The sequence below is a fragment of the Microcaecilia unicolor genome, chromosome 2 (assembly GCF_901765095.1).
Source record: "Microcaecilia unicolor chromosome 2, aMicUni1.1, whole genome shotgun sequence".
Lineage (NCBI taxonomy): Eukaryota > Metazoa > Chordata > Amphibia > Gymnophiona > Siphonopidae > Microcaecilia > Microcaecilia unicolor.
Genome location: NC_044032.1, coordinates 403,780,206 through 404,001,660, shown reverse-complemented (window position 1 = coordinate 404,001,660; position 221,455 = coordinate 403,780,206). Strand labels below are relative to the sequence as shown.

The 221,455-nt window shown below is 44.4% G+C and overlaps 1 protein-coding gene across 2 annotated transcripts; it reads left to right on the top strand.

Annotated features, from left to right (window-relative positions):
• The first annotated feature begins 7,081 nt into the window (after positions 1-7,081).
• Positions 7,082-173,949, top strand: CDKL2 (cyclin dependent kinase like 2). Of its 2 annotated transcripts, XM_030190654.1 has the most exons (14): positions 7,082-7,282; positions 25,300-25,503; positions 61,112-61,306; positions 67,033-67,211; positions 79,565-79,677; positions 83,133-83,272; positions 101,510-101,598; positions 117,299-117,419; positions 125,121-125,422; positions 131,150-131,243; positions 133,515-133,632; positions 134,000-134,106; positions 160,982-161,077; positions 172,964-173,043. In XM_030190654.1, exons 2-13 carry the CDS (start codon positions 25,336-25,338, stop codon positions 161,039-161,041), a joined length of 1,686 nt encoding a protein of 561 aa, XP_030046514.1. In that variant the 5' UTR covers positions 7,082-7,282; positions 25,300-25,335; the 3' UTR covers positions 161,042-161,077; positions 172,964-173,043. The 2 variants fall into 2 exon arrangements, with proteins under 2 accessions (XP_030046514.1, XP_030046515.1); XM_030190655.1 differs by lacking the exon at positions 160,982-161,077 and having other exon boundaries at positions 172,964-173,949.
• The last annotated feature ends 47,506 nt before the right edge of the window (positions 173,950-221,455 follow it).

The window sequence follows — 221,455 nt, the reverse complement described above, 5'->3', positions numbered from 1 at the left end:
ACAAAGGGTGCCTAGTTTTAAAAACAGGAGAAAATAAGTGTTTTCTGCTTTGTGACCAAGCAGATTCCTTGTTTTAATCTTTCCAGAGAATAAAATATGAAACTTGGCACAGTCTCCACTTTTGTAGTAAACATTTTTCTTTTCTTAATAAGCCCCAGTAAACCAAGGCACTTTTCTGTGTATATTTTTCTTAGCTGTGGGTATTGTACCAAAATGCTGCAAATTTTCCCATGTCCTCATTTTGTAATGTTTTCAGCATACTGTCAGAAGAAAGTTAAACACACACTTGCATCATCTTAAATCCCTGTTTCCTCAATAGCATATGGTGCAACACCAGAGAAAGAGAAACAGTGGTGCTTGCCTCTTTGTACTGAGCAAAACATAAAGATGGCAGATATAAACTTCAAAAACTGATGTATTCCACTTACTAAAAAGTAGCATTGTGATTAAAATTTTAATTGTGCAATTAAAGGTATGTTGTTTGTCTCCCCTCCCCCCCCCCCTTGCCTACCCACTGCAGCTCTTTGTGACTCTGGGTAAGTCACTTGACCCTCCATTGCCTGGAGTCACAAAGAGCTGCAGTGGGTAGGCAAGCGGGGGGGGGGGGAGACAAACAACATACCTTTAATTGTGGTTACAAATTTTAATTAAAATGCAGCCCTAAATAAAATGAAAGAATAAAAATTAATGAAAAGATAAGAAATACAAATTGAGAAATTACAAGCTAAAGAGTTTAAAACAGCTTCTGTCTCTGCCCATTCTGCTGTTATTCATTTTTACTATGTTGTCTTCAATAGCCCCCCCCCCCCCCTTTTTTTAATACTATGTTCTGTTTCCCTCACCCTTGCATTCCCATTCCCCTTTCTCTTATTCCTCATTCTTTAACTTCCCTCTCTTTCCCCCCTGCCCTGCTCCGCTCTGCTATCCAGCAACTCCTCTCTGTTTTATTCTTCCCTCTTCCTCCCCACTCACTTTTTCTGCCCTCCTGGGTCAGCTGCAGCAGTGGTAAAGATGTGCAATACTGTTTTCCTGTGTATGTTGCTGCTGTCATCACTGACAGACTGAAATGTTCACTTGTGATAAGGCACTGAAACTTGCACATCATCAAAAGTGATCATTTCATACCTTGATCTACTCAATTTTACTTTTGTTAAAAGGGATTGAGGTGCTGCCTACAAAATGTCTGAGCCTGATGTTTGGTGATAAGTGGCTGCTAAGCTGTGGACTGAACTATTTATTTAGATTTTGCTCATACCTTTTTCAGGAGTAGCTCAAGGTGAGTTACATTCAGATACACTGGACATTTCTCTGTCCCAGGAGGGCTCACAATCTAAGGTTGTACCTGAGGCAATGGAGGGTTAAGTGACTTGCTCAAGATCACAAGGAGCAGCAGTGGGATTTGAACTGGCCACCTCTGGATTGCAAGACTGGTGCTCTAACCACTAGGCTACTCCTCCCCTAAGCCTAGATGTACAATGCCAGGCACTTAGCAGCAGGAGCTGACAATGAGGTGATTAGCAGGGCAGGATCATGTTAGCTGTCAGTAAATTTATACTCTGAATTCTGTTAAAACTAGCGTATAGTACAGCTGTAGCTGTTCCTGCATGTGTCATTGCCAAAGGCCAGCCGGTAGTGTTCAAGACAAACCAGTAATTCCAAAACGTTTTTACACCGCTCAAGACTCCTGAGGCAGGCCTGTGGCCGAAGCGCAGTACTGTGTCTAGTCTACAATAAAGTTTGTTCTCTTTCATACCACCATAGTCTCAAAGTCATTGGTCCACTTCCCACTTTGTTTTTCTGTCGCTGCAGTACAGTGTAATATTAATTAGAGGCAAAATACATGTATCCTCCCTTTCGTTGTCAGCTCCTGCTGCTAAGTGCCTGGCAGCAGGCGAGGGAATCAGTGTACTGGGTTGAGAGTATGTTGGGTGGGGAGGTTGGGGAATACAGGGTGATTGGTTGAAGGATAGCCTGTGCAGTTGGGGTAGGAGGTGTGATGAAGGGTGACTGACTATGGGGGTAAGGGGTTGGGACTGATGGGGGAGAGAGGTTCAAGGCAAGGTAGAGCAAAGGGAGGAGATTTGGTGGGGGCTGGGTGCATGGGTCATCAGCATCCTGCTGACAGCATGGGGCATAGAGAAAGGCCATTAACTTATGCTGGCAGTGGACAGTATGACATTAAGGGTCTGATTTATTAAGATTTTTCCCCATAGACACAGCATGGACAAACAGGCTTAGTAACTCAGGCCCTGAAGGAGCGGTGGTATCCCTTTGTGGGGGAGGCATTGCGAGAGAGATCAGCTGGCTCCTAAGTTTTAGCTAATAGAATATTAAGAATTATTTGCCAAAGGAATATACAAAAAGAATTGGGCCTATAGTAATGCATTATTATTACATCGTGCACCATCATCTCAACCAGTGGCTTTGCCACTGTTAACCTGTTCTTCTGATAGATGACTGGCAAGAAGCAAGCATCTTGGAGTGGAGGAGTAGCCTAGTGGTTAGAGCACCAGTCTTGATATCTGGAGGTGGCTGGTTCAAATCCCACTGCTGCTCCTTGTGATCTTGGGCAAGTCACTTAACTCTCCATTGTTTCAGGTACAAAATTAGATTGTGAGCCTTCCTGGGACAGAGAAGTATCTGAATGTAACTCACCTTCAGCTACTACTGAAAAAGTTTCAAGCAAAATCCAAATAAATAAATCTTGTAACAGTTTTTGAAATTTCTTTTTTTTTTTTTTAAACCAGTAGTTTGCTCCTGCCTAGGGCCCAGGACCATACTAAGCCCTGTGCCACACACCCCATGACACCACTGCGCCACAGCCAAGAAGAGGAGACAATAGATGGGAGCTTCCTTCATGTCCTGATGCCCTGTGGAAGGGAGAGAGGGATATCAGGGCTCCTCCTATTTGGGGAAGGAGGGGCATAGCCCAAAGTTTCGGAGAAACTTAAAGAGGTTGAATATGGATTTCGGGCCAGTTTTGGTGCTGAAACCAAAGCTTGAAATTGGTTGGCCTATAATTTAGAGCCAGAGTAGGGTTGTCAAGCAGTGATTAAGAACCTAAGAAATGCCAAAATGGGTCAGACCAAAGGACCATCTAGCCCATATCCTGTTTCCAACAGTGGCCAATCCAGGCCACAAGTACTTGGCAGGATCCCCCAAAGTAGTTAGATTGCAGGCTACTTGCCCGCAGGGATAAGCAGTGACTTTCTCCAGGTCTACAAGTGATGTGGATCTCTGGTCATACTGTGGTTCCTAACATTATCCTATGTTTAGCAGGATATGGTCTTTCTCTTGAAAGTTCCTTGAAACTATTTGATCCCCAACTTGTATTCTCTATTCAGATTTCATCTATTGTCAAGTCTTGTTTGATGGTTCTCTGCTTCTTGAAGGTCATTTGTCCATTTTTGGAAAACTCTGCTTTACTTAATCTTGGTTCATACAGTTCTTATAAGCCATTTTATTGCAATTCACTTTACAATGACTTGCTTATCTCTTTCACCATCTCCAGATTATTCAAAATACAGGGAACAAATTGATAAATAGTGAGTGTAAATTAGTAACTTCATGGTGTGTTGCCTAGTCTTTATACTTTTTGAACAAAGTAAACAATTTGTATTTACCCATTCCACGCCACATAGGAGCTGGCTTTGTGGGTGCTGTGGGTGCTTGGGCACCCCCAATATTGAGAAAATTCCTTGTATGTGTCCAGGAAGGGGTTATTTCCATTGGGCATAGCACTACCAATAATTTTGAAAAGTTGACTTCTATGCCACTCCATCATATCTCCCCTCAGCTGTTCCGTCTCCAGTCTAAAGAGCCCTAACTTCTTTGCCCTTTCCAGTCTCCTTAATCATTTTAGTTGACGGGTTCCCCTTCTGTGCCCAGTGGCTACTTGAATGTTTGAACCTGCAATAGAGTTGCCAGTAATCTGCTGATGGTCTGCATTTGTAGCAGCAGACTTGTACTACTTCATTCCTTCCCCATGTAAATTCCTCCCTAGCCCACATTAATCCCATCTGCTCTGCCTGCTGCCTCTATTCTCATCTCTTCCATCTTGTACAGACTCCCCTTTATTTTCTGCACACCCAGAAGCTCATCTTTCCAAAGTAACAAGAAAGCTGTAACAACTGGCCTCAAATATGGCAGCAGCAGATTGCCCTACCAGGCATTTGAACATATTTATTTATTTTGATTACATCTTTTTCAGTAGTAGCTCAAGGTGAGTTACATTCAGGTACAGGGGATATTTCTCTGTTGCAGGAGGGCTCACAATCTAAGTTTGTACCTGAGGCAATAGAGGGTTAAGTGACTTGCCCAAGATCACAAGGAGCAGCAGTGGGATTTGAACCAGGCACCTCTGGATTACAAGACTGGTGCTTTAACCACTAGGCCATTCCTCTGTCACAACTTCATATAATGTGGCATGTTGAAATGTCGCCTAAATGTTGTAGTTACAGACCTCAGTAGTGACTTACTTCACATAGGATCCCAGCTTACTGACATTGTCATGTGTCCAGTCAATTTATAAACTCTACATTTTTCATAACTTTCCTTTTACTTTTAAACTACTTTTTCTGGGACCCCCCCCCCCCCCCCCACACACACACACAAACTTAATTGGCACCACAGTGCATTTATCTTAAACAGGAGGACCAGCAACTGTGGTGCCAATTACGGTTTTTTTTTCTCTCCACAAAAAGTAGTTTGAAAATTGTAGAGTTAATAAATTGGACAGATGATGACGTCGGTGCGCCGAGTGTGTTGCCTGCTGAGGTAAGTACAACATTTAGGTGAAGTTTCAGCATACCATTTTATATGAAGTTGTATGAAGAGTGAGTCTAGTGCTGGGTTTTTAATACATATGTTATATTGACCCCCACTATTAAGTTCTTAAAGGATCTGATTAATTTGATTCTGCCAGGCATTTGAGCATGTTTCAGTGGGCCAACTATTAACAGGAGCTGGGACTGGAGCAACAGCAGCATGACAAAGAGGGCAGGGGGAATCAGCATGGGCTCTGCTGAGTTCCTGCCCCCTCACTGGAACAGACTTCCTCTTAATATAGGAGTTCTGTGCTGAAAGAGAAGGTGAGAACACAGCAGCTGGGAGACCCTAGGCTGATTTTTTTTGTTTTGTTGTTGCAGGCTGCCTGAGCCCCTACAATCCTTTGTTGAGCAGGGGCAGTCTCATGTTGTGTTTAGTGTAGAGCACTGGTACATTTAGTAGCACTATAGTGGAGGAGTGGCCTAGTGGTTAGGATGGTGGACTTTGGTCCTGAGGAACTGACTTAAATTCCCACTTCAGGCACAGGCAGCTCCTTGTGACTCTGGGCAAATCACTTAACCCTCCATTGCCCCATGTAAGCCGCATTGAGCCTGCCATGAGTGGGAAAGTGCAGGGTACAAATGTAACAAAAATAAAATAGATACTATTGGAGATTCTACATGCAATGTTGTTATTCCACTAGCAACATTCCATGTAGAAGGCTGTGCAGGCTTCTGTTTCTGTGAGTCTGACGTCCTGCACGTACGTGCAGGACGTCAGACTCACAGAAGCAGAAGCCTGCGCGGCCACATTGGTGATCTGCAAGGGTACATGGAATGTTGCCAGTGGAGGAGTAGCCTAGTGGTTAGTGCAGTGGACTTTGATCCTGGGGAACTGAGTTCAATTCCCACTTCAAGCACAGGCAGCTCCTTGTGACTCTGGGCAAGTCACTTAACCCTCCATTGCCCCATGTAAGCCACATTGAGCCTGCCATGAGTGGGAAAGCGCAGGGTACAAATGTAACAAAATAAATAAATGGTAAGTAGTAGTAATAGTAGCAGCTTGAGAATCCCTGCTGTAGAAATAGGATGAGGGCTAGACTGGAAGGGTCATGGCTTTCTTAATCATTTTGTGTGCTCATAAATATGATTTTTTTTTTTTAAAGTTTTACTTTATTTAAAAGCTGCTTTACACTAAGATCTAGCAGGTACCTCCTATCCTGAAGACAAATCATAATGTATTTGACAGCAGTCCTTTTTGCTGAGTACCAGGGGCCGGTGCAAGAGTATTGTGTGCCCTAAGCAATTATCCAATCTTGCGCTCCCCTGCCAATTAATTATCAGGTCCAAGCCCATTGGCTCCCCCTCAAAATTATGGTAAGTAAACTCTACAGTCCTGATCGCCCTACAGCAACGAGTCAATAAAAACACATCATTGGATATCATGCTTTGTGTTGCAGGTAAAAGTAGGCACTGATTGCTTTTTGAATGTATGAGGCTGTGAGGATGTATTATTCTGCTTAGACTGCTGCTGCTCTTTGCTGCCCCCCCCCCCCAAAAAAAAAACAGCCGCATTAGGCCACCACCTAGTCATGCATAATGGTTAGAGTAAATTACTCATTGAAGCCCAACCAGTGAAGAAAAATATTACAAGGAGGAAGAAAGAACTGCACAGGCGTCACTAAGATAAGTTTTTCATTATTAAAGTTATGTGGCAGTGGGTAGGATTTGCCTGAATGATATTGTATTATATGAGATGGAAAGATTTTTATAGTGCAAGATTTAAAAAAAAAAAAAAAAACAACAACAACAAAAAAACATCTGGGGGGAGGGGGGTTTGATCCATGATTACTTTTTGCACTGTGTGTGCAGAAGAATTTTGAATTAATTGCCACAGTTGTGTGAGATCTTTTTTTCCTCCTTGTAATATTTTTCTTCACTGGTTGCGCTTGGATGAGTATCTGTAACAGATTTCAGTGATTTAGAGTCCAATCCTTCCTAAGGGACCTTCCCTCTACTTGTAAGGCAAGGGCTGCTCCTGCCTGCCTGCCTTCCCCCCTCCTCAGTATTCACTTCAAGCTGTGGGAAGCTGGCAGCGGGATCACTGGTGGGGGGGGGGGGGGGGGGGGATCTCCAGGACAAGGCAGATACGGTTCAGGAGCTCCGAAGTTGCAACCAGGGTGGGAACTGTGCTGCCGAAGGGGCAGTGGAGGTGTATCCGTGCCCCTGTCCGTGTGTACTTCTGCAGAGGAGGAGCTGTTGCTAGGCTGAAGCCTTAGCAGCGTCGCTCTCTGCTACCTGTCCGTGTATCTCCCGCAGCGACTCAGCTTCATCCGCCAGGGCATATCTTGAAGTCTTTCTGGGGCTTTTCATTTCAATTGTTCTGTACTCTCCGAGGATAATATAAAATGCTGATGTTGCACAGGCCGAGCGCCGTTCTCTGCAGTGTTTTCATGTGCTGAAAGCGAATCACCGGGGTGCAAAAGGAGCGAGAGATCATTGCCACGTCTTTTTGGGTAATTGCACAGTGCTAGAATTCAACACACGATCTGTCAAGCCTTTTACGTGTGCATGCGTTGTGAGGTTTGTAGTTAGATTACACGTGCTTTCGCACACTTTTTAGCTTTGCTCTGGGAGGTTTCTGTGCGCTTTGGTTGGCCTGGGAGGTGCTGCTGAGGTTGATGTTTCCGATTTCCATTCTACAGATTACTGATCATTTTAAAAGCATGCCGAGCTGTGGCTACATATTTTGCGTTTGGCTAAACAGATAGTGTGGCTAATGGACACAGCAGTAGTACCTTTGGACATTTTGAATAGGTGATTGCATTCCTTCCATATTCGATCGCAGTCAACACAAAATCTGTTTAGTGAGCGAAACGGTGCAGACATGTATATCAGGATGTTTCGGGTGTTTGCTTAACACGGGTCGAGGGAAGAGGCTTACAGTGAACTACTACTCATTTCAATGTTTCACTTGTCATTCAAAGGCATTGTGACAAAGGCCATGGATCCACGTTTTAAAAGTTGTAGAAATAATATATAAAAAAACGTTTATGTGGTTGATTTATCGTGTCTGGCCTGGGGGGTATATATATCCCTGAAAGTTAAAAGCGACTGAAATGGACTGATGTCGAGCGCTTGTCCTGCAAAGGGGGCAGCAGGAGGGAGCTGCTGTTGAGTGGAATGATCTGACGACGTGAATAACCCAGGGCTGAATCATCCGCTCTGCGTCAAAAGCGGTCGATTCTTGTGTCACAACACGCTTGTCATGCCTGCTTGCTGTCCCAGGTGTAGCTCATTGACCTTTTCAATGGTGCCCTCCGCTGAAAAGTGACTGACAGTGGCGAGTCTGTCACCTGGCTTTTGGCCCCTAAGGAAGGCTTGTTACAAGTGAGAGAGAGAGTGGAACGGGAATCGAGTAGGTTTTTCAGCTCTTAATATTTCGCCAGGGTTGTCAGGCGGTAGAAACTGGATGCTTTAATGCGGCATTGGTGGTAATCGACGGCATGGGAGCCAGCTCTGTGGGTGCTCTGGCACCCCCAGTGTTGAGCAAACTCTTTGACTGTGTCCAGGGAAGGCTAATTTCCATTGGGTTTAGCACCCTCAGCCATTTTGAAAAGTTGGCTCCAGTGGTTGACGGTTACAGGCTTCTTTTAGTGCTAATTTTTATTTCGTTGCTGAGGAGAAATTGGTGTGCAAATAGATCAGGATGTTGCTGGCCTGTTTTTCATCAGAATCCCCATGCTGATATCCTGTTGGTGTAAAATATGTATGCAGATTGATAAACTGAAGGGATGACTCAGGGAGGTGAATGTTTGATTACAGAATATGCTTATAATTAAAGGGTAACCACAAAAGTGGAGAAACTGGATCTGAGGGGTGATCAACAGGATACTTCCAAGCAAGACCAAGGAGACACAGCAGTTTTCCTGCTTGGTTCTTTTTGAATTTGAGTCCATTCTAAACCCTCTGTTTACTAAAGCTTAGCTCGAGTTTACTAAAGCTAAGCTTTAGTAAACAAACCCCTAAGTTTTGTATGGGATTTTGGCAATGCAACTTGCATGTTCACCAATCATTAGTCTTTTTAAAGGCTTGATTTGGTTTGCTTGCATTTCAGCTGCATCTACAAGTGATCACCGTACACAGACTCCTGAGGCAGGCGTTGTTCCCCGAAACACGGTGCCGTGTCAAGTCTTATCTACTATTAAAGAATATTTTTTTCCATGTCTCGTCTCATTGGTTTTGCTTGGAAGTGACCTGTTGATCACGCTACTCCCTTGTCTCTGTAATTAAAAGGTCACATATTTATTCTGGGAGCCTGGCTGCGCAGAATAAAACATATTAGAGTAAAGAGGATAGTAGGCATGGGAAGAAGACCAGATCTTGGGTGTCTTGAGCTATGATCTCTTCTGTATAGCAGGTAGAACTTTGCTATTCTTACTGTCTGTATTAGGGGCATATAATGTATCTCTTCTCGTTATTTGTAATCCATGTCATGCTTATCAAGTCCTTTTTGAACTTTGTGATATAGTTTTATCTAGATGTCTATTACTGTTGCACACTTGGTAACAAAAAGATCACATTTCCTTTGTGTGACAAAAGTTGTGAGAGCTTTGCACTATTATTCTGAAGGATTGCCTCCCTGTGTGACATTGGGCAGACCATCTTATTTTCCTTTCTCTAGAGAACCCAGTTACAGTCAAGCTGTGTATTTTAAATATTCTATAAATTACCCTCTGGAATCTATATATGGGACCTGAAAATTTAGCACTGAAAAAAAAATATATGCCTCGGCGTACTTTATAGAATACACCTAAATGTCCACATAGATTATAGAATATGCCAAGCGTCAATCCGCACGACTAAATTTAGTTGCAGGTAGTTACGCCAAGTAAAATTTGATGTAAATGTTGACGCCCAAATTAGGTGCGGACTGGGTGTATTCTATAACCACGCACATAGATTTTAGAAATGCCCAGGCCCCGCCCATGGCCACTCCTCCTTTTCAACTATGATACTTAGAATTTACATGCATCATGTTAGAGAATATGCTTGACAGTTGTGCGAGTAAATTCTAATCAATGCCAATGAGTGTCAATCACTGCTTGTTAAATTGCAGTTATTGGCTCTGATTGGCTTGTTAACTAATTAAGTTGCACACAGAAATCTGAAAGATGACTGGATTTGTGCGCACAACTTAAACTGTGCTATATATATAATCCGGGGGATGGTGCCCCAATTTTGTCGCACTGCTGAGATGTGCTTGCAAATTAATTGGTTAATGAGCTCTTAACCTTCAGTAATTGGGGGGCAACAACTAATTACTGATGTTAATTTGCGCTCATTATAATTTGCACTTGCATCTGGTCGCACGCTGTTCTGTAAGGCAGGACGCCTAACTCACATATAATGTAACTCAAAAGGGGGTGTGTCCAGGGGCATGTTAGGAGCATTCTGAAAAGTTATGCATGTATTTATAATATTACTTCCTCGGGGGTCCTTTTACTAAGCTGCAGTAAAAGTGGGCCTGCGCTAGCGACAGCACGTTTTTGATGTATGCTGAGGCCCCCTTTTACCACAGCGAGTAAAAGTCTGTCTCTTTTTTTTTCTCCAAAAGAAATGGCCGTGCAGTGAGTGAACCACTTGCCATGTGGCCATTTCGGGGGCAGCAGTTCCTGCCACCTATTGAGGTGGCAGTAAGGGCTCCTGTGCTAACCCGGTGGTAACCCGACTACCGCCGGGTTAGCACTGTCACTACAAAAATAGAAAATATTTTTGTAGCACTGGAAATGGTGCATGCTGGGGGTGGGAACTACTGCCAGACTCCCTTAGTAGCCTGGCGGTGGTTCTGGACTGGGGCATGGCAAGCCAATTGCCATGCACCAACCCTTTAGTAAAAATGGCCCCTCAGTGTGCATAACATAGGCACCAGCATTTATACCAGGTTTCAGCAGGTGTAAATCTGGTGCCTAAATTTTACCCACACCCTTTTCTTAATCTCGTATTCCCATCTAGTCCTGCCTACTCGCACCTATCCACCCTTAATTATTTGTTTGTCCTTGAGATAGTCTAATTCCCTGGTTACTTACTGCACATGTGTTAATTTGCTTCTTGAACTTCTTGTAATTTGTGTTATATGCTGTACATTATTATGTTTTATTCACTTTATTGTTTGTTTGAAGCCACATTGAACTTCAGTCTATTTCGGGCAAATATGGGATATAAAGGTCATGAATGAATGAATAAATAAAGTTAAGTATGGGAATTGACACTGTGAACCCTGTATAGAATAGCACTTAACACTAGTTTTGAGCGCCAGCATATCAAAATATATAGGAATACACACAAAGTTCAGCCTCTGCTATCATAAAAATATCTCCCATAATTAAGACTATAAAATACCATCACACAAAGAATCTAATAAATCACATTTTTATATTAGGAGTTACGGACCAAGAAAGGGATCTGAGTGTCGTCGTCGATGACACACTGAAACCTTCTGCTCAGTGTGCTGCTGCGGCTAAGAAAGCAAATAGAATGTTGGGTATTATTAGGAAAGGTATGGAAAACAGGTGTGAGGATGTTATAATGCCGTTGTATCGCTCCATGGTGCGACCGCACCTTGAGTATTGTGTTCAATTCTGGTCGCCGCATCTCAAGAAAGATATAGTAGAATTGGAAAAGGTGCAGCGAAGGGCGACTAAAATGATAGCGGGGATGGGACGACTTCCCTATGAAGAAAGACTAAGGAGGCTAGGGAGAAGAGACGGCTGAGGGGAGACATGATAGAGGTATATAAAATAATGAGTGGAGTGGAACAGGTGGATGTGAAGCGTCTGTTCACGCTTTCCAAAAATACTAGGACTAGGGGGCATGCGATGAAACTACAGTGTAGTAAATTTAAAACAAATCAGAGAAACTTTTTCTTCACCCAACGTGTAATTAAACTCTGGAATTCGTTGCCGGAGAAAGTGGTGAAGGCGGTTAGCTTAGCAGAGTTTAAAAAGGGGTTGGACGGATTCCTAAAGGACAAGTCCATAAACCGCTACTAAATGGACTTGGAAAAATCCAAAATTCCAGGAATAACATGTATAGAATGTTTGTACGTTTGGGAAGCTTGCCAGGTGCCCTTGGCCTGGATTGGCCGCTGTCGTGGACAGGATGCTGGGCTCGATGGACCCTTGGTCTTTTCCCAGTTTGGCATTACTTATGTACTTATGTACTTATATACACCTACCTCACTTGACCACAATATAACCTTGTATTTGTTATCAACTGACTGGCGAACGCCTTTATGGTACTATGTAAGCCACATTGAGCCTGCAAATAGGTGGGAAAAAGTGGGGTACAAATGTAACAAATAAATAAATAAATATGTGCAAACCCTGCCAGCAACAGGTTTAATTAATTCAATGTAATCACAACACCTCCCAATCTATCTCTGGAGAATTCAAATCAGAGTTCACTTATCTGATACAGGTGTCCATATCGATATCATTGGGAGCTGAAACTATAACCTCTATCCTTTGCTGGTCATAAATTCCAAATAATCCCTTGAAAAATGAAAATCTTAAAAAAAAAAAAAACTGTTTCCAAATCTCTTGAAATATACACTTCTTCCAAGTCTCATTTCAGTTCAACTCAGCATCTTCCGAATTTCAACAAGGAGCCATGTTTCACTTCACTCGCATCATCAGGAATTTCTAAAACAATATTGTTAACCATATGTAAAATCTTGAAACAACAAAACATCCATATAATACAAGCACAGATAACAATATACAGAACATCACCACCATCGCATATCAATACATTTACTAATTGTCCGGATACACTAGATTGGGCTCTCCAATCAATCAATTTGATTTATTAGATATTCAGTGTGATGGGGCCCTTTTACTATGCTGCGGTAAAGGGGGCCCTGCGGTGTCCTTGACAAGTGGATTTGCCAGGTGCCGAGGCCCCTTTTACCGCAGCGGGGATTTTGTGAATAAAAAGGAAATGGCTGTGCAGTAAGTCTATACTTGCTGTGAGGCCATTTCCTGGGGGAGCCTCCTGTTTATGAGGGCAATAGGGGCTCCCGCGCTAACCCGGTGTTAATCGGGCAGCAATTATCGGCAAGTAAGCCCCCGGTGGGAAAAAAATAAATAATTTCCAACGCATTGGAAATGGCGCACGGTGGGGGCAGCACTACCGCTGCCTCCCATGGTGAGTCGGCGGTGGTGCCAGATTGGTGCACAACAATGCGGCGGTGGCTCCACCGTTGCTTTATAAAAGGACCCCTTAATTTTTGGAGAGAGGCCATTTATAGAATTTCTCCCTGCTTGTATTACTATGTGTCCCACCCATGCTCTGCCCAACCGTCCATGTGTACTCCCACCTGCTGACTACGCGCTGTTGGAGATATGTGCATACTTACAGAATAGTTTTTAGGCAGAATGTGCATGCATACACGCATATATTTGCATATATGCTAATATTTGGAATGTGAGGCAGAATGATGGAACTGGCTAGTTAAGGGGAATGGTCCAAGAAAACAAAGGGGCAGACGATCTGCAAACTCCAAAGTGGAAACTGTACAAAGCAGATCGTAGATAAACCAAAGAGATATTTTATTAATATGATAAAGATAAAATATGCATACAATAGTCCGTATACATAAAATAGCCCGACACAGGCCGTGTTTCGCCCAACTGGGCTGCTTCAGGGGCTAAAGAGTGGTTCTTCACTACCAAACAAAAGATATGCTTGGTAAAGGCAAGTGTATGGACAATATCCTGAAAAAAACGGCTCATCCAGAGACGCAAAAACAAATGGTTATGGACCTGAGGTCATATGAGCAGCCTCTAATCTCCGAATATGGTAGTGAAGAACCACTCTTTAGCCCCTGAAGCAGCCCAGTTGGGCGAAACACGGCCTGTGTCGGGCTATTTTATGTATACAGACTATTGTATGCATATTTTATCTTTATCATATTAATAAAATATCTCTTTGGTTTATCTACGATCTGCTTTGTACAGTTTCCACATAGTTAAGGGGAATTCCTTGATACAGCAAACAGCGAAACATGGCCTAGTTTGGAAAGTGAGCCGCTAGCCAATTCATATAAGAGATCTTAAAAGATGAGTATTTGTAACTTACTTCTTTGAAACTTATATTGCACATTGGGAAGTATAAAGAATAAGTGAGTGACAAAGAGAACATTGATTGGACCAGTGATGAATAGGGTGTGTGAGACTGAACAGCAGAGGAGAGTAGAGCCGTGCAGTAACACCCTGAGGTCCAATATAATATTAATGTAACAGGTGTTGTATATACTTTATGATATTTGATAAATTACCCTGAAATTTGAGGAACAGGTGCTATGTTGAATAATATTCTAAACAAGTGCATAAACAGCATGTAAATGTTGGGCTTCCACTTCTTAAAACAGTCCTCTATGCGTGCGGTTCTGTGTCTGGCCAGTAAGTGTCCCTGCAGCATTCCTAGCCAGCTCCAGAATAGAGAATTGCACGGGGACAGAAATCTTACCCGTCCACGCCCGTACCCTCTGGAATTTTATCCATTCCCACCCGTCCCCACTGAAATCTTGCCCATCCCCGCAAGAATTTAATGGTACATTAAAAAAAAATTCCAATCGTCTCTCTCTGGGTTCAAGCCGCAGCACTGCAGGCAAGGAAGGAACAGAAGTTGGAACACTCTGGTGCGCACATGTAAGACTTGTCTCTGATTCACTGGCACTGTGTGCTGAGAGGTCACCACTTGCATGCGCCAGTAGGTCAGGTGAGGCTGAGGTCTGCGCTTCAGCTTGGGAGCAGAGATGATTTATAGTAACATAGTAAGTGACAGCAGATAAAACCTGAATGGTCCAGTCTGCACAACAGTCACGCTCATTATCAATTCATAATTAAATCAACAATGAACGTGATATTATATACTTGATTATGGTCTTTAGCATTTCTGGGACATAGACCATAGAAGTCCGCCTGGCCCTATCCTTATGTTCCAACTGTTGGAGTTGTCGTCGAAGCCCACTCCAGCCTATTTGTCTTCTAATTTGTGGGAAATAGACCGTAAAAATCTGTCCAGCACTGTCCTCATGTTCCAGCCACTAAAGTTGTTGTCTAAGCCCTTTCCAGCCCATCCTAAACCAGATTGCCATATATGAGACACAGACAATACAAGTCTGTCTGGTATTGGCCCTAGTTCATCACAGCCAGAGTCACCATCTATGCGTCACTCAACGCATCCACACACATGCAGCCATTTAAGTTTAGGATTTTTATAACTTCCACTTTCTAATTAGAGATCCTCTGTGTTCATCCCATGCCTTTTTGAATTCCATCACCATTTATGTCTCTACCACCTCCGTAATGGAGACTTTCCGCATCTGTGCTGTTAAAGCAAGAAGGAGGAGACAGCACTCAAGGAACTTGGTACTCGGTAAGTGAGAGGCCAGCGCAAGTGTAGCATTCACTTCCATAGGAACCCCACAGGAATGGTTTCCGTTCCCACAGGAGAACATCTTCCATCCCCTCGGGAAACCTGCAGAGTTGCTTCCGTCCCTGCCGGAACCCTACAGGTTCCACAGGATTCCCGTGAAACCCGTCCCCATGCAAGTCTCCAGAAGGAGTAGAAGCTGGCCTCTGGTAGAGCCCACATCTCCATACCAGGGCCAATGATCTTCACTATTTTTCTAGCAGGGGCCATGTTGGCCCCCAAAAAAGTCAATGTGAAAGCTAAGACTGTTTCTGGACATAGGAGATGATCAACTGAGTTGTTGGGGGGGGGGGGGGGGGGTGGGAGGGAGGGGAGCCTCCTCTAATGACACAACTGTCCTGAGAGGTTCTGATATGGTCAGCCTGACTGCTCAGGCACTTTCTGAGTAATCTATGTAACTACAATAAATCCTAACCCCACACATTTTCTCTTTCCCTAAGCTCATCTCCCCTCCCCACATACATTCTCTGTCCCTGTTCCCCAACTTCTCTTCCTTGCAAACTCCTCTTGCACTATCCCAGCTAATCCCAATTCCTGTCCTCACCAATCTGCCTTCACCATCCTGTCTCCACTTTAACCCCTCCCCCCTGTTTTTTAATCCTCCGCTATTTGCTTCATAGATTTGTTGGCAGTACCAGCTCTGGACAGCTGTTCAGATTTCTTTCTTTTTTTTTTTTTTTTTTGCACCATCTGGCTCTCAGCAAATTTGAGCTTCTCCCACACAACTATCAGTCTTATGAGAATAGTGAAAGAGCTGGGCAGCATAGGGCTCAAATGTACAGAGCTGAATGGTGGAGCTGGAAAGCAAAACAATTGATGTGGATGTAGTGCCAGTAACAACACTGGTGTGAGAGAGGGGGAGGGGTATAAAGAAGAGTCAGAGAGCCAGACAGCTCTGTATTAACCATTAAGCAAAATAGGAATGGTTTTAGGGCACCACCGAGTTTTTTTCCCCCATAGCTATCATGTCCTTAACTTTTACTGCTGTCTGCCACACCCATTATCTAACACGAATTTCAGTGTTTTTCTAATCATTATAAATATTTATGATGTTTTGTTTCGTACAATAATGATATTTCTTATCACGTATTGAGTCTTAATGTCATGTCAGTTAAGCAATGGAAGAGCCAAGGTGCAGCATCGTTAGGCTCTGTCTGGGAGTCACCATTGGCCCCTGGGTGTAATGAAGAACTGACCTAGACAAACTTTCAACTATGTATCTTCTCCCCCCCGGGGAAACTCAAGGTCCTATTTCCCACCCTCACCCCCACTCCAGGGTGGCTCAAGGCCTTGCTCCCTGCCTCCCTAGGTGGTTCAAGACCCTACTCCATAGTACATCATCTCTCCTACCCACCATTGGCCAGCATCTTCCTTTTCTTCTCCCCTCCCCATGTGGCTGGCATCTCCCCTTCCTCTTACATCCAGGGCCACTGAGAGGGGGAGCAGGGGAGGCAAAAATTATCTGGGCCCGGGCCTCCAAGGGGGGCCCGGCACTGGGGTCTCTCTCTTTCTCCTGCTCCAGACGGGGACCTGGGTGATCACGTCCCGACAGGAGCGGGAGAAAGAAAGCTACGGCGCCAGGCCCCCCTTGGAGGCTGGGGAGGACCCGGAGGAGCAGACACAGCAGGCTGGCAGGGAGCCCTGCCAGCAGAAAAGATCTTCCTCCAGCGCTACTCTTCTTCACAGTCTGCCGCGTTGCCTTCCAAGTGGCTGATTTTCCCCTCAGGCTGGCCACTCTCGGTGTTGAAACCGAGCATGCGCGACCTGAGAGAAAAAGCAGCCGCAGGGGCATGCCACGTGGCAGAGTGAAGAAGAGCAGCTCTGGAGGAAGACTCTTCTGCTGGTGAGGCCTTGGGATCCCCGCCAGCCAAGGTATTACAGTTGCGGTGGCGGGCAGTGGCAGCGACGACCCTGAGGGTGGGCGGGGCGGGCCCTGCCTGGCGGTGGCTGCCTTGCCCCGGGCTCGGCTAAGTCTCTCTGCGGCCCTGCTTAAATCCCCAGGTAGCCCCCATCTTCCTTCCTTTACCTTCCCTTAGTTGCTGCCTGAGCTGAAAGTGCACAACAGCATGGTATATGAGCATAGGCCCATCTTCAAGCATTGCTGTGTTCTGCCTCCTCTCCCCACCAACACAAACTTCCTGTTTGAAGAGGTTGGGGGGGGGGGGGGGGGGAGGCATGACGCTGCAGGGCTTGAGCACAGGTCTGTGTTTAAGGCCTAATGCAGTTCTGAGTCCCACTGGTGCATCAGGCCCAGGAGGAAGTGAGGTGCCGGTGGTGTTGCTTGCAGGCCTGGCAGGGGGAAGGGAAGGGGGATATGCAGTGTTGTTCTCCTGCCATACTGGAGCTAGGTGCTTCGTCTGCTTAGTGGGAGGGCCGGCCCTGCCCTATACACCCCACACTGTGGCTTAGGAGTGAGGTGCATTACCTTCATGGTATCGCAAAATTAACCTATTTGGAGGCACTGCCTCCTGAACATAATATTGGATATTGCAGAAACAGATTAATGCTTTTATGGGTGGGTTTATTATTTATTTTAATCTGCTGTTTTGGTGTATTAATTTTGATTTGGTGTTTTTAATATTTTATATTAGTGTACACCGCTGATTATTTTTTGGATGCAGTTGAGGTATTTCAGAGAAATAACACTGAACTGAGTTGGCACTGGCCAGATTTATAGCTCTGTGGAGAACCTTTAAAATGCTTTGAGGTCAATTCATCCATTCTGAAGCTGGAGAAGAGGCAGAAATGAATAGTTATTTGGGCTGGCTGGTGTATACAAATATATGCAAGTCAACGCTGGAGCAGACAGTACACAAGAGAGCAAATAGGGTGAAAATGAGTATATAGTGAAGCATTTTGGACCTGCCATTAGCTGCCTCATTTCAGTGTGCATGAGTCTGATTATCTCTTATTAGATATGCAGAGTCACTCTGGTGATTTTGGGTTCCCTGTAGGAAACTACATTCAGGGGTGAATTTGTCACAGAAAAACCCCACATGTGGTATTCTATAAGCTGTTTGTCAAACTCAACACAGTTTTTAGAATAATGCATAAGCGGAGAGGTCATGTGCAAATTTAAGCAATACCATTTGCACCCACAAAAACATTGTGCAATGGCGGCGCCTAAATTTACATTCAAAGCACCCTTATTCTATCATTACATTTGTGACTCAAAATCACACCCCTGAACTGCCTCAAAATGCCCATGTCCATCCCATTTCCCTGCCTACTTTTTTGGGCCGCACCTAAAATCATGAGCGCAAGTTCCAATTAAATCTAATTAGTGCCAATAATTGATTCTTAAAAAGCCAATTATTGGCACTAATTGGCTTGTTTGCACGCACAAATCGTGCACACGCCTAAATATACACACTCAATTTTTGGTGGCTTTTATAAAATCAAGGGGTCAGTGTGCTTGGGTCATGAGATCCTTGTGATGTAAACACCTGCCCACACTGTAATCTCATTTCTTTACTCTCTTAAGGTGCCCTTTTACTAAGCAGGGGTAGGGCTAATGCACGGGTAACGTGTGCTAAATCAGCACTACTGCAGGGACAGTGCAGGTGCCCTGCAGTAGTTTCAAAGTTAGCGTGCTCTGTTTCCCATGGAGGAAAACATTTTTCAATTTTCTACCACAGTGGGGGGCGTTCCCAGCGGTAATCAGCACTGTGGCCACATTGGCATGCGCTGCATGATTACTGCACGAGTAGCGTGTGAGCTCATACTGCTAGGTCAGTAGGTGGCTGTAAGAGCTCAGGCAGTAAATAGCCACACGCTGCTTTTAGCTTTAGCACACGGCCATTTACTGCCCCATTGAAAAATGCCTTTTTTCCCCAGCTGCGGTAAAAAATGGCTCAGCATGCACCAAAAACACATGCCCATACTACTGCGGACCACTTTTTATCAGGGGTGTAGCCAGACTTTGGCGGGAAGGGGGTCCAGAACCCGAGGTGAGGGGGCACATTTTAGCCCCCCTGGCGCCACCGCCCCCCCCCCCGCCACTTTTGACCCCCCCTCCTGCGTCACCGCCCCTCCTCTCCCCCATCCCTTTTGACCCCCTCCTGCTGCCGCCAACCCCCCCCCCCTACCACTGCCAGGTACCTTTGCTGGCGGGGGTCCCCTTCAGCACCAGTCTCTGAGTCCGGTGTGTTCGCTAAGCTGGATTCTGTTTCTGTGAGTCCTGACGTCCTGCACGTCCCTACGTGCGGGACGTCAGGACTCACAGAAACAGAATCCAGATCAGCAACGCGCCAGACTCAGAGACTGGCACTGAAGAGGACCGGCTGGCGGGGGTTGGGGACCCCTGCCAGCAAAAGGTACCTGATGGCAGCGGCGGGGGAGGGCTGGTGGCGATGGGGGGGGGGGGGTCGAATGTGGCAGGGGAGGGTCGGCAGCAGAGGGGGGGGGGTGAAAGCAGGGGGGCTAGGGCTAAATCTGCAGGGGCCCATTTCCCTGGCCCCAACTAGCTACGCCCCTGCTTTTTACCACGGCTTAGTAAAAGGACCCCTGAAAAATGTATTCATTCTAGTTCCACAACAATCCATGCTGCTTCTGCAACACAGTCAGAAGGTGTAATGCCTTCTAGGCCAGGATGTCTTGCAACCTGCTAATATCAGTGCTTTGTCCAGACCTATTCGATACCAGCTCAGATACAGTGTATGGTCAGTGAGTGTCTTTGCATATGATTGGTTTCTTTCCAGGTAGTAAATTATTTTCAGATGAGAGTTCACTGAAGTTCTGGTACAGCTAGAATATCAATCTTAAGAGAAGGCATCTTATGTTTAGGGCAATAGAAGCTATTTAAAAAGCAGTTAAAAGTCATGGTTATGACTTGGGGCTATGTGTAGGCTGGATGCACAGCAAACAGTACCAGGCAACAGCTTGTTGACATGGAAAAAAATGGAGCTCTTCTCATTCAGTGGTAACCAGGGAAGGTTTTCTTTAAAAACAACCCTTGTGGAAAGAAAACCTGGTAAACTGAGATTCTTGTTATATCGAGGGAAAAGAAACAACTAATTCATCTTGCTTTTAAGGTTTTAGTGGACCCCCCCTCCCCCCCCGCCAATTAGATTCATTGGTAATGTAGAAGACTGATGAATGATTTTTCTTTACTTAGAGGGAGCAATGAGTTAAGAGCTAGAGGTGGTTGTCATATAGGCCTCAATTTTATAAATTGGTACCTTAGTTTAAGTTCCCCAATGCCACGTGCTTAGTGTCAATTCTATAATAGCCTCTTGGCACACCCATGTTTAGGTACACCCCAGTTGTGTACAAAGGGCAGAGCAATGGGGGAGGTGCACCTTGCGTGCAGGCAGCAAGGTGGTGTCCTGAGCAGATGTGCGGCTCTCGGCTCTGCCAGGCTTCTGCCCCGGAACAGGAAGTTGACGTCAGAGGGGGCAGGGGACTGGCAGAGCCGACAGCCATGGGATCGCTCAGCGCACCTCCGTACTTGGAGAAGGGAGGGAAGGAACAGCAGAGGGACAGGCCTGGAGGAGAGGGTGTCTGCCCTGAGGGGAAACCAAGTTAGATACACCACTGATATACCCTCGTATATCATGTCAATGGCAGGTGTAAATTGGTGTTTCCTAAATGCAGTGGTGGCACTACCATTAAGCCATCTGAGGCGGGGGCCTCAGGCTGCGTTCACCAGGAGTGGCACTCTCCCCTTCCCTTATCAACTCTCTTCCTCACGTTTATCTTATTTTTTTCATCTCCAAAAGGTGGCAGTGGCACTGGCAGCGACTCCAATAGGCTGCCCTGCTGCCGGCACCGGCCTCTTCTCCCTACTGTGGCCCACCTCTTGACGTAACTTCCTGTTTCCTCAGAGGCAGGACACAGTAGAGTGAAGAGGTGGCACTGCGGCAGGGCAGCCTGTGGGAATCACTGCCGCATTTTGGAAAAGAAACAAGGTAAATGCAGGAAAGAGGGTTGAGGAGGGAAGGGGAGGGAGGCCAGACCGCGCATGGGCGAGATCTCATCCCTGCCTCGGGATTGCCTTGGGTTGCCCCTGCCTAAATGCATCAAATGATGTGTGTAATTTATAGTATTCTATAAACTATGCAGATAACTGGGAGACACGTCCATGGCCCACCCATGTGTAGGCTCCCTTGCACTTAGGCGCGCTATGATACTTAGGTGCTACCTTATAGGATAGCGCTTAGGGTCCATAGATGCCTGTCAATTAATGCAACCTATGACACAAGGAAGTGGCGTGTACCTTTAGGCATCAGTTTATAGAATGGCCTTCATAGTTTTCAGACTGTACACTGCATCACAGCTGAAACATGCTTGACTGTATGTTGCATCACTGCTTTGAAGAGACCACTGAAGACATTCCAGATCATGCCCTGATCCCACTAACAGCAGTGCAGTGAAGTCATTGGACAGGTTTTATTCTCCACATGCACAATACAATGCAAATACAGTTGATGCATAAAAAACATCTGCTTTTAATCACAATAGGATTAAATTCTTCCACACCTTCAGGAGATATTTGGTATGAAAAGAAAGCATTCAATATGGCTTAAACACATTCAGGGGGTACTGAAAGAGGGGAAGGGGATTGGATTGGATTTCATTACTCACTTTTCCATATTGATTCTCAGGATGAGTTACAATTCATGTACAATAGATTGATACTTGTTACAGAGGCCCTTATAATCTAAGTATCTGAGGCAGTGGAGGGTTAAGTGACTTGCCTAAGGTCACAAAGACCATCAGTGGGAGAAGTGTGATTTTGGTGAACTAAAGTTTGAAGAAAATGATTTGCAGAACAACACATTTTTGTTGTGAGAAGGTGAAAGACAGCTGTTTCTATAAAGCAGTGATGAATGGTATGTGATTTTTCACACCCCCAACTACCCATCCCAGACATACAGTATTCATTGATATATAGACTGGTACCTCATTTAAGAGTTTAGGAGGGAAATTTTTGAGAAGACTGGGCTTCTTTTACAAAGTGACGCTACCAATTAGCGGCACACTAAATATGAACCCATTCAATTCCCATGGGCTTCTTCGTATTCAGCGCACGCTAATCGGTAGTGCAGTTTTGAAGACGGCGTTGAACCTGAGTGATACCTGCATAGACAATATTACAATAGTCAATTCTACAAATGTGTATTCAAGCAAAGTCAATATACTTTTGAATGGAATAGATGCGACAAAGCCAAAGGAAACTCTTCTTAACTACTTGAGATATTTGCTGTTCAAATGATAATGAAGAATCAAAAGAATCATACCCAAGTAACAAAATGAACAAACTGTTGGAATTGGAACATTGGACAGAATGGGTGTACCCTCTAGAGGCAGCAGATAGGTAAAGTACTGGGGAGGTTAAGGGGTGGTAGAGCATGGGAAGGACACAGCAAGCCTGGGCAGCTTTTTGGTAATTTTAGGAGTATGTTTTTTTTTTTGTTTTAGTGTAAAATGGTGCACTTTTAAAAACAAATGAAACAAAACAAATAACCCCACAGAAAATAAAATGAATTGAAAAATCTGACCAACAAAATGACATGTAAACAAGGGAGAGAAAAAAACCTCTGCATATCCTTTGGTGTGCTCATTGGCTTTCTTTGTGAAAATCCAGATGTTGCTGATCTCAAAAGAGTGACTCTGCACATCTGGAGAGGAATAGCAAATGTCAGGCATATTCAGGGGTGTGCTGGTAAATTTTTAACAACGGGCTCTCTCTCCGGGCATAGCTGGCCCTGAAATTTGGGGGGAGGGGGGAATACATGCCTCACTCTCCCCTCCCTTGTGCGGGCACGCTAGGCATACATTTGCCGAGCCCCACCAGCCAATAAATGGACTGCCACCATTCTCTGCTGCTTGTTTCTGGCTCTGAGCAGCATGATGGAACCTTCTTGCTCTTGCATGAAAAGTCCCAGCCTGATGCTCAGAGTCAGAAACAAGGAACAGGGAGCAGCAGCAATCTATTTACTTGGCTGGTGGGGCCAGCATCAAAGCCAGCAAAGTAAAAGAGAATTCAGGAGGGGGCCCAAGCCCACATTTTGGGAGTCAGTTGTTAAAGTAGCCATGGGGAGGCCTACTTTAACAACCGGCTCCCAAAATTCTTAAAAATTTAACAACTGGCTCTCGCGAGCCCGTGAGAGCCCGCTCCAGCACACCACTGGCATATTGACATACCCAAGGTTTTGGCAAATTGCTCTATGGCAGAAATGCTTCTGATTTCCAAGTTTGGGTAACCTGCATTGAACATGAATTACACACATTCTTAAATATAGTATGTAGGTATCACATTTAATCAAAAAGATTACCCAGCTGATACATGAACTGTGGTTTTGTTTTTTAGCCTAATAAGTCAGTAATTTCTTGCTAATAGTTCAGCATGGCAAAAGTAGGGATTGGCTGAACTCTTTTCTTTAATGAGTTTTGGAATCAGTGAACAAATTTATGATTCCTTCAATGTGACACGCTATAACTGACTTTCAGGCCATGCCAATAATTTGGTTAATACTAGATGTTTTTTTTCCCCATCTTGGAATAAAGGTCAGCAGATAGGTATACGCCATACCTCTTTATTGGGATCGACTTACATTGAGCTTTGAATTTAATTATATGGGTCCAAGCATACTAGTAGGGCAGCCACACTACTTTATTTCCATAGGGGCTGATTTAAGAGGAGGGGGCTGAAAATCTGTGTTATTTTCTTAGGGCCTCTTTTACAAAGCTGCGCTATCGATTCTTGGTGTGGCAAATGAGAGAAAGCCCAATCAATTCCTATGGGCTTCCTGTCATTTGTCGCGTGGGAATCGCTAGCACGGCTTTGTGAAAGAAGCCCTAAATGGAGATTTTAAAATACTGCATGTTTACTTTGGATGTAAAAACATCTGGGCATCCAAAATTGTGTGTTATATCCAAAATACAGTAAAAAAAAAAAAAGTGCATGGTGAAGTTAACGTTGAAGTTAAATTTACTTCCAGTTAACTTCGTTAGAGGTGAAAGTAATTTTGGGCTGATTATGGGATGGTAGGGGGGTAGAGCGGTGGGTGGGTACATAGGTTAGTGATTGAATGGGGGGTTAGGTACATACGGGGTGGGTTAGTGGTTGGATGGGTGGGAGTTGACTGGGTTTGTGGGGTGGGTTAGAGGGTAAGTGAAGATAGATGGGTGGGGAAAGTAAATGCAGGGGGCCTGGGCTTAGGCCATCTACCTGACGGGGTCCTTGAATCAGGACCCAGAGACTCAGAAGCCTTGGGTCAAGGGTTCCCCAGTCTGTCGGCTCCCAAACTGGCAATCCTGTCTCCATAAGCTTCCAACTTGGGGATCTCATGTCTTTTTGGTGGCTTATATTCTTTTAACTTCCAATTGACTTTGTCTTGAAGTCAATTGGCAGTTAAAATTTATTTCATCTGTAGTGGTGAAAATTCAGTACTGAGTGGGAAGTAAAAAGCATTAAAATTTAGTGCATTTTGTTGCACTGGAAATTATTCCATGTTCACCTCATTAACATTCTTTTCCACAGCCATCATGCTAATTAGCGCAGTGGTTTATTTCCCCCCTTACTGCAGATTTTTGTGTGCTACAATCTTTCCTGCATTGGAAGTTGTATACACACAAAAAAATTTGTGCAGGATCTGAAGTTAATAGTTGCACTAAGGATAGAACATTTTGTAGCATTTTCCCCATTGTCCAGAATTGTTCTTGCATTTGGGATGATAGTACATCTCGGGCAGTGCCCATGTGCCTCTGGCAATAGTTGACCGAAGAACAGAAAAACCACAACTGTTTTCTTTTGTGTATAGAGCATTTGTTTTAAGCATTACTTGTAAGGTTAACAATTGTGATGTAACGTTATAAATTGTAATGTTCAACAATAATAGCAATTATTGTTAACACAGCATCATCCAAACTGTGGACTAATTAAAGAGCTGACTACTTTTCAGTCAGAAAGGTGAATGCCAGCAGTAGTCAACATTGTGAGATGAGTGAAGGACTTGCTGCAACTGCTGCCACTGTATATGACACATCTCAGCATTCACGCTGAACATTTGTCTTCTTTATCTTACAGCTTCCGGCACAAAGACGCAGTGGATTCTCACATATTATGGAAAAGTATGAAAACCTTGGGCTTGTGGGAGAAGGAAGCTATGGCATGGTGATGAAGTGCAGACAGAAGGACAGTGGGAGAATAGTGGCTGTGAAGAAGTTTTTGGAAAGCGAAGATGACAAAATGGTTAAAAAAATCGCCATGCGGGAGATCAAGCTACTAAAGGTGAGTTACTGCCTGAGCTCAGAGGCGAATGCCGAATCCGGCTCGTTGTTTCAGTTGTACGACTCTTGCAGCAGTGGTACCCAGCCAGTCCAGATTTTATCAATGCAACTAAGTCCTAGGACTGCCTTTCTGTCTGTGCTCATCAGAAGCACCTGCAGGCATCTCGCTAAATAGGTTCAAACTGACATTTTTTTGAAGCAGCTCCTGATGAAGCATCCGGTGAAACGGGCAGCTCCATTGAGCAGATGAGAACAGCTTCAAAGACAGGTGTTGTGAAACGTTTGCACTATATTTGTATTGCATCGAAAACCTCTTGGAGTGAATAATATGCAGTTCTGTGGACATTGCATTTGAATGGAGTCATTGAACTCTATATTACTGGGAGTGTAAAGAATTAAAAGTAAAAAAAAAGTCTCATAAAAAGAAAAAAGTCTAAATTAAATGAGGGGAGGTTTTATAGACTAAGGATGTGTCAATTGTGAGGCTATTTGGCAATTATTGCCATAAGCCAACTCAGCCACTGAAGTGTTTTCCTTCTCCTATGTGGTGAGTCAATTTGAGTGGATAAGAGTGTATTTGATCTGGAATTTCACACTAGAAGATTGGCTTTTAAGCATGGGGGTGAAATTCATAAGCCCTTTTTGGGGTTGTGAATGACATATTCTTACGACATTTCATGTCAGTGGCAAATGAAAACAGGCAGAAAAACACACAAAGCTTGTGCTTTTTCATGTGCCATCAATAGCGCAGTTTTTCGAAAGAGCGTACACTGTGCGCTCCAGGACAAACCCCACAATAGAGTAAAAGAGCGGATATTCTCCCCCGCCACCAAAATTAAACAGGTAAGCCCCAGCAAAGCATAATGTCCTACAAGCCACCTTAAATAAGAGGGCATATAAGGTGCCCCTATCTTGAAGACTTCACGAGAAGGAATTCTCTCAGTCAGCACTAATGCAAGATGGAATATCGAATACTCACTCAGGTGCCCTAAACAAAAAGCTTCATCTGGTATGCTGAGCTCTATCAGAAAATTCTTCTGAATTCCTCTTCAAATGTTTCCCACGATTAGAGACCTGATGCCATCTGGATGTTTTCAGATGTGCTGTATTTTCCTGTACATATGGAGATGCCACATCTTTCCAAAGCCCCGCTTTACTACGGTAGTTGTCAGTCCTCTATCAATGTCTTGATTTTGTAGGTAGTGCTACTGTAAGTCCAAATGGGAACTGCTATTTATAATGTATACGTTTTCCACTGCAGTATTGTAGTGATTTCCTTCAGATCTCAGCGCTTCTGTAAAGTCATGGCTGAAAGATCCTGAAAAAGTTCAATCGGCATATCATGTTACCCAAGCGATGAGCCTTGTACAAGATCTGCCCATTAACAGAGTAGGTATGGAGATACATGATGATGTCCTAAGGCCGAATAGCTCGTGGAAGGCCCAGAGCCCGATGTTTGCACACTATTTTTATAGCTTGCACTTGCTCATTAGCATTTGAATCTCCAGATAGTATTTGCTGACAAATGTCTTGAACAAGTTGCTTACAGTTTTCGTCACCCTCTGGCTCTGGGATACCGCAGATCCGTAAATTATTGCACCTGGAGCGATCCTCAGATTCTCCACTTTTTCTGTTAGTGAAACAATAATATTGTCCGTAGCATTTAATTTCTCTCCACGCGATGGCCCAAGTTCTTCAGGCCACTGCACAAATCCTGGTTAAGATCCTTAAGCCCTGTAGCTCTGTTAGCCTTATCCTTATTTAAGGTTTCCTTTAATTCCAACAACATTGCCTTAGGATCACATTCGGTCAAGGGAGGATCTGCTGGCGACAATACAAAATCTTCAGATGCGGTTCTGAGCCTGATCTTTAATTTGACACTAGGTAATCTTTAAAAATTTCCTAGTGATGGGGGTGTGCCCGGTGGTAATCGGGCAGCACCATGTACTGCCTGGTTACCACCAGGTTGGCACCAGAGCCCTCACCATCTCCTAAATAGGAGGTGGTAAGGGCTGCAGCAGTAAATGGCCACATGGCAATTTTTTAATTACCAAAACAATCAAACAAGCCACAAAAAAATGACAAATGACTCTGTTTACAGGGAAAAAGCCTCAAAGAGCTCCGAGATCAAACATCCCATGGAGCTTAAGCAGACACAATGGTCTTCTCTTCATCATAGGCAAAAAAAAACCCTGATACCACAGATCTGAACAAAAAACTTTATTTTCAGTGGTCAAAAGACAAATTTAAGAAAAATGTGTGCTATTTTAAAGAAATAATATGTCTTCTGTACATAGATCACCACTGGAGCATACCACGCTATCCAATATGCACTTATTACACTTATCTTTGTTGAGTAATGTTCATTGGATGCTACTCTCTGCTCTCCGCTGTGCAGTCCTTCACTTGCTGCCCTGATCTGTGGTATCAGGGTTTTTTTTTGCCTATGAAGAAGAGAAGACCTGCTTAAGCTCTGTGGGATTGATGTTTGTTCTTGGAGCTCTGAGGCTTTTTCCCTGTAAACAGAGTCATTTGTCAGTTTTTGTGGATTGTTTGATTGTTTTGGATATTATTGATATGCTTAGTTCTTTAATTTTTTAATTACTGCATGGCCATTTACTGTCTCTTTAAAAAAACCGGCGGTGGTAAAAGGTGGTCTCGGTGTGCAAGCAATCCTGTGTGCCAGTGCCACCGTGAGCCACCTTTTAATGCTGTTTGGTAAAAAGGGCCCTTAGGTTACTGGCTTGTACTCATTTTTAGCATTACTTTTGGAGTATGTGGGCATAAGAGAAACATGTGGTCTCCTTTATCCAAAAATAGTTGCCCAAAAGCATGCCAGAGGAGCTTGCTGGGGGAGACCCAAATCTCATTTATCAAGGGCTATCACAACCTTTCATGGTGAGCCACAGAGATGGAAGTACTAGAATAGGGACCTCATTCTACCTTGCACTGAAGGCAGCATGACTGTCACAGAGCTTCTGAAACAGCAGAAGCCAGATTTATTTCACTGATACAGTGAATACCCCCTGCTTTTTAGATCAGAGTTTCCTAAATGGGGTCACAGAATCTACCTTTGGGGTCACAACCTGGGTGGGATTTCCATCGGTGCATCATTATTGATTTGATTTAATTTATTATTTATAATCTGCCCTTACTCAGGGCGGTGTACAATAGTACATACATAAAAATATGCAAATTTACAATAACAAAAATAACATGACATAAATTCTAAAAAGTGCAATCAGAACACCACATAAGCTAATAGTTTGGGATAATGTGGGATATAAATGTCAAGAAAAGAACACAGCGAAGGCGACAAGATGGATGACGCCAAACAAACTTCTACTGGACTCAGAAAAAAGTTCACAGCAAGAGCTTATTCTTAAAAAAACTGGACTCGACACGAGTCGTGTTTCGGCCGTTCAGGCCTGCCTCAGGAGTCCCTGAATGGCAAAGTGCTATTGGTTCTCATAAGGAGAGTCTTGTGCAAACACTGGATTGCTCTAACAACACCTTAGGAAAATGGAGAAAGAAAACTTCTGAGCTTCTTGATGAGAGTGTGAGCGTCACTGTTCTCGAAGCATGAAATAAATAAATAGTAACATAGTAAATGACATAGTAAATGTACAGTCCATCCAGTCTGCCCAATAAGATAAACTCATTTTACATGGTATGTGATACTTTATAAAATTTATCCCAGTATTTTTGGCCCACTCCTAATTACATAGTAACATAGCAAAAACAAAGTCAGCTGAACCCCAGCTCTCCAGGCACATGGTAAGCCAAACACAGCAAAGACACCTCTGTTGGGTCACCCAATTTTATTTGGCTATGATCATGGGGGTCATGGCTACAAAACGATAAGCACTGTAGACTCACAGTTCTACAGCATTGCCAGTTATCTGGGCATTTGCCATCAGGCAGGATTCAGCAGATCTCGGACCCATGTTTTTAGTACTGAAGACATTGCCTGGCTTTGCTGTTATGTGTCACTTGTTTGTACTGAGAGTCTGCATGCAGAACAGTGACTCTAGGGGCCGGCGCTTCCTTTCAACCACTGTGCTGCACTCTTGAGGACTGATGCTCCTGATACTAATAGCACACTACCTGTTTTCCATCACTGCTAGATTGCTTTGCCCCCATGTCATTTTGGAGATATTTTCCATTCAGCTGAGTGCTGTTGGTTCACTGCATTTATATTTGGTTGTCTGCAGCTCTTGCAAAGTATGTTTCCAAGGAAGAATGGAAGTAGAAATACAGGTAAAAATGTCAGTCCTATTAGTGCTGGGATGTCCTTGGGGTTCTGCTTTTTAAGGTATCATGTAAACAAATAACATATTCAGAGATAACTGCAAAAAAATCAATCAAATAAATAAGTCACAGCCCCAGGTTATTGGATTGATTTCTGCTGCATCTTTACTCTGAATACATGCTCTAATTCTGCTTCTGAAACCAATATTTAATTTGGGTGAACTTCGATCTACTTCTTCTCCCCTTTCTCCTTTCAGTCTGCAGTGACAATCCAAAAGTAAAATTATTACCACTACTACTACTTAACATTTCTAGAGCGCTACTAGGGTTACGCAGCGCTGTACAATTTAACAAAGAGAGACAGTCCCTGCTCAAAGAGCTTACAATCTAATAGACAATAACCACTACAGGTTGGATATTTCTATTTATTTATTTGAAAGACTTCTAGACTGTCCACTCACCTGCCCACTCACCAAGGTTCCAGGCAGTTTACAAAAGGTATATATTATAATTAAATCAAAACACAAATGTACACAATAATAACAAACATACAAAACAAATAATGACTAAAAATATCATTAAAATGATATAAAAACAAATGAATCAAAAATCATAAATCAGTATTAAACACCTGTCTAAAGAGATAAGATATTATTTTTTAATTTATTTATTTAGAATGTTCTATACTGCTTATAGGGTGTCTTTTACAAGACGGTGGTAAACCCAACGCGGGCTTACTGCTCACTAATCTGAAACTACCACTGGCCTGATGCAACCGCCAGCGGTAGTTCTGGCTGGAGTGTGTGCCATTTCCGGTGCTCCAGAATTTTTTTTTTTCGGTAGCAGGGCACTAACCCAGTGGTATTCTGCCTGGTTACTGCCGGGTTTCTGCAGGAGCCCTTACCGCCACCTCAGTGGATGGCGGTAAATGCTTCCTTCCACATGGCCACGCGGTAAGGGTTATCTTACTGTGTGGCCATTTTTGGGGGATATTTCACCTGCTGCAGTAAAAAGGGCCCTGGTGCATGGCAGAAACGGCCCCCACCTCAGGGCCCTTGTTCCCGCAGCTTAGTAAAAGGACCCCTAACTGACTTGCAGAAGAAAACAGTTTACAGGCTAAACAATAAGTGGAAGGAACTGCAACTCAAAATAGGAAAGCAAACCAGTCAACACATTATCACACAAAACCAACAAGAGAGAAAATAATATCAGCAACCTATATAGGAGTGATGCCCGGAAAATGATCCAGTCTCACCCAAGTCAGATACCATAGGCCTGTTGGAACAGCCAGGTTTTAATCGCTGACTATCTAGCCCAGTATCCTGCTTCCAACAGTGGCCAATCCAGGTCACAAGTACCTGGTAGAAACCCAAATAGTAGCAACATTCCATGCTACCAATCCCAGGGAAAGAAGTGGCTTCCACATGTCCATCTCAATAGCAGACTATGGATTTTGCTCCAAGAATTTGTCCAAACTTTTTTTAAACCCAGATATGCTAACCGCTGTTACCATATCCTCTGGCAACAGGGTCCAGAGCTTAATTATTCGTTGAGTGAAAACATATTTCCTCCTATATGTTTTAAAAGTATTTCTATGTAATTTCATTGAGTGTCCCTGGTCTTGGTACTTTTCAAAAGAGTGAAAATCAATTCACTTTTACCTGTTCTACTCCACTCAGGATTTTGTAGGCTTCAATCATATCCCCTCTCAACTGTCTCTTTTCCAAGCTGAAGAACCCAAACCTCTTTACCCTTTCCTCATATTGGAGGAGTTACATCCCCTCTATCATTTTGGTTGCTCTTCTTTGAAACTTTTCTAATTCCACTATATCTTTTTTGAGATAAGGCAACCAGAATTAGATGCAATACTCAAGGTAAGATTTCACCATGGAGCAAGACAGAGGTATTTTAATATTCTTGGTCTTATTTTCCATCCCTTTCCTAATAATTCCTAGTATTCTGTTTGCTTTCTTGGCTGCCGCCATACATTGGGATTTCAGTGTATTGTCTACAACAACACCTAGATATTTTTCTTGAGTGCTAACTTCTAAAGTGAACTCCAGCATCAGGTAACTATGGTTAAGATTATTCTTCCCAATGTGCATCACTTTGCATTTGTCCACATTAAATTTCATCTGCCATTTGGATGCCCAGTCTTCCAGGGATTCTTTTATCAAGCTGTGGGAAAATGGCCCTGCGTTAGCAGCAGAGGCCATTTTTCCCACGTGCCAGGGCTCTTCTTACCGCTTTGGGTAAAAAAGCCCCATCACACATGGCCATGTGGTAAGAGAACTCTTACCACATGGCCATGCGGCAGAGAGCCCTTACCGCCACCCATTGAGGTGGTGATAAGGGCTGTCGCGCTAACCTGGCAGTAACCACCACTTTGTAAAAGCCCCCCCCCCCCCCCCCCCCCAGTTTCCTAAGGCGTTCCTGCAATTTTTCGCAATCCACATGTGTTTTTTTACAACTTTGAATAGTTTTGTGTCATGTGCAAATTTAATCACCTCACTCGTTGTTCCGTTTTCCAGGTAATTTATAAATATGTTAAATAGCACCAGTCCCAGTACAAATCCCCATGGCCCGCCACTATTTCCCTCCTCCATTGAGAAAAATGGCCATTTAACCCAACCCTCTGTTTTCTGTCTAATAACCAATTCCTAATCCACAGACTGCCTCTTATCTCATGACTCTTTAATTTTCTCAGGATTCTCTCATGAGGAACTTTGTCAAAAGCTTTCTGAAAATCTAGATACACTGCATGAACTGACTCACCTTTATCCACATGTTTATTCACGCCTTCAAAGAAATGAGGCAAATTGGTGAGGCAAGACTTCCCTCCAATCTTGAGGTACTACAGACGAATTTAACGACAGGTTACAGATCACTAATAGCAGATCAACAATTTCATGTTTGAGTTCTTTTAGTACCCTTGAGTGTATGCTATCTGTTCCAAGTGATTTATCACTCTTTAACATGTCAATTTGGCTCAGTACATCTTCCAGGTTCACCAAAATTTCTTTCAGTTCCTTTGCATTGTCGCTCTTGAAAACCATTTCCAGTACAGGTAGATCTCTTACATCTTCTTCAGTAAAGACCAAAGCAAGGAATTCAGTCTCTCCGCTATGGCCTTGTCCTCCCTGAGTTCCCCTTATGCTCCTTCATGATCTAATGGGTCACAGATTCCCTCATAGGCCTTCTGCTTCTGATGTACCTGAAAAAGGTGTTACTATCTATGAGTTTTAGCCTCTGTGGCAAGTTTCTCTTCATATTCTCTTTTAGCCTTCTTTATTAATGCTTTGCATCTGACTTGCTTATTTTCTTCATTCAGATCCTTTTTCCATTCTTTGAAGGATGTTCTTTCGGCTCTAGTGGTCTTATTTCACTTTACCTTTTAACTATGCTGGCTATCGTTTGCTCTACTTTCCACCTTTATTAATACGTGGACTTCACCTGTTCTTGGCTTCTATGATGATATTTTTAAACAATGTTCATGCCTGATTTAAAGTCCTAGCATTAACAGTCTATCCTTTTAGCTTCTTTTTAACCATTTTCCTCATTTTGTTGTAGTCACCCTTTTGAAAATTAAATGCTGCTACAGTGCATTTCCTTAGTGACTTCACAGCAGATAGCTCAAATTTGATCATGTTATGATCACTGTTTCCCAGCAGATCCAACATTGTTACCTCTTGTACCATGCCCTGCATTCCACTAAGGACTAGATCTAAAATAGATCCCCCTCATGTCAGTTCTTGGACTAGTTGCTCCAAGAAGAAGTCATTTATTACATCTAAGAATTTTACCTGCCTAGCACTCCATGATGTAACATTTATCCAGTCAATATTGGGGTAACTGAAATCATGTGTATATCTGGAATAGGTAGAACCAATACTCAACAAACTCAAAAAAATGTCCAAACACTTGGTATGTAAGGTAGAATGTTTTTTGAGTTTGTTGGGTAACTGAAACCACCCATTATTATAATGTTGCCCAGTTTGCCAGTTTTCCTAATTTATATAAGCATTTCTTTATCTGTCTGTTCGTTCTTTCCTTGCAAACGTTAGTACAGACCTACCAGTATACTACTCCTTCCCTTCACACATGGAATTTCTATCCATAAGCATTCCACACTGCTGTTTCATGTAGAATGTTTATTTTGTTTGACTGAATTCCCTCTGTAACATATAGGACAACCACCCCCTCCAATTAGATTAATTCTATCACTGCGATATAATTAGTACCCTAATAACACAGTGTCCAACTGATTGTCCTCCTTCCACCAGGTCTCTGAGATGCCTATTATATCTACCTCTTCATTTAGTGCTATACACTTCAAAGGTGTGTAAAGGCTTACGTGTATCCAGCGTGTACCAAATCAGCATTACTGCCTGGCAACCATGTGCCCTGAGCGGTAATTCTTAATTTGGCGCGTGCCGAAAACACGCGGTTGAAAATATTTTCTATTTTCTATCATGTGGCTCTTAGCCAGCAGTAAACGGCAGTGGACGCGTGTTGCATTCCTACTGCCCAGGTAGCATGTGAGACCTTACTGCTAAGTCAATGGGTGGCGGTAAGGTCTCAGGCCAAAAATGGACAAGGTTTTCATTTTGCTGCATGTCCATTTTCTGGCCCCTTTAAAAAAGGCCCTTTTTTCCAGGATGCAGTAAAAGCTGGCCTGGGGCACATCCAAAAGATGCACTCGCACTGCCGCAGGGCACTTTTTGCCGCAGCTTAGTAAAAGGGCCCCCATGATTATTCCTTGCATCTACAAGCTGCTTTGAAGTTGACAGGGATAATTTGCATCCTTTAGATATAATAGACATCTCTGAGACCTAGTGGAAGGAGGATAACCAGTGGGACACTGTCATACCAGGGTACAAATTATATCGTAGTGATAGGGTGGATCGAATTGGTGGAGGGGTAGCATTGTATATTAACGAGGGCCTTGAACCAAATAGATTGAAAATTCTACAGGACACAAAACACATCTTGGAAGCCCCGTGGATTGAAAATCTATGTATAAAAGGGAAAAGGATAGTGATAGGAGTGTACTGCCATCCACCTGGCCAGGATGAACAGACAGATGTTATCAGACATTAAGGAAGCTAACAAACTGGGGAACACAATAATAATGAGTGATTTCAATTATCCTGATATTGACATAGGGAGGTAAAATTCTCAATCGAGAAGGGTAGATAGTGAGGTTCCCCAGGGGTCTGTGCTGGGACTGCTGCTTTTTAACATAGTTATAAATAATTTAGAGATGGGAGTAACTAGTGAGGTAATTAAATTTGCCAATGGCACAAAGTTATTCAAAGTTGTTAAATCACAAGAGGATTGTGAAAAATTACAAGAAGACCTTACGAGACTGGGAGACTGGGCATCCAAATGGCAGATGACGTTTAATGTGAGGAAGTGCAAAGTGATGCATGTGGGAAAGAGGAACCCAAACTATAGTTATGTGATGCAAGGTTCCACATTAGACCAGGAAAGGGATCTAGGTGTCATCATTGATGATACGTTGAAACCCTCTGCTCAGTGTGTGGTGGCGGCGGCTAAGAAAGCAAAAGCAAATAGAATGTTAGGTATTATTAGGAATAATAAGGATGTTATAATGCCTTTGTGTTGCTCCATGGTGTGACCGTACCTTGAATACTGTGTTCAATTCTGATCACTGCATCTCAAAAAAGATATAGTAGAATTAGAAAAGGTACAGAGAAGGGCGACAAAAATGATGAAGGGGATGGGACGACTTCCCTATGAGGAAAGGCTAAAGCAGCTAGGGCTCTTCAGCTTGGAGAAAAGACAGATGAGGGGAGATATGACCAAAAGATAAACGCACACAGCACAAAATCATCTAATAAGTGGCCATTAAAAAAAATGTTCTGCTGGTTTGAAAATCTCTATATTCACCACTTGGATTCTGGATATTTTGAGCAAAACGTCCAAAGTTGGACTTAGATGTCATATTGAAAATGCCCCTCATGTCCCCCTCCCTATCCTATCCATTTCAGTCAATCTACAAGTATGTGAACCAAAAAAAGAAGTAGGTGCTGGAAGTGGCTCTTGCCTGGAGTGCCATTTTGCCCTGCAACTACCCAGACAAGCACTATGGTAGTGCTATGATCACACAGTAATGGATATAAAGAGAATAGGAAAAACAGAACTTGTAGTACCTGAACCGCCCCCCCCCCCCCCCCCACCATTAAACTAAAAAGCGAGGAGGTTGTTCTGGTAGCTCAGTGTGGCAAGGGCATCTAGAACATAAGAGTAGCCACACTGAGTCAGACCAATGGTCCATCCAGCCCAGTATTCTGTTTTCCAAACAGTGGCCAAGCCAGGTTACAAGTACCTAGCAGAAACTCAAATCGTGGCAACACTCCATACTACAAATCCCAGGGCAAGCAGTTTCTTCCCATGTCTATCTCAATAGCAGACTATGGACTTTTCTTCCAGGAATTTGACTAAACCTTTTTAAAACCCTGATACACTAACCGCTGTTACCACATCCTCCGGCAAAGAGTTTCAGAGGTTAACTATTTGTTGAATGAAAAAATATTACCTCCTATTTGTTTTAAAAGTATTTCCATGTAACTTCCTTGAGTGTCCCCTAGTCTCTGTACTTTTGGAACGAGTAAAAAATCAATTTACTTCTACTCGTTCTACACCACTCACTATTTTGCAGACCTCAATCATATCTCCATTCAAACATCCCTTTTCCAAGCTAAAGAGCCCTAAGTCGGATAATATGGAAAACACTGCATAAACCTGTAAAACAATTCATAAACAAAAAGGCATAGAATTCCCAATTTTCAAAGATTGTTCTAAAACAAAGATTTTTAATAGAAATAAATGTGATGATGTAACCAGGGAGAGGAGGTCTGTTGGATATGCTGGATGGTTGGTTTACTGAAGGTCGGATAACCAAGACTGTACTGTAACTAAGGGGCCCTTTTACTGAGCCGCGTAAGCAGCTATGCCCAGCCAACCTGCGTTAATTTGGAGTTACCGCCCAGCTACCACGTGGCCCGTGCGGTAATTTCATTTTTGATGTGCGTCTGCTAAATCGGGCGGGTATTCCGATTTGACGTGCGTAGGCGATTACCACACAGCTTAACTCAAGAGACCTTACTGCTAAGTCAATGGCTGGCGGTAAGGTCTCAGACCCTAAAAGGATGCGCGCCAATTTTTATTTTGCCACACGTCCATTTTCAGCAAAATTTTAAAAAAGGCCTTTTTTACAGGTGCTCTGAAAAATGGATCTGTGCACGACCACAACACACGCCTATACTCATAGGAGCCAACTATTCAAAATGATTGGGGGTGCTGAATTTTTTTTATTTTTTTCAGGTGGTGCATTCCTCCCTCCCCCTGTCCCCCTCCCCCGTTCCCCCTCCCTCAACCCCCTCCCTTGTCTCCCCTTCCTCCCCTCCCCCATCCTCCCTCATCCCCCTCCACCTCCCTCCGAGTTCCAGGCCCCCCTCCCTCCCTTCAAGTTCCAGGCCCCCCTCCCCTCTCTCTCTCCTTTCCCTCCCCCCTCCCTCCGAGTTCCAGGGTCCCTCCCTCCCAGTTCCAGGGTCCTCCCTCCCTTCCTTCCTTCCTTCCCTCCCTCCCTCCAGTTCCAGGGTCGTCGTCCCTCCCTTCCTCCCTCCCTCCATCCCTCCCTCCCTTCGGGTTCCAGGCCCCCTCCCTCCGAATTTTAAAAGTAATCATCTTACCTCATCGGGGTTAGGCGGCAGCAGCGGTAAAAAGCATGCAGGCTTGGCTCTGTTCTTAGTTGTTTTCCCTTCTCTCTTGCGGAAACAGCCCTTCTGTCCTTGCAGAAACAGGAAATGAGGGCAGTACCAGAGCTGAGAGAGAGAGAAGGGAAAACAACTAAGCACCAAGCCGAGCCTGCATGCTTTTTACCGCTGCTGCCGCCCTAACCCTGACGAGGTAAGATAGATTACTTTTAAAATTCGGAGGGAGGAGGCCTGGAACTCGAAGGGAGGAGGGAGGGAGGGAGGGAGGGAACGAACTTCCAGTGGGTGAAATATTGGGGGTGCTCGAGCACCCACAGCACCCACAGAGTCGGCGCCTATGCCTATACTACTGCAGCCCATTTTTCAGCTCCCCTTAGTAAAAGGACCCCTAAGTCTCATTGCTTAAAATTTACCCTGTTCTAATTTGACATTATACATTAAGGGCTCCTTTATTAATATATTAATATAACATCTTAATGATAGCCCATGTTGATAACTTGCGTCCTTAGTGGCTGGAGTTAGGGCTTATGCCTTGGAAGGGGAGGGGGAGTTAAAATAGTAAGAGAACCCTAAGCAGTTTTGAATAAGGCTCCACAACCCAGTGTAGACCGGTTCTAGTTGGTCTGGAGACTTAAAGCATCCTGACAAAACTGCTGGTTCTGTATTATAAATTTGTCAATTGCAAAATAATTCTGTACACACAATCTGATGCGTTTACTTTTATAGTTTGAGTTTTATTTATTTTTACCTGTTAAAGCAGTAATTCTTGGTTTCTTTACTAGCTTAGTTAATAAATGGACAAAGGAATGCCAGATCAGTTTATTTTTCTGTAATGAGACCAGTCTTGTGTGGAAAAACAAGCCTAGACAAGTACACTATTTGGTCTTTCAGCATATGTTACTGAAGAAGAGCATGACTCTTAAAAGAACATGCAGAATTATATGTTATAGAATTACATCCTGCCTGTTGCTTATCCATTTGGAGGATAATTTTAGAACTGATTGGCTCAAATTGAGAGGTGCCTATGGAGCTTATTTTCAAAGCATATGGATTTCTCAAAATGCCAAAATGGATGCCCATGTGCTTGAAAGGTCCAAATCCCGATTTTGCAAAGGCAGAAGAGGGATGGCCAACAATGCAGTATGTCCAAACAGCAATGGGCGTGTTGTGGGAGTGTTCTGGGTGGGGCTAAGGAGGGCCCAAAATCAGGATGTCAAGCAGCAATTATCAAATGGGAAGAAATGTCCAAGCCTAAGAAGAAGGACGTCCAAAGTTAGATCTGTTTCAGCCACATCCAGGGTACAAAAAAGTGCTCTGATTGAGCAGTTGACCACGGAGGGATTAAGGCATGACACCTCCTTAATCCCCAGTGATAGCTGTCTTCCTACCTGTCCCCTGAAAATGAAACTGAAAGGGGATACCAGGCTGTATGACAGCTTCAGCTATTATGGGTATTCTGAACAGAGCAGGAAACAGGTCTGGGGAATAGCCTAGTGGTTAGTTCAGTTGACTTTAAACCAAGGGACCAGGTTCAAATCTCACTTTAAATCTTTTATTTTGTTTATTGTTAGTTCAGTGGACTGAGCTTATTGTCTTCCCTCCCAAACCCACTTTTCCTCTCCCTCCACTCTCTATCTCTGTTGATAACACCCTCATCGTCCCCGTCTCATCTGCCCACAACCTCGGAGTCATCTTCGACTCCTCCCTCTCCTTCTCTGCACATATCCAGCAGATAGCCAAGACCTGTCGCTTATTCCTCTATAACATCAGCAAAATTCGCCCTTTCGTCTCTGAGCACACCACCCGAACTCTCATCCACTCTCTCATTACCTCTCGCCTTGACTACTGCAACCTACTCTTCACTGGCCTCCCACTTTGCCATCTATCCCCCCCTTCAGTCCATTCAGAACTCTGCTGCATGTCTTATTTTCTGCCTGGACCGGTACACTCATATCACCCCTCTCCTCAAGTCACTTCACTGGCTTCCGATCAGGTACCGCATACAGTTCAAGCTTCTCCTATTAACCTACACATGCACTCGATCTGCAGCCCCTCCTTACCTCTCTACCCTCATCTCCCCTTACGTTCCTACCCGTAACCTCCGCTCTCAAGACAAATCCCTCTTTTCAGTACCCTTCTCCACCACCGCTAGCTCCAGGTTCCACCCTTTCTGCCTCGCCTCACACAAATGCCTGGAATAAACTCCCTGAGCCCATACGCCGGGCCCCCTCCCTGCCCATCTTCAAAGCCTTGCTCAAAGCCCACCTCTTCAATGTCGCCTTCGGCACCTAACCACCATACCTCTATTCAGGAAATCTAGACTGCCCCAACTTGACATTTCGCCCATTAGATTGTAAGCTCCTTGGAGCAGGGACTGTCCTTTTTGTTAATCTGTACAGCGCTGCGTAACGCTAGTAGCGCTCTAGAAATGTTAAGCAGTAGTAGTAGTAGTTTAAACCAAGGGACCAGGTTTAAATCTCACTTTAACTTTTATATTTTGTTTATTGTATTTTTCTAGAAACAGAAAAATACGTGGAGGGGCATTTTCAACATGATGTCTAATTCGGATTTTGAACGTTTTTGCACTAAGGATGAGATTCTATATATGGAGCCTAAAAAATCAGCATTGAAATCAATTGAGTGAAGAAATATTTTCTCCAGTTTGTTTTAAATTTACCTCTTTGTTGCTTCATTGCATACCCCCTAGTACTAGTATTTTTGTAAAGAGTAAACAAATGATTCATGTCTACCCATTCCACTCCACTCAGTATTTTATAGACCTGTATCATATCTCCCCTCAGCTGTCTCTTCTCCAAGCTGAAGAGCCCTAGCTGCTTTAGCCTTTCTTCATAGGGAAGTCGTCCCATCCCCTTTATCATTTTCGTCACCCTTCTCTGTACCTTTTCTAATTCAGCTATATCTTTTTGTGAGATGTGGTGACCAGTATTCAAGGTGTGGTCACACCATGGAGTGGTACAAAGGCATTATAACATTCTCAGTTTTGTTTTCCATTCCTTTCCTAATAATTTCTAATATTCTATTTGCTTTCTTAGCCACTGCTGCACATTGTGCAGAGGGTTTCAATGTATAATCAACGATGACACCTAGATCCTTTTCCTGGGCAGTGATTCCTAATGTGGAGTCTTGTATCACATAGCTATAGTTTGGGTTCCTCTTTCCCACATGCATCACTTGGCACTTGCTCACACAGTGGCGTTCCTAGGGGGGCTGACACCCGGGGCGGATCGTCGCACCCCGCCCCCTGGGTGCAGCGCCCCCCGGATGCAGCATGACCCCCCTGCGAAAGGACACCTCCGTGAAAGAACCCCCCCCAGGTGCACATCGCTGGGGGGGGGGGGGTGCCGCGCATGCCTGTCCTTCGTTCGTTCCATGCTCCCTCTGCCCCGGAACAGGTTACTTCCTGTTCCGAGGCAGAGGGAGCATGGAACGAACTAAGGACAGGTGCGCGCGGCACCCCCCAGCAGCGTGCACCCCGGGGCGGACCGCACCCCCCCCCCAGGAACGCCACTGTGCTCACATTAAATATCATCAGCTATTTGGATGCCCCGTCTCCCAGTCTCGTAAGGTCCTCTTGCAATTTTTTCACAATCCTCTTGCAAGTTAAAAACTTTGAATAACTTTGTGTCATTAGCAAATTTAATTTCTTCAGTAGTTATTCCTATCTTCGTATTGTAAAGCAGCAATAATAGCCCAAAAGTTTTGAACACACCATAAAGGTATCTCCCGGCTAACAACTGGAGCTATTTTCTGATATTGCATGGCACACACTTGTCTATCTATATTTTACATTTTCAGTTTTATAGTCACTATTATTTTATTGGCATGTGCACATTTATATTCTATTTTATATGGTGTATTTATTATTGTTGTATGCACTCTACTTTCTGCCTGGTTCCCTCGTATTTTATGCGCTATGTTGCTTATGTATTGTATATTTATGTTATTTGATTGTTTGTAGTTTATACCCCTGAGACAGCCCTGAGTGGGTGAAATGTTTACCACGTCGGTTACTTGTTTTGAATAAATAATGGTTCTTGGAATATTGTGTTTGGGAACTGCTTTCTTCCATATTGATTTGGTGCAGACATGAACTGCCTCTCTGGTGTGTGTTGGCTATTTTCTGAAGTCCTTGATACAATATATATTTTTAGGTGGGTTATTGACCACCATAAAATCTGAGGTGATCACTTTTTACGTGCTAAGATGAGTTTTCTTATGAATTGTCCAAAAGCAAGAGGTCCATTGCGCGTTTAAGTTCATCTACTAAACTTGGATAAAGAAGTCTGGCTGTCATGTTAGTTCTCTTCAAAGTATAAAAATAAAAATGCATGTAAGGGGGTTACCCAGTTTCGGGGTGCTCCATTGACAGATTTGCTCCCTAGGCCCACACAGAATGTTTATTTACTCCTGGCCCTCCCTCCTCTTCACCTAGTGCACACACACTTTTCTCCAGTAAAGCAGGGGGAGGGGGGAAGGATTTTCCTTCATAGCCCTGATAGAGATCTCTTGGTACAACTACTCGGAGACAGACATGGGATGCTCCAACTCTCTATACTCAAGACAAATGCAAAACAAACATTGCTTTGAGATAGTCTTTCTGTCCTGAGATCGTACAGCATTAATGACACTCTCTAGTACTGCATACAGTTCCTTTATCTGTGTCTGTGATCCTTTTCAATAAATACCAATCTTTAGGAAAGTAAGGATTTCCCAGTTGCTGTGTAAACGTAATCTCTTCTGTTCAAATATTTTACAATCTCTCCTCCCTGCATCCTTCTTCAAATAGATCTTTCCAAACAGAATTTACTGTGCATACAATACATCCTCCAGCAGTCCAGCTCCACTACATGGGGAATACACATTAACAGGACCTTTAATTCTTTGTCTGGAACACTTTATTTTCCCTCCTGAACCCACACCCTGAGATAACCATGATCCAGTGAAAGTACCATTTATTTATTTACTGGGATTTATTAACCGCCTTTATGAAGAGATTCACCCAAGGTGGTGTACAGCAGGTACAGTTTAACATAAAACTTACAATTTTGTTAACAGCATAACAATAGTAAAATAACCAAGAATAAATATAAATACAATAAATGAGGTCAACTTGAAAAAAGTAGATTGAAACCTAATAATGGAACTACTGTGAAACAGTATCAAAAATATACACATTTAACAGCACTGGAATTGAAGTACCAGAGATATAATACAATGTAAGCATAATACTAATGATACACCTAATAAGCATGCATTAGAACATTCAACTAACATAGATATGATGCTACATATCTATGTTAGATATGATTTTCTACAATACGGCTTACTGTATAGCTGAGCGACCAAGAGCAGATATACATGGGCGTAGTTTGGGGGGGGGGGGGGCAACGAGGGCAATGCCTCCCCAAACGCAGGGCCAGCACAACCCAACTGCAGGCAGCTCTCGGTCCCTCCTTCCCCCCCTCAGCTCTCCGACAGCCCTCCTCTCCATTCTTGCCGCCCTGCGATTCAACTTTTTATTTTAAGAGTTAACAATTTTTATTGATGAATGCTCATGTTTAACATTTCCATACCAATCCATACAAAATTAGTAATAAACATATTCAAACTTGTGCTAATACAACTAAACATTTATCATCAAATTTTTCCGTTTCCTCCTCCCTACCCTATCCCCTCCCCCCATTCTCCTGCCCCCTCTCTCCCCCCTTCCCCCCCTTCTGACTAATATTCCCCAACTAATATGTTATTAGCATAAGTACATAGAAGCAGAGGTTCCATACAGAACAATTGCCAATAAGTTTATATGTTCAATTGTATAATGCATCAGAGTGCAGCCTAAGTATTATTCAACAAGGTTCAAAATAAAAATATGAACTACTGACAACGTTTGTGGTCATTATTTGGTACTGTACTGCTTACTAAGCATCATTTCTCTTCATCCTATACTGTAAGGTTGCCATTCAACTCTCAACTTTTTATTTTAAGTTGCAGCGAAGGCACTGGAATCAGCACAGCGGGCTTGCCTCTAGCCTTTCCCTTCCCTCTCAGTGTCCCGCCTTCCTTTGATTATATATTTCCTGTTTCTGCAAGGGCAGGACACTGAGAGGGAAGGAAAAGGCTGAAGGAGAGCCCGCTGTGCTGTTTTCAATGCCGTCGCTGCGACTTAAAATAGGTTGAAACATAGGGCAGCAGGAATGGAGAGGAGGGCTGTCAAACTGAGGGCAGGAAGGAGGGACTGGGTTGGAACTGAACTAGGAGACTGAAAAGGGGGAGCTGGGGAAGTCACTGGACATGGATGGGAGGAGAGGGTGGGGGTCAAAGGAAAATCGTTGGACATGGATAGGGGGAGGGCAGAGGAGAATCACTGAACATGGATAGGGGGAGGGCAGAGGAGAATCACTGGACATGGATGGGAGGAGAGGGCAGGGGAGAGAGGAGAAATCACTGGACATGGAGGGCAGGGCAGGGAAAATCACTGGACATGGATGGGAGGAGAGGGCAGGGGAGAGAGGAGAAATCACTGGACATGGAGGGGAGGGCAGGGCAGGGAAAATCACTGGACATGGAGGGGAGGGGAGGGTAGGGGAGAGAAGAGAAATTGCTGGACATTGAGAGGAGGGCTGGGGAGAGAGGAAAATTGCTGGACATTGATGGATGGAGGGGCAGGGGAGAGGAAATTTGCTGGATATGGATGGATGGATGGAGGAGAGGGCAGGGGAGAATGGAGAGTTGCTGGACATGATTGGATGGATGGAGGGGAGGGAAGACAGGAAGGAGATGCACATGGATGGAGGGGAGGAAAGAGTGGAGAAATGCTGGACATGGATGGAGTGGAGGACAGGGAAGAGAGGAGAAATGTTGGACAAGGATGGAGGGAAGGAAAGACAAAGGAAGGAGATGCACACGGATGGAGGAGAAGGGAGAGAGGAGAAATGCTGGACATGGATGAGGGGAGGGAAGACAGAGGAAGTAGATGCACACAGATGGAGGGGAGGAATGCTGGATATGGATGGAGGGAAAACTGCTGAAATTAAGGGCTGGATTGGAACACTTTGAAAGCAGATACTGAAACTGAAGGAAGAATAGGGACAAGGCTACAGATGGTAGACAGGACGCATAAGGACACAGGAGGATGGTGGACATGGTGAGAGAAAAAATATCAAATGGAAAGAAGACACTGGGACCAAAGCGAATAGAAAAACTAAATGATCAGACAACAAAGGTAAAAAAAAGTATTTTATTCAGAATTTATTAACTGGAATATGTCAGCTTTTGGAAATGTGCATCTGTGATATTTTGCATGTAAGTTCCAATTTCTCTAGTATTGTTGCATGCCGAGTCTTACTTCTTGAGGTAACTTTCCAGTTCAGTATTTTGCCTTCATATTTTTTGATTTCTAGTTCCTTGTGTCATATCTGTTGTGTCATATGTTTTTCATGTATGATCAAGGTGCAGTATTCTGCTAGTGTGTAATATTTGCAGCCCTCTTTGTTTAGTTTTTTTCATGAGGTAGTGTATTGATGTTTTAGAGCCCGGTGTAATTACAGTGCTGCCTTTCCACGCATAAGGTTGTAGCTCGTCCTGTCCTTGGAATTAGTGCTGTTATGGTTTGGTAAGGTTCTGAGTGTGTTTTTGCACAAGTTTGTGTATAGTGTTTTGCAGTAGAAAGATTGTGTGTTGGCCTTATTGAGGTGGCACCAAAATATCAGAAAGGGGTTTAGAACCTAAATCATGACACACTACCTCTTGAAGGATCTACATATAGAGCCTATGTATTTCTAAGGTCAACATTGCATGGTATGGGTAAAGGGGTGGGGAAATACTACTGGAGAGGAAAAGGGAATGCTGGGTAAGGAGGAAAGAAGGCAGGAAGGAAGGGAGAAAGAGCTGGCTTTTTTGGGAATAACCATAATTATACTATAACTACGCCCATGCAGATGCGTGTTGGGAACAAGATGCGTGGTACAGAATCAGCTGGGATAATTTGATGTTTAGCTAAACTCAAGGCATGTTCTTTGTATAGTTAAGCAAAAGATAAGGAACTGATCTAAGTTACAGACTAAGAGAGGATCACAGTCGATGTACATCAGGAGTCATGCAAACTTATTACACTACTATTGCATATTAACAGTCTCTCTCTTCACAGCACTCTGCTGGAATATGTCCTAAGGTAGGAGCATGCCACTACCTAGCAGATCACATAACTTGCGAAAGCCAAAATATTAGAAGGGATCCCATCTATTTTTATTTATTTGTTACATTTGTAGCCCACATTTTCCCACGTATTTGTAGGCTCAATGTGGCTTACATAGTACCGGAGATGCGTTTGCCAGGTCCGGTGAGAACAAATACAAAGTGATATTGTAGTAGGATAAAGTTCATGTGGCACAGCCACAATTAGGGAATCGTACAACGGAAGAGTTGAGTTGTGTCCATTACATACTTTAGTTTTGTTGTGTCACAGAGATCAGGCATTTAGGTTGGATCGGCAGGGTATGCCTTTTTGAATAGGTTAGTTTTTAGTGATTTCCGGAAGTTTAGGTGGTCATGCGTCATTTTCAAGACTTTTGGTAATGTGTTCCATAGTTGTGTGCTTATGTAGGAAAAGCTGGATGCGTAAGTTGATTTATATTTGAGGCTTTTGGAGCTTAGGTAGTGCAGATTTAGATATGTTCGTGTTGATTCTGATGTGTTTCTAGTTGGTAAGTCTATCAAGTCTGTCATGTATCCAGGGGCTTCACCGTAGATGATTTTGTGAACCAGGGTGCAGATTTTGAAGGCAATGTGTTCTTTGATTGGGAGCCAGTGTAGTTTTTCGCGGAGGGGTTTTGCGCTTTCATATTGCGTTTTGCCAAATATATGCCGTGTTCTGAGCGGTCTGAAGCTTCTTTAAGGTCTGTTCCTTGCATCCCGCATAAATTACATTGCAGTAGTCTAAGTGGCTTAGTACCATTGATTGTACCAGGTTGCGAAATGTTTCCCACGGGAAGAATTGTTTCAAGCGTTTGAGTTTCCACATCAAGTGGAACATTTTCTTTGTTGTGGATGCCACTTGGCTCTCTAGCATTAAGTTACGGTCTACTGTAACGCTGAGGATTCTCAGGCTGTCTGAGATAGGAAGGGCGTAGTCTGGGTTGTTGATAGTTGTGGGGTTGTCCGCGCTGTGTTGGGATGAGAGGATGAGGCAATGTGTTTTTTCTTTATTGAGTTTTAGCTGAAATGCATTTGCCCATGAGTCCATGATGTTTAAGCTCAGTTTGATTTCGTTGGTGATTTCAGTCAGTTTGGATTTGTACGGAATGTATATTATGACATCGTCTGCATATATGAAAGGGTTAAGACCTAGGGTGGATAAGGACTTGGCTAGTGGGGTCATCATTAGGTTGAAGAGGATTGGTGATAGCAGTGATCCTTGTGGTACTCTGCAGTCTGCTTTCCACAGTAATGATATGCATTTTACTTGGTAGGTTCTTGTAGTTAGGAAGCCCTTGATCCAGCTAAGTATGTTTCCACCAATCCTGAACCTATCTAGTAATCTTATTAATATATTGTGATTTACCATATGAGTTGCCAAGCTTAGAGTCAGCTCCCCCCTCTGATTCATATATTAATTTAACCCCCCCCCCCCCCACCTCCCTTACCCTCCCCTCCCCCTCCTTCTGCAGGGACACAAAGTGTAATATCAGCAACAGAAGTCTCTGACACATAAACATATCTGCTCCATATATCACGGTACTGACGGTGCCCCATTGAGACTGAAAACTTAAGAGATGTAAGCAGCCAGCTTGCCATTTCCCGCATAAAACCATGCCAGGCAACGATTGATGGAGGGTCCGGATCAACCCAGGAATGTAGGATGCATTTTTTTGATAAGGAGGGTCGCTAATAACACATATTTGTACTGCGCTTCTCCGAGACCTTTCTGTAATAATTGAGCCGCACTATCCATCAACACTACCGAGTAAGACCAATCAAATGTGCAACATGAAGTGTCTTCAATAACTCCCAGTGCTCTGGTCCAAAATAAGGACAGCGCCGGACACTCCATAAAGGAATGTAGGAAGGTGCCAGCACTCGCCTTGCATTTAACACACAAATCACTCTCCCACAGCCCCATAGCCTTCCCTCTCTGCTTGGTGATATGTACTCTGTGTAGGACCCTAAACTGGATGTCCTGCAATGCCACATTAGGTGTTACTGTGCTAACGCTTTCAAATGCAGCCCCCAGCTGTGCCTCTGAAACACATTCCACAACATCCCAGTTCCATTCTCTAGCTACTTCCTTCACGCAATGGGCCTTACTGGAGTCCCGAATAAACTGGTACCACTGGGAAAGTCTATTTAACTTGGGTGGCAGGTTTAGAAAAAACATGTCCGCTTGCTGGAAAACCACAGGCTTCCCGCAACGACGCTCAAGGGTCAGAACATAATCCCGCACCTGGAGGTATGCAAAATATTTGCCCCCCAGTTGCCTCAGATGCCCCAAGTATCGACACCCACTCTCAGCCCATCTCTGGAATACCGGGGAACCACAACCCCCAGGAAAGTTGGGGTGACCCACCAAGGTTAACGGCTAGATCCTCCCTCTGTTCCAATGCGAGCCTGCCACCATTCCCACGTTCACCTCAGAGCACCCAGATAAGGGTTTCCTTGTAGAACTGCCAAACCCCATGGCTGATGAGGACCTAGCACTGCAAAAGGGTTATAAGGGGTACTCCAGCTATCCCAAAAGTCAGCTGGGGCAAAGAAGTGGACTCCCGATTGGATCTCATGCACCCAATGAAGAAGCGCCGAGACATTATACAACCTCAAGTCAGGCAGCTGAACCCCCCCTTGAACCCTACCAAAAATTAACTTAGTAAAAGATATCCTAGGACTTTTGGCATGCCAAATAAAAGTACCAACGATGCTTCGGAATAGACGGTCCTCTGACCCGTGTACCCAGAGTGGAAGCATCTGTAAAGGGTACAATATCTTAAGCAGGAGAACCATTTTGACTAATGCACGGGGTGGGGGGAGGAGAGAGATGCAGAGGAAAAATATTGTGGCCGCCCACTTTGGTCTCAGGTCCACCCAAAATTGCACATCTGGCTATGCCACTGATTCCAATACCATTTGCCAGGGGAAGGGGGCCGTGAAGGGAGTCCAGGCTCTAATATAAGATCATAAGATGGTGTCATGCTGAGTCATTGGCATAGTGTAGCCCTCTTTCCTTCTCCCTTTGCTCATTCAAGTAATTCCAAGCCCTTTCTCTAAATGTTTAAACTCCCTATAAAGTCAATGTTGTTGATAGTTTAAAAACTCATGTTTTAATGGCCCTTCAAAGGAAATAGGTAAAGAAAGCGGCGGTTTTATTTACCATACATACATAGTAACATAGTAAAAGACGGCAGATAAAGACCTGTACGGTCCATCCAGTCTGCCCAACAAGATAAACTCATTTTACATGGTATGTGATACTTTATATGTATAGCCGAGTTTGATTTGTCCTTGCCATTCTTAGGGCACAGACCGTAGAAGTGTGCCCAGTGCTGTTCTTGTACTAAGTTCTGAAGCTAATGTCGAAGCCCCTTAAAATTTACACTCCAACCCATCCCTATCTATTCAGTCACGATCAAGGCAGCTGAAATGAACATGAAGTACACTTGATAATTTATATCTGTTACAGCACAGAACATAATTTATAACACCGTGTCCCCTCACATTCATCCTCCAGGGAAGGAGACTGCAGCAACTCACATAGACTGACCTTAAATCACAGCTGATTTGCTTACTGGCTGTAACAGACTGGGATTATTTTGTGCATTGCATTCCTACCCAACATCCCCAGGACATAAAACTTTTCATAGGACCAGCAGCCTCTCTCTCTAGAAATCAAAGAAATAATTTGGGAGTCCAGTTGTCCCTCTATCTCTCTAAGAAACCAGAAAATGCTTTTATGTGCTGCTCAAACTATCGGATCTAGAGAATACATTCACTCGCATTACCAGTTTTGAGCTGTCTTTTCTCCAGTCAGGCTCATAAGTACATAAGTGTTGCCATACTGGGACAGACCGAAGGTCCATCAAGCCCAGTATCCTGTTTCCAACAGTGGCCAATCCTGGTCACAAGTACCTGGCAAGATCCCAAAACAGTACAATACATTTTATGCTGCTTATTCTAGAAATAAGCAGTGGATTTTCCCAAGTCCATTTTAATAATGGCTTATGGACCTTTCTTTTAGGAAGCTATCCACCTTTTTTTAAACCCTGCTAAGCTAACTGCTTTTGCCACATTCTCTGGCAATGAATTCCAGAGTTCAATTACACGCTGGGTGAAGAAATATTTTCTCCGATTCATTTTAAATTTACTACTTTATAGCTTTATTGTGTGCCCCCTAGTCCTAGTATTTTTGGAAAGAGTAAACAAACAATTCATTTCTACCCATTCCACTCCACTCAGTATTTATATAGTACCTCTACCATATCTCTCCTCAGCCGTCTTTTCTCTTTAAAGGAGTGCAGTCCATCTCTGCTGTACAGGGCACAAAGATTTTCTAGATGCCCTTCCCTACTTTGCCTAGAACTGTAATATCGGGTATCATTTATTACCATTATCCCATTTTCTAGCTAAAGAGAGGCTCCCTTCTCCACAACCAGAGACAAATGGATCCCCACTTTTTTCTAAGTTCTCTCTTTAAGAGAGATGCTGATCAGCACATAGTTTAAATGTTCACCACAAACCATGTGATATGCATCTCTGAACAAGTCCGCTTTCTTTAGCTGCCTATCCATACCACCCAACTATGCATCTCTGGGTTTAGGGTCTACTATTTCTGCTGGGACTGGACATATTGGTGACAAAGTGTGGTGGCTCCTCTTAAAAGAATGATTAGATCCAGGACTTAATTTCTGGGGAAAAGGCCTACAGGTCTGTCACTTCTTTTCGAACTCCAGTCACTCTGCTCCCCTAATCCAACCCCTTTTCTCCTGTTGCCCATGCCACTGGCCCTCCCACCCACTCTGTGGCTTCACAGTTCACTTCCTCTTTGTCTACAAGCTAAGCTCTGCTTAGATCAAGTGTGATATTTGTGTAATTTGCTGCTGGCTCTTCTTTTGTCTGCACTAAATGCACTCAAGGTGTACATACCCTCCTCCCTCGGCTGAGTTCTCTTGTATACAGTTGCTGTTCTGTTGTTTAAACTCCTTTGATCTCCCTGCCAGCATTCCCACTGTTACTCTGCTATTATTTGTTAAACTAAAACAGAATATACAAACCAGATCATAAGAAACCAGCTACACTCAGACAACCGAGAAAAGCAAATCCAGCCTAGCGCTGTGCCAGTACAGAAAGCCGTCTTCAAAGCCTTTTACTTGGCTAAGACCCAGATGCATTAAACTCCCTGCCTAAAGCCTGTACCTTTACGACCCCCATTGCAGGTTACCAATTCAGAAAAAGTAGGCCATGTATGAAGAAAATCGCATGCAAATGAGCTGCTCGCAAAAACAGCGAGTAGCTCAGTAGGGGGAAGAACCAATCATCAGTCTTCCGAACATGTGCACAACAGCCAATCGGTAAACGTGGCAGCTCTGCACATGCTTCAGACATCTTTCATACACGCATACAATGCTAGCAAAATGGCACTTTCTTTTCCACTGATGGGAGGGGGAATGGGGTCGTTCACACGCAGAGGCTTTTTTTTTTTTTTAAGTGTGGCAGGGAGCAGGGGCAGCGTTGGGAGATGCGAACTTGAGAAGACAAAATGAGAGAATTTGTTTCCCAGGCAGGACTGGCCGGTCCACAGGTCAGCTCTCCTCAACCAGCCAGGCAGTACCAACAGCTCCTGACCACCCGGTAAAAATTCATTGTTAGGGAAGGCAGTCCTTTCTGTGCATCGCTAGGAAAATGGCTGTGCATTACTCTGAATGCACATTTGAATGCTACATAGCTCATTTAAATATCTTAGCATGCAATTATTGTTAGTTGCTACAGTGACAGGAAAATAGCCTGCATAGCTCCTTTGTGCATGTCTTACTGAACTCTGAGCTCGCTTAACTGGCTACAGCCAGTATAAAATGCACATTGCTGGCTCATTAGTTTTTGTGCATCTGTGTGTGAATCTGCTGTCTAAAAACTGCCCTGCCTCATCTGGCTAAAAGTGGCAGTCTTCCTGAATATACTGACATTAACTGGATTGCGAGGAGAAATTTCTAGGAGCGCATTTAGTTTGGGAGGAGGAAGGGAGAATAACGTGCATATTTAAGGTTTGTTTGTTTGTTTATTTATTAGAGACTTATTTACTGCCTTTTTGAAGAAATTCACTGAAGGGGGTGTACAGCAAGAGTAAGCCATAGGCAATAGATAATTACAACAGTAAAAATATTAAAATAACAGATATGGCATAGTACTACTACTACTTACAATGTCAACACAATACACAATAAAACATTTTAATAGACAGCATAGGGTGTAAGCAAAGGTGGAACATATCTCTCTATATAAAAGGCAACCCCAACGTTCTGAAGCCTCCACGGAAGTTGAGGCGCCCGAGATATCCAGTGTGCACTGGAGTGTCTGCACCGCCCTCGCGTCAAAACGTCATGACGTCGAGGCCGGAACTATGACACTCGACGAGGGCCGAAACGGAAATGCCACAGCGAACAAGGCAAGTAGCTCGGAGGGACGGAGGGAGGGGGCCCCTTGCTAGCGCCCGTTTCATTGTGCTCAGAAATGGGCATTTTTTCCTAGTAGATAGCTAAGATAGAGTAACAGGAGTTAGAAAATAAGGGGACTAATTTGAAGGAAGTTACACGTGAAGTCAGAAAAGTGCACGAATATAATCTCAACTAGGGCAAGAATGGATAAACATGTCTTGCAGCCAGTGTCAGTGTGTGTGTGGCTAGCAAGTTACTTCTTCTACCAAAGACTTGAGAGAAGAGCCACACTGTCACCTGTTTACTGAAGAAGAGAGTCTTACATAAGTACATAAGTACATAAGTAGTGCCATACTGGGAAAGACCAAAGGTCCATCTAGCCCAGCATCCTGTCACCGACAGTGGCCAATCCAGGTCAAGGGCACCTGGCACGCTCCCCAAACGTAAAAACATTCCAGACAAGTTATACCTAAAAATGCGGAATTTTTCCAAGTCCATTTAATAGCGGTCTATGGACTTGTCCTTTAGGAATCTATCTAACCCCTTTTTAAACTCCGTCAAGCTAACCGCCCGTACCACGTTCTCCGGCAACGAATTCCAGAGTCTAATTACACGTTGGGTGAAGAAAAATTTTCTCCGATTCGTTTTAAATTTACCACACTGTAGCTTCAACTCATGCCCTCTAGTCCTATTATTTTTGGATAGCGTGAACAGTCGCTTCACATCCACCCGATCCATTCCACTCATTATTTTATACACTTCTATCATATCTCCCCTCAGCCGTCTCTTCTCCAAGCTGAAAAGCCCTAGCCTTCTCAGCCTCTCTTCATAGGAAAGTCGTCCCATCCCCATTATCATTTTCGTCGCCCTTCGCTGTACCTTTTCCAATTCTACTATATCTTTTTTGAGATACGGAGACCAGTACTGTGTTAAGCAAAGACTTTCAGGGAGTCCATTCCAGAGTATGGGGCTAATCTAGAGAAGGCTTGCTGGCAGGTGTTACGTCACGTGATGTCCTTTGGAGAGGGTGTGGTTAGGGATACTCCTTGCAGAGGCCAACCAAATTTTGGTTTTGTTATGGTGCTGAAACTGGCCCAAAATCCTTTTTCTGCCTGGTTTTAGTCTTGGCCAAAAGGCTAAGGCCATGGTTTCGATTTTGGCTGAAACTGGCCCTGTGTTTTCAGTGGAAGCTGAAAATTTGTGCTTGATCCTGTTAGCCTCCCTCTTCCATTTGAACAGGAGTTGCCTCTTTCCCCACCTACCTGTAGGTGTCCCCCTCAAACCTATCTTACAATCCTTGGTGGACTAGGGGTGCAGTCAGGACAGGAGTGATCCCCAGTTGCTCCTGCCCATGCTGGCTCTGCTCTCAAAATGGCTGTCATGACCTCTAGTGGCAATCTCACGAGACTGTCACCGGAGATCACGTGGAGGGGCATAATCGAACGAAAACGTCTATCTCCATGGGCGTTTATCTCCAAGAACGGGTCCGTGAAGGGGCGGACCGAACCGTATTTTCGCAAAAAATAGACGTCCATGTTTTATTCGACAATTTGTGAGCTGGGCGTTTTTGTTTTTCAGCGATAATGGAAAATGAAAGCGCCCAGCTCAAAAACGAATAAATCCAAGGCATTTGTTCGTGGGAGTGGCCAGGATTCGTAGTGCACTGGTCCCCCTCACATGCCAGGACACCAACCGGGCACCCTAGGGGGCACTTGTACAAAAACAAAAAAAAAGGTAAAAGAGCTCCCAGGTGCACAGCACCCTTCCCTTGTGTGTTGAGCCCCCCAAATCCCCCTCAAAACCCACTGCCCACAAGTCTACACCATTATTATAGCCCTAAGGGGTGAAGGGGGGCACCTACATGTGGGTACAGTGGGTTTGGGGGGGGGGGGTTGGACGACTAATAAGCATTAAGCAGCACAATTGTAACAGGTAGGGGGGATGGGCCTGGGTCCACCTGCCTGAAGTCCACTGCACCCCCTAACAACTGCTCCAGGGACCTGCATACTGCTGCCAGGGAGGTGGGTATGACATTTGATGGTGAAAATAAAAAGTTGTGAAACATCATTTTTTTGTGGTGGGAGGGGGTTAGTGACCACTGGGGGAGTCAGGGGAGGTCATCCCCGATGCCCTCCGATGGTCATCTGGTCATTTAGAGCACTTTTTTGGGACCTGTTCGTGTGAAAAAAGGGTCCAACAAAAGTGTCCTAAATGTTCGCTACAAACGCCTTTATTTTTTCGATTATCGCCCTAACGCGTACATCTCTCCTCGGTCGATAACCACGCCCCAGTTCCACCTTCGCCACACCTCTGACACGCCCCCATCAACTTTGTCTGCATCTGCGACGGAGTGCAGTTGAAAACGTCCAAAATCGGCTTTCGATTATACCGATTTATTTGTTTTTGTGAGATAAACGTCTATCTCCCGATTTGGATCGAAAGCTAGGCGTTTTTCTCTTTCGATTATAAGGTGGATAGTAACATAGTAACATAGTAAATGACGGCAGAAAAAGACCTGCATGGTCCATCCAGTCTGCCCTACAAGATAAACTCATATGTGCTACTTTTTGTGTATACCTTACCTTGATTTGCACCTGTCCTTTTCAGGGCACAGACTGTGTAAGTTTGCCCAGCACTATCCCTGCCTCCCGCCACCGGCTCTGCCACCCAATCTCGGCTAAGCTCCTTAGGATCCATTCCTTCTGAACAGGATTCCTTTATGTTTATCCCACGCATGTTTGAATTCCGTTATCGTTTTCGTTTCCACCACCTCCCGTGGGAGGGCATTCCCAGCATCCACCACTCTCTCCGTGAAAAAATACTTCCTGACATTTTTCTTGAGTCTGCCCCCCTTCAATCTCATTTCATGTCCTCTCATTCTACCGCCTTCACACCTCCGGAAAAGGTTCGTTTGCGGATTAATACTTTTCAAATATTTGAACGTCTGTATCACAGCAGCCAGCACACAAAAAAAAAATCTCAGTTGGCGGGAAAACGCTTCTTTCCACCTTAGCAGTCTGCAACAGACAAGCTGAAATTAAAAATGCTTCTTCTTTCTGATGCACAGACCTTTGTCCTGCACACCAAGAGTGTATTCTAAAAAACCCCACCAAAACTAGCGAAATGGTGCCTTTTCTTTCAGGTGGTCACTTAGGGAAAATATGATTTGAATGTGGTCTGTCCATGATAGGGGTGTTATTTCAATATTGCAACCCCTTTGTAGAACACCAAGTCTAATATGTGACCCTTTTCATGGGTTGGATGATTGATCACAATATTAAATGTATCTGTCACCCTACAATGACTTTGCTAACAAAATGTGTAAGCCACATTGAGCCTGCAAATAGGTGGGATAATATGGGATACAAATGCAATAAATAATAATAATAATAATAATCACCTTTGTGACTGCTAGTGCTGTCATTGTGTCCAGGAAGACAGCCGTGGTGGTACCTTTGGTTTCGATAGGTAGACTAAAGTCTCCCATAATCAAAAGTGCCCTAACTTTACTCGGTTAGCTAACCGAGGGACTAATGGACAAAACTCTGGCGCTGTAGGGAACAGCACCGAAAAAACACAGGCTGAACACCAAGTTGGAACTACAAACCAATGCTCAACACTAACAGAATGCAAATTACATGCATGCTGTTAGTTTTGAGCATTGGTTGGTAAAGGGGTCTGAACATTCCTGGTGCATGCCCACAAAAGCTGTGCAGTAGGAACAACTCTTGTGCATATATATGTCCAGTAATAGTTGGACCCCTCTGACCCCCCCCCCCCCCAAAAAAACTTGAAAGTATCCTTAGTGGTTCAGTGGTTCCCCCGACCCCCCCCCCAAAATACCATGGTGGTCCACCCACTGTCCCCCCCTAATTGAACATTGGCCCTGGTGGTTCTGTAATCCCCCTCCACAAACCTTGAGTTGGAGGCAGGAGGAAAGCCTACTCCCTCCTGCTTCTGGGCCTGCCTGCTTCAAAATGGCGGTGCCCTGCCCCTGCTCGGTGCATCCTGGGATGCACAGGCAGGGGCCTAAGTACCATATATGGAGATTTTTTCCTTATATGGTAATTAGCCCCTCCCAGTGCATCCCAGGATGCACTGGACAGGGGCTGGGCACTGCCATTTTGATGAGGGTGAGTCCAGAGGCAGGAAGGAGTAGGCCTTCCTCCTGCCTCCAACTCAAGGTATGTGGAGGGGGTGAGATTTCACTAGACCACCCGGGACAGTGTTCAATTAGTGAGGGTCGGTGGGCCCGCTGGACCACCAGGGTATTTTGTGTGTGGAGGGGGGGGATCCACTGGACCACTGGACCACTGTAGATGCTTTCAAGTTTTGGGGGATGCTTTTAAATTTTGAGGGGGGTTAGGGGGTCCACCCACTGGGGATTTTTGTAAGGTTGAGGGGGTCAGGGGGTCCACTGAACCACCGTGGATGCTTTCAAGTTTTGAGGGGAGTCAGGGTGTCCATGGACCACCAGGGATTTTGTTAAGGTTGGGGGGGGGGGCTTGACCTCAGGAGGGGCTTGGGGATAAGGGGCTGCAACATGCTGCTGACTTTCCTGTCAATGCCAATCAGTGCTTAGGCACTGTCATGAAAGTTGGCACAGGACCATTGACAGCTCTGGAGCTGTTGGTAGTTTTTAGCTGCTAGGGCAGAGGTTTCCCATGTGCCAGTTTTCTGTGCATTGCAGGGAACTGCTAATGAGTTTGTTTTAATACTAGCAAGCTCATTAGCATGGGACTTTCAGTCACTGCTTCTGTGCATGGTAAAGCAGTGGCCAAAAGTCTCTGTGTATTGGCTACACAATAATGTTTCATTTAGACTGGCTAAAACCAGTCTAAATGAAACGTTGCAAGCCCGGTATGCTTTGATCATCTCCCCTCGAGTAGCAGGCAGAATATCTGGGGATTCATTTTGCTAATCTCCCCTAAAAGCATCCCCCATCCCCAAAGCCCACTGAAAAGCAATTACCTCTTCCACAGCCCCTTCATAAGAGCATCCACCCCTTCCAAAGACCCACCACCCAAAATAATCCTCTTCCTAAAGACCTTCTTAGGTCATCCAGCCCCCAAGAAGATTGCCCTGCTGAAGAGCCCCCATTCCATAAGAACTCCCCAAAGCTCCCCCAGAGCATCCAGTGTCCTCTTGAAGAGCTCCCCCAGATCATCTACCTCTTCCTGAAGATGCCTTCTGGGCCTAACTTAATGATACCCTGGTGGTCTAGTGTAAGATGAGCAGGAGTGACCCCCCATTTGCTTCTTCCTCTGTCAAATCTGGGTTCTATAAATTCTGCACCCATTTTTGGGGAGGGTCAAGGAAGGCTTCTGTAGATATATGTTTACATTTAATGATGGATGGTCCAGTGTGTAGGGTTAAGGGTCAGTATTTTTTTGTATTAGGATCCTAGGGTACAAAATTTAAGTGCTACAATGCTAGCTGAGTATAACTTGGAAATTTAAGTTCTTTTTTTCTTGGTGCACTTGCCTAAATCATGTTCTGATAGAGGGCACCCCCTCAACTTCCTCCCTGACTGGTAATCTGAAGGGATCTTCCCCTTCACATACCTTGGTGGAGGGCACTACCTAATGCCTCACCTCAAGAAGCAGATTGTCTTGAGCTGCCCCTGTAGACCTTTGCTTGTTTTCCATATTTTAAACATTTTTTTGTTCTTCATCATGGTAAATTCTGCCTGAATGGAGAAAAGAAAATGGTTCTGTGCTGCAGCTTTATTTCACTTTCTACCAAGCTGGGTCTGTACTGGGACCGCTGCTTTTTAACATATTTATAAATGATCTAGAGATGGGACTAACTAGTGAGGTAATTAAATTTGCTGATGACACAAAGTTATTCAAAGTAGTTAAATCACAAGAGGATTGTGAAAAAATATAAGAGGACCTTACGAGACTGGGAGACTGGGCATCCAAATGACAGATGACATTTAATGCAAGCAAGTGCAAAGTGATGCATGTGGGAAGGAGGAACCCAAATTATACCTACATAATGCAAGGTTCCACATTAAGAGTCACCGACCAGGAAAGGGATCTAGACGTCATCGTTGATGATACATTGAAACCCTCTGCTCAGTGTGCGGTGGCCGCTAAGAAAGCAAATAGAATGTTTATTAGGAAAAGAATGGAAAACATAAGTACATAAGCATCACCATGCTGGGACAGGACCATCGAGCCCAGCACCCTGTCACTCACAGCGGCCAAAAGAACAAGCAATTTGTCCCGCCCATCCTAGAAATTTAATAACATTCTATGGCTTTTTCCTCCAGGAAGCCGTCCAACCCTTTTTTGAAGTCCGCTAAGTTAACCGCCTTAACCACCTTTTCCGGCAGCGAATTCCAGAGTTTAACTACGCGTTGAGTGAAAAAAATTTCCTCAGATTCGTTTTAAATTTACCACACTGTAGCTTCATCGCATGCCCCCTTGTCCTAGTATTTTTGGAAAGCATAAACAGACGCTCCACATCGACCTGTTCCATTCCACTCATTATCTTATAGACCTCTATCATATCTCCCCTCAGCCGTTATAATGCCTTTGTATCACTCCATGGTGCGACCGCACCTCAACTATTGTGTTTAGTTCTGGTCACCACATCTCAAAAAGGATATAGTGGAATTAGAAAAGGTACAGAGAAGGGCGACGAAAATAATAAAAGGGATGGGACAACTTCCCTATGAGGAAAGGCTAAAGTGGCTAGGGCTCATCAGCTTGGAGAAAAGACGGCTGAGGGGAGATATGATAGAGGTCTATAAAATGATGAGTGGAGTGGAATGGGTAGACGTGAATCGCTTGTTTACTTTTTCAAAAAATACTAGGGGTACACAATGAACCTACAAAGTAGTAAATTTTAAACGAATCGGAGAAAATATTTCTTCACTCAACATGTAATTAAACTGGAATTTGTTGCCAGAGAATGTAGTAAAAGCAGTTAGCATAGCAGAGTTTAAAAAAGGTTTGGATGGCTTCCTAAATGAAAAGGCCATAGACCATTATTAAAATGGAATTGGGGAAAATCCACTGCTTATTTCTAGGATAAGCAGCATAAAATGTATTGTACTGTTTTGGGATCTTGCCAGGTACTTGCAACCTGGTTTGGCCACTGTTTGAAACAGGATGCTGGGCTTGATGGACCTTTGGTCTGTCCCAGTATGGCAATACTTATATACTTATGTACTTATGAGCTGCTGCTGACATCTTCAGCCATAGAACCTGGGAGATGGAAGGAAAATAGAGGTTTGTCAAAACGTTTCAGCATGCTGTGTGAAGTGTCCATGCTTCTGCCTTTTCCTTTCTCTCAAAATGGTTCTAGTTTGTCTGATCCCAAAGCCCTCGCATGTGAGGTTAACTGTCAAAACCAAACAGAACTAATGAGAATTTAGTTTGTTTAAAGGAATATGAGCAAAACGCCCTCACTCTCCACTTTAACATGTGTCCATAAATTAGTAAATATCCCCAATATGTACTTATTATACATGCTATTTAAATGTATCTTGATTGGAATGGAGTCAATGTTTCTTAATTCTTTCTAAATAATGATTACATTTCATGATTTTGCAGGTAAGTTCACCATATTTTTCTGAAAATAGTTTGCTTCTGGAAATGTGGAGGTAGCAGACTGAGAGTTATTTTGTCATTCAAAAACAGTCTAAGGAAATGGGAGGAGAATCGCAGGCAGGAGAAAGAAGATTTAGAGGGACATTTCAATATGACGTCTAAATCCGATTTTGGACGTTTTGCAGAACACATACAAAAATCCAGTAGCGAACATGGCTATTTTCAAACCAGAAAAATATCCAACTTTTTGTTTCGAAAATGACCATTTGCTAGATGATTTTGTGCTCAGTGCAATCTTTTGAGACCATTTTCAAAAGAAAAAAAAAGGTTCAAGGGAAAAAGTCATAAAAACAAGCCATTGGGATGTATGGGGGGGAGGGGCTGCATTCTTAGTAGATTGGCTACACAGACATCCCAGCAGAGCAGTGGGACATCCTAGGGGAAACTGCAGTGGACCACATAAAAAGTCCCAGGTACATATCTCATCGTTACCCTCTTAATATTGTATGGTGAGCCCTCCAAAACCCACCAAAAACCCAACTGTACATCACTACAGTAGCCCTTATGCCTGCAGGTGTCACCTATATATGGGTACAGTAGGTTTGTGGTGGATTTTGGAGGGCTCACATGTTCCACCAAAAGTGTAACAGTTAGAGTGGGATGTGGGCCTGGGTCTTCTTCTCTATAGTGCACTGCATGACCACTAGACTACTCCAGGGACCTGCTTGCTGATCTAATAAAACTGGCCATAACATCTGAATATGTCATAGAGGCTGGTATATACTGTTTCTTTCACATCTTTGAGGGGTGGGAGGGGGTCATGCCTTAATCCCTCCAGTGTCATTTAGGGCACCTCTTTGTGACTAATTGAAACAGGCCTAGACCAAAACTTGTAACTTTTTACCCTGGATGTTTTTGCTTTGCTCCGTTATGGCAGAAAAACATCCAAGTTTTGGGAATGCCTAAATCCTGCCCTAACACGCCTCCTTGTGATTTGGATGCACTGCATATGAACAGCATAGTTAACTGACTTAAAAATGGGTTTTGAATATAACAATTTGGATGTATTGGCAAAAAAAAAAAAGGTCCATTTGCTGCTTTGTGCTGCTTTTTGGATGCTTTTCTGTTTTTGAAAATTAGCCCTTTAGTGGGCTAATTAGTTGCTGAGGTATAAGCAAATGTTAAAGCATATAGTATAGAGCTGGAATTTACAATAGATATCATTTTTTATTTGATCCCTTCCAAATTTAAGAAAATAAAATAAATGTATCCATAACATTATTTCCTTCTCTCCACTACCTTCTCGTAACCCAGAAGTTCTGCATATCATGGAATCAATTATGCGGAGATGGTTCCTATCATGGAATTTATTATGTTATGATCATGTTATTTTCTCACAGCAACTAAGACATGAAAACCTGGTGAACCTTCTTGAAGTGTGTAAGAAAAAGAAGCGCTGGTACCTGGTGTTTGAGTTTGTGGATCACACTGTCCTAGACGACCTTGAGCAGTTTCCAAACGGGCTGGAATATAACAGAGTGCGGAAGTATTTATTTCAGATCATGAAAGGAATTGGATTCTGTCATAATCACAATGTGAGTAGGATATTAGTCCTTTATAGAACATAAATAAATAAAGGCATGTATACTGAAAAATTCCCTGCAGACAAAATGCATGCAATTGACATTTAAGAGTTTGAAGGGCTAGTTAATTTTGTTGTGTTCCTTGAGGAGAAAATGCAAGGGAAAATTTATAGCCCTTGTTTGTGTTACTGACTTCAAGGTAACCGGCAGTGATAGTCCGTAAAGAGAGTGACTCAGTCAATAAGTAGGTAGGAAGGCAGGCACAGTGTTATGATGTTGGAGGGCAGTTGTGCTAGCATGCCATGTTTTGGGATAGAAGCACACTAGCAATAGTGAGCACTGCACATATAAAAATTAAATAAAAATAAAAGCTACTAACAATTGTTTAATAGCAAAGTCTGGTGGGAACAGTTCATTAATAGGATAAAAACGTAACACCAGTTAAAGGGATTGGAACCCGAAGGTAAAAAGTGGTAGAAGGAAGTCAACTGGTTAGAGATGAAAATTTTAGCATACCCCCCTGCAAAAAAAATGATGCCACAAGTAATTTTGGACAAGTACATCAGAGGGAATAACAACACAAAAGGTTGCCAAGGTTTTTAATGCTGGCAACTGTCACTGTTCGCATACAAGCTGCGTGGGGGATCTTTTTCGTGTTTTTATGCTTAGCTATTGCTGAGAAGAATTCTCAAGATACATGTGTTGTGTTTGATCATCGACTGACCCTTGATGCAGGCATCTGCCGAAACACGAGACGTGTCGGGTTTTGGAATAAAGGACTGCTCCCTTTGAATTCTATGACCGCCTGGTTGTTTCACCTGTGGCCTAATACACTTCTTTAGTGTTTAAAAGATATTTACGGACATTGAGTGGTCACATGAAATCCAACACGTTTTGCTATAATGCTGCATCAGGGGTTCATGTTGAACAAATACAACTGTAACACATAAAGAAATGACATCATTTAAAAACATAGGGGCCCTTTTATTAAAGCTTAGCATGTGCCAAATGCTAAGAAGCCCGTTTTATATCTTAGCATTTAGTGTGTACTAATTCCATTAGTGCACAATAACAGGGGAATTCTATATATGGCAGCAAACATTAGGTGTTACTTCCACGCTAACTTTTCAGTGTGGAAAAGTGTTCTAACAGATGCAAGGCACTGAAACGGGGCAGAAACGGCAGATCCATGAGAAAACACGCTTACACGCCCATTTATAGAGTAGCACCTAAGTGTTTGTGGATATGCAAAGGGGGTGTGGCCATGGGAGGGGCTTGGACAGCTGGGCATTACCTGAAAGAATAGTGCAGATTCAAACGTGCTGACTTGTGCAGCATACGGATGTACACAGAGGAAGTATAATAACAGAATAACTTTTCATAGGTAGAGTAGTAATTTGTTATAAATTGTAATCACTGTGTCATTTGGAGAGGCTGGTTAAAGGGACATCCTATCACTGTTATGTTTGTGCATAGAAAAAGAGACCTGTGTGGCCGGGGAGGGGGGGCACGGAGACCGGTGTGGACAAGGGGGGGGGGGGAGGTGGTGACGCAAAAAATTGATTCCACACGAAGGGTGCCATGAACTGAAAAAGTTTGGGAATCACTGGTCTAGGGGGTACACAACATTGTCAATAGTAAATGTATTATATGCAGTACATTCAAAGGGGTTATTTACGACAATAAATTTAGTTTTCTCTCTATTTAACTTAAATTTGGAAGCCCAGAATTCCAAAAAAATCCAGACCAAGCCTATTCTTAGGGACAATTTCTGGAAGACCAGTCTTGAATGGGATATATATTGTGACATTGTCCACATAAATACAAGTTTAGAACCCAGCTGCCTCTAGCCTTTCACCTAATGGAGCCATCGTAACATTGAATAGGATTGGAGAAAGCGGCGAGCCCTGTGGCACCCCACCACAGTCAGGAGACCAGGAAGGTGAGAAAGAACCTGACAACTTCATCTGATACAATCTAGATTTTAGGAAGCCATGGAACCATTGGTGGACCTGCCCATACAATCCAAACTGATCCAAAAGTCCTAAAAGCAACTCATGATCAACAAGGTCAAAGGCAGTTGATATATCAAATCGTATCACTAAAAACTTAAAGCCTAAACTGACTGCTTTCCTAAAGTCAGATATTAAGGTGGTCAAGACCATCTTGGTACTATAACAAGGCCTAAAGTCAGACTGGGATTTATGCAAGAGGTAGAAAGAGGAAAGGTGATTCATAAACTGAGTACCAACTATTCCTTCCATTACCTTAGTCAGCAATGGGATAGAAGCGACAGGCCTGTAATTAGGAACGTCTCCCAGTGAAGCCGAAGGGTAAGTATTATGGAAACTTTCCGCTGAGGAAAAGCCGCTTGAGTCAGCATAAACAAGATATGATCTTGAAGAAGGTCAATGAATCCTGCTGGTGCAGTTTTTAAGAAATAACTCAGACATGCATCCAGAAGGCAATGTGAGGAAGAATACTTTGCGAGAAAGGATTTGATTGGGTAACAGAAAGGAGGACCACAGTTGGTCAGCCGCAATACCAGCATTCGGACTAGGCTGTTTGAAGCAAGGTTAAACGTCAGTGGCCTTAAGTTGCAACACAGCCCACCTAATGTTAGTTACTTTTTGTTTGAAATACATAGCTAATTGATTAGCAGAAGGAATGGCTACTGATGTTAATTTTCAGTTGATACAAGCTTATTAATAAGGTTAAAGAGCTTATGGATGTTTATGAAGCCAGGTTGTGACCAATTTGCTCTTTATAGTAGAGGATTTTAGCTTCTTCAATGTTTTATAATCCCTGATAGCTTTCCTCCAAAGCATGTCTGGACCACTTTCTTTCTAATTTTCTACTCTACCTCTTCAGGAGGAGAATATCCTGATTGTACCAGGGAGACACTCTATGGGTGAGTTTGGGCAAAACGCTGATGGGGAGCTATACTGTCCAGGGTATAACTACATAACTCATCCCACTTACACAATAAATCCTTGCTGTCTGCACCTGGAAGTTGTGGACTATCAAAGATTCCAGAACAGAATTTTACAGGATCAATTTTGCCTCTCAATGTAAAAGAACAAGAAATGACATTGGACTGAAAAGATCTAGTAACTTCCCTCCAGCAAAGAGCAAACTCCAGAGTCTTATGTCTGACCAAGGGATATGACACCAGCATGGGTTTCCCAAGTAGAAATTATCCATATGCATAGTTCTATAAGTCTTCAGATCTAGCAGATTAACCTGTAATGTGGGAGGTTTGTGAATGTGGTAGAAAAAATTGCCAGGAGTCAAGAAAATCCAGTAAGCTCTTTGCCTTGACATCCCTAGGGTTATCATGATGCAAGTTGATATCACCTACTAATAAAACTTTAGCATATTTAACACAAATATTTGAGAGGAATTCAGTAAAATAGCTTTCTGAGCCAGACCAGCTTCCTGGAGGGTGATAGAACAAAACAAGCCATATGGGCTCCAGCAATGCAGGATCGCTTAATTTGCAGGCAAAAATCTCAAGAGCAGCAGAGTTCAGTTGGGACAGTAGTTCTACTTTGAAGAAGGCCTTAATGATGGCAATTCCACCCCCTCTCTGTTTAGCTTTAGTTTGATGAAGGACCTTGTAGGGGGCCATAAATCAAGTAAAGGGTCTTCTGTTGAAAGAAACCATGTGGACAAGCACAGAAGAAGAAAAAACCTTCATGCAAGCCAAAACAGACAAGCAAACACAGCGAAGGAGACAACGAAGATGATGAAAAAAACATCCAACGGGACTCAAAGAGTTCACATCAGAAGTTTATTTCACAGAAAGTACTGGACTCAACACAAATCATGTTTCAGCCGCAGAGGCCTGCTTCAGGAGTCCCAAAACAATACAAGATATATAAATTAATTACTATCGTAAAAACAAAGTAAATAAAAGATAACCAAAGGAATGATGACACAGTTATAAAATACATATATAAAATGTATATAAAAAATTATTAAAAACAAAAGCATTACATGAATAAATAGAACAAGCATAAACATATAAAAATGATTTATATATGAATAATATACATTCACATATATTGTCTTTAAAATGCAACAATCACAAAAGCACCATAATAAAAATAAGAATGACACTGGATTTGTACTGGACTTCTAAAAAGGCAGCAAACTGTAAAAGGGTGTAGAAAACAAGTAAATAGTACCAAAGGTGATATCCAAATGGCATGTGGTTATCTATGTAGTACAAATATGAAGAGAAACAAACCTCAGATATGCACATGCTCATGAAATGGGCAAACTAGAAGGATACATTAAGCACAATGGGTTAATGAAGTGAATGTATTTAGTACAAAAATGTGATCTAAAAAGAAACGCACTCATGTTTATGGAAATACTTATGCCTTTGTACTATAACTGCTTCTGTTCAATAGATATGATTTTACCATAAAAAGTACATAATTTTGTACCTGTGGTTTGCAAGTGCTGCGTTTTCTGAAAGTTCTAAAACATCTGTGAATGGTGAACCTAAAAGAAGGTACAGGAAGAGAGTCAAAAAACAAAAGCAGAAAGTAAAAAACTGAATGGACAGAAATGTTGAAAAACGAAAAAAAGAAAGAGAGAGAGAGAAAAAAAAAACTATGAGGTAAAAGACCAGATTGTCCAACATTGAATACTTGGGCTCAGCGATGATCCCACGGTCTGAAAATCTGCCTTTTTGGTGCCTGGACTACTGTAATATAACTTATGCTGCTATTAGGAATACTAACCATAAGCACCTACAACCTATCCACAATTCTGCCATTAAAATGATGCCAAATGCCCACAGGTTTGATCATATTAACACTTGTCCTGTATCGTATATGGTTTAAACTTGTTACTTGCCCATAGGGCTTTCTATAGTGGCATCCCATTATATCAGTCTGTCCTTCTCATTCTTTATGTACCTATTTGTACCTTTCATTCCCCCATCAAAAAATCTACTCATTATGCCATCTTTTCCTCACACTTGTTTTGATTCAGCTAGGATTTCAACCTTTTTCTTTTTCGCTCCATCTCTCAGGAACTCTCTTCCAGTGTCACTTCTGAAAAAGTCCTCCTTCACAACATGCCAGTCTCAAGACTTGTTTCTTCACCTTGGCCTTTGGAACTGATCATTCAGTGGAGCTCTCTGGCCATGGCTATCAGGAGAGGTAGCGGGTCGGCATAAGTGGCCTAATGCCTGTCTGGTTTATTTGTTTGCTTTGTCTTTGTTACTGTGTTTTCTCCCTTCCTGTCCTCGTGGAATTCCTGTCCATATTTCTAATTTTAATTTATAGTTGTTTGTAAACCTCCTTGTGGCGTTGATCAAAAGGCTAAATAGCAAATACAATAAATACAGACATAAAAACACAGACACAAAACTCACACATACACGCAGAGGGGTTGGAAAGAAGTCCATGAGCTATGCCCTGCATGCTTTTCTCCTTTTGTATTAATTTCTTGCTAGTTGTTTCTATTTGCATGCAAGTGATTCATATTATGTTTCATACATGAGCACTGGTGAACGCCCACATTAATATGTATTAATGTGCATTTCACCAAGATGTTAATTCTAATGTGTATTAGTAGATAGGCCCCCTACCTGTCTGTTTTGTGTTGTGAGCTTGGTGACATATTAGCTGTATGCATTTAAGCCATCCCACAGGTTTACCGAATGCTTCAGTTGGAAATACGAAAAACATTTTTGTTTTCATTTTTGCCTCCTCTTCTAGATCATACACAGAGATATTAAGCCAGAAAACATCTTGGTTTCCCATTGTGGAGTAGTAAAGTTATGTGACTTTGGATTTGCTCGAACGCTTGCAGCACCTGGCGAAGTGTACACGGATTATGTGGCCACACGGTGGTACAGGGCTCCAGAGCTGTTGGTGGGAGACATCAAGTATGGCAAGTAAGAACAACAGAGGATAACAGAGTGCGTAACTTGGAGTAAGTGGTAATGCCAGAGAAGATATTTCACTGCTGTTGCAAGATAATTACAGAAAACTGATTTGGCTCCTCCTTCCCCAGATAGACTTCAAAAGAACTGAAAATTGGTATTCTCTTTGTGTTGCTGATCAAGGCTCAGTATTGTACCCTGTCTGAACTGACCTTCAGGCTCATTTTCGAAAGAGAAGGACGCCCATCTTTCGACACAAATCGGAAGATGGACGTCCTTCTCATAGAACTTCCAAATCGGTATAATCGAAAGCCGATTTTGGATGTCCCCCAACTGCACTCCGTCATAGGGATGGCCAAAGTTCAAGGGGGCGTATCTGAGGCGTAGCGAAGGTGGGACTTGGGCATGCCCAACAGTTGGATGTCCTTGACCCATAATCGAAAAAAAGAAGGACGTCCCTGACGAGCACTTGGACGTTTTCACCCGGACCTGTTTTTCTTACGACTAAGGCACAAAAAGGTGCCCGAAATGAACAGATGACCACTGGAGAGAATCGGGGATGACCTCCCGTTACTCTCCCAGTGGTCACTAACCCCCTCCCACCCTCAAAAAACATCTTTCAAAATATTTTTTGCCAGCCTCAGATGTCATACTCAGGTCCATGACAACTATATGCAGGTCCCTGGAGCAGTTTTAGTGGGTGCAGTGCACTTCAGGCAAGTGAACCCAGGCCCATCCCCCTCCCTACCTGTTACATTTGTGGAGGAAACAGCGAGCTCTCCAAAACCCACCACAAACCCACTGTACCCACATCTAGATGTCCCCCTTCACCCGTAAGGGCTATGGTAGTGGTGTACAGTTGGGGGTACTGGGTTTTGGGGGTTTTTGGGCAGCTCAGCACACAAGGTAAGGGAGCTATGTTCCTGGGAGCAATTTATGATGTCCACTGCAGTGCCCCCTAGGGTGCCTGGTTGGTGTCCTGGCATGTGAGGGGGACCAATGCACTACAAATGCTGGCTCCTCCCATGACGAAATGGCTTGCATTTGGTCGTGTCTGAAACGGACATCCTTGGTTTCGAAAATTGCCGAAAATCAGAAACGTCCATGTCTAGGGATGACCAAATTTAAGGATTGGATGTCCCTGATGGTATTTTTGAAATGAAAGATGGACGTCCATCTTGTCTCGAAAATACGGGTTTCCCCGCCTCTGGATCGGGACGTTTTGTGAGGACGTCCAAATCAAAACTTGGGCGTCCCTTTCGAAAATGCCCCTCCATGTCACCCAAATGCATACATAACACAGCCCTTAATAGAAATGTTTAAAATGTAAAGCACCAAAGTCTGTTGCGTGTAGAGGTCAGTTATTCCGTAGTTAGGGCTTCACAGATATAATATTTTTTTACTTGAAAAGTTCATGCTGCATTGAGATAAATGGAATGTGCTTCTCAAAATATACAAAATCATACAAGATGATGAAAAGTGTCCCTACCAAAAAGCTAGGAAACCAATCCCACAGCCATGTTAAGGAACGGCTAAAAAAGTGTTTTTTTTCCTTTCTTTTTCTGGCTTTTTAACAGTAGTGAATTTGGGTGTACATGTATTTGGCTGAAATAATATTTATAAAAAAAGAAATATATATATATATATTTGGCTGTTCCTTACTTGGGTGTGGGATTGGCTTCTCAAATAGAACCATCAAATCATAAATTGGCTTCTGACTTGTGTTAGAATGAGAAGGAGCTCATGGTTTGATACAGTGGTATGCTGGTAAATTTTTAACAACGAACTCTTTGTCCGTGCGCAGCCAGCCCTGCTGGGACTTCTCGCACATGAACATACATGAGAAGCCCTGGCATGATGCTCAGAGCCAGAAACAAGAAGCGGGGAGTGGTGGCAGTCTATTTATTTGGCTGGCAGGCCTTGGCATCCCCACCAGCAAAATAAAAGGGAGTTTGGGGGGAGGGGCCCAAGCCCAAATTTTGGGAGCCGATTGTTAAAGTAGCCATGGAGAGCCTACTTTAACAACCGGCTCCCAGAACTCTTAAAAACTTAACAAACATCTGTCGCGAGCTGGTGCAAGCTGGCTCCAGCACACCACTGGTTTGATATATAAATAACAAAATGGCAAATTTCTTAAACCACTGAGATAAGGAACAGTGTAGATTTGATACACAGAAAGAGTGCTTGAATGGGGCAAACTAGTAAACTACTAGTTTGATTGCAGAGGAAATATAAGTAAACACTACAAAATTGTAGTTTTGGGCATAGGTATCAGGATGTATGTGAGCATCTCATGGTACACAAACCAATTAAAACTAAGTCATGGGAATATGCAATGTAACAACTGCCCTAAATGAATCCTATGTATGACAATTGATCCTTGTATTAAAGAAATAATTAGAAAAATTCAAAACCTTTTAATTATATTATTTACAGATTTTTATTTGTCATAATTTGTTCAGCTCAGTTGACATTTCAGGGAAGTCAGAGCATATTACATAAGCACATAAGTAATGCCACACTGGGAAAAGACCAAGGGTCCATCGAGCCCAGCATCCTGTCCACGACAGAGGCCAATCCAGGCCAAGGGCACCTGGCGAGCTTCCCAAATGAACAAACATTCTATACATGTTATTCCTGGAATTGTGGATTTTTCCCAAGTCCATTTAGTAGTGGTTTATGGACTTGTCCTTTAGGAAACCGTCTAACCCCTTTTTAAACTCTGCCAAGCTAACCGCCTTCACCACATTCTCCGGCAACGAATTCCATAGTTTTTGATGTCATCAAGCATGTTTAAAGCTGCTCTGCCATTGGTTAGCTCCCATGATCTCCAACTAATCCCATTTCTTGCATAGTTTTCTATAGGGAAAATTAGCCCCTAATGTTCAATAATATATGAATTTCTGTGTAAAAAGCAATAACAAACACTGTCATAACAATGTGCAAATTTATGTACCAAAGAAGGGAATTAGGCATCATAGGAGACGGTGGTGGTCTATGGCTTAAGGAGGGTCCTGGTTAAGGGGAGGATAAGGCAGACTGCTCTAACCCACAGGACCCCAGAATAATATGCTTGTCCATAGGTCCCACTATTTTAAGATAGACATGAGAGAAGCCACTGCTTGCCCTGGGATCGGTAGCATGGAATCTTGCTACTATCTGGGATTCTCCAAAAAATAAGACATGCTTTTTACCGCTGCTGCCGCCCTAACCCCGACGAGGTAAAATAGATGACTTTTAAAATTCGGAGGGAGGGGGCCTGGAACTTGAAGGGAGTAGGGAGGGAGGGAACGAACTTCTGGTGGGTGAACGAACTTCCGGTGGGTGAAATATTGGGGGTGCTCAAGCACCCACAGCACCCATGGAGTCAGCGCCTATGCTTGAAACGAAGACAGGCATCTAAATCACCGCCCCTCGGATGCTGGAAAACTTGTTCCAATACGACAAAAGATAACTGAGTGAAAAGGTGTCGTCTTAAGTGTCAAGATTTGGCTGCACCCCTGGTTGAGCATTGTTTGACTCAACATCACCTTTTCACTCAGTTATCTTTTGTCATACTGGAACAAGTTTTCCAGCATCCGAGGGGCAGTGATTTAAACGCCTGTCTTAATTTCAAGGAACGTCCTTGGATTAACCATCTGTCCACTGTGGAACCTGTAGGTTTGAATAGATCACATGATGTCTTCACACTGCAATCTGCCTGTGTCTGCGAGGTCCTGTAGCTAACCGCAAGTCACACTATCAGAGACGGGTTAACATTTAAAAGCTCTTTCAAATGGTACTACCAACCACAGACCAGTAGCTTCTATCCTTTATTTCATTAAAATCATGGAATGTCTGGTTACAAAACAATTGGGAGATTATTTAGACCAATTTAACATTCTCCATCCCTCTCAATCCGGTTTCTGTGCTGATTACAGCACAGACAGGGCCGTGCCAATACGGTAAGCGAGGTAAGCATGGCAGGGGGCGCCGTCATTTGGGGGGCACCGCCGCACCATGCTTACCTCCTCGTCCTCCCGCTCCCATTGCCCAACTGCCCGCGCTCTCTTCTCTCCTGCAGCAAGATCCCTTTCCTTTTTTAATCCTTTTAATTTTACCTCCGTCCGGCAGCGCAGCATCAGTGCAGGAGGCGGTGCTCCCGACGTGTCTAGCCTTCCCCTTCGATCATGTTCTGCCTTCTTCTGACGTCAAGGAAATGACGTCAGAAGAAGCGGAACATGAGCGAAGGGGAAGGCTAGACACGTCGGGAGCGCCGCCTCCTGCACTGACGCTGCGCTGCCGGATGGTCACGGAGGTAAAATTAAAAGAAAAAAAAAAAAGGGAATAGTTGCTGGATGTCTGAAAATTCCCCGGCCCAATTCGGGGCCAAAAGTAGCCCAAAAATAGCTTGACACTCAAAACAGCTGCCTGAGGAGCTGGGGGAGGGGGGAAGGAACAACCAGTGGGGCAAAAACTGCCCACAAAAGAAACCCACGACTGGAGAAAACTGCCTGTGGCAAGTTTAAAAGAGCCACAGCCACTCAATTCTGCATGAAAACTACAGAGTTGGCAACTCTGAAAGGGATGTTGGAAGGGGGGGGGGGAGGGCGGGTAGTTGGGACATGGGAGCGGGAGGGCAGGGGAAAGAGGAGCATGCGAGGGCAGGGTTCATGGAAGGGAGAGAGGGGAATTGCTGGATAGGGTCAGGGATGAATGGAGGGGGCAAGGGACAGATGGGTATGGATGGATGGGAGGGTAGGGCTCAGGGAGAGAGGGGAATTGCTGGATAGGGATGAATAGAGGGGGCAGGGGACAGATGGGCATGGATGGGCATGGATTGGGAAGGCAGGGCTCAGGGAGAGAGGAGAAATTGCTGGACATAAAGGGGAGGGAAGAGAGATGAAGGAGATGAAATGAGGGAAAAGGAAGAGAGGTGACACAGATCAGACATTTATTAAGGTAAAGGGAAACAAGCTCTTATTATGCAATTCAGTTTATGTAGTGCATTCGACCTGGTCGATCATAGTTTGTTATTGCATGATTTGGATAGTATTGAAATTATAGGGAATGCGTTAAATTGGTTTACAAGATTCCTTACAACCAGAACATATAGAGGCCCTTTTACTAAGTCATGTAAGCGTCTATGCGTGCCCAACATGCGCCTAAATGGAGTTACTACCCAACTACAGCATTGCTCTTGCAGTAATTTCATTTTTTGCGCGTGTCCGATACGCGCATCTAAAAAATATTTTTTATTTTCGGGCATGTGTAATTGTCCCCTCTTCCGCCGGGACCAACACGCACCTGCTCGCCGCGGCACCAGTGGGCCAAGGGGCCCGGGGCCGCCATGGATGGCCGGCCTTCGCCGCAGGTCCTCCGGTGGCCGGCTATCGCCAGCCAGTGGGAAGAGGCGGCCATTGCCTTCAGTCCGGCTACAGAGGATCGCCGGTTGTTTTCACCTCGTTGCCGCCGATGGCCGGCTTTCCACTTCCGGGATAGAACCCCAGCAACATGGCGCCGGCGGAGGATAGCCGGCGTCTCTTCCAGTTGCAGGAGCAAGCAGGGGAAGCGGTGACTAGCGTCACCTCGGATTGGTTTCCTGAAGACTCAACCGCAGGAAGCACCAGCTGGGGCCCCACGCTAATGAGGAGGACTACTTAAGGAGCCTACTCCTCCTAGCCAGTGCTTCGGCTTCTCGTTCCTGAGAGCTCCGCATCGTTGGATAGAACTCTGTACCTTGCTATCGGACATTGCCTGCTACTGATTCTCCGTGACCGCTGCCTGCCTTGACCACTGCCTGCTACTGATTCTCCGTGACCGCCGCCTGCCTTGACCACTGCCTGCTACTGACTCTCCTTGACCGCAGCCTGCCTTGACCACCGCCTGCTACTGATTCTCCTTGACCGCTGCCTGCCTTGACCACTGCCTGTCACTGATTCTCCTAGACCGCTGTCTGCTTCTACCTCTGCCGCCGCTGTCCTCCTCGCCGGCGTGCCAGTTCCCCGGGACCTCAGACCAGTTGACTTCCAGGAATCCAGAGCCGCGCTGTCTGCGGGGCCTGTCCGCCCCCTGTTCCAGAAGCCCTGTAGGCTGCCGCACCTGGAGGCTCAACTTCCAGGGAACGGCGGCCTTCCCAGGCGAAGAGTGGGGGTGGGTCGGCTGTCCTCTGGAGAAAGAGGGGTTTACTCCGCCGTCTCCGGCCGGATCCAAGGGCTCACACCAGCAAAGCTGCTCACCCTTTGGCGGAGCAAGACAGTAAGCCGAAGCCATGAGCTCGCCGACTCCACCTGACTTGAGGGACCTGGCGAGGATCCTGCAGCAGCAGCAGGAGCAACTGAATGCCCTCTCAGGGGCCTTCCAGAATGTGTGTTCACAGATCAACTCCAGGCAAGCCCAGGCGCAGGCTCCACCAGCGGGTCTCCGTGCTAGTGCCACATTTTCGGGTCCCCGCTTTCCTGAGCCTAGCCGGTTCAACGGGACCCCCGAGAACTGCCGGGGATTCCTGAACCAATGTAATCTCTACTTCGAGATGCAACCGGAGGCCTTCACCTCGGATCGAACGAAGGTCTCCTATGTGATCTCCCTACTCACCGGGTCGGCCTTGGCCTGGGCTTCACCCCTCTGTGAACAGCGGGACCCTATGCTCACGGACTTTGAGGAATTCCAGCGCCGATTCCGGCTCATCTTTGATGTTCCTGGAAGACCGTCCTCCGCATCCTCGGAACTCCTGCGGATTCAGCAAGGGCCCGGGACCGTGGGCGAGTACGCCGTGCGGTTCCGCACCTTAGCCTCAGAACTGTGGTGGAACTCTGAGGCCCTGTCTGCGATCTTCTGGCAGGGATGCAGGGTCGCATCAAGGACGAACTGGCCGGCCGGGACCTTCCTCCCACCTTGGATGCCTTGATCACGCTCTGTACCCGGATTGATACGCGCTTCCGGGAGAGGGCCCGGGAACGGGCCGAACAGCATAGGACGACGGGTCCTGGGCCGCGACCACGGAGGGTTCCTTCACCTCGAGACACTTCCGCTGGGCAGGGCAGTGTCCCGGAGGATCTCATGCTCGTGGGCCGGCAGCGATTGGCTGCCTCAAAGTGTAACCGTCGACGCCGGAATAACCTGTGTTTCTACTGTGGGGAAGCGGGACACTTGATTCAGGCGTGTCCTACTCGACCGGCAGGAAACGCCGAACCCAAGGCCCCGTGAGGGGGCTGGTCTTGGGTCACTCGGGGCCCCCTCCCGACGATTTGTTCACTATACCAGTGACTCTCCAGTGGCAAGACCATTCGATCCAGACCCAGGCCCTGGTGGACTCAGGGGCTGGGGGAAACTTTATTAGTTTGGAACTGTTTGAACAATGGCAACTACCGGCGCAGGATTGCAACCTGGCTGTGCAGGTGACGTCCATTCAGGGAACAGTATTACCTAATCCCATCTCTCGACTCACTCCGCTGGTCGAGCTAAGAGTGGCCCAGCAGCACCGGGAGAAGATCCAATTCCTGATAATGCCTAAGTCCATTCATCCTCTGGTGTTGGGCCTGCCATGGCTACGCCGCCATTCACCCCTGATTGATTGGACGTCGGGGCACATACGGGGCTGGGGGAAGTATTGCTCGGAGCATTGTCTGACCCCGGTAGGGAACCCCTGCTCGGTGCTGGCAACCACCCCGGGAAGACTGCAGGCCTGCAAGGCGACCCTACCTAAGGAATACCAGGCCTACGCCGATGTCTTTAACCCGGTAGAGGCGGACAGGTTGCCCCCGCATCGGCATTTTGATTGTGCTATTAATCTCCTGCCGGACCAGATGCCACCTCCCGGGAGGCTGTATACCCTCTCCCAGGGTGAATCAGCGGCCATGCAGGCCTATGTTCAGGAAAACCTGGAGAAGGGATTCATCCGAGCATCGTCCTCCCCGGCGGGAGCAGGCTTCTTCTTTGTCAGCAAGAAGGACGGAACCCTCAGGCCCTGTATCGATTACCAGGCCCTAAACGCCATCACGGTTAAGGACCGGTACCCGTTGACCTTAATTCCAGAGCTATTTGACAGACTCCAGGGAGCCCAGGTATTCACGAAGCTGGACCTGAGAGGAGCGTATAACCTTATACGGATTTGACGGGGCGATGAGTGGAAAACCGCGTTCAATACTCACGAGGGGCATTTCGAGTACTTGGTCATGCCCTTCGGATTATGCAATGCCCCGGCGGTTTTCCAAAAGTTTATCAACCACGTGTTTCAGGATCTCTATTCATTTGTTATTGTCTACCTAGACGATATCCTGGTATTTTCCCGGTCTCCACAGGAACATGTGGACCATGTAACCGAGGTCCTCAGGCGCCTAAGGCAACACCGACTATATGCCAAGTTAAGCAAGTGCGTATTTCACCAGGTAGTGGTGCCCTTCTTGGGCTATATCATTTCCGGGCATGGGTTCCAAATGGACCCGGACAAAGTGAGAGCGATTCGGGACTGGCCGCAGCCGCAGAACTTAAAGGCCCTACAAAGATTTTTGGGCTTTGCAAACTATTATCGCCAGTTCATTGAACACTACTCCCTGGTCACGGCTCCCTTGACAGCTCTCACCCGGAAGGGAGCGGATGTACAGCACTGGCCAAACCCGGCGTTGGAGGCATTTGTTGCTCTAAAGAAGGCTTTCCTGTCGGCTCCCATCCTCCAAAGTCCAGACCCTAATAAACCTTTCGTGGTGGAGGTGGACGCTTCGGCCGTGGGGGCCGGGGCCATTCTCTCTCAAGTCACCTCCTCGGGGAAACGACTGCCGTGCTTTTTCTTCTCACGAAAGTTCTCCCCCGCCGAAAGGAACTACACTGTGGGGGATCGGGAGCTCCTGGCCCTCAAGCTGGCCCTGCAAGAATGGAGGTACCTGCTGGAGGGCGCCGAACATGTTTTCACAGTAATAACTGATCACAAGAACCTGCTGTATCTCCAAGGAGCCAAGAGGCTCAATCCACGACAGGCTCGGTGGTCCTTATTTTTTGCCAGATTCCAGTTTTGCCTGATGTTCCGGCCCGTGGAAAAGAACATTCTTGCTGACGCCCTCTCCCTGGCGTTTGAGGCCCCAAGGAGCCTGAGGACTCGCAGCCTATGTTGAACCTGGAATGCCTGCCAGCAATGCCTACGGCCCTGGTACCTACCAGAATGCTGGTACCTCGCCAAGACCGGAGAAGAGCGATGCACTGGGCCCACTCGTCAGCGTTTGCGGGGCATTTTGGGTTCCATAAATGTTGCACTTACTCGCACGACAGTACCACTGGCCATGGATGGCACAGGACGTGCTTCACTTGTGTCTTCCTGCCCCGTTTGCGCCCGGACCAAGTCAACGGTAGGGCGGCCATGGGGGGAACTCCAGCCCTTGTCGGTGCCACAAGGCCCCTGGGAGGAACTCTCCATGGACTTCATCACCGACTTACCTCGCTCCCAGGGGCATATGGTCATTTGGGTGGTAGTGGACCGGTTTTCCAGAATGGCCCACTTTATTCCCCTGAAGGGACTTCCCTCGGCAGCCACGCTGGCCACTTGCTTCGTCCAGCATATCTTCCGCCTGCACGGGCTCCCCGTACGGATCATCAGCGACCGAGGAACCCAATTCACCTCCCGGTTCTGGAAGGCATTATGTGCCGCCTTAGGAGTCAAGGCCCATTTCTCGTCCGCCTACCATCCTCAGACAAACGGGATGGTGGAACGTATTAACCAGACCCTGAAGAGGTTCCTCCGAGCCTTCGTGAACAACCGCCAGGACAACTGGGTGGCACTCCTTCCCTGGGCAGAGTTCGCCTACAACAATAGCCTACACTTAGCCTCCCAGCAGTCTCCGTTCTCTGTGGTGTTCGGCCGGCACCCCCGGCTTCCTCCGGCTATCTCCTCGGAACCAGATATTCCTCAGGTACAGCGGGTCCTGAATAGTATGCAGGACACCTGGAAGACGGTCCGCGAGCAGCTGCGGAGGGCGGCTGCCAAGTACAAACTATACGCGGACCGCTGCCGACGCCCTGCGCCTGTGTTCCAACCTGGGCAAAAGGTCTGGCTAAGCACCAAGCACCTACGGCTCCGGCTGCCATCTCGACGGCTAGCACCACGCTTCATTGGACCCTTTTCCATTCAGGAACGGATTGGGACTGTCACCTACCGGCTTCGTCTGCTCCGGTCTCTGCGGGTACACAATGCATTCCACGTATCCCTCCTGAAACCGTTTCAGAGGTCCCGCTGGCATCCACGAGGGGAGGCATCAGTGATTCCGGATTCCGAACCAGATCCAGAGTTCGAGGTTCAGGAGATTGTAGACTCCAAGTGGAAAAGAGGAAGACTGTTTTACCTCATCTCTTGGAAACACTTTGGCCCAGAGGATAACTCATGGGAGCCGGACTCCAATGTACACGCTCCGGACCTAGTACAGGAATTTCATCTACGCTATCCACAGAAACCCGGACCCTGGGAAGGAAGGGGGTCTTCCGGGGGGGGATACTGTCCCGTCTTCCGCCGGGACCAACACACACCTGCTCGCCACTGGCACCAGTGGGCCATGGGGCCCGGGGCCGCCATGGATGGCCGGCCTTCGCCGCAGGTCCTCCGGTGGCCGGCTATCGCCAGCCAGTGGGGAGAGGCGGCCATTGCCTTCAGTCCGGCTACAGAGGATCGCCGGTTGTTCTCGCCTCGTTGCCGCCGATGGCCGGCTTTCCACTTCCGGGATGGAACCCCAGCAACATGGCGCCAGCGGAGGATAGCCGGCGTCTCTTCCGGTTGCGGGAGCAAGCAGGGGAAGCGGTGACTAGCGTCACCTCAGATTGGTTACCTGAAGACTCAACCGCAGGAAGCACCAGCTGGGGCCCCACGCTAATGAGGAGGACTACTTAAGGAGCCTACTCCTCCTAGCCAGTGCTTCGGCTTCTCGTTCCTGAGAGCTCCGCATCGTTGGATGGAACTCTGTACCTTGCTATCGGACATTGCCTGCTACTGATTCTCCGTGACCGCTGCCTGCCTTGACCACCGCCTGCTACTGATTCTCCGTGACCGCCGCCTGCCTTGACCACTGCCTGCTACTGATTCTCCGTGACCGCTGCCTGCCTTGACCACTGCTTGCTACTGACTCTCCTTGACCGCAGCCTGCCTTGACCACCGCCTGTCACTGATTCTCCTAGACCGCTGTCTGCTTCTACCTCTGCCGCCGCTGTCCTCCTCGCCGGCGTGCCAGTTCCCCGGGACCTCAGACCAGTTGACTTCCAGGAATCCAGAGCCGTGCTGTCTGCGGGGCCTGTCCGCCCCCTGTTCCAGAAGCCCTGTAGGCTGCCCGCACCTGGAGGCTCAACTTCCAGGGAACGGCGGCCTTCCCAGGCGAAGAGTGGGGGTGGGTCGGCTGTCCTCTGGAGAAGGAGGGGTTTACTCCGCCGTCTCCGGCCGGATCCAAGGGCTCACACCAGCAAAGCTGCTCACCCTTTGGTGGAGCAAGACAGTAATGGATGTGACAAGGTGTTGTTTGCTGTTCTTTTGTTCTCTTCCTGGATTAATTTGTTTTACAACCACGTGCATACATTAAGGATTTATCCAAGTCAATCAGCTACTTTTCAGAGAAAGTTGTTTATGACCCCTGAGGCATGCGCTTTGGCGCCGAAACACTGACCGTGTCGGGTCCTTGATATGAAGATTCTGAATAAACTGTTTTTGATATTATCTCCCTATTGGTTTGTACATTTGTCAGCCTCTACTTTTGCTGTTTTGTTTTGATTCTCCATGGAGGCTATTCCTGTTCTCTTGGATTTGATTTACACTTAAAAAGGCACCTTAACCAACGTGACACATTGAAAAATGTCATTTGAGTTCCCTTTCTGTTTTACAAAGAGGGGACATTAGTGGCATTCTTAAGCAGCATAGGACCTTTTTACTAAAACTTAGAGTGGGCCTTTTGCAAAGATGCACTAGCGTTTTTAGCGCACGCTAAAAATAAATGTGCGCTAAACTCTAGAGATACTCATATATTCCTATGGGTGTCTATAATATTTAGCACATGCTAATCACGTTACTGCGCCTTTGCAAAAGACCTCCAGGGTGCGCAAATGGAATTAGCTCACATTAAATCCTGAGCATCCTATTTAGTCCACATGGTACTTAGTGTATGCTAATGACCATTAATGTGTACTAAGCTTTAGTAAAAGGGTCCCCTAGTCAGCAATGGCTAATTGTGTAATTTGGGTGACTTTTATTGATGTTACATCATTCAATGGTTATAAATATTCAAATGATAATTAGAAAGTTAAAATAAAATATTTTCTATCAATGCTGTATTAACTCTCTGCATTATTAGTAGAAAAATGTATGGTTTCCATTCATCGAGTCCTTGGAACGTCACTGACACCATCTCCTGAACTTTTTCTCACAGGGCGGTGGATATCTGGGCGATCGGCTGTCTGATAACAGAAATGCTGACAGGGGAACCCCTCTTTCCCGGTGATTCTGATATTGATCAGTTGTATCACATCATAAAATGCTTGGGTAAGAAAGTGGGAGTCTTTAGAATTCCTTGGAAATACTTGACTTTGTATCTCTGCCACCCTTTGCTTGTTCTGTTTATAATTCGGTAGCAAGTTCCTTGATGCAAACCTGTAACCTGAATTACAGAGCCGTGCTTGATCATTTGTCAACTCTCTGCTCGATCTTCGATCGAAGTATATTCATCATTATTTTGCTATATGTTCACCTTAGCTATCATCGTAAGTTGATATGAATCAAACAGACCAAACTCGCCTTCTGTAGCTCAGACCAAACAATCCAAAATACAGTTGCTAGGGAGGGATTTGGACAGGTGGTCCAAGACTTAAACAATGATTATATGAACTGAGAAAGAATATAAAAAGATTTGCATTTGTCAGGTAAATAAATAAGACTTTTATATCAAATTGCAATAAATTATGTACAGTATAGGAAAAGTTGACATCTCCAGCAGTGTTTCATGCTAGACAGAGCTTTCGCAGAGAACCTAACAATCACCTATAACCTCTGCTCTTTAATATATGAATCAAATCACTATCACCAATACACAACACATTCAGTTAATTAGTCATATTGCAGTTAACATAGTTGGAGGTAAAGATCGCTAATTACATAAGTCTAATTAGAAAATGCAGGAGAGGAAAATCCAAAGTACACTCACACAGGAGCAAGGAATAAAAGCACAAGGAGCCTTCAGGATTGGGGGACGTCAACTCAAATTTATTAGACCCGATATGGTCCGTGTTTCGGCAAAACTGCCTGCGCCAGGGCTCTTGCAGTGGTTCACAATGTCCTGGTTGGGTACTAATGCAATTTTGTTGGACTTTAATCATCCAGTTGTATTTGTGGCATTTCCCGTCGTCTTTCAGTGTCTTCAGATTGAACACTGTCTCTTTGCATTTTTGGGACATTGTGAACCATTGCAAGAACACGGAGCGTGTCGCGTCAGATTTTATATATGACACCTAAAAACTCCACACCGAAAACATTTCTGCCTAACTGTATTCTATAAGTGGCGCCTAGATTTATGCGTGGTATATAGAATACGCTTAGTTGATATCCTAGAGCATAAAACTACATGCCTCCATTTACACCAGTGAAAATGTGGAGTAAATCCCCGACATGCAGATTTAGGCACAGAGGGCCATATTCTATAACAGTGCATGTAAATTTTGGAATGCTCATGAAACACCCATTTCCCTGCCCATAACCATGCCCCATTGTGCTTGCATGCAGTGGTTACAGAATACAAAGCTGTTCATGTAAATTCTAATTATTGCCAATTAGTGCCCATTATTGCTTGTTAAGTGCTCTTAATGCTGATTAGCTTGTTAAGCTAATTAAGTTAGGTGTATTGTTATAGAATACGCTTGGATTTCGGCGAGGAACACTAGGCGTGCTTTATAGAATCTAGGGGTATGTGCACAAAGAGCACAGAAGATGCTAGACATAGGGTTACCATACGTCCGGATTTACCCAGACATGTCCTCTTTTTGAGGACATGTCCGGGCGTCCGGACGGATTTGGCCAGCCTGCCCATTTGTCTGGATTTCTGGACAAACGGGCTGGCTGGCGGGCGCGGGACTCCTCTCTCCTACTGTACTCTACTATCCCTGGTCTAGAGGTACCTCTTCGTCTTTGGGGCAGGAAAGAGCCCCCTCTTTCATGCCCAGAGCGCTACTGCTAGCTGCCCTGCATACTGTGAGTCCGGCTCTCGGCGTTTCAAAATGGCCGCCGACAGTTGAAGCAGCCTCGCGAGACTTCAACTCTCGGCGGCCATTTTGAAACGCCGAGAGCCGGACTCACAGGATGCAGGGCAGCTGGCAGCAGCGCTCCGAGCAGGAAAGAGGGGGCTCTTTCCTGCCCCGAAGAGGTACCTCTAGACCACCAGGGATAGTAGAGTAAGGGGAGGGGAGGTGACGGGGGAGGACTGGAGATGACAGGGGAGGGAAGGTGATGGAGAGGAGGGGGTGACCGGGGGAGAGGAATATGCGTCAGGGGCGAGTGAGTGAAAGGGGCGGGGCAGGGGTGTGAAAGGGGCGGGGCAAGTGTCCTCTTTTTATGAGGACAAAAAATGGTAACCCTAGCTAGACCGCTGTGCAAGAATTCCTCCACACTCTTTAGACGAAAGCCTTACTTATCATTATGCCACAGAAGATTCACCCTTTGTGACTGCTATTGTTAGCATTTATAAGAGTCGCTGCTTGTGAAAAATATGGCTTGAAACTTGGACCTGGGCCCATTGTCTAACTGGAAAGACATTTCCGCAGATATGAGATAATGACTAACCTGCTTATTTTCAAAGGAGATCGCCGGCCATCTTCCAACACAAATTGGGAGATGGCTGGCCATCTCCTGAAGTCGGCAAAATCGGTATAATCGAAAGTCAGTTTTGGCCGGCTCCAACTGCTTTCCGTCGCAGAGCCGGCCAAAGTTAAAGGGGGCGTTTCCGCAGGGTATGGAAGGCGAGACGGAGGTGGGACGGGGGCGTTGTTAAGACATGGCCCGCTTCAGCCGGTAATGTAAAAAAGAAGGCCAACTCGGACGAGCATTTGGCCGGCTTTACTTGGTCCATTTATTTTTTTAACCAAGCCTCAAAAAAGTGCCCCAATTGACCAGATGACCACCAGAGGGAATCGGGGATCACCTCCCCTTACTCCCCCAGTGGTCACCAACTCCCTTCCACCCAAAAATAAAAATAAAACTTTTTTGCCAGCCTCTATGCCAGCCTGAAATGTCATACCCAGCTCCCTGGCAGCAGTATGCAGGTCCATGGAGCAGTTTTTTGTGGGTGCAGTGCACTTCAGGCAGGTGGACCCAGGCCCATCCCCCCCTACCTGTTACACTTGTGGTGGTAAATGGGAGCCCTCCAACCCCCCCCCCCCCGAAAACCCACTGTACCCACATGTAGGTGCCCCCCTTCACTAATAAGGGCTATGGTAATGGTGTAGAGTTGTGGGGAGTGGGTTTTGGGGGAGATTTTGGGGGGCTCAGCACACAAGGTAAGGGAGGTGTGCACCTGGGAGCAATTTTTGAAGTCCACTGCAGTGCCCCCTAGTGTGCCCAGTTGGTGTCCTGGCATGTGAGGGGGACCAATGACTACAAATGCTGGCCCCTTCCACGACCAAATGCCTTGGATTTGGCCAGGTTTGAGAAGGCCGGCATCGGTTTCCATTATTGGTGAAAACCGATGCCGGCCATCTCAAACCCGGCCAAATCCAAGGCATTTGGCCGGCCCCAACCGTATTATCGATACGAAAGATGGACGGCCATCTTTTTCGATAATATGGTTCAGGACTGCTCTTTGCGGCGCCGGCCTTATAGATGGCCGGCGCCGTTCGATTATGCCCCTCCATGTTACCAGCTGCTGCTACTTTGACAACCTGATTGATGTTGCTGGACTAAGGTTAATTTTGACCTTTCTACAGCATCAATAATGCTCTAATTGTCTCTTGTAGGTGATTTAACACCCAGGCACCAGGAGCTCTTCTACAAAAATCCTCTGTTTGCTGGTGTGAGGTTACCTGAAATCTATGAAGTTGAACCTCTAGAAAGGCGATATCCTAAACTCTCCTCTTCGGTAATACATTTAGCGAAGGTAATTTCCGTAAATATTTTCCCAATAAAAGCAAGACCACATGAAACCTGCCTGCATGCTATCTACCTTATTTACCCAGTGTGAAGTAGTTTGTTAGTTCAATTTAAAGGTTAATAAATTTGACCATCTCTAGGAAAAGGGGACGAAAGTCACCAGAAACAAAAAGGTGAAATTAGGTCTTACCTGCTAATTTTCTTTCCTCTAGACCCTCCAGACCGGTCAAGACGCGTGGGTTATGTCCTCCTACCAGCAGAGGGAGACTGAGAAACACTGAGCTTTTGAATACTGTATATATAACCTGTGCAGTACATCCACTAGCCAGTATAACCCTGACAAAGCAGAGAAAACCAAAACACCAACTACAACTAACTATCCTGTACGTGGTCACTGTCAACTGGACACTTTCTTCATCTCTTTCATTGTGCCCTTTTTATTGTGTGTGCTTCCACAGGTGGACTCTGAAACACGGTCACACCTAACCAGACTCATAACAACAAAGTCTGAAACCATAGAAATCACACTCAACAGCTGCCAAGATAGAACAACCTAAAGACCAGCCTAAAACCAAACCTCCTGGCCTAAAGTACAGACAGGGCGAGCCTTGACCGGTCTGGAGGGTCTAGAGGAAAGAAAATTAGCAGGTAAGACCTAATTTCACCTTCCTCCACGACCCTCCAGACCGGTCAAGACGCGTGGGAAGTACCAAAGCAGTAACATCCTAAGGGCGGGATCCACGAAGGCCAGAGGTCAACACAGCAGCCCCAAAGCCTGCCTCATCCTTGGCATGTACATCAATCCTGTAATGTTTAACAAACGAATGCAATGAGGACCAAACCGCCGCTCGACAAATATCTAACGGCGGAATCATACTACTCTCCGCCCAGGAGGTCGCCATTCCCCTGGTAGAATGAGCCGAAAATTCTTTAGGAACCACTCGACCCTTCAGCAAATATGCCGACGCAATTGACTCCTTCAACCATCTCGCTATCGTAGCTTTGGAAGCTGCCGCGCCCTTTCTTGCACCACCATGGAGAACGAACAAGCGATCAGATAGTCTATAGTGCCGAGTTCTGGAAATGTAACAGCGCAAGACTCTTCGCACATCTAACTTGGCCAGTCGACGCTGCTCCGCATCCCCCGCAAGATCACCCAAAACTGGCAAGGAAATAACTTGATTCACATGAAACTCTGACACCACTTTGGGCACAAAGGACGGCACCGGGCGCAACGAAACCTTCTCCTTGGAAAAGGACAAAAAGGGTTCTCTACAAGACAAAGCCTGAAGTTCCGACACCCGCCGGGCTGAAGTAATAGCCACCAAGAACACCGTCTTTAGGGACAGATCCTTATCCGAAACAGAAACCAAGGGCTCAAACGGCGGCCTCACCAAAGCCTCCAGCACGAGATTCAAATCCCACGGAGGTACCATCCGCCGCCGGGGTGGACGCAATAACTTAACACCCTTCAAAAATCTAACCACATCCGGACTAGAAGCTAACGACTTCCCCTGGATCTTCCCACGAAAAGACGACAAAGCTGCCACCTGCACCTTCAAAGAAGACAGGGCCAGACCCCTGTCCATACCATCCTGCAAAAACTCCAAGACATCTGTTACCGACGCTCGAAAGGGATGAACTTGTCTACCTACACACCAATGCTCAAATACTCTCCAGACCCGGACATACGCCAACGAAGTGGACTGCCTACGCGAACTCAACATCGTATCGATAACTCTGGACGAAAAACCTTTCTTCCTTAACCTGTGCCTCTCAAGAGCCAGGCCGTAAGCGAGAACTGATCCTGATCTGGCATAACTATCGGTCCCTGACACAACACCACTGACTCTGACAACGGCAGAGGATCCGCTACTGCCAACCGAACCAGATCTCCGTACCACGGCCGACGCGGCCAATTCGGGGCTACCAAAATCACTTGACCGGGGTGCCGAGCAATGCGCTGAACCACTCGACCGACCAACGGCCATGGAGGAAACACATACAGCAACCCCTGCGGCCAAGGCATCAGAAGCGCGTCTATGCCCTCCGTTCGAGGATCCCTCCGCCGACTGAAAAACCTCTGAACCTGAGTATTGCGGGCGGTTGCCATGAGATCCATCACGGGAAGTCCCCAGACCGACACAATGCGATTGAACACCGCCCGATGAAGCGCCCATTCTCCTGGGTCCAGAGAATGCCGGCTTAGGTAATCTGCCTCCACGTTGTCTACTCCAGCCACATGTGCCGCGGAGAGCGCTAGAAGATGAACCTCCGCCCATTGACACAACAGCGCCGCCTCCTCCGCGACCGCCTGACTCTTTGTGCCCCCCTGACGGTTGACATAAGCCACGGCGGTGGCGTTGTCGCAGAACACCCGGACTGCTTTCCGCAACAGCACATTCCGAAACGCCAACAGCGCCAGCCGAATGGCCCGAGTTTCCAAACGATTGATGGACCACTGAGCTTCTACCTGAGACCAACGACCTTGAGCTACCTGACCGAGACAATGAGCTCCCCAGCCCTGAAGACTGGCGTCTGTGACGAGGACCACCCACTGTGGAGCCTCCAACGGCATTCCCTTGTCCAGATTTCCCGGGTTTAGCCACCACCGGAGACTGAGGCGTGGGCTTACCGGCAGCTGGAGACTCACGTCCAACCCCTGCGACAGGGGTGACCACCGACTGAGAAGAGCTGACTGCAACTGCCGCATGTGCGCCCGGGCCCACGGAACTACTTCTATGGTGGCCGCCATCAACCCCAGAACTTGGAGATACTCCCGGGCCGTCGGAGCCGCCTCCGACAGGAACAGACGAATCTGATCCTGCAACTTGCGAATCCGAGGGCCCGGCAGGAAGACTCGACCGTTCCTGGTGTCGAAAAGCACCCCCAGATACTCCAGCGACTGCGACGGCACCAGGTGACTCTTGGCGAAGTTCACTACCCAGCCCAGAGACTGCAGAAACTGCACCACCCGAGCAGTAGACACCTCGCTCTCCGACCGGGACTTGGCTCGAATCAACCAATCGTCCAGGTACGGGTGCACCAGAATACCCTGCTTCCGCAAGGCCGCCGCCACTACAACCATGATCTTGGAAAATGTCCGAGGGGCCGTTGCTAATCCGAAAGGCAGAGCACAAAACTGAAAATGCTTTCCCAAAACCGCAAAGCGCAGAAATCGCTGATGAGCGGCCCGAATGGGGATATGCAGATAAGCCTCCGTCAAATCCAAAGACGTGAGAAACTCCCCTTCCTGCACCGCGACAATGACCGACCGCAATGTCTCCATGCGAAAAGAGGGGACTCGGAGAGCTGCATTGACCGCCTTCAGATCTAGGATAGGCCGAAAAGCATCCTCCTTCTTTGGGACCACAAAATAGATTGAATAACAGCCCAAGCGGCGCTGAGCGGGGGGAACAGGGACTACCGCTCCCAGACTGATCAAGCGAGCCAGAGTGTCCCGTACCGCTTTCCGCTTGAGCCTCGAATGACAAGGAGACTCCAGAAACCTTTCGGGAGGCGAGCCGTCGAACTCCAGAGCGTATCCGTCTCGCACCACCTCGAGAACCCATTGATCCGCAGTGATTTGGACCCAGTCCTGGTAAAACAGACTCAGCCGAGCCCCTACCCGAACCAGAGCCTGGGCCCGCACACCTTCATTGCGAACTACGCCCCGGCACCTGTCCTCCTGCGGGAAAATCACGCCCTCCATGCCGATTGCCCCGAAAGGACTGAGTGCACTGAAAGAACCGACCTCTAAAAGAGCCACTAGCCCTCCCGGGCCTATACCGGCGAGCCTCCTTAAACCGACCTCGGGAGGAAGTACCCCTGAAGGCCGCCTTAGGACGAAAATCCGGAAGACGAGGGGCCTTGGCATCACTGAGTCCGCGCACCAACTTATCCAAATCCTCACCAAAAAGCATGGACCCCTTAAAAGGAAGCGAACAAAGCTTGGCCTTGGAAGCCGCATCTGCGACCCAACCTCGCAACCACAGTGCCCTATGTGCCCCCACCAGCATAGCCATATTCTTGGCCGAGGCACGGAGCAAATCATAAAGCGCATCCGACAAAAAGGACGATCCCATTTCCAATTTGGCTAATTCCTGCACACCGGAGGCCCCAACCTCCACCGAATCATCAAGCAGCTTCTCGGCCCAGCGGAAACACGCCCTCGCAACCAGCCCCCCACAAACTGAGGCCTGCAGGGCCAGGGCCGACAAATCGAAACTCCGCTTGAGGAAGGCCTCAAGCCTCCTATCCTGGGGATCCCGGAGCGCAGTCCCCCCGTCCACCGGAATAGCCGTGGCCTTTGTAACTGCTGTCACCACCGCATCTACTGTGGGTGCCTTAAAGGAATCTCTATCTTCCTGTGGGAGCGGGTACAGTCTAGACATAGCTTTAGACACTTTACAGGGAGAATCCGGCGAATGCCACTCTTGAAACACCATATCCCGGATGTCCTTATTCATGGGAAAAGACCTAGCCTGCCGCTGAATCCCCTTAACCAAGGGGTCCACCTGTCTAGCCTCCCCCAAAGACGCCTCTGGCTGCTCAAACTTAAGGGTTGAAGAGACCTGCTCAATAAGCTCCGCAAGCTCCTCCCTGTGAAAAATTCGCACTACGGAGGGGTCCTCCCCAGGGACCACCAACTCCGGATCCTGAGAACCCTCAAATCCCTCAGGGTCCCCTACATCACTAAAAGCCCCTTCGGATCCGACAGGAGAGAATCCCTCCTCTTCGTCCCACTCAAAACGAGGCCTCTTAGGCACTGCCGAACTAGGCCCCTCCCCTAACGGTGTGGGTCCCGCTTTCCAGGCTTGATAGAGGGTCCAAACAAAATCCGGAGGAAAGCAAACGCCTCCTGTACCCTCAGGCACCCCCTTCTGTACCGATCCGGGAGCAGCAGGGCCAAAAACAGCTGATTCCGCGGGACGCGCGGAATCCAAAATGGCGGACGTTCCCGCCAAAACTAAATTCGCCGACATAGTCCCTGCCGATGCTCCTGCCGCCCCCGAGACCCCCGTACTCGCTGGGACTTCCGCACTCAATACCGGGGGAGCCGCCATCGGCGAGGTCTGCTTCGGGTCGCCGCACAACCGGCACTGACCTCCCGGAGCTTCTACTCCTCGGCGCGAGCACGCGCGACAGCGAAGGAGTTTGCCTGTCATGGCCCCGAAGCTCCCCACACGCTGTGCAAAACGGCGCCAAAAGAAATCTCTCACTCACCGCTTCCCCAGCACAGGCACTCGCACTGCTCTCACTCGCTATTAACAGTGAACGGACCTGCCGCCCGTTCCTATGAAGGAAAAACTTCAGATAGCTCTTAAAGAGACATCACCCAAATTTTGGCAGCTGAGGAGTGAGGGGCTCTCAAGGCTACAATATTAGAAAAGCAGCCGAGGCACAAAGCTGCCAGAGTCTCCAAAGAGAGCAGCACAGGGGGAGGGACCTGCACACAGGTGTGACACCCCAGGGGGGGAAAACTGGGCCCCACCGGACCCAGGGCCCCGAAGCACTTTTTTTTTTTTTTTTTTAACACACGTACAGGGAATAGTCAAAACCAATAAATTTGGCAATAAGAGAAAATCCCCTTAACTGAATAATTAAACTACCTCACCAGACTATTGAAGACTGCACAGGCTGTCCATCTACCTCTGCTGAGACTGAGAAAATACTGGCTAGTGGATGTACTCAGGGTTGCCAGGTGGAAATTTTTTTTCCAGCCCAATCCAGGCCAAAAAACAGCCCAAAACCCGCCCAAACACAAACCCCGCCCCTGACACCCCCACCCCCCGCGTCATCACCCCCCGCCCCCGCCGTCATCAAACCCGCCCCCCGCCGTCACCGGCCCCGCCTCCCACGTCATCGGCCCCGCCTCCCCGTCATCGGCCCCGCCTCCCACGTCATCGGCCCCGCCTCCCCGTAATCGGCCCCGCCTCCTCCGTCATCGGCCCCGCCTCCCACGTCATCGGCCCCGCCTCCCACGTCACTAACCCCGCCCAAAACGTCACTAACCCTGCCCAAAAAGTCACTAACCCCGCCCCCCCGCGGCCGAAAAAACCGCCCTGAAGCCCAAAACAGCCCAAAAAAACCGCAACCCGCCGCGGGCAAAAATTTCCCACGGCGGGTCGCGGAAAACCGCCCAATTGGGCGGTAAAACCGCCCACCTGGCAACACTGGATGTACTGCACAGGTTATATATACAGTATTCAAAAGCTCAGTGTTTCTCAGTCTCCCTCTGCTGGTAGGAGGACATAACCCACGCGTCTTGACCGGTCTGGAGGGTCGTGGAGGAAAATGAGGTTTTAACAAATTCTGTTAGAGCAAACAATTTGTAATGCAACAGTCCAAACCTCATCCTTTCACGTGAAAAAATAAAGAAGTTACAGAAGTTCAAACATGTGACTTTTTTTTCAAACTGCTAATGCACTCATGTTCCTCAAAATTTGGGATCTGAGACTTTAGTCGCCTTTCCCCAGAGACGATCACAAATAAGAACAGCAACACCAAGCTACAATTGGGTGGCAGAGCAGGTGGGGGGAAGAGGGGTTGGTGGTTGGGAGGCGAGGATAGGGGAGGGCAGACTTTTGTACGGTCTATGCCAGAGCCGGTGATGGAAGGCGGGACAGGTGGTTGGGAGGCAGGAAAAACTGCTGGGCAGACTTATACGGTCTGTGCCCTGAGAAAGACAGGTACAAATCAAGGTAAGGTAGGTATACACATGAGTTTATCTTGGGCAGACTGGAAAACTCTTTTTATTGGAAAAAACTAAAAACAAATAACATACAAATCAAAAACAAGCCCCTAGCTATACACGGTCCTCCTATCTATGTACACCCCCTCCCCCTCCTCAATAGTACAGTGGAAACTGTTTATTAGAAAGACCAAAGAAAAAAAACGGACATGCAAATCAAACCCCAGGCTCCTAGCTAGACATGGTCTGCCTATCTATGTACACCCCCTCCTCAATAATACAATGGATCAACCCCCCCCCCCCCCGACCCCCCACAACCCCTTCAGACAACTGGCACACAATCCCCTGGGAAGCATGTCCCCTCATGGCGGCTTAAGCCTCACGTGTCTCCACCACCTCGAAGCCACCCCCACCCCTTTTTCCACCCTTTCCCACTTCGCCGCTTCCTGCACCGCCCTTACCACATCCCAGCTGACTACCTCCGCCGGCCGGACCTCCTGGTACAGGGACACCCTGCAGCGCGCCATCCAGAGGCAGTACCGCAATATCACCGAAATCAGAAAGCGTGTTACTGGATCCCCGCGTCCCTCTCCACCCTCTGGGCCATACACCCAGTCCGCATAGCTGTAGTTGCGGAAACTGGGGATCTGCAGCAACGAGGAAACCCGGTCAGAGACCTGGACTGTAAATGGGCACCTCACCAGGAAATGCTCCATCGTCTCTTCAGTTCCAGCACATTCCTCCCGTGGGCACCCTCTATCCCGCACATTGCGATATTTCAAATTTCCTCGGACGTACAGTCTACCGTGAAAGGACAGCCACGCCAGGTCTTTATACTTCACCGGGATGCGGTTCGAAGCAATCAACCGTAACCCCTGCTGCATCCGTGGGGCCGGCGCGTCCCTCAGCGCCAGAGGAGCTGAGAACACCTGCGCCCGTACTCTGTCCATCCAGACCCCCCGTTGTCCTGCCTTCACCTCCCCCACCGTCAGCCCCCACACCCTCACCAATTTCACTAGGGTCTTGCAATAACTCACCCCCCCCGGAGCCCCCCTTCGCAGTGCCACTACCCTCCCCCCCTCCCGCCATAGGTCCCAATATCTCGGCCACCACTGCAGGACACTCCTAGCCCACCCCGGTGGCTCCCGCCCTACCGCCCTCCCCAGATTGAACTGCAGGAACAAAGCGCTGAAAAACAGGACTGGGTTTATCATGCCCACCCCCCCCTCCCTCCTAGGCAGATAGGTAACATTCCGTTTTACCGGATTCGTCCTGTTGCCCCAGAGCAGCCGGAAGAACACCCCATACAAGGCCGTGTACCGGCTCTCCGGCAGCAGGCAGATGTAACTGACGAACAGAAACAAAGGAACTAAGTGTGCCTTGATGAGCTGTACCCGCTCCCCCATGGTCATTTTCCACCCCTTCCATCTATCCACCCTCCCCTTCACTTCTTGGAGACACCTATCCCAGTTGTAGAGCCTATAATCCCCCTTCTCGAAGTATATTCCCAAGACCCGTATACGTTCCACAGCTGTAGGAAACCTACCTCCCAACTCAAATTGCAGCCCCTGATCCCCAACCCACAGGCTATTGGACTTTTGAAAATTGACCTGCGACGCTGTTGCCTGCGAGTATTCCTGGATCAGGTTCTGCAATCTACCTCCCTCCCTCTGGTCCGCTACCCACACTGTAACGTCATCTGCATACGCCACGACCCTTAACTGGTTATTGTCCCCCACCTCCACCCCTTCCAGCCCCTCCGCCCCCCCCTTCTCCAGCCGTCTTATAAAAGGGTCGATGGCGTATGCATACAACAGCGGGCTGAGTGGGCACCCCTGTCGGACCCCTGCCCCTACCTCAAACCCCTGCCCTCTCCACCCGTTAACCAGGGGAAAACACCCCGCATGCCGATAGAGTAGCTGTAATTGCTCTATCCAACCCTTCGGAAACCCATAGCGCTCCAGAATGCTCCATAGGACACCCCACTGCACTCTATCAAACGCTTTTCCTGGTCGAGTGTTACCAACAGCCTACCATGCCCTCCCACTCTACTGCGTTCTACCCCCTCCCGCACCCACGCTGCAGCTTCCAAGACCCCTCTCCCTTTAACCCCACATGCTTGCGAGGCTGCTAGCAAATCCCCAGACACCTGCCTCATTCTCTGGAATAGCATTCGCGCAAAGATTTTTCGATCCGTATTAAGCAGTGCTATAGGCCGCCAGTTGGCCAGCATCGCCGGGTCCTTCCCCTTACTTAGTAGGATAAGAGCCGCCTCTGTCAAGGAACTAGGCAAGGAACCCTCCAACTGGGCTGCCCCCCATACCCTCACCAGGATCGGCACCAGCTGCTCCTTAAAGGCCTGGTAGAACTCAGTTGTTAGCCCATCCGGCCCCGGCGAGGTCTTCCTGTGGAGCGCCCCGATGGCTTCCTCCACCTCCTGTTCTGTCCACGGGTTCAAGAGGGCCTGAAGCTGGGGTCCCCCGTGACCTATCCCCGGGGTTCCTTCCACATAACACTCCATCTGCTCCATATCAATCTGCTGGGCTGAAAGGAACGCCGCAAAGTGGTCCCTCACTGCCCCCAGAATCCCCTCCTTGGTGTCCTGCAGGACCCCCTGTGCATCCCGCACCCCCTCCATCACCCTGCGCGCCCTCCGCTCCCGGCAGCATGCGAAGGGGTCCGGGCTACACATTTTCCCGAAGTCCCGCTCATACACCAAGGAGGTGTAGCGGTTGTACTGTACCTGCTCCAGGAGTGCTTGGAGATCATGTATTTCTTCCTCCCTCCCCCCTTGTGAAATCAATGTGTCCCTCTTTTTCTTTATTGCCATGCCCAACTTTGTCCTTTCCCTCCCCTCCCTTCTCGCCTGTCTGAGAAAGAATCCCCGCGTTCGTCTTTTCACTGTATCCCACCACTCCCCCAATGACTGAAATGCCCCCTGCACTGACACCTGATCTTCCAAAAACCGGCGGTACTCCTCCCGCACCTGCTCGCTACCTAACCACTTTAAATTTAGTCGCCATAACCCCCTCCCTGGCCTCTGCGCTGCCGCCCCCCCCCACCTGAAGGAGGACCATGTGGTGGTCTGAAAAGTCCACGTCCACGGTTCGTGGACCCCCCAGACAAACCCCCTTCTTTACCAGGAATCTATCGATTCTACTTTTACACTGCCCTCGAAAGAACGTGAACCCCTCCTGTTCCTCACAGAAGGCCACATGCGCGTCTACCAGCTCCGCCTCCCGCATGATCCCTGCCAGCCTCACCCCGTCATAGCCCACCTGTACCGATCGTCCCCCACTATCCTTTTTCCGCAATATGGTGTTAAAATCTCCCCCCCAGACTACTTGGCGCGAAGTGTATAGGTAGGGCTTGATCTTCCCAAAGAGGAGCACCCTTTCCTTCTTGCTTTGGGGCCCGTACACATTCACCACCCTCAGTGCTCTATCCTCCCAAATCGCATCCACAACAAGACATCTCCCCACCCCCAGCTCCACCACTCGCTGAATATTCACCCGGTGGGACTTAAATAAGATCCCCACCCCACCATACCTCTCCCCCGCCAACCCCCACACCGAGGGACCCCACTTCCAGGCCCGCCTTGCCCGCCTGATCACCTCAATGGACCGCAGCCGAGTCTCCTGGAGCAGGAAGCAATCTGCTTGGACCCTCGCGAACCAGTCATACGCTAAACCCTGCTTCTTCGGAGAGGCGATGCTGGCCACATTCAGCGTGGCAAATGTCAACACTAAGCCTGCCATCCTCATTGCGAGTCACGGGTCTGCTCACTCCCAACTTCTTTCCTTATCTCCTGGGATACCCCCTTCTTACCCTGAAGCAGGTCCTCTGCTATGCGGTCTACATCATCCCCTGCCAGATCCCCCTCCCCCCCCCGCAGCCGTCCTGTCTGCACCTTACCCCCCCCTCCCCCTTTCTTCCTTCCTTTCTTCTTTGCTCTATCCGGACCCACCCCCTGATCCCTCCCTCTCCCCTCTTCACCCCCGCCCCCTACCTCCTCCTCCGAGTCCTCCACCTCCCCCAAGTCCTCCAAGTCCTCCAGATCCTCCTCTAGCTCCACTCTGTCCCCCCAAGCCTGCACTTGGGCCTTCACCACCTGCCCGGCCCCCTCAGCTTTCCTCTTACTCCCCTTTCCCCTCCCTCCCTCCCTTCCCTCTTCCTCCTCCCTCACCCCTCCCCCTCCCCCCAGAGCCTTCCCGCCCTTCTTCCTACCACCAGTACCCTCCTCCAGTGCTTCCTCATATTTCCGTTTGCCCTCTCCAATCCCCCCTGCCGCCCCCTCTTCCTCCATTAACTCCACCTCTTCTCCTTCCCCCTGTTCTTCCTCCTCCCTCCCAACCTCCCTATCCTCCTCCTCCTCCTCCAACACCTGAAATCTGTTCCCCCCCCTCTTCCCCTGCAGCGACCCCTCCCTGCCCACCCCTACTTTCCCCCCCCTCCGAAACTTCCCTTTCCTCTGTGGCACTTGTACCCTCTCCCCCCTGCTCCACTCCTGACCCAGCCCCCTGCCGCCCCCCCTCCTGCATCCCCTCCTTCTCCCCCCCTTGCCCCTCCCTGCCTATCACCCCCTGCCCTATCCCCTCCTCCATTACCCCCCCTCCCCGTCCCTTCCCCCACATATCCCACTCGTTATGGGCCGCCCTAGGGCAGTTCCGATATGCATGGCCTAACCCGCCGCAGAGGTTGCACCTGATCGCGGTGCAGTCCTCTGTGGCATGCTGATCCCCGCATCTTCCACACTTTACCACTGGGCATGACATGCTGAAGTGCCTAAACGAACCACATCTGAAGCACTGCCGCGGCTGCCCCTTGTAAAAGCACAGTATCCTGTCACGACCGATAAAGGCAGCCGAAGGAATGTGCTGGACCACATGGCTCTCCTGTCTCAATTTGACCAGGGCTCCCCAACCTCCTGCCCAAACCCTGCTTGGATCCGGTAACTTTGTAAGTGGGGATCTCAGCTCCGCGTACCTCTGTAGCCAGTAGGCTAAATCTGCCCCAGAGATAGACTCATTTCTCACGAGCAGGGTGATCTGCACCAGGTCCGGCTTGCTGACTGGAATGGCCCTGAGGTCCCGCCACTCCCCCTTTCCCCTCACCCCCTCGTACCTTTCCCAGAATATTTCCATCCCCCTCTGGGTCATGAAGCTCAAGTCATATTCTGGGATGTTGATGGGGTGTATACACGCGTAAAAGTCCTCGGGTATAAACCCCATCCCCATCACCAGCCTCAAGACCCGATCCCTGGAGGGCATTGCCCCCTCCCCTATCCATTTGAGCTGTACCACATTTCGCCGCTTAGGCAGCTGTCCACCCCCTGTCCCCGCTCCCCCCCAACCCCTCCCTGGGCCCTCAAAACCACCCGATCTCCCCCCCTCCCTCCTTCCCCCTCCCTGGACTACTGCCGCAAAGGACTTGGACCCCAGCCCCCACCGCCCCCCCTCCACACTTGTTCCAGCCCTTCCCTCTGCCTCCCCCCCCTTCTGTCCCTCTGCCCCTCCCCTCATCCCTCTCCCTTCCTCAATATCCACTGCCCCCTCCCCCTCCCGTTGTCCCCCGTCCCCTTCCCTCTCAGACAAACATCCAACAACGTCCATAGTCAGTTCTGTGGCTTGGGCTGCCTCCAACTGATTGTCCTGCCCATCACCACTTCCTGGAACGTCCCTGCTCGTCCCTGCCACTGCAGGCTCCAGCCTCTGGGCTAATCGCCTCCTCTCCTCTGTCTCCTGGCGATACTCTGGCACCTGCCCAGTCAGGTCTGCAGCTGGCGATACCAGACTCCCTGCTCGCTCTGCCCCCGAACTCCCTCCAACCTCCGGCACCAGGGGCGAAGCCTCCGGAACTCCGCCGCTCCCCTTGGCTCCTCGCTCCCAGCCGTCCTGCTGGCAGGTCTGCTCCACCACCCGCTGCACATCTGTTAGACTTGCCATGTCCACTTCTGTAGTCAACGAAAGTCTCTCAACAATCGGGTTACTTCCCCCTTGCTTCTGGTGCAGTCCCTCCTGCGTTCTCCCAATGGCTGGCGCTTCCCGGGGGCATGGCTTGTCTGTTCCTGATTCCGCCACAGGCTGGCTGTTAGCACCCCCCGATTTCACCTCTTGTAATGGACAGCTGGTCAAATGAGCTCCCAGCTGCTGCCCGCTCCTATTCCTCTCTCTCCGACCCCTCTCCTGTAAACCGCCAGCTACTCCATGCTCAGGGAAGACCTCCCCTGCTCCCGGACTTCGTGGGCGGGGCTTCTCCAGATGCCATGCTGTTTCGGTTTCCACTTCAGTCATTGCAGACCCGGCCAAAAATACCGGAGTCTGCCTCTGCTGACCCTTTTCCAACAGGGCCTCCTTCACGGCAACTGTCTCTGCTGTTTGCACAACTGCAGGTAAGCCCTCTGAGACTTCGACCACCACCTCTGTAGAAAACAGGCTGCTACCTGCATCTCCCTCTGCTGCCTCCATTATCTGGAGTTTTGAAAAGTTACTGAGTTCTGTCCTCCCCTCCACAGGTAGGATCTCTACTCCAGCCCCCACCTCAGAGCCATGTCCTGCCGCTGCCTCCTTATCCTCTGGCTGCTGGGTAAGTGCTCTGGACTGTGTTGCCAACTGTCTCATGTATTTTAAAGTGGGGTCACCTCTGAACCCAGACAACTCTTTTGAGTCTAATGCTGCTGAAGACACTGAAGCTTGCTGCAACTGTAGTGTTCCTGAACCCCCAGACTGTGGTATTGAAGCCATCCTTTCTCGGTTAACATAGAGCTCCCTCAAAGGATTCACAGAGCCCTTTTTTAAACAGTTCAACAAGTGTTCTTTTTTCCCCAACAACTGTGATATCCGGGCTTCCTCTTTAACATACATTTGTCTGTGCTCCGCTGGGGCAAATTTACACATAGTTCTTGCCATTTTCAGACGTTTTCCTAGCTCCACTACTTCTTTTTCCACCAGCTTAATTCGTCTTACAATATTTACCACACTACTTGCTGGATCATCAGGGTCATAGCTCACTTCAAGGAACTCCTCATCTGACGATCCACTCTCCTCACTCTCACTCTCAGCTGCCTCCAGCAAAGGCTTCTGGCAAACTTCCATCGCCTCTTCCTTCTCCCTTCCTTGGAAGCGCCCTTCTGGGGCCTGTACTATCTTCCTCCCCCCTCCACTGTCTTCTCGCTTACCTTCCGCAAGCTGGGCCATGGAGGGGGAAATGCTCTGGTGGCCTCCACTGGGCTGCTTCTCCCTTCGGTCCACTGGACTCCTTTCCCTTCTCCCGGTAGTCAAACCAGGGAGAGAGCCACTCCTTTCGGCCTTCTGGTCCCGGGCCCCAGGAGGCCCCATAGCCTGGGACTTTCCTGAGGCCTTCTCCCCAGGGACCCTCCTCATCTTTGGGGAGGGAGCTAGGTCTCACTCCCTTTCCACTGGAAGTCAGCAGAGCTCTCTAAAACACCTCCTTCCTCCTCAGCAGACTGGATGGACCGTGCAGGTCTTTTTCTGCCGTCATCTACTATGTTACTACAGTATGTAAAAGAAAATAAGGCGATGCATTTTTATTAGACTAACTTAATCCATTGGGGGCAATTCTATAACTGGACACCTCCATTTAAATGCTCTGATGCTGTGCAGTGAGAGCCTATTCTTTAACACATCCAGCAAGGGCAGAGGTAGTCCAGGGAAGGAGGAACAGCCAGAGTAGTCGCACTCCCAAATTTACAGAAAAGAGACTTGACTTAGCCAAGTTTCGGTTACAGCCTGCACATGCTGATCTTCTCTGAAGTAAGGAGTGATTATTGCTGCATGGTTATTCATTTAGGGGCCCTTTTAGTCAGTGCTTTTTTTGTGCCGGTACGCAATGGTACGGCGTACCGGCACCTTTTTTTTTGCCCCCCCCCCCCCCGCGACACTCCGGGTGAGTCCTGCACTTACTTTTTTTTTAAGACTCAGAACGCGCGAATGATGCAGCCGGCAGCGATTGAAAGAGGCTGTCTGGCGTCTGCGTTGGAGCTTCCCTCACCCTCTGCGAGTCCCGCCTTCATTGTTACAACTTCCTGTTTCCACATAGGCGGGACTCGCAGAGGGTGAGGGAAGCTCCAACGCAGACGCCAGACAGCCTCTTTCAATCGCTACCGGCTGCATCGTTCGCGCGTTCTGAGTCTTTAAAAAAAAAAAAAAGTAAGGTCAGGACTCGCCGGGAATGTCACCGGGGGGGGGGGGGATGGGGGCAAAAAAAAGGTCCAAGAATTGCTGGGCATGGGAGGGGAGAGGACAGGGAATAGAGAATTGGTGGTGGACATTGCTGGGAGGGGAGGGGAGGGGAGGGAACAGAGAATTGGTGGTGGACATTGCTGGGAGGGAAGGGGAGGGAACAGAGAATTGCTGGACATTGCTGGGAGGGGAGGGGAGGGAACAGAGAATTGGTGGTGGACATTGCTGGGAGGGGAGGGAACGGAGAATTGGTGGTGGACATTGCTGGGAGGGGAGGGGAGGGAACAGAGAATTGCTGGACATTGCTGGGAGGGGAGGGCAGGGAACAGAGAATTGCTGGACATGGCTAGGAGGGGAGAGGAGGGCAGGGAACGGAGAATTGCTGGACATGGCTGGGAGGGGAGGGAACAGAGAATTGCTGTACATTGCTGGGAGGGGAGGGCAGAGAACGGAGAATTGCTGGACATTGCTGGGAGGGGAGGGAACGGAGAATTGCTGGACATTGCTGGAAGGGGAGGGCAGGGAACGGAGAATTGCTGGACATGGCTGGGAGGGGAGGGAACAGAGAATTGCTGGACATTGCTGGGAGGGGAGGGCAGAGAACGGAGAATTGCTGGACATTGCTGGGAGGGGAGGGAACGGAGAATTGCTGGACATTGCTGGAAGGGGAGGGCAGGGAACAGAGAATTGCTGGACATGGCTGGGAGGGGAGGGAACAGAGAATTGCTGGACATTGCTGGGAGGGGAGGGCAGGGAAGAGAGAATTGTTGGACATGGATGGCAGGGGGCAGAAAAGAATCGCTGGACATGGATGGCAGGGGAGGACGGGACAGAGGAGAATCGCTGGACATGGGAGGGCAGGGGAGAGAGGAGACATGCTGGACATGGATGGAGGGGAGGTAAGATAGGAAGGAGATGCACATGGATGAGATGGCAGGGGAGGAAGGAGAAATGCTGGAGGATGGAGAGGAGAGCAGGAGATAGAGGAGAATTGCTGGACATGGATGGATGGAGGGGTTGGCGGGGAGAGAGGCGAAATGCTGTACATGGAAGAATAAAGGAGGAAAGTAAAGAAATAAATGGAAAGGAAACCCTGGAAACGGAGTTAAGAGAACAGATAGAGAGCAGCAGAATCAGACACTTGGACCAGTATGGATAGGAAACAGTCACCAGACAACAAAGGTAGAAAAAATCATTTTATTTTCATTTTAGTGTTTGGAATTTGTCCAATTTGAGAATTTACATCTGTTGTCTTATTTTGCACTGGGTATACTGGAGCTGTAACATCTTACAGAAATGATTTATAATGAAAAAAAATCACAAGTTATTGTTTTTCTACTATACCAGTATATTTTCAATGATGTCTGTTTATATGCGCCATGGCTGGTATAAGGGGTTTGGCTAATGTGGGTGTGGCTATCATAGGGATAGAGCCATATGTGGTGACTCCGCCCATAATGAGTACCGGCACCTTTTTTTCTACAAAAAAAGCACTGCTTTTACTAAACCGCATAGGTGCCCTACGCATGCCCAATGTGTGCCAATTTGAAACTATTGCCCGGCTACCATGTGGCCCAGGCAGTAATTTCAGTTTATACGCACGTCCACTATGCGCGCCAGAAAATATCTGGCGCGTGGCACTAACTGGGCAATAATCAGCAGTGTAAGCACGCTGATGATTACCACCTGGTTAATGCGTGAGACTTTACCGCTAAGTCAATGGTGGCGGTAAGGTCTCAGGCTCAAAATGGACGCGCGCCAATTTTTATTTTGCCGCACGTCCATTTTCAGCCAAAATAAAAGAGGCCCTTTTTCATGTGCGCTCAAAAATATACGTGTCTACACCAGCGCAGGCCATTTTTCAGTGCACCTTAGTACAAGGACCCCTAACTGACTTTTGAGAATCTGATGACCCCTGATGCAGGCTGTAGCTGAAACTTGGCCAAGTCGGGTCTATTTTCTATAAACTTGAGTGTGTGACTTGTACTGTCCTCTCACTGAGTGATCGGCATGCAGTTTAAACCAGACTATGAGAAGAGTCAGATCTCCTGAAACAAAATCTTCTTTAATGCAGTAATTAAACAAGGAAAAATAAACTTACAGTTCAGATGTGCTGGACAAGAGTTTTTGCCTTGCAGACTGGGAGTTTCTTCTCAACCAGCTCTCTCCATGCAAGAGGGAAGCTAAGAGGAATTCAGCAACAAACTGACAGCCCGATGATCAAAGGTGAATGCGGGCGCTAGAGGCCACTAGCGCTGGACTAGTGCCCGCATTCACCTTCACACCCATGATCATCGTGCAAACAGTGCCGGCGAGAAGCAATAACGCAGAGCTCACTTTAGTTAGATTTAAATGAGCTCTGCTTGTATTCTGCCCCTATGATCAGAGAACAGCGCTCTGATTGTAGGGGTGAAATAACCCCCTTAAACGGCTCTTATCACAGCTTTCAATTATCCTCTGAAACAAATTGCAAATGGAAAACAACTCCTACTTGGAGAAAAAGCCGAGTAGGAGTTGTTTTAAAGTGCAGTTTGCTTCAGAGGATAATTGAAACCTGTGATAAGAGCCATTTAAGGGGGAAGGCCATCTTTGTAGGCGCCCCTGGCTGTTGAGGTTTCCTTTCTTTAATATATATTCCATAGATAATCTTTTGGGTTAAAGTTGTGGTTTAGGGCAAATTATCTCGTATTGGTTTCATGTTATTTTTCTCTCCAATATTTTTTAGATTTTTGAGTGTTCTGTATATATGCACATATCTTATATAGTGCATGTTTTACAGATGGGCATGCACATGGATGGAGTGTGTGTAGAACTTACACTTATGCATGTAACATAGAATGCTATAAGTTATGTATATATCTCTGGCAGCTAGGCTTGAACATTTACACCAGATCTATGGCTGGCATAAATGCTCATACCTACTGTAACTGCATACCTACATATATAACTATTTATGCCAGTATTCTATAAAGGAAAGTAGAGAATATGCTTCCCCTCAGGTGCTCTCTGCTCGTTTAAATCTAGGGTGCCTCTTATAGCATTGTCATCATAATGCATTTTGTGCCTTGGAGAGTGGTTTGCATAGAATCTCTCATTTTATGCTCATTTTCAGCTTATTTTTTTCATTTGGCATCTCAAGGAACCTCTTTCCAGATCCGGATTCCCCTTATGCCCCACAAATAGAGGTTCATTTGCCAGTTTCAGTACAGTGAACCTAAAAGCTTGGGGAAGTACCAATTGTTTCTTCACTCCTGTTCCACAAATGGTTCATTGTGGATTACAATCTATAAAATGAGATTATCTCTGTTTCACTAAACATGTTTACCCATCGGTTTGCTTGCTCTTACAGAAATGTTTACAAATCGATCCTGATAAAAGACCATCCTGCACTGACCTATTGCAACATGACTTCTTTATCAAAGATGGATTTGCTGAAAGGTATAGTAAATGAATATAATTATGCATATGTTATGCTATGAAATAAATCATTGTGAGTTTATAGCAATGCAGTAGTAACTAAGAGGATAAATTTCAAGGTCATTGCCACACATAAAAATAGTGAATTTTGCTTGGAAATGGCTCGTTATAAATTTGCCCACAGGTAAAATTGTATTTATTTATTTTATTTATTTATTTATTGCACTTGTATCCCACATTTTCCCACCTGTTTGCAGGCTCAATGTGGCTTACAAAGATCTGTTATGGCATCGCCATTACAGGGTAAAAGATACAATTGGTGTTACAGATAGATCAGGATGTTATAAAAAGAATTAAGCAGACAGTTATAGAAGTACGTCATTCAGAGTCATGGTGGAGTGGTGAAGTGTTATAGTTAAGCTGTGGATTCTCGTGGTAGGCCTTGTTGAAGAGATAGGTTTTTAGAGATTTGCGAAAGTTAGTTATTTCGTTAATTGTTTTCCATTTTGTTGGTAATGCATTCCACAGCTGTGTGCTCATGTAGGAAAAGCTGGTCGCATGTGCTAGTTTGTATTTTAACCCTTTACAGCTAGGGAAGTGAAGATTAAGATCTTTTAGCATTTCTAGGAGGTAGGTCGACGAGGTCTTGCATGACGGTCGGGGCATCTCCGTAAATGATTTTATGAACTATAGTGCATATCTTGAACATGGTTCGCTCTTTGAGTGGGAGCCAGTGCAGTTTCTTTCTTAGGGGTTTTGCACTTTCATATTTTGTTTTTCCAAATATGAGTCTAGCTGCGGTATTCTGGGCTGTTTGAAGTTTCTTGATAGTCTATTCTTTGCAGCCAGCGTAGAGTGCGTTGCAATAGTCCAGGTGGCTTAGTACCATTGATTGTATCAAGTTGTGAAAGATGGATCTAGGGAAGAAAGGTTTTACTCTTTTAAGTTTCCACATGGAGTGAAATATCTTAGTTGTATTCTTCACGTGGTTGTCAAGTGTGAGACAATTGTGTAAATAAAATTGTGTATATAAATTTGTGTATATAAGCCAATTCATGCACATTTTTACCCATAGTGAGCAAAGATGTACCCTGGGGCAGAGTTGTTGTGGAATTTGGATATAGATGTTACTTTTCAGATCTTCAAAAAGATGCCTCAAAATTCTGTGTATACTAGATAGCAGATGAAACTGTGTGCAGGTGTTTTCAGAGGAATGTGTGCATGCACTTTCCCTTTGAAAACTGCTGTAAGTTATGCACATATTGACTGCAGAAATTAGGCCGGCTGTTACAAAATAACCCCTCCTGGATGTAGAAGGGAAGCAGGGAGAGGCTGCTATGTTTTACTTCCCACACCACTCTGTAGTCATTTTGACCTTTTCAAAGCACCATTCCATTCTCTCTCTCTCTCTCTCTCTCTCTCCTTCTCCTTTCATGAATAGAATACATTTTATATTAATTATCCTGTATCCTTAATACATCCTGTATCCTTAATACATTTTTGACTAGCTTTCAAGTTAGTCCAATACAAAAGGTATCATCTTATTTTATTTAGTTTTGTTGCATTCATTATCTTTGAAATGGACTAACAGCAACCGCACCACTTTTGCCTAGGTTTAAGAAGCTCAGCTTTGGTTGCAGATGGTACCCTAAATATACCTTTCCCTGCAATAGCCATGACATTCACCTTTCCTGCCTTTGCCATACTACTCTACTACACCCTCTACTAGTACTGCTTATTTCTAGACGTGTGCAGCACTGTACACAAAACTCATAAGAGACAATCCCTGCTTAACAGAGCTCACAATCAAATAAAAAAAGTAAGAAAGAAAACAAAACACAAAAAATATTACACAAGTAAAAATGAGAAAGGACAGCATTACAAAATGGGGGTCAAGATTCCAAAAAATAAAAGTTGGGATCATATGTCACATTAGAACCAGAATGAAAAGATGGGGAATTACTAGAAACCAGTTGAAAGAACATGAAAAGCATAGGGGCATATCTATTAAATGGTGTTAGGAAATAGGTGTTGTGCATGCTAACACAGGACTTCCTTCTCACAAAGTCCATACCTAGCGTGCCCAAGAAATAGGGCATTTTCAAGTATTTCTTTTTCAGGTTTGTGCTATTTTTTGCATTAATGTACATAACCCGAAAACAAATTGACCCAGATCTGGTGGTAAATGGAGTTGAGGCATTCACAAATGGCTCTTCAATAGGCCAGCTTGGTTGTTGGCACTTACTCTAGACCCTGCCTCTCCATGGAGGATATCATAATGCCTCCTCACCTTTTTCACTAGGAGCCAAAGATCACCAGAAAAGAAGTTTGGCTTCCTTAAACTGTCTCTCCTTGGTGCTGCTATGTTCCCAACCATCTCAGCACAGTGCAGACAATGGTTCCTAATGACACCCTAATTTATATGGCACATGTATTGACAGTCGTATGTGGTGCACATGTAACCATCAGAAATGTGCATACATTTTTGGCATGATAATTTACAGAATAGAACCCACACATCCATTGTCCCCTCAAATGCCTTGCCACCTCTTTTTCTTGCGACACGCCCCCCCCTCCCCCTGAGTGGTGCGTCATCTCTCTCTCTCTTCCACAGCCTATGAGGTCTGGGCCACTATCCCTTCTCTCTCCACACCCCTCCCATGCTGCAGTCCTCCAAACTTGCAGGCCACCGGCAGCATCCGCGATGTAAGCTCTGTCCTCGGCCTGCTCTGGAAGCATTCTCTGTACAACGGCCTACCTATGCGGGAACAGGAAGTTGAAGCCAATTAGATTTAGGAGAACATCTGGGGAATTCAGTAGAAGACAGAGTTCTTGAGAATCATGGATAAGGAACTCTACAAGGATGAGCCAAACAGTTGGGTGGCTCTTCTACAATTTCAGATTCCCAGATCACGACTCCATAACAACAGAGAGCCAGCTGTCTCTTATCTCACTTCATTGCAAAAAACTCTAAGAGGGAAACCAGAGACAAAATGGCACTTTACAACATTCATGCAGAGTACGCTGGATAATGGCCATTCAGAGCCAGCTCCACCATTAAAAGACAATGAAGGATGTTGGTACTTACCTACCTTTGATGTACATCACCCACAAAAACCAGGCCAGATCATTGATTCCAGTACTCAATTTCAAGAAATCTCACTCAACAATGTGCTGCTTTCTAGGCCATACATGATCAACAGCCTATTAGGAATCTTGATTCGCTTCAGAGAGGAATCCATTGCCGTCGCAGTAGATGTCCAGAAAATGTCCTATTGTTTTGTCTTACACCCAGACTACAGAAGCTACTTGAGATTCCTGTGGTACTATGACAATAATATCAACCAGGAAATGAGAGTTCATGTCTTCGGTAACAGTCCATCACCTGTAGTAGCAACCTACAGATTTAGAAGGATAGCCCAAGAATGTGAAAGGGAATAATGCATGGATGCCAGATGCTTAATTGAGAGGTGCTTTTGCTTCGATGATGGTTTGAAGTCCTTACCTACCATAGGAGAAGACATTGACTTGCTAAAGAGAACACAAGCAATGCTGGCAGACGCCAATCTGAGACTTCATAAAATTACCTGAAATAGTCCAGAGATAATGAGAGTGTTTCCTGCACAGGATCATGCCAAAGATTTTAAGGATCTAGATCTAAGAATAGACTCCACTTCAGAGAACTCTTGGATTGCATTGGGATCTAAAGAGAGACGTTTTTACCTTTCAAGTCTCCACCCAAGGGAAACCACGTACACGCAGAGGTGTCTTGTCCACAGTGAACAGTCTATACTATCCACTTGGGTTTTTTGGCTTGAGTCACCATTCAAGGAAGATCCCTAATGAGGGATCTTTCGCAAAGTACTGATGAGTGGGATGTCTCATTGCCACCAGAAATGCAACAAGAATGGGAGAAATAGAAAGATTTTCTAAAGACTGTTGAACAACTGCGCATCGTATTCACTTACATCCCTGTAGCACTCAGTACCACCTATCACAAAAAGATTGTATCTTCACTTCATCAACTAACTGATGAAAGAATGGACATTTACCAGCAAAGTGCCATCAAAGATGCAGAACTACAGGTTGTGAATGAAAGCTTGGCACCACCTGGGAGCTTTGATCCAAGACTTCCCTGGAAGACAAGGAACTTCTTCACCAGAGCCATCACTGAGCCAGTGATCCATACTACAAACAACAACCAGCACAATGATAGCACAACAACAGGACAACAACAATATAAACAACAACCATCACAAAGGAGAGAGAAAAATCTTTGAGTCTCTGGAGTGGACAACAATCCACAAAGTCCTCATCTCTTTGTGGTGGTGGAGATGAGGACTTTATGGATCGTCCATTCGAGAGACTCAAAGTCTTTTCTCTCTCCTTTGTGCTGGTTGTTGTTTGTGTTGTCTGTCTCTCGTTTCAGCTCCTGTAACACTGCAAGAGAGAAGTCACCAAAGCAACAGTGAACTGGTGACAAGCAAGAAGTTCCCAAATTTTAAGATCCAGATATAAATGGACTTTTGCATGCTTATAATGCTTATAGTTTAAGAAGTTAAATACTGGTATCTACTGATACCTGGCAGGGAATTTTCTGCCTCCATATTCATGGTAGCAGGGTGCATTGTTATTTATATTTAGTATGAGTATTATTTGTATTCAATTGCATTGTCTGTGTATAGATAGCACTGTGTACTAGGGTTGCTGTCTCTATAGCTTGCAGTTTCCTGTGATTGACTCCTTGTGAGCTTTTCCTATTGGCTTTTAGTTCTGGGCTAGGGCCAGCCCTCACTCTCCCCTCCTGGGGGGTTGTGAAAGAGTCCCAATTTTCCTAGCATACCTTTATGATCAGCAACTGTTCTAGGGGCTGATCCCTCCTATGTGATTCCATCAAAATTCTTCACCATTATTTCCACATTATTCTGATACTTTCCCATTTGAGTATTACAGCTTTTCTCTCAGCTGGGCTGAGGTTCTGGCCATCTCCTTGCCTCTGAGGTGGCTAGATATGGACTCTGCTTGCAGAAGGTAACAATTCTTTCCAAGCAACTGAACTGTAAGTTGATTTTCTTTGTGTGCTTTGATTGCTACATTAAAGCAGAGTTGGATTAAGAATTGAGAGTCTACTGGTAAAAATGTTTGCTTGGGAATGGTTTAGCTATTTGTTGAAGCTTTGTGACCATACCTAGCCTAGAACAGCACAGTAACAGTTTTTGCTAGGCTAACCACAGCAATGCCTGACTCAGTTTTGTCAATTTGTTTCAATATGATTTTGTTACTAGCATGATAAAATAAACCTCAGTCTCTAAAAAGGTTATTTTCTGTCTGGACCACTCTGTATTTTTTTTCCACGGCTAGCAAAACAGCAAGATTCTCAGGAAACTTCTAATAAATTGCTGCATGATTCATTCACTAATTTTGACAGGCAGTCATCCAGGCAGTGAATAATGTTCTTGTTACCAGCCATCTGCTCTGCAACTCAGTGCCTGAATATGCTGAACACTGCAAAACATGCTTATGAAATAGAGGAACCCATTGACATACATTTATGAAAGCAATAGTATCCTTGGAACTGAAAAATTAAGCAAAGTAAAGCCAAAATGATGTACTGGGAAGATTCAATGTTGGGTTCAGTCATCAAAGCCCCCCACCCTCAGGCAAAGCTGTGGTCCAATCAAAACACTTATGCTTGAATCTAGGTAATAATTAATATACATTCCTGTAGTTATGATATATTAACCTGAATTTCCTAGCATCCACCTTGAGCACTAATCCAAAAAGTGAGATCCTGAACAAGAATGGCCTAATTTTCCTTCTTCCTTTTCTTCGTCATTTTATTTTGCACATCTCTAGAATTAGCAATAGATTTAGCATTCTCAACCTAAAATTCCTGAAGAAGGCCATCATAAAGATTCAAGAAGCTCAGTTATCAGTTGTTGTAGAGACTTTACATTTCTTTTCTTTATCATTATCCTTTCTCTGTGTCATCTCTTCCTTCACTGTTCATCCTGGTTCTTTGCTAGTGATGTACCTTTATTCCTTACCTGCACATTGCTGGTGTTCAGCTCATCAGTGCCATCCTTGTTGTCCCTGCTTCTCCTCCCATCTCCCCAAATATTAGTTAAGCTCTTCTTGGAGGCCTTAGAATGTCCCAAATATTCCTTGTGCCTCTTCTTTGATCACTAAGGGTCTCTTTTGAGGGTAACCACAATCCTTTAAACCCCCTTTTCCCAGCATTTATGGGAAATTCTGTAAATTAGGCACCAGTATTTATGTGTGCGTTTCATGTTTAGAATACTAGCATGTACGTGTCTGTTTGCACACATTCTATTCTATTCTATTCTATCCCGCGTCTTCTATACCACTTTAACAAAACTTCAAAGCAGTTCACAACAAGAATAATATCACAATCAGATATGATGTACACATTATGTATTACAATACCTGCAATGAAACAGTTTACAAAGAAAATAAGTAAGATTTTAGATATTTACAAAAAAGACTGTGGGCAGGTATTAACCTCAGAGCCGCTGGTAGACTATTCCAAACCCTTGAACCTTAAAACACAAAAGAGCATTCCCAGAGAGATTTTAATTTCATCTTCTTCATAGATGGAATATCAGGAGTCAAATTTTTTGAACTCCTTAAGTAATCCCTTGATCCTGGGTATGATATTAGATTTCCCACCATAATAGAGGTCAAACCATAAATACACTTGTGAATTTGGCATGCTATCTTAAATTGAATATGTGTTCCCAATCTTAATCATGCTGCCTAAGTGCTATTCTGCAAATATCCACTTCACTTACATAGCGTGTATTTGCAAGGGGAGCATACACAGGGGCAGAGAATGGGTGGGAAGTAGGCATGACTCCCACTTACATGCACAACTTAAAGAATAATATAAGTTATGCTTGTCCCTGTGTACTCAGGTACTAATACTTATACCAGCTCTACAATTGGTGAAAGTGATTGTGCCTAAATCTGTTAGGTGCGTTAATACCCAGTTACACTAGTTACCTATAAAGGAATGCAGACACCTATAACATTGGGGGAGATGGAGGGGGTCCTGCATTGTTGCTGAGGCCCATGTCCTCGGAAAAGTCATCCTTCCTTTGTTTTGGCCCATTAGCAATAAATTTAGCATTCTAACCCCATTTGGTCATAAATTAGGCTCATAAATCTAGGAAAATGAATGGCAGGCCTAAATTTATAAGCATAACTTTTAAGCTCCTAAATTAAGATGGATTTTCAGCTGAAAACTTATGCTCCTAAGTTTAACTGAAAATTGGACACAAATTTAGGAGCCTAACTTAGACACACTCTTTGGGACACACCCAGCCACTCGGGATCTCAGCAGATCCAAAATGAAATTTAAAGATGTGCATTTGTTTGAAAAGATATTGGAAACACCAGGGACATCTCCCATGTCCTTTTATGTCAAGAGCCATGGAGTGGCATTTTCAATATGACGTCCAAATGGTAAAATAAACATTTACAGGAAATCGTTTAAAAATATGAGTCCATAATGGAAGAAATAAATAAATGTGTTCCAATGTTTTAAAATACATAAGAAAAATGTTTAGAAAGAGGATGCACTGCAAACATCATAGATATTTTGGGATAAATATCTCTGCCAATCGGAAATACTGTACAAAACATGTAATGGTGGTACTGGCCCTGCACTGAGAAAACGTTCCTTCCATGATGCAAACATGCATACATACCTCCTGCATGTGGAGGAACGTTCCTCAGTGACCCTGGTCATCTCATTGTGCAGGGAACCTAATTTTTTGGCGCCAGAGATAGAGCTCCTGGTCCTCCTGTGCCTCAGGAGAGACATTTTCAAACACCACCACCATCCTCCACCCCACAATGTCTCCATGAGGGCATGGAGATCCATTAGAGGCAGCCTGGAAAGGTGAGTGTGAAGCAGTGCCCCCCCTCCCCCAAGGATCATAGCACCACTGATGTGCAAGCACCATACATAGACAGGGTCACATACAGTGAGATCCCTTTGTTGTTGCAATACAAGTTATTGAAAGTTTCCTAAGAATGAATATAAAAATATATGTGACATCAGATTGTCCAAAATATCCAATGACAAGTAATTATGGGGCCCACTCCACAACCCCTTCAATGCAGAAATGAGGGGCTACACATATCTAGATCCATCCCCCACCCCAGCATGCTGCCCTACACCTATATACTGATGGGACTGTTGGCAGCAGCTTACTAAAGTATATTGAACCACCCCAAGGCACACCTGGTTTACCCCACTGCCCAACTCCACCTCCTAGCAATAGTGCACATGATCAACAGAAAGGCCACCATGCCACTCTCTGTCCCCATGGTCACCTCAGCTGACACAGCACCTGTGCCTGTGTACTTTATACCCAACACCCCCCCCCCCCCAGGCCCCATCCGATGCATTAGGGAGTGCCTTAAGGCCTGACATAAGTACCACTGACATTGCACCCCTATAAAAGCACTGTCCTGGAACAAGGCCTGAGTATGCAGATACCCTCATGACAGTGTGACCCCAACCCCCATATCCACTACAGTGTGTTGCAGCCAAACCCAAACCTATGAGATGACATAGAAAGGAAGGGGGTGGGGGAAGGGATGTGACCCCACTAGTGACAGAGAAAGTACCTGCATATAATATATACAAACCACTTTGGTTATACCCATAGAAAGGCTGTATATCAAATCCATGGTCCTTTGGACAGCACCTCCCCGTGACTGAAACAAAAGTGACCCCTATGTTACACACACCTATGCAGCACATTGCAGCAGCTATGGAAGGATAAATAAGACAGTGACCAGAAAGACCCACAGTGGGAATCAGACCCACATCCCCTGCATTAAGTGGCCATAGCCCTAACCTCTACACTACATACATACCTAACAAAGGAGTGTGCAAAGAGGACAATATACTGACCACAGAGGGCTGTGAGCACAAATTGCCATGCAACTCTCGTGGCCCAGATCCCTCATTGATTACATATAGCATTGTGAGGTCCAAAGTGAGGTCTGCTGCCCTGTGAAACATCTGTCATGGCCCAAGCTGGGGGCCTTTCAATCCTCTACATGATAGTGGCACACAAATCCCTCCTTAGGGAAAACCACCACCCATGTGTACCCCTCCCCTCCACGCTCAACCCATGAGTTATGGGGTGATGTGCAGTGCTGGCCATCTGTGAGAGCCCTAAACCAGCAAGTATGATTACATCACTGATAGATGCCCCAAACCTAGATTTCCCACTTTGCAATATGTAAACTGCCTTTCTCAGGGGTCCCAGCACAGGAGGCCAGAAGGATGAGAGCATCAAACTAGGCCCCCTGCCATCTCCCAGCCATCTGTAGACCAGGGGCCAGACCTCGGTGGGAGGGGGGGTCCAGAGCCCAAGGTAGGGGGCACGTTTTAGCCAGGTTCAGGGAGGCTAGAGATCTGGTGGGTCTCCAGCCTCCCCTAACCTCCAGCATCCCTCTGGTGTCCCTGGTAGCCCAGTGGGCCGCAGGTAAGTAAGGAACCCCTCCCCCCAGCAACAGGAGACTAGAGGTCTGGCGGACCTCCGGGCCCTCCGACCCCCCGACACAGGTCTGGGGGGGGGGGTGCTGGAGTGGGTCTACAGCCCCTCAACACATCTGGCATCCCACGATGTCCCTGGTAGCCCATTGGGCTGAAGGTAAATCCCCCCACCTGGTGGTCTAGCGGCCCATCCCCATCCCCTACCAGCAGTTGGAGGAGGGAGGTGGCCTCTTCCATTGGCGTCACTTGCAAAATGGCGGTGCCCAGCCATCCAAGTGCATCCTGAGATGCGCTGGGTGGGGCTTCACACGCTATTTTGCAGGCGGTGCCGATGGAAGAGGAGGGAGGCCACCTCCTCCTCCAACTTAAGGTAGGAGGTGGGGAAGGGCTGCTAGACCACCAGGTGGGGGGGATTGACCCGCGGTCCACTGGGCCACTAGGGACATCCGAGGGATGTTAGGGAGGCTGGAGACCCACTGGATCTCTAGCCCCCCCCCCCCCGAACCTGTATTGGGGGGGGGGTTGGGGACCAGAGGTCCGCCAGACCTCCAGCCCCCTGTTTGAGGGGGGGTCAGGTCAGGTTTTCTTGCGGGGGGCTGCTGCATAGGGGGGAATGGGGCCTGTTAGTGTGTAAATGCATGCTGGACAGGGCTCTGCATTCATCCTCAATGGACTGCAAACCCTAACGCCAGCTCCAAGCTGACGTAGAGTTTGCCACCGCCAGTGAGCCAATCTTTGGTGCGCTGGTCACTGATCATTGGGGAGGAATAGGTTTAGCATGTATCTACATGCTACTTGCGTTGAGCCCTGCTATGCATGCATTTGCATGCTAGTTGCGTTCAGAGCCTGCAAGTTCGTTGTTTCACGCACTCGGGGGCTCTGATCATGGGGCGGTAGCAAATTCAGGCGCTAGTATGGTGCTACGTCCTCTAGTGCCTGCATTTGCTTCTGATCATTGGCTCATGTAAGACATGTAGAGGTGAAATAAAAGCTTACATACCAAGCAGATGTGATTCAAGATTTTCACCTGTCAAGCAGTAGCTAAACAATAAATAAATACATACAGCTCTTCATTATATCAATAAGTATATTAAAAATGTGCCTTAAGCAACTTCCATTCCCAACTGAACAGAATAAATATAATCATAGGATTATTCACCAATTTTCAGAGCAGTCACAGCTTCAATTCACACAGCAACTGTTTGCAGTGAATTGCCGCAACTGTTTGCAGTGAATTGCCACAGCTGTTGCAAAGACTGCTTACATGTGTGAGTGAAAGAGCATCAGAGGTCAGATGTATGACTTGCTTAAAACAAAGAATTTCATTAAATCATTCTAAAAATAACTTAATAGGATTACTGACTGTTAGAAATCCAAGAAGGAATAAAAAATCAGCATTGTTGCTTTGTAAATCATTTCAATTATCTCAAAATTGCCACTAGCAGTCTCATTTTTGAAAGAGAAGGACGCCCATCTTTCGACGCAAATCGGAAGATGGGTGTCCCTTCTCAAAGGGTCGCCCAAATCGGTATAATTGAAAGCCGAATTTGGGCGTCCCCAACTGCTTTCCATCGCAGGGACGACCAAAGTTCACGGGGGCGTGTCAGAGGCGTAGCGAAGGCGGGACTTGGGCATGCCTAACACATGGACGTCCTGGACCCATAATGGAAAAAAAGGGCGTCCCTGACAAGCACTTGGACGACTTTACCTGGTCCTGTTTTTCTTACAACCAAGGCACAAAAAGGTGCCCGAACTGACCAAATGACCACCAGGGAGCATCGGGGATGACCTCCCCTTACTCCCCCTGTAATCACTAACCCCCTTCCACCCTCAAAAAATATCTTTCAAAATATTTTGTGCCAGCCTCTATGCCAGCCTCAGATGTCATACTCAGGTCCATGACAGCTGTATGCAGGTCCCTGGAGCAATTTTAGTGGGTGCAGTGCCCTTCAGGCAGGCGGACCCAGGCCCATCTCCCTCCCTATCTGTTACGTTTGTGGAGGAAACAGCGAGCCCTCCAAAACCCACCAGAAACCCACTGTACCCACATCTAGGTGTCCCCTTCACCCGTAAGGGCTATGGTAGTGGTGTACAGTTGGGGGTAGTGGGTTGAGGGGGGGGGGGTTGGGGGGCTCAGCACACAAGGTAAAGGAGATATGTACCTGGGAGCAATTTCTGAAGTCCACCTCAGTGCCCTCTAGTGTGCCCAGTTGGTGTCCTGGCATGTGAGGGGGACCAGTGCACTACAAATGCTGGCTCCTCCCACGACCAAAGGGCTTGCATTTGGTCGTTTCTGAGATGGGCGTCCTTGGTTTTCATTATCGCTGAAAATCAGAAACGACCAAGTCTAGGGATGACCATCTCTAAGGACGACCTAAATTTCAAGATTTGGGCGTCCCTGACCGTATTATCGAAACGAAAGATGGACGTCCATCTTGTTTCGATAAAATGGGTTTCCCCGCTCCTCCATCGGGACGTTTTGTGAGGACTTCCTCAGCAAAACTTGGGAGTCCCTTTCAATTATGCCCCTCCACATAATTCAGAATGCAAAAATGTTTTTAATGTATTGAAAATCAAAACCTAGGGTTGCAAATGAATATGTACCCTCTAATTAGCTGAACCGCTGCAATATTATAATTTTTAAGTGCAGATTTCACTGAAAAAAAATGATAAAATTAGTTCTGATTTTAATGCATTCCTATTTTAATGCGTTCCAATGACACCACTGTGTTCCAATGACATCGTCATGTGTTCCAGCATCAGGGTTGAGCTTAGCTAGCTTGCAGAAGCTATAAAACAACTGGGAATTAATTGAAAATTATATAAGAACACAAAAAACATAAATAAACCTATAGAAACGTACATAAAAAGCTCATTTCACTTCTGATCAATAAAAATTATGCAAATTAAACATACCATATTACATTAATAAATAGATATTGATTGTACATAAAACAATACTAGATAAAGGGGATATCGTTAATCAGTGAAAAAGACGCAAATTAAACATTCTGAATTCATAATGGTATTTTAGAGGTAATTCAAACGTTTTACAATGCAATAATGATGATTTTTACTCCTACTTGGATTTCTAATAGGCATTATTCCCTTTAAGCTATTTTTAGAATAATTTAATGCAGTTCCTTGTTTTAAGCAAGTCATACATCTGACCTCTGACCCTCTTTCACTCAGAGTTCTAAGCAGTCTTTGCAACAGCTGTGGCACATTCACTGCAAGCAGTTGCTGTGTGAATTGAAGCTGTGACTGCTCAGAAAATTGGTGAGTAGTGCTATGATTATATTTATTCTGTTCAACTGGGAAATTTTATCATATGGAATGAAAATTAAAAAATAAGAACAGCCATACTGGGTCAGACCAATGGTCCATTTAGCCCAGTATCCTGCTTCCAGCAGTGTCCAGTCCAGGTCACAAGTACCTGGCAGAAACCTAATTAGTAGCCACATCCCATGCTACTAATTCTGGGGCAGACAGTGGCTTCCCCATGTCCATCTCAATAACAGACTATGGATTTTTCCTCTAGGAACTTGTTCAAACCTCTTTAAACCCAGATACACTAACCATTGTTACAACATCCTCCAGGAACAAGTTCCAGAGCTTAAGTATTCTTTGAGTGAAAAAATATTTCCACCTATTTGTTTTCCATGTAATTTGGTCGAATATCACCTGATCTCTGTACTTCTTGAAAGATTCACTTTTACCCATTTACTTTTACTCATTGTACACCACTCAGGATTTTGTAGACCTCAATCATATCTCCCCTCATCCATCTCTTTTCCAAGCTGAAGAGCTCTAACCTCTTTAGCCTTTCCTCATATGGGAAGAGATCTATTCCCTTCATCATTTTAGTCGCTCTTCTATGAACCTTTCCTAATTCTGCTGTATCTTTTTTGAGATAGGGCGACCAGAATTGAACTTAATACTCAAGGTTGCTATACATTTGCTTAAAGCACTTTTTAAAAAATATACATATGTTTTGTCCTCTTTGGTATGGAAGTTTTTGTTAGTGCTCTCCTATCATAAAATGGATTTCTATTTTTATAAGTTTGAATATCATTTGTATGTTTTTTGTATTTTTAAAGATGTAAACTGTTTTGATTTGCTATGCAAGAAGTGACCGTATAGTATATAAATAAACGATAACGAAGACATTTTTATTTGCATATTTAATTTTTTTGATACTACCAGACAGGTGAAAGCTTGGAATCACACCTGCTTTGTTTGTAGGCTTTTATTTCACCTCTACATGTCTTATGGTGCATAAAGATTTTGGGCTTCTTTTACAATGCCGCACTAGTGATTTCCGTGCGGCAAATGAGAGGAAGCCCATAGGAATTCAGTGGGCTTCCTCTTAGTTGCTGCCCAGGAATCACTAGGGCAGCTTTGTAAAAGAAGCCCTCTATGAATAGGTGTTTGAATGATTTTGAATTATGTTGGGTGTTTTTTATGTTTTGGTATTTCCTTTAATTTTAATATTTGGATTTTAACTTTGTTTTGACTATATACCTTTTAATAAATGAGAGTAGCATTTTGTTATAGCATGTGCATTTTATGATTTATACCTGATACTTTTATAGGGGTCCTTTTACAAAGGCGCGCTAGCATTTTTAGCGTACTCTAAAAATAAGCACATGCTAAACACTAGAGACACCCATAAGAATATATGGGTGTCTCTAGCGTTTAGCATGCACTAAAACTTAGTGTGTGCTAAAAACGCTAGCACGCCTTTATTAAAGACCCCCTTAGATATTCATTCTACAGTTCTTGCTCAGCCCCTGATGCAGCCCTTATGAGGGCGAAACATGGCCGTGTTGGGCTTTTAGAGAGTGTTTTACTTTTTAAATCTGTTTGTGGTGAATACATTTTAAATACAGACATTCCACACTGGTCTCTGCTCTATTCTTGCAGTCCTGGATCTTATGGATCACCTGCCTACTTGTTTTCTGAGATATTAAAAATGTCTTCATCTTTTATTCCAAAATGTATAGCAACAGGATTTGATGTTCAAAAATTTGGGCCCTTTTTACTAAGATGTGTAGGCACCTACGCGCGTACAACGTTCGTCAAATTAGAACTGTTGCCCGGCTACTGTGTGCCCCTGGCAGTAATTCTAATTTCTATGCACTGCCAATATGCATGGCAGAAAATAATTGTGCTAACCGGGCAGTAATTGGCAGTGTGCGCGTGCTTTTACCACCTGGTTAACACGTGAGACCTTATCGCTAAGTCAGTGGGTGGTGGTAAGGTCTCAGGCCCAAAATGGACACATGCTGATTTTTATTCTGTGCTGAAAAATGGCAGAGGTTTGAGCTGGGAGAAAAATCGCTGCTGATAGTCGCTCTACGTTAAGTAATATTAACAAGACATACTTTGTATACTAAAGTTGATGTAGTAAGATTGAAGATATTTACTCAAGAAGAAGGAGTTCTAAAGTGACATAGAGGAGAAATTTGTAGAACAAGGAAAAAAAATTTTGTAAAAAAAGAAAAAAAGAAAAATGATGATATAGGAAAGATCACGGGTTGATCAATGAGGATGTGAGCCACACCATTATCAGCTTGGGGCAAAGTTCCCGGATGGTGGAAGTGATGGAAAATCTGAAGATCCCTGTTTAACAGATTAATGCTCTGGTTGATTGTGAATGTTAGCTACGTTGCGATAATAGTATATTGATGAATGTATGAGATTAGACAGTGTTTGGAATATTTTTAGATCGAAAAATGGACCTGCGCACGTCCAATACACGTGGACAAATCTTCACTTTTACATTTTCCACTCCAGTGATCATTTATCTTGGTTCTGGAGAACTGATTAAAAAACAACTGTTTTAAATTGGAATTGGACATGTGTCCGCAGCAAAGTTATCTTTCAAAGCACCAGTGTCCTCTGCTATGCAATTAAAGATAAACCGGCTAAGTCTGGCCGGAAATATTGCTGCTTTCAATTAACCTGAAAACTATGGCATTACTCATGATTTTCAGCTCGGCAGACTTAACTGGTTATGTTTTTGAAATAACAATTAGTAGAAGAAGAAAAACAAAAGTAGAAATGACTCAGCAGTAGCACCAGCGGAGAGTCCAAGAAACTGGTAAGTTGATATTGGGGTGATCCGGATGGAACTGCTGCTTTCATGAAAAGGTTTGTCTCGTTTGCGTTTTCATGTAGGTTTGCTCAGGAGCTTGGTGTGAAAATTCAGAAAGATGCTTCATTGTCTAAAAAATTCAAAGTCAACAGGAAGATGAAAGAAGATTCTCTGGGAGCAGAACAAAAACTGTTGGTGATGCAGGTTAGTGGGCCATATAGCCAGAGACCACGGATGAGGCATGAGCTCCATGCTTCATGTGGAAACCTTTTACTTTCAGAAATGTTTATTCTCTCTCTATTGATAGAGACCTTGAAAGACTTCCACCCAGGACCAGAACTAAGGCAGGGTGAATGGGGAATTTTTTTTTTAGCGCACTGACTCCTGTTTCTGGGTGGGACAGGGAATGGAGCCATCACTTTTCATGCAGTGTTGCCCTGAGTATGGTGGTAATTATTCCCACCATTGCTCCCACTCCTCAATTGTATGGTCACAATCAAGGCTCGTCCTAGGGTTTCTGGGCCCCCTTTACAAAGTATTAATTGGTGCCCTCTCCCTCCCAATTCAGCATCTCTTCTCTCTCTTCTCTCTTCTCTCCTCTCAGCCCCTCCCATCTACCCTCCTGTCCCCAGGGACAGCAGAATGCCTTTTATGTTTGGGGAGACCCTAAGCTAGATTTCATTCCTCCCCCTTCCTCTCTATCCACCCTTCCCCAAACACCCCTGGGTGTCCCTGCTTCACCTACTTACCAACTGTTTACTCTTACATCTTTAGTTCTCCCACCCCCGAGCTCCAGCCCCCTTCTCCCACCTATCCCTTGCATCAGCCCCAGTGCCAGCCTTCTCCCATTTTCCCCCTGTATCAGCCCCCAGCTCCAGCCGTAGCCCCAGCCTCCTTCTCTCACTTGCCCCCCGCATCAGCACTCAGCTCCAGGTCCAGGACCCTTCTCCACCTGTCCCCTGCGTCAGGCACCGATGCTCGTAAACAAGGGTGCTAGAGGCCATTAGTGCAGTACAAGCACCTGCATTTACTTGGGCAGAATGTTCATAGGCCTGGAGCGTAGGAACAAATGAGTGCTCTGATGAACAACGCAAGTAGCATGCTAATGTAGTCAAGCTCATGTTAATGAGGTCATTTTTTATTCTGCCCCAATGCTCAGAAAAGAGCTTTCTCTGACCTGGTGTTATTTTTTTGCAGCAGTAAGGCAAAACTGCCATACCTCTGCAAAAAATGGCATCAGGTTGGAGTAGGCGTTAGGCTGTTGAAAGAGAGGATTTCTCATGGTTCTCATGCTTCTCTCATGAATCTTTCTGCAACATCTGCCTGTTTTGATTGCTTTGTAAGCAGAAGGGACACCCTTACAAGCCCTTAAGTGCTGGTTGTGAGAAACAGCAGACCCAAGCGAAAGCACACGTTGGAGTTTGTTTCCTGTATCTAAATTTAAAGCATGCATGCTAACAAAAATTTAAAACATCCAAAGTGAAAACACACGTTGCCGTCTGTTTCCTGCATCTAAATATAAGCGTCCAAGCTAAAATATTTTTAAAATGCTTATATTTAGGCCACAGAAAAAAAAATGTCAATGCGTGCTTCACATTCAGGTTTTACCGAGCTTACCGTGGAACTCTTTTGCACATGCGCCAAGCACAATCCTCCCGCTGAACTCCCTAATGTTCAGTGCTATAATCGTGCCTATATTTGTATCTCATTAGCATTCAGCATTAGAGCATTCTTCTGTGCTGTTCCAGCAGTACTTGTACACTGCTGTTCGGAACAGCGCCACAGTTCTGAGCATCAGGGCCTCAGCCTGCAGCCATTTTCTCTCTCCTACTTCCTGCTTCAGCCCCCTTTTTCTGCTTCTGCATCAGCCTGTTTCCAAACTCCAGCTGCCTCAATTTTAGCCCCCTTTTCCTCATCCCTAGCATTGGAGTTGTCCAAGGTCAAGACCCTTCTCCTACCTACCCTGCACGTCAGGATCATGTGCAGAGCGACAGGAACATCTCTTTTTGCTGCCGTTATTCTGCCTGCCTTCAACAAGTCTCTGACAGCTGGCACTATATGCTCCTCTGAGTCAGAGATTAACTACTTCTGGTTTAAACTGGAAATAGTTAATCTCTGACTCGGAGAAGCATGCTGTGCCAGTGGTCAGAGACCTGTTGAGGGGAGGCAGAGCAACGGCAGTGAAAAGAAATGCTCCTGTCTCTCTGCACACACTTTTGACACGCAGGGCAGGTAGGAGATGGTGCTTGACTATAGAACTCTGCCCTTCCACTAACCTTATTCTCCAACTACTGAAGCTGTTATCAATACCCCACTCCAACCCATCCAAATCTCTCCAGCCATGATCAGGTCACAGACTGTAGAAGTCTGCCCAACACTGGCTTTCCTTCCCAATTACTGGTGTTGCCATCCAATCACCGCTAAGCTTGTTTGTTTCCACACCTTCCATACAGAATTCCTTTATACTTATCCCACACGTTTTTGAAATCCGTTACTGTTTTTATCTCTACCACCTCCCATGAGAGATAAGCAGGACTCATAAATGTGAGTCCTGCCTATGCTCCACCTGGATCCTGCCTATGTGTACACCTACTTGTCAAATATGCACTATCTAAGATATGTGCATACATACAGAAAAGCGCTTAAGTGAAATTTTGGCATTTATGCACATATGTGCACACGTATGTGCATGTTTGCTATCATTCTTTGATCTACATCTGTACTTTATGGAATTACCCTCTACATGACAGAAGTGTCACCTGATCTGATGAACACTGGGAGAACATCATCCATGCATTTAAAATCTGCTCACTAACACACAAGATAATATATGGAGAAGCCCCTGAATACATGCTCAATCTAATCTACCAACTAGAAATGTCCTGATAACTGCAAGGACCTACCTCAATCTACATTATCCCAACTGCAGGAATGTTAAATACAAGACCCTTTTTGCTTCGTCCTTCCCTTACATCAGTCCTAAATCCTGGATTGTTCTGCCAAAACAACTGAAAGAGCTAGTCGACCACCACCTCTTCAAGAAGTCCTTAAAAACATTCTTATTCGACAAGGCTTATTCCACTGGCAACTCCACTGCTTAACCTCTCTCTCTTGTTGACTGTACAGATTATTTGCCGGTTGCTTCGCCCCTGACATTCTCCCCGTGTTATCCCATGTTCCTTCCCCTCCTGTCTCATTCCGCATCTGGGCCTTTTTATGTATTGTATTGTATCCTCTTGAATTAATGTAAGCCACATTGCGCCTGCTCTTCTGGGGAAATGTGGGGTAAAAATGCACCAAAATAAATAAATGCAATGAGATGAATCTAACCCCAATAAGTGTGACCACAATTGGAATGTTTTAGTTTCCTCTGAATCAGATGAACTGGCATGTACACTCTTTCAATACCATTCCCTGCATTTTCTATTAGGCACCTAACATGCAACGTATTTTTCAGCCCACACAAATTAATTGTTGTAGATCAATGTAAGTTCCCACTAGTAGAACAGAACATGAAAGTTCTAGGTATTACAATCGATCAACACCTTTCTTATCATCTGCAAATATCTCTACTGATAAAGAAAGTCTTTAAAACTTTTTGGAGGTTGAAAAGATTAGACCCCTCTTCTCAAAAGAAATTTTCAGAAACTTAGCCTTATCAATAGAAATCAAACAAAATAAAACATGGAAAAAAAAAATAAGATGATATCTTTTTTTATTGGACATAACTTAATACATTTCTTGATTAGCTTTCGAAGGTTGCCCTTCTTCGTCAGATCGGAAATAAGCAAATGTGTTAGCAGATAGTATATATAAGAGAAACATCAAAGCATTACTTTGACAGTCTGACAGAGTGGGAGGGTGGGGGTATGCATGGGGACATCAAAGCATTTCATTGATATTCTAACAGGATGGGTGTTGGTAGGTGAGAGGAGGGTAATAAACAGAGAAATAAACAGAGAAATACAGCTTTATGGTTTATAATGGGTTAGAAAACACATTTGCTTATTTCCGATCTGACGAAGAAGGGCAACCTTCGAAAGCTAATCAAGAAATGTATTAAGTTATGTCCAATAAAAAGGTATTATCTTATTTTCTTTTCCATGTTTTATTTTGTTTGATTTCTATTGATAACCTTTAAGAGTGGACTAACACGGCTACCACACCTCTCTACTTAAGAAACTTAGCCTAAACCCTAATTTGATTATTGTAATGCAGTGTATGCAGGATGCAAGGACAAGATCATAAAGGAACTACAAACTGCCCAAATCACTGCCACAAGACTTGTTTGTAACGTCTCACAATTTAACAGGGCATCACCACTCCTTTACTTGTTACATTGGCTTACAATCAAAGTCATTGTTGCCTTCAAATTATACGTCTTTGCATTCAAAATTATCTATGGTATGGCCCCTGACTATATGCTTCCTTTGATTGACCTCCCTACGCGTAATCTCGTCCCTGGATCCAGAGAATTCCTAATTTTCCATCATCCTAATTGTAAAAAGATGTTTTAAAAACAGTCCTCTCTGCTAACTTCTCCTATCAATGTACTAATTGGTGGAATCTTCTTCCAAGGGCTGTTAGATCTGTACATAAATACAGTTGCTTTTGGAAATTATTAAAAACTTCTCTTTTCGAAAAGTTCCTTCAACAAGATAATAGAACCTAAGAACATAACAATAACCACAATGGGTCAGACCAATGGTCCATCTAGCACAGTATCCTGCTTCCAGCAGTGCCCAATTCAGGTAACAAGTACGTGACAGAAGCCCAAATAGTAGCAACATTCTATGCTACCAATCCCAGGGCAAGCAGGTACTTCCCCATGTCCATCTCAATAACAGACTGTGGAATTTTCCTCCAGGAACTTGTCCAAACCTTTTTTAAACCCAGGAACGCTAACCGCTGTTACCACATTGTCCAGCAGCGAGTGCTACAGCTTAATTATTCTTTGAGTGAAAAAAAAATTTCTTCCTATTTGTTTTAAAAGTATTTCCATGTAATTTCATGGAGTGTCCCATAGTCTTTGTACTTTTTGAAAGAGTGAAAAATCGATTAACTTCTACCCGTTCTACTCCACTCAGGATTTTATAGACCTCAATATGCCCCCCCTCAGCCATCTCTTTTCCAAGCTGAAGAGCCCTAACCTCATTAGCCTTTCCTCATGTGAGAGGAGTTCCATCCCCTTTTGTAATTCCGCTATATCTTGTTTGAAATATGGTGACCAGAACTGAGCACAATACTCAAGGTGAGGTTGCACCATGGATAGATACAGAGGCATTATAATATTCTTGGTCTTATTTTGCATCCCTTTCCTAATAATTCCTACCATCCTGTTTGCTTTTTTGGCTGCCACCGCCACACACCGGGCAAAAGATTTCAGCGTATTATCTACAATGACACCTAGATCTTTTTCTTGAGTGCTGACTCCTAAGGTGACCCTAGCATCAAGTAACTATGATTTGGATTATTCTTCCCAATGTGCATCACTTTGCATTAGTCCACATTAAATTTCATCTGCCGTTTGGATGCCCAGTCTTCCAGTTTCTTAAGGTCTTCCTGCAGTTTTTCACAATCAGAATGTGTTTTGACAACTTTGAATAGTTTTGTGTCATCTGCAAATTTAATTACCTGACTCTTATTCTGTTTTCCAGATCATTTATGTTCAATTCTTTTTTATTAAGCATAAACAAAGCAAGTTACAACCATTGAAACTACAACAGTCAGATTTAATGACAACAACAGTCCCTATACCCTTCTCCCTTCCCTGAAATCAAGAACCTAAGTTTCCAGGTACAACTTGTTCCCTCTAAACATTGTTAAGTAACTTTTATATATTCTGCAAGTGTCCTCTTGCAGCTGGAGTCAAGGTCATCCAGAATGGTGCCCACCTGTTTTGAAATTTCAAACCTTTGGTTGATGAAATATTATCAACTCCCAATCTTTCCAGTCTCATCATAGTCAGCATTTGAGTACGCCATTGATACAGGGAAGGACCTCTAGCAGAAAGCCACTCCAGTAAAATAACCTTTTTTGCGATAATTGTAGCATGAACCACAAACTCTCAATATCCCCGAGGCACAGGGGAACCCAAACTTGGGTGTCCAAATAGTAACCTAGGATCATGATGCCAGTTCACCTTCCAAAAACTATTAACCTTTGGACAGGACCAGAACATATGTCCCAAGGTAGCCCCTTCATCGCCACATTTTGGACAAGCTCCATCTGGTGAAAGTCCCATATGAAAGGCCCTTTGAGGAGGGATATATAATCACAAGGCAAATTTATATTGCATTCCAGATCGTTTATAAATATGTTAAATAGGAAATAGCACTGGTCCCAATACAGATCCCTACGGCACTTCACTATTCACCCTCCTCCATTGAGAAAAATGGCCATTTAACCCTACTCTCTGTTTTCTGTCCAATAACCAATTCCTAATCCACAGTAGGACATTGCCTTTTATCCCATGAATTTTTAATTTTCAAAAGCTTCCTGAAAATCCAATTACACTGCATCAACCAGCTCACCTTTATCCACGTTTATTTATGTCTTCAAAGAAACAAAGCAAATTGGTGAGGGAAGACTTCCCTTGGCTGAACCCATGCTGACTTTATCCCATTAAACCACATTTGTCTGTGTGCTCCTTAATCTTATTATGTATAATAGTTTCCATTATTTTTCCCAGCACTGAAGTCAGGCTTACTGGTCTGTAATTTCTCGGATCACCTCTGGAACCCTTTTTAAAAAATCAGCATTACATGGGCCACCCTCCAGTCTTCATGTGCTATGGAGAATTTTAACGACAGGTTACAAATTTCATTTTTGAGGTCTTTCAGTACCCTCGAGTGTATGTCATCCAGTCCATGTGATTTATTTCTTTTTTACTTGTTGATTTGGCTCAGTGCATTACATGGTGCATATTTTACAGGTGGGTGTACACATGGGCGGGACTCACACTTGAGCACATAACTTATATTATACTATAAGTTATATGTCTATTTCCGTTATTTAGGGGGGAGCATATTGTATATTCCAACTCTATGGCTGGTGCATGTGGTCACATTTCAATTCTAGGCAAGCACCTGACCTCTTAAGCTAGTATTCCAGAAAGTAATGTCTTTTTTCCTTAAATGCCATTTAGGTGAGCTATAATTGTCCTCCATGTATGGATGTTAGTAACACAAGTACATTTTTGAAAATCACATAAACATCATAGGACTGATATTCAGACCGCTGGAGTTAGCAGATGTTCAATGCCGGGCCATTCCAGTGACTGGCATTGACTATCCGGTTTATTTTTGGCCGGTTAGAAGGTAACTGGCTATGTTGATATTTGGACTTAGCCGGTTATCGTCTAACCGGGCAAAGATATCCCACATATTCATGCTGCCTAATATAGCTGCTAAAGTGGGGCTGAAAATCAGCGGATAGCCAGTTATGTCGGCTGATATAACCGGTTATCAGCTAGCCGTTAACTGCTGATATTCAGTGGGAGATACCCGAATATCCTCTGCTGAATATCGCTAGATAGTTGGTTATGGGGCATTTAACCAGCCAGGTGTCGATCTTGGCTAATTAAATGCTTTTGAATACCGGTGGGGGGGTATAGTTTTTGCATCCCAGAAGAAGACTTTTTTTCGGTGTGTATGTTTTTTTAAGCAATTGAAAATTCACTCAGCCAGGTTCAGCCACCTCAGCACATAATCCATGTTTTTATTTCCTTAGATCCTGATTTACCCTTCGAAATTTGCCTTCATTTTTAGCAAACACTGAAAAATATTTTTTATTTAAATTATTGTATTAACTATGCTTTCCCCCCCAAAATAATATTATTGTATAACTATTTCACTTAAACTTTTATGGTATCATTGATTTACTAAATCTGTCTTTCGTAAACAGGACCTAAACATTGACCTCAAAATCAAAGATACCAAAGTATTTAAAGCAAAGCTGTTGAAAGCCAACTCGGAGAAGGTTGAAAACAGTGTCAGGTCTCCCAATATGTATTCCCTTCAGGAGAGTGGAGCAGCTTCAACCAAGGAGGTCCCTTCGGCCATGCTGAAGGAATCCACCACTAACGCAGATTACCTCAGGAATCCCAGCACCGTGATTCCACCGATCACTCCTAACTGTTCTGCCATCCCCACCAACATGAGCAGAAGCCCTGTGGCTGGAGCTGGACTGACACATCATAGTTACAGGTGAGAAGATGAAGAAATCATGGCCTTTTAATACATCAGCGAGCTAAAATAAGCCTCCTTAAAATACTCACTCAACGAGTAGTCTTTTGAAATTAGGGGGACAATTTATTAGGCTGTGTTAGCCAAGAGTGAAGAATTGTGCTAGTACCATACTTCCAACTTCCTTCACATATTTCATAGTTGACCTACTTGAACAGATTCCCTAGAAGAATGCTGTTATGGCAATTCCAAAAAGACAACATATTTGCTGATTTGGCAGATACCCCTGACGAAGACTATGGTTTGTCGAAACACGGTCCGTGTTGGGTTGTTCTATCAGCAGTTCTTTTGAAGAATAAACTTTGGTCATCCCGGTCATTTTGGTTTGCTTTTTTCCACTTCTTTGGTTTTGTTTTGACAGACACAACGGTGATAGAATTCAAAATGGCATGGGAGGAACACAGAGGATCTCTAATTAGAAAACGGATGGCATAAAAAAAACTAAACTTAAATGGCTGCATATGTGTGGATGTTTTCCAACCTCCCTCCACCTACCTTTTTTTACAGCTCTTTCACCCCCTACCCACATTCCACATCTGCCCCCTCCCCTACCTTATCTTATTGTGCCCTGGTGGTCTAGTGGCCTCTTCGGCGCAGGAAAGAAACTCACTCTTTCCTGCCTGGCAATGCTGCTGCCCGCTCACTGCCGGTGCTGCTTCAAAATGGCTGCTGGCACTTCAAACGGTGACCTCGCAAGACTTCTGGAAGTCTTGTGAGGCCCAGTGGCATAGCTAGGGGGGGGGGGGCACCAGGGGAGCAGCTGCTACCCCAAATGGAGTTCTGCTGGTGCCTATTTTTTTTCTCAACGTGTTACATTGAAAATGTGTGCCGGCATCAGCAGAAGTCAGCTTTTGCTCCCCCTGCACCGTCAACCTGGCTCCGCTTCTGGTGAGGTCACTGCTTGAAATCTCGGCAGCCATTTTGAAGCAGTGTCGGTAGCAAACGGGAGTCTTACTTGTCCTCTTTTTGAGGACACTGTGGGACGTCTGATTCCAGCCTGCCCATTTGTCCGCATACCCGGACAAACGGGCAAGCTGGAAAACCCGCCTGTACGTCCCACAATGTCCTCAAAAAGAGGACATGTCCGGGTAAAACCTGACATATGGTAACCCTGTGTATATGGCAATCCAGTTTAGATTGGGCTGGAAAGGGCTTCGACAACAACTTCAGTGGCTAGAACTTGAGAACAGTGCTGGGCAGACTTTTACGGTCTGCGTCCCACAAAGATAAGACAGATAGGCTGGAGTGGGCTTCAACAGCAGCTCTACTAGTTGGAACGTAAGGACAGGGCTGGGTGGACTTCTGTGCTCTATGTCCCAGAAATGCCAAAGAAAGACCTTGATCAAGTTATTTACATCACATTCATTGTTGACTTAATCACAAATTGATAATGAGTGTAACAGTTGGGCAGACTAGACGGACTGTTCTGCCATCTCCCATCATTTACTATGTTACTATGGGGCTCATTTTCAAAAAAAGAAAAATGTCCAAAAAGTGGCATATATCTGCAGGAATAAAGGAGTGACACCCACTTACTCCCTCAGTGGTCACTGACCCCTTCCCACCCTGCAAAGATGTAAATGAAACAGTACATACCTGCCTTTATGTCATCTTCCTATGTTATAGCTAGTCCTATTAGAGCAGTAAGCAGGTTCCTGGCATAGCCTAGTGGTTGGTGCAGTGCACTGTACAGATGGTGACCCAGACCAATAATCCACTCTAACTATTACACTTGTGGTGGAAAGTGTCAACCCCCCCCCCCCAAAAAAAAAAAAAATAAAAAACCAAAAACTGCAAACCTACTGTACCTACATATAGGTGACACCTGCAGCCATAAGGACTGTTGTAGTGGTGTATAGTTAGGCACAGTAGGTTTTTTTGTGGGGTTTGAAGGTCTCACCATACAATATAAGGAGGTAATGATGAGATGTGTATCTAGGACCTTTTATGTGAAGTCCACTGCAGTGCCCCCTAGGGTGTCTCACTGCTCTGCTTGGATGCCTATGTGGCCAGTCTACTAGGAACGCTGGCTCCTCCTATATCCCAATGGCTTGATTTTGTGTGTTTTTCACTTGGATGTTTTTTTGGAAAATGGTCCAAAAAGATAGACGTACCAAGCACAACAACATCTGGAAATGGTCATTATCACAGAAAAAAGATAGACGTTTTTCTGGTTTGAAAATGGTCATTTTCACTACTTGTTTTTTTGGATGTTTTCAGCAAAACGTCCAAAGTCAGATTAATATGTCATATCTAAAGTGCACATTACTGTCAGTCAGTCAGGGATTTGGCCCTCAAAAGTAATATGAAAGAAATAAGCCTTTAGACGGACTTTAAATTTAATAATACTTTCTTCAGCTCGAAGGCTGAGAGGAAGTTGATTTTACAGGTGTGGGGCGAGATAGAAAAATGTGGAGTCCTAGGTAGTAACCCAACAGATCTTGGAGGGATGTGGAATGACCATCTGAAAATCCGCAAAAGATGGGAGACATCTGTTGGGAATGTAAGGGGAGGCCAAGCATACACAATGTTGCCATAGTCTATCCTACATATAAATATGGCATGAATCAAACAGTGGAGAGCATTGTCCTCTAACAAACTCTTTAACAAACAGATTTGACTGAAAGGGAAAACCTTTTCTTGATGACACAGCAGCTAAGCACTATTCTGTAAGGGCATGAATAAGTAGCACAGTGTGTAAATGCAAGGGGGCATTCACTTAGGCACCACATAGGCAGTGCTGCCACTTACGTACACCAGTTATAGAACACTATAAATTATGCATGCCCTTGCTGCATTTAGGTAGCCGCAGTTAAGAACATAAGAATAGCCATACTGGGTCAGACCAATGGTCCATCTTGACTAGTATCCTTCTTTCAAAAGTGGCCAATCCAGGTCACAAGAACCTGGCAGAAACCCAATAAGTAGCAACATTCCATACTACCAATCCCAGGGCAAGCAGTGGCTTCCCCATGTCTATCTCAATGGCAGACTCAGGACTTTTCCTCCAGGAACTTTTCCAAACCAGACTGGAGGTGGGACTTCTCTACCATGTCCCTGTAATCCTCCTCTATATATCTCTCTGTCTCCCTCAGCTCCTCCAAGTCTGCTACTGTAGCCTCAAGAGAATGGGCTCATGCTTTGAGAGCTAGGAGTTCTTTGCATCAAGCACACACATATAACCTACTACTACTATAAATCACTTCTATAGCGCTACCAGTCGTACGCAGCGCTTTCACTAACTGGGAGATAATCATACATGTGACACTCAGTGCAATGACTGGATAGCACCCCTCTCACTTCTGGACTGCTGTCTGCATCTTAGTATTATTGAGTTGTTTATTTAAAACTTCTTAAGGTAGTAGGTATAATAGAGTAATATAAAGAGCCTTAAGATTATATGGAGGCGCATTTTCAAAGCACTTAGGCTTACAAATTTCCATTGTAACCTATGGAACTTTGTAAGTCTAAGTGCTTTGAAAATGAGCCCCAGAGTGTACTTTGTGATTTATTTAGTGTTTGCTTCTTAGAAAGTAATTAAATGTAATAAAAATCTGTAATAAAAACTCCTCTCTTGTTATCCTAATTAGAATAATTGACTATAAGTTAAGACTATAAATGAAGAGATGTGCTAGGGGTGGGTGGAAGTTGGGGAGGGTGGGTGGGAATGAATACTGAACTAGGTCCTGCTGTGCCTTCTAGGCTATCTGTTAATGCCATAGGCTGTAGCAGAAAGTTAAACTGTTAAAACTATGGGGAAAAGGGAATGGAGACTAGTTAATAAAGTTTGTTTTTTTAAGTTCTGTCTTTATCAATAAACCTACAATTCCTCTTTTAAACCCCAATCTCTAAATCACCAAAGCACAGAGCAAAAAGAATGTTCACTTACCCAGAGAAATGCCCTCTTCTCGCAGAACTTCTCAGTTATCATGTCTATGGCTCCTATACCTGCAGATCGGTAATATTAATTTAATAAAGAGGAGAATTATGCACAAACTAGTTTGAATCTTCTAATTCAACCCAAGGCCTGGGGGAATCCAAAGATCACATTCATTCAGAGTCTGCAGAATTTGAACAGTGCTCATATCATTGTTTTTTTTTTTTGTTTGTTTGTTTGATGAGATGAACAAGGTCACTTATGGACAAAAATACTCTCAGACCACTTAGGGACTTATATAAAAGCCTTTCCGTAGCCATTATACATACACAATAAACCAGATGAATACAAAAAGGACTCATAAATGCACAGTGGGCTCTTGCTCCCCTCATCTTTTCCATCTGTAATCCCTAACCCAACTAGTGCTCATATCATTGTATTGATATTCCAAACAAATTCTATCCACTAGCATCAATTCTACAGGGGGCTTCTGTGCTAGATAGTTGCACGGGGACAGAAATCTTACCCATCCCCGCCCGTCCCTGCTAGAATCTCACCCATCCCCGCCCGTCCCCACTGGAATCTTGCCCATCCCCGCAAAAAGTTAACCCATCACAACCCGTCCCCACCCGTCCCCGCAAGAATTTAACCCATCCCCACCCATCCCCGCAAGAATTTAATGGCACATAAAAGAAAATTCTGGTTAGCTCCCTCAGTCTCTCTCTGGATTTGAGCCACATCACTGTAGGAAGGAATGGAAGCTGAAACTTAGAACACTCTGGTGTGCACATGTAAGATTTGTCTCTGATTTCTGGCACTGTGTGCTGAGAGGTCACCACATGCGCCAGTAGGTCAGGTGTCAGACCTGAGGTCTGCGCATCAGCCTGGGAACAAAGAGGATTAATTGTAACATAGTAAGTGACAGCAAATAAAGACCTGAAGGGTCCATCCAGTCTGCCCAATAGTCACACTCACTATCAATTCATGATTAAATCAACGAGTGTGATATTATATACTTTCTTTCGTGTTTCTGGAACATAGACCATAGAAGTCTATCTGGCCCTATACTTATGTTCTAACTGCTGGAGTTCTCGTTGAAGCCCACTCCAGTCTATTCATCTTTTCATTTGTGGGATACAGACCGTAAAAATCTGACCAGCACTGTCCTTATGTTCCAGCCACTGAAGTTGCTGTTTACGCCCTTCCTAGCCCATCTTAAACCAGACTGCCATGTATTAGACACAGACTATTCAAGTCTGCCCGGTATTGGCCCTAGTTAATCACAGCCAGAGTCGCCATCTAAGCGTCACTTGACACATCCATACACATGCAGCCATTTAAGGTTAGGATTTTTATAACTTCTATTTTCTAATTAGAGATCCTCTGTGTTCATCCCAAGTCTTTTTGAATTCCATCATCATTTGTGTCTCTATCACCTCCTTAACGGAAGACTTTCCACATTTGTGCTGTTAAAGCAAGGAGGAAGAGGAGGAGGAGACAGCACTCAAGGTACTCGGTAGATGAGAGGATGATGCAGTGTAGCTTACACTTCCACAGGAACCCCGCAGAACTGCCTCAGCCCCACGGGAACCCTGCAGAACTGCTTCCGTCCCCGCGGGAACCCCACAGAACTGCTTCCGTCCCCGCGGGAACCCCGCAGAACTCCTTCCATCCCTGCGGGAATCCTGCAGGTTCTGCGGGATTCCCGCAAACCCCGTTCCCGTGCAGCTCTCTATTCTGTGCACAGAATAATCCCTGAATCTATTTGCCCAGTACTGTGTTGATGTTTTTGCTCATTTCTTTCATTCTAGGGCTGATGAAAAATCTAAAAAGTATGTTCACCCTTTCAAGAAACAAGAGATGCACTCTCCTGTGGGCCATTATAATGGAAACTCTACAATATTGGTATGTGAGGTTCTTTATCTCATTTTTATTGAAGGACTATATATATAGATACAGACTCATATATAGACTCATTTTCTGTTTGATTCTACTGGAATGTATGGCATAATTTTCTCACACAGAAAGGTCATTTTTGAAGGCTTAAGCACCAGAAGATATGTATGCATTTGGATATTCTTTTGGAAGATGGGTGCCCAGAAATCTTGTGGTTGATATCCAGCTCACGGAGGGTAGTATTTTTTGAATTAGATCCCGATATTCAATGCCTATCCTTATCTGAGTACAGACTCTGAAGATCTGGGTTTTCAGCTGCACCTGGAAGTAATCTGAGTTTCACCAATTTTCAGTGCTGGTAACTGGATAGTTGGGACTGCATTTTATGTGATCCTATCTGGGCCACCGGCATTGAGTACCAGCAGTACCTGGATAACTTCTGGGTCCTCCCCGACACTAGTTAAAACCGTATAGTGCTGTGGCGATCATCCGGGATATTCAGTGGCACTATCCAGGTAAGTGCTGCTGAAAATCCAGGTATGGCCCAATTAGCAAAACTTTTCAGGGTATGAGCCTCTCCTATCCCGATGTCCCACTGAATATCGACCCTCAGAGGTACACTTCTTGCAGCATTCCTGACTTCATTCATTGAAAGTCATACAAGTAAAGAAAACACAAAGGCTGGGTGGGGTGATGCTGATGCTAATCTTCCCCCAGCAGGAGAGGTTTTATACCATAGAATAAACACTGAAATTCTTAAGAAAACTTGGAATACTGAGTTATTCCTTGAAAGTATTTGTTGGTTTAGCCTCTTAGCAGACATGTTTGAATCTAGTGACTCAGCATTCACATTTTTATAACTTTGAGCATTTACAAGAGTGTTGCTGTTAGATTCATGCTAAGCTTTCTTGCCAGATCCGGTTAAATGACAAAAGTGCCTAACAGATTAACAGGGTAGTTTAAAAAAAAAAAATCTTAACGTGTGTTAAAGAACACTAACGTTTTATATTACTGTAACACACATTAATGTGAGGTACCGCAGGTTATATAGTAATAAAATGCAAACCATGCAAATGCATGCAAAACAGCTCATTACTATAAAACCTGAATAATACAGCTTGCAGTCAACACCACAAGCCATATTATTCCTGGAAAACTGCTGTCTTTTCATCTCAGAAGCATTGGGCAATTCTGAAAGGAACCGGAGCTCACAATCAGGAACTGACCCTCTCTTCTTCGTCACTGACAATCCCTTCACACCGACCTCCCTCGACTGATAACCCTCCTGTCCCTGAAGACCTCCAATGGCAGCTTCCTCTGCCTGAAGACCCTTCCTCAATTACCCAAAGCAACCCTCTAAACCTACCGCTAGGGGTCAAGGTACCATATAAGGGCTTTTTGCTCTTATGCAGCAGCTCAATCTCTAGAAGTATTACTGCGAGACTATTAGTAGGGTCACTGGTACCATTTTGAACTTGGCACTGACGAGGGGCAGGAGCAACTGAGAATTACTTCTGCCCCAAATTCACTAGTTTCCCAGGGAGTTGGCAGATTGGCCTAGGGAGGCCTTCAAGAGATTGGAGGGTTGCTTTGGGTAATTGAGAGGTAGGCTTTTTGTGGAAGGAGGTTGTTATTGATGAGTTCTTTGGGGCAAAGGTTATCGATTTGTGGTGGTATGTGTGTGTGTGTGGGGGGGGGGGGAAATAGCTACTGATTTCCCCCACAGAGGAAACATTGGACTCTTTTAGAAGTGGCTGTAAAATAACGCTTCTTACAAGGTTGATCCAATCCTGGATTAATCATTAAGCAAAATAGGCATGTGCTTAGGGCACCAAGAGAAGGAGGCACCACAGAGTTTTTTCCTCTATCAATGCCCTTAACTCTTTCACTGCCGTCTGCCACACCCATTATCCAACATGAATTTCAATGTTTTTCTAATCATTATAAATATATATCATGTTTTGTTTTATACAATGATATTTCTCCGCACTTATTCAGTCATGATGTCTTGCCAGTTAGGCAATGGAAGGGTTGAGGGCTGTGCTTGGCCCTCAACCCTTCCATTGCCTTAATTCAGCCCTGGAATTGATTGCAAATAGCATTAATACTATAGGAATAATTACTATGCAGTACTGAGCTTCTGCATGTTAGTCACTCCCATGACAAATCAAGGTGCTGTAAAAGCCTGGCTTTTACCACATCTTAATTATTATTCCCCTAAGAGAGGTGGACAGTTATTGCTGACACATTGGTACTTTAAATTATTTTGCTTGGCCCTAGGTTGCCAATGAGAAGAATCTCCCTCAGACGAATAAAAAGAGATGGGAATTTTCAAGGGCAGATGTGCGATTGCCTGGGCTACACTACAGCCACCTTCCTGAACTGAAAGGAGCAGATGGTACAATGTCTCTCTCTCTCTCTCATTTGCTGCTTCTTCCTCTTTTGCTTTTCTTTTCTTCTCGTTTGCTTGCCTTTGTCTTTCTTTTCCTTTTCTTTATTCTCTTATGTTAAATTACCCATGACTCAAGTTACCATAGCACACAACTGAGTGAATTTGCATTACATTTTATGTGTCCTGCTGGGACCCTAACATGGTCACATCCTCACAACACAGATTAACTCTTGGCATTTTAGAAGCTACAATACACTGTTTACATCTGATTTAGGAAGATGCATCATCATGTTGGAAAGAATGTTCTGTTGAGATACATTTCTGAAACCAATTGCATTTTTAGGAAAAAGAGTTATTTCTTGCTTCTCCATAGGTCGAAATTCAAAATTGATAAAGAAAGAAAACAGAATTGTGTCTGAGTCCTGGATTCCATCACTTTCCACAGTGGACCTTCATAATTCCAGCATAGCATTACAGCAGGTAGCAGCTTCTGTCAATATTTGTCAAGATTACTTCAGAGTCGGAATCTATAGATGCCACAATAAAGCATTAGTCATGTGCTGATAACATCAGAGTCACATTTTTTTATTCTAAGTTCTGTTTATTTATACATTTTTACATTTACATTTATGCAATAAACATAAATTATAGAATATAGAAAAAATAATCAAGAAGTTAAATCATAATACAAGAAAATAACTCACATATTTTTAGTCCACCATTATTGATCCAAGGTCTAGAAAATATAATTTTTAAATCTCAATTAGATTAATTGAAACAGTTATAATCTATAGAGTAGAAGGAACATGAGTGAACACAGCCGAAATTTAGCGCTAGTGATCAAGGGCTACTACAACATTATTCTTTAGTAGAAATAAATTCTAACAATTTCCCTGGGTCGAAAAATATATAATTTGTAGAATTCAGAGAAACATTACATTTACATGGAAATTTGAGAAGAAAAGTCCCCCCTAAATGAAGGACTCTTGCTTTTAACATCATAAATTCTTTTCTTCTTTTTTGTATATCTCGTGAGAGATCAGGGAAAATCTGTATTTTAGATCCCAGGAAAAGAGTATTCATGTTGCGGAAATAAAGTCTAAATACATTGTTTCGATCTGGTTCTAGAGCAAACGTAACCAACAATGTTGTTCTTTCTGTTATAACTTCCATGGAGTTTTCAAGGAAATCCGTTAAATTTAAATCAGATTGAGGAGAGGCGGGCAATCTTCTTATTCCAGTACCAGTAATGTATTGAGTTTTAGTTATTGGTGGAAAACCTTCAGAAGGGACACCCAGTACCTCCACAATATACTTTTTTAACATTAATGTAGGAATGAGAGGAGATTTAGGAAAATTCAAAAAACGTAAGTTATTTCTCCTTATCTGATTCTCCAAGTACTCAGTCTTATGTTTTTGGAAGTTACTATCTTTTATTAATATTAGTGTAGAAGATTTCACTGATTTTATATCTTTATCTAAAACCTCCATTTTGGTCGTCTGCTCTTCAACCTTACCAGATAAATGATTTTGAGCCTGTTTTAATTCCGCCACTTCACCCCGCAAAGTACCTGATAAGTGCTGTAGGATTGTATTCAGTCCTTGAATCGCTTCCCATAATATTTCCATTGTAACAACCGCAGGTCTCACCATAACTCCAATTTTTACAGAGGGTTCGTTTTGATTTCCCTCTGATATGGGCGCTTGTATCAGAGAACCCGCCTGGGGTGCTGTTCCCACTGGCGACGACGTGGCAACGGGATCTCCACTTACAGCCGCTGAGGTCCCGCATCCGGTCTCAGCGTGCTGTTGTCTCGCTGTCTCCGTTTCTCCTCCAGGTCTTGGAGGTGCAATTGACGGGGGAGGACTTTACGACACTCCCTCGGCGCTGTGGTCAGATGTATCTCCAGAACCCCTCGAGGCATCCACTCGAGTTCCCAGCGCTCACATACCCGATTCTTCCAGGGTCATCGGTTGCATGGGAGGAGGGTTTGCCCTGCCCATGGAGGTAGGCACATTGGGTTTCCCTTTCCTCTTTCCCATTGCAGGTCCAAAGTTACTCCCATATGATAGGTTCCTATTGAGAGTCAGAAGCCAGCATTCGTAGTGCACTGGTCCCCCTCACATGCCAGGACACCAGCCGGGCACACTAGATGGCACTGCAGTGGACTTCACAAATTGCTTCCAGGTGCATAGCTTCCTTACCTTTGGTGCTGAGCGCCCTAACCCCCCCCCAAAAAAAAACCCACTCCCCACAACTGTACACCACTACCATAGCCCTAAGGGGTGAAGGGGGGCACCTACATGTGGGTAAATGGGTTTCGGGGGGTTTTTGGAGGGCTCACATTTACGACCACAAGTGTAACAGGTAGGGGGGATGGTCCTGGGTCCGCCTGCCTGAAGTGCACTGCACCCACTAAAAACTGCTCCAGGGACCTGAATACTGCTGTGATGGAGCTGGGTATGACATTTGAGGCTGGCATAGAGGCTGGCAAAAAATATTTTGAAAGATGTTTTTTGAGGGTGGGAGGGGGTTAGTGACCACTGGGGGAGTAAGGGGAGGTCATCCCCCATTCCCTCCGGTGGTCATCTGGTCAGTTCGGGCACCTTTTCGAGGCTTGGTCGTGAAAAAAATTGGACCAAGTAAAGTCGGCCAAATCCTCGTCATGGACGCCCTTCTTTTTTCCATTATGGGCCAAGGACGCCCATCTCTTAACCACGCCCCCGTCCCGCCTTCGGTACACTGCCGACATGACCCCGTGAACTTTGGTCGTCCCTGCGACAGAAAGCAGTTGAGGACGCCCAAAATTGGCTTTCGATTATTCCGATTTGGGCGACCCTGAGAGAAGGACGCCCATCTCCCGATTTGTGTCAGAAGATGGGCGTCCTTCTCTTTCGATTATGCCGCTGATAGTGTGCTACTTACAATGTCAACACAATACACATTACTACACCTTAATTGACAGGATGGTAGTTAGCAGAGATGGAACATATAGACAGATAAGAGAGTAACAGGATTTAGAAAGAAGATCTTAGCATGAGTACATTTGGAAGCAAGGCCTTCTACAGCATAGTTATACTTTATAGATTATTGGACCTTTCTAAACCTCTCTAAGAGCAGAGCGTTGTACAATCTAAGGCAAATTCAATGAAAAAGGAAAGGAGCTGCAATTAAAATAGTACAGTAATACACACATACAGAGAAGTAAAGGGAGGGAGAGGAAAAGGACAAGGAAGGGGGGGGGTGAGGTAAGTAAAGAAAATAAAAGGCTCTATCTGGCGATCCTGGTCAATCTGAACCTTCATAAGCCTGATGAATATTAACAGGCAATTATTTAATCTGTGGCAGTCAGTGTTTGTTGAAACGTTAGCCGCTGTGGGGTTTTCTGTACCTGGATATTCACCAGTGCTGAATATCTAGTTATTTGGCAGTTGCCAGAAGTTATCTAGGTAACACTGATATTCAGCACCGGCACCAGGACAGCTATTGGTTTGGCCTAATGTGCCCAGAGAGTCATCCAACACCGGCGCTGAATATTGGCAGTGCTGTATAACTTCTGGTTCTACCACAGTGGTGTTCCTAGGTCGGTGACAATACATACCAGGCTCTATGACAGCTTCAGAAATGATGGCCATTCCTGTTAGAGCAGCAAGCAGGTACCTGGTGTAGCCTAGTGGTCAGTGCAGTGGACTGTAGAGAAGGGGACCCAGGCCCATATCCCACTCTGACTGGTACACTTGTGGTGGACTGTGTGAGCCATTCAAAAAACAGTAAGTACCTACTATACTTACATATAGGTGATAGGTGACACAGACAGGCATAAAGGCTATTGTAGTGGTGTACATTTGGGTACAGTAGGTTTTTGGTGAGTTTTGGAGGTATCACCCTACAATATAAGGGTGTAAAATGGTGAGATGTGTACCTGGGAGCTTTTATGTGAAGTCCACTGCAGTGCCCCCCAGGGTGCCCCACTGCTCTGCTGGGATGTCTGTGTGGCCAGTCTACTAAGAATGCTGCCCCCCCCCCCCCCCCACCAATACATCTCAATGGCTTGTTTTTGTTTGTTTTTCCCTTGGATGTTTTGTTTTTGAAAATGGTCGTAAAGGATAGATACACTGAGCACAAAAATGTCTAGCAAATGGCTATTTTCGAGATTAAAAAATTGGACACTTTTCTGGTTTGAAAATGGCCATGTTTGCTACTGGATTTTTGTATGTTTTTCCGCAAAATGTCCAAAATTGGATATAGACGTCATATTGAAAATGCCCCTCGTAATGTTTTCGGTTTTTTTTTTGGGGGGGGAAACAGTTATTTTTGTGTAATCCACTTTGATCCATCTAAGGGAGTTAGTGGAATATAAATGATATATTGCATCAACTGCAGCTCTCTGGAGGATGGGGTATGCGTTAATATTGTTGTTCTTCATTATGAGGTCAATTCAAGAAAGTTTAGCACCTAACTTTAGGCAACCTACCTTGCACTTAGTACTAATTCTATAACAGTAATTATGCACATAATTGCCATTTTAGAATACTAGCCTAAGTTGATGTTTATGGACCAATATTTACATGTAAGCATTTATGCCGTGTCAATAGCAGGTATAAATGCTTGTGGTTAAATGTGGAAATTGCATGCATTAAAGTTAGTGTGTAAGTGCTACGCACACTCTTGCCCCACCCATGCCCCTCCCATATGGATACCCCCTTGCATTTGCAGGTGATAGAAACTAAGCACTAACGTTACAGAAGCTTTTACAAAGATTACAACTTATTCAGAATATGGCTGCCAAGTTCATTTTTAGAGCTAATAAATTTGAGAGAGTGACTCCTCTTTTTAAAAATGTGTATTTCTCCTATTCGGCCAGCAGATGGTGTTCCTTTGCTGTAAAGCTGTTATAGAGAACTGAATCTTTTTGTTTAACACAAGCAGGAAGCAAGCTGCAGTATACTTTTAAAACTTGTTGACTGGGCTCTGATTGGCCTGGAGTTTGAAAAATTACCCAGTAGTACTGGCTGTTGCTTCAGTATTAGTCCGGGAAAAAAGAGAGACAGAACTCTTTGCTGAGGCTTGGTGAATTATATATCCTGATCTCCCCAGGTACTTTTATTAGGAAGTATACAAATGTCTAGTTAGTTTTATAATTGATCCATATTTCAGTTACCTGTTATTGCTTGCTGATTGCACATTTTTTTTTTCATTGCTCAATTTTAAGACAATAAACAATTTTGTTTGTTGACTCTGCCTGTCTGGACTGATAAAGAATCCTGGTGGTTTGTGTGTTGGGTCTGTGAGTACTTTCTGGGACTGTGGGACCACTGGGAGTGTGGCCCCCCCAAGTAAGCCAGAAATCACGGGATAATTTGAGAGCAGGAGACTTGCCCAGAAGCGGTTGTGACTCAGTCAGTGGGAGGAGGGTGCTAGTATGGAGCACAAGCAGCAGGTGCAGGTGAACCTGAGCTGTGCTGGGAATAGACCCTCTAATTGGCTGTGGCTTCCGGTTCATTCACATATTGTTTAAAATGGCTTGTGTGTTTTTTAAAACTTTAGTGGGACAAAATTCAATCTGTTTATCTAAATATCTGACTCTACTGTCTGTTGGACAAGTTTTTCGCTCTATACATTTAAACACTTTGCTGTTTCCAAATTTCAGAGGAGTTAAGTTTTAGAGCTATCTGAATAATTCTTTTCAATACTTAGCTGTAAAAATTTGGAATGATATACTTTTATTAGATTAGATCTATTTTGTCTTATTTTTTGTTTAGAAAACAATTGAAGGCTTTTTTATTTTCAGATATAGACTTGGTTTAATTTAGTTTGTACTAATTTAGGGCCCTGTTTACTAAGCCGTTCTAGAGGCACATTAGTGCACGCTAATGATTAACATGCGTTAAACGCTAGAGACGCCTATATGGGCATCTCTAGCGTTTAGCATGCGCTAATGTTTAGCACATGCTAAAAACACTAGCACACCTTAGTAAACAGGGTCCTTAGTGTTTGATTTTGTAACTCCATCTGATTGAGATGCTTCTTTTCTTGTAATCTGCAATGAATCCTGTAGAGATATGGCAGAATATAAGTTGTGTATAGAGTAGAATAGAAAAGGGACTAAGTACAGTTATGCACTTAAGTGTAAATTAGTGCCAATCAACAGCAATTAAAGCCAATTTCTGATAGTTAGCTACAATTATGGCCTAATTAATGGCATCATGTATGTATGGAACTGTTACTGTTCTATAACCTACACTCGCAAAACCATGCACAAGGCACGAGATGATAGAATGAGAGAGTAAAGAAGTAGGGGCATTGCATAAAAGGGGCAATGTTGTGAACCTGTTTTACAAGTGGAAAGGGGCTTTTCTAACATTGCAGTACTGCATAAGGAAAGTCTGTTTATAGACACCTCACTCGTGAGCAAATATAAAGTAATCCTCTAACATTTGAATAATTTTCATATGTAGGTTTCTGAGTAATTCTGTAAAGTAGGCACTAAAGTTACATGCTAGTTATGTGCATAAATATTCAGAATATTCGCATACATGTGCATACATGCTGAATAAGCACTTATGCATATATTCACTGAATAACACCTACTGTATCTTACATAGGGCCCAATTCTAGAAATATTGCCTTAAAAATTGACACTGAAAAACCACGTGGTTAGTGTGATTCTATAAACTACGCCTAAAGTTACTATGAGCCATTCTTTTCTTCATCTTTCCTACACCATACCCCCTCCCAGTCTCTTTTCCTTTTGCTCATCCTATCTTTGTTCACCTTTCCATGTTAAATTCACATGTTCTTAAGACATTATTATTACTATGTTTACTACAGTTTGTAATATTTCTCCTTACAAGACTTTATTATTCTATTTACTATGTAAGCCGCATTGAACCTGTTATGTGTGGGAAAGCACGGGGTACAAATGTAATAAATAAATAAAATTTAAGTGCACCCATTTAAGCCACCTAAAACCACTCCTTATCGGGTGTATTCCATAATAGTGCGCATAGCTTTTTTAAATGCCCACAACCTGCCCATGTCAAGCCCATGGCCATATCCCCTTTTCAACTGTGTGCTTTATAATTTACGTGCAGTGTGTTGTAGAATACACCTAGAAGGTTGTGCATGTAAATTTTGCAGCATATGGGCGGGATATACATTTACACGTTTATAGAGTACTATAAGTTATGCATGTATCACCAGAATTTGGGTACATAGTAACATAAAGAGGGGCATAATCGAATGAAAACGTCTATCTCCATGGGCGTTTATCTCCGAGAACGGGTCCGTGAAGGGGCGGACCGAACCGTATTTTCGCAAAAAATAGACGTCCATGTTTTATTCGACAATTTGTGAGCTGGGCGTTTTTGTTTTCAGCGATAATGGAAAATGAAAGCGCCTAGCTCAAAAACGAATAAATCCAAGGCATTTGTTCGTGGGAGGGGCCAGGATTCGTAGTGCACTGGTCCCCCTCACATGCCAGGACACCAACCGGGCACCCTAGGGGGCACTTTTACAAAAACAAAAAAAAAGTTAAAGAGCTCCCAGGTGCATAGCACCCTTCCCTTGTGTGTTGAGCCCCCCAAATCCCCCTCAAAACCCACTGCCCACAAGTCTACACTTGGGAGGGGGTTAGTGACCACTGGGGGAGTCAGGGGAGGTCATCCCCGATTCCCTCCGGTGGTAATCTGGTCATTTAGGGCACTTTTTGGGGCCTTATTCATGAAAAGACAGGGTCCAGGAAAAGTGCCCTAAATTCTAGCTACAAACGCATACTTTTTTTCCATTATCGGCGAAAGGCGCCCATTTCTGTTCGGGTGATAACCATGCCCCAGTCCCGCCTTCACCACACCTCCGACACGCCCCCGTTATCTTTGTAAGCTTCCACGATGGAGTGCAGTTGAAAACGTCCAAGTTCGGCTTTCGATTATACCGCGTTATTCGTTTTTGTGAGATAAACGTCCATCTCCCGATTTAGGTCGGAACTTGGGTGTTTTTCTCGTTCGATTATAAGCAGGATAGTAACATAGTAGATGACGGCAGAAAAAGACCTGCATGGTCCATCCAGTCTGCCCAACAAGATAAACTCATATGTGCTACTTTTTGTGTATACCTTACCTTGATTTGTACCTGTCCTTTTCAGGGCACAGACCGTATAAGTCTGCCCAGCACTATCCCCACCTCCCAACCACCAGCCCCGCTTCCCACCACCGGTTCTGGCACAGACTGTATAAGTACACACACACTCATGCCCATTCTATGGCTGGCATAAATGATTGCACCAAAGTGCACACACACATATGGATCTAGTTACATTAGTATTCTATCCTGCTTATAATTGAACGAGAAAAACGCCCAAGTTCCGACCTAAATCGGGAGATGGACGTTTATATCACAAAAACGAATAATGCGGTATAATCGAAAGCCAAACTTGGACGTTTTCAACTGCACTCCATCGCGGAAGCGTACAAAGTTGACAGGGGCGTGTCGGAGGCGTGTTGAAGGTGGGACTGGGGCATGGTTATCACCCGAACAGAGATGGGCGCCTTTTGCCGATAATGGAAAAAAGGTATGCGTCTGTAGCTAGAATTTAGGGCACTTTTCCTGGACCCTGTTTTTTCACGAATAAGGCCCAAAAAGTGCCCTAAATGACCAGATTACCACCAGAGGGAATCGGGGATGACCTCCCCTGACTCCCCCAGTGGTCACTAACCCCCTCCCACCACAAAAAATGATGTTTCACAACTTTTTATTTTCACCCTCAAATGTCATACCCACCTCCCTGGCAGTATGCAGGTCCCTGGAGCAGTTGTTAGGGGGTGCAGTGGACTTCAGGCAGGTGGACCCAGGCCCATCCCCCCTACCTGTTACAATTGTGCTGCTTAATGCTTAGTCATCCAACCCCCCCAAACCCACTGTACCCACATGTAGGTGCCCCCCTTCACCCCTTAGGGCTATAGTAATGGTGTAGACTTGTGGGCAGTGGGTTTTGAGGGGGATTTGGGGGGCTCAACACACAAGGGAAGGGTGCTATGCACCTAGGAGCTCTTTTACCTTTTTTTTTTTTTTTTGTAAAAGTGCCCCCTAGGGTGCCCGGTTGGTGTCCTGGCATGTGAGGGGGACCAGTGCACTACGAATCCTGGCCCCTCCCATGAACAAATGCCTTGGATTTATTTGTTTTTGAGCTGGGCGCTTTAATTTTCCATTATCGCTGAAAAACAAAAACGCCCAGCTCACAAATTGTCAAATAAAACATGGACGTCTATTTTTTGCGAAAATACGGTTCGGTCCACCCCTTCATGGACCCGTTCTCGGAGATAAACGCCCATGGGGATAGACGTTTTCGTTCAATTATGCCCCTCCACATGTTTTATTTAGTTTTATAGACTAGGCACCCAGTGAGGATAGTTTTATAACAGGCCACCTAGGTTTGGAGGTAGAGACAGTGCCCATTTGTAACCTGTTTTATAAAGATACTAGTAAAAAAGCCCCGTTTGTGATGCAAATGAAACGGGGGCTAGCAAGGTTTTCTTCAGAGTGTGCATGTGGGAGTGTCCCTGCCCTCTGCCCTCTCTCCCTCTCCCTCCCCCCTCTGAGTCCAGTCCTTCAGTGTTAAGTTTCCTGCTGTGCTGTGTTTGTGTTACAGAGAGAGTGAGGGCATCTCTCTCCTCCCCCCCTCTGAGTCCTTCACTGTTAGAGAGGGATTTCGTGCTGTGCTGTTTTCCTTCACTCATGGGGAAACCGGATATCTCTGGCGCTTCACACTTCCGGCTGGAGGCTTCATAGAACGTTGGGGTTGCCTTTTATATATATAGATGTAAGAGCCTCTCTGTCTTTATAAAATACTACCACAAATCTGGCAGAAATCACACCTAGATTGAATGCACGAAAATGTGCACCTGTTTGGGAGCAGGCATAAAGGCCAGTGTGTATTTTATAAAATACATGCATAAATCATCTGCACTCTGGGTCGGATTTTATAAATGGCTGTGAAAATTCAGCACTGATAAAATTCGGCACTCAACCCTGTTCTATAAAGGGCACTTTGAGATGAGCACTCGTTATAGAATAGCATTGAGCACTGAATTTGGTGCTCAACTTTGGGCATGAGGACTTACACCAGATGAAATCTAGTATAAATCCTGGTGTGAAAATTAGGAACAGATCCCCGCTATTCTATAACACTTTATGCATCTTTTGTGAATGCCCCTGACCCACTGAGTAGCACATGGTTCAATTCAATTCAGTTCTTGTATACCACTAATATCCCTTTTCCAGAGTTCAGTGCGGTTTACATTCTAGGTGAGACAAAAATAGATAGTGTTAGTGTAAGGTATGAGAGACATTAGAGACCATTGGTGTAATGCCTGAGACTAAAAACATTAAAGAAAAGGATAATGGATGATACTAGGAAGTAGAAGTCGTGATGGATTATAATGAAGCAGTCTTTGGGAAGAGAGAGGTTTATAGCCTCTCCCTGAAGCTGAGGTAGCTGTTTTCTGTTCTGATGGGAATAAGTAAAGAATTCCATATTTTGACTCCAAGTACAGGGAATAGAGAGCTGAAAATCTTCTGATTTTGAATTGTCTTTTGAAATGGTGATTCTAGCATCAGTTGTTGTTTCAGTCTGTTAGACTAGACTAGATACAGGGAAGCAGTCAGCAGTTCAGAGGTGAAGCCCTGTAAGATTTGAAAAACTAAACAAGCTGCTTTGAACCTGAGTCTTTCTGCTATGGGAAGCCAGTGCAGTTTGTTTAGATGAGTTGAAACACTAGTATATCTATTCAATCTGTACATTAGTCTTGCAGCTGTCTTCAGTATTTGCAGTTTTTTTCTGATATTGACTCTTAATACCAAGAAATAGAACGTTACAGTAATCCAAGTGAGGTAGGACTAACATTTGGATTAGCAGTGCAAAGGCTTTTTGGTCGAGGAATGGTCTGACTAGACACAGCTGTCTCATTTTGAATAGTGTTTTCTTCCATAGCTGATTAATATGGGAAGAGAAGGTGAGTGAAGAATCAAGCAAGACCCCTAATACTCTGTTTTGAGATTCGACTGTAAGCTTTGACCATTGAACAAAGATGTTGATGATGGGGCGTCACTCCTTGATTTCAGAACCACAGGACCTTGTTTTTTTGCGCATTTAGTTTCAGTTTATTGCTCAGGGCCCAGGTGCTAACAGCAGACATACCATTCTCTACAGACTGAGTTGGATCTTTGTTTGTTGCTGTTACTGATAAGAGAAGCAGGATGTCGTCGATATAGGATAATAGTAGTTCATTAGGTTCCAGGTATATTGAGGCAAGGGATGACCTAAAGAGGTTGAACAGGATCGGAGAGAGGAGAGATCCCTGTGGGACCCCCGCAGTTAGTAGACCAGTAGTTGGAAAGTTGATTGTTTTGCTTGACAGAATAGCTTCGATTTGAAAGGAATTCACTGAACCATTTGAGCACAGTCCCTGTTATTCCTATCTGATCCAGGTGTTCAAGTAGCAATGTGTGGTCAACCGCATCGAATGCCACCAATATATCGAATTGGAAAATAATTATTTGGTCGCCTTTGCATAGGTGTTGTTTGACATATGTAGTTAGAGCTAGCAGTAATGTTTCCGTACTACGTGACGATCTGAAGCCAAATTGTGACCACTGTAAAATAGAAAAATTTTCTAGATAAAAAGAAAGTTTACTAATGTAGGTTTTTAATGCTTTGGTAAAAGAGGTATGCTTGCCACTGGACGATAGTTTGTAGGCGATGTTATGTCTAGCCCAGATCCCTTCAGCAGTGAAATGAGAACAGTTTTTCTTCTTCCATAGGGATAGATTTGAGTAGGTGTTTTGGGCATTGATTCGGGGAGCAGTATTTCAACAGTATTGATCTTACATCCTCAGCTGTTAGTGGTTGAAAAGATTCCCAGTTTTGGTCAGTTTTGAGACATTGGGTTGTAGGATCTTCGGCGATTAAGGCTGAACTATGGGTTGGGCTAAGTTCAGACCTAATTTGGAGGATCTTATCAGCGAAATGATCAGCGAGGTCTTGGGTGGTGGGACATGTTTTCTGTGAATGTTCAACCTTATTAGTGGAAGCTAGTGTTTTAACTAAGGAGAAAAAAGTTTTTTTGTTGTCAAGATCATCTTGACCTATTAGGCTGCTATAGTATTGGTGTTTTGAGTCAGCTACCTTCTTTTGTAGTGTTGGAAGGCTGACTTCCATTGGATTAATCAGTAGTATCTTTGTTCTTCCCTCCATTGCTTTTCAAAGTGTTGACATTCCTTTTTAGGATGGTGATTCCTCTGTAAAACCATGGTGAATTTCTGGATGTCTTGACCTTTTTAGTGGTAAATGGAGCAATTTTTGTCTAGTATGGCTTCACCTTGGTGTCCCAGCAGGATTTGATAGAACCATGTGTAGGAGATGCGGTAGTGATGGGAATCTGTTAGCTCCGACCAGAAAGTGGCCTCGTTGATTTACCTCTGGTGATCAATAGAAATCAACAAAATAAAACATGGAAAAGAAAATAAGATGATACCTTTTTATTGGACATAACTTAATACATTTCTTGATTAGCTTTCGAAGGTTGCCCTTCTTCGTCAGATCGGAAATAAGCAAATGTGCTAGCTGACAGTGTATATAAGTGAAAACATTCAAGCATTACTATGACAGTCTGACAGGGTCGGAGGATGGGGGTGGGTAGGAGGTATGCATGGGGACATCAAGCATATCATTGATATTCTAACAGGATGGGTGTGGATAGGTGAGGGGAGGGGTGATCAACAGAGAAATACAGCTTATGGTTTATAATGGGCTTATATACACTGTCAGCTAGCACATTTGCTTATTTCCGATCTGACGAAGAAGGGCAATCTTCGAAAGCTATCAGAAATGTATTAAGTTATGTCCAATAAAAAAGGTATCATCTTATTTCTTTTCCATGTTTTATTTTGTTTGATTTCTAGTGATAACCTTAAGAGTGGACTAACCACAGCTACCACACTCCTCTACCTTTGGTGAAGATGAGTTTGGATGACTTGTGTCTGGTTTAGAGAGCTGCACGGCTTCCGTCCCCGCGGGAATCCCGCGGAACCCGCGGGATTCCCGCGGGGACGGTGGCAGTTCCTGCGGGGTTCCCGCTGGGATGGAAGCAGTTCTGTGGGGTTCCCGCGGGGACGGAGGCAGTTCCTGTGGGGGTTCCCGCAGGGATGGAACCAGTTCTGTGGGCTTCCCGTGGAAGTGTAAGCTGCACCTGCACCAGCCTCTCATCTACCGAATACCAATTTATTTGAGTGCTGTCTCTTCCTCCTCTTCTTCCTTGCTTTAACAGCATAAATGTGGAAAGTCTTCCATTAAGGAGGTGGTAGAGTCACAAATGATGACGGAATTCAAAAAGGCATGGGATGAACACAGAGGATCTCTAATTAGAAAATGGAAGTTATATAAAAGCTAACCTTAAATGGCTGCATGTGTGTGGATATGTCAAGTGACACTTAGATGGCGACTCTGGCTGTGATGAACTAGAGCTGATACCTGGCAGACTTGTATGGTCTGTGTCTCATACATGGCAATCTGGTGTAGGATGGGCTGGAAAGGGCTTAGACAGCAACTCAGTGGCTGGAACATAAGGACAGTGCTGGACAGACTTTTACGGTCTGTGTCCCACAAATGAGAACATGAATAGGCTGGAGTGGGCTTTGATGGCAACTCCAGCAGTTGGAACATAAGGATGGGGCCAGATAGACTCCTGTGGTCTTTGTTCCAGAAACACGAAAGAAAGACCATAATCAAGTATATAATATCACACTCGTTGATTTATTGATGAATTGATCATGAGTGTGACTATTGGGCAGAGTGGATGGACCGTTCAGGTCTATTTGCTGTCACTTTTCCAAGTGTAAGTTTAAGTCTCCCAGGAAGATAATCCTTGAGAATTGTGACATGGCAGAGGAAGTAATCTCTACAGGTAGTGATTCTGCCTTGGACCAAGCTCCCAAAGGATGGTAAATGAGGAGTAGGTTGATTTGATTTGCCTCTTTTGAATCATTGCAGAATTTGCATAGCATGTATTCTAGTTCAGGGAAAACCCCAGAACTAACTAAAGACATGTGGAAAAAACTCTTAAAGATAAGAAAAAGTCCGCCTATTTTAATCTGTCTTGGAGAATGAAGAATACCATAACCGGATAGATAGATGTGGGATAGTATCGGACTATCAACTTCTTTGAGCCATGTTTCTGAGATAAACAGAAAGCCCAGATCTAAAGATTCTAGCAGATCCCTGAGTAAAATAGCCTTGTTCCCCACAGATCTAGCGTTGATATAGATTGCTGGAACAGTAGTGAGTTGAGACTTGTGTTCCAAAGAGGAGAGTTGTTTGGTTAATTGCAAAAGTGAGCGAGGTTTTTTAGTCTGTTGAATGTTAGCCATTTTGTTCTGGTCCGTAACCATAGAAGTATTCTGATAGTATATATTGGCATTGTCTAGCAGGTATATGACATTACAATTAGGGCATTTCTTAGTACAGGGTTTTCTAGACTGATTATAGATTATGGGGATAGGATTAGGCACTAAGTTATCTGGTAGGTTGCTGCCCGATGTGCTCAAGAGGCTAAGGAAATCCATGTGAGTCACTTCATGGTGATAGCTTTTTGAGCTTGTTTAAGTGAATCGGCTTTAGCGTTCTTTATCAGTTTTAAATGTGCGCTGTTAAACATTCCATAACTGAGTTCTCCTTGAAGGTAGAAGCTGCCGATGGTGAGGAGAGGTCATGGTGTCTCAGGAACTCATAAGGCGCAGAATTCAAAATAATGCTATGACTCACTGTAATTAGGTAGGGTTCCTTATTTAAGCTGCCATTCTTCCAAAGTCAGTCATGCAGCAGTAGGGAGAGTTTATATTGGGTGAGAGGCCACAGTGTAGCTCTCATGTTATAGAGTTCTTGATTTCCTTTGTTTGCTGTTTGAAGTATGGTTATAAGTACAGAGCTGAGCAGGTCAAATATTTGGAAAGAATTGACCTTAAGCATTCCTTGGGTTTCTCTAACAGGCTGTTGTTCTTCCATAGTCAGTCATGCAGCTTTAAAGGGAGAGTTTATGGTGGTCCACAGCATGGCTGTCATGGTTACAAATCCAGATAGTTTTCTTATTCACTCAGGAAAAATGTCAGGAAGTATTTTTTCATGGAGAGGGTGGTAGATACTTTGAATGCTCTCCCACGGGAGGCGGTGGAGACGGTAACAGAATTCAAAAATGTGTGGGATAAACACAAAGGAATCCTGCAGAAGGAATGGATCCACAGAAGCTTAGTGGAGATTGGGTGGCAACATTGGTAATTGGGAAGCAAAGCTAGTACTGCGCAGAATTCCACGGTCTGTGCCCTGAAAATGGCAAGAACAAATCAAGGTCAGGTATGCATATAAAGTATCACATATGAGTTTATCTTATTGGGCAGACTGGATGGACCGTACAGGTCTTTATCTGCCGTCATCTACTATGTTACTATCAGGCTCTTTTTTGAAAGATGGGTGTGCTTCTCACAGAGTCATCCAAATCGGTATAATCGAAAGCCGATTTTGGACGTCCCCAACTGCTTTCCGTCGCAGGGATGGCCAAAGTTCAAGGGGGTGTATCGGAGATATAGCGAAGGCGGGACTTGGGCATGCCTAACACATGGACGTCCTCGACCCATAATGGAAAAAAAAGGGCGTCCCCTGATGAGCACTTGGATGACTTTACCTGGTCCTGTTTTTCTTACAACCAAAGCCACAAAAAGGTGGCCGAAATGACCAGATGACCACCGGAGAGAATCGGAGATGACCTCCCCTTACTCCCCTAGTGGTCACTAACCCCCTCCCACCCTCAAAAACCATCTTTCAAAATATTTTTGCCAGTCTCTATGCCAGCCTCAGATGTCATACTCAGCTCCATGACAGCAGTATGCAGGTCCCTGGAACAGTTTTAGTGGGTACAGTGCACTTCAGGGAGGCAGACCCAGGCCCACCCCTCCCTACCTGTTACGTTTGTGGAGGAAACAGTGATCCCTCCAAAACTCACCAGAAACCCACTGTGCCCACATCTAGGTGCCCCCTTCACCTGTAAGGGCTATGGTAGTGGTGTACAGTTGGGGGTAGTGGGTTTTAGGGGGGGTTGGGGGCTCAGCACGCAAGGTAAGGGAGCTATGTTCCTGGAAGCATTTTATGAAGTGCACTGCAGTGCCCCCTAGAGTGCCTGGCTGGTGTCCTGGTATGTCAGGGGGACCAGTGCACTAGAAATGCTGGCTCCTCCCATAACCAAAGGGCTTGCATTTGGTTGTTTCTGAGATGGGCGTCCTTGGTTTCCATTATCGCCGAAAATCAGAAACGACCAAGTCTAGGGACGACCATCTCTAAGGATGACCTAAATTTCAAGATTTGGGGCGTCCCCGACCATATTATCGAAACAAAAGATGGACGTCCATCTTGTTTCGATAATACGGGTTTCCCTGCCCCTCCATCGGGACGTTTTGCAAGGACATCCTCAACAAAACTTGGGCGTCCCTTTCGATTATGCCCCTCCACATATTCAAAATGCAGGCTTAGAATTACTGCAGGCAATGGAGAGGGGAGGAGGAGATGATCTGAGCAGTTCAGGTATTTGTAAGACAAAGAGGCGTCATTGACCTTAACCATACTTTAGGATGTAGCCAGGGGAAATGCTTGGTAATTTGGTTTCTAAAGTCCAGTATCTAATATTTAACAGGCACTTCGGTTCATTAAAGACATGAATCAGATGGATGTGTTTCACTCCTGTGACAGTATTTAGAAGTTTTAATGTTGACGAAGCTTCAGCAAGATAACAGAGCTTTAGAGATAGTATGGATATTAACATTCAGAGCCAGATGCACTAAACCTAACGAGCCAGCAACGTGGTTTTTAAACTAATTCTAGCCGGTTTAGCAAGCAAGTAGTAAAACGAGACATGCTCAAAAGGGTTCTCTGAGCCATTTTCCTGTCATGGTAGCAGCTAGCAAAAACAGAATGTAAAGCTATTATAATGGAGCTAATTACTATAATAATGTTCTTGCAAGGCAATGCACAGCAATTTCCAACCCCATGCACAAAAGCAGTCTTTACCTGTACTGTGGAAATTTTATTGGGAGGTCTGGAGCTGTCGGTTCTTCATTGTCACAAGTAGGAGAAGATGGAGGGAAGATGGAGCACACAAAAATAGTACACCGGGTTACACGCAGATTCTTTACGTGTATGAAAGCCGTACCATGCTTCCTTTTCAAATTACATTTTACTGCAAGAAATGGGGGGAAGGGGGGAGTACCAAAATGTAAAGCATAAAAGTAATGGTGACTTACCAAAAATGCAAGGAAGACAAGGGTCCATCAAACAGCGTCTGTTGGGAAACAGCATCCCCCATGTTAGAAGCACAACAGAGAGGGGCTAAACCAATTGGACAGTGTAAGCCTGGGATATCCCACTCACTCACCACTGGAGGGGGACACCAGGAAGTTCGGATCCAATCAGCTCACAGCTCTAGAGTGATGTCATCATGGAAGCCCTGCAAGGAGGAGGAGTTGGGACAGCAGCCAGCCAATGAGTGTCCATCTTCAGGGAGATGGGTGTTCTAGGATATCAGCCGGCCAATAGAAGGAAGCAGCAGGAACTGCTGGGGTGGAACTAAGCCCTGATGCTGATTCCTCACAGAAAATGAGAGCTGAGAGCAGCAGAAAGCATATTCTAGGCTTTTCCCACTTTTTCCCAGCAGCGGGGAAGCAGGGAGCCCCAACACAGGTCTGTCCATCCAAAATAAAAAAGGCTACATCTACTGCTTTCATACACACAGCTTGTCTGCATGTATGAGAGCCATCTGTAGCATGCGCGGAGCAGTCACGCATAGCGATTGTTCTGCGCATGCTCAGCTCACCGACTGGCTTCCCCCATATCGCATGCAAATGAGCTAGGTCGCAAAAGCAACAAGCAGCTCATTTGAATGCGATTATCTTTGTGAATCCCTCTGTGTTTCCGAATTGGTAAATTTTTACCGATTCGGAAATACAGACGGATTCTTAATGGGACCTTTGTGCATCTGGGCCTAACTCACAAGTTGTAGTGGTGATTTCAGTTAGCATTTTCGATCCTGGCGTCCTTTGTTTCAATTGATGCAGATCTCTGGAGGTTTTTCAGTTGTAAATCCAGCTTATTTCACAAGCAAAGAGAGTCAAAGATCAAAGGCTTCCAGCAATAGAGAAATAAATGGCTGTTCTTAGCACTTCTATGTGAATTTTCTTTGGAAGCAATGCAGAGGGGGGTGATGGTTGGCTTTGGTTTAAGGAATCTAATAGATTCAGAATTTTAGAAATAGTTATGTAGTTAAAATAAAACCTTAACTCACGGATTGTAGGTATGAACTTTATAGTTTCTGGTTCTGATATCCTTGGATGGTCCAATTGATGCAGGTTGCTGTAGGCTTTTTCTTTGTTTTAAATTTAAAAGTCTAGATGCCTAACAATTAAAGGGGCCTTGCAATAACATGATTGACAGACAGGCATGGAAACCTCACAGGCAGAGTTCAATATAACAGTCAAAAGAAAACTTTATTGGTGGAAAAATAATTAAAGCAAGACAGTCTGCTCTTCTCACAGGCTCACTTTCTCCTTGACAACAATCACCATTACTCCCTTCTCTCTTAACACTTCTAGCTTCTTCAATACAGTTCCAGCTATTGATAAATCCAGTCCTGGCTCCAATTAGGACACTCAGGATCTTGGTCTTCACAGATAAATAAAGGCACTCTTTTACCTTTTGCAGTCTTCAGTTCCTCTTTCATGAACTCCCTGGGCTTCTACAGGGTGCAAACATCTGAGCTAGGGCCACTCTCCTCTGGGACTCTCTCCCACAGGTGCTGTAGCCCAGGCACACTTTAGGGAGGGTTCCTTCCCTTGGAGCCTCCCTTCAGGAGATCTCTGCTCTCGGGATCTCTCTCTATCCTGAAGACCTCTGTTTGATCCAATTTAAGCACTCATTGTTACAGAATAGTGCATAGCCAGGTCAGTGCCCAAATCATAATTAATGCTTAAGTGCTTGTTAGATCCAGTACTTAAATCATTGAAGCCCATTCACTAATTATTTTGGGTGCCAATCCGCGATCTGCACTCAATTTTGGGCACTCAAATTTGGCAGACCTGTATAGAGTCCAGGGGTGTGCCTGTAGTCCTCTCCTAAGTGCACCCAGTCTAAAGTTGTGTGCAAGTACACTCCTATTTGCACAGCATGTACTTTTATACATGAGGTGTTATTTTGAGGCCTTTTACATGTGTAAATCAGCAATTCTACAACTGGGCACATCCATTTAGCCAGTCTGAGGCTACGCGGTAAGAGTCTGTTTTATAATGGCAGCTGGGGTGCCCAGGTTCTATTATAGAATACTAATGTAACCCGGTATTGGCACACGTAACACTTATGCAACGGCCATAAAGGTGCACATAATTGGGAGCTCCACCCATGTCCCATCCACGTATACACATACCTTGCATTTATACGCTATGTATATAAGGCACACCCAATGAGGTTTAATTGACAGGAGATGGCGGGAGCATGCTTAGCCCATTATCTGGCTTGAAGCCGGTAAGTGGAGCTTGCCGCCATATATAGTAATGCATTTTGAGTGTATCAAGATGGCAGCTGTATCGTAGGGGAGCATTTAAACCCTTTGGGTAGAGACAGCTTCATCCTTGTCACATGATGCCATCTCCTTGCAATTAAACCTTCTTGGGCACACCATTACAGAATAATGCTTAGGAACCCTGCTGGCACTTATGCTAGTAAGTTTACACAAGGGGTGCGTAAGGATATTTTTAAAAATGACTTAAGCAGGGGGTGGAGTTAAGATGTCAGCAGGAACACTGATTCTGGTGTCTCCTTACCTTTAATTTTCTGCTAAGGGTAAGAAAAAATGGGGGGGGGGGGGGGGGGGGGGGGGGGGGGGGTTGGTACTTTCTCTCGGAGGACCCAGCTACTTCCGTGTCTAGATCTATCAATCGTTTTTTTGCAACCCAGAGAAGCCCGAAGTCAATCCAGGGAACTGCAACCACTTGGAGCCTCTTTAGAGACAAGTGGACCGGAAGACTCCATGGTCATGGACGTCACCTTCAGCCTAGATCGCCGAACACCCCCTCCACAGCCATAACTTCATTGCCTGCAGGTGTGGCTCCTGTTCAGCTCAGTACTGATATTGTTCTCAATCTGTCTGGTCGAGGAGTAAAGTGTAGAGCAGACTGTTCAAAAGGAATGGGCCGGTGAACCCGCGCCTCCAGAAGCTGCAGCTGTTTCAGGTGCGGTTGGAAGGAAGGAGACTCTGGGCTTGCTACTTTGGCATTTGGTTCCTCACATTCTTCATTGAATCAAACAGCTGGTCTGGCTTCCTCGAATACAGGTCAGATTTTCTCATCCATTAAGAATCCAGAGAATATAACTCTGGAGACTATCTGGTCTGCCATTGTTGGGCTGGGTCAGGCTCTAGCCCCACAGACAGATGCAGTATCCTCTATAGTAAATATAATATAGAGGCATATTTTCAAAGCACTTAGACTTACAAAGTTACATAGCAACCTATGGAGCTTTGTAAATCTAAGTGCTTTGAAAATGAGCCCCTATAACATAGTAGATGATGGCAGATAAAGACCTGTACAGTCCATCAAGTTTGCCGAAAGAGATAAACACATTACATAAAGTATGAGGAAATACAACATATGTATGCCTGAACTTGATTTGTTCATGCTATTTTCAGGGCATAGACAGTAGAAGTCTGTCTGGCACTGTCCTTGTTCAAAACCTTTTGAAGTTATCAAAGACCTTGATAAGTTCCATTCCAGCCCATCCAAATCTATCTAGCAATGATCAAGGCACAGACCGTAGAAGTCCGCCCCATACTGGCTTTGCTTCCCAATTACCAGTATTGCCACCTAGTCTCCGCTATGCTTCTTGGGATCAATTCCTTCTAAACAGGATTCCTACATGTTTATCCCACACGTTTTTGAATTCTGTTGCAGTTTTCATCTCCACCCCTGCCGTGGTAGGGCATTCCAAGTATCCACCACCCTCTCAGTGAAAAAATACTTCCTGACATTATTCCTGTGTCTGCCGCCCTTCAAACTCAATTCATGTCTTCTGGTTCTACCACCTTCCCATCTCTGGAAAAGTTTTGTTAATGGATTAATACCTTTCAAATATTTGAATGTCTGTATCATATCATCCCTGATTCTCCTTTCCTCCACGGACTCCTAAATATAGACCAGTGCTAAGTAAAATAGTAGAAGCTATTAGGAATAAAAGTGCTGTCTTTTGGATAAACATGTCTTACAGGGGAAGAGCCAGCACAAATTCTTTGAAGGCATGAATAGGTTTGTGGATACTGGTTGATAATTGATAAAGTTCCTTGTTGGAGACTCTTCAGGAAATTAAAAGTAATAGGATAAGAGGTGATATCTTACTGTGGATTAGTAACTAATTAAAAGATAGGAAGCAAGGAGTTGTACAAAATGGTTAGTTTTTTAATTTAAAAAAAATGGCAAAAAAGTGGAATGCCTCAAGATCTGTACTAGGATCAGTGTTGTTTAACTTACTGATTAACAGTCTGGGAAAGGGAGCAATGAGTGAATTGTTCAAATTCAAAGTATTTAAAACACAAGGAGACTATGAGGAACCAAAGGACCATACTAGACTGGAAAAATGAGGGGTTCTTTTACTAAGCTGCAGGCAAAAGAGCCCTGTGGTAGCGGCAGGGGCCCTTTTTACCGCAGCTGGTAAAATGCCACTCCCAAAAATGGTCACACAGTAGGATAACTCTTACCACATGACCATGCGGTGGGGAGCACTTACTGACACCTATTCAGGTGGCTGTAAGGGCCTCCCGCAGTAACCTGGCAGTAACCAGGCAACACGCTAGAAAAAAAAAGTTTCTGGAGCACCGAAAATGGTGTGTGCTCGACCTGGAACTACCGGTAGTTCAGATTTAGTATGCAGTAAGTCCGTGGTGGGCTTATTGCCGCTTTGTGAAAGACCCCCTGAATGTCTAAATGGTCAAATTACATTTAAGGTGGACAAGTGCAAAGTGATGTTTATAGGTACAAATAATCCTAACCTATAGGAACTCAAAGCTGGATTCCATACTAGGAATTATGACTTAGGCAAAGAATCTTGAAGTTATTGTGGAAAATACCCTGAAATCCTCAGCTCAGTGCATAGCCTTGGTCAAAAGCAAATAGAATTATAGAAATGATTTGTACAAGAATGGAAAATGAAACAGAAAATGTATGTATTCTTTTTATGTATTTATTTAGACTTATCAAATGCCCCCTCATAAAACTTGAGTTGATTTGAAAGATAAAACAATAAATGCCAATAAAATATACACAAATCAAACAACCCAGTTTACCGACTAATACAGAGTAATCCTAACTACTCCAACTGCCATCTTCAAGTTAGCCGTCTCCAAATGTCTGTACACATTTATGGTGCAACCGCACTTTGAATGCTGTGTAAGTTCTGGCCACCCCATCTCAAAACAAATTTAGAGAATCTAGAAAAGATGCAGAGAAGGGCAACAAGAATGATAAAGGGAATGGAACATTCTATTATGAAGAAAGGCTGAACAAGTTAGGGCTCTTCACCTTGGAGAAAAGATGACTGAGAGAGGATGTGATAAGAGTTTATATAATCTTGACTGGGTTGGAATGGTTATGTAACCCGCTCCTCTCACTTAGCCAGGTTTGGTTATCTTTGTGAGAGCTGACCTTGGGGTTCAGGAGACTGGGTGTGCACTGCTGACTTTAGGTTCCCTCCAAATCAAAACAGGAACCACACCCTAGTCAGGAGAGTCAAGAAAATCAACTGAACTTTATTTAACAAATTAGAACTCAGCATACAGTTATGATGGCATCACAGGCTTGATCTCACAAAGTCACAAGGGCAATAACTTTTCCTTCTCGGGTTATGCATGTGAGCAAAACCCCTTAAGCCTGACCTGTAGCTAGATAACACCTCACAGTCAGTTTTTTCCAATGTAACACCACTACCATCAGAGATTTGGATACAGCATTACCGTCCCAGCCTTTCAGAGGTCTACCCTGAAAGAAATCAACCGTGGGCAGACAGTATCCTACCCTTAAGCCTAGTTTGCAGCGAGACTCCGCAATATCAGTCTGCAGTTCGGCTTCTCTGTTGGCTAAGGAGATTAACAGCAATGACCCTGATCCTGCTGTTCTATCAGGGCTGGCTCAGCAGGTACCCTCTCTCTTTTCACCAGGTTATTTGGCGGGGGTATATAATTCTTAAGCACAGGCTACCAAGGACAAATCTTACAATATTGTCCTCCCTTATATAATAATTATCAGCTCCACCCACACTGAGATTCCATGAATCGGGTACTCTCATGTGTGAGATGGACTCATGACTTTTTCCATGCTGGACTCCTCCACCCAGGGCTCCAATATAGCAAATATTTACAGTTTCTTTCAAAAAATACTAAAATAGGTAGCAGTATTAAAACAAATTGGTAAAAGTACAATATTTTGTCACCCAGTGAACAAGTGTTGGAATGTATTGCCATTGGGATTGTGTTCAAACACCTATCATTGTTGGGCTTAAAGAGGTTTGGATAATTTCCTAGAAGAAAAGTCTATAAACAATTATTAGTGAAATAGTAGGGAAGGGCAAGCGGCAAAAAATGTTCTGTACATTTTCCAGTATATTTACCCTTTTTACCTTATATTTTTGATCATTCTTTTTGGTTATTTTCACTCTTTCATATTAATACAAACATTTAAATCCTCTCCAATATTGTACACCACCTTTTAATTGGTTTAAATTGACTTTAAATAGTTTTATCAGTTTTTCAATTTTTCTCCATTTTCCTCAATTTCTTCAATTCAAAAATGGCCACGGCCTGGAAAAGAGAGATTTTGATGATATGTTAAGGGTTGATGCATCTTTAAAAGGAGGAATGGCCTAGTGGTTAGAGCACCAGTCTTTCAATGCAGAGGTGGCTGGTTCAGATCCCACTGCTGCTCCTTGTGAGCTTGGGCAAGTCACTTAACTCTCCATTGCCTCAGGTATAAACTTAGATTGTGAGCCCTCCTGGGACAAAGAAATACCAGAGTACCTGAATGTAACTCACCTTGAGCTACTACTGAAAAAGGTGTGAGCAAATCTAAATAAATAAAAAGCTGAAGGGAGCCCTTTTACTAAGCCTACCCAACACATGCCAAATTGGAGTTACTGCCCAGTTACCACATGGCCCTTGCAGTAATTTCAATTTTGGCACCCGTCCACTACACGCATCTGAAAAATATTTTTTATTTTCTGGTGTGCGGCAGCTACACGCGTCAAGTGGCATTTGATGCTCATAGACCATTACCGCGTGAGACCTTACCACTAGGTCAATGGCTTGCAGTAAGGTCTCAGTCCCAAAATGGATGCATGGCAATTTTCATTTTGCCGCACGTCCATTTTTGGCAAAAAAAAGGCATTTTTTGTAGGTGTGCTAAAAAATAATTCTGCACGCGGCCAAAACACGCATCTACACTACCGCAGGCCATTTTTCAGTGTACTTTAGTAAAAGGACCCCTAAGTAAAGAGGTTACTTAATTGTGCATACATGTATATGAATAAATGGTTTTTTAGCCAATGATGACTTCATGAACTCCCAGAATTATATGGCTTTGTAGCCAATAAGGAATCAGTCAGGCTTTTTTCCTCCATTTTTTTTGAAGAAATTGAGGAAATGGAGAAAAATTGAAAAAACTGATAAAACTATTTAAAGCCAATTTAAACCAATTAAGAAGGTGGTGTACACATATTTGAAGAGGATTATTATAAGTTGTATATGATTAGAGTTATCCTTGGTAGTTCCTATCTACATATTTATAGAGAATACAAACAATTTAACATGTTTTAGAAAGTTTTAACAGGCATCGATTTGTAGGTTAATGCACATTAAATCAATTTTGCATGCACTGACTTTATAAAGGTGTGCTAATAAATGCACATCCCTACCAGAAAGACTTGGGAAAGCCACTGTTTATCCCTAGGGGTGAGCAACAAGAAATGGGTCTACTCTTTGGGGTCAGCTGGGCACTTCCTAATGACCCAGACTAGCCACTTTGGAGACAGGATGTGGAGCTTGTTGCACCTTAGGTCTGACCCAGCATGACGTGTCATATTTTCTTAAATGTTTGTCAAGCACGTGAGAGGTCACAGCAGACTATAGCATTAAAAAAAAACCTTCAGAAGGTTAGGAAAAGAAGAAAATTAAATGCTGCTTGCTATACACATCAATTGTATATTCCTGTGTTACACCAACATTTTAAATCTGAACATCCAAGGGTTCTTTTACCAAGCTGCGGTAAAAAGGGCCCTGCGGTAGTGGCGAGGGTGTTTTTCCCGCATGCCAGCGCCCTTTTTATCGCATGTCCCTAAAATAAAATGGCCATGAGGTAAGAATACTCTTACTGTGTGGCCACTCGGCGAGAAGCACTTACTGCCTTGAGGTGGCAGTAAGGGCTCCCGTGGTAACTAGACTACTCCAGGGTTAGCACTATGGTAAAAATAGCAAAAATATTTTTAGGCACACCAGAAATGGTGAGCGCTCAAGGCGGAACTACTGCTGGAGGCCATTGGAGCCGACTCTGTGGGTGCTGTGGGTACTTGAGCACCCCCAATATTGAGAAAATTCTTTGTATGTGTCCATGGGGGGGTTATTTTCATTGGCTTAGCACCCCCAATAATTTTGAAAAGTTGGCTCCTATCCTGGAGGCCATGTTGGGCTGGCGGTAGTTCCGGGTTGCCGCATGGTAACCCTTTCATAAAAGGGCCCCTCAGTAAACTACAGAAAGCAACTTTTTAAATTTAAATCAGATACTATCAGCATTATTACAAATACATTTTTATGTTGCTACCTATTGATTATATGTTGCACTCAATAAAATCATTCAGGGCCCTTTTACTAAGCTGCGGCAAGCACTAATGAGTGCTTACCACAGGTTAAAATCCACTACTGTGTGGTGTGCTCAGACATCCCAGAGTAGTTTTCGGATCTGCACACGTTTCCCAAGCACTAAACAGGCTAATCGGTTAGCGCAGCTACATCACCGCATGCTGAGTAGTACGTGGTTAATGCAGGACTCCTTACCGCCTGGAAAATAGGTGTCAGTAAGGGCTCCCACACTAGTGGCCATGTGGCCATTAATTGAGGAAATGGAAAATGTGGCCAATTTACAGCCACGCTAAAAGTGGCCTCAGGGTGCGGGAAACCTACATGCTGGACAAATATGTTAAATAAAAATGGTTGTTTCCACAAAAAAGGACATTTGAATTTGCAAAGGTGATATTTAATTTGCTACCGTGTCCACTCATGTCGTGTATTTGCAAAGCTGTTATTTAATTCCTAAGGGGTCCTTTTACTAAGGTGCGCTGAAAAATGGCCTGCGGTACTGTAGATGCTTGTTTCGGCCGCGCAAAGAATCATTTTTCAGTTCACCTGCAAAAAAGGCCTTTTTAAAATTTATGCCGAAAATGGACGTGTGGCAAAATGAAAATTGCTGCATGTCCATTTTGGGTCTGAGACCTTACCGCCCAGTCATTGACCTAGCAGTAAAGTCTTACATGGTAACCCGGTGGTAATGACCTATGCTCGTCAAACACCATTTGGCATGTGTAGCTGGCACGCACCAGAAAATAAAAAACATTTTTGGACGCATGTAGCGGATGAGCGCCAAAAATGAAATTACCGCAAGAGCCATGCGGTAGCCAGGTGATAACTCGGAATTGGCGCGCATTGGGCATGCATAGACGCTTAAGCGGCTTAGTAAAAGGGCCCCTAAATCTGCTCATGTATGCCATGAAATATTTAAGTTCTGAAATCTTGTCATTTTTGAGGGGGCATTTTATCTAATACTAGTAAAAAAGGGCCAATTTCTGAAACAAATGAAATGGGCGCTAGCAAGGTTTTCCTTGGAGTATGTATGTTTGAGAGTGACTCTGTGAGAGAGTGAATGTGCGAGTGTGTGTCTGTAACAGAGAAAGTGAGACTGGGTGCGAGTGTGTGTGTGTGAGAGAGAGAGTGTGCCAGGGGCCTCTCCATCCCTCCCTCCCGGTTTCAGGGTCTCCCTCCCTCCCTCCCAAAGTTCTGAAATCTTGTCATTTTTGAGGGGGCATTTTATCTAATATAATAATAATAAGTTTTAGACTAGTCTCAGGAAAAGCTTGTGTTCGTTCCATTTTCCCTCCTCTTTGCAAGAGTTTTCCAGTCTAGTTTTCTGGTCCTGTCAAGGTTCGTGTAATATTTCACTTATAGCGAGCTTGCTTTTTATTTCCAGCTGTCGGGAAATACACTGCAAGATGTTCCAGAAGCAAATTTTCCTCGGGTGGAACATTAATGCCCAGAACAGGAGGCATCCTTTGGTTTCTAGCATGTATGTATTGCTGTCTCTATTTCAGTACTTTGCTACCCTGAAACAGGGTTTTTGGGTATTGAATGCTAGGAAAAGGACTTCTGTTGGGATATTCTAAAAATAATTCTGTGGATCTCCCAGTTCATTAGAACACAGTGAGGTCTATTTTCAGAGCACTTAAACTTACAAAGTTATGTAGAGTGGCATTTTCGATATGACGTCCAAGTCGAACATTGGACGTTTCGCGCTAAGGGGCTCATTTTCAAAGCACTGAGACTTACAAACATGATCATTTTCGAAACTGCAATAGGTCTATCTTTTTTTTTTTTTTTCGAAAGTACCATTTGTAACAAGTTTTTGTGCTCTGTGCATTTATCTTTTCAGGCCATTAAAAAAAATGTACAAGTTAAAAATGTAGAAAATTAAGCCATTAGGATGTAGGAGGGGCCAGTATTTTTAGTAGACTGATCCCTCAGACATCCCAAGAGAGCAATGGAACACCCTAGGGGGCACTGCTATGGACTTCATATAAATGCTCTCAGGTACACATCTCACCGTTGCTCCGTCTGAGCCCTCCAAAACCCACCACCCCCAACTGAACACTACTACAATAGCCCATGGGTTTCTGGTGAGTTCTGGAGGGCTCACAGTTTCAACCACAAGTGTAACAGGTAAGGGGCCTGGATCCACCTGTCTACACTGCACTGACCACTAGACTACTCCATGGACCTGCGTGCTGCTCTGATAGCCCTGGCTATAACATCTGAGGATGTCATAGAAGCTGGTACTATTTTTGTTTACATTTTTGGGGGTAGGAGGGGGTCAGTAGCCACTTGGGGGGGCGGGTAAAGGGGTTATCCCTGATTCCCTCCAGTGGTCATTTAGGGCAGTGTTTCCCAAGCCCGATCCTGGAGAACCTTTGCCAGTCAGGTTTTCAGGATATCCACAATGAATATGCATGAAAGAAATGTGCATATAATAGAGGCAGTGTATGCACATTTCTTTCATGCATATTCATTGTGGATATCCTGAAAACGTGACTGGGAAAAGGGTACTCCAGGACTGGACTTGGGAAATACTGATTTAGGGCACCTTTTTATGCCTTATTCATTCTAAAAACAGGTTTACACCAAAGTGTTTAGATTTTCACCCTAGATGTTTTCGTTTTGTTCTATTATGGCCAAGTGTTAGGAATTCCCTAAGCCCGCCCTCATCCCACCCCCGAAATGTCCCCAACATGCCCCCTTGTGATTTGAACGCATTGCAGACTAATTGCATAGGTAAACATCTGCAGAATTAATGTTTGAGAAGGAAAACATCCAAATGCTGCTTTATGACAGTTTTTGGGTGTTTTTCGAAAATGAACTGCATAGTAACCTATGGAACTTTGTAAGTCTAAGTGCTTTGAAAATGAGCCCCTATGGGTACAATTTAACACAGCATGCCGTGTGGTGTCAGAAGGTATCTGAATTCAAATAAACATATTCTTTATGTATTAATTGAAAAATACTTTGAACCTATTTTTCTGGTCAAATTGTCTCCAAATGGGTTATTTTTGTGCATACAGAGATTAATGAACCTTATTGCTATGCCTGATTATATTGGGTATGATCTCGGTCTCTCAGGTTTACTAGTGACACAGTAGTACTTGCATTGTGCAAAAGAGAGCGTCCTTCATAGAATGTAATATGTATAAGTGCACTTGGAAATTGTTTTTAATCAGATCTGTGGCACCCAGTCTGGAGAGTAATGTTTCTATATATTTCTGTCATGTGCTCTTGGTCGCTGTCTGTACAGAATAATTACTTGGCATTGACAATTCGATTATAGATTCCATTCTTATGTTTTTCTCCTCAAGCATTGTGTCTGGTTTTCTTGCATTGAGCTTCCCATTGGTTGAAGTAGGAATGTCCCAGGTGACCACACCCTCTCCATTCTGTACTGATGTCTAAATAACATAAACATACAAATTTGATTCTACTGGAAAACGTATCCAGCAATATTCCCTGTAGTACAAAAACACTGATAAATAGGGAGGGTTTTTTGTACCCTCAAAGAACTCCTAATTAGCTGGAAAATAAAAACCTAAATTTACCATGTCTAAACAGCCCTACTTCTATCTTATTCCATTCTGTTAAGGCAGTTTTCAATATTTTTTTATTTTTTGTTACATTTGTACCCCACGCTTTCCCATTCATGGTAGGCTCAATGCGGCTTACATGGGGCAATGGAGGGTTAAGTGACTTGCCCAGAGTCACAAGTAGCTGCCTGTGCCGGGAATGGAACTCAGTTCCTCAGGACCAAAGTCCACCACCCTAACCACTAGGCAACTCCTCCACAGTATCACCTTCAATATCCTTTAATGTTCTTTGCTGATTTTTTCTCTCTCAGTAATTTTTGCTGGATGTTGCTTCTTCTTCCACTTCAACATATTTATACACACTTAAGTTCCATTATGTTACAGTCTTCAGTCAGAGTCATTTTCAGTTTTACTTAGCTTTTCTTTAAGGAAGTTTTGCCTTAGCACATTTGAACAGGTCAAGTTGTCCTGGTGTCATCTGAAAAATGTTTCACCACTCTTATGTTATTTTAAGTGATGATTATTTGATCTATAAACCTTCAAATTAGTGGCGTAGCCAGACAGTCAATTTTGGGTGGGCCTGAGCCCAAAGTGGGTGGGCACAAAATGTTCTCTGCCCCCACCCTCCACCCACCTCAAAATATAAATACTTTAGCTAATGATGAACCCCAAGCTCTGACACCTGAAGACTTCTTTCGAAGGTGGCCAGAACTCCCTTTTACCAAGCTTGGCAGGCAGCATCAACATTGTCTGAGCCACCAATTATGGCACTTTACGCATGCTTAGTTGTTGGTGACTCGAGGATGCTGGCGCTGACTTAGAGTTTGGTAGAAGGGAGTTCTTCCGGCCTTTGGAGGAGGTCTTCAGCTGTTGATGCTTGGGGATCCCCACCAGCTACAACAAGGGTCAGTGCCGGTGTTAGACATGCTGGGGCCCAGGTCAGAAAATAAAGGAGAGGACTCCCCTATCCCCTCTCCTCTCTGCCTTCCCTCCTCCTATCTCCTCACCTGCCATTACTATCACACTGACAGACCCTAACTAAATACAGAGCAAGGGATAACAAATAAGGAAAAAAATATATAGGCAAAACTTGAACTTGGAACCCCAAGAAGTTAAACTTGGCATGTGCTGCAACACTAGAGAAATAAAAACAGAAATGCATTTCCTTTTCTACTGAACACAATACAAAGACATCTGCTCTGCATATTTCCCCAATATGTTGGTTTCAATTTCTCTTTCTGCTTTCTTGTCTGTCATCTGCTAATTCTCCTTCAAGCGGCTGCTGTCCATTTGTCTTTTCTCCTCTTTCCTGTCTTGTTCCATTCCCTCATTGCACATGCTTCTGACATATTGACCATTCCTTTTTAGCTTGTTCGTCTCTTTTTTTTCTGCATCTCTATCCACTCAAATTTCACCCTTTTTCTCATCTTTCTCCGTTTTACTTTTAAGCTACCTATCAAATTTCCATCTCCTTCTTTCACCCACTAGCTCTCCCATTCTTTCTCACTCCTTCCCCAGCCTTCCATCTTTAATCTACTACCTTTACCATATTTCTACCCCCTGTAATCACTATCCTCCTCATTCATTTGCTTGCCACCCCCTCCTGGCCTCTCCCACACGGTTCCACCATTCCCAGCATCTTTTTTTCCTCCACCCTTCTAGCCAAACATCTGCTCCCTCTTTGTCCCCTCCCCACCTTCATAGCCTGATATTTCCCTGTCTCTTCTCTCCTGCCCCTCCTCCATGGTCTAGAATTTCTTCCTCTATCTTCCCTCACTTCCATTTTCCAGCATCTCATCCTCACTCCCTTCTGCCCCAGAATTCAACATCTCCCTCTTTCTCCCCTCCTTCTTCCTCTGCATCTCTCCCACCCTCTCCTTCACTCCTATATCCAACATCTCTCCCTCCCTCCCATTGTCCACCGTCTCTCTCTCTCTCTGTCTCTCTTGTTCCCTCTCTGTATCCCTCTCTCCTTCCTTTGTGCCCTGGGTCCAAAATATCTCTTCCCTCATGCAGTATCTCTCCTGCCCTCCTCTCCACCCCTATGTCCAACATTTCTCCTTTTCTCTGCCCATGCAGCATCTTTCCATGCCTCCTTTCTACCCCCATATCCAACATTTCTCCCTATCTCTCCCCTCTCCTCCCCTCCATGCAGCATCTCTCTCTCCCTCCCTCCCCTCCCCTCCACCTTCATGTGCAACATTTCTCTTTCACTGCTCTCCACCCATCTTTCCTCCTCTTCATCCCCATGACCAACAATTCTCACTCTTTCGCTCTTCTCCTCCTTTTCAACATGTCTTCTCCCCCCCTCACATCCAACAATTCTTCCACTCTCTTCCCCCACCCTATGTTGTGTCTCTCTCTCCCTCCCTTCCTCCGTGTCCAACAATTATCCCTCTCTCTTCCCTCCACCAAGTGCAGCATCTCTTTCCTTCTCTCCCCTCTACTTCCATGTCCAATGGTTCTCCCTCTATCTTCCCTTCCTCCCTCCTGTTTTCCAGCACTTCTCTGGAAGGTCTCCAGTCTGGATCTTCCCCGTCTACCTTAATATGTATCTCTCTCTTCAAAGGGTCACCAGCAGTGGCAGTGATTCCACACACTGCCTGCTGCTGACCCAGATCCTTTCCTCTGCCACTTTTCACCAAGGCAAAAACAAGAAGTTACATCAGAGGAGGGTAGGAAGTGGCAGAGGAGAGTCTCTGGGTCAATGGCAGCTGGCAGGCAGTATGTGGAAATTGCTGCCTGTGACCCTTGAAAAGAGAGACACTTGTTGAAGAAGGGAGGGAGATGCAAAACCGCAGGAGCCTCCATAGCCCAGCTTGCTTCCCTCATGCTAGTACTGCCAAAGGTGCACCACTGCTGGGTGGGCCTGAGCCCAAAGTGGGTGGGCCCAAGCCCACCTAGGCCCACATGTGGCTATGCCTCTGCTTCAAATCATCTACAAACAGCAGGTAAAATATTACTTGTGGCCTTCACTATTCTTAGGGTTAAAGCTAAATACATAGCCCAAAGAGTTGATAAATGTACTTAGTGGATTTTATTGCCAGACAAATTAAGAGCAGTGATAGTGAATCTGTCTGAAATATTTCTCATTAGATCTCGATGTTAGACATGAGAAATTGCCCATCCTTATGATTCACAGAGAATGTAATTTGCCACATTTTCAAGGTAAACGATGTAATCCCTCAATCCAAGGTTTACTTTGTACATTTCAAGGCAATGTATTAACCCTGCGTGTGGGATGCCAAGCAAAGTTCTCTTATAGTCAATCCAGGCAATATAGAGATTTTGGCTTGTTTCACATTAGCCACAATAGCTTTATTCAGCATCAATTGTTATTTGATGATTTGGCGACTGTGTTTTTAATGTGTTTCCTACTGGAAATGGGCTTCTTCTTTAAAAGTACTCTGTCTTTAGTTGTCCATTCTGATGTTCCTGGTGCAGTTTATAACAGGGCTTCAAAAACCTGCCCTGAGAACCCCACAGCTAGTCAGATGTTCAGGATATTGAGAATGGAGACTCATTATATGCATATTGATCTCATTCATATTCAGTATGCTTATCCTGGAAACCCAACTGGCTGTAGAGTCTCTAGGACAGATTTTGATGGTCCTATTTTATAATATTCAAGGTAGGTCTTCCCCTTTAGATTTTGGGCCTTCCAGTGGAATATATCAAGTAATCTAGTGTACTATAGGGCTCAATTAATCAATAGTATTGAAATAGTGGTAGGAATGGTTGCTATAGCCATCTTGATAGATCAAACTATGGAAAATTCTGAAGACCCACATTCTAACTAAATTTTAAGAAAGTTTGTTTTTGTGCTGCATATTCCTGTTTTATATGAATACCTGATCTGCGTGTAACAAAACTTTTGTTATGAGTGAGTTGATGATGCCCGAGTGGGTTTTACCTTTATTATTATTATTTGTTGCATTTGTATCTAATCATGCTTAACTAACAGAGTTGGGAAGGTTATTGAATGCTCTCTTTCTGCCTGGATGTTCGCTGCAAAAGGAGTAGTTTAACTGTTTTATTTAAGGATTTTTAAAAATATATTGTGATTGTTAGGTCTTGAAGCCATGTCAATGAGGCTTAGCACTGTGTCTTCAATCACTGGTCTAGTGATTGTATTAATAAATAGACCTCCATATCCCTCATTCAGTCTTTTGCTGTGTGATTCTATATGTATGCAGATGACATTTTGCTGGTATCCCCCCAAAGCCCCTCCAACACAGATCTGTCTCTTCTTCAGCATTATCTGGATGCAGTTGATTCTTGGCTCTCTGCCCATTTGCTGATCTTAAATTCCTCTAAGTCGACAGTTCCCTAGGTCTCTAAGCATCTCTCATCCCCTGCTACTGCCCCTTCTTTGAGAGGAACTCCAATAATACTGGTCAACAGTATGAGATATCGGGGTATAATTTTTGATCCCCAATTGTCCTTTATACCTCATACCTACTCTACAGTCAAATCCTGTTTCTTCTCACTATGACTTATTTGCTCCGTTCGTCACTACTTGGATGATTCTTCCTGCACTACTTTACTTTATGCATTTGTTGCATCTCATTTAGATTACTGCAACATCATCCTTTCTGGTCTTCTGCTATCTTCATCGAAAAGGTTGTAGACAGTTCAAAATACCACTATCAGACTTCTGACCAGGGCTCACCGTTTTGATCGAGTTTCACCTCTGTCGGTACAACATCATTGGCTTCCTATTCAATTCTGCATCCAGCATAAGATTCTAACTATGGCACCTAAGGTTCTTTACTGGGAGATCCAGATTATCTTTCTCTTGTTATCTCACCACATGTTCCCTCCAGGCATTTACATTCCTCTTATTCTATCCATTTATCTATTCCGTCTCTTGCTCCCACCTTTAGTCTACGAGATATTCAGCATTCTTCTGTCGTGCTCCAGCTCTTTGGAATGCCTTACCCATGGAACTTCAAGCTGAACAATCTTATCTGAAATTTTGATCTACGCTGAATGCGCATCTGTTTTCCCTTGCATTTTCTTAGTTCTTCATTTAGGCGACCGGTATCATGGCAAAACTATTCCCTTTTCTTTCTCTCTCTCCTGTCTTGTCTATGATATTGTAGTTTCTTTCCTTTTGTGGCATTGTTTAGTATTATGAACTGCTTTGGTTTTCTTTTAAGAAAGGTGGTATATCAAGCCTTGTATTAAACATTAAACATACTAATACCTATAACTCAGCATAATCTTTCAAACATGTTTTGGGCAACTTGATTTTACATCTTGATGATCTCTTTAATCCAGCAGTCTTCTTTCTTTAAATTAATTAATTCTGTTAGTTCCCATCAAGGAGAGTACCTGTTGGATATTATTTTATCTTCTAATGGATACAAACATATATATTAGAAGATAAAATCATATCATATCAAAGGAGATCTAGCACTGATATAAATAGGGATACAATTGGTGCTACATCTCCTTTGATATGATATGACTGTAATCTGCTTGATTTTATGATTTCCTTGCCATTTGGACTCTCTGTGGTAAAGTCCAAATTGATGAAATATCTTTCTATAATCTAGACAAACAATTCATGATGACAACTTGTGTAAAATGATAAATTAAAGAATTGGGAAATACAATGCTGGTTCTTCTTCTCTGATGTCAACTAACTGGGACACTGCAGTTATTCACTAGCCCCCAAAGTCTATAAATGGCACCCAAAGTTAGATGCACAGTTGGGCATGCTGTTATAGAATAGGGTCAGTTATAATCGTAGCTTAATTGACTAATTAGCATTAAGTTGGCACTTGATGATAAGTATCAATAATTGGCCTTAACGAGCACTAATTGGCAATAATTTATAGTTACATGCATAATTGATTTTATGCTACTGTTCTATACACCGAGCACCTAATTTCTATGTTGTACAACTCCAAAAGGGGTGTGGACATGGGATCTGCCTATGCAGGTTAGGGGCGTGCCAAGAAATTAAGCGCAATGTTATAGAATACTTTTAAGAAAACAAAAGGGCAGACGATCTGCAAACTCCAAGGTGGAAAAATGACAAAGCAGATCGATATAAGACAAACAATAGTTTATTATTGTAAATCTATCGATCTGCTTTGTCATAAAATACTTTTATGCACATAACTGCCAGTGTTTAGGCATAACAATTTACACCAGCCTTTGAACTGGCATAAATGGAGCACAAATGTAGACTTATGCTAGTATTCTAAGAAGATAAGAATAGCTATATTTGGTTGGACCAATAGTCTATCTAGCCCAGTATCCTGTCTCCAACAGTACTACTATTCCTCATTTGTATAGTGCTACTAGATGTACACATTATATGCAGGTACTTACTCTGTCCCTAGAGGGCTCCTGATCTAAGTTTTTATACCTGGGGCAATGGAGGGTTAAATGACTTGTCCAAGATCACAAGAAGCTGCAGTGGGAATTGAACTCAGGTCACCATGATCAAAGCCCACTGCACTAACCATTAGGCCACTCCTCCACTCCAATGGCCAATCCTACCTGGCAGAAAGAGTGAAAAATCAATTCACTTCTACTCATTCTACACCACTCAGGATTTACTAGACCTCAATCATATGCCATCTCTTTTCCAAGCTGAAGAGCCCTAACCTCTTTAGCTTTTCCTCATATGAGAGGAGTTCCATCCCATTTATCATTTTGGCTTCTCTTCTTTGAACCTTTTCTAATTCCATTATTTCTAACTGCTAAAGCAAAAAATGGTGATTTTATGGGAGGACCGGGGTGGAGTTGGCACTTGGGCAGTTAAGTGCCTATCTTAAACCCTTAACTGCATAAGGTAACCGCATAAAACACAGTCAGTTAAGTGCTATTGTACTTAACCGCAAAACCAAATATTCAAAGCCGCTGCCTAGACACCAGTGACGACCAAAAAAAAAAAACACTGACCGCCCCCAGCTGAATATTTACCCCATAGTAGATGATAGCAGATAAAGACCTGCATTGTCCATCCAGTCTGCCCAGACAGGTGGCCAGGGTTGAACTTGCCGCTCTGTACAGGTTACTCTCTCCCACCTTGATGTGAGGGTTGTACGTGCAACTGTGTTTCATGTTTACCCCTCTTTATGCTCTCTGTTTTTTTGTGTGAGTCAGTTAAATTTTACTTGAGTGGAAATACTCCACCCTCTTCCTATTTAAGGGTCATCTGTTTATATTCCATACATTTTTGAATTTCATCACTGTTTTCATCCCTGCCACCCCACAGTAGACCATTCTAGGCATCCACCACCTGCTCTGTAAAAAAACATTTACTGATGTTGCTTATCAGTTCCCTCCTTCCAGCTTTATTTCATATCTTCTAGTTCTATAGTCTCTTGCTTTACATTAGTTTAAATCAGTGGCGTAGTTATGGGGGGGCCCCACTTTGGGTTCAGGCCCACTCCAAGGTAGCAGCTTCTCCCCTTACCCCACCATGTGGGTCCGGCATCAATCTCTGCAGCTGCTCGCTCTCCCCCCTCCCCCCATGTAGATACTGTGTTTGTCTACTCCCCCCCCCCCCCTCGGCAGTTGGTCATTTAGTCAATATATGACTGACAGAGACAGTGAAACAGACTACCTGTGACTGGTCCTGCTGGAATCTTTCCTCTGTTTTGTCCACCTACAGGAAGTTATATCACAGGACAGAGGAAAGGACCCTGCAGGACCAGCCACAGGTAAGTAGTCTGTTTCAGTTCCCTGCCAGTCACATGCTAGGACTGGAAGACCACTGTGGGGGAGGGGGGAGCAGAGAGATGTCAGACCTGCATGAAGGGGGGGGGGGAAGCGTGAGCAATCAGCAGCAGAAATAGATGCTGGACCCACATGAGGGAGGGGCTGGAGAGCAGAGAGGAAATGTATATCCCTCAGTCCACCTCTGGGCACATCCCCCAAAATGTCTGAAGATCTAAAAACTGTGTAGTCATTTAAAATAGTAGGGGCAAAGCACAGAAATTACCCCTAGATTGAAGCCATGGACATTTTATGTCTGCTCACAAGTAGCTATAAATATTTGCTTGTAAAGCATGTGCAGATTTTATAAACAGTGCACGTAAATCATGATTCTGCCTGTGCGTCACCCAAATTCTGCCCCTAAACATACTTTTACCAAAGATGGGGAAAAGTACATGTTGTTTTGTCACCATGGGGCCCTTTTACAAAGCTGCAGTAAGCACTAATGTGTGCTTACCACAGGTTAAAATGCACTATTGTGGGATATGCTAAGACATACCGTGGAAATAAAATAAAATAATAATAATCATTTTTAAAACACAGAACCATTGTAATCATTTAGATTAGGTACAAATTGCCCCTCAACTTACTACTCACAAAATTTTAGGGACCTATTTACCAAAGTGCACTAAGACTTTGCAGTTACCACATATTAATTGCAAAATTGAGGGCATTCTCGGCATCATCTCATACAGTCAACATGGAAGAAATTAGCATTGCAGATAGTACAATTACTACTACTACTACTTATAATTTCTAAAGCGCTACTAGACGTACGCAGCACTGTACACTTGTACACGAAGAGACAGTCCCTGCTCGACAGAGCTTACAATCTAATTAGGACAGACAAACAGGACAAACAAGAGATAAGGGAATATTAAAGTGAGGATGATAAAATAAGGGTTCTGAACAAGTGAATAAGGGTTAGGAGTTAAAAGCAGTATCAAAAAGGTGGGCTTTTAGCTTAGATTTGAAGACGGCCAGAGATGGAGCTTGACGTACCGGCTCAGGAAGTCTATTCCAGGCATATGGTGCAGCAAGATAAAAGGAATGGAATCTGGAGTTAGCGGTGGAGGAGAAGGATGCAGATAAGAGAGATTTACCCAGTGAATGGAGTTCCCGGGGAGGAATGTAGGGAGAGATGAGAGTGGAGAGGTACTGAGGAGCTGCAGAGTGAATGCACTTATAGGTCAATAAGAGGAGTTTGAACTGTTTGCGGAAACGGATAGGAAGCCAGTGAAGTGACTTGAGGAGAGGGCTAATATGAGCATAATGACACTGGCGGAATATTAGTCGTGCAGCAGAATTTTGAACAGATTGAAGAGGAGAGAGATGGCTTAGTGGGAGACCTGTAAGAAGCAAGTTGCAATAGTCTAAGCGAGAGGTGATAAGAGTGTGGATGAGGGTTCTGGTAGTATGCTCAGAAAGGAAAGGGCGAATTTTGCTGATATTATAGAGAAAGAAACTACAGGTTTTAGCAGTCTGCTGAATATGTGCAGAGAAGGAGAGGGAGGAGTCTAAAATGACCCCAAGGTTACGAGCTCATGAGACAGGAATGATGAGAGTGTTATCCACAGAAATAGAGAATGGGGGAGGAGGAGAGGTTGGTTTAGGGGGAAAGATGAGAATGAAGTTAACTACATCTGTTGAGCTGGTACAAACTGCACTATGTTTATCTGTTGCAGTATCAATTTATGCCCAGTAACTGTAAGGTGCAAACCATGCCCATTCTTCACCCCATTGTTCAACCATTCCATACCCCACTCCTCACTGGGCAGCTTATGCAGGAATTTGCACACCCTTTCAAGCTGCTGTGCTGTTAACATGTGCTAATTCCCATTCTAATAGCTTAGCATGGCTTAATAAATAGACCCCTTAATAAGAAAAAGGATTTGTTCAAACATTCAGTTGATCTTTGTTCTCTTTTTCTCCTAATATATTTTTAATATATTACCACATTTGATCAAGTGCCTTTTCAGTCAGAGAACCCCAAGGTCAACAACAATGTATTAATGAACGGGAAGGGAATTAAGCTGTATCAAAGCAATAGTATTTGTATGCTCAACTAATTTCACTTTTTCTCATAGGTTCATGCAGGAGCATCTCCATGTTTTGCTGTGGAAGAATCGGCAGGTTGAAAATCATTCCTCTCTGGTTCTGTGGTCTGCCCACAGTTCCCCATCCACTTTTAGCTCATTGGTCGTCACCCAGTTGAAGACACCATCATTGGGGAAAATGGCTTCATCCAAAGCACTGGCGAGCAGAGCTTTTTCAGGGCATACTATGTGTGAGCCGTCTTCAGATGTGCACTTACTGACACTTCTGTACTTCATCATCATTTTGAAGGAATAAATGACTTATGGTTAGGAAACTTAATAAAAACATCTCTTTACAGAGCTGTCAACAGGAAAGCGGAAATCAAGGAAAGTCTGTGTGCTTTCTGAACTCACTGGCTCTCTGATTGAACTCCTGTGTTCAGGATAGGTAGGCCTCCAGGCTTGCACACAAGCAGTGAGCCTTAGAATGGCGTGTCAAGTCTATCCTTTGCTGTAACTATCACATGACATACGTTTCAGGATGCTCAGATAAAAACTCTAGTCTTTAACCGTGGGAGTTGTGCTTGCACAAGTTGTTAATGATTCCTATGTTGCTCATGCTGGTAGGGGTGGATATCAGGAGGCGTGCCCCAGGGCCTTAATTTGTATGGCTTTTGGCTGGAGCATGTTGCATTTTAATGAATAAAACACTTAGCATCAATCAGCTGAGGCAAATGATTCATACTGTCTCAGGAAAATAACAGATTCTGAGAGTAAAATATACCCCAAATTCAAGTTACAGCATTAAGGGCTGGATTCTGTATATGGCGTCGAACGTTAGGCACCGGGAGGATCCGTGTGAAGCCTGTATTCTACAAAGAGCACACAACTTCTGTAGAGTACTAGTGTGGCATGCAGGTCATGCCAACTTTGGATGCTGGACTTAAGCCTGGTTCTATCAGGTGTAAATCCGATGCCCAAAATTAGGCATGGATAGTCATTATCCTGAAACAAGGCACCTAACTTTTGGGAACATCAATGACCCGTCTATGACCCACCCATACCCCTCCCATGGCCACGTCCCCTTTTGGGTTGCACACAGGGAAAAGTAAGGCAACATGTTATAGAATAGCTTGTAGAGGAGATCCATGCCCAACTCCAATTAAGTGCCTAATTGGTGCGTGTTACCGCCCATTACTCAATTGAGTTGTGCGGGGATCTCGGATCCGTGCACAAAGTCTGGCTCTCAAGTTTGGGTGACCTATGTAGAATCCGAGGGAAAGAGAATAATTTTATAAGAGGTCACATAGGTTGGGAGGCCAAGTAAGAGCTGTTCTATAAAGACGCATAGGTATGAAGAGTATTAGGCAAACTACGCATATGCTTCAAGACTCCACCCATGATCCAAACTATCCTCCTGAAGATACCTACACCCAGGTCATGTACAAGTATGCACCTTCTTGTCATCATGAGTGATAATTTTATAAGAGGCATTTTACACATGTATACTGGCATATACATGTAAGAATCCTTTATATAGAATTAGCCATCTAAGTATAACCTATGTCTAGTCAGTCATGTTCAAGCACTCTTCTATGGATTTGTGATGCTGTTTTATGGTATAATAGGAACCTAGCAAGCAAAAAAAGAAACTAAAGAGCTGCTCCTCTGTGTGTGACGCTTTAGGGACAAGTTCTCCTCCCGATGTCCTATTTGCCCCCTGCTGGGTCTGCTGGTGGCGGTGGGTTATTTTAGCACACATTTTTCTGATACTCAAATTATTTTCAAAGCAGGAAAGATTGTAGCAGACAACAAAATGTTCTCAAGGCAAGTGCTTTAATTCTAGCACACTTTGGGGATAATTTTATAATAGGTTGCCTAGATCTAGAGGCCCAGTAAGCACCAATTTTAAACAGCCCAGAATTGGGGTTAAAATGCAGCAGTATACATTTACTGTAGCTCGAGAGTTGGTTTAAATGTGCGTGGCTGACGTTTACACATAGGTGCATGTTGTATAATCAATGCACAGACCTTGTGACCTTGCCCACATTCTGTCCAAATTGTTCCCTTAAATACACCCACACCTGGGTCATAATGTGCACTTGTATGCCTGCCGTAATATTATGAGGCATTTTATGAGTGTATAAAGCCACCTATGCACAAAAATCCATTATAAAAGTAATATTTTCTGTGTAAATGTATACAGAAGACATGAATGTGGAGTTCCTTCTAGTGCACGAAAATGCACTACTGTCAAGTCACTTTTTTACTTTCCTCAAGGTGAAGTAAAGGTTTTAATGTCCATTTTTTTTCTACTGAAGTAAATAGCAATTTAAAGAATCATAGTCCTGGATTCCCCAGTTTGAAGACCCTGGACTCAGAATCTCCAGTTAAGGAGCCCTGGTCCTGCGGGAGCCACCCTTACTTGATTTCCTTATCCCTTTTTCTCTTTGCTTCTTTTGGAATAAGTTGAAGAAAAGAGGGAAAAAGTGCTGAATTTGATTTTGGCTCCCATCAGTAGTGACAGTTTCGAGAAAATATGGAGCTACAAGACAGTTGTGTCAAAGGTCTATCTGGATTTCACTCTAGTGCAAACGTTGCTCTGATGATAGCAAGAATATTCAGATGGGGGAAAATCTGGAACAACGTTTTTATTGGAGTAAAACTGTGATAAATCTGCCCTATGAGGTTAATTTTATGGCACCCTGACATAATAGCCCTGACAAATCAGCCCCTAACAAAATAGCCCTTGACAAAATGGCCTCTCCCACAAATAACCTTTGACAAAATAGCTCCCTTAACAAAATAGCCCCATAGAAAAAAATAACACATCACAAAAAAGATGATAAACTACAAGTGAAATCTTCACTGATAAAGGCTCCTACCAGCATTGCATTGTATAAAGCATATATAAATAAACACAATTCTATAGCTACCAACTGGTATTCATGATCTGTTCTGCTGTTTAAGGAAAATATTCTTCCATCAATATGCTAATTAAAAAAACCAAAACAATATTGTCATCATTTTCATAGTCTTACCAACCTTATCCTGTTTGGCAAGGTAAGATTATTAGGGAAAAAATGCAGTGCCATATTCTGGGCAGCCTGATTTGGTCCTTTTGTCGGGGGACCAATTTTTCAAGGGCTATATTGTGGGCAGACCGTTTTGACAGTGGCTGTTATGTCAGGCGCTATTATGTTGGGAGTTTCTTTGTTGGGGCTATTTTGACCGGGCACCTAATTTTATAAAGGGGTGTGCACTTTAATTGCAGAGTGGAAAACAGTGAGCCCTTCCGGTTTGAATAAGGAAGTGGAATGGTTGGGGATATGTATATGACACGCTCAATGGGTTTAAAAAGTCATAGGGTGCTTTCAGTGTACATGCTGTGGTGATGATGGGAACAGGGCACCATTGTTCCTGGTACCGGTTGGAGGTCTGCTCTGGTTATGGAGCCAAAACAATGTTTCAAAATCTATTAAGATAAGCAGTTGATTGTATTAACGGTAAAGTTAGGGGGGTGTAGATACAGTGATAGCATAAGGTTTCCTCTATGTTATTTTGTTTGTGACAGTTAAACCCCTGAAGATGTGGTGGGTGAAACACAGTGACTGTCGGGTTTGACGCCAGACTTGAAATATTTAAGACCAAGAATGGAAGCTGAAAAGGGAAAAGTGATTGAGAAATTATTACAGTAATGGACATGAATTTATCACTCGACGACTGAAGGAATTGATGTTACAGAATTACCATGTGGACAAGCAAGTTGTTTTGGAAGCCAGTTGAAAAACTCAAAGCTGGTTAAGATCTGCTAAGGGAAATGGATTAACCATATGAACAGTAGAAAGAATCATAACTGTTAAAGAGTGATTTATGTATCCATGTAAACATCATTACCTCAGGCAGAGAGAGTGAGACAATGTTTTAATAATGGATATATGAATGTATGGTGAGAGTTGACAGTGTGGGTATGCATTAGTTTGTATGTTGAGAATGTGAGAGAGAGCAAATAAAATACGAGGAAGCACATTTAATCCTATCACTTAGAAGATGTTTTAGAAGTGTTTTGTAATAAAATAAAGTTGAATAAGGAAGAATCAAGTGTGGTTACTTTATGATGAGGTAATGAATATGCATGAGAGATTTGCATTTAATGGAGGTGACAGGCATGCAAATCTCTCTCGTGCATATTCATTAGGGATATTCTGAAAACCCAGCCGGCCTGTGGACCCCCAGGACATGTTTGATTACAATAGCACATGTGGCCACATACACATAGAAATGACTACTTACAAAATGCTAACTGGTGCAAAAGTGCATGCTTTGAAATAATGTACATACTTTGCTGGTGGGTATGCACAGGGTGAAATTTGGGCAGAATGGGCAAACGTGCCTAGATTAGGTGTGTTCATTTATACCTACTCTCGGGCTGGTGTTAATGTCTGGGCCTGCCACATACACTAGTATTTTCTAAAGGCAAGTAGGAGCCTACTTATCTTTATTAACTAGGCTTAACATAGGTGCCTTAAAATGTGTTCAACTAGGCATTCCCTTATAAAGTTACCCCCTATATGTCTTTTTTTTTTCCATCTCTGGGAATCCAAATAGGAACATTTAGGAGGCAGTTTCCAAAACAGCCCACCTCTACTTTGCATCCAAAGACTTTGTAGAGGTTTCCATAGGGGAAGTTCTGTACTGCTTTCCTTTTTCAAAATTACCCATGGATACAAATTACTTATGAACAGTCGCACCTGTTTTTTCTGCAGGTACTTTTCCCTCAGAAAACCAATGTGTGTAGATTTGAAAATACAATTTGTGTCCATTATTTTCTTCCCTGACCTAAACATACTACTAGAAACACCTCTTCCGGAGGCTGCTAACAGCATGCAGATTGTGGAACCCTATCCTGCTTATAATCGAACGAGAAAAACGCCCAAGTTCCGACCTAAATCGGGAGATGGACGTTTATCTCACAAAAACGAATAAATCGGTATAATTGAAAGCCGATTTTGGACGTTTTCAACTGCACTCCGTCGTGGATGCGGACAAAGTTGATGGGGGCGTGTCAGAGGTGTGGCGAAGGCGGAACTGGGGCGTGGTTATCAGCCAAACAGAGATGGGCGCATTTCACCGATAATGGGAAAAAAGTATGCGTTTTTAGCTAGAATTTAGGACACTTTTCCTGGACCCTGTTTTTTCACGAATAAGGCCCCAAAAGTGCCCTAAATGACCAGATGACCACTGGAGGGAATTGGGGATGACCTCCCCTGACTCCCCCAGTGGTCACTAACCCCCTCCCACCACAAAAAATGAAGTTTCACAACTTTTTATTTTCACCCTCAAATGTCATACCCAGCTCCCTGACAGCAGTATGCAGGTCACTGGAGCAGTTGTTAGGGGGTGCAGTGGACTTCAGGCAGGTGGACCCAGGCCCATCCCCCCTACCTGTTACAATTGTGCTGCTTAATGCTTATTAGTCATCCAACCCCCCCAAACCCACTGTACCCACATGTAGGTGCCCCCCTTCACCCCTTAGGGCTATAGTAATGGTGTAGACTTGTGGGCAGTGGGTTTTGAGGGGGATTTGGGGGGCTCAACACACAAGGGAAGGGTGCTATGCACCTGGGAGCTCTTTTACCTTTTTTTTTGTTTTTGTAAAAGTGCCCCCTAGGGTGCCCGGTTGGTGTCCTGGCATGTGAGGGGGACCAGTGCACTACGAATCCTGGCCCCTCCCACGAACAAATGCCTTGGATTTATTCGTTTTTGAGCTGGGCGCTTTCATTTTCCATTATCGCTGAAAAACAAAAACGCCCAGCTCACACATTGTTGAATAAAACATGGACGTCTATTTTTTTCGAAAATACGGTTCGGTCCGCCCCTTCATGGACCCGTTCTCGGAGATAAACGCCCATGGAGATAGACGTTTTCATTCGATTATGCCCCTCCATGGGTGCATTCAGTCAAGTTAAAAGTGGACAGCTTAAAGAAAGCTCTTTCGCATGGGTAAATGGCTTTTGAAAATTGTTTTCTGATGTTTTAAATTACTACAGCAAGAGTACAGACATTTTTGAGCCAATTAGAGGGTCAAGGGCTACTACAATAGCAACCCAGGCAGTTCTGTCTGTTTCCCTTCCTCTTGTGTTGAGGTAGAGGAAGGGCATTACTGCAGAGAGATGTTTTAATTAAGTCTATTAACAGTTTAGTACGAAATCAGCTTCTGTATCAGGCTGAACTATTCTAAAGTTTAGATATCAATACAGGTTGCTTAGTAGGCCCCAGTGTTTAGATCATACTTGCACTCTGCAGAGATGATCAACCTATCCAAGGGTTAATATTGAAGAATTCTAAGCTGTGATTGATTTGGAAAGATACCAACAGGGATATTCAATTGTTTCAATATGTTGCTGCAATTCAACGCTAAATTGTTTGCAGGGACCAATCAAATGAGATTCAAGATCACACCACAGAGAGACAACCAGTCAGAAGGATAATCTAGGAAATGTGGATAACTATAAAATGCATAACTGGGTTTTAATACCAATACCAATATATCTCTTATATACCTCTATATCCCCATCTCTGAGTCCAATGCGGTTTACATCAAATGACATAAATACAATAATACATCCATAAAATTCATCATTAAAATGTATCATGGCTGATCATCAAATAATTTAAAAAAAAAAGCTGAAAGCTGGAAAGAAAGGGATCGAGCATGTTTCATTAGATAAAATTGGCATATAGATGCTTTCCTTCTCCTAAACTGGATTATGAAACTACAAGTGCTTTGTTGGTTTTCTTGTGTAGAGCTCTAAAGGGTACTCAAGAGTTGCAAGGGGGTCAACATCATTCAGGAAGTAGGAGAGGATGCAATGTGCTGCTGCTCTCCAAAGCTTTGCTGAACTAATGGAGAGGCAGCAAGGGACTGAAATTCTCTAGGACACCTGGAAGAGAGAAAGAGGTTCTTTTACTTTCCGCACTTCTTCTCTGAGGTTGGATGGAGTTCCAGGAAGAAATCATCTGTCAGGAGTGTTCAGGAAGGCATTTTCCCTACTCCAAGCGATACAAGTATCTATCCAGGGGCTAAAGATGCTAACTATGTATTTTCTCAAGTTTGTCAGTGAAAGAAGAGAATTTCAAAGGTACTTACCAGGGCTCTAGAGGAGGAGGCCTGGGGGAAGCCAAGGGAAACCCCTTATTGCTACTTTGCTCATGGTGAATGAGAAGCCATGGCACTCATTTTCAAAGTAGATGGATGCCTCAAAATGCCTTTAAAAAAAACCGCTCATCTGCTAAAATCATCCACATCTTTGAATTTTGCTCTGTTCTGGCATTTGGGCTGTGTTTTTTGATAGTTTAGACTATCACATTTTTACTGTTAACACCTTAATTTATCTTCAGTAAACTTTGATTTGTTTGGATTAAAACTCAGCATGTGGAGTCTTTTATAGAGACGTTGCAAGTAATTCCTGGCCCCTGACAACTTATGATGTCCTCATGCTATAGAATCCATTTCTAGATCTGTATCTAGTATTTCTTTCTTTCCTTTTTTTTTTTTTTTACTCTGCAGCCTCTGAAGGTGACCCTTTGCCTTTTCAGGGAGGGCCATATAAAAAGGGGTTACAATGCTATGTATTTTGGTTTGATACTGAAAAAAAAATGCTTTTAGCGTGTGCAAAATGGATGATTAATTAAATGGAAGATAAATTAAGGAGTGGAGGAGTGGCCTAGTGGTTAGAGTGGTGGACTTTGATCCTGGGGAACTGCGTTTGATTCCCACTGCAGGCACAGGCAGCTCCTTGTGACTCTGGGCAAGTCACTTAACCCTCCATTGCCCCAGGTACCTGTATATAATATGTAAGCCACATTGAACCTGCTATGAGTGGGAAAGCACGGGGTACAAATGTAATAAAATAAATAAAAAGCATTCATTACACACACAAGTACCTTGCAATCATGCATTAAAAAACATTGCTGAACTTTTTTTTCATAGATACCTTGGGGTAATCTTGGTGGCGGTGCCCATTTTAAATGCGAGCCTCAGCAATTTATTATTTTTGCTCACACCTTTTTCAGTTGCAGTTCAAAGATGAGTTATATTTATGTACACTAGGTATTTTCTTGTTGGACTCATAATCTAATTTTGTACTCGAGGCAATGGAGGGCTAAGTGACTTGTCCAAGATCACAAGGACACAGTTGAGCATTTCTGTACTACCTCTGGGCTTGTTTCCTGTTGCTTCAATAATGGTTTTTTTGTCATGTTGTGCATTTGTTTTTGTTGTTGGGTTTGTTTGTTTTGCCTTGCTGAAGACTCAGGACTGCAGTGTCTTGTCAAGCACTTTGCTTTCAGTAATCCTGGTTTTCCTGTTTGTGTTGGATTCACTTCTTGTAGGTACAGTGACATTAAGATTTACCTTGAGCAATCCGCTGTGATAGAATGAAGCAACTACAGTAAAGGCAATGAAAGATTGACTCAGTCATCTAAATAAATAAAGCTGATAGTTTAATTTGAATGCCCACAAAGCTGGATGAATAGCCTAGTGGTTAGGATAGTGGGTTAAGAACCCAAGGAACTGAGTTCAGTTCCCACTACAGCTCCTTGAAAACCCTGGGCAAGTCACTTAACCCTCCATTGCCCCAGCTATAAAGCTTAGAGTGTAAGCCCAATAGGAACAGCAAAAGTACCTGCAGTGGCGTTCCGAGGGGCGCTGACACCCGGGGCGGATCGCTGATGCGCCCCGCCCCCCATGCAGCGCGACCCCCCCCCCATCCTGGCAAAAGAACCCTCCCCCCCCGGATGCACGCCGCTGGGGGGGGTGCCGTGCGCCGGTCAGCGTCGTTCGTTTCCATGCTCCCTCTGCCCCGGAGCAGGTTACTTCCTGTTCCGGGGCAGAGGGAGCATGGAAACGAATGACGCTGACCGGCGTGCGGCACCCCCCCAGCGGCGTGCACCTGAGGCGGACCGCCCCCCCCCCCCCCCCCCCCCCCCTTGGTACGCCACTGAGTACCTGCATATAACCACTTTGGTTGTACCCACAGAAAGGCAGTACATCAAATCCATGACCCCTTACCCTTATTTAAAAAGGGAGATACCCTGTTCTCTCCAATCATGTGGCATAAGGAAGAAACAAGCAGCTGTGCATTCCTCCTCTGCTGGCCTGGACCCACTGCTTATTTGTACTGAAGAAGACTCTGTACAGCAGTTGGGCCCAGGCCTGTCCGCCAGCAGAGGAGGAAGAAGTAGTGTGATACACAGCTGCTTGTTTCTTCCTAATGCCACATGATCAGGGAGAACAGGTAAGCTGGGAGGGTGAGGGGGGATTTGTATGAGCATTCTATGAGTATGTGCTGTGAGGGGAGGAGGATCAGAAACCTAACAAATGTGTCTGCCTTCTGTTCTCTGTGCAGAATTCTGCAGGGCAAGTACAGAATTCTGCGCAAATTCTGCAGTGATGCAGAATTCCTCCAGGAGTAACTTATGAATAGGCAGCACTACAAATATTACACTGGGCCCGAGAACACCAAAGCAACTACTACTGGTAAAACAGAATAAGTGGGACTGCTCAGCACAGAAACTATATGCAAACATACCACACCTGGGTCACTCGCAGAACAGACAGACCCTCACCAAATACAGAACATGGGATCACAAATTAGAGATAGAAATATGAAAACAAAAATTAAACTGGGAACCCCAAGAAGTTAAGTTCAGCATGTACTGCAACACTAGAGAAACTAACACAAATGCATTTTCTTTAGTACTGAACACAATACATAGACATCTGCCATGCAGATTTCCCAAGAATAACATATTCCAGTTAATAAATTCAAAACAAAATACTTTTTTCTACCTTTGTTGTCTGGGCATTTTATTTTTCCTAAGTGCCAAAAGGGAGAAGCAGGACAAATCCTCCGTGGAACACCAAAGAAAAGCCACATAGGAACAGAGGGCGACAAACTGACTTCTAGCCTGAGAGAGAATGTTCAAAGTTTCTTTATTTAAATGCACCAGAGAAATGACCCGACATGGGTCTATGTTTCGGCGGACATAGCTGCCTCCCTTAGGGATTACAAGAAACACTCTATGTCTATGTAAACAGAATTTGAACCTGGTGCAATATATAATATCGATTCCAGGATTAAAGACTGCACTGGATATACAGTGTGCAGTCTCTCAAAACAGCTCTCAATGCACAGCCACAATGAAGGGCATCATTTCTCTGCTGTTTTTAAATAAAGAACCTTTGAACATTCCCTCCCAGGCTGGAAGTCAGTTTGTTGCTCTCTGCGCCTGTGTGGCTTTTCATTTTATTTTCCATCACGTTGGTCCTATTTTCTCCTTTCTGCTTTCCTGTCTTCTGCTAATTCTGTTTCCAGTGGCTACTGTTCACTTGTCATTTTTCATCTCTCCTCTCTTGTTCCATTCCCTCACTACACCTGTCTCTAAAATATCGATATTTCCATTATTCTCTCCTCCATTTTTTTCTTTACTGACACTCTCTCCACTCAAATTTCACCATCTTGCTCTACTCCTTTTCACTTTTCATCTGCTTATTTACTTTCTATATCCTATCATCCCCTATCTCTCACATTTCACATCTTTCTATTCCCTTCTATCTTTCATCTGCTCCCCATTACCACATTTATACCCTCTGTCCTTACTATCCTTCTCTCACTTTGCTCCTGGACAACCCTCCCTTGGCCTCTCCCACATGAATCCATTATTCCTAGAACCCCCCCCTCCCTATTTCTTGCTCCACCCTTGTAACCCAGCATCTACTCCCTCTCTGTTTCTCTTCCCACCTCACATGCTTGAAGCCTGATCTCTCCCTTCCTCCTCTCCTCCTCTCCCCAGGTCTGACATCTTCCTATCTCTTCCTTCCACCCTTTCCCCCAGAGTCTGACATATCTCCTTCCTGTCTTAAACCCTCTCCCCTGAGTCTGACATCTTCCTTCTCCCCTTATGCCTTCCCTTCCACCCCACATCCATCTCTTCCCCTCCACCTTCTGCCCTTTTTTCTGCCCCCAAGTCCATCTCTCCCTCTCCTGCCCCTCTGCCATGAGTCCATCTCTCTCTCTCCCCCTTCTGCCATCCCTTCTGCTCCTCAGTTCCTTACTCCCACCCCTTCTGCCCTCCCTTGTCCCCCAGTCTATCCCACTCCCCTTCTGCTTTCCCTTCTGCCCAGTCCATTTCTCCCACTCCCCCTTCTTCCCTAGTCTATCTCTCACTCTCTTGCCCTCCAGCTCTCCCCAATCTCTCCCTCTTCTGCCCGCCCTTCTGTCCCGTCCATCTCTCCCTCTCTCCTTCTGTCCCCCAAGTCCATCTCCCTCTCCCCCTTGTATCCTTCCTTCCATCCCCCATCTGTCTCTCAATCTCCCCCTTCTGTCCTCCCTTTCATCCTCCCAAGTCCATCTCTCCCTCTCTTCTGCCCTCCCTTCTGTTCCCCCAAGTCCATCTTTCCCACTCATCCTTCTGCCCTCCCTTTTGTTCCCCCAAGTCCATCTCTCCCTCTCCATCCCCCTCACCAAATCTGACATCTATCCTTACCTCCTTTCCACTATCCCTCCCTGGGGTCCAATTTCTTCCCTTCATCCCTTCTGCCACCCTTCCCTAGAATATGACATCTCTCCCTCCCTCAATCATCTCTCCTTTCTGCCCCTTCTCCCTTTCCTGAGTGTGGCATTTCTCCCTCCCTCTCTTCCTTCTTTCTGCACCCCCAGTCCAACATCTCTCCCTCTTTTTTCCCTCCACAAGTCCAACATTTCTCTCTGCCTCCTGCACACTCTCTCTCTCCCCCAAACTATCTTCATTTGCAGTGCAAAAGAGGCCATCACCAGCAGCCATTCACACACAGCTCCGCCGCTGGCTCTGGTGTCTTCTCTCTACTGTGGCCCACCTTCTCTGATGTAACTTCCTGTTTCCTCAGAGGCAAGACACAGTAGAGAGAAGACACCAGGACCAGTGGCAAGGCAGCAGCGTCTTTTACCTTTGGATTTACCTTTGGACCACAAATGAAGGTAAATTGTGGGGAGGATAGAAGGTGAGATGCTGACCTGGGGGGGGCTAAAGGGAGAGATGGATTTGTGTGTGTGTGGGGGGGGGGGGAAGCTGGCAAGTGGGCAGGCCAGTTGGTGGCAGGATGCCACTCCCAGTAACATGCCAGCTGAGGCCTCCACCACAGTTGCCTAGTTATAGGGCTGCCTCTGCTTATAGGGTAACATAGATCAGTAGTTCTCAGTCTCCTTCTGCTGGTAAGAGTGCATAGTCAGGAATGGTCTGGTGAGATGATGAGGAAGTATGATTTTTGGTGGGGCCTGAGAGTAACATGGAGGGGTAATAGGTAGTATTGATGTTGAAACCACTTCTGGTTCTCCTTTCACTATCCCAAGCCATCTGCTGTGCACTGGGTGGGCCTGACTCCAAAGCCGTGGAGCCATGACCACCCATGGCTATACCCCTGGAGGGTGGGAGGATGGAAGAGAGGCAAATCAACCCCTTACTTTTTTGGACTTAAAAAACAGAATAACAAATTCAATCTGGACAAATAAAGTGTGACTGAATTGCAGAGGTAGAATTTGCAATCCCTGAAATAAGTCCTAGTCAACACGTGACAAAAACACCAATAGCCAGGCTTAGGCCCTGCAGTTTCAGGGTTCCAAAAGCAGCCTCACCTGTCAGTGCTTTTACAGCGGGAAGATGGCGGTGGCGGCATTTTAAACCTGTTTAATCATTTGATGACATCACTGTAATTAAACCCTCCTAGCAGACTCGCTCCCAGGTTAAACCAAAGTCATTCACTCTATTTCTGAATTTAAACCTCAAGGAACCACAGTATTGAGTTTGACAATCCACCATTGTTCCCTGTAATTTAACCTTTTCTCCACAGAGCCACCCTCCCACCTTTCTAATACCTGATTGATAACTCTCCATTTTATATCTGAAACCGTATGATGGAATGTCAGCCAATGCTGTACTAACAGTACAGTTTTTTGGTAGTGATTCTAGATTTATGCTCAGTAAGTCTAATTTTCACTGGGTGACCGCTGCGACCCACATATACCAGATTGCATGGGCATATTATAGCATATATTATATTCTTACTGGTACAGGTGGTGTCGGTGACCACTGAAGCTGAGTTTGCACTAAGGGAACTTCCTTGAAACAGCTCTATGAGCGAAACATGAATCATGTCAGATTCTGTCCCCAGCCTGATAGTGGTAAAACGTTTAGATGAGTATTTAAATATCTTTATTAAGAATTATTGATGTTAATATAGTCCAGTTAAAAAAAAAAACTATATAATATAAACACAAAAATTTAAAGTTTAACTTTTCTGTGGAGCTGATGAGGAAGTGGGTGTTATAATTCTCGTATTACTGAGTTTACGAATACAATTTGCAGTAGAACTTTTATTGCTGCAGGAGTTAACATTGCATATTGCAATTGGATTCTCTTCAGCATAATAATGCTTTATCTGTGGACTAAGAGTTGTGCTCACCATCTTATAAAATAATCACACAGAGCAGAGTGGTAGCCTAATGGTTAGATCAGTGTGCTAAACATCAGGGAGTCCAGGTTCAAATCCCTCCAGATTTTTTTGATAAATATATTTTAAATTGTGAGCTGTTAAGAAAGTCTATAATACCTGCAGCTATCATAGATCCTGGTATCCCTTGTTGGTTTCACATTAAGGGAGACAGAAGAGGCAGCAACCACTGGATGATTAAGGAGGTGGCCTACCTTAATCTCTCCAGTGGACAGCTGCTCAGTCAGAGCACCTTTCTGAAACCAGGACGTGACTTGTACCAGGTCTAAATAACAATGCCAATATTTTTATACTTGGATATCTCTTCCCCTTCTGTGATAGGAGTTGGATGTCCATATGTTGGCCCCTCACTAGTCCTGCCCAAAATACACCCCTTTGCCATATGGAAGTACTGCAGGGTTAGATGTCCATATCCTGTCTTTCTAAAACTGGGATTTGGATGTCCATGCAATATGGACATTTAAATTATTATTATTAGCATTTGTATAGCGCTACCAGACACACGCAGCACTGAACACCTGATGCAAAGAGACAGTTCCTGCTCAAAAGAGCTTACAATCTAAATAAATGTCAGTTTTTAGATGTCCAAACAAGAATAGAGCTTCTAAAATAACCATCATGATGTCTTCAGTAATGTACTCCTTTCAGTGGGTCAGCATGTAGAGACAGCTAAACTGCATAATCAAGGGATTAGAAAACGCTGCATGCCTAGACCCTGCTGTATTTCAATTGTACGGCTAATCCAGTATTTAGCTTATTCCATTTGGGAAACACTTGTTTGTGAAACAAAAATGTGAACAATGTGAAGGAGTCGGGGTCAAATATTTAGCAGGACATGCCAAAAGTAATTTTATATCGAGGCCCATAGGTTAATTGGACAGGAAGTTGCCTCTTTTGGCCCTATTTTATCATGATACATAGGGGACATACAAAAAATAGGAAATTCAGCCATTTTACCGCAGTAGTAAAAACAGCCTTAGAATGTGGGAAAGACCCGCGTAAGGGTGTTCAGGCCACTTTTTACCACAGCTTGGTAAAAGGGCCTCTAAGTGCTTCTTTGTCGGGGGTGTGGCAGGCATTTGGCAGTTAACCCGTTGCACCTACTGCATACTAACAAACACGGAGTTAATGCAGAACCACTTACTGCCTCCTAAATAGAAGGTACTAAGTGCTTCTGTCTTAACAGGGAACAGATACCATGTATTAATGTGAGTATTAACACACCATCTGCAACAGAAAACACTGGGAACACCCCATATAAGTGCCTCATTAAGGGGCCCTTTTACAACGCTGTGGTAGAGATACCGCAGCTTTGTCGCGTGCCAAATAAGAACTACCACCGGGCTACTGCAGGAGCTCAGCAGTAGTTCCCACCCCAGCGTGCACCATTTCCGGCACGACAAAAATATTTTTTATTTTTGTAGTGCCAGGGCTTACTTGGCGATAATCGGGCAGCGTCATGCACTGCCTGGTTACCACTAGGTTAGCTACAGGTGTCGATGTATTTGTTATAGTTATAGGAGGAAAAGCCTCAAACAAATGTTGGGACACTCCTTTGTCAATACTTCAAGCGACCTTAGGGAGGCCCACACAACGCCGCTCGCTGCACATTGCGAGGCAGCCAAGCACTCTTTTGAATCTTTAAAGTGTGTAGTACTACAACAGATGATATGGAACACCATGGGCGGTGACCAGGGGCGTAGCCACGGGTGGGCCTGGACCGGCCCAGGCCCAGCCACTTTTGCTCCAGGCCGGCCCAGCCTCCTCTGCCCACTTTCCCCGTCCGCGTGGTCTGTTCTCTTTTACTGCCCTGAAGCGCCATTCTCCCTCCAGCACCGGCGATTCCCATAGCCAGCCTTCTGCCAGTGCGCGTCGTCGGGGCTTCTTCTCAGGCACATCCCGCCTACTCTGCAACTTCCTGCGTCCCACCTTGGATCATGTGCAGGGGGCTGTCACGGGGGGGGGGAGCAAATGGAGAGGAAATGCGGCAGCGGCGGGCGGATGGAAAGGAAATGCGGCGGCGGCGGGTGGGGGTGGTGCTAGCGAGTGGAGAGGAAATGCGAAGCCTGTGCCCACCCAGTCCACCTCCAGGCCCATCTAAAAATTAAACTCTGGCTACGCTACTGACGGTGGCAGAAAGCTTGCACTTCTACAGCAAGAGCAGAAGTGGATTTACCGTCTATGAGCAATTCAGCCATCTAAGGATTGAATGTAAGGATTGAATGGAATCAATTTTTCTGACGGAACAGGGTCCTTTTGATGTAATCGAGTGTGCTTGAGGGCCGTTCTATAGCTTAACTGTCAATCAAGGGGGGGGAGCTAGAATGGAGTCGTGTGGTGCTAGAAGCTTTTAAATCCCCTGCCATTTTGAGCGTCCGACTGGAGTAATGTTCAAGCTCTGAAAATGAGAAGTTGTTAATGGGGATGATATGTGAGGTTATGTGTGCAGCAATAAGCAATGTAACCAATTCGCTCTTTTACAGATACCAGCCGATAGACACCACGGACCCTGATGCAGGATTTGAAACCTTGGCCAAAGTTGGGCCGTGGTTAGTGGGTAGAGATTGATCGGAAGACTGGTCAGCTGGAAAGATAAGTTTCTTTTGGTATTTTGGTTCAAGAGCAACTGTGAATAGTTTATATGAACATTCAAGAACAATAAAGACAGGAGGTTTTTCTGCCAGTGATGAATGTGTGGGCCTCCATAAGGTCGATTGAAGTATTGACAAAGGAGTTTCCCAACATTTGTTTGAGGCTTTTCCTCCTATAACCATAACAAATACATCGACACCTGTAGATATCTTATATATGATTAGTTTATAAACAAAGTGATACTCTACAAGCTCTAGTTTGGGATTTAGAATTACCGCTAGGTTAGCACAGGAGCCCTTACCATCATCTAAATAGGTAGCAATAAGGGCTTGCCCTGGAAATGGCTGTGTGCCAATCCCTGTGATTAGCTCAGGGCCATTTTTTTTTTTTTGGGCCAAAAACAACCGTTTTTTACCTGCTGCAATGAAAAAGGGAACCTGGGCCTGTGGATTTGCCATGCACCAAGGTCCTCTTTTACTGCAGTTTGGTAAAAGAGGTCCTATATTTGCAGCTCCCCCACAGTAGTCTTACTGCAAATTTTACTGTGGTTTAGTAAAAGGGCCCCACAGCCATCTATTTATTTTTATACAATACTAACATAAATCTTACAGAATAGTGTTTAGACTGAAGGCACTTTGGAGCAGGTGTAAATGCTAGTGTATAAAATACATGTGATCGTGTGCACTTGAAATGCTCACGTAAATCCCAACTCCACCCACGCAGTGGCCAAACTCCGCCCCCTGAGCATCCCTACTGTACACGTATGTGACAGCTTACACTGTGTGTATTTTTTAGGCATGGCCTAATTTTATAAGAACACATTTATGAACAAAAAAATTATCATCAAAATGCACTTAAAATTAGTGCTGTTCTTTGCATACAAAGATACACTGCCAGTTCCTTCTGACCTGGATTGGTCACTGTTAGAAGCAGGATACTGGGCTAGATGATGGACTATCGGTCTGACCCAGCATGGCTATTCTTATGTTCTTCTTTTATTAAGGTCCACCAATGGCAACACCACAGGGTAAGAAGATAAGTAGAAAGTTGTATTGAATATAACATAGAGGGAACAGGGTAATGAAACATGGGGGTCATCTTAGGTGGAGGTTTACTCAAACTTCGTATTTGCTTTGGAGAAATGTTTCAATTTCTGAAGATTTTGGGGTTGATTTCTCTTTCTTCTTGTTCTGGTCCAATTTCCCAAGAGGGCTCTTAGGCTGTAGAGTATCCTGTCAAGAGCATCGAGAGAAGCTGGTTTGTTAACTCTTTGTCTATCAGGTGCCAGCTCTCCCGTAGGCTTTTGTTCAGATATGTCCTCCCTGAGGGAAAGGAGATTAGTGATACATCTTCTCTTCTCGGACTTTAGCTTCATGTCAGTCTCTTCAGAAAGGTTGGGAGCTTCTCGCTTCCTGCGACTCTCCTCAGAAGAACCAGCCCTCAGGGGGCTACCATTGGGAAGCAAATTGTAGCTGTGAGAGCTCATTCTCAAAGGGAAAAAATAGCCAGGCTGGTAAAAGGGAACAACAGAACTGATATAAGGAATGTTTTGATATCTGATAGGAGGAACATAGCTTCTATATGGCACAAAGGGAGAAAGGTAGAAGAGCCTGGATCCTCCCCTAGGGGCAGCTGTTTGAATACGTCTAGCATTGACCTTGACTTTGCTCATAGTGGTTATCCGGGATGTGGTTGTTACCGTTGGTTCAGGTTCTGCTACTGGGGGCACTGGAGGTGTGAGTGGAAAAATCTGACACTTGACTTCACTTTGTTCAAAGCCTGTCAACCAGGTATCATAAGGGCTGGACCTTTTTCTTAATACTGAAAAACAACAAAAATAAGTTACTTATTAATACATCCACCATAAATATGAAATCAGACTGAACTTGACTCCCCCACCCCACTATATATTCCCTTCCCCCTTTATTTCTTTGGCAAAGTCTCTTGCAGCCTTTCCTAGGCCACGTTACCTGCAGCAGGCATTCTTCAGCCAAGTGCTGCTGGCATGAAAGTGTTGCCCTTTTGCAAATATAATTTCTCAACTATTTGCTATGGAACTGATGGACAAGTTTTTATTTTGGCACTCATCCTCACCTCATTTACCATAACCCTTATCCACTCTCTTGTGCATTCCTGCTTGGACTACTGTAACAACTCCTGCCTCCCCCCGGGTCTACAGCTGAATCATCTTTCACTGGTAGTCTCTCCAAAATTCACCTGCATGACTTATCTTTCTCCAGTATCATTATGACCATCAGCCTCATTTTCAAAAGAGAAGGACGTCCATCTTTCGACACAAATCGGAAGATGGGCATCCTTCTCACAGGGTCGCCCAAATCGGTATAATTGAAAGCCGATTTTGGACGTCCCCAACTGCTTTCCATTGCATGGACGGCCAAAGTTCAAGGGGGCGTATCGGAGGCATAGCAAAGGCAGGATTTGGGCATGCCTAACACATGGACGTCCTTGACTCATAATGGAAAAAAAAAGGGCATCCCTGACAAGCACTTGAACGACTTTACCTGGTCCTGTTTTTCTTATGACCAAGGCACAAAAAGGTGGCTGAAATGACCAGATGACCACCGGAGAGAATCGGGGATGACCTCCCCTTACTCCCCCAGTGGTCACTAACCCCCTCCCATCCTCAAAAAACATCTTTCAAAATATTTTGTGCCAGCCTCTATGCCAGCCTCAGATGTCATACTCAGGTCCTTGACAGCTGTATGCAGGTCCCTGGAGCAGTTTTAGTGGGTGCAGTGCACTTTAGGCAGGTGGACCCAGGCCCATCCCCCTCCCTCCCTGTTACATTTGTGGAGGAAACAGCGAGCCCTCCAAAAACCCACCAGAAACCCACTGTACCCACATCTAGGTGTCCCCTTCACCTGTAAGGGCTATGGTAGTGGTGTACAGTAGGGGGTAGTGGGTTTTAGGGGGGGGTTGGGGGACTCAGCACGCAAGGTAAGGGTGCTATGTTTCTGGGAGCATTTTATGAAGTCCACTGCAGTGCCCCCTAGGGTGCCCGATTGGTGTCCTGGCATGTCAGGGGGACCAGTGCACTACAAATGCTGGCTCCTCCCACGACCAAAGGGCTTGCATTTGATCGTTTCTGAGATGGGCGTCCTTGGTTTCCATTATCGCCGAAATCAGAAACGACCAAGTCTAGGGACGACCATCTCTAAGGATGACCTAAATTTCAAGATTTGGGAGTCCCCGACTGTATTATTGAAACGAAAGATGGACGTCCATCTTGTTTCGATAATATGGGTTTCCCCGCCCCTCCACTGGGACGTTTTGCGAGGATGTCCTCAACAAAACTTGGGAGTCCCTTTCAATTATGCCCCTCCATGTCACCCTCTTCCTGTAGGTCTACGCTGACTTCTCATCTGCTTCTGTTTTGGTTCAGACTATTTCTTTTCACATGAATACATATTCACTCTGCAGCTCAACACTACCTCACTTTTCTCATCTCCACCTAGGTGTCTCCTCATGGCCTCTGGTCATCAAGTAAACCTCTTCCATCTGTGCCTTCTCCTCCATTGTAATTCTAGATTCCATGCATTCTATCAGGTGGTGTTGTGCACTGGCAGGACCTTCCTAAACTGCTACATCTTGCTCTCACTCTCGCTGTGTTTAAGTCCTGCTTAGACTCACCTCTTTGAGGCTGCTTTTAATTCCAAAAACTCCTGACTTCATCATCTTGACCCTTTCAAGGTGAACATCCTGCTTATTTTTGAAGGAGAAGGGTGCCTATCTTCTGACACAAATTGGGAGATGGGCGCCCTTCTCCTAAGGTCATCCAAATCGGCATAATCAAAAGCTGATTTTGGGCGTCCTCAACTGCTTTCCATCGCGGGGATGACCAAAGTTCAAGGGGGCGTGTCGGCAGTGTACCGAAGGCAGGATGGGGGTGTGGTTAAGAGATGGGCATCCTCAGCCGATAATGGAAAAAGAAGGGTGTCCATGACGAGCATTTGGCCCTGGATCTTAACCCATTGCAAATATGTCTGGTTGCCATTGTCATTTGGTTGAAGGAAATCATTTGATATTAAATATGGATAAGATGACTGTGTTTTGGGTTTGTGGACATCACGACCGCCCCACATTGAGTCCTCGGTTGTTAGGTTGTTCAATTCCCATATTGGATAAATTTTAAAATTGGGTGTTATCATTACCAACTCTTATTTGAAAATCAGATTTCTGGTGTGCTATGAAAGGGCTCTGCTGTGTACATCAGTTACATACTATCAAATGCTTGATGAGTTCAGCCTTCATACACTTTTCATGCATTGCTGGTGTCTCAGCTGGATTACGATAATGTGGTCTATGTTGGTGTAACTGTTGCCAGTTTAAAGCATCTCCCAGTGCTGCAAAATGCTGCCATTTGCTATTTTAGGGAATAATCAAAGCTATGCTCATGTGATGCCATTATTTCTAAATTTGTATTGGTTGCCTATCAGATTCAGTTTAATGTGCTGATGTTGGCTCACTGTGTGTTGTATGGCACTATGCCTCTCTACCTGGGGTTGTTTGTTATGTCCTATACTCCAGCCAGAGCGTTGTGATCACTATCCCATCATAGGATGGGAGTCCCTCCCTATCGGATGCCCACTGGGCCTTCTACACGAGGGGCAGCCCTCTTTTGGCTGGCGCCTTTACTCTGGAATCAGCTACCCATTGCAATTCATGCCAAGGAGTCTTTGACAAAATTTAAAAAATTGCTAAAGGCTAACCGCCTGATATTCAGTGCTATTTAACTGGCCAGGAATGGCTCCTGGCTGGTTAAATAGCACTTAACCAGCTATCCGCAAATATTCAGCGCATCACCAGCTAAGTTTGGCAGCCAAATTAGGCTGTCCAAATAGCAGCAGGGCCACCAAGGGGGGTGGGGGGGCCCGCCTGGTGCTGGGTTGGCTCAGATGTTTTCTCCTGCTCCTGTGTGCCGGGTTAACACATTATCGCGTTAACTGTGCTGGCCACAGGTCCTTCTTGCCTCGTCCCACCTCCTGTGTAAAGTACTTCCTGTTTGGACACAGCAGGAAGAAAGACCTGTGCAGCAGTGTGGGGCAGGAGGAGACAAGCAATTAAGCAGGCCCAGGGGGTGCCCACACAGGTCAGGGGGGCGCAGGGGGTGTTTGCCCCAGGCCCAGCTTTATCTCTCGGAGGCCCTGAATAGCAGACCTATCTTTGGCTGCTAGAAATTTAACTGGTCAGCACTAGATATTACATAGCTGGTTAAGTTTAAGCTGGCCAAAAAAAAATCTCCGGATATTAAATGCCAGTTACCGGAAATTGCCAGGCATTGAATATCCAGGTTTAGTGCCGGCATTGGGCAGACAGTGTGTTGCCTGGCACTGGCTGAATATTGGCCGGTTACTTCTTTGTGCAAAATTGTTTAAATTTTGGTTTACCTGTAACTGAAGAGGGTGGCTCTCTGGGCAGGTTCCTGTGAGATAAGGGTGTGTGTGTTTCCTTTTCTACAACTGTTTTCTTGTGTGTTTGTGTTAGGCTATCCTATATTTAAGTGTCATTCTTTTCTGTTTCTTTGTAATTATTATTATATGGATGTAAACCATTGTGATCACTGCAGGCTAGGAGGTATAGCAAGTTTCAATAAACAATAAATCTGCTTTCATCTTCTTTCTGGTGGGATCCATCAGCATTTGTCTGAACAAAGCCCCTTATAAGGCATCCATTATCTTTCTACTTCTTTCCAGATGGTTTGCTCCAATCTACATCCAGTAAAGTCACCCAGTATCATCACCTCTCCTTTCATTCCTACCATTGCAATATCACTGATCAGATCTCCGTACAGTTCTTCCATTTCAGTTGGAGATCAGTAGACTACATCAAAGTAGATGAATGCGCCATCTTCTCTTTCCAACATGATCCAAAGAGCTTCTCTTTCCCCCATGCCCTCTGCATTTCAGCCACTTTAACATTGTTCTTTACACAGAGAGATATCCCCCCCCCCCCTTTTTTGCCATCTTTATCCCTCTTGAATAGTTTAATAGATTATAGCTGGGTATGGTGATATCCCATCCGTGAGACTGATTGAACAATCTCTAGAATTGGAATGTCCAAGTCCAATTCCACCACCAGGAATTTTTAGACAATTTTTAGATTTTCCACTTTTTTGTGTAAAAGCTTTTATTTTGGGTCTCCTCTTCCCCTTTATTACTGCTATATTGAGATCTCTCTATTGTTATTTTTCCCATCTCCATTATGCTTTGCTTGGTGGTGACATCCTGACCTTGCTTTCTCCCACTTACTGCTCTCTTCCTCTAGTTTAAATGTTTGCCACAAATTGCTAGAATTTTTTTTACATAGGATATTTTTACCCATCACAGAAAGATGTAGATCATCATTGCAGTATAACCTCATGTTTTTCCATCTGTTTATGTATCTAAAACCTACTAGCTCACATCAAGCTTGGAACCACATGTTGAAGTTGCAGTCTCTCCTCTCCCTTATCATGAGCAGGTAGAACTTCTGAAAATGCTACAGAATTGACTATGGGTTTAAATCCCTCTCCCCAAATTTGAAAGTCTCTTTATACTGCAGGTGTACTATTTCTAGCCAGATCATTTGTTCTCAGATGGATAATAACATCACTTTTCTAATCTTTACTTCTATGACTCCTTGCTCTAGAATTTTCTTCCCACAGAAAATAGTTCCCTTTTATGTATTATGTATTTCATTGGGGTAGTTTAATATCTCTATCATATTCTCCCTCCTTTTCCTCTGCTCCACAGTATGAAGCTGTTATTCTGGACGTGAGCCCTTGAGCCCAGGCTGAGGTCTAGTATAGGATTTTGGCCAAGGCCTAGGGTAGACCGAACAGGCCTTATGCACCACCCCAGCCACCAAGCCCCGAACACACACAACAGCCAACAGGCACCACCAGAAAGTGGGAGATAGAGCATTCATGCGGGCCTCACAGCCGATCGTGAACCCACTCGCACAGAGTCCAAGCAAGCAGGCCTCACGACCACACATGCTATTCTATAAAACTGCGTGCCCAAATCCCATAGCATGCAAACCAAATAGGGTTGTGGCCATGGAAAGGGCATGGGTGGGTCAGGGGTGTTCCGGAAATTAGCATGAACAGTTAAAGAATACTACAGATCAGAGGCGTAGCCAGAAAACAGATTTTGGGTGGGCTTAGGCAAGAAGTGGGTGGGCACCAAGTGTTCTCCCCCCCCCCCCCCCCCCCCACCAAAAAATATCTCAGCTGGTGGGAAAATGCTTCTTTCCAACTTGACAGTCTGCAGCAGGCATGTGCTAAAAACTTAGCGTGTGCAGGTGCCGGTATCACGGAGAGAAGCATTTTTGTTACCATCAGGTGGAAGTCTTCAGCTGGCAGACCTTGGGATCCCCACCAGCTACCGCTAAATGTGTGCTACTGTTAGGTGGGCCCACCTGTGGCTATGCCACTGTCACGGATGCATGGCTAAATTGGGCACCAGGAATTACAGCTGATTTCAGCAGGTGTAATCCTGGCACCCAAATTTGGATGCGCAAATTGGCACTACACGCTATTCTATAAACAGTGCTCAACCCAGAGCACCCTTTATAGAATAGCACTACACTTTTCTGGTACCCAGTTTATTTTAGTTACATTTGTACCCCGCGCTTTCGGCAGGCTCAATACGGCAGGCAGTGGAGGGTTAAGTGACTTGCCCAGAGTCACAAGGAGCTGCCTGTGCCAGGAATCGAACTCAGTTCCTCAGGACCAAAGTCCACCACCCTAACCACTAGGCCACTCCTCCGCTGAATCTGGTTCTGTATGTGTAAGCATATAGTATTTGAGTTGCCATAGGGCATTGTGGCCGTGAAAAGATTAAATTTTCAAGAATATTTATTAAATAAGCGTAGAACATGGAAAAAGGAAAATCCATCATGTGAAGAAATGTCACAATTAAAAACAAGAATAAGGATACATGCTAGCATGGATACTCACTTCTACCATTACATTCAGGTTCTGGTTCACTCACATCCTGTGTGTGGAAAATATGAGAGTTGTCTTTTTGCTTTGGAATGGAGGCTGAAATGACATCAGAAAAAAACATCATCAATTAAACATAAGTTGAGAAGGGGAAAAATTACATTAATCAGCTGGAATACCAAAATGCATCTATGTTCTTTTAAATTCAATCAAGTAGCAGTGGCACAATGTAACCGTTGCTTCAGCTGGATGATGGAATATATAAGCCAGGATGTTGTACTATTTATTGTAAGCCATTAAGCTATATTTTCCTGGCATAGTTTTATATCTATATCTAGCCTCTTAATTTAAAAAATTCTGCTTGATGATCTGCCCTCCTTCTGGAAATATTGTAAGCTACAGATGTTATAGCATTGTTTATGATTGATTTTCAAAAATACAAAGTTTTCTGTATTGATTTGAATATTATAATGTTTGTTTTTAATATTGTTATGCTGTTTTACTATACTGTATTTTATCTCACAAGTAGGAAATGTGGTTTATAATTTGTAAAATAAATTAGAGGATAAATAGGAAAGATGGATAGATGAAAGATGTACAATTTCAATCTATCTATTCCTCTAATTGTTTTCATGAGAATTTTCATTTATACTAAATAAGATTGATTCAGTTAGTTCCTGGAACTAAAGATGAGGTAAATAGCTATTGAAGTTTGTGGACAGGATATGTGCATACCATACAATGTTGAAAAAGTGTCTAATTTGATAGTCATGCAGCAAGACAATGATCTTATACATTCAGGTAAAGCTACTACTGAATGGCTGAAGAAGGCATTTTGGGATCAATATTCAAAGATGGGCCTAATCGAACACGAACGCCCATCTCCATGGGCGTCTATGTCCGAGAACGGGTACGTGAAGGGGCGGGACAGACCATATTTTCGAAAAAAATGGGTGCCCATCTTTTTTTTCGATAATACAGTTTGTGCCAGGCAAATGCATCGGATTTGTGCGGATTTGAGCTGGGCAGTTTCGTTTTTCAGCGATAATGGAAACTGAAGGCGCCCAGCTCAAAAACGAACAAATCCAAGGCATTTGGTCGTGGGAAGGGCCAGGATTCGTAGTGCACTGGTCCCCTTCACATGCCAGGACACCAACCAGGCACCCTAGGGGGCACTTGTAACAAGTAAAAAAAAAAAAAAAAGTAAAATACCTCCCAAGTCCATAGCGCCCATCCCTTGGGTGCTGAGCACCTCAAATCCCCCCCCCCCAAAACCCACTGCCCACAACTCTACACCATTACCATAGCCTTTATGGCTGAAGGGGGGCACCTACATGTGGGTACAGTGGGTTTGGGGTGGGTTGGAGGGCTCCCATTTACCACCACAAGTGTAACAAGTAGGGGGGGATGGGCCTGGGTCCACCTGGCTGATGTCCACTACACCCACTAACAACTGCTCCAGGGACCTGCATACTGCTGTGATGGAGCTGGGTATGGCATTTGAGGCTGGCATACAGGCTGGGAAAAAAAGTTGTTAAAGTTGTTTTCTTTTGGTGGGAGGGGGTTAGTGACCACTGGGGGAGTCAGGGGTGGTCATCCCCAATTCCCTCTGGTGGTCATCTGGTCATTTAGGGCACTTTTTGGGAGTTGTTCGTGAAAAAAAAGGGTCCAAAAAAAGTGACCCAAATTTGCGCTAAAAACGCCTTTCTTTTTTTGATTATCGGCCGAAGGTGCCCATCTCTGCTTGGCCAATAAACACGCCCCAGTCCCGCCTTCACCACGCCTCCGACATGCCCCGTCAACTTTGCCCGTTTCCGTGACAGATTGCAGTTGAAGACGCCCAAAATCAGCTTTCGATTATACCGATTTGGGCACCTTTGCGAGATGGGCGCCCATCTCCCGATTTGGGTCGAAATATGGGCGCCCATCATTTTTGAAAATAAGGCCGAATGTGATTTAAACGACCAAGAAAGGCTCCTAACTGTTTAAATCACTTGCAACGTAGTAACATAGTAAATGTTGGCAGATAAAGACCTACATAGACCATTCAGTCTGCCCAACAAGGTGGTCAGAGTTGAACTGGCACACTGCACAGGTTTCACTTCTTCATGATTAAACACTGGTATGCTTTATCTCCATCTTTCTCTTTCAATTTTGGGGCACAGACCATAGAAGTCTGCCTGGCACTGGTTCTACTTCCCAACTACTAGAGTTGCTGTCGAAGCCCACTTCAGGTTTGGGTGGAACCAGGGCCACTGAGAGGCCAAGCCAGGCCCGGGACAGGGCTACCTCCCCCAAGATCGTTGCCACTGCCGCCCCTCCCCCCAGGATTGCTGCCGCCGCCACAACTGCAAATACTTTGATGGCGAGGATCCTGAGGCCCCGCCAGGAGAAGAGGTCTTCCTCTAGTGCTGCTCTTCACTCTGCCCATTGCCTGCCCCTGCAGCTGCTTTTTCTCTCAGCGCATGCTTGGTTTCAAAACCGAGCATGCGGGGCCTGAGGGGAAAAGCAACTGCTTGGTAGGCAATGGGCAGAGTGAAGATCAGTGCTGGAGGAAGACCTCTTCTGCTGGCAGGGCCTGGGGGTAACCCCTGCCAGCCAAACTATAGGCCCTGGCCCAAAGTCCTGCAGTGTCTGCTCCTCCGGGTCCTCCCCAGCCTCCAAGGGAGGCCCCACGCCAGAGTTTTCTCTCTCTTGCTGCTGTTGGGATGTGATCCACTTGGGTCCCATCAGGAGCAGGAGAGAGAGAGAGAGCCCGGCGTTAGGACCCCCTTGGAGGCCTGGAAAATTTTGCCCCCCCCCCCCCTGCCATCCCTCTCGGCACCCCTGGGTGGAACTACCCAGGATATTCAGTGGCATTTAACTGGATAGTGCCACTGAATATCCCTCTTACCGCATATGCTGAAACTGGTTGGATTGTGGGTGGTCCGTAGGCAGAAAGGCGGTAAATCAAATCTCATCCCCTTCCCTTTCCCGAGTTAGAGTGGAACAGAAACTTAATCAGTTAGCGGCGATTTTCAGTCTGCTAATCAGCTAAGTAACTGCATAAAGTTAGGATAGCAAAACAGCTGTGTGTCGAGTTAATCTGGAACTGGTCTGAATATCAGCTGATACCCAGTTAACTTCTGGTTTGGTGATCATACCTGGATACTTAATAACGGGAGCCGCACATGCCCTGATATTGAACACATTTGGGTTAGTTCGGCCCATGGCAGCTTGCCAGGTGCTTACTGCTGCAGGCTGAATATTGACCCCCTTCTATGTTTTTATTTGTCAAGTCACAGTCCCGACCTTAAACGTTGTCGAAATGTTGCAGCAAGACCAGAAATGAGTTGTTCATACAAGGAAGATCTCAAATGTCAGAGGTGAAATATTTCTACATAGAAGCCTAAGCCATATCCTCCAGAACGATATGAGAGACTAAGTTACAGGAATTGTTTAGTTGAATTTATTGCTGGTTAAGAGGCACCACCAATTTGTGAATAAAGGGTTCACACATTTTTCCCACACAGGCTCACTTATTATTTAAGGGCCCTTTTACTAACGCGTGTTTACCACAGGGTAAAAAGTACTACCTCGGGGCATGCTCAGGCCATCCAGAAGTAGTTTAGGGCTCGGTGCACACTTCCCAGAGGCGTGTCTGGGGGTGGAGAGCAAGAATGTACTGCGCTAATCATTAATAGAATTTACACGCTTAACTTACTACATGTATTCTCTCTTTGTTAAATTGTACAGCGCTGCGTAACCCTAGTAGCGCTCTAGAAATGTTAAGTAGTAGTAGTAGTAGTATTCTGTAAAGTGGTGCACATAAATTCTAATGTGTGAATCTATCTGCACCCTTCTCCTCTGCTGCCAACTCCAGACTCCGTTCCTTTTATCTTGCTACACCATATGCCTGGAATAGACTTCCTGAACCAGTACGTCAAGCTCCCTTTCTGGGCATCTTCAAATCTAGGCTAAAAGCCCACATTTTTGATGCTGCTTTTAACTCTTAACCCCTATTCACTTGTTCAGTACCCATATCTGTTTTATCATTCCCACCTTAGTAATTCCCTTATCCCTTATTTGTCTTGTTTGTCTGTCCTGATTAGATTGTAAGCTCTGTCAAGCAGGGACTGTCTCTTCATGTTCAAGCGTACAGTGCTGCGTACGTCTAGTAGCGCTATAGAAATGATTAGTAGTAGTAGTAATCAGTTAGCGCAGCTTCATTGCCGTGCATTGATTAGTGTGTGACCTCTTACTACCTAGAGAACAGGTGTCGGTAAGTGCTCACACACTAATAGGCAAATTAGTGTGTGGCCATTAATAGGGAAAATGAAAAATGAGGCCATTTTACCTCCAAGTTAAAAGTGGCCTTAGTGTGCGGGAAAGCCCCATCCTGGGGAAAGAGCTGGTCACTTTTTAGCACAGCTTAGTAAAAGGGTCCCTTAATTTTTTTCTTGAATAAATAATCCAAACAGATTGAAAAAATAACATGGACAAAACAATGAGGTTATTTTTCTGTCTTATCAGGGTTTAGATTAGGATCCATTCATGTTCCGAGTATAGATTGTGCTATAATACAGACCATTCTAGAAGATTGACAAACCTTTTCTCAGCACTGTTTGATGAGAAAACTTGGGTAAGCTTCTCTCTGGACTGTGGAATGCATTCTCTGCCTCATTAAAACATGACAAATCTCATTCCTATTCAGACATGTAAAGTAACTCCTCTGAAGTCAGTCTCTTATTGAAAGGGGCAGAAGAAATCTATGTTTTTGGGTTTTTAAAAAGTTTTTCACTTCCCCATTTTTGTAGACCCTCCACCCTAAAAAAATGGCCAAATGACATACAATTTTGCTGGCCAGAGGGTCTGGAGAGATGTCACCTCAAGGACAGTCCTTTACCCCTGAGGAGTTGCCTAGTGGGGAACTGGGTTCGATTCCCACTGCAGCTCCTTGTGACTGTGGACAAGTCACTTAACCCTCCATTGCCCCAGCTACAAAATAAGTACCTGTATATATGTAAACCACTTTGAATGTAGTTGCAAAATACCAAAAAAGGCGGTATATCAAGTCCCATTTCCCTATATAGTGTGACCCAGGGGCGTAGCCAGACATCAGCGGGAGGGGGGTCCAGAGCCCAAGGTGGGGGGGCACATTTTAGCCTGCCTCCCCTCCTCTGCCACCTTTGATACCCCCCGACACTTCTCTCCTGCCACTTTCAACCTCCCCCTGCCGCCGCCTCCGCAAGGTACCTTTGCTGACGGGGGTCCCCAACCTCCGCAAGCCGAAGTCTTCTTCAGCGCCGGTCTCCTGTGCGTTCGCTGATCAGTGCTGTGAGTCCTAACATCCTGCATGTAAGGAACATGCAGGACATGAGGACTCACAGCACAGATCAGCGAACACGCTGGAGACTGGCGCTGAAGACTGGCGCTGAAGACTAAGGCTGGCGGGGATTGGGGACCCCCGCCAGTAAAAGTACCTTGCGGCGGTGGTGGGGGTCGAAAGTAGAGGGGGCCAGGACTAAATCTGTGGGGGCCCATGGCCCCACCTAGCTACGCCCCTGGTGTGTCCAAAATTTTGCACAGAAATCCTGTCGTATTCTGGATTTGCATGCGCAATTCAATTACTTAACAAGCCAATCAGCACTGATAATTGCCACTTAACAAGAACATAAGAGTAGCCATACTGGGTCAGACCAATGGTCCATCTAGTCCAGTATCCTGTTTCCAACAGTGACCAAGCCAGGTCACAAGTACCTTACAGAAACTTAAATCATGGCAACATTCCATGCTACAAATCCCAGGGCAAGCAGTTGCTTCCCCATGTCTGTCTCAATAGCAGACTATGGACTTTTCCTCCAAGGAACTGTCCAAACTTTTTTTAACCCCAGATATGCTAACCACAGTTACCACATCCTCTGGCAAAGAGTTTGAAAGCTTAACTATTTGTTTAGTGCAAAAATATTTCCTCTTATTTGTTTTAAAAGTATTTCCATGTAAGTTCCTTGAGTGTCCCCTAGTCATAGTAACATAGTAACATAGTAGATGATGGCAGAAAAAGACCTGCATGGTCCATCCAGTCTGCCTAACAAGATAAACTCATATGTGTGTACCTTACCTTAATTTGTACCTGCCTTTTTCAGGGCACAGACTGTACAAGTCTGCCCAGCAGTATTTCCCGCCTCCCAACCACCAGTCCCGCCTCCCATCACCGGCTCTGGCACAGACCGTATAAGTCTGCCCTCCACTACCCTCGCCTCCCAACCACCAACCTCTCTTCCCCCATCTGCTCCACCACCCAATTTTGGCTAAGCTTCTGAGGATCCATTCCTACTGCACAGGATTCCTTAATGCATATCCCACGCATGTTTGAATTCCGTTACCGTTTTCATCTCCACCACCTCCCGCGGGAGGGCATTCCAAGCATCCACCACCCTCTCCGTGAAAAAATATTTCCTGACATCTTTTTTGAGTCTGCCCCCCTTCAATCTCATTTCATGTCCTCTCGTTCTACCGCCTTCCCATCTCCGGAAAAGATTTTTTTGCGGATTAATACCTTTCAAGTATTTGAACGTCTGTATCATATCACCCCTGTTCCTCCTTTCCTCCAGGGTATACATGTTCAGGTCAGCAAGTCTTTGCTCATACGTCTTGGAACGCAAATCCCATACCATTCTCGTAGCTCTTCTTTGCACCGCTTCCATTTTTTTAACATCCTTCGCAAGGTACGGTCTCCAAAACTGAACACAATACTCCAGGTGGGGCCTCACCAACGACTTGTACAGGGGCATCAACACTTCCTTTCTTCTGCTGATCACACCTCTCTCTATACAGCCTAGCAACCTTCTCGCTACGGCCACCGCCTTGTCACACTGTTTCGTCGCCTTCAGATCCTCGGATACTATCACCCCAAGATCCCTCTCCCCCTCAGTACCTATCAGACTCTCACCGCCTAACACATAAGTCTCTCGTGGGTTTCTACTCCCTAAATGCATCACTTTGCATTTCTTCGCATTGAATTTTAATTGCCAAACCTTAGACCATTCTTCTAGCTTCCTCAAATCCCTTTTCATGCTTTCCACTCCCTCCCGAGTGTCCACTCTGTTGCAAATCTTAGTATCATCCGCAAATAGGCAAACTTTACCTTCTAACCCTTCGGCAATGTCACTCACAAATATATTGAACAGAATCGGCCCCAGCACCGATCCCTGAGGCACTCCACTACTCACCTTTCCCTCCTCCGAGCGAACTCCATTTACCACCACCCTCTGTCGTCTGTCCATCAACCAGTTCCTAATCCAGTTCACCACTTCGGGACCTATCTTCAGCCCATCTAGTTTATTTAAGAGCCTCCTGTGGGGAACCGTGTCAAAAGCTTTGCTAAAATCTAAGTAGATTAAGTCTATAGCACGTCGATGATTCAATTCTCCAGTTACTCAATCAAAGAATTCAATGAGATTCGTTTGGCACGATTTCCCTCTGGTAAAACCATGTTGTCTCGGATCTTGCAACTTGTTGGCTTCTAGGAAATTCACTATCCTTTCCTTCAGCATGGTCTTGGAACTTTTGGAACAAGTAGAAAATTGATTTACTTCTACTCGTTCTACACCACTCAGGAATTTGTGGACCTCAATCATATCTCCCCCTTCATCCATCTCTTTTCCAAGCTGAAGAGCCCTAACCTCTTTAGCCTTTCCTCCTATGAGAGGAGTTCCATCCATTTTATCATTTTGGTCGCTCTTCTTTGAACCTTTTCTGCTATAACTTTTTTGAGATACAACAACCAGAAATTAATGCAATACTCAAGGCATGGTCGCACCATGAAGTGATACAGATACTTTATAGAATTTTCGGTCTTATTCACCATCCCTTTATTAATAATTCCTAACATCCTCTTTGCTTTTTTGGCCACTTCCACACACTGAGAAGATTTCAGCATATTATCTTCATCGATACCCAGATCTTTTTCTTAAACGCTGACCCCCAAGTTGGACCCTAGAATCAGTTAACTATGATTCTGATTATTCTTTCCAGTGTGCAATACCTTGCATTTGCCCACATTAAATTTCATCTGCCATTTGGATTCTTAGTCTTCCAGTTTTCTAAGGTCTTCCTGCAATATTTCACAGCCCACACTTGTTTTAACAACCTTGAATAGTTTTGTGTCATCTGCAAATTTAATCACTTCACTCGTCATTCTGATCTCCATATCATTTATAAATATGTTAAATAGCACCGGTCCCAGTACTGATCCCAGAGGCACTCCACTGTTCACCCTCCTCCATTGAGAGAAATGACCATTTAACCCTACCCTCTGTTTTCTGTCCAATAACCAATTTCTAATCCACACCAGAACCTTGCCTCCTATTCCATGACTCTCTAATTTTCTCAGGAGTCTCTCATAAGGAACTTTATCAAAAGCTTTCTGAAAATCTAGATACACTACATCAACTGGCTCAACTTTATCCACATGTTTATTCACGCCTTCAAAGAAATTAAGCAACTTGTTGAATCAAGATTTCCCTTGGCTGAACCTATGCTGACTCATTAGTACGTAAGTATATGTGTTGCCATACTGGGACAGACCAGAGGTCCATTAAGCCCAGCATCCTGTTTCCAACAGTGGACAATCCAGGTCACTAGCACCTGGCAAGATCCAGTACAATACATCTTATGCTGCCCATCCTAGAAACAAGCAGTGGATTTTCCCCAAGTCCATCCTAATAATGGCCTATGGACTTTTCCTTTAGGAAGATATCCAAACCCTTTTTAAACCCCCACTAAGCTAACTGATTTCACCACATTCTCTGGTAACAAATTCCAGAGTTTAATTACATGTTAAGTGAAGAAATACTTTCTCTGGTTTGTTTTAAATGTATTACTTTGTAGCTTCAATGCGTGCTCCCTAATCCTAGTATTTTTGGAAAGAGTAAACAAGCGATTCATGTCTACCTGTTCCACTCCACTCATTATTTTATAGACCTCTATCATATCTCCTCTCAGCCATCTTTTCTCCAAGCTGAATAGCCCTAGCCACTTCAGCCTTTCCTTATAGGGAAGTTGTCCCATCCCCTTTATCATTTTCATTGCCCTTCTCTGTACCTTTTCTAATTCCACTATATATTTTTTTAAATGTGGTGTTTAGCCCTGCCCAGTGCAACCTAGAATGCATTGGGCAGGGCCTGGATGCCATTTTGTTCCAGGCAGGCCTGAGGCAGGAGGAAGGAGCCGTTGCTCCTGCTCTCCTGCCTCCACCTTGTTGTGAAGGTACAGGGAGGGGCAGGGGTGTGAGTCGGAGCGGGAAGGCAGGGTGTGTGCCTGCGCAAGGGAAGGGGTTCGGTCCACTGGACCACCAGGGAAATTTTTTTAAAAAGGTTCTAGGGTCATGGGGGGTTGTGGAGGGGAAGGTCGTGGTCCACTTGAAATAAAGCTTGGGGTGGTCAGGGTCCACTGGACCACCAGGTTAAATTTTTAAAAAACAGTGTGGGGTCAGAGAGGTCCAGTGCATCAAAACTATCAGATGAATTTGACAGCAGTGTCAAATCCATTTGACAGCTCAAAATTGCAAACAGCGAGGATGCACAAAGGGGGATCTGTGCAGCTCATTCACAAGCGATCCCCTTTGTGCATCGCTGCCTGTTAGCGAGTTGCTAAATTTTAGGGATGCAGCCATATTTTACAGCTGCTTTTGTGCATTGGGGCCTTAGGGGCAAGTATTTACAGCAAGTTTTACTTGGCGTAAATGAACGAGCCTAGAGTTAGGCATAGGCATGGCCACTAGGCATATTCTATAAACCCACTAGGCGTATTCTATAAACTACACCTAAATCAGGCACGGCTTACAGAATATGCCTAGGTGGAAATATTCTTGGTACTGATTTTTCAGGCACCATATATATAATCTAATCCTCATTGCCCTTCCTTTTTCTGGTAGAGGTTGCTCCAGTATGAGTTCATATCTCCCCTTTCTCTTTCCTCGGGCAAAAGCATATAATTTTCCTATCATACCCAATGTCTACTAGACAGAAGACCCAAACTGATCCAGACAAATACACTTTGAAAAGCTGAAATAAAACAAAAAAATTGACCTGTTCAAGTTTATAGTTTTACTAACTAGAATTTTCCTACCATTCCCTTACCACCCAGCCACCACTGAATCTAAGCATCCGTGCATGAAACCTGAGCACCTCATTGCCACACTGTGATATTTAGCAGCATAAAGTCTCCCTTTATGTTCAAAAGGCTGTTTATACTTTTTATAAGCTTTATTATCTTTATGGATTCAACATGGGCAGGACTGGTTTAACCATTAAGCAGACTAGGTAATCACCTACGATGGCTATTTCTTGGGAGTTGTAAAGACCAGCTGCAGCCAAAGCAAAAGAATAGATCCTACTAGCTGAAGAAAATCAAGAACCATCAGCTTGTACTTTTACCCACAGAACAGGTGGAAAGTTTTCAAATACCCAATTATGAAATGGCTTTTTGGAAAACGCTCTCATTTATGCATATCCATCTACAAGTTTGATATTACAGGATCATTCTGAGAGGGGTGGTGTTGGAATGAGCATGATTCATGAATTTAATTCTCATAATCTTGGGTGAGGGGGCTGAAAGTTAATGGAGGGTGGGGGGACAAGACCGACTCTGAACAGCAATGCTTGTCTATTAGAGATTTGTGAGAATTGTTTTGCCAGTCAGCCTTCTACTTCTTGAGCTCCATGCCCTGTTGGGATCCTTCCAGTTCCACTCTCGGCCACTAATGATTTCAGGGATTTAAGCCTGGTGCACAGCGAACTTTCATCTGTGACCGCTCATATATTATCACAGTTTTGAAATGCTCATTTTATCTATTCTAGCCCAGACACCACTGCAGTAACCTTGTGGCTGAGATGCATAGACTGTAGCTCCCTTTGACAGGCAATTGGTGGTTCTATTCAGTCATGGCTGGGATTCTCTTCCCCAGTGGCAGGAGTCAAAACATTTTTTTTTTCCACAGATTGAGGAACAGAAGCCCAGTTAATGAATTGAATTTGGGCATTAACAGTGGGTTCCTGGGCTCAGTGATGCTTGCCAAGCTGTGTGCAGCCCCCCCCCCCCCCCCCCCCCCACAAGCTGGCTACAGCTTAAGCAGTTTTACAATGAGGAATTGCAACTCCTCTGTTGCTTCAGTTCCCATTAATAAGCAGTGTGATACAGACAGTTTCTGACTTTAACCTGACGTTTATTTACTGCCTCAGACAACACGTCACTGTAATTATGTAGAACTAAAGCATATATTTAAATCTGACAAAGGAGCTATGAGCGGAATTTCAACCTGCAATTGAAGAGTACAGACAGAAACTATCAGGTAGTGACTTTTACACCTATAAGGGGCTTTAAACCTTTCTGGCAAACTTACCATGATATTAAGCCGAGTCTGCAAATTGTTTCCTCCATGTATTAAGACTGATACAAGGCAAATATAGTTAAATGCTTCAGCACTGGCAAACTCCTTTACATTGCTGGACCCAGCATTTCAGAATATACTTCAGCTTTAAAAAAAAAATTTCCAAAAATAAAAAGCAGAAAAATAAAATAAAATTCCTGGGATCTCATTTGACTCCCACAAATTTAAAACTATTTCTTTTTTTTCTTTTCTGTTTTTTAAATAAAAATCCACTTATATTTAGTTCTGACGAAGAAACAATTGCTTATGATGAAATAACATACATTCATTCAACAATGCAACAGGAAAGCAAACCTGAATACAAGCCAAACTTGGTAATGCTTTACAATCCACTATTTAAGCACAGTCTAAAGCCACAATTTTAGGTAAATGCAGATTTGAGCCAAAGAACTTTTCAAGTCTCTTTAAATTCCATGTTTTCATCGGATTTTCAAATCCCCAATGTTGTTTAATATATTTTTAAGTCCTCTTTTGACTTTAATTCAAAGTTTGGGTTTCAATGCATTTTGTTATGCAAATGATATTTTAAACTTAGCACGGATAGATCCATATACTCTGGAAATTTGGGGAGTGCAAAATGGTCTTAAAGCAGTATCAGACTAGTTATTTAAACATCACAAAGGGCCCTGTTTACTAAGCCACTCTAGCGTTTTTAGCACATGCTAAAATTAGCATCTGCTAAATGCTAGAGTCGCCCATATGTTCCTTTGGGTGACTTGGCATTTAGTGCATGCTAATCATTAGAGAGTGATAAAAACACTAACATACCCTTAGCACTGCTTAGTAAATAGGACCTTAAAATTTGTTGGATTACATGACATTGGGTCAGACCTATTATGACACCGGTATTATTTGGAAACCCAGTTCATCCCGTGGAATATTTTTGATATTTAGGAGTGCTTATTGACTCAAGATTAATATTTGGAGACCAAGTCAATAAAGTAGTAAAAGAGGGTTTTGTGATCTTCTGAAGATTGAAGTCTTTAAAATATTTTGTTTACAGAAGAAGCGTTATGTACCTTATTGCATGCATTGTTGATATCAAGGTTAACTTACGCAAATGTGATCTATGCAGGTCTATTGGGCAATAAATTAAAGAGGCTGCCAACTTTGCAAAATGCAACAGTTAAACTTTTGGGAAACAAATTGAAATATGATCATATTACCTCTTCATTTGTTCATTACTACTGGTTGCCCATTAAATTTAGAATATCTTTTAAGATCTTAGAAAAAGAAAGAATGATTTAATAAAATAAAGTTCTGTGAGGTAGGGTATGGAGATTTTTGACCAATGATTATGTTAATGTCTGTTGAGATTATAATCATCTACAATAGATAAAAGTCCGCAGACAATTGCTAAGGTCTTTTCCTCCTTTCTAAAAATTTAAAATATATTTATTGTGAAGCACTTTTTTCATTCAATAAGTTTTTGGAATTACAATATAACTGGATAGGTTCTTCTAATTAATATTCCTCATTGATTATTTAATTTTAGCAGACATGAGGATTTTAAGATCTATTAGGATTCTGTTAATGTGAAGTCAATATTCTTGTGTGAAAATCTTTGAGAGAATGCTGTTAGGTCTTTCCTATCAAATGAAATTAATTTCTGATTTTATTTTGTTAACTGCAGTGATCTGTCCTAGTCAGGTGGTATATTAAATTTTGATAATAAACATAAACATTAATATAAAAAACAAACAGAGAGCACAGGAGAGGAGTAGCCTAGTGGTTAGTGCAGTGGACTTTGATCCTGGGGAACTGAGTTCGATTCCCACTGCAGCTCCTTGTCACTCTGGGCAAGTCACTTAACCCTCCGTTGCCCCTGGTACAAAATAAGTACCTGAATATATGTAAACCGCTTTGAATGTAGTTGTAAAAACCTCAGAAAGGAGGTATATCAAGTCCCATTTCCCTTTCCCTTATCTGTGCATGCTAAGAAGAAACTTAAGTTGCTGTTGAAAGGAAAGCAATACCAAGAGTGCCAGAGATTCTACAGGACAAAGACCTAATATTCTGGGAAGGCTCATAAAAGATAGACTTCACATTATTATTCTTCACCATACATTTGCAAGGAGCCAAAATACAGCTCCAAAGTGTGAGACTCCAGGATATATTAAAAGAACTCTTTCTTTCTCTTTTGGGTAGCCTTACAGACATCCAGATACATCCAAACTTTCATATCATAAAACAAAATAATCCTTATTATGAAAGAAATATCTTAACATAAATTCTCTATCCACATCCATCACTAAATTTACAATAAGTGTAACAGAACCAGCTTAATATCCATGGATATCTCTAGAAGTACAGTAAGATTCCTGAATATCCAATGATTGTCCCTTCTGCCCCCTCCTTTTTTTAAGGGGCAGATAGCAATGTACTTCAGCAGTGAGTGAAATAGCTTTCTCAGGTATCTTAAGAACATCTAGACCACAAGTAGATTCTATTTTATAGATATTAGCTCTCTAAAAACTAACATCTCTCTGCATGACATAGAGGACTTTTTTTTAATCTTGTCTTTTAAGAGAAATGTGTCTAGTAAGTCAGAAAGCTGCTATTCAAAACTGACAACTTCGTGTAGATGGATAAAGTACAGAGAAAAGTCAGGATTTACAAGATAAGATTCTCATAATACTATGGGCCTGATTCATTAAGACTGTTCTCCCCCTTCTGAGGAAAAAAAAAAGCTTAATGAACCTAGCTCTATGTGGACTAAAACAAAAGAATGAGAGATTAAAAGCCACACAAGTTTATAACACAGCGTTACCAGTTCTGAAACATCCCTGGAACAGATAACAGAGAAAAGAAATAGTGTAGCCTTACCTTGTGTTGCAGTTATTGACCACAGAGCCAATAAAACACAAAGGTATTGTTCTGTTCTGAAATCCATTCTGCTCACACTAGGACCAGCCACCCTGAAGAATTTAGCATTTTCCTTAAAGAAGAGTGTATAGTGAGCCACACCCCACCCCACACTTACTAATCCATCTGCATGTACATGTACAGCATAATCTGCTGCACAACATTTCTTAAAAGCTGACTGCTCATCTGGTTTTTTTTTGTTTACTTCAGTAATCCTTTTTTCCCCCTTTAAAAATATCTTATATTTGGTGAAAGATAGCACTGGTGAGTGCATCATGGGCAGTAGCAATACCAGCTCACACATACGACTTAGGAAAGCTTCAAGGGCTGCGAGAGGGCAGTTACATTTCCATGCTGATATATTTGTGGCCTGTTCACGACAGACATTCGCGAGTGCTGCATGTGTGGCAAGCTGCTTGCTTTTGTGGAAGCTGATAGTGGATAACACTCTCATCCTCCCTGTCTCATCAGCTCGTAACCTTGGGGTCATCTTCAACTCCTCTCTCGCCTTCTCTGCACATATTCAGCAGACTGCTAAAACCTGTCATTTTTTTCTCTATAATATCATCAAAATTCGACCTTTCCTTTCTGAGCACACTACCACAACCCTTATCCACACTCTTATCACCTCTCGCTTAGACTATTGCAACTTGCTTCTCACAGGTCTCCCACTTAGCCATCTCTCTCCTCTTCAATCTGTTCAAAATTCTGCTGCACGACTTATATTCCGCCAGTATTAGCCCTCTCCTCAAGTCACTTCACTGGCTCCCTATCCATTTCCGCATACAGTTCAAACTCCTCTTATTGACTTACAAGTGCATTCACTCTGCAGCTCCTCAGTATCTCTCCACTCTCATCTCTCCCTACACTCCTCCCCAGGAACTCCGTTCACTGGGTAAATCTCTCTTATCTATACCCTTCTCTTCCACAACTAACTCCAGACTCCGTTCCTTTTATCTTGCTGCAACTTATGCCTGGAATAGACTTCCTGAGCCGATACGTCAAGCTCCATCTCTGGCCGTCTTCAAATCTAAGCTAAAAGCCCACCTTTTTGATGCTGCTTTTAACTCCTAACTCTTGCTCACTAGTTCAGTACCCTTATTTTATCATCCCCACCTTAGTAATTCCCTTAGTTCTTATTTGTCCTGTTTGTCTGTCCTAATTAGATTGTAAGCTCTGTCGAGCAGGGACCGTCTCTTCATGTTCAAGTGTATAGCGCTGCATACGTCTAGTAGCGCTATAGAAATGATGATTAGTAGTAATAATAGTAATAACACGCTACTAACAAGGGTGCCAATTAATGCCACTAGAGATGGCAACTTCCACAGAGTACTTCACAAACTTTCCAGTGCTAATGAGCAAAAGTTTGGAATCAGGTCTGCTTCATGTAATCATCAAGCCAGACTTAATGATACTACTACTACTACTACTACTACTTATCATTTCTAAAGCACTACTAGACGTACGCAGCGCTGTACACTTGAACATGAAGAGACAGTCCCTGCTTGACAGAGCTTACAATCTAATTAGGACAGACAAACAGGACAAAGAAGAGATAAGGGAATATTAAAGTGAGGATGATAAAGTAAAGGTTCTGAACAAGTGAATAAGGGTGAAGAGTTAAAAGCAGTATCAAAAAGGTGGGCTTTTAGCTTAGATTTGAAGACGGCCAGAGATGGAGCTTGACGTAGTACTATTTCTACTAATGAAACACAATTAATGGGGGGGGGGGGGTCAATATTCAAAATGATTTAACTGGGCAGGAGAGGGTCCTGCCCAGTTTAATTGCTTGTGCAGGGTTATCTGCTGATATGCAGTGGCATTGGAGCCAGCTCTGTGAGTGCAGTGCTTGAGCACCCCCAATATTGAGCAAACTCCTTGACAGGGTCATGGAGGGGTTATTTCTATTCCCCCCGATATTCAGAACCATTTGGCTGGTTAAATGGTATTTAGCCCACTATCCGGTGATATTCAGCAGAAGATAGCTGGCTGTCTCCTGCTGAAATCACCGGTTAAAACCTAGCAGTTAGCCGGTTATCGTGCACAATATAACTGGCTGTCTGCTGATTTTCAGCACGTGGCCAACTAAGTTTGGCAGCCATATTTGGCCACATCAGTAGGTGGAATATCTTTGGACGGTTCCAACATAACCGGCTAGCATTAAATATCGGCTTGGCTGGTTAAGTTAAAACAGGCCAAAATTAAACCGGGTATTCAATGTCGGTCACCAGATTTAATTTTGTTAACCGCCATGATCTGTCCAAGCCGGGTGGTATATTAAATTTTGATAATAAACATAAACATTAATACAAAAAGCAAAAATAGAGAATAAGAGGGGGTTCTGGTATTCTTATCGGCGCATGCTAAGAAGAAACTCAAGAAGCTGTTGAAAAGGAAGCGACACCAGGAGTAACAGAGATTCTACTGGACAAAGATCTAATATTCTGGGAAGGCTCATAAAAGATAGACTTCACCATACATTTACAAGGAGCAAAAATACAGCTCCAAGGTGTGAGACTCCAGGACATAATAAAATAACTATTTTTCTCTTTTGGGTAGCCTTAGAGACATCCAAACTTTCATATCATAAAACAAAAGAATTCTTATTAGGAAAGAAACAGCTTAACATAAATTCTCTATCCGCATCCATCACTAAATTTACATTAAGTGTAACAGAACCAGCTTAATCTCCATGGATATCTCTAGAAGTACAGTAAGACTCCTGAATATCCAATAATTGTGCCTTCTCCCCTCCCTGGCCCGGCATTGAATATCTAGGCTCAGCGTTGACTGCGGGAGGCAGTCTGGCAATCTCCCATGGTCCTAATATCAGCCCCATTGGGTTTAGCACCCCCAATCATTTGGAAATTTGGCTCCTATGTTCAGCAGCACCTGGATAAGTGCTGTTGAATATCAGCATTAACCACCAAACTCTTAGCTGGTGATTTTGTGGGCAGGCCAGGGACAGAGTCAGCACTTACACAGTTAAAAATGTCAATATTCAGCATTTAACTGCACAAATTAGTCAGACACATGGGACCTCATAGGCCTATCTTTGTCTAGTTTAACTTATTTATTTGGATTTTGCTCACACTTTTTGCAGTAGTTGCCCAAGTTGAGTTACATTCAGGTACACTGGGTATTTCCCTGTCCCTGGAGAGCTCACAATCTAAGTTTGTACTTAAGGCAATGGGGGGGGGGGGGGGGGGGGGTTAATTGATTTGCCCAAGACCATAAGGAGCAGCAGTCAGATTTGAACCAGTCACCTCTAGAAGTCAAGGCCAGTGTTCTAACCCCTAGACCAGTCAGTGCCGGACACTGCTCATCATTGAATATCTGCATATAATGCCGACTGAATATTTATCCCAATATATGTAATAGCATATTGTATGATATTGTTCTATGTGGCACCTCTGGGCATGTAGTCTGTCTTTCTGATGCCTACAGATTTATCAAAACAGCACTGATAAACATGGAACCAATGCTTACATTTAAAAATGGAAAAAAGAACAACATCTGATCCTTGGGGGTCAGTGCTCAAGAAAAAGATCTGGGTGTCGTTGTAGATAATACGCTGAAATCATCTGCTCAGTGTGCGGTGGTGGCCAAAAAAGCAAACAAGATGCTAGGAATTATTAGGAAAGGGATGGTGAATAAGATCGAAAATACTATAATGCTTTTGTATCGCTCCATGTTGCGTCCACATCTTGAGTATTGTGTTCAGTTCTGGTTGCCATATCTCAAAAAAGATATAGCGGAATTAGAAAAGGTTCAAAGAAGAGCGACCAAAATGATAAAAGGGATGGAACTCCACTCGAATGAGGAAAGGCTAAAGAGGTTAGGCTCTTCAGCTTGGAAAAGAGACGGATGAGGAAAGATATGATTGAGGTCCACAAAATCCTGAGTGGTGTAGAAGTAAATCGATTTTTTTACTCATATCAAAAGTACAAAGACTAGGGGACACTCGAGGAAGTTATATGGAACTACTTTTAAAACAAATAGGAGGAAATATTTTTTTCACTCAATGAATAGTTAAGCTCTGGAACTCTTTGCCAGAGGATGTGGTAACTGCGGTTAGCATAACTAGGTTTAAAAAAGGTTTGGACAAATTCCTGGAGAAAAGTCCATAGTCTGCTATTGAGATAGACATGGGAAGCAACTGCTTGCCCTGGGATTTGTAGTATGGAGTGTTGCCATGATTTGAGTTTCTGCCAGGTAGTTGTGACCCAGCTTGGCCACTGTTGAAAACAGGATACTGGGCTAGATGGACCATTGGTCTGACCCAGTATGGCTACTCTTATGTCCTTATGTATCTGAATGTGGGTCTTTGAAATGGTTTTAATTACTTGCCATTCCAAACCTGAGCCCTTCTAAAGATGAGTTACATATAAGTATAGTATGTATTTTGCTGTCTCCAGAGGGCTTATAATCTAAGGGGTTTATTTACTAAGCTGTGGGCAATAATATGCCTACTAACATGTATTATGGCAATAATACCCATGCAGGGGTGTGCTAGCATTTTTAGCACGTGCTAAAAATAAGCACGCCCTAACGCTAGAGACGCCCATATATTCCTATGGGCATCTCTGGCACTTGGCACACACTGGGAACACTAGTGTGCCTTTGTAAAAGGACCCCTTAATGAGAATCTTTTTATCCCATTCTTTGGCCATGCCAGCAGAGCACTTTATTATAATATTTATTTGATTTTTAGCCTGTTCTCCCAACAGTGCACCAAATGGGCCACAGAATAACATGCATTAAATAAATTAAATATTAGACATATGATTAGGGTTAGCAATAATGAGCAAGCAAATAACTTTTATAAGATGAATCACTAAGGGGACATACGTGACTTCTACCCACATCCTTTTCTTAATCTCATTTCCCATCTAGTCCCGCCTAATTATGCTCTCACCTATCCACCCTTAATTATTTGTTTGTCCTTGAGATAGTCTAAATCCCTGGTTACTTAGTGCACATGTATTAATTTGCTTCTTGAACTTATTGTAATTTGTGTTATATTCTGTACATTATTATGTTTTATTCACTTTATTGTTTGTTTGTAAGCCACATTGAACTTAAGTCTATTTCAAGCTAATGTGGGGTATAAATGTCATGAATAAATAAAATAATAAGCAGAAATCACCTATATTATAAAAACAAAATCTAGTTTACAAAAAAAATGTATTGGAAATGGGTGGGGCAAGATTGTCATCCATCTGTTTATCCCTGTTGACTCTATACTACCGATCTTGTCCCCATCCATATATCTGCACTTGGCCTCTCAACTACGTAGTAACCTGTATTGTAGAAAAAGCATTAGTATGTTATCTGTTATTTGAATGCTCTAATATGTGCTTATTAGGTGTTTCATTGGAATTATGCTTACTTCGTATTATATCTATGTTTTCCCATGCTGTCTATTATGGTATTGTACTGACATTTACAATATTTCTGTAATGATTGTTCTGCAGTGCTATTAAAGTATATATTTTTGATACTGTTTCATGTTAGTCCTATTACTAGGTTTCAATTCCAAGCTTAAATCATTTATTGTATTTATATTATATTTGGTCATTTTACTATTGTTATGCTGTTAACAAAATTGTAAATTTTATGTTAAACTGTACCTGCTGTACACCACCTTAGGTGAATCTCCGTAGTTAATAAATCACAATAACTAATTAATAAATAAGCATATTTGGCCTTAGCCTGACCTCTAGTGGTGGTGCTACAAGATTACTGGTAGGGGTTGATGGCTGCCATTTGACTATGAGCTGCAAGAGCACTAGGAAATCATTCTTGCTCCCTCATCCCTGCTATCTACTAGGGAGATTTCTGGTAAGCGATGGAGAGAGTGGGAGAGATTGTGTGGGGTGGCTCAGGGGGCCATTCTCATTTCATATGGAATCAGCAGTGGGGTGAGTTTGAAGAAGGATGTTGTACTTAAATAAGAGATTGTGGTGGGTTCAGGATGATGATTTTTGTCATTTTGTATGGGATTGGGTAAATGCTAATGTATCCCATGGTAAATTGACTTTTGCTTTCTTGCAGCTGAGAATCTGCAATATGCCTGGCTGCAGGAAATAAAAGCAAGTAGTGCCCCTGGTTAGTGAATATCACAACAATGTGCTATTTTGCTGTTGCTTAGTTAACAGTGCCTTTTGTACCTAAGGCAAAGGCGAATTGATTTGCTCAGGTTTACAACCAGAACCAGTGGGATTTTGGTTTCTCCTGGCTCTTAGCCCAGTGTTCTAACTGCTAGACAGTAGCATATTACCACTGTTAACCTCTTATGTTCCCCATCTATCTGATTTCTCCAATCTATCTTTGTTCAATAAGAGTCCCAATTTTGTTTAATTTCACATAGTAAATGTTTTAGGCATGCTTACCTGACTGTTAAAAACAGAGCCTTAGAAAACTGGATTCCAAGCCATGATCTCCAGTGACCAAAGCTTCTAACCTCCAGGTAAAAGGATTTTTAGTTTGTTTACTTCTAAAAACCTCTAAAAATCTCACAAAATCACTTTACTCCCCAATCATCTTATCTTTATCTTCCAGAAACTGCAGCATAATCTCATCACACAGACCTGGGTGTCGTCGTCGATAACACACTGAAACCTTCTGCTCAGTGTGCTGCTGTAGCTAGGAAAGCGAATAGAATGTTGGGTATTATTAGGAAAGGTATGGAAACAGGTGTGAGGATGTTATAATGCCGTTGTATCGCTCCATGGTGCGACCGCACCTTGAGTATTGTGTTCAATTCTGGTCGCCGCATCTCAAGAAAGATATAGTAGAATTGGAAAAGGTGCAGCGAAGGGCGACTAAAATGATAGCGGGGATGGGACGACTTCCCTATGAAGAAAGACTAAGGAGGCTAGGGCTATTCAGCTTGGAGAAGAGACGGCTGAGGGGAGACATGATAGAGGTATATAAAATAATGAGTGGAGTGGAACAAGTGGATGTGAAGCGTCTGTTCACGCTTTCCAAAAATACTAGGACTAGGGGGCATGCGATTAAACTACAGTGTAGTAAATTTAAAACAAATCGGAGAAAATGTTTCTTCACCCAACGTGTAATTAAACTCTGGAATTCATTGCCGGAAAATGTGGTGAAGGCGGTTAGCTTAGCAGAGTTTAAAAAGGGGTTGGACGGTTTCCTAAAGGACAAGTCCATAAACCGCTACTAAACGGACTTGGAAAAATCCAAAATCCCAGGAATAACATGTATAGAATGTTTGTACGTTTGGGAAGCTTGCCAGGTGCCTTGGCCTGGATTGGCCGCTGTCGTGGACAAGATGCTGGGCTCGATGGACCCTTGGTCTTTTCCCAGTATGGCATTACTTATGTACTTCAAAACATGAAATTGATACAGAAGATTGTTACAGAGTGAGGTTGTTCTTACATACTCAAGTACAAGATGCAGCAGGATTCTGAAAAAGGACTTTAGAATACAGGACTTTTCATCTTGTTACAGCTTGAGAAAGGGATCTGACATCTCCTCTGTGAAAAGTTCTGTAACAATAGTAACTGAATAGAATACTTAAAGCCCTAAAACACAGTAGTGCCAGTTTCCAATGCAGAGTTGGCTTTTACTTTATGGTTTAACTTTTTTATTAATGTCACATCCACAACATTTAAGCATCAATTACAATCACCAAAATGATATCTCTAAGGTCCATAACCAACCTTTTGTTAAAGTAACATAAAACTTTTACATAGTCTTACATCCCTCCCTTTTCCCCCTCCCCCCCCCACCCTCCCATCCCCCCTCCCTATGATCTGTCTAAAGGCATCAATGGAGTCTCCAGGTTCTCAATCATAATTTGTTAAGGATGAGACTTCTTCCTCTTTGCGTGAGTTTGGCTATTTACTTTTGTCTGTTGTATATTTCCATAATTGATTTTGTTCTTGTAGGAGTTTTATGAATGGAGTGAAACACAAGAGTGAGAATGAGTTTGGAATTGTTATTATTGAAAATAAATTCAAAGTTTAATAAGCAAAATTATTCAAACTCATGTAAATGTATCACATAACTTTGCCACAGAATTTACTAACTCTTTTTGCTGATTCTACTTCTGAGCTGCCACAGGAAACTAGAGGCCATAGTCCCAGGGAGACATATACAACTAAAAGGAGCGGTTGCCAAGATCAAAAGACTACATGAGTATGGACAGTTATTTAAAAAGGACATTTTGGAAGCCCAAATATGATGTATTACATGCATTAAAAGAGGTCAAAAGAAGACCAAACCACAGCATATCTGGGCATTCTTGATGTTTCGTCCAGACTCCAGCAGCTGTATATTCAAAAGGACTTAGCACTGTGAGGATGGGAGAGGAAGCAATAATGGATTTATATTGGTGTCTGCTCTTAGGCATGTAAACAACTTGCTACTTCTTCCTCCAACACAGTTTAGCCTAATAATGGCAACAATCCTGTCAATTAGTACAGTCTGAATGAAATAGATAACAGCTTGTGCTGCACAGCTTAAAAGGGGCCCTTACAGTTTAGAAAGCAAGCAGATTCTGCTGCCTCTAACGTACAACAAGTGACTCGCATGGGTAGGGCAACTTTTCTGTAAGCCCTTGTCTACGTTGCCAATTGGTAAATCCACCCAAGTGGAGGTCATGAAGCCTGACAATGGACAATACTGACAAACTCCACTCCTTCTTCGCTCTGAATGTCTTCATTTGGGTTCTTGCTAATAATCTTTACAGGATTTGTAAACACACCGAGTTGTAGAAATGTTAAGTAGTAGTAGTAGTAGCTGAACATTTCTTTTTAACTGTTTCACGGAGGTGAAAACCACTGGTAGTGAATCAACCATCAAGTAATTTACCTGAGTATTTGACTACCAAACAACTCAACTTGTAATTAACTGTAGCTGCAACACATAATTTTAGCCACAGTAGCCTATTGTCCAGTGACATTTGAACATGTTAAAAAATGAGCAGGATTAAATGTCTGTAAGACAGAGTCAAATATTTCCTAAGCCAGTCGAAATATGTTTACCATAGTATGAAAATAATACTCATACCCGAGTAGGGGAAAAGAGGGAACGGGAAGGGAAGAAAGGCCAGGGCTGTGGCAAGCTATAATTGTGCTCTCTGTGACTCCCCTTCCATGGTACCCCACCAAAAGCATCCATCCCCCTGATGAACCCCCTTCCCAAGCACATCCATCCCTCTCCTAGAAGACCCCCCCCCCCCCAAGTGCATCTGCTCCTTCTAGAGGACTCCTTCCCAGGTAGTCTCCTCGGTCCTACTTGAAGGATCCCCTAGCGATCTGTTGCTTGAACCACTCCAAGTTCAAAATGGTGACCACAGTTTCTAAATCTGGTAGTGTGTATTTTTGAAGGGGACATACATGAAGGTAGAGTCTATGTAGGGTGTATAGTTATATACATAACTTATAGAATTCTATAAATTATATGTATATGTATGGAATATAAACATCTACTAAGGTAGAAAAGTAGAGCAATGAAACTTCTCACAGCATCTACTTACATCAGCTCTATGACTGGTTTAAATGCTTGCATCTAACTTACAGGCTTATATCAGGTCTGTTACAATAGTAATCTATAAAGGAAAGTAGGCATATGGTAGATTGGTCCTGCCCCTTGTGAAGATCCTTGCCCTCAGGACTTCTCCTGGAAATCTCTTGCATTGGGGCCACCCTGCTGCAAGGTGGCTTAATTGCAATATCAGTGAGGGAGTGCTCTTCACAATACCACCAACTCCCTCACATACCCTCCCCCTCAGTTCAACTTTCATAGGTTGAGCCCTTACCACAAACACGAGCACCCTCCCCCTCAAAGGGCTGAGGGTAACCATCCCATAGGATAACAAAGACCCCTACAACCACTAGGAATCTCCAAGACTGCCCCAGGTCCACAACCATCCCAGTCATGCCAAGCCTTCCACACCCATACATGAACCGGGCAAGGTAAACACAGCAATCATTGAGCCTCCTCAAACCAATGGTCACAAACTGTCCAAATCGCCATCACAGGGACCTTCAGTCCAATAGAAAACATTAAGACTGAAACCCCATTCATAGGCTGCACCACCATCCTCCTATACAGTGGGCACCAGCAATCTTCATCTCAGAACCAGTTATCTCCAGAAGACAACATTTCCTCCAACACAAGCGACAC

Excerpts from the sequence above, each read along its gene's own strand:
- CDKL2 (XM_030190654.1), top strand. The coding sequence starts at position 25,336 with ATGGAAAAGTATGAAAACCTTGGGCTTGTGGGAGAAGGAAGCTATGGC. Across the intron at positions 79,678-83,132 it reads TCACATCATAAAATGCTTGG|GTGATTTAACACCCAGGCAC; the intron begins GTAAGAAAGTGG and ends TGTCTCTTGTAG. Across the intron at positions 117,420-125,120 it reads AAAAACTGTTGGTGATGCAG|GACCTAAACATTGACCTCAA; the intron begins GTTAGTGGGCCA and ends TTTCGTAAACAG.